Source organism: Dendropsophus ebraccatus, chromosome 7 (genome assembly GCF_027789765.1).
Source record: "Dendropsophus ebraccatus isolate aDenEbr1 chromosome 7, aDenEbr1.pat, whole genome shotgun sequence".
NCBI lineage: Eukaryota > Metazoa > Chordata > Amphibia > Anura > Hylidae > Dendropsophus > Dendropsophus ebraccatus.
In genome coordinates, this window is record NC_091460.1 from 111,429,503 (window position 1) to 111,681,256 (window position 251,754).

The 251,754-nt window shown below is 42.8% G+C and overlaps 1 protein-coding gene across 3 annotated transcripts; it reads right to left on the minus strand.

Annotated features, from left to right (window-relative positions):
- Window positions 1-54,357: 54,357 nt before the first annotated feature.
- SHROOM3 (shroom family member 3) lies at window positions 54,358-209,749 on the minus strand. 3 transcript variants are annotated; one of them, XM_069978173.1, is made up of 11 exons: window positions 209,557-209,749; window positions 175,278-175,361; window positions 107,053-107,175; window positions 98,674-98,805; window positions 87,109-90,202; window positions 73,758-73,825; window positions 71,465-72,310; window positions 68,629-69,102; window positions 64,663-64,816; window positions 58,834-59,106; window positions 54,358-57,272 (listed from the first exon to the last, which is right to left on the minus strand). In XM_069978173.1, exons 1-11 carry the CDS (start codon window positions 209,649-209,651, stop codon window positions 56,940-56,942), a joined length of 5,676 nt encoding a protein of 1,891 aa, XP_069834274.1. In that variant the 5' UTR covers window positions 209,652-209,749; the 3' UTR covers window positions 54,358-56,939. The 3 variants fall into 3 exon arrangements, with proteins under 3 accessions (XP_069834274.1, XP_069834276.1, XP_069834275.1); XM_069978175.1 differs by lacking the exons at window positions 175,278-175,361; window positions 209,557-209,749 and adding an exon at window positions 158,372-158,389; XM_069978174.1 differs by lacking the exons at window positions 98,674-98,805; window positions 107,053-107,175; window positions 175,278-175,361; window positions 209,557-209,749 and adding an exon at window positions 94,809-94,883.
- Window positions 209,750-251,754: the final 42,005 nt, after the last annotated feature.

Consider the following 251,754-nt stretch of genomic DNA (forward strand, 5'->3'; position numbering starts at 1 on the left):
CTGTGCATCCCCCTATATAGAATAGCCCCCCTGTGCATCCCCCTATATAGAATCGCCCCCCTGTGCATCCCCCTATATAGAATAGTCCCCCTGTGCATCATCCTATATAGAATAGCCCCCCCTGTGCATCCCCTTATATAGAATAGCCCCCCTGTGCATCCCTCTATATAGAATAGCCCCCCCTGTGCATCCCCCCATATAGAATAGCTCCCCTTTGCATCCCCCTATATAGAATAGCCCTCCCTGTGCATCTCTCCATATAGAATAGCCCCTCTGTGCATCCCCCCATATAGAAAAGTCCCCCTGTGCATCATCCTATATAGAATAGCCCCCCCTGTGCATCCCCTTATATAGAATAGCCCCCCCTGTGCATCTCCCCATATAGAATAGCCCCTCTGTGCATCCCCCCATATAGAATAGCCCCCCTGTGCATCCCCCTATGTAGAATAGCCTCCCTGTGCATCTCCCCATATAGAAAGCCCCTCTGTGCATCCCCCATATAGAAAAGCCCCCCTGTGCATCCCCCTATGTAGAATAGCCCCCCCTGTGCATCCCCCTATGTAGAATAGCCCCCCTGTGCATCCCCCTATGTAGAATAGCCCCCCTGTATATCTCCCCTAATAGAATAGCCCCCCCTGTGCACCCCCCTATATAAAATAGCCCCCCCTGTGCATCCCCCTATATAGAATAGCCCCCTGTGCATCCCCCTATATAGAATAGCCCCCCCCTGTGCATCCCCCCATATAGAATAGTCCCCCCCCTGTGCATCCCCCCATATAGAATAGCCCCCCTGTGCATCCCCCTATGTAGAATAGCCCCCCCTGTGCATCTCCCCATATAGAATAGCCCCTCTGTGCATCCCCCCATATAGAATACCCCCCCTGTGCATCCCCCTATGTAGAATAGCCCCCCTGTATATCTCCCCTAATAGAATAGCCCCCCCGTGCATCCCCCTTATAAAATAGCCCCCCTGTGCATCCCCCTATGTAGAATAGCCCCCCTGTATATCTCTCCTAATAGAATAGCCCCCCCTGTGCATCCTCCCATAAAGAATAGCCCCCGCCCCCTGTGCATCCTCCCATATAAAATACCCCCCCCCTGTGCATCTCACCCCCCCCCCCCCTTGTGGTCACATGTAAAGGGGTTTTAAAAGAAAATAAAAAAAAAAAACTCACCTCTCCTCGGGCCGGATCTTCAGTCTGCAGCAGCTTCTCCCTGCTGCTGCAGCACGGCGGCTCCTCTCTCCACTCTCAGGTCCTCAGCCGCGTGTCAGGGAAGTGACGTCACCGCTGGGGACCTGATGTAGGTGCCTGCAGACATGCCTGCGCGCGGCACGTCTGTGGCACCTGGGGGATCACTGAGGCCTGGAAGAGGCGGGCGGCCGCGCTATTCTCTCAGTCTCAACTACTGCACCACTCAATGGTGAGGAAGACCAGCCCAGGGGGCACATGACCCCCGGCCCAGCCCGCCCCTGGTCTTTCCCTTTCTGCAGGGCAGGCGACTGCCACTGGGGCCCCCCATGAGTCATAGGCCCCCGGGCAGCGGCCTACCCTGCCCAATGGGAAAGACGGCCCTGTGTATACTTTGACAATACAATTTACATACACTTTATGATACCTTCCAGCTTCTTCACATTCCTCTAATCCTAACAATCTATAATCTGGAAAGTCAGCAAGTTCTAGCCGCATTATCATAAGGGTAATTCTGCCATTAAAGTTATACTGCCCCCCTCCCCTTGCTCTATATACGGTTCTCCGCACCATTCACACGCTTAGATGCTTCACATTTGATATATATACTTGTATAAAACTTGTCTGTGTCTTCTTTCTGTTCTAAAATCGCTTCATTTTATTGGTGTACAGTGTCACCCAGGCGGGACTTCATGGCAGTTTTGCCTCCTCTCCCAAGAGAGAGATGGCCCACTTGACATGAAGGCCCGCCTAGGTAACTGTCCATTATGGGTCCTTATCCATCCATCGCGTTTCACAGTGGGCCTAGAATACGCTTCCCCAGATTGCAGAAACTTGTCTGCCTCTATGACAATTGGGCCCTTGCTGTATATATCAGGAATTGAGATACCTCTGTTCCTGATAGAATAATTTTTTACATGCCGCGGCCAGATTGTGATTGCAACATGTAAGACAAAACAGTGTTGGCTTCTGGAGGAGATCTCCCAAGAGTGGTCCCTGTGTGGGGAGTGCCCGTCCCTGGAGTAAGGCAAGGAGAGTAGGGGTCCGAGGAGTCAATGTGGTACAGAAGGTACAGGATTTTGGATTATATGTCGCAGAATACCACTGCTAGGGATAAAGCACTACATTGCTCACGCATCAGTTAGTGCTTAAAGCTATCTTAAAGGGTTAGAAAAACATGGCCACCTTCTTTCAGAGACAACACGACACAGTTCAGGTGTGTTTCACAATGATGCTCTATTCACTTCAATGGAACTGCGTTGCAAAACCTACACCCAATCTGGGATAAGCCTTGCTTTATTGTAATCTTATTGGTTTCTAAATCTCTGTATGGATATATATTAGGTAAGAATATTCTTCAATGCATAAAGAGAGGGACATGTACTAAAGTACTAAAATCATCGATGGTCTTTCCGTCTATGCGGCACACACCGAATTGTTCAGCTATTACATCACCCTTCAAGTTGCCCGTCCAGTCTGTATGTCTAAATAGTCTATTCAGTTCGCAGGGACGGCATCTTCCTCATTCTTCACACTGGTCACTTTCAGTTAACCCAGATTTCCCTTCTGACCTGGATTCCGAAGCATTTCTGGCTTGTGACGAGCTTGACTTGGCTATAGAATCATGTCACATAAGTCTTTGCTGACTTTTCCGTGCTTGTTTTCCTCTATACCTTCCACATAAAATAATATTTTTCATGCATTCAAATATTACATTGTTCCTATTGTCTATTTATTCTTTTATAAATTAAATAAAATATGTCTAAATTACTACTTTTTTTTCAAATCGGTCTGTCTTAAAAAGTCACTTGGCTTGGTTTAATGTATTTTATTTAGTCATGGCTGGCACTCATTTGGACGCAACTGCAAAGAGTTCATCAGCTTTCCAAATTCATTCTTACATACCCATTGATTTTTATAGGGGTTTTCTGATTTAATCTTACTTGTCCCCTATCCACAGGATAAGGGACAAGTATGAGATTGTGGGGGGGGTCCGACCTCTGTGCCTCTGGGGATCTGTAGATCAATGCCCTAACTCATTTGTTTTGGATGGAGCTGCAGGTCACCAAATTACCCACAGTTCCGTTCCTTCTCTATAGAGCCGCCAGAGAGAGGGTAAAGTACTTGGTTCTTTCCAGTCGCTCCACAGAGAATGAATGGAGCTGCTGGTCAAGTAAGCTTAAATCGGAAAACCCCTTTAATGCACAAGCGCACACATGGACATGCTATCTAGTATTAGACAGGTTAAGGGGTGGCTTTGGAGAGAAAAAAAATGTTTTCAAGATTTGTAATTTACTTCTATTTAAAAATCTTAAGTCTTCCAGTACTTATCAGCTGCTGTATGCCCTGCATGAAGTGGTGTATTCTTTCCAGTCTGATACAAGAATTGTCCAAATCAGAAAAAGCTTTCCTATGGGGATTTGCTTCTGCTCTGGACAGTTCCTGTCATGGACAGAGGTGGCAACAGAGAGTACTGTTTCAGACTGGAAATAATACACCACTTCCTGCAGGACATACAACAGCTGATAAGTACTGGGAGAATGGAGATTTTAAGATTGTAAAATAAAAGAAGTTTACAAATCTGTTTAACTTTCTGGCACCAGCTGTTGTAAAAACTTTTTTTTCTCTCCAGAGTATCTGTTTAAGAATAAGGAATAAAGTTTGGACATCTTACATTCTCTTCCTTTTCTCATTTTTTTTTTTATATTGGCATTGTGATGTAACAATGAGGCAGTGGATGTCACAATGGGGCAAATTTTAGATCAATCAATTTCCTTTGTATTTTGTGAGTGGTACAATAAAGCATTGTGAGATGATTCCGGAATTGTGTGACATCACACAGTACCAAAATTGTGTGACCTCATGCATTCCAGAATGGTGTGACCTTATGCATTTCAGAGCCGTGTGGGGTCATGCATTCTGGATTTGTGTGACCTCATGCAGTTCCAGAATTGTGTGACCTCTTGCAGTGCCAGAATTGGGCAAGGTCATATAATATTATTAACGTGACTTACAGAAAAGGCAAAACAGGTATAGAATTACAAAAGGAATTAAAAAAAATATCTCTACAGGAATATGTATGTGGTAACAGTGTGATGATTTTACTAAGGTGTTAAACCTAATTGAACAGGTAAACTTAATGTGACCTCCTCTAAACCTCGGAATGTACATGTACACAATTTGCTGGTCTGTAACAAGGAGCTTGTTAGTTTGTGCTTGGTGGTGGTAATACAGTACACAGCGCAGGTGTGTCTAGTCAATACAGAACACTGCATGAACAACACAGACCTTATTTCATCTTTATGGAGGAAAATGATCCAGCTCCTTGAGGTTGCATCATTAGGGACATGGCTGCTGGAGACTGGGGGACCTCACATGGAGGGGTTGTTGGAGACTGGGGGACCTCACATCGAGCGGCCTTCAATTGCCTGAGACCATAAAAAAACCTATAGAATCAACGGAGTCGCCATGTAGAGGGTTGTAAATTGATACCCCAGAACCTCAACGACCTGAGGGCTGCCTCTTTAAGAAGAGTGGGGTGCCATGCCTCAGCAGATAAGAAGGCGACTTGTAAACAGCAGGAGACCTTGTCAAGTTTGATGCTCAAGGACACACGACACGTTATTGAGACAGTGACATGTTCTTGGGGTATACCCACCACTGGGGTTGGCTTTTGTTTCGATAAATTGTTGTAGATGAGGAAATCACCATTGCTGCTTCATACGTAAACAAATTACTTCATGATATATCATTGGAGCGCGATATTACATTTTCCTTAAATTTCACCCGCAAGCCAAATATCCCTAACTTTTTGTGAGTACTGTATATAAAGGCTGAGGACCTACAGTACTACTTAAAGGGAACCTGTCACCCCCCGTACCGGGGTGACAGGCTCCCGGCCCCCGTTAGAGACCCCTATACTTACCTCATCCCGCCGGGTCCCGCTTCTGGATTCGGTCGGGTCCCGGAGATCTCAGCCGCTGCAGCCCGGCGCGCGCGCTGAGAGATGAGTCCAACACCCATAGAGAATGACAGGAGAGTCCAGCGCTCCGTCATTCTCTATGAGCGTTGGACTCATCTGTCAGCACGCGCGCCGGGCTGCAGCGGCTGAGATCTCCGGGACCCGACCGAGTCCAGAAGCGGGACACGGCGGGATGAGGTAAGTATAGGGGTCTCTAACGGGGGCCGGGAGCCTGTCACCCCGGCACGGGGGGTGACAGGTTCCCTTTAAGGAGCAAACTGAAGGAAATTTTTATTATTACCTGGTAGCCCAGACAATTTACAGTTCACCACCATAGTCTAGGGTATCAAACAAGTTTTTCAAGAATTGTACTCATTCCATGGACTTTTATACACATTACAAGCATGTCAGTCATTCTTTTCATACTGTATGCAAGTAAAGCAGGCCTTATGATGTCAATGTTTTTCCTTTACGTTAGCAGACAGCAAACAATCCTACATGTATAGAATGCAGGGTAGGCTTTGGTGTATACCTGACAATGTTTGTGCATTGGCATATATCTGACAATCTTTCTTCAACTATGTTTAACTACTTTGAGAAAAAACAATGGGCGTGTCTATGGATTTTAAGAGGAATTTTTGAATAAAAGTGATGAACTTTTTATTGGAGCTGTGGACATCCATTTGTTTTGTATGCTGCTACTGGAATATGGCCTGGATCCATTGTCTCCACCTGCTCCTTACCTAATGAGGACCAACATTACTATTTTGCTATACACATGGTGAGCTGATTTTTTCTTTTACATTGTCAGAAACAATGAATTACATTTTTAATTTAATTTTAATATGCAATAATGATTTTTTTATAGTGCACAATTAGTTATATATAGAATAAATATAACATCATTTATAACGCCATAATAATAAATAAATAAAACAATAAAAACTACAGTTCCATTATCTGAAAAGTTCCCGGTGCTTGGAAAAGCTGAATCCAGTCCTGGGAAATTTTCCAGGACTGGGTCCAGCTTTTCCCAGCACCTGGGGGTGAGAGGCCCGGGCAGCAGTGAGTTAGAAGGCAACAGGCTGATGAGCAAATTTCTGAGATAATGAAGCTTTTGCTTTGTTATTACTGTAAATTTACTCATCTGTAATGAAAACATAAAAACAAACTTTTTTCATTCCACAATATCCAGTGAGGAGGTGGATCTTGGTGGGTAACTGATCACAAAAATAAAGTTCCCTCTTTAGGAAAGCATTAACATGCATACTGGACCATGGCTTCATTTACTAGTTATAGGAGTACTCAAGATAGCCGAGCGCATACACAATGCATGTAGGGGCACTCAGAACCCTGTTCCTGTGATGGGTTTTGTTCCAGCAGTCGGACCCCCACAGATCAGTTGTAGTCTTGGGATAATGCATTGCTGCATCCAGTTCAACATAGGCAGGGGAATACTGCCAAAGATGTTTTTAGTGTCAAGTTTCCATATGCATTCATCACCAAGAGCTGCTTTTCCATAAATGTCTCCCTGAAATAGTTTCCAAGGAGACCTACATTTATAGGGTGTACATCTCCACAGGCACAGGTGGGGCACAACATACACTACACCAAAATTGCATACAGGTGGCAAAAGTACAATTCTCCCTCTTCACCATCTGATTCTTAATAAAGGGGTTATCCAACGTTAGAAAAACTTGGCCACTTTCTTCCAGAGATGGCACCACTTTTGTCTCCAGTTCAGGTGGGGTTTGCAAATAAGCTCCATTCACTTCAATGGAAAACCTACAACCCAAACTGGAGACAAGCTGTTTCTGGAAGATGTTTTTCTTACACTGGATAACCCCTTAAGGGTCTGGAAGACACCTATGGGTGTAGTGTCAAAATGTTCACTATACCCTTTTCTTTACCAATACTAAAAACTTTCTTCAATTATCTTTGGGGGTCCAAATGTGTGCCACACCTCTAGATCAATTCTTTAAAGGGGTAGTTTCCAAAATGGAGTATTTTTGGATGGGTTTCCACTGTACTGGTAGCACAGGGGACACTGCAAATGCATATGGTGTCCAAAAACTTCTCCAGCATCTGTAAAATCAAGCAATATGGCGCTCCTTCCCTTCCGAGCCCTATTGTATGCCCAAACAGTAGTTCATGATCTACATATTATTAAAAAAAAATTATATTTAAAAAATTTGATGAAAAATCTGCAGATATGGGGTAACAAATAATAAGTTAAATGTTTCCGTTAATACTTGCGGTTTTACAGAAAATAGTTTTGAACCTGGACACACCTCTAGACTCTAGAGCTCAGTGTACGTCTAATTGGGATTTATAATCTCTTTGCATCTACTTATTTATTTTATTATAGATCTCAATAAATTGGTGACTTACATATGCTCTGCCATAGTCACTGTAACATGGCATGTAAAATAAATCAAGCATTAAATAAACATCTTGTAGTTTCCGATTCATGTCACACCAAGCTCTAATACATTTAGCCTTAAGTGAATAGCAGATGTCCAATTCTGTAGTTGGAGTGTAGTGCCTGAAAGAAAGAATCTGGAAAGCAGATGAAGATTAAAATTTATTTTTGAATAAATAAATACAAAGGTATCCATGATACATTGCCGTCTCTTCACTGCTAGGGAGATACAAATGGCAGCCAGGAGCCACCCTTCCTCAACTCCCTCTTTAGGCTTGGACTGGCCCACATGGGAGCAGGGGAATCCCCTGGTGGGCCCAACCCTTTTGTGGGCCTCTGTGTCCAGCAGCTGCAGGATGGCATATAATCCCAAACACTGTTGCAAATTGCCTTTCACCCAGTCACCTACTGCCTCCATCTAGTAACCTGGGGTTTCAGCATAATATATAGAGGCATGGAGTGACTAGGGTGACAAGCAGCAGCATGCAGTGTGCAGATTTAGTGCAGCCCCTCTCCTCTCCCCTGGGACCCTCTGCCACCTCCTCCTCTTAGACTGCCTCTATCTGCTCTATGTGCTGCTGCTGGCAGTCGGGACACAGGAGGAGAGGAGGAAGAGGGGCTGCAGCCTGCCCAGTGTGGCCCTGGGGCTGAAAAATCTGACAGTTTGTGAGCTGTACCTGGTTCTCTCCTGTACCAGAGGTAAATATGTGTGTGTGGACATGAAGTATATATATTGTGTGAATCTGTGTTTATGTTGCATGTATGTGTATTATCTATGCGTATTTGTCATGTGTATTTGTTCAGATGTGTAGATGTGTATATTGTGCATGTGCATGTGTGTGTACTATGCATGCATATAGGTAATTTCTTTATATCTGTGTATGGTATGTGTATTGTGCATGTGTGTGTGTGTGTATGAATATAGGTAATGTGTATTTCTTTATATCTGGGTATGGTGTGTGTTCTATGTATGAATATAGGTAATGTGCATTTCTTTATATCTGTGTATGTATTGTGCATATTTGTATATAATATGTATGTACACGTTATGTGCACTCACTTGTTACTCCCCCTCCCACACCTCAACCTGCTGAGGACTCAGCTTCCAGGTGTCAATTCAGCAAGTGAGGGAGGAGTGAGGAGACTTTTTAGCTATTCAGAAGCTTGGAGAAGTCTTTTTGACTCTTTGTACCAGAGAATAAAAACATTTTCTATGCTATAGAAGCACAGACAAATATATTTATGGTACCATGTGTCTTCTTGACCTAACAGCATCTAACAGTGTCAGCTGTTGGGGACACGTATTGCAGCTGACACATTTCTTTTAACCCTTAGAGGACCGGGCCAATTTCAATTTTTTGCATTTTCGTTTTTTCCTCCTTGTGCTTAAAAGGCCATAGCACTTGCATTTTTTCAGCTAGAAACCCACATGAGCCCTTATTTTTTGCGTTACTAATTGTACTTTGCAATGACAGGCTGATTTTTTTCATAAAGGACACTGCAAGACCAGTAAAAATTCAATGTGTGGTGAAATTGCAAAAAAAAAATGCATTTCTTTTTTTTTTTTTTTTTTAGTTTTTACACCACTCGCCCTGGGGTAAAACTGACTTGTTATATATGTTTGTCAAGTCGCTACGATTACAACGATATGTAACATGTATAACTTTAATTGTATCTTATGGCCTGTAAAAAATTCTAACAATTGCTATCAAATATACAGTATGTACCTTAAAATCGCTCTATTCCCATGCTTATAGCGCTATTGGTACCTTGACTTTTTGATTGCTTTTTATTACAATTTTTTCTGGATTTGATGCGACCAAAAATGCGCAATTTTGCACTTTGGGATTTTTTTACGCTTACGCCATTTACAGTGCGAGATCAGGAATGTGATTAATTAATAGTTCGTGCGATTACACACATGGCGATAACAAACATGTTTATTTGTTTGTATTTATAACATGGGAAAAGGGGGGGTGATTTAAACTTTTATTAGGGGAGGGGGCTTTTTATTAATAACAACACTTTTTTTTTGTACCTGCCGATTACTTTATTAGTGGGCACGGCGATCGGACAATGCCTGCTAATAGCCACGGTCCCGGGCTACATGCAGCACCCGGAACCGCGGCGGTTAAGAGCGTTGCCGCCGCGCGGCCCCGCTCTGAAAACAGCTGGGGTTCCTGGAAGTACAGGTACGTCCAGGGTCGCTTAAGGGTTAAAGGAGAAGTCTTGTGAAACTAACAAATGACAGGCAGGCAGGAGGGTGCGGGATATATACTCACCAGTTCCCGTGCCCCTGCGCCGCTCTCTCTCTCATAGCCGCTGGAAGTCATTTTCAGTCATTTTCGGCCGGATTCCGTATATATCACGGCCCCAGCTCCTTTAGCTGCAATGTCACATATTTGGCTGATGGATTGCCTGCTCAGCCAGTCAATGACTGTAGTGGTGTCCATCCCCAGTTAGTGATTGGCTGACCAAGTGATCCATCAGCTGAGTACATGATTTTGTAGCTGGAGGAGCTGCAGGAGGCCGGTGGCTATTGGATATAATTAGGGAAGAGCTAAAATATGCGAAATGGTGTCTGAGTTTGGGGCCCTCTCTGGGCTTAAAATCAATGGGGAGAAGTCGTCACTTCTCCCACTAGATGGTGATCACCATTCCCCATGCCCACTGGTCAGTGTCTTGAAAGAGGGGGAAACACTGGAATACTTGGGAATCCATACATCAGCAGATGTTGCTAGCTTCAGAAAGAATATTCTCACTCATTTTATGAATAGAACGGAAAAAAGTTGCCCCTGTCGATGGCTGATAGAGCTGCGATTATTAAAATGACAATTCTTCCACTAGCCTTGTTTTATTTGCATGCTGCTCCTATTTTGGTTCCCGAAGAATGGTTTAAAAAGTTTTTTTTTTTTATTGAATTTTTTGTTGTGGGGACGGAAGCAGGCAAGGATTAAATACATCGCATACACACAGTTTATGGGTGAGGGAGGGCTTTCTCTCCCGGATTTGCAATTTTATTATTGGGCTCTGAGGGCACAAGGAAACTTTTGAGTGGCTTTTATGGTCAGATGATTAGAGAGAGGGGACAAAGACAAATGAGAAGGCTCAGAGACAAATGGGAAGTGAGTATGGGGCCCTTGGAAGAGGAGGATTGGAAACTATTCTTAAGAATGTTCGAGATGTTACAATTTCCCAAGCTCATTCCGGTGATTCAATTAAACCAATTATACCAATTATTGTACCAATTATATCACTCTCCCAAGGGTCTGGTCCGCAGAGGTTGTAGAGTAGATGCAAGGTGTCCCAAGTGTGATAAAGAGAGTGCAGACTTCATGCATCTTTTATGGGAATGTGTGAATATTCAAAGGTTGTGGACTGGGGTTATTAATTTCTTGTCTGTAAATCTAAAGTTTGATATGGAGCGGGATATTTGGAGATTTGTGTTGTGTGGGTTTCCCAATGATGGGGGGGGGGGCTTGTTAAATAAATCCTGTATAGTTGCCAAGGTGTTGATCGCTAGGTCCTGGATGGGCTCTTAATCGCCAGATTTGAGGGAATGGTCATACCTTATGGATCTAGGTAGGAAATATGAGGCTACTTTGGCAAAAAAGACGTCAGCTAAAGCAATTAAAAACATAATAAGATCTGGAAAGGTTGGTCCAGCTTGGTTGGGTAAAAGGATACATTACCTTTAAGTGTATGATCTGGTTTATCTGTGTGTTCTGTGGGTGGGGTTTTTAGGGGATTGAAAATTATAAAAAGCAATGATATATACGTCTGTAATTGTTGTATGATAATATTTTATTAATAAACATTTAAGTAAAGAAAAAAAAAAAGGAACAGTGGAGCTGTTTCTGGGAGAAGATGTGATCACCCAATGCGTATATCTATTTTGTTTTTAACATGTATTTTTATTGGTGAAATTATTGAGAGACTTGAGAGGAGTTCACCAACCAAATCACATCATAAACGCACAGTGTGAACCCAGCTGAAAGCTGCCATGCTGTCGCGTGGAGCCAAACACTGAACGTTTGGGTTCGAATAACGTTGCTGAATCCAAACATTTTGACAAATCCGATCCATGGATCCATGGATCCTCCGTGTGGTCCGATCGGCTTTTTGGTCATTGAGTCTGCCACAGGCTTTATTATCTGCTACCTGTATCAAGTATTTTCACAGTAAACAAGATTATATTTATTCGAACGGGCGTCTGTGGTTGTTCACCAAGCACCGACACAGCAATCACGCTTTCCTTGGGTCAACTCCCTTTTCTGTGGGTGGCAGTGCCAATAGTCCGGGGGGGTCACTACTAATTGCCCAAAGGACCCCCAAACAGCCCGGCAGGTCACTGTTCACAGGGGACAAGGCGTAGCTAGCCCACCTAAACTAAAAGCAGGTGTGCCAGCATATCTGTGTACCCAACCGGCACTGGCGTCACAAGAGACCATCAATGGGCAGGGCTGTACCTTGGCCAACCACTACACCAGTGGTGCAGTGGACTGCACCTCACACCTATGGCTGATACTAGTTCCCCTAGGCTAAATAAAAAACACATCAGAATTTTGTGTATGAATTGATCAAGCCATACTGCCCCATGTACCATCGTGCAGGTATCTGATACACATAGGTCCCTACACTAAGTCCACACCGTGCCGGTCAGTGACTACCAACCCCGCAGGCGTGCACAGTCAGGGAACGGGGGCCATGGGACGGCCCTGCGACCCCCATGTCACAGGACCAGACCCAAAAACACCACACCAGAACCCGGCCAGCACCGCCGGCGGAGAAGGCCGCACCCAAACAGTCTGGATGAGGTATTGCGCTCACCATAGCTGCTGCAACACAGAATGGGAAAAGACAGGAGGGATTAAAACCATGTGCACTCAGGTGTCTCCTGCTAATTGTGGTCATGTGGGTTGCCAGGAGGAGTGCAAAAACACTGAGAAAAGAGAGAAACAAAATACGGTTCAGGGAAGAAAAAGAGCGCTGCACCTCACACCTATGGCTGATACTAGTGCCCCTAGGCTAAATAAAAAACACATCAGAATTTTGTGTATGAATTGATCAAGCCATACTGCCCCATGTACCATCGTGCAGGTATCGCTGAACGACACGGTATGGAGTTAGCGTAGGGAACTTGTGTGGACCAGAGGACCTGCGCGGTGGTACACGGGGCAATATGGCTTGATCAATTCAGACATTCTGGTGTTAATTTTTAATATAGGCCGAGCGGCATGAGTATCAGCCATAGATGGGATGTGCAGCCGTTCCATTCTCTCCAGTTCGTACTACACCAGTGGAGTTACACTGTTCCATCTAACTAGTGAACGACTGTCTGGCACCGCACACCGACGGGGCAGCGTACGAACCCCGCCAGCTACGCCGTAGTTACCACAGGTGTACCTTGCCAGGATCGCGGGAGCTTAGTTGTCAGTATGAAACTGCCAAGTCCAGAGAAATCTCGAAAGGAATGACAGTTGACCTGAGGGAGATCAACCAAACCACTGCAGAGACACCACCACGTTTTTCTCAACATCATTGAACTAACCGGACCTTCCACCAGGAAGGAGCATCTAAGCCAAGGGGGGTCTCCAGTCAAGGAAACTAGCCTCCACAAAACCACAGTCAAGCATGACATGACCTGGAAAATACCCAAGCAAGGTAGTCATCTACAGACAACTGTTTCTGGGTATTTGCCCCTCATCAGTGTGGAGCAGGATTATGGCTAGTGGGAGCAATAGTCATCTCATGCTTGACTATGGCTTTGTGGAAGGTGGTTTCCTTGACTGGAGACCCCCCTTAAGGCCCTTTTACATGGGAGGATTATCCTGCGAAAAATCGTTATATCGTTTGAATTTCAATGAAAATCGTTCTGTGTAATTGCAGGCAACAATTGAAAAATCGTTTGTATGTCGTTAATCGATGATTTAGAACTGATTCTAAAATTATCTTTAATCGTTTGCTAATCGTTCGCTGTAATTCCACATTCCACATTATATCGTATGAAACGATTATCATTTTGTGTAATATGGTGAACGATTTCAGGTTAACGATAAATCATCTCGTTTGCAATTGTTTATTGTTAGTCGTTAATCGTTAAAAATCCCTCAGTTTAATAGAACCCTAATTACATGGCCCTATTACACGGGACGATTATCGTGCGAAAAAATCGTTAAATCGTTCGAATTTAAACGATAATCGACCTGTGTAATTGCAGGCAACGATCGAAAAATCGTTCGTATGTCGTTGATCGTTGATTTAGATCTGAACCTAAAATTATCGTTAATCGTTCGCTAATTGTTCACTGTAATTCCACGTTCGTTGGCTCAAGTTCCGCACTTTTCACTAATTGTTCAGTGTAATAGCACACTGCCTATTGTTTTCCTGAGATCAGAAGGAATAAACGATCACAATAACTATCGCAATAACGATCGCAATAACGATCGTATCTAACGATTATCGTTCTGTGTAATATGGCTGAGGTTAGAGGTTAAACAATCTCGGTAATCGTTAAAAATCGCTCTGTGTAATAGGACCCTTAGCTTGGTTTTTTCTTCCCAGTAGAAGGTCTAGATAGCTCACTGACATTGGGGCAGAGAAACCTTAAGTTTTGGAGGTTTTTAAACATTATATTGTAATTGTTTCTAGTTTCATTAGACTGTATAATGCTGCGTTTACACAAAGCGATAATTCGCCCAATCGATCGTTTAACGATTTTGAAGCAACGATTTGGTTTTTATAACATTCAGGGTTTAGACGAATACATTTTTAGAAAATTCGTAAAAAAAATCGTTATTGTGATCGTTTTTAAGATCGCTTACGCCGATCTTTCACATAGGGGGAATCTTTGAAAGACTGTCTACATGAAGAGATTTGCAAATTTTTAGTGAACAACGATTTGAACATGTTGAAAGATCAAAATGAACGATTTCTCGCTCGTCGCTTGATCGTTTGCTGTGTTTACTCGGAACGATTATCTCTCAAATGCGATCGTTATTGCGAAAATTCAAACGATAATCATTCCGTGTAAACGCAGAATAAGACACATTGCTTGAAAAGCCTCCTGAGACTGTAAGAGACAAAAAATAAAATAATGTGAAAAAATAGCTGCAAGTGCGTCTTTCTAAATACATTCCTGTAATTCCGCTATTTGTAAGTTGATGGAAGAAAATCTGTGTTTCTTTAGAATGCATTATAAAAGTCTGGCACTGTCACCGAGCAGTAAAATCTTATTTATTCGTCTCTCTATTGAGGATGACTGTTGTGGACAAATCCCAATTCTTAGCTCTCTGTTAAACTGGAATAACAGGGTTACACCTTCCACCATCCATTAGTCACGGTTCTCTGTGTAAGGTTCTCTGACCAGCACAGACATGCATTTAACATTTCATCACTGTTTATCCACAATCAGTCTCACTAAATCCAATAGATGGAGCAGGAGGAACAATAGAATTAATAAGGCCACATTTTATTTATTAGACTCATATAGCACCTACGCATCCTGCAGCATTGTACATAATTTTTATTGTCCACATCATTCCCTGTCTCCATTGAAACTCAGCTTACAGTAATATGAACTGTACTAATGCCAACAGTAGCATAAACACTTTAAGGCTGTGTTCACACTACGTATATTTCAGTCAGTATATGTATATTTCAGTCAGTACATTTCAGTCAGTATTGCAACCAAAACCAGGAGTGGATTAAAAACACAGAAAGGATCTTTTCACACAATGTTGAAATTGAGTGGATGGCCGCCATTTAATGGCAAATATTTGCTGTTATTTTAGAACAATGGAGGTTATATTGAAATAATGGCCGTTATTTACTGTTATATGGCGGCCATCCACTCAATTTCACCATTGTGTGGACAGATCCTTTCTGTGTTTTTAATCCACTCCTGGTTTTGGTTGCAATACTGACTGAAATATACGTAGTGTGAACGCAGCCTAAAGGGGTACTACGGAAAAATGTTTTCTTTTCAAATTAACTGGTGTCAGAAACTTATAAAGATGTGTAATTTATTTCTATTTAAAAATCTCTTATGAGCTGCTGTATGTCCTGCAGGAAGTGGTGTTTTCTTTCCAGTCTGACACAGTTCTTTCGGCTGCCATCTCTGTTTGTATCAGGAACTGTCCAGAGCAGTAGCAAATCTTCATAGAAAACTTAGACAGCTCCTGTCACGACCAGAGGTGGCAGCAGAGAGCACCATATCATATTGAAAAGAGTATACCACTTCCTGTAGGTCATACAGCAGCTGATAAGTATTAAAAACTTGAGATTTTTTTTTAAATGTGATTTACAAATCTATATAAACTTTCTGACACCAGTTGATTTTAAAGATTTTTTTTTTCATCTGGAGTACCCCTTTAAATGCACACCGTTGTTTTAAACATCTTACCCCAATTTGATATCCAATGTAATTACTAACATATCTGTGAATCACCTTTCCCCTAAGAAAACAGCTGTAAAGTCTCAGCCACTAGGTATCTCACTGTTTTGCAATCTGTTGTCCACTCCCTGTTGTCAGGTGATGTTTGTCTTTAGTAAAAGCCTGGTTAGGAAAAATTACAGGAAGTGGGTGTGAGGATTATCATGTGCAATGTGCAGAAAAGAGTAATGGTGCGTTTACACAGAGAGATTTACCTGACAGATTTTTGAAGCCAAAGCCAGGAATGGATTTGAAAAGAGGAGAAATCTCAGTCTTTCCTTTATGACCTGTTCCCTGTTTATAGTCTGCTCCTGGTTTTGGCTTCAAAAATGTGTCAGATAAATCTGTGTAAACGCACCCTTAAGCCCCTGGACTGGAGGAGCAAACGAATGCTGTCAGCGCTTGTTTGCTCCTCGTTCCCCGCTCGCTGCCGCCGTTATTACACACTGCGGCAGTGTGCGGGTGAGTCCGGTGGGGGGCTGAGGGGAGCTGCGGGGGGGCTGCCCATGGCAGATGACAGCGGTCTGCTGCCGCCGCTCCTATTCCACGGTGTGGCGGCAGCTGATCTTTGCTATGTTAGTCGTTTGTCTTTCAACATGTTGAAAAACAAATGACTGCAACGATCAGCCGACATCTACAATTCTGCAATCTCCCCTCCCCATCTATTTAGCTTCTCAGCATTAGTAACAGTAGCTATTCAGTGCTTACTTTGCTGTAATCCTTCTACTGTTTCTTTCATTTCTGCTCACATTGCACCTTGCAAACCCAGCTCATCAGTAACCCCTTCTCCCTCCACATGCCATCTATAATGGGCTACTGTATATATTATCAATACAAGGCAGAGAAAAGAGGGAACATTTCTTCCAGCACTCCAAACGGGATAGGATATCTCATTTGGAGTGCTGGAAGAAATTTTCCCTCTTTTCTCTGCCTTGTATTGTACAGTGTCTGGCCTACGCTTGGAAATCTGTGCGCCCTCCCTTTCTGAACTTCAGGTACACAGGAAAATGTATGAGGTGAACCGTTCACACTAATTATATTGCATACATGAATAAATTATCCCCCAGCACAGTGCAGCCTGTTCTCCATTACTATGTCATAGTACAGTAGAAAAGAGTATGATGTGCTGTGATTGGCTAGAGAAGTAAAGGAGGAAGTACCTGTGTGTACTACTGAAAACACCTTGGGTCCTGCCCCCTAAAATGGAGTGAATACGAAATAGCTGGGCCTTATGAAGGGTTCTCTTAGGGGCTGAAGAATAGTTGTGAAAGCACTACTTGTTACAACTTTTAAGTGTTCATCTATGAAAAGTACCAATACATATAATTCAGTACACTCACTTATGCATCGACCTGCATTGTAACAGGTATAAAATATCCAGGTATAGAGCCCTGTCATGGTCCGTCATGTTTTAGGCATCTACACGCACTTAATCATGGACAAGTGACCTTCCCTACCATCATGGCTATAAGATATAAGACTATACAAGTGTTATACTTTGTTTATACACTTTGCTGAGTGTTATACATTGTTTTAACATATTAGGCCATAGTCACACTGTGTCGTTTGTGATTCAAGTTCCAAACCACTGACACTGTTAGGTCAATGAGAAATATGATACATTCTATATATCTGTCTGTGCTTCCAGAACATAAAAAATGCTTTTATTTTCCAGTGAAAGTTGTCAGAGGGGCTTTCCCTAGCCCGTGATCTGCTGCAAGCTGGAATACCTCCTCTTCCTATACCTGAATCTGCTTGATGGACAGTCAACTGCAAGCAGGGTAAGTGATGGGAGGGAGAGGGCGGGAAGGTGTTATAACCCTCAGAAGATTAGGAGCTTGGGGACACTTTTTTGACACTTTACTAAAGAATGAAAGCATTTTTCAACTTTCTTGGAGCACAAAAGGATATATGAAAGATACCATGTGTCTCCTTGACCTAACAGCTATCTAACAGTGTCAGAGGTTTGAAATGTGAATTGCATCTTAAAGATTGACTTGAAATACACAATGTTGAAACACTTTTTGGGCACTTTTCCATGTTGCATTATTACGGCAGTGCCCATGACCTCAGGGGTCCTCTGAAGATGCATTATGGAAGCACAGACAAATATATGAAAGGTACCGTGTGTTAACTTACCCTGAGAGCATCTAAAATTGTTAGATGCTGGTGTGAATTGCAGCTGAAAGATTCGATTTAAAGGGGTTGTTCACCAATTTTTTTTTCTTTCAAATCAACTGGTGCCATAAAGTGCCAGAGATTTGTAATTCCCTTCTATTAAAAAATCTTAAGTCTTCCAGTACTTATCAGCTGTTCTATGTCCTGCAGGAAGTGGTGTTTTTTTTCCTGTCTGACACAGTGCTCTCTGTTGCCTTCTCTGTCCATGTCAGGAACTGTCCAGAGCAGCAGCAAATCCCCATAGAAAACCTCTCCTGCTCTCCAAACTGGAAATAATACAACTTCCTGCTGGGCATACAGCAGCTGATAAGTACTGAAAGGCTTGAGATTTTTTAATAGAAGTAAATTACAAATCTCTGGCACTTTATGGCAGCAGTTGATTTGAAAGAAAAATTTTTTTGGTGTACAACCCCTTTAAGGCTAGGTTCACACTATGTAAAAACAATGGCTGTATTTAATAAAGACCTTTATTTTTGAAGCAACGTCTGTTATTTCAAAACCTAGAAACGGACTCTTAATTCGGTATTCCTATGTCCATATGCATAAAAAAATTACTTATATCCTATATATATAAAGAAATGCTGGACAGTAAATTCATTTTAAACCAAGAAGATACTTTATTCCTAGTTTACGCAAACATTTAAAATTAATTATCAATTGATTTTAAATGTTTTTGTAAACTAATAATAAAGTATCCTTTTTGGTTTAAAATGAATTTACTGCCCATCATTTCTTTATATGTAGGATATAACGTTTGTTATTTGCAGAGCAACAATGTTAGGAAGTACGTCCATGGGGAAGGATTAATCAAACATGATGTAACGTGAAACTGGCTCAGTTGCCCCTAGCAACCAATCAGATTATACTTTTCATTTTCCAAAGAGTCTGTGAAGAATAAAAGGTGGAATCTGATTGGTTGCTAGGGGCAACTGAGCCAGTTTCACTTTACACCATGTTTGATAAATCTCCCCCATTGGATTTATATAGTGTGAACATAGCCTAAAGTGTTTTTTTTTTCATTCCCTTTAATTCTGGTATAGGTATGCCCTATTCAGAATATGCACAGGATAGGGAAAATGAAATTGCAGGTGGCATTCGGCTGTCTTTGGCAGCTCCACAGAGAATGTATGGAGCTGCGTCGTGCATCGTGGCCTGCAGCTCTGTCCTGTAGGGATTTAGGGGTCTCTGCAAGGGCTCTCTAGATCGTGGAGGGCCCTAAATGTCAGACCCCATGATCTCTTATGCCTTATGCTGTGCATATTCCTGATAGGGCATAACTACACCAAGTGGGAGTACCTATTTAACAACATCAATGTAGTTGTTTCTTACTGGTAGTGTCATTCATGCCTTTGGGATTTATAGTAGCAGTCATGGCTGTAGTTAGTCTGTGTCATTATTTATTATTGCTGTAGTCATGTACTATTTAACATAAATATGTGACCGCATTTCTTAAATTGGAAGGCTTATTCAGCTATATGGAATTTTTTCATGGTTGTTTTTTTAATCCCTTAATCACCAGGCCTGAAAAGACCTTAATAACCAGCTCTTTGTTCTAGTTTTTTGTTGTTGTTGTTGTTATTATTATTATTGTTTTTTTCCCAGGGTTTTTTCATACTTTAATTTTATTTATTTTTTTATTAACATTTCTTTATCCTCATATGGGATTACTATTTAATAACTTTATTTTATAGTTATAATGTATCAGCATACTACTGTATGCTAACACATTGGGGGAGATTTATGAAAGGGTGTAAATATACACCTGGTATAAACTTTCCACAGCAACCAATCACAGCTCCTCTTTTATTTTACCAGAGCTGAAAGCTGAGCTGTGATTGGTTGCTGTGGGCAGTTTACACCAGGTGTATATTTACACCCTTTCATAAATCTCCCCCATTATGTCTGTGTCTCTGTGATACAGGCTGCTGCTAGGACTACACTTAGGGCCCTATTCCACAGGACGATTATCCTTCGGATAACCGTTAACGATAAACTATCTCAAACGTCCGCTATTGAAAACAACTTGAAATCGTTCACCCAATTACATGGAGCGATGATCGTTACTTATGATCATTCTTGCGGTTGTCTTTTCATCGCTATTGCGTTCGTCGCTACTGGAAACAACCGATCGACGTCTTATTCCATGCGAATGATTTGCAAGCGAGCAACGATAAAAATAGGTCTAGGTCTCACTGAGCAATCAACAGTTTCTCGTTCGTTGTTTAATCATTAGCTGCTATTCAACAGAACGATTATCACTTCATTGCAAACGATTTAACGATTATCCGAATGATAAGTGTCCAATGGAATAGGGCCCTTACTTTGTCCTAGCAGCAGGCAGAGCAAACAGACAGCCCTGGGGTCCTTTCTAGGTCTCCAGGGCTGCCTGTGGAGTATTTTCCCCATGTCTGATTGGGTCACTGGGGAAACTCAGAGACCTGATTTGAGGGGGGAAACCCCTTTGATCATGCCACTTAAGGGGGTTAAATGAGTAGGATCGGAGGTGATCCGGAGGATGCCTAAGGACTGGAGCTCAATGTGACAGCTCCAGTTCTTTGTGCAGGGGTAGCCCCGGAGGCGCAACCTCAGAGTCGTCTTAACAGGATTATAGGTCCTGGGTCAGCCACTGTGATCTGGGCTGAATGATAGAGGCACTGCAGGTCACATCTGGCACAAGCAGTGTCTCTGTACCATGCTACCTGTGCCAGAAGATGTGAAAGGAGAGCGCACGCCACAGAGGAGCTGCTGGAGAGAGGGTGACAGGTGTGTTGCTGTCCCTCGTCAACCCCCCCTGCTGGTTAGCTAAAGATTAAGTGGCAGCGCCAAGCTGCTAATCAGAGGCTGAGGGCTGCCACCGGACTGAGGGAGCTGCCACAGTAATGACCAAGTGTCTGGCTGAGGGCAGCCCCCTCAGTGGGGTGGCAGCCCTCAGCCTCCGATTAGCAGCGCTGCCAATCTGGGCAGCCCACCAGGATTGTCAGTCTGGGTCTGGGGCCCCCTATGAGACATGGGCCCCTGGACAGCAGCCTACTTTGCCCAATGGGAAAGACAGCTCTGCGCAACCAGTGACAGTAAAAGACGTAGCTGCAGACTGAGGACCTGCGCCACCCACTGCCAAAAGACAGTGGGTGGTTGTGAAGGGGTTCATAAAGTGTAAATATACCAAATCGCTACGGTTTTTAGAAGAGCAATGTTCCCGTATGACTTGCAGGCTCCTCATTAAGCAAATGTGACCCAGTGGAATTTATTATTGCCATGTCCTGGTTACATCACAGTCTAATCACAATATACACACCCATTATTCTGTGTAGGTGTCTGGCCTATATATAAGTGCTCTCTCTGGCAACCACTGAGTCATAATATAAAAAAAAAAATAAAATACAAATTCTCTTCCTGGACGTCTATGATACAGACAGTATTATTTAGCTGCTTCAATAGCAAGAAGGAAAGGGATAAAAGGAAAATAGTCCCTGAAAGTTCACATGAGGATAATGCACTATAACTTTCGGTCTCTGTATCTTAAGGTTGTATTACAGGGCACACAGCACAATAATTGATTCTAATGGAGCTGCAGCATCCAAGTGGAATCATTTCAGTAATTTATTGCAAGGTCAAGGACACAATACAACGTTTCGGCTCACATTGAGCCTTTGTCAAGTATAGCATATACTTGTCAAAGGCTCAATGTGAGTTGAAACATTGTATTGTGTCCTTGATCTAGCAATAAATTACTGAATATTATTCCACTAGGATGCTGGTGGACTCTTTGCCTTCAAGTTATGATTTGTGATTGTGGCCTGACCAGCATGCATCGATACTGAGCTAAATCATTTGGGACTTCCAGTGCTGTTGGATTTTCTTCTTCTTACTTCTAATGGAATTGCGCCATAGAGGGGATGGGGTTTCCTCCCACTAGGGGTCAGGCCAACCCGCCTCCAGTGCTTAAAGTATTGTATTTCCCCCCAAAATTTATACAAATCACCAATATACACTTATTACGGGAAATGCTTATAATCACTTTATATGCATTTCCCGTAATAAGTGCATATTTGTGATTTGTATAACTTTTGGGGGGCAATACAATATTTTAATAAAAATTTCGCTGGACTTCTCGGGCTGGTGCTTGGTAACAGAGCGGGCTGCGGTTCAAAGGCTTGTTCAGGGTCCTAGAGGCTGTGACAAATGCTGCTTCTTATGTAATGTATCAGACCAGTTTGTGCACATATGTGATGTAATGTGAGCAATGTAATTATGGAATGGAATTATCAGGCCGACTTTCATGGTGACCTGGCATACTAAACGTACTAACCAACCTTTAAAGTGATACGGTTACCTTGGCGGGGGCTTCACGGCAGTTGGGCGCTCTCCCCAGCCAGGAGATGGGGCCCAACTGGTGTGAAGCCACGCCTAACCAACATTAATGAAGAGAAAGTAAGTGACAGTATCGCTTTAAGAATGGACATCATAGAGATTCCAATGAATATGAGAAGTCAACATTTTTTCTTGGGCCCTGTCCATTTACATAGGTTTACATTACTGTGGCTCCTGTCCAGTGCCAGAGTAAGGTATCTACGATATGGAAATATTAAACTATCAGGGCGCTTCAACTAGCATGGGCCCTGTACTGGCTCTAGCCTAAAGATAGCCTTACATTTTCTATATCTATCAGCAGACAGCTATCTCTCCTGATATCCCTTACACATAAAAGTTTGGCAAGGCACATTTATGGCGGGGTAAGGCACTTCCAGACAACTCTGGCAGTGGCTTATTTCTTCCAGAACTAAAGGACGTGCTGGACAAGTGTTGGAAACCAACATAGACAACACCCAGTATAAATTTGATTCATTTTGATGGACTTGAATGTATTGAAAGCCAAAAGAATGTAAAGCAATGGCCTAAGCATTTGTGAACAGATGTACTTTAGAGACACAAATGGAGTGCTAGACAATGGAAGAAAGCCTTGCACCTGGGTTTGTGTGGATAGGACAAGCTCATTCTAACCAAATTACTTTGCTTTTCTCCTGTCATAAAGCCATAAACAGCCCCTAAAGGTGTTGTACTCAATGGACTAAGTATGTGGATGAGCAGCTCTCAATACATTCAGGGATAACAGTGTGTCTCGGCCTAAGGGGTCATCAAAAGGACAAGAACCTATTCTATCTAAAGGATGCCACCTACAGGAAGGAGTTAACCTCTATAGTATTATCTACTTGAATGTAAAGGAACTGTTCTGATTGGCCAAGACAATATTTTAGAGGTTTTATAAGGATGGGCAAAGTGTGGGCTATTTGTGTGGCTAATACATTAGATTGCACACAGATGGCTAGTTAGGCATGTCCTATCTCTTACTATCTCCTTTGTAGATATTTATGTTCTCATTTTTTTTATAAACCCCCCCCCCCCTCCTTTTAATATCTAGTTGCCCTCAATCATTAAAGGGGTTTTCCGGGAAAAATTGTCTGCAATAGATGTAAGACAACAGCAGAGCCAGACTCAGCAGTCCGATCAGGGATTCCATAGGACAAAATGTTATTTTAATTTTTAATAAATAGCGGCTGGTGTTGCAACGGCTGTTATTTATTGAAAATTTACGTTGTGTGAACTTAGCCTAAATGTTATTTGCCATTTCTCTGCCCAAGCCTCCAGCTTCCCCAAACCCTCTGTAATATTATCTTATCCTTCTATATTATTCTTTTACCCAGTTTAATGTCATTTGCAAATATTAAAAATTCTTCTCTGTAGCCCCTCTACAAGGTTATTAAAAAAGAATCAGCAGGTTAGACAGATCTTAACTTGCTGATAGCCCCCTATTGCCCATGGGGCGCCGAGGAGGAAGGCATGTCTCTTACCTTCCTCCTCTGTGCCATTTCTGTGCTGTTAGCAGTGTAATCCTCGGAGCACCATTACGTGTACAGCCCCGCCCCCAGAGCGCGAACTGGCCTGCTCCATCTAATGATAATCAATGAAGCGGACGGGCTGGCTCACGTTCTGGGGCAGGGCAGTGCTCCTAACGGTGCTTCAGAACGAGAATAAAATTGTTAACAGCACTGAGGAGGAAGGTAAGACACATATATTCCTCCTTGGCACCCCATTCGCAATAGGGGGAAATCAGCAAATTAGATATAGAATATTAAAAAGAAGTGGACCCAATACTGACCCCTGCGTGACCCCACTTGTAACTTTGACCCAATCAGAGTATGTTCCATCAATAACCACCCTCTTTTTTTCTATCACTCAGTTATTTATCCATTTACATATATTTTTTGCTAGTCCAGCAGCCTCATTTTATGGACATATATATCACTGAGAAATACTACACTTAGGGTCATTTTACACAAAAAGATATCTGACAGGTTATTGAAGCCAAAGCCAGGAATGGATTTGAAAAGAGGAGAAATCTCATTCTTTCCTTTACGACCTGTTCTCTGATTATAGCCTGTTCCTTGCTTTGGCTGCAAAAATCTGTGAGATATCTGTGTGTAAAAGGACCCATAATGACAGAATGATGGAGGGGTAGATAATCCTTATACATACCTGCTTACTCCATATAAACTATGCCCTTCAGACTTCTGTGCACACACAGTATTATAATAAAGTATCTGCCCCTCTGATGGTTTACTGATTCACATTGGCCATTTAAAATTATTGGTATTGATGATTTTATTGGCTCTCGGGCCACTAGCAGTATCTTCAGACTGCCCCCTCCTCCAGAATGATTGACAGCCAGCAGAGGTGGGCTGGCCTGAAGACACAGCAGTGGGATAGGAGAGCGGGATGCCGGATCACACAGCAGTGCAGGAGGTAAGTATGTATTGCTTGTGATCTGGAAACTGACTGATTTATTTTATGCTTGGAAAATGCTTGGATTTTTCCTACACTGACAGATTCTGACAGATTTCTTGAGCCTGATCTCATTCTCCACACCACAACACCCTGCTGTGTCATTTTATTGAAATACAGCCTGTAAATTGCTATTTATGCTTTATAACCAGCAGGGTTTAAACATTAACCAAATCTAGCCAGCAAATGATAGCTTATTTATTAACTATTATAGCGCTTGAAGGTGGAAGATGAAAAGAACAGTTCTTGTAATACCTTGGCATTCTGTACATGTTTATTTCAATGCGACGTTTCATCAATGATTGCTGAAAATACAGCTAAATAAATGTGTAGTATTAGCTTCATCCTGATCTTTGTCTTCTCATTTCTATTACAGGCATGAAGCCATTTTCTAGCAGATTACATCGCGCTGCATCTGGATTAAGGAAATCCATGCTTAAATCACCCCCACAAAAGATCATTTGGCTTTAGGATATGTAGTACTGAATACAGTGGACTGAAAATGGGTGATCCAAACTTATCATATACAGTGGTACCTTGGTTTAAGAGTAACTTGGTTTAAGAGCGTTTTGGTTTAATAGCTCACACTTTTTCAAAACTGTGACTTGGTTTAAGAGCATTGCTTTGGTTTAAGAGCTCCCTGTACTGGGTGGGAGCAGGAGTGGGGGAGGGGCATAGTCTTCATAGCGGGGTCTACAGCCCTGTACTCTGTCACAGGAAGTCTCCCTCACCTTCCATAGCAGATCCACTTCAGGCTGAGGCTTACATCAGGGGACAGGACTGTGGAGGTAATCTCTCCATAGCAGTAACTCCTCTCTCCCAGACAGAGAGTGCTGCATGTATAGGTGCAGCGTGCCGGGGTGCTTGGAAGAGAGTGAGGGGAATGAGGAGAGGATGATGGTGGTAGTAGTCTCTCCTGAGTGTGGTGCTGAGCTCCTCTGTGAGGGGAATGCACTGAGGGCTGCAGAGTGAGAGTGTGCTATACCTGCAGGATGGCTGGATCTTGTCACGGTCACAGGTGGACATGAGGGCTTCTGCAGGTACAGGGGGACCCTCTGGCGCTTCCCTGGGTTCTCTCTCTCTTCTGTAGGCTACTGCAGAGGTTCCTGTAGGGGGGCTGCACCGGTGTATGGTGGTCAATGGTGTGGACCTGTAGTTCCCCCCGGGGCCAACCCCAAATACTGCTGTCCGGTACAATGGCCCTTGATGTTGGTGTGGTGCAGATAGCCAGGACAACAGGAAGACAAGGAGGGAGGCAGTGTAACAATAACTCCTTTACTGATACACTTGCAGGTGTTTTACAGTCTTTTGGCATACAGCGGTGAATACTGGCGGCTTTGACTGAGTTACTGCGCTTGTGGAGAGTCTGGTGGTGTGTGGAGAGACGATCTATCTCAGATCCTTGTCTGTCAGTACGCTGATGGGCAGGGCCGTTTCTAGCACCGTGCAGGCCGGGCTACTGCACGGGGCGCTGACAGCTAGGGGGCGCCCTTCCTCACCACACACAGCAGCAGTGACATTGTCCAGGGCAGCAGGCTCAGACTTCAGTGCGCCCCACACACACAGCAGCTGGCTCCTGGGGGGCTCCTTTGTGCCCTGTGACTTCAGGGAAGAGGATACAGGAGGCAGCAGGGGCTTCTGGTTGTGCCCCCCCCTGCTTCTGCTAATGATCTATCACACAGGCAGCAGCTCCCATGTGACAGCGTCTCCTCCCCCGACCCGGCCTGGACCCAGCAGAAGAGAAGCTTCCTGAAAGTCCTGCTGCTCTCTTCTATTGATGAGTTGGGGGCAGGGACGGGGAGTCACTGTAGGGAATCAACAGTGCAGTGTCCTGGTTTTATGTGAGTGGGGGAGGGGGGTTATAGGCAGCTTTATTCCCCAGAGTCTTTACTTTTTCCCTATCAGGCACTAGTTGTGGAGGGGAGGCTGTAGCTGTAATGGCTTTTGGCCTGGCCTGGGGATTATATCTGCAGGTAATTGCTGCTGCCAGGTTTACTTCTCAGTTTGTGCTGTCCGTGCCCCCTTAAGACCCCCCCTCCTTCCATTGCCACCTTATGAAACTTCCCATCCTCCCTTCCCCTTAGACCACAAGGCTCTGCAGCTTCAGTCAGGGCAAGGGGGTGGGTTAATAGTATCCCCTTGAGGACCCGGCCCAAAATGACCCAGTGGACCAGGCCAAATTTAGTGAATTTGACCTGTTTCACTTTATCCATTAATAATGTCTAGATGCTTTTACATATCCTAATGATTCTGAGATTGTTTTCTCGTGACATATTCTACTTTATATTACTGGTAAATTTGAGTGGATATTTATAGCAAATCCTTATGAAAAATCACAAAATAATGTGAAAAATTTTGAAAATTTTCATTTTTCTAACTTTGAAATATTCTGCCTGTAAGGAAAATAGTTATACCACATAAATTAGACACTAAATAACATTAGCAATGTGTCTACTTTATGTTGGCAGCATTTTTTAAACTTGCTTTCAATTTTTTAAGACACTAGAAAGCTTAAAAGTTTAGCAACAATTTCCCAAATTTTCGAGAAAATTTCAAAATCACATTTTGTTAGGGACCAGTTGAGGTTTGAAGTGAATTTAAGGGGATTGTATATTATAACCCCCCCCCCCCCCCACAAATCACCCCATTTCAGAAACTGCACCCCATAAACTGTTCAAAATCACTCCCAAAAAGTTTTTTTTAACTCTTTAGTTGAGTCACAGAAATAAAAGCTAAATGTGTAAGAAAATTGAAAATTTCTATTTTCTGTGCACAAATTATATTGTAATCCAATTTCTCTCATAATAGAAAACCTATTACCAGAGAAGTGCACCACAAAATTTATTGCCCTGTTTCTGCAGTTTAGAAAAATACCCCATATGTGGACATAAAATGCCAAGTGGGCGCTAGGAGAGCCTCCAAAGGGAAGGAGCGGAGTGGATTTGGCCAGATTGGAGGACGGAGGCCATGTCGGGTTCGCAGAGCCCCCGTGCTGCCAAAACATTGTAAACCCCCCACAAGTGACCCCATTATGGAAACTACACCCCTCAAGGAACGTAACAAGGGGTATAGTGGCCATATGGACCCCACTGGTGACCGGTACAAATGTGGAAGAATGTGCTGTGAAAATGAAAAAAATTTATATTTTAAACTAAAATGTTAGTCTAGCCTCGATTTTTTCATTTTCACAAGGGGTCAAAAAAGAAAAAAACCTGCTACACATGTAGAGCAATTCCCCACGAACACGGAAATACCCCACATGTGGATGTTTATTGCCAAGTGGGCGCTAGGAGAGCCTCCAAAGGGAAGGAGCGCCGTTTGGATTTTGGAAGCTGGATTTGGCCAGATTGGAGGACAGAGGCCATGTCGGGTTCGCAGAGCCCCCGTGCTGCCAAAACATTGTAAACCCCCCACAAGTGACCCCATTATGGAAAGTACACCCCTCAAGGAACGTAACAAGGGGTATAGTGAGCATATGGACCCCACTGGTGGCAGGCACAATGTGCTAAGAAAATGAAAAAGTACTTTTTTTTGACAAAAAAGTTAGGGTAGCCTCAATTTTTTCTTTTTCACAAGGGGTTAAAAAAGAAAAAAACCTGCTACACATGTAGAGCAATTCCCCACGAGTACGGAAATACCCCACATGTGGACGTTTATTGCCAAGTGGGCGCTAGGAGAGCCTCCAAAGGGAAGGAGCGCCGTTTGAATTTTGGAAGCTGGATTTGGCCAGATTGGAGGACGGAGGCCATGTCGGGTTCGCAGAGCCCCCGTGCTACCAAACCATTGTAAACCCCCCACAAGTGACCCCATTATGGAAATTAAACCCCTCAAGGAATGTAACAAAGGGTATAGTGAGCATAATGTGGAACAATGTATTGTGAAAAAGAAAAAATTTAATTTTCATTTTCACAGCACATTGTTCCACCTATGTGACTTCCACCAGTGGGGTCCATATGCTCACTATACCCCTTGTTAGATTCCTTGAGGGGTGTCCTTTCCATAATGGGGTCACTTGTGGGTAGTTTCCACTGTTTTGGTAGCACGGGCCCTTTGAAAAATCAACATGGCCACCATCCTCCATTCTGTCCAAATCCAGCTTTTAAAACGGTGCTCCTTCCCTTTGGAGGCTTTCCTTGTGCCCGCTTGGCACTTTAAGTCCACATGTGGGGTATTTCCATACTCAGGGGCAAATTCTCTACATGTTTAGTGGGTATTTTTTTCTTCTAAGCCCTTGTGAAAATGAAAGATTCCAGGATAGACCAACATTTTCGTCTAAAAAAAGTAAATTTTTTAGACTAAAAGGTTGGTCTAGCCTGGAATCTTTCATTTTCTCAAGGGGTTAAAAGCGGGTTGGAGTGGGAATGAGTAGAGCAATTTCCTCCGAAGGGGGAAATACCCCACAAGTGGACTTACATTACTACGTGGACACAGGACAAGCCTCCAAAAGGACTGAGTGCCATTTTGAGGCCGGAATGCCCTTTTGAGCCCTCATGCTACACGGACCTCACTGGTGGCAGGCACATAGGTAGGGTTAAAAGAGAAAAATAAATTAGACATGCACGAAGTTGGCTGACAGTTGCAGACATTCTCAGGAAAATAAATAGAAAAATGCTCAAGCAAAAGGACGCCATTACAGAAACTACACCACCCAAGAAATGTATTTAGGAGGTGTAGGGTGCAAAAGCATTTCAAAAATGTATTTTCCTGGACTGAATGTGCTGCAGTAGTTAAAAATTAGAAATACCAATTTTCACACTGCTCAACTGTAAGGCCAGTATGACTCTCCACGTCGGCATTTGATGCCGTCATGGAAAGTCTGCCCTCCACTAAAGGGCCAGTTCACACTGAGTAAACACAGAGTTATTCCGTGGCGGACCTCTCCGCCGTGCTCAGTGTGCTGCTGTAAGTGAATGAAAGGGTGCTCGCTGGTCCGCTCCCTGTCCTCTCCGCTCAAACTAGCGTGCGCCCTCTCATTCACTTACAGCAGCACACTGAGAACAGTGGGATTTACACCGTGTTTACTCATTGTGAACTGGCCCTAAGGGTGCGTTCACACCGAGCAAAATCGTTGGAATTCCACTGCGGAGGTCTCCACCATGGAATTCCACCTGCCCCAGTGTAAACCAGTGTGTCTATGGGAGGGCTTGCACGCCTCCGCTCAAAGAACTGACATGTAAATTCTTAGAGCGGAGACGTGCGAGCCCTCCCATACACACACTGTTTGACACTGAGGCAAGTGGAGCTCCTCTTTGGAATTCCCCCGATTTTGCTCAGTGTGAACATGCCCTAATTATGCTGTGTATGTCCCTTCTAGAAAAAAAAATATCAAAATCTGGCTCTAATTGTAAACCTGCAAATACAATGGGCCTTGGGAGCCCATGTGTATTTGAGGTCTAAATTAGGAGATAGGCACGGCATTGGCTGACAGTTGAAACATAGAAGCTCAACTGTCAGCCCAGTATGACTTTCCACATCGGCATGTGATGCCGACATGGAAAGTCTGCCCTCCACTAATTATGCCGTGTATGGGTCTGTTTACACAGAAAGATCATCTGACAGATTATCTGCCAAAGATTTGAAGCCAAAGCCAGGAATGGATTTGAAAGTGGAGAAATCTCAGACTTTCCTTTATGACCTGATCTCTGTTTATAGTCTGTTTCCAAAGCTGGAAACAGACTATAAACAGAGATCAGGTCATAAAGGAAAGCCTAAGATTTCTCCTCTTTCAAATCCATTCCTGGCGTTGGCTTCAAATCTTTGGCACATAATCTTTCCGTGTAAATGGACCTTATGTACCCTATATAAAAAAATAAATAAAATAAAAATAAACCCTACATGTGGCCAGTAGAGATGAGCGAACTGTTCGGACTTTTGGTCCGATGGCATCGGCGCTCTCTCGTAATGCCTGTGTTCCTGGCTGCATATTTGCTCTCCCGGGAATATGTGGCCAGTATATTCCAGGGAATCCATGTTGAATTCCCTGGAATATCCCGCCCGCATATTCGCGGGAGCGCAACTATGCAGCCGGGATCACAGGCATGACGAGAGAGCGACCAAAAGTCCAACGGTCCGCTCATCTCTAGTGACCAGTGACCAGAAGTGGAAAGGACAAATTTGGAAATTTTGCAGGTTGGGAATTAATACTCCATGGACGTATGGTACGTCTTGAAGCATTCTTTTATACAGAGGCCAGGTTTATCAGGACAGGTATCACACTGAAAACACGTGTCCTTTCTAAACCCCCTTTTGTAGCACACGCGACACCTTTTCTGGCTTTTGCCCTTCTTGCCAGTGTGAGGGACTTCGCCAGGAAAGTGCTGCCCTAGCACGATACGGGGACCTCCAGTTGCAGCTGCAGAAGTACTAGGCCCTCCTCCTTCTCCTCCACAAAAAATCAGGGCCTTGACAACTGCCTCCTGAAACTGGAGGTATTTCCCAGGGTGGCCGGCACAACGGTAAAGTACAAACGCGTTGTACATTGCCGTTTGGACCATGTGCACGGCTAACTTTTTGTACCAGATGTTTGTTTTCCGCAGAGCACTATATGGCTTGAGGACTTGATCTGAAAGATCAACTCCTCCCATATACCGATTGTAGTCCAATCAGTACAATCAGTTCCCACACAAGCTTCCCACTAACTCCCAGAGTGGGGGGACATTCTGGAGGTTGGATGTGGGTGTCCCTCCCTTCATAAACTCTAAATCTGTGAGTGTACCCTGAGGTACTCTCACAGAGTTTGTAGAGTTTGATGCCGTACCTTGCCCTCTTACTTGGCAGGTACTGGCGAAATTGGTCTCCCCCTTTGAAGCTGACAAGGGATTCGTCAATGGAGATATATTTCCCTGGGATATATACCTCCGAAAATTTGGCCGCAAGATGATCAATGACCGGCCTAATTTTGTATAGGCGGTCGTAAGAGGGATCATCTTGGGGGGGGGGGGGGCACCTTGCATTATCGTTGTAATGCAGGAATTTGAGGATGGCATCAAAGCGATGCCTTGTCATGGCCATCCGGTGTACTGGAGTGTTATATAAAATATCCACACTCCAATACTGCCTAATTCGGGGGGTTTTAACTAGCCCCATGTGCAGCAGAAGACCCCAAAACGTGGTCATTTCTGCTGCATCAAGTGGGGTCCAGCTGTGGGATCCCGAAAAAAAAGAGGAGACGGGGTGCTGAGCCAGAAACTGCTGGGCGTACAAATTAGTTTGCACGACCATCAGACTTATCAGTTCTTCACTGAAAAAGAGCTTAAAAAAGTCTATTTCAGTGAAGCCTGAGGGGTCAAATTGGATTCCCGATTGTCCCACAAAATTGGGAATCTGTGGCTCAAAATTGGGGGGGAATGGGGTCCAGATGGGCTCACTTGTATGGTGGGGGCTGGGGTGGAGATGGGGTCACTGGGGTGGAGATCGGGGGAGGCTGCCCGAGGCGTTCGCCTTGGACGCCTTCGGCGCCTTGGGGGTTCATCATCGCTACATGAGGAAGAGGAGGAGGAGGTCGAAACGAGGAAAGTAGGATCTTCCTCTTCTCCCTCACTGGCTGTATCGGTGTCAGAGGCAATAAGAGCATATGCCTCTTCAGCCGAATACAGACGATGGGCCATTTTTTTAAGATTTAGATATGGGGGGTTATGTAAATCAGTAAAATTTATTTATGTGTAGTGTGTGTTTTTTACACTTACACTTTTCAAGGGAAAAAAAACCTGTGCCCACTTGTTGCTGATCAGTGAATAGTCACTGATCAGAACAAGAGAGACAGGGGGGATGGAAGAGGGGTGGGCAGGTGAGGGGCTGGGTGGCGGAGGAACTGTCTGAGTGGGCAAAGAGAGTCAGGGGGGAGAAGCTGGCACAGGGGTGGGCAGGTGAGGTGTCCAGGTGAGGGGGAGGGTGGCAGAGGAATGGTCTGAGTAGGCAAAGTGACTCAGGGGGGAGAGGCTGGTACAGGGGTGGGTCGGTGAGGTGGGCAGGTGAGGTCTGAGGGGGCAAAAAGAGGCAGAGGGACTGGGCAGCACGGACGCAAAAAAAGGGGGAAAAACGTATTTGTTAGAGAAAAAAAAGGGGCACACTTGTTGCTGATCAGTGATTAGTCACTGATCAGAACAAGAGAAACGGGGCGGTGGGTGGGGGTTGGAACAAAGAGGCAAGGGTGGAGGATGACACAGGGGTGGGCAGGTGAGGTGGGGGGGAACTGTCTGAGGGGGCAAAGAGGGGCAGAAAGAGAGGATGGCACAGGGGTGGGCAGGTGAGGCTGGTGGAGGAACGGTCTGAGGGGTCAAAAAGAGGCAGGGGGAGGCTGGCACAGGGGTGGGAAAGTGAGGTGGGCAGGTGAGGGGGCAGCACGGAGGAACGGTCTAAGGGGGGCAAAGAGAGGCAGGGGGACCGCTAGCAGCACAGAGGATGCTGCTAGCAGGATCTCCCTGCACACACTATGCCACCGACGGATGCGACAGCACGGGCAGCACGGAGCGGCGCAGGGGAAAACAAGGAAAAAATTATTTTTATTTTTTACAAAAAACAAAACAAAAATTGTGCCCACTTGTTGCTGATCAGTGATGAGTCACTGATCAGAACAAGAGAGACAGGAGCAGCAGCAGCAGTAGAACTACTGCTGCTGCTGCTGCTGCACAGTCACAAATTTCAGGGGATTAGCCAGGCAGCACACAGTGGGCACTGCTGGCTGATCACCCTGCACTATGCCACCAACGAGGCTGGCACAGATGGGGGGGAGCACAAAAACAGTGGGAGGGCACAGGGGAGAAGGAGAGGATGACAGGGGGGGGGGGGGAAGGAGAGGATGACAGGGGGGAGAAAAAGAGGAAGACAGGGGGGAGAAGAGGGGGAAGACAGGGGAGGAAGGGGGGGGGCAGAAGCTGATGGGAAGAGGGGGGGGAAGATGGCACAGGGGGGCGGATCTCACAGGTGGGCGGATGGCACAGGGGGGCGGATGGCACAGGGGGGCGCATCCCACAGTGGGGCGGATGGCACAGGGGAGCGATGGCACAGGGGGGCGATGGCACAGGGGTGAAGGGCAGATGGCACAGGGGAGGAGGTGGGGACAACGGGGCAGCAGCGGGCAAATCACAAACACCCTCTCTGCTCGCCGATCCTGACGAAAAGGAGGGCGAGCAGGGAGGGATCAATATTTAGAAACGCCCGCCTCGCGATCGGGGGGCGGGGGTCACGTGGCACACGGCCCCCGGCATAACCGTGATTGGTGCTGTCTCTGACAGCACCAATCACGGTTTATTAACGTCATACCGGCCCACAATGCACCGGTATCGCTGTGATTGGCTGCCCTTAATTGGCCAGCCAATCACAGCGATCGTGATGGCGTGGGGGATGTGATTTGGCGGTTGCAGGTGAGTAAAAGGTTGCTGCTGAAAGGATCAGCAGCGATCTTTAGTTTATATGTTATTATTAACCCCCTGCAGCCGCGGAATGCCCTGGACGTAAGGTTACATCATGGGTCGTCTGGGGCAGTGTTTCTCAACCTTTTCAAGCCAAGTACCCCCATGCGGCAAGAAGCTCCAGTAGAGTACCCCCAAGGATACGATTGATTATAATCTTTACCCCAGGGTAGAGTCATGGGTACGTTTTGCAGCAAAATCCGCTGTGATACTCTGTACTGTTATGGTATATGATTTTGCATTCTTGCAGCAGATTTTCATTCCGCTACCAGAATGTAGCCAGATACATCCCCATGTAGTCAGATACCTCCTCCATGTAGTCAGATACCTCCTCCATGTAGTCAGATACCTCCTCCATGTAGTCAGATACCTCCTCCATGTAGTCAGATACCTCCTCCATGTAATCAGATACCTCCTCCATGTAGTCAGATACCTCCCTATGTAGTCAGATACCTCCCCCATGTAGTCAGATATCTCCCCCATGTAGTCAGATACCTCCTCCATGTAGTCAGATACCTCCTCCATGTAGTCAGATACCTCCCCCATGTAGTCAGATATCTCCCCCATGTAACCAGATACCTCCCCCATGTAACCAGATACCTCCCCCATGTAGCCAGATACCTCCCCCATGTAGCCAGATACCTGCCCCATGTAGCCAGATACCTGCCCCATGTAGCCAGATACCTGCCCCATGTAGCCAGATACCTGCCCCATGTAGCCAGATACCTCCCCATGTAACCAGATACCTCCCCCATGTAGCCAGATACCTCCCCATGTAGTCAGATACCTCCCCCATGTAGCCAGATACCTCTCCCATGGAGCCAGATACCTCCCCATGTAGTTAGATACCTCCCCCATGTAGCCAGATACCTCCACCATGTAGCCAGATACCTCCCTCATGTAGCCAGATACCTCTTCATGTAACCAGATACCTCCCCCATGTAGCCAGATACCTCCCCCATGTAGCCAGATACCTCCCCCATGTAGCCAGATACCTACCCCCTGTAGCCAGATACCTCCCCCATGTAGTCAGATACCTCCCCCATGTAGTCAGATACCTCCCCCATGTAGTCAGATACTTCCCCCATGTAGTCAGATACTTCCCCCATCAGTCAGCTATCTCCCCCATGTAACCAGGTACCTCCCCCATGTAGCCAGGTACCTCTCCCATGTAGCCAGATACCTCCCCATGTAGTCAGTTACCTCCCCCATGTAGTCAGATACCTCCCCCATGTAACCAGATACCTCCCCCATGTAGCCAGATACCTCCCCCATGTAGTCAGATACCTCCCCCCATGAAGTCAGATACCTCCCCCATGTAGCCAGATACCTCCCCCATGTAGCCAGATACCTCTCCCATGTAGCCAGATACCTCCCCCCATTTAGTCAGATACCTTCTCCATGTAGCCAGATACCTCCTCCCCATGTAGCCAGATACCTCCCCATGTAACCAGATACCTCCCCCGTGTAGCCAGATACCTCCCCATGTAGTCAGATACCTCCCCCATCAGTCAGATATCTCCCCCATGTAGTTAGATACCTCCCCCATGTAGTCAGATACCTCCCCATGTTGTCAGATACCTCCCCAATGTAACCAAATACCTCATAAAGTTGTCAGCTACCTCCCCATGTAGTCAGATACCTCCCCAATGTAACCAGATACCTCATAAAGTTGTCAGATACCTCCCCATGTAGCCAGATACCTGCCCATGCAGTCAGATACCTCCCCCTATGTAGCCAGATACCTCCCCCATGTAGCCAGATACCTCCCCCATGTAGCCAGATGTTTTGATGGTTGATCTGATGTTGCTATTGATTAATGCTGAACTGAGAGAGGTGACGTCTTTTCCTCTCCATCCGGTCCAGGCCTCCACGATGATTTCTTGCAGCTACAGTTCTTTTCTTCAGAACCTGTAAGACAAACATCTTAGGCTCCGTACATTTCCAGCAACTTCCTTCCTTTTCTCCCCACCTATAGGCTCCCATACAGTAGTCATGGTGTCATGTGTAGTAAAGTGAGTAGATATGTGGGTTGCCCTCTGTATACAGGTAGCCCTACTGTGTCCACCATATAGTAATAATGTCTCCTGCTGTGCCCCCATACAGTAATAATGTCCCCTGCTGTGCTCTCCATTTAGTAATAATGTCCCCTGCTGTGCCCTCCATATAGCAATAGTACCCCCTACCCTCATAGTAATAATACCTCCCTCCCTACTGTGCCCCATAGTAAATGTCCCCTGCCCTGTCACATAGTAATGGCCCAAAACAAACTTCATACTCACCTAATATTAAAACTCTCTTGTCCAGCCACTGAGCCAGGAGAAGCAAAGTGAGCCATGGGCGGCAGAGTGAGGTCTGAAGAGGAGAGAGGAGGTGAAGGGGGAGAGAGGAGGAGAAGGGGCAAGAGAAGAGGAGAAGTGGAGAGAGGAGAAGGGGGGAGAGAAGAGGAGAAGGGAGGGAGAAAGGAGAAGTGGGGAGAGAGGAGGAAAGGGGGAAAAAAGTGGGAGAGAGGAGGTGAAAGAGGGAGGGGGGAGAGAAGAGGAGAAGGGGGGGGGGGGAGAGAGGAGAAGAGGGGTGAAAAGAGAAGAAGGGGGAGAGAGGAGATGACGGTGTGAGGGAGGAGAGAGGAGGAGAAGGGGGAAGAGAGTGGGAGAGAGGAGGTGAAAGAGGCAGGGAGGGGGGAGAGAGGAGATGATGGTGGGAGAGAGGAGGAGAAGGTGGGAGAGAGGAGGAGATGGGGGAGAGAGGAGAAGTGGGGACAGAGTAGGAGAAGGGAGGAGGAGAAGGGGGGAGAGGAGAAGGGGGGGAGACGAGATGAAGGTGGGAGAGAGGAGGAGAAGGGGGGAGAGAGGAGAAGGGGGGAGAAAATAGGAGAAGGGGTGAAAGGGAGGAGAGAGTGGGAGAGAGGAGGTGAAGGAGGGAGGGGGCACAGGGAAGGGGGGACAGAGGAGGATAAGGGGGGAGAGAGAAGTGGGGGAGAGGAGAAGGCGGGAGAAAAGAGGAGAAGTGGGGAGAGAGGAGAAGTGGGGAGAGAGGAGAAGTGGGGAGAGAGGAGGAGAAGAAAGGGGGAGAAGGGGGGAGAGAGGAGGAGAAGGGGGGAGAGAGGAGGAGAAGGGAGGGGAGAGAAGGAGAAGGGAGGGGAGAGAAGGAGAAGGGGGGAGAGAGGAGAAGGGGGGAGAGAGGAGAAGGGGGAGAGAGGAGAAGGGGGGAGAGAAGAGGAGAAGGGGGGAGAGAGGAGGAGAAGGGGGGAGAGAGGAGGAGAAGGGAGAGAGAGGAGAAGGGGGGGGGGGGAGGAGAAGTGGGGACAGAAGAGGAGAAGGGGGAGAAAGGGAGGGGGGACAGAGAAAGGGGGACAGAGGAGGAGGGAGGGGGGACAGAGGAGGAGAAGGGGGGAGAGAGAAGGGGGAGAAAAGAGGAGAAGTGGGGACAGAGGAGAAGTGGGGACAGAGGAGAAGGGGGGAGAGAGGAGAAGGGGGGAGAGAAGAGGAGAAGGGGGGAGAGAAGAGGAGAAGGGGGGAGAGAAGAGGAGAAGGGGGGAGAGAGGAGGAGAAAGTGGGAGAGAGGAGGAGGAGAGAGGGGGAGAAGGAGGAGAAGTGAGGGGAGAGAAGGAGAAGGGGGGAGAGAGGAGAAGAGGAGAAGGGGGGAGAAAAGAGGAGAAGGGGGAGAAAAGAGAAGGGGGAGAAAGGGAGGAGTGGGCGGGAGAGAGGAGGTGAAGGAGGGAGGGGGGACAGAGAAGGGAGGACAGAGGAGGAGAAGGGGGGACGGAAGAGGAGAAGGGGGGGAAGAGAGGAGGAGAAGGGAGGAGAGAGAAGAAGGGGGAGAAAAGAGGAGAAGGGGGGACAGAGGAGAAGGGGGGAGAGAGGAGGTGAAGGAGGAAGGGAGGGGGAGAAGGGTTGAATTTAGTGTTGGAGGCGCAATCGACCCCGGCGACCACCTGGTGCGCTGGCAGTGACACCCCTGGACCCCACTAAAATAAAATTTTGTTTTTAGTGCCGGTACACTGCTATCACTCAGCAGTGTCCCGGCACCTATCCCCGCGGCGGCTCTGATATCCCTCCTAGCTGCAGCAGCTCATCCGCAGCACCCGCGTGTGGGTGATGCTGCTGGGATGAAGAAGAGTAGTGAGAGCCGTTTCTTTAAGCCGGCGACCACGCATTGCGCCGGCAGTGACATCCCCCCACTCAGCTTGCTACAGGATGCCGACTCCCCTTCCCTCCCAGACCTCACTCTGCGGGTAGCAGCAGCCCGCGCTGCCCTTGGCTCAGCATCGATCGGGTCCCGGGATGGAGGACGCCGGTGCTATGCAGCCTCCGTGTCAGGGGCGCAATCACCAAGCGCTGCATAGCATCGGCGTCCTCCATCCCGGGACCCGATCGATGCTGAGCCAAGGGGAGCGCGGGCTGCTGCTACCCGCAGAGTGAGGTCCGGGAGGGAAGGGGAGTCGGCATCCTGTAGCAAGCTGAGCGGGGGGATGTCACTGCCGGCGCAATGCGTGGTCGCCGGCTTAAAGAAACGGCTCTCACTACTCTTCTTCATCCCAGCAGCATCACCCACACGCGGGTGCTGCGGATGAGCTGCTGCAGCTAGGAGGGTTATCAGAGCCGCCGCGGGGATAGGTGCCGGGACACTGCTGAGTGATAGCAGTGTCCCGGCACTAAAAACAAAATTTTATTTTCCCACCCCTTCCCCGCGTACCCCCTCAACTTGCGGCGCGTACCCCCTGGGGTACGCGTACCGCAGGTTGAGAAACCCTGGTCTAGGGGGTATAGGACCTCTGGCTGATGATGCTGCGGCTGTTTATGAACGGTGGCTGGGAAAAAAAAAAATACAGCTACAACATCCGGTTCTGGTTTGGTCTAACTTACCATAGGTTTATAAGGGTACATCCACACAGACCACATTTGCAGTAGATTTCACACTGCCAGTTTCACAGTGAAATCTTCTGCAATACTGATTTCTATTACAGTCTATGGCACTTCATTCTTAGGCTATGTTTACACTACGTAAGCTAAGTATTAATCACGGCCATCTTTGCCGATTTGCAACAACGGCTGTGATTACTACGCAGCTAGCGTAGTGCTGCCTAGTATACACGTCGGCCAAGATCCCTAGCGGGCTGTGAGAAACTGACATGTCAGTGAATAGCGTCCGCAAAAAACCCTGTCAGTTCACACAATGCATTGTGTGCAGCGGGGAATTCTGATGCGGGCGCACACGGATGCGCCTGGATCAGGACTCAGTGGCGCTAAAGATGATCTTTTCTGAGGTCTCTTACAGCGTCTAAACATGGCCTTAAGGCGGATTTTCGTTTTAAGTCTTTGTAGAATGTTTAGCTTCTGAAACGGTATATTATTTTGGCGCATGAAACAAGCAAAGAGCCGGGAACTAGTCATCTGGACTGTTACTAGTCACGGCTCTCTGCCTGTCAGCGAGCTCTGCGGGATGACTGACAGGAAAGAGGTCAGTTAGAACTTTTTTTAACGTACACAAAAATTCAGTCTACCACGTTTTTGTGCATGTTAAAAAAACAGATGCATTTTTTTTTCACCATGGAAAAATTTATCAAAACAGATGCACACCAATGCATCCGTTTTCCCATCCATTTTTTTCATCCCTTTTTTGGAAAAACAGATCCCAAAAACGTAGTGTGAACCCAGCCTTGGTAAATTCAGTAGGATCTGCACCAGTTACAAAGGTAGTGTGCCATGATTTACACCTGTTTGCAGTCATAAATCATGATAAACCAATGCACTCGGGACCCTTCAACCACAACACAACCACAACCTTTTTCAGAGTCGCCCTGTTGCCAAAATGGCCTAGAAACTGCCCTGCTGATGGGCACTGTGATCCTGTGGACCTCTTCCCCAATGGTGCTTGCGTCTGTCTTTCCCCTCCCTGTCTGCTAGGGAGCTTCCTGCTTAGGTTACTTGGCCGATCCTTAGGCCACAACTTTCGGATCCCAGAGGTATCCAGGGGTCCTAGTCAATCTTACCCCCCGAATTTAGGAAGATGGGTACAGAGGCCTCAGTTATCTCTGCTACCCAGTATGCTCAAGTCCTTTTGACTGCACACTGACTGGACTGAACACACACTGAACACTACTTCCTGTCACAGCTAGGTTGTATGAGGAGACTGCTCCTCCCTCTTTCTAGCACTTTCTGAAGCAGTTCCCACAGCAGTCAGTCGGTGTCGCTGTTGTGTGTGTGCAGTGAAAAGCATGTAACCCATTCTCTGCCTGCCAGTTACTGGTACAGAGAAATACACATAACAGTATAATATAAAACATGTTAACTCACAGAATAGGCAATAAACGTCTTGTAGCCAGGTGCCATCCTCAGCCCAGCCACAGGGGTTGCGCTCTGGGACACTACATAGGCACACATCTGCCCTGCTCATTCCTTCATGCTTCCTGCAGTCTCTGTCCGCCCTTGTGTTTCCCATCCTCTCTATTACTGTACAGTAACTTATATTATCACATATTCAGCTGTTTCTAAATCTTTGTTTCATTAGTTTTACATGTTATTCAGAATAATAAATCATTATTTTTGGGGTGTGAAACCAATTGTCTGCATTTCTATAATTTCTTATGGGACATTTTCCTTCGGTTTAAGATTGGATTTGGATTACAAGCACGGCCCCGGAACGAATTATGCTGGTAATCCAAGACACCACTGTATTACTGTAGTGATTTCCACTCTCTCCCTAATCAGCAGGTGGAGTGTTCTCAGCATACAGTGATTAGGACCATCTACACTACACTCCAAGTTTATCTGCCTAATGTGAAGTGTTCTGTTTACTCTATTGAACTTATGGTGACACCTAATGCTGCGTTTACACGGAACAATTATCGTGTGAATTTGCACGATAATGAATTCGAACAATAATCATACGTGTAAACGCAGCGAACGATCGAATGACGAGTGTGAAATCGTTCATTTTGATCTTTGAACATGTTCTTAAATCATCGTTCGCAAAAAATTCGCAGATCGTTCCATGTAAACAGTCGTTCACCGATTTTTCCTATGTGCGAGATAGGCTTAAGCGATCGCAAAACGATCAAAAAACGAAAAAAAAATTGTTACTTCGAAAACGTTAATCGTACGATCGGGAGAATTATCGCTCCGTGTATACGTAGCATAAGGCTCTATTATAAGAAGTGATAATCAGCCCAATCAGGCTGATTCCTCAGATTATTGCTTCGTGTAAGGCCCCGTTCCCACTGAGCAAAGCTAGCGGAATTCCGCGACGGAATTGTCCGCCGCGGAATGCCGTTAGCCTCCCGCTCATAATGGGAGTCTATGGGAGGCGCGCGCTCCTGCCCTGTCCGCGCTGAAGAATGAACATGTTCATTCTTCAGCGCGTATAGAGCAGCAGCGCGCGCCTCCCATAGACTCCCATTATGAGCGGGAGGCTAACGGCATTCCGCGGCGGACAATTCCGTCGCGGAATTCCGCTAGCTTTGCTCAGTGGGAACAGGGCCTAATAAAGACAATGATCAGCCGAAGAAATGATCATTGGCTGATAACTGTCTTTCAACCTGTTGAATAATCATCCGAAGTGCATCACTATGTGAAATAGCGAGACATTGCCAATGTCTGATAAATGTGTGAAAAACATAGTAAACTTTTTACATATCTGTTCATGCTCCCAATGTTCTTCTAGCTTCTGTCTGCTCCCTGCAGCTGCTGCTGGGACTTCTGAGAGTCTTTGCAGTGACAGGCTGCTCAGCCGGTCACTGGTTATGGCACTGTCCTGTCTCAGTTAGTGATTGGCTAAGCGGACTGTCACTTCAGAGACCAGTTCAGGTGTTCCGGCGGTGGTTGCAGGGAGCAGGTAAAAGCGACAAGTAACTCGGAGAGGTATGTATAAGGTTTTTTATTTTCCACTTAGGCTACGTTCACATCAGCGTTTGACCATCCAGCACCATTCCGTCTACCTTTTCCGTTTTGGAGTAAGCAAAACGGAAACTGTCGGATCCGTTAAAATCCCCATGGAATCCCATGATATATTAGTTTGCTCCGTTTGCCCTAATTGTGCTCCGTTTGCATGCAATCTGTTCAAGATCCATTTTTTTGAACGGAAGAAAAAATAGTGTTTGCAGTATTTTTCTTTCTGCTTAAAAAAACGGATCACGAACGGAAAGTGCACTTCCGTTTTTTTTTTACATTGTAGTCAATGAGGACGGATCCAAAACGGAAGGTATTTTCGTTCACATCCGTTTATTTTCATCCGTTTTTGCACTGAGCATGCGCAGAAGCAGCAAGAAACCAAAGAAGAAAAATAAACGGATAGAAAAACGGATGCTGACTGATGCAAACGGATGCAAACTGATGTACAAAAGTCAGTTTTTTTAAGCCAAAATACAAACGGACCATTAAAAAAAGATAAACATTTTGCAATCCGTTTGCATCAGTCTGCTCATCAGTTTATGCTCATCCGTTTAATTAATACAGACGGATCCGTTAGAAACAAAGAAAAACGCTAGTGTGGCCGAGCCCTTAAAGTGTCCCTGTCGTTATAACTTTCAAAAACTAAATCAACAGTAGATGTCATATAAAGCAAGTTTACGAGCAAGTTTTTTTTTTTAGCTATCATGAGAAACATGGCACTTTCTGTTTTCTGACTCTTTTTTTTTCCTCAAAGAGTCAGAAACCAAGAAGTCATGTGTATCCCAGGCCATCTGAGCGCTCACAGAGAGAAGGCAGTCATGTGTTTGATGGACACATTGAGCTGTGACTCTCTGTACTGGCCGGAATTCCTGTGTTTAGTCTGTTTTTTTCTACCAGCACAAGTCAGAAAATCTGCCTTCAGGAGACTGGACCTGGATTTCTGGTAAGTATAGCCTTGTTTTACAGCATGGTAAAAACAAAACCAATAATAATAAATGTATATTGCAAACGTGCTTTAGATTTTAGAGTTAGATTTTGACAGTTATAACGATAGGTACACTTTAAGGCAAAGGCTGCACGGACATCGCTAATGATAATCAAGCCGCTTAATAGGTTTAGTAAGCAAGCGCTCATCTAGCAGATTAACACTCGTTTATTTGGCAAATCGGGCCGTGTTATATGGCCTTTACAGTAGCTTGGGGTATTTTTAAAAATCTTGTTATTTATGAAAAACTATTTTTTTTGGCTGTAATTTATTATTATTTTGGTAGTAAATAAAATACAAAATATTGCAGTTTTACAAGCAAGGGCCCAATGATCAGGTTAAGCGAGTACCAATCTGCTAGGCACTGCGGCGGCTGCGGACTGCGGACGGGACTGCGCCGTGGCTACAGACTTAAGAGACAGGTTCGGAAGCGCTGGAGGTGGCTGTGGTGAGCTGGGAATCCCAGGAAGGATGCGTAGTGATGTGCGGTTGACAGACAATGATTTTTAAACTTGCTGAAAGACAAGGAATAGCCGTTGATCCTCGGATGATCTTTTCACAGGGCAATATCTGCCTGAATTGGCCTGATTTGGTAGATTAACGATTTGTGTAATAGGACCCTCAGGCTTCAATCTGGTGAATAGCATAGAAAACTTTTGTCTCTCTTGTTACGGCTGCTTTAAGGGGACGATGTTATCTGTAAGGTAGTAACATTATAATAATGGGTGGGGATTGGAATGGGATTGTTTTCTCAACACACCTAAATAAACAACTCTCAGGCAGACAGTGTATTTGTTACTGTCTTTGCACTACCTGCCTGTACAGTAGGGTACGTGACAGCCATCTGTTGGATGTCCAAGCACATATATGTCATATAGTGCAAAATCTGTGTACCTGGTTCCCACGCTCAGCATCAGTTTCTTCATGTGCATCGGCCCGTTATATGCACTGGAGGCCGGCCCGGCACCCCTAGTATAATGATATACCCTTAGTAATGCGCCCCCATTAGAATAAAACCTGACTGCGCCACCAAGGGGAGGGGATATTATAACACTGGGGGCGCCGGGCCTACTTCCAGTGCATAGAGCAGGCCGGTGAACAAGTAGAAACTAACGCAGAGTGCAGGAAACGGGCAACATTTTGAAAAATGGACCGCGCCACCAGGATCTTCACTGAACCTAAGCATCTTCATGAGCCTAAGAACCGCAACATTTGCAACAGACCCAACAACCGTAACATTTTTGGCCAGGGATGTGCACATTTATGAGACTTGAGTAATTATTATTATTATGAGTAATTTTATTATTGGCAAGAAAAAACACAAATGTAAAGACAGTCACTAAAAACCACATGGTCACAAAAAACGCACATTGTGAACACAATTTAAAACAATTAAAAACACTTGAACCTATGGCTCTGTCCTGCAAGCAGTAACGAGGCCTCATTTACTGGGAAATTTATTGTGTAGGAACTACAGTTGTATTTACCTGTGTGGGAGCTGTGGTTTAGGGGTGAATCACCGGTCTAGAAAGTAATGATAGCTTTTTTTTTCTGGGGTCGATTACCCTGATGGAAATAAAATATAGTTTTTTTTTTTCTCATTATTGTATCGTTTTTAAAAGTGCCAAGAATTCTCAATTAGGTCCAAATTAGTTTTAAAATTAATTTTTTATACAATGATAAGAAAAACTAAAAAATAGATAACTATATTTCATGTCTATCCAGAATCGAACCGAGCAAAAAAACCCCCCAAAAAAACAAGAATCTTCCCCAAAAGGATATGGCACTCGTATGTAGAGGTTTCAGGGTTACTTCCCAATCTTAAAGCGACTCTGCACCCACAATCTGTCCCCCTCAAACCACTTGTACCTTCGGATAGCTGCTTTTAATCCAAGATCTGTCCTGGGGTCAGTTCGGCAGGTGATGCAGTTATTGTCCAAAAAAACAACTTATAAACTTGCAACCTGGGTCAAATTGGTGTGGCCTAGCGTGTCTATGCTCTAGGCTTGTGACAACGTTCTGTCCCTCCTCCCCGCCCTCTTCATCATTAGGAATGCCCAAGACAGCATTTCTCCTATTCCTCACTTGTCTGAATACTGCACAGGGTCCTTAACAATCCAACACATGTGCAGTGTTCACACAGGTTATGAATAGGACAATTCTTGCCTGGGGCATTCCTTATGTTGAAGACAGCGAGGAGGAGTCATGGAGAGGCGTTGCAAGCCTAGGGCATAGACACTCTGGGCCACGCCAATTTGACACAGGGCTGCAAGTTTAAAAGTTGTTTTTAGGACAATAACTGCATCACCCGCCGAACGGACCCCAGGATAGATCTTGGATTAAAAGCAGCTATCCGAAGGTACAAGCGGTTTGGGGGGGGGGGGGGGGGAATGTGGGTACAGAGTCCCTTTAAATATAGAATAAGGTACTGGTTGGCTAGAGAGATGTCTTTAGTACAGTTCAATAGGGTAAGTTTCTTCCTGATTAGACCCAGTTGGCGTATGGTTCCTAGAAAGGCCCTAACTGGCTGATAATCAGCTAGTGTAAAAGTGTCACTGATCAGCTGATGAGCCAGAAAATGTAAAAACGTTAACGGTCACACAACTCCCTGTGTAAACAGAAGACGTGCAGCTGATAACAACGAACATTAATAGCCGCACAAATTATGCAGCGATTGTGTGCTGTGGCCATGTAATTTATTGTAGCTTGTAAAGGCACTGCAAACATGCACTGATCTCGCTGATTGCTGCTCACTTGCAGCTGCCGAAAATCTTTTAAGGGTACAAACACACTTGCCGTATCTGCAGCGAGTTTCTCGCTGCGAATATGCAGCGAAACTCGCTGCGGATCCCTTCCCTGTACTCTCAATGGTGCACAAACTCGCAGCAGGGATATACCCTAAATGTAAAAGAACCCTTAGGGCCCTATCTGGCCGGTAATTGTTTGGTGTAATAGCTCATGTTAAAAAATGTTGAAATATTACAATCACGATAATGACGACAAATAGGAGTGGTGGCAGAAGACCGCCATTCAGACCTGACAGGTCGGTGCCTGCGTCCTCCATTATATCGTTTCATGTAATACGGCCTTTACAGAATTTTTCCACTTCTGCCTAAAACGTCTGCACAGTATTGTATATAAGAATAAAGGGGACCAATTAAAAATCAAATATGGATTTAAAGATACAATGTAATATATTTATTTAAAGGTAAAATGCAGAACGGCACAACACCAGACCATAGAAGGTGTCAGCTGTTAAACGAAAAGATACAATAAGGTAATGTATGCAGCTTCAGAATCCCACACACTACTGGCAATGTACATAACATTGTAGTATACACTACACATAGTGACACCGAGACACAATGTAAAATTCTAAATTAAAGGAGTATTCTGCTCAAAAATAACTTTTTATTTGTTGCTACTTATTGTGAGACTAAATTCCTTTCATACTTGATATTATCTGTACAGTCTCCTTGCTCAGTTCTGAGCTGCTGCTTTCTGCTGAAGACATAAAAATCTGTGTGTGAGATTTTCTCCCCGTCTCCCCCCTCCCTGGCTGATGTAACCAAGACCCTATCTGCACATTTGTAGCAACTTTGTAATGCCAGGAGGGATAAACACAGTGAGTTTATCAGCAACGTAACCTCAGGGCTCTATTACACGGGACGATTATCGTGTGAAAAATCGTTATATCGTTCGAATTTAAACGATAATTGTTCTGTGTAATTGAAGGCAACAATCGAAAAATCGTTCGTATGTCGTTGATCGCTGATATAGATCTGAACCTTAAATTATCGTTAATCTATCGCTACTCGTTCGCTGTAATTCCACGTTCGTTCGCTCAAGTTCCGCATTTTTTCACTAATCATTCAGTGTAATAGCACATTGCCCATTGTTTTTTTGAGATCAGAAGGAATAAGCGATCGCAATAACGATCGTAATAACGATCGTATCTAACGACCATCGTTCTGTGTAATATGGTGAGTGATTTCAGGTTAATGATAAACACTCACGTTTGCGATCGTTTATTGTTAGTCGTTAATTGTTAAAAATCGCTCCGTGTAATAGGACTCTCAGTTTCATCCTCCCAGCATTACAAAGAGGCTACAAAGTTGCAGACAGGGACTTGTTTACATCAGCTGTTTCAGAAGGGAGGGGAGAGGAGGGAGAGAAAAAGAGAAAAGCTCAGACACAGATTTTTGTGTCTTCAGCAAATAGTAGCAGCTCAGAACTGGGGGAAGAAGACTGAATAGATAATAAAAAGTATGGAAGGAATTGTTAGTCTCACCATTGAGTGGAATACCCCTTTAAATACAAAAGAAGGACAATCTTCAACATACATAAAATAATAAAATGTATTAATCTTTTTGTTTTATCCGATTCACACTTAGCTTTTATTTACAAGGAGACATCTGTCCTTCCACTTTATCTTTGTGTTATATCTGTACTTACTGGTCCTGTCAAATCCGTAGGTGATGACCCAAGCTATTTGTGAACAGAACCTCTGGTATACTACATTATTCTAGTGTTATAGTGCCATAGAGTCAGAAATGCTAATTCCTGTTATAACAACGCTGCAGCTTCCATTGACTTATGTGTGACAACATGGCTACATAATTAAAAAAAATAAATTCCAAGAGATTAGATTAAGGCGTCATCATACATACAAATGCATTTAGTAATTGGGTCAAGCAGCCATTGTTTATAAACATGCTGTGAGAAAACTGATGATTACTGTGATACCATAAGAGCATTACATCTGTTATACGCCTGGAAGCAGCGCTCCATAGAGAATTGCATCTGACCAGTTTGTGGATCAGCAGAAGCTCTTTGGCCTGAGTTCATATGCTGATTCTAGGTATTAAACCTGTGATATTGTAGCCCCCCCACATGGCTCTGGATAATGATGACTATGTTCAGCACCTTTAAATAGTATGCAATTAAAGGGGATGTATCAGCTGTTTAGTTTTACTAATTTACCAAATACTAATATGATTTATTTTTCTGTGCAGATTTTATTCTGTTTGCTATTCATTATTATGGGGCTGCCATCTTAGCAGCTAACAGCATTTTGAGTTACGCTTTACAGCAGCTACATGAATCATAGGGAAGAATAGAATTTTACTTGACAAAATGTCATTCTGTACCATCACCTATTATCAGTGGTAGATCCTGTGATTCCCATACATAGGTCATCCCTTTCATATCACCTGTCTCCCAACCTGTGATGAAGAGGGGACAAATGAGAACTAAGCTGTGTACAACAGGAAGTAGAAGTGATACTCATGGCAAGAAGGAAAACTCTAATCAATGATAATAGTGAAAAATTTGGGATATATATATATATATATATATACAGCGGTGTCTTAGATTATGAGCATAATTTATTCCAATCATTCTTAAACCAATGCAAATTTTCCCATAAAAATCACTGAAATGCAGACAATTGGTTCCACACCCCAAAATAATGATTTATTATTCTGAACAATATGTAAAACAAACATTTAGAAATATCTGAATATGTGATATTATAACTTACTGTACAGTATAGCAATCAGCATATGGAGTATAATGTATAGTAACAGCATAAACCTGAAAAAACAGCAGCAGTTTGTAGATACAGGATGGGGAAGGGGTGTGTGCTCAGCATGGACCAATCAGGAAGTGAGATTTACAGGAAGACAGTGACAGAAACCTTTCCATACAGCAGTGTGGATGGCTGAGTGTGAGTGCAGGCACATTATAGCAACAGTGCGTATAGCTGAGTGTGAGTATAGGCACATTATAGCAGCAGTGCGTGTAGCTGAGTGTGAGTGCAGGCACATTATAGCAGCAGTGTGTATAGCTGAGTGTGAGTGCAGGCACATTATAGCAGGAATGGAGAGGATGGGAAACACATGATTTGGAAGGTGAGGGAGACTTCCTGGGTCAGAGTACAGTGCTATAGACCACGCTATGAAGACCATCCCCCTCCCCTGCTCCCACACAGTACAGGGAGCTCCTAAACCAAAGCAATGCTCTTAAACCAAGTTACAATTTAGAAAAATTGTGAACTCTTCTTGCAAAACACTCTCAATCCAAGTTACTCTTAAACCGAGGTACCACTGTACTACTAATATACATCATACTTGATATAGACAGATATCTAGCATGTATCTAGCTTTCCTTTAACTGGTTAGAGCTAGATGCTAAAACACGTTCTTGCCTTAGCTGTTTTTAACAGCATTTTAGAGACCAGGAAGTTTCAGTATGCAACAAAATAAGCATTATCAGCCACAAATACTTACATGTCAGACACTGACTTTTGTTGTGTTTGCATTTGTTAAAATTTAAGCAATGAAGTAGCTGCATAAAAATTAGCAACAATTCACCAATACATTTGTATAAGCTTAGTAAATTCCCCCCGTTTTTTTAGTTTTATTTTTGTATATTATAGCTGCTGCTTTAAATAGAAAACATAGTAAACACTGCCATCTCCTGGACATAATGTAAGAACTACATGGTACACATGGGATCAAAACTATAACTCTAAAGCAAGATGGTATTTGTATACAGAACAAAAAGAACACTGAATTTCTATAGCTTAAATACTGTCTGTAAAAACTCACTTTTTTATTCACATATTTTATGTCTTTATCTGTTCATACTTTGTGGTTTTTGTTGTTGTTGGGATTTACACTATATTGGCCCAGATTTATTGAGCTGCCTGAACCCTATATTGTCATGTTTTTTTCACAGCAACCAATCACAGTTCAGGTTTTCTATCTTAATCTTTATGTTCTTCAGACCAATCCTGAACAATGTGCAGTGTGGATGGAGCATTATCCTGCCAAAAAAGAGGCATCTACCATTAAAGAGTAACGCTGCCATAAGGGGCTGTATTTCATCTAATACATAGTGGAAATTGTAGGACACCAACCTGCCTGAGCTCTAGATTGGCATCTAACTTCTCCAGACATTGGGAGTCAAATGCTGAGCATTCGGGTAAAGAGAATGTTGCCAAACTGCTTGATAAGTTTGCTAAACACTATTTTCAAGTAAAGCATCATGCATTATCCCACTAGTATTTTAAGGGACGGCCTTAGGGTAGATGGCGCCCTGTGCAGAATTTGTCTTTGGCGCCCCCCCGGAGACGCAACACTATCAGAGTCAGTAGGACATGAGGCCACGATGCATATAGGGAGTGTACAATATAATGTGTAGCAAGTGCTCTGCTAATCAGTTACATTCAGTGACTCACAGGGGGCATCTTCTCTGATCAGAGTAATTCACTTTTGCTCTCCATTGAGCCCAAACCATCTTGAAGTCTTCTCCTGGCCATTAATCCTCTTTCTAGAATCTGCCAGAAAAAAATGTAGACTCCTTGCTCCTAGTTAGGTCCCCCTACATAGTAGTTAGGAATGCCCTTATATAGTAGTGATGGTGAACCTTGGCAGTCCAGCTGTTGCAAAACAATTCCCATCATACCTGAACAGCTAAAGCCATATCTTTGGTTGTCCAGGCATGATGGCAATTGTAGTTCTGCAACAGTTGGGGTGCTAAAGTTTGCCATAAATACTATATAGTATGGGCCCCTCTGTTCATATACTATGTCATATACTATGAGGCTCCCCCCACTGCAGTCCCCACATATCAAATTATCCCCTCCATGCCACCCCCATAAAGTATTATCCCCCAATGCAGTGATATATAATATCAGTCTCTGTTTAGCATCATAATTAATGCAAAAATAATCATAATTAATGATATAATCGATCTAATGACATCTTCGTTGACCCATTGATCCGTTTCATGGTGGATGAGACAAGATGGCTGTGTGAATAGAGAAGCTATAGGATAAAATCTCACTAAAGAGTTCAACTACCAAAGAACAAGTATATGGCCCCACACATCTTTTTTGACAGCCCTTCGAGTTCAAATAATGTCCATTATTTCAGCTCAAAATGATGGTTGTCCAGAAAGACAGCCATCAAACAGCCAACAAAAAGACGTGTGGTTGCAGCTTGAGGATAGTTTCACAATAAGTAAAAATTATGTTATTTTTGATGTTATTTGCTCAATGACAGATGTTATTATGAACAACTGCCATCATTTTTCCATAGTATGAACCTGGCCTAAAGCAGGAAAATAGACTGTAATGCAGTGTCTTGGTATTGGTGTGCCACTAAGTCCTATACCACCTGTTTTATGGTAACTCTGTCAGGTGTCAAACTCTGGAATGATGGGTGCCTTTCTGCACCATCACCACTTGGTGTCTCACTCTCCCCTGTTTGTCCAGCACAGCTGAAGGTAGAAAGGGTTAACTGTTCGGTTTATTTGCTCACTGTTTCAATCAATCAATCACTGGTGCAGGTACCTCACATACCATCCACCTATCACACTTCTTCCTTTTTATTAGCACTTTCCCCACCAATAGGAGGTTAGACCCAGTCACTCCTATATAAGCTAGTTAGTTCCTAGTGGGAAGGTCTTCTCTAGTGGATAGTGGAGAGAGCAAGACACGGACAGAGAGTTCCTGCTGCAGTTTGTGTTCAGGCTTGGCCAGGTGCGTAGCTAGGGGTTCAGCCTAGGGGGGGGCAAGTGAGTCTCATGGGCCCCCAACCAATCATGTTACCCATAGGGAACCTCTGTAGATGACAATGCTTTCCGAATAATAAAGGGTATTTTCTACTTCATTATTCATAGTGAACAGGGACTGAGAACAGTGGAAAAAAATTCTACATTTTACATATATAACCATGTACAAATCAAAGGGGTTATCCAGCATTGAAAAACATAGCTGCCTTTTTCCAGAAACAGCGCTACTCTCCTCTAAAGCTTGGATGTGGTAGTGCAGCTCCGTTCCACTAAAAGAGAATGGAACCAAGTTGTAGTACCACAAACAACACAGAGGAAGCTATGGCGCTGTTTCTGTTTTCTAAGTAGCCATCCATCCATTCTTCTATCTCTTTATCTCATATCTATCTGTCTAATATCTATTGGGCAGCATGAGGACTACACCATAGCTGATGGTCAATGACCAAATTAGCAACATCCAAAGGGGATACCCGCAGTACCAATATAGTAAATGTATAGTACAAATGCTGGGTAATAACAATATTTAGTCCCATGCAGTCTAAGGCAACTTTACTAAATAACCTATATACAAAACAGCCAGACTACTGCAACATAACTAAATGGAATAATGACTTAATTTATAAATCCATAGAAACAATACATGACAATACATCAAAATGTAGGAGAAATCAGCCCCGATAATCATATTGTAGAGGGCATATGAGAGAAGCCAATTTATGCCTCCATGTAGTATTTAGACCCAATTTTACCCCTCATATAGTTGACAGGGTCCCTCTATGCTCTCATATAGTAAAAAGGCCACCATCTATACCCTAACATAGTAGATTATCCCCCCTTGTTGCTCCATATAGAAGATAGACCCTCCCTGTGCACCCCCCTATAGTAGGCAGGCCCCTCTGTACCTTCATGTGGAAATTCAGTTTCTCTGTGCATCTATATGGTAGTTAGGCCTTCTGTGCTCCAATGTAGTAATCATTTCCAATTTCCCTCAGTTTCCATGAAGTGGTAGTTAGGGCACTGTGGGCTCTTATAGATGCTCTATCTAGCATTTAGACCTCTCTGTGCAGGCAATCCCCCCAAAAAGGTAGAATCCTCCATGTAGGCATCCCCTCCAGCACCATCTCATGTAGGTAATCCCCCCAGTATGCATCCACCCCCTCCCCCAGCAGTATTCTCCCTGGTAATCCTGGTGGTTAGACAACCCCACCACCACCACCACCACCACTTTGAGTAGACTGTACCTTCAAATTAAGTACCCCCTTTCAGTTAGCCAGCTTATCCCATACCCCAACCCTCATAGATAACATCCTTCCCAGGAGTTAGCCCCACCCACCCAGGTCTCCTCCTCTATAACTAAGGAAAAAAAGCCATACTTACCTGCTGTGTGGTTGCAGTACTGTAGTCTTCTAGTGTTAACTCTCTCCCTGCTCTCTGAGCACACGAGTGACATCACTCATGTCCCACAGCACTAAGGGAGGGAACAGCCTATTATAGCCACAACAGGGATTGGCAGGGTGGAGAGCCAATGCTTTCCTCGCCTTGTCAATCATCCTGCTGCATTAAATTGTATGTTCTATTTGTATACAAGTGCATACAACTAAATGGTCAGACACAACGATTAGTAGACGTGTGAACCCCTCCACCCCCCACCCCCCCCCAAGAGCACTGGTTGCTGGCCAGGGGCCACCTACAGCCAATAGACATTTGTTAAGTCTGTCTGCAAAAGCAATAACTTTTGCCAACAGCATTAACTGGCCAAATCTTAAGTGGGCCCCCTGCCTGTGTGGGCCCGGGAGCTGCCGTCCCCTCTGCCCCCACCAAATTACACTACTGGGACTGGCCCAGGGCCAGCGCCCTTGTCAGGAACCACAGCCAAAGATTCTTTATAAGAGACTCTAAACAAATAAAGATGCAGTGCTAAACTAAAAAGGTGGGTTAACTGTCACCTGGGTCAACCTTGCCTATGCCTGGGATCCTTCTTACGAGTCAGGACAATCTGTAACGTCAAGGAATTGATCTTCAGTGGGCCTCAGGCAATTCCAAACAATTGCAATTAATTGGGTGCATAATTTTAAACTATTATATACAAATGGGGCCAAAGGGACCATAAATCTCACCCAGATCAATAGGATTATTACATTATTTTAAATGGGCAAAATCTGGGTAAGAGTTTTGGGCCCTTTGGCCCTATTTGTATATAATAGTGTGTAAATATGGAAATGATCACTGCTAATGTTCTTTCATTGTGATTGGCTGCCAGGGAGACTTGACATAGGGAGAAGAGATGCCACAGTTGGATGTGACTTGGCTGTTCTTATTGCCCTGAAAACACTCAAAACCACTAGTTTATATGAATCAATGGACATCAGAGAGAAAAAAGTTTTATAGCCACACTTTACTTCTCTTTAGACGAAAAGAAACACACAGAAACAAATAGGTAAAGTAAATTACAAAGAATATTTTATTGTCTAGAGTTGTGTTTTTAATCCTTAAAATCAGAGTTTTATCATATATGGTGACGTTATTGTGTCTGTGTATAGAAAACAAGAGCAAACTGACACTGTGGACAACACAGAAGTGACATACATAATGTCTTTGCTGGGCAAAGTGCTTCCTTCAGAAGGACATGTCTTACATAAGCAGAGCAGTAACTCTTTGGTCGGGTCCAGACAGTGTCGATTCACACAGTGCTATGGATTTCCCCCATATACATTAAAAGGGGAACTCTGACAATTTTCTTTTCTTTAAAATTAACTGGTTATAGAAACACTCATTCCAGAGAGAAAAGCCTGTAACTTTTCACTGCAGCATTAACCCTTTGAGGACCAGGCCCAAAATGACCCAGTGGACCACGCAAATTTTGATTTTGCTCTTTCGTTTTTCCCTCCTCCCTTTCTAAGAGCACTAGCACTTTCAGTTTTCTATTTACAAGGCCATGTAATGGCTTGTTTGTTACAGGAATAGTTGTACTTTGTAATGGCGTCTTTCATTTTACCATAACATGTATGGCGGAATCCCAAATATATTATCTATGAAGATATAAATAGGTGAAATCGTAAAAAAGAATGCAATATGGTAACGTTTGGGTGGTTCCTGTGTCTACATAATGCACTATATGGTAACAGCGACATGACACTATTATTCTATAGGTCAGCCCGAACACAACCATATGCAGGTTACACAGATTCTCTAATGTTAAATATATTTTTTTAATGAAATCCTTTTTTTTGGCAATTAATTATTAATAAAATGGGCCTATTGTGACGCTTATAACAGTTTTATTTTTTCACCTACGGGGCTGTATGGGGTGTCATTTTTTCCGCCATGATCTCTAGTTTTTATTAAAACCATATTTGTGAAGATCGGACGTATTGATTACTTTTTATTAATTTTTTTTAAATATAATGTAACAAAATCGGTAATCCGCACACTTTTTTCCCTCTTTTCGTGTACGCCGTTCGCCGTTCACAATGACGCTTGTTATATTTTAATAAATCGGACAATTATGCACGCTACGGTATATTATATGTTTATTTATTTATTTTTATATGTTTTATTTATATAATGGGAAAGGGGGGTGATTTCAACTTTTTTGGGGGGAGGGGCTTTGGGGTATTGTATTGGTCATTTTAACTTTTTTTTTTTTATACATTTTAAGTCCCTTTAGGGGACTTGTACATTCTTTAGTTTCATTTTCTACACCGATCATTGCTATGCCATAGGAAGCGCGCTCCGCTCCGCTATGAAGCTTCATAGCTCAGGACGTGCCGGTACGTCCAGGGTCGTCTAGGGGTTAAAGGGGTACTCTGACGAAAAAAAGCTTTTCTTTAAGTAAACTGATGTCAGAAAGTTATATAGATTTGTAATTTACTTCTATTTAAAAATCTTCAAGTCTTTCAGTACTTATCCACTGCTGTATGCCCTGCAGGAAGTGTTGTATTCTTTATAGTCTGACATAGTGCTCTGCTGCCACATCTGTCCATGTCAGGAACTGTCCAGAGGATTAGCAAGTCTCCAGAGAAAACCTCACCTGTCATGGACAGAGGTGGCAGCAGAGGGCGCAGTGTCAGACTGGAAAGAATACACCTCTAATAAGTACTAGAAGACTTGAGATTTTTAAATAGAAGTAAATTACAAATCTATGTAACTTCCTGACACCAGTTCGCCAGAGTACCCCTTTAATGCTGCAGTGAAAAGTTACTGACTTTTCTCAATGAAAAGACAGTGCTCCAGATTTCAAATCCAGCAGCACGATCTGATTTCCGAGCAGATTTTCCAGCACCGGTGGATGAAGTTTGGAATTCGCTCTGTCGATCTGCCAAAAAGTCCTCCACCTCTGGACCCGGCCCTTTAGTGCCAGCGAACAACGTGTTTTAGGCACTTCATAATACAGTGAGCCTGGCACGTGTCACAACAACATAAAAACATGGCTATACAGGCTTCTTATTGGCACACTCTTTGAAGAGGTTTGGCTATATTTACTATAGTGGTTCAGCCAGATCCAAATTCATATTCTAAAATACCAATTTTTTGCCAAATCTTGCAAGTCACTTTATGTAAACAACAAATAAAAAAAAATCAATAAAATAGGTCATCTTACGTGGGACATCAGATTTTAGTTACATTTCTTTACAACGTACAGTACAAAAAGGATTCGTCTACAGCAGAATACAGGTTAGCGTATATACAAAACTTACATCATTCACTCGTAAAAATGAATTTTTATAAATAGCAATAATTTGAAGGCAAAGTCATTTAAGGCATTTGTTAGTTATTTTGGAGTAATTTATTGTTTTTCTGTTCCATCCATTAGTTGCTTGTAGAAGTTTATTGTTTCCAGTAGCGCCTATCACTTGTAGGGTAGGAGGAGGCAACGAGACAGAGTGTGGTTATGTCCTTCACCACAATGGTGACATCTATACCAAAGGCTTCCTTACTTGGTACATTTGTCTTCAGATGTAAAATGCAGAGTCAGTACCTGGACTGTAACACCATAAGGATTTTACTAATACCGTTACCTATCGAAGTCCTGTGTAGTTTGATGATACCGTTAAAGAGATGTGATCAGTGGTGGAAGCATTTTTACATTCCCCGAAGACGCTGAAGGCACTTTTCGGCTGGCTATGAAATCCGTAGGTAAACTTTCCAACAGGCAATTCAGTTGCTCCTGGCCGAGTTTAATCTTATCGTCCAACTCTCTCTGTTCAAGAAGAAGGGCTGATTTCATCTTCACAAAATGCTGGTAGTCTTGAAATTGTTCACCGGTGAGGTAGTTCCCTAAGATGTCTGTCACCAATTTCTCGCGACGATCCAAGTTCTCCTTCAGTTCTCGAGCATCTTCATGCTGTCCGCAAAGTTGCTTTTTCTTTTCATTCCAGGTGTTCTGAAAATTAATTTTTACAAGAATGGGATTAGTAGTTGCTAAAGTGAAACAAGATATCTGTCATTCCTATGCATTTTGTGAATACCCTACTGAAAGGAGACACATTTCTATGGATATAAAGCAGGATTTCACTGATGGTCTTTCAAATAATATGTAAAGCTGTCCATACATATTATATTAAAGTTAGTAGAACCCCCCCATTAAGAGTTAAGTGAACAAGTTAAAATGTTTGGGTTCGGCAAAATTATCTGAACCCGAATTCTCTGCGTTTGATTCCCCGCGGCTTCAGAAGTTGGATGCCTGTGGCTGGATCTATATATTCCAGGACTCCCTAGGGTGGCATCCAAATTCTGGAGCTGCGGGGAATGAAACCCTGAGGATTCGAGTTTAGATAATGTTGACCAACCTGAACATTTTGACAGATTTGCTCAATACTATCCACTATGTTTTTAAGTATTAAGATGCATTTGCTATCCTTTGATTCCTCTCTTTTCCATTATGTAACTATATTTGAATAGAAGAATCACTGACCGTGGCACTGTTCCGCCTCGAACAGTCATTGGCTAAGTGGCCTGTCACTGTACAAATGGGTTCAGAAGTGCAAGCGTTGGCTGTGGGCGGGGAACGCAGAATGTTGTCAGGAGAACACCGGGGAGTGTGGACGGATAAGCAACATCTTTATTATTTCCCGTATCTTTACATTAGCTGTGGGGCGCATATCAGCTATTACACGGGGCAATGTGCGGTTGGCTGTTAATAATTTTCAAATATGTTGAAAAACAATGATCAGCCCATGATCTGCTCCCCAGATGATCTTTGTCTTTAATTCACGGAGTGATATTTGCCCGAAGCAGCCTGATTTGGCAGATAATTTCTGTGTGTAATAGGGTCCTACACTACATCTCTACTCCCTGAGACTGGCTTCTGCTTAAAGTGCATTTCTCTTCTTTTTCTATTCATTTTGTTATTTTTAGGTGTAATATTCAAAATGTTTAATTAAAAAAAAAGTTTTCAGACATATAAAAAGAAATGTTATAATGCACCATTTTCCTAGCTTTCAAAAATAAGACCCTATAGTACATAAAAAGACTAAAAAAACATTATTAGTAGAGATGAGCGAACCTCGAGCATGCTCAAATCGATCCGAACCCGAACTTTCGGCATTTGATTAGCGGTGGCTGCTGAACTTGGATTAAGCCCTAAGGCTATGTGAAAAACATGGATATAGTCATTGGCTGTATCCATGTTTTCCAGACAACCTTAGAGCTTTATCCAAGTTCAGCAGCCACCGCTAATCAAATACCGAACGTTCGGGTTCGGATCGGCTCATCTCTAATTATTAGTATTGCCTTATGGTCAAATAAAGACTAATTATAAAATAATAGCAATACTATCTTAATAAATACTAAATGATATATACTGAACATCAACATCAAATCAGAATATTGTACTGTATATTATAAACAGCATGAAGAGAGATTATTTAGTAGGAGCACCAAGAATTATTGCATGGAGAAGCTGGCAGTGAAGTAGACCCTACCCACTACAATATAATGCTTACCCGTTCTTCGGCATTGGCATCTTGTCCTAATGTGCTGAGTACATTTTCCACCTTGGCCAAGCGTCCTGAGAGTGATAGTAGAAGATTCACCACCTTGTCCAGATCACCGATGAACATCTTATACTTGTCAAACTCATTAGGTTTACAGAGTTTCTCTACCAAGACCTCCACCTCTTCTCCTAAGCTGTTGTTGAGGTTAATGTCAACCAGAAGACTTTCTTTGGCATGCTTCAAAATCTCAAGTTTATGGTTAAGGCTGGCAATTAATTCAGCCTGTGAACATAAAGAAAGATAATAGAAAATAAAAATGAATGAATTTGACTGTCCCTTGGGCCAAAGTCATCAAAATGGTGGATTTGGCATAATAAATTTCTCACTGGACATGCAAGACACATCTTCTTAAACTACTGCTTACGAGCTGTACGTATAAATCAATACTTTGCAACAAAGAATAGTCCACACAGTTGTATATTTGCCCTTGAGTTTTTTTTTTATCCCTTGAGGGTCTTAAGGATATTACAATATTAGGCTGGGTTCACACTACAAATATTTCAGTCAGTATTGTTATCCTCATATTGCAATCAAAACCAGGAGTGGAATAAAAACACAGAAAGGCTCTGTTCACACAATGGTGAAATTGAGTGAATGGCCGCCATATAACAGTAAATAACTGCCATTATTTCAATACAACAGCCGTTGTTTTAAAATAACAGCAAATATTTGCCATTAAATGGCGGCCATCCACTCAATTTCAACATTGTGTGAACAGATCCTTCTGTGTTTTTATTCCACTCCTGGTTTTGGTTGCAATATGAGGACCACAATACTGACTGAAATATACGTAGTGTGAACCCAGCCTTATAGTGGAGGTAGTGGGGGGGACCGTATCCATGTTTTCCCAGACACCTTAGGGCCAAACAATCGGACATGCTTAACTCTACCGATTTATGTGTTGTTTTTTTTTTAATGGAGCATTTGCAAGGATAGACATGTTTTTGTTTCCCTTTTTTTTTTCAAATTTATGAACTTTTTTTTTAGATTTTTTTAAAGCGAATGTACCAGCTGAAGTAGTGATTTTTCCCCCCCACTATCTAGTTGGTGCCGGCGTGGTCCATTTTTCAAAACACTACCAGGTTCCTGTGATCTGCGCCGTTCTCTTCTGCTCTATGCGCTGGAGGTGGGCTCAGCACCTCCAGTGTAATGATATTCCCTCCCCTCAGGGACGTGTCTCCATTAGAATCAAGCCTGGCTGCGTCACGGAGGGGAAGGGATATCATTACACTGAGGGCATTGAACCACCTACAGTGCATAGAGCACGCTGGTGCACATGAAGAGAACGCCACTGATCGCAGCAACCAGGCGGTGTTTTAAAAAACTAACCGCGCCACTGGGATTTCCACGCCGGTGACAACCAGATAGGGAAAAAAAAATTCACTACTGGAACTGGTACATTCACTTTAAGCCCCACTAAGAGACTGCAATATAAGATTAAAGACGCTGTCTGGTTTAGACTATAGTCTTTCAGATTGTGACTCCCTGGAGATAAGTGGCTCGCTACATAGATACACAAGAAATTTATTGTGTCACTACTGTTTCTACAGCAGAGCAGTATCAATATTAATGAATAAACATTGTTGGGGGCCTCACAAATAATGTACTTCCTCCAAAGCTTTCTTCTGCCCAATTCCACTGTAAACATTCATGCTGAGGGTACATATTTATTTTAACAGCACCTTTTTTCCACAGCTTCTTGTTGGGGAACATTGGGGAAGAGTTAGGGCAATATTCACTTTCCCTTATGTGTATGGTGAGCTTAAAAGTGAGAATGCAATAGTAAGCAATTTTGTAAATTTTGCTTTACATTAATTGCATTCTTTTGTATTTTGACCCCTTTCTTTCCCTGTAGAGTAGACAGCTCGTTGCCAAGATTGCCTAGGCCAGGATCCTCAGGAGCTGATAAGTACGATTTTACTCCCTCTATGTCTCCTACTGAATTTACACGTGTCACCAGGGACAATCCACAAGCCCTGGAGATGTGTGTAACCTCAGTGGGAGACACTGATTCAGAGCAGCATTGCTGCGTCCCATCCTTGTTCCCTCTATGCGATCCAGGAAATAAGGTGGTCGCTGAAAGAGTGCGGAAAGGTAGGAATAGGCTGTTAGTTATGTCCTATAGCATAAATTTCAAGAGTCCACAGCTCCTAAAAACTTGTAAGCTTTATTGGAGATACATTAAAAATCCCACACTGTTAAAAAGCGCCGACGCGTTGCGGAGGAAGACATCCTTAATCATGGCAAAGGTAAGGTATACAGCTTGTAGCTTTATATTGTGAAATGTACCTCCCCCAATAGGACACTCCCACAGCCGTGGGTCCGTGGCCATTGGGAAACCACATGATTCACATCACAAATGAGTGAGAAAACCCGATATAGACTAACCTAGTACAATCTAATATATGAAAAATAAATCAGTTTTTAAGTTCATTCCTTGTGGATATCTCGTAGCCAGATTGAGAATCCAGAACGCCTCCCTTTTTCTCAGGAGGTGCGTCCAGTCACCCCCCCTCTGGGGTTTGTATACCTTTTCAATGGCACAGATATTAAGGCTATTAACATTACCCCCGACATGGACTTTTTTCCAAAACCTGGGTGCGATGTGTCACGAATGTCACTTAAATGTTCCCCTATACGGGTTTTGAGTTTCCTGATGGTAGAACCAACGTATTGTTTGTTACATGCCGTACAATTAGCTAAATAAACTATGTGTGTGGTTTCACAATTCATGAAATTTTTTTATCTTGAAGGTACGACCTGTTGCACAAGAATTGAATGTGTTTTGTTTTTTAGCATGGGGACACACTGGACATCTTGGTAGTGTACATTTGTAAAAACCCTCTGTCCTTAGCCAGTGTGATTGTGTGCCTGTATTGTTGGCTTTTTTCAATACACTGGGCGAGAGGAGGTTGCCAATGGTGACCCCTCTTCTAGCTACATATCGCACTCCAGCTGTTAGTATATGTTCACACTTGTTATCTTGAAACAATATTGGTAAGTACTTGTGAATCATTTTTTGTATGTCTCTAAATTGTGGGCTATATTGAGTCCAAAAAGTTAATGAATTAGATGTTTTGATGTCTTTGTGATTGTTTGTTGGATGTTTTTTTCTATCTTGTAGGTGGTGAGTTCTATCCTTTGTTTTTGCTATGTTCCTTGCTCTGTCTATGTAGTGTTATTTGTACCCTCTGGCTTTTAATCTGTTTGTTAAATCTAAAGTGGCTTGTGTATACGTGTTGTTATCTGAGCAGTTTCGACGTGCTCGTATGAACTCTCCAATCAGCAAATTTTTGATTACGTGTAGTGGATATTCACTTTCGGCATGGAGTATGCCGTTTCCGGAACTTGGTTTCCTGTATAATGTGGATGTAATTTTGCCCTGTTCTAATGTTAGTTTGCATTTCCCTAATTTGAGACTGGTCATAGGGTCATTAGACATAGGGGGGTATTGGGAAGGGAGATTATTTAGAATATTGTTTTTGTCACATGGATAACCCCTTTAGCTATGAGTGGAATACCCCTTTAAGTTCTAAACATTAAAAATGCCTCCTTATTACCGCTGACAAAGTTCAAATTAATATAATATGTCCCAGCTGGATTACCTAAATTCTTTACTCGGAAATGATTACATGAAACATAGAGCTAGCAGTGAAACAAAGTCTTTCAGTCACTATGAGTGTCTAGTCAGCACACCATGCATCATCCACATAATAAGAGGCAGCACCTCATTAGCTGTGAGACCTGGATCTTTGCCACATTCAGAAAAAGACATCAATTTTTGCCCTCAAGTACAAGCGCTGTCTGTTATATCCATCACATGACTGCGTGCTACATACATGATGTACAAGGCCTTGTGTTTTACTTTAAAGAATACATTTTGCTTCCACAATGCAGGCATACATAAAGCTATTGTGCACTCAATACTAAAAGGGCTTTGATTACCCGAAGGAAGGTCTTTCCTATTGGTTACCCTAGTAATGACTATGCCCATTTCCTTTATGTACAGCACAAGGACCAGGCCAATGTAATTAACAGCATGACACTAAGCATTTAGATCACTTTCTGCACGCACATGTGGACTGCCCCCTATAGGAGTCGCACGGTTGACTCTCTCCTGTCATAGAGGTGGTCTGTGGTGACACAGGCAGCAAACATTTCTGATTTGTATTGAATTATAAAATTGGAGGTTTATGGCACATTGCTTTATATTATGTGTAAAGCGAATGTACCATTTCTTAAGTGAATTTCTTTTTTCACTACCTTATCAACGCTGCAAAGAAGACCTGTGGTCCATTTTTTAAAAAGCTGCCTGTTTCCTGTGCTCAACGACGATTTTTTCATGTGCACGGCCCACTCTATGCATGGGCCCCGCGCCCCCAGTGTAATGATACTCCTCCCCTTGGTGACGCGCCGCTATTAGAATGAAACCTGGCAGTGCCTCCAAGGAGATATTGATACACTGGGAATGCCAACCCATCTCCAGTGCGCAGAGCGGTATACATGAAGAAACCGGTGCTGAGCATGGGAACCATGTGGCTTTTTAAAAAGTGCGCTTTAACAACCATTACAACTGCTACAATAAACTACAAAACTGTAGGTAACACTGCTTATAGCCTAAGGGCCGAATTACATGGCCTGACCTCTGCTAGATCGGTGCTCGCTTAGGCTAGGTTCACACTACGTAAATTAACGGCCGTTGTTTAATTTTGCTTCCTAGCCTGTTTCTAAGTGGGCTGAAACAGGTCATTTATTTGGAATTCTGCGCTCAGCCCAATAAAGCACACAGAAAATGTTTAATTTCAAAATCAAGTTTCATTCAGCTGAAATAAGTATTCCGTGCGCAGAACATTACCAGCTGGAAATAATTGACATGTTCATTTTTCACGGGGCCGTATAAATAACGGCCGTTGTCTGATATGTAGTGTGCATTGTACGACTGTAGTTCGTATATATTGCAGCCATGGTATAAACCTCAAAACAACGGCCATAGTTTTGCGGCGAGGACTACGGCCGTAGTTTTACGTAGTGTGAACATAGCTCTAGGGTGCACACTACGGATTCCACAGCTCTTGGCCACGCGTATCCACCGGTCCCATAGACTCCATTCTATGGTCAGGCAGATTCTGCCATCCGCCCAAAGAATGAACAGGTTCATAGTCTATGGCACAGGGGGAGATGCGCGTGGCCGCGAGCTACAGAATCCGCAGTGGGTGATCCACCCAGGTTCCATAGTGTGCACATACCCTAACTGAGCAAACACACAGCTCGATTATTGTGCAGAAAGCGCTGTCCGTGCAGCTCTTGCGTTTTAAATAAAAAATTTCCCCCCACTGTTCTGTAGCCTTTTGCACGAGTACCCCGCTCTCCGCTGACGCTTCTGTCCTAGTCTCTACAGTGACAGGCTGCTCAGCCAATCACAGGCCAGGGGCTGATGATTTTTAAGCAAATTTATAGAACAGTTATCAGTCAACACTTAACTCTTCAGCTGATCGTTGTCTTTAATACACAAAGCGATAATCTGCTGAATCAACCTGATTTGGCAGATTATCACTCAGTTTAATAGGGCCCGTACAGTTCAGGTTCAGACGTATATTGGCGAACCCAAAATTTTGGCAAGTTTGCTGATCACCAGTGATAACCCAACCTGCCCAATCCTGGTTTGTCCTGACATGTAACCAGGGTGATACAGTCGGCAGATAGTTGGGATGATCTTTTGATGCTAGTCTTATTAATAGCAAATAATTATCTTTTTTTTTGCCAAGAACAATTCTTTACCTTCTTTTCATTCACTTCAAGGTGCTCCACTCCTCGTGCTCCTTCTGAGTGTATGTCTGTGATTCTTTTCAGAAGTTCAGCTTTGGGAGCAGACATTGAATAGAACATAGACGACCTTATTCCGTTCTCTGCAGGAATATTCTTATTGTCTGACCTATACATAAAAACATGCATGTGGGTCACAGACGGCAAGGGGGAAAGTGACTTTTCAACAGTACAAACACAACAAATATGACTGATATATCTTACAATGTACACAGTATATCATGAGACTAGAAGCACTCTGCTCTGCAACTATTCTGCTTTTCCTGGATCCTGACTGCCTGCATTGTTTCCTGCTGTTTAGACCTGATATTATTATCCTGGTTTGAACTTGGCATGTGTGTATTTGCCTCTGGTTCTCTTCTGATGTTGACCTATGGTTCTGAACCCTAATTAATGCTGTGACTAGGGATGGTCCGAAACTGCTGAGGTTCGGGTTCGTATGAACCCGAACGCTCGGCATCAGATTCCCGCTGTCTGCCCACTCTGTGGAGCGGGTGGATACAGCGGGAGGACCGCCTGGAAAACTAGGATACAGCCTATGGTTATGGCTGTATCCCAGTTTTCCAGGCGGTCCTCCCGCTGTATCCACCCTCTCCACGGAGCGGCCAGACAGTGGGAATCATTACTGAGAGTTCGGGTTCGTATGAACCCAAACCAAACTCGGTTGGGACCATCCCTAGCTGTGACTATTCTCTGAATAGTCAAACCTTGTATATTGTGAAATAGTATATCTGCCGTTGTGTGAACATACCCTTGTTTTAAAGATTTATGGCGTTGTCTGCTTCTTTGCAGCAGTGCCCTAAAATAGCTGTTTTATTTCTCAAAAGCAGCCCCAAATCTTTTTTTTATTTTTTTTTTATTTTGTTGGCTGATTGGGCTCCCAGAACACGTGCACGCACCTGACAGACGGCTCTCCGGTGGTGTCGGGGGATCTGGGCTCTGGGTACTGGTATCTGGTAAAATGCATTTGGGTACTGCACGTGAGGCAGGGGGAGTGCCATGAACTAGTCATCTGGGCTGTGACTAGTCACGGCCCTCTGTCCTGTCCTGGGATGATTGACAGAACTCCCTGACAGGACAGAGAATGCTGGACAGCAACTAAATGATTAATTACCACAATTCAGTGATGCAGTAACACAATGAAAATGCATGTGTGAACACAGCCATATGCATTCAAACTTTACAGTCCTAAAACTACCTACTAGGGGCATGCTGAAGGGAGGGGGGTAACTAGCTATTAGGGGCATGCTGAAAGGAGGGGTTTAAATATCTATTAGGGGAATGCTGGAGGGAGGGGGGGGGGGGTAACTACCTACTAGGGGCATGCTGGAGGTAGGGGGCAACTACTAGTACTGTTCTGTATTTTATTGCATTGATCAAACTGCACTTTTCAATGCTATAACTGTAGTAACTGTAGAGTGCTGTAGTAAATTTTTGCTATTTATTGGTGGGTGCTGGAACCAATTGAACACATTTACATTATTTTCTAAGGGAAAACACTGCTCAGTTCTCAAACTTCCTTCCGAAATCAATTAACGTTGAGAACACAGGTACCTCTTGCATATGTCTTTAGCTGTCATGTCAACCTCTACCAGAAGATGGCACTGTACTGCCAGTTTCTGAGAATCATATTTCTCTCTCTTGAGTGTGTACACTCTTGAATACAAAGCCAGGACCAGATCGCAAATATGTATATAGATATATAGAAAAGCCTAATAGAAGACTGAGATTTCTCCTCTTTTGAAGTCCTTTCCTGGCTTTGTATTCAATTACTGCAGTTAAAAACTTGAATATGTGAACACACCTTAAGCAACCATGTATGAATTGAAGGATAAGTAATTCAGAAGAGAAACTCTCTTAAGGCTTAATACCCTAAAATTGGGAAACACACGGCAGTATATATATAGTACATTCTACTTTTCAGAAATATCCTAAATTCTGGTTTAAGGTTAATAAATGGAACTGTATTAAATTTTTTAACAAACAATTTTCACTATTTTCCGTCTGTCACTGATTAAAAGGATCCATGTGTAATGATAAGCGTTTACTACTATGGTCTTCTAGCTAGTTCTGGGGTTACTCAGTTGCACCACTCTGCAAGGGACACCAGGGACTACACCTACATCTTTACCGGCATGTGTTGGGACCCAGGAAAGGTATATACCACTCCGAGCCCCTTGACAAGTGCAGCAGCGGTACCATAACACCTGCCCCTGCAGGATACACCTAGCAACACACTCTTTTCTCAAGTTCAGGAAGGTTAACCTCAGTTCTTACATCGTGGAGTCTCACAAAGAAAGAAAAGACATAGCTGTCCCATGTCCAATCTTCTCTTATCTCGACCAGTGTCATGTACAAGTGACTGAACCGTCAGCGCTATGGAAATGTTGTCATTCCCAATACCACCTGCCTAGTATCATGAGCTTAATAAATCGTGTCAACGTGCGCCCAACACCATGACTATTAATACCTTCTAGATGCCCAAAATGTAATGTAGTTTGCCCTTTATGTAGCCAAGCCCGAGGCTTCAGCTCACAGCTGCCAGTAGCTATATAATAAGCTGTTGTCTTTTATGCTTTTATTGGGTTTACTATATCTGAAGATCAAACATTATAATAACAATATCTGTTGGTGATTTTGCTTTATGTACTTTTGTTTTCCAGAATAAATTGGATGAATTTGCCAGTTATGACTTGCGAGGTGATGGCTCTATGCTCCTGGGTCATTTTATTAACTGTATTCTGGCTCCAGCAAAAAAATTTAAAAAATAAAAAAAATTAAAGGGGTACTCCAGCAAAAATGTTATGCTTTCAAATAAACTGGTGTCAAGAAGCTATATAGATCCATTATTTACTTTTATTTAAAAATCTCAAGTCTTCCTGTATTCCAGTACTTATCAGCTGTTTCCCTGAAAATCAGACAGTGCCTTATATTAATTTTTGTTCCCAAAGAGGCACTATGTCTTATTTCTCTGGAGCGGCACCCGACAAGCATGGGAGGGAGAGGGGTGAGCAGCACGGGAGAGAGAGGGGTTAGTGGCACGGGATAATCATGGGAGGGAGGGGGTGAGCAGCACGAAAGGGAGAGGGGTTAGTGGCACGGGATAATCATGGGAGGGGGAGGGTGAGCAGCACGGTAGGGAGAGGAGTTAGTGGCACGGGATAATCATGGGAGGGAGGGGGTGAGCAGCACGGGAGGGAGAGGGGTGAGCAGCACGGTAGGGAGAGGAGTTAGTGGCACGGGATAATCATGGGAGGGAGGGAGGGGGTGAGCAGCGGCGGGTGGGGGGCGGCCTTACTTTTGGGGGCACCTTACTCTGGGTGTGGGGTGCCTTATTTTCGGGGGTAGGGGTAGTGGCTTACTTTGGGCTACTTGGTAGATTAGTTGGGGTGCTTTATTTATGGAGGATGCCTTATTTTCGGGAAACATGGTATATGTCCTGCAGGAAGTGATGTATTCTTTCCAGTCTGACACAGTGCTCACTGCTGCCACCTTTGTCCATGTCAGGAACTGTCCAGAGCAGTAGCAAATCCCCATAGAAAACCTCCACTATCATTGACAGTACCTGTCACGGACAGTGGTGGAAGCAGAGAGCACTGTGTCAGATTACAAAGAAAACACCACTTCCTGCAAGGCATACACCAGCTGATAAATACTGGAAGACTACAAATTACAAATCTATATAACTCTGTAACCAGTTGATTAAAAAACAAACAAACAAGATTTTAACCAGAGTATCCCTTTAATTAACCACATATGAGGAAATAAAGTTGTTTTTTATACTCTGTATTTAAATACACCAAAACATCGAGTAGAACTAAGGTTGCAAGTTATAAGGATACAATAGGTAATATAATATGGGATTAATTATAATTAATTTTACAGAGATAGAAAGGTATTATAACTTTATGAGCCACTTACGTTTCATTTTCTGCTGAATGAACCATCCTCTCTTTCAGCCACCTCCTATTATTCTCTCTTAGTGTGCAGGTGCTTTTCATGAACAGGCCACCCATTAGATCCATAGTGGTCTTCATCTTGAGCTCTGGATCTAAAATGTCTGCTAGAGAATTGTCCTTGATTACAATCTCCTTGGCCAATTCCTGGGATTTCACATCTTCAGGAGTCATCTCATGTGTGCTGGCCTGACTTAAGGTGCTCTCAAAGGTGGCGACTTTGTGGTCAGAGATTTCAAGTGCTTTGGAGGAGGGTGTCTGATCCTGAGTTGGGGGATAATGTAAAGAACTGTGACTCGATCCCACGGAGCTTGTTGTAAACTGAGGTATTTTATTCTGAGAAAGTTCAAAATTATTTACAGGTAAATTAAAGGTTGATGGGTCTAAAGTTCTGTTTTCCTTGTCTATACTCTCTGCACCTTCCACTAGGAAGGGATACCTATAATGAAAAGAACAGAGAATAAGTACAAAGTTTGGGTGGCTTCTTCATATATTGCGACATATTTAATCTGTACTTTTACCAGTACTTATCAGCTGCTGTATGCCCTGCAGAAAGTGATGTATTCTTTCTAGTCTAACACAGTGCTCCCTGCTGCCACCTCTGTCCATGTCAGGAACTGTCCAGATCAGTAACAAATCCAAATAGAAAACCTTTCCTGCTCTGGACAGTTCCTGACATGGTGGCAGCAGAGAGCATTGTGTCAGACTGGAAAGAAAACACCATTCCTGCAGGGCATACAGCAATGGATAAGTACTGGAAGATTTGGGATTTATAAATTTAAGTAAATTACAAATTATGAAGTAATTTATCTAATTAGACTATACATAATACTTAGATTATGATCATTATTCGTAGCGGTAATTATAATAGGATGGTCTTTCCCTGCTATATTCCCGGAATGGGAACATAGCCTAAGGCTGAGTTCACACATACGGGGGGATTTATCATCGTTTTACGTATGTCTTTTGACATAGAAAAGCTGCAAATTATTGCACAGTTACTTAGTTGCACTTTTTGAGATTTTTCTCAAGCTTAAAGTTCTATTTAAAGGACAACTCCGGCCAAAATGTATTAATTCCTAATGTACACTTATTATGGGAAATGCACATATAGTGCTATTTCCCTCAATTTAGTAGATCAGACAGGCTTCAATTTCTCTGGAAAAAATGTGACATCATGACCTGGTCTATAATTGAAGGGTCCAGCAGGGGAAGCTGTATATTTAGAAATTACATGTAAAATATTTTGTTATAATTTTTTACATGTAATTTCTACATGTACTGCACCCCCTGCTGGACCCTTCAGGTAAAGTCCGAGTCGTGACATCATATTTTTTTAAAGAAATTGAAGCCTGCCTGATCTAGTAAATTTAGGGAAGTAGCACTATATGTGCATTTTCCATAATTAGTGTATATCAGGGATTTGTCTAACTTTGCTTATGTAATAACATATCAAAAAATAAATTTTGTCCGGAAATTAACTTTAGCAACTGCAACTTTTTTTAAATGGCATAAAAAAGGCACAAAGCCAGTTTAGTCCAGACCACACTTATATAATAACGCCAAAGGCACGTCAATTGTCCTGGTTTTGCACTATATTTATGACAGTCCGCGCACCATTTTGACAAATTTGGCGAACAGCAAAGATGTTGGTACCGCCAAAGGAATAATATAGACACAAATGCATTTGATGAATTACCACCATAGTTTCTTAGGGAAAAAAAGTGGTCCAAAATACGTGGGAGAACATTACCAGTGGGTGAGTTCATATACAGCACATTTGTTGCAAACGTTTATGTGACTGAAAGTTCAATTCTGTACATCTGATTGGAGCGATTCTCATAAACACAAGGATCGCCATTTGTGAACATTAACACAATATCCTAAAACAGTTACCATGTAGGTAAGTGCTCAAGCAAGGCAGACCAAATAGATGAATAATGAAAGATTGATCTTATTACATTGCCTTAAGGACCTTTTTACACGGGCCGGTTATCTGCAAATCAGGTTACTAGAAATGCTCCTTTGGCCGACAATCGGCTGGTGTAAAAGTAACTGTAAGCAGCTAAGGAGCAGGGAAACACCTGATCCTTGGCATCTTTTGGACTGCAGAAGAATTTATTGCTATCGGCCACACATCTCCCTGTGTAGACAGAAGATGGACGGTAAATAGCAAAGGGAAACTGACAGCACAAATATACATATATCCGTGCTGTCAGCAGTCTATACTTACCATCAGCGCTACTGTGTGATCCGGCATCCCTCTCTCTGGTGGCCACTGTATCTTCAGGCTGCCGCCTCCTCCAGAGTTAAGGCCTTATTCCACCAACAGATCTGACGACAGATTATCTGCCAAAGATTTGAAGCCAAACCCAGGAGTGGATTTGAAAAGAGGAGAAATCCAGTCTTTCCTTTATGACCTGATCTCTGTTTATAGTCTGTTCCTGGGTTTGGCTTCAAATCTTTGGCAGATAATCTGTCGTCAGATCTGTTGGTGGAATAGGGCCTTTACTGACAGCTGGAGATAGTGGCAGCAGCATTTGTAGAGCAGGATGGGAGAGCCGGAGAGTGGGATGCCAGATCATACAGCAGCGCAAAAGATATGTATGCACTACTTGTGTGAGTGGAAACAGTCAGTTTTTATGGCCGCAGGAAACATACAAAGATCGCTTGTGCACCTGGGCAGCTCAATTAAATGTGCTGTGTAAATGCACTGCAAATGAGCGCAGATCTCGGATGGACGAAGAATCTGTAGGTGTAAAAGGACCCTTACTGGTATTTTTTTTTATTCTGGCACCTACCTTTCATTTAAGTTCTTCTTGAGGGGAACATGTTGTATCGCCTCTTGACTTTCCCTGAGAAGGGCATCTTCTAAAGAAGGTGGTGGGAATGGAGGTGGAGATGGTACAACAAATGTCTTTTTGGGGAATGTCTCCACCTCTGGCTCCTTAACAAACACTTCATCATCGTCTTCATCGTGTACAACCACAGGCGAGGATGACTGGAGACAAGACTCAGAGATCCGGAGAGATACTTTTCCATAGTTGGAAGGGGTCTCTGGCTCTGATGAACTTGTACTCCACATTCGATTGATTTGCGCACCAACAGAAAGACTTGGCTCAATTCCAGGGGACGAGTGGTTGGTGAGAGGTAAGTTCCCTTCTTTTCCTGGATCCATGCATGTAACTTTCAGAAGTGGTGGTCTCTGTGGCGGAGAGGACTTTGTTTTGAATTTCTCATTGTTGGAATTCACAAAATTATTGGACTGTGACCTTAAATCCATAGAAATGTTATCTTTGTGTTCATCTAGAGATATATCAGTGTTTTTAAGAGGACATAAATTGCCTTCAGTTGAAAGAACATCCTTTAAATTATGACTGGGAGAAACTATTGTCATTTTGGATAGGTTTGGATTGCCAGAAGAAGTTACGGTGCTCAACCTTCCGCCATGCAGATGATTGTGTAATTCAGAGGACGGACCGAGGCTTTGGGCTCTTGTGTGTCTCTGAATCCCCATTTGTATAGTTCGGGTTGATGGATGGGTCTGTCTTTCTCCTCCTGGGCTGGTCGGGTGAGCGGTATAAGAACTGTATACTGGCTCATGTGGTTCCTTTTCTGAAGCATCTTCAGTTTTACTTTTAGCAGGCCTAAAGAAGAAGATTAGAATAATACTTATGTATAACACTGGCTTCTGCCACATATGCATATAAACATATACTTAAGAAATATAAATGCTTAAAGGGGTATTTCGCTCAAACAAAACTTTTCATATGTTGCTGCCCATAGTGAGACTAACGAATCATTGTATACAATATCTATTCAGTTTCCATCCCCCCCGTTCTGAGCTGCTGCTTTCTGCTAAAGACACAAAAAACTGTGTGTTAGCTTTTCTCTCTGTCTCCCCCTCCCCCCTTCCAAAACATCTGATGTAAACAATTCCCTATTTGCAACTCTGTAGCACAGTGAGTTCAATAGGAACTTCCCCTCAGATTTACCTTCTCGGCATTACAAAGAAGCTACAAAGTTGCAGATAAAGCCTGCCAGGGACTTGTTTGCATCAGCTGTCTCAGATGGGAGGAAGGGGTGACTAAGAGAAAAGCTCATACACAGATTTTTGTGTCTTCAGCAGAAAGCAAAATATGAGAACTGGGGAAAGAAGACTGGATAGATAATAACGTAGTATGGAAGGAATTGTTAGTCTCACCATGGGCATCAACATATGAAAGGTGATGTTTGAGTGGAATGCCCCTTTAATGCAATGGCAAACAATACTACACAGTGTAACCAAATGGTCATATTATTTGAGGGGGCTGCCTATGGCTGTATCCATGCTTTCCAGCACTTCCAAGGGCGGCATCCAACTTCTGCAGCCACGGGGAATCAAATGCAGAGTGTTCAGGAATGGATAACATTGCCAAACCCAAACATTTTAACAGATACGCTCAACACTATTTATAACTGATAGATGTTAATAGCATAGTATGTAAATTCATCATCAGCAGGGGGGGACTGCTCGGGTAATCTGCACAGTCCTTTCCCTAACTGCAACAATCTCTGGTTTAGGAACATTATTGTCTCACTTTGTTTCTATTTTGATGTTATACGGAGTTTAGGAGACAATTGAAGTGTAGATTGATCAAAAGTTCTTATATTTACATGGACTTGCACCACAGATGGTGAGGTCCCAGCATCCTTTAGGTGAGTCTGGTGAGGCCCAGGCATCACTTTGTTCTGTTGGGTGAGGCTCCAATAAAAAAAGTTTGGGAAGCGATGCGTTAGACGGACAGCAGAAATGTAGCCTAAGAGAAGCTAATTATCATCTGTCTATTGAAATAGCCAAACCCAGCCAGTCCACACGCCTAGGTGTTTATGGAGGAGCCATTAGAGCAAGTTGGACTTGGTCAAGGAGGTACGTCACTAGCTTGGTCCAAGTTTACATAATATGCTGCCGTTTATTCCTTATCAAAATGTTCTTGGAAGAATGTTTGCATTCACTTACAGAACAAGTGAAACATTGAAATACTTTTACCAGCACTTTGCCCCAAATTAAACTGCAATACAGTATTAGCAGTTCCAGTATTATCAGCAACTCACCGTAATCCTGTACCGGTTGATGCATAGGACTTGCTCGTGACAGACACCTCAAATTTCACACCAAAATCCTGAAATATTGGAAGAGCATGTTTAGTTATTTGTGCGTTAGTCACTAATGTCTCACTCCAATAAAGATGCACTGAACATCTAAGCAAAATACTGTATGTATTTCCAGATCTTTTCATTTGCTTTGCAGATCTGTTAGACCACCACTCTTATTATGCATGGTCCTGCCTGTGTAAAAGGAGCCGTAGTCCCATTAGAGATAGCTGTGGCCTGTGATTGGCTGAACGGCCTGTCACAGGTATGTGTAACCTTTATTATTTTACATTTAGGGAAAGGGCTGCACAAACATCACTAACAATATATATATACAGCCCTTGTTGCATGATTTCCAAGCCATGTAAGGCTGGGTAAACACTACGTTTCTGCAATCTGTGTTTACAAACAAAGGAAGAAAAACCACATACATTTGTGTGCATCCATTTTTATCCGTATTTCCATTTACTTCCATTATTAACCCTGCTGTTCGGTCAAAAATGACCGAATTTGAAATTTGATATTTTTTAAAATATTCATTTTGCGGTTCTGAAACTTGTGGTTCATTGACTTTTCCTCATTTGAGGGGTTCTTACTAATAGCAATTTTTATTTATTTAGTTTTTGTTTACTTTTTGCTCCACAGCTTTTTTTACTCTTGTACTGTTTGGTCAAAAATGACTTTTATACTAATCTCCAGCCATTTTTTATTTTTTTTTAAAGGAGTTATAATCTCATTTTGGTCAATCAGTAACCGAGACAACAGAAAGCCAGACATGATGTTACATTACAATGCCACTAAAGGGAAAGTCATAGGCACTTACACCTGTAAACGCAAAACTAATCGGTGGCCAATGGTTGTTTTCTACAATATTCTTGACGTGTCGGTGTACAATGCATTTGTGTTATGGCGTGAAATAGATCCAAATTGGAACAAAAATAAACCGTATAAAAGAAGAATGGGAAATTTTTTAGAGGAATTGGGAAAATCACTGGTTAGCCCATATATTGAACAAAGAGGTGATGGAGCTGCAGCCATTGTCCACAGGATCCAACAGCATGCTGAAGTAAGTGAACCAAGGGCTCCGCTAGCACTGCGACGATGGCCACGGTCTCCACCAGCAGTGCAACCAGCCTAAAACGGAAATGATGCACCTTCTTTCCAACATCAAGTAATCACAAATCAAATGTGATATGTTGCAAAGTGCAAAGTACTTATGCAAAAGACATGTAAGTTATACTTGTGACAAATGCAAATAGTAAATTTAGCACCTTGAACCTTATTTCCCATTTTATATAGAAAAAAAACAGACTTTTTTTTTATATATATATTTACATACAGTTTGATGTTAATAGTTATAGTTTACAGTTTTATAAAGACTTTTTTTGTGCAAATGTGCAATATGTATGAATAATGCAATAAGGCCATCTAACATTTTTTGGACACAAAAAAATATATAAATTAAGTTTTTTATTTCATTTTTCATTTGTTTATGAACAACCTTGTTCACATACAGTAGGGTAAGGGTTGCTTCGTTTTTAACGCTGTGTTTTTGGTGCGATTTTTACATGCGCGTTATGATTTTCACTTGAAAATCATGTGAAAATCAAAACGTGCATGTAAAAATCGTACCAAAAATGCAGCGATAAAAACGCAGCGATACGGTACGTGTGAAGGCACCCTAAGGCTATGTTCACATTACGTGAACACCTGGCCGTTCCGTGACCCCAGCCGGGTCACGGAACGGTCGGTCTCAGCCCGGATCATCTTTCTGGCCGCTGAGCTCTCATGCGGGCGCATCAGCGCACGCCCGCATCAGAGCTTCCCATACCCCACAGTGAAGCGAGCTTCACTGTGTGAACTGACAGGGCTTTCTGCGGCCGGAATTCACTGAATTCCGGCCACAGAAAACTGACATGTCAATTTTTGCCGGCGCCAAATGGGCTTCCGGCCGGAGCGTATACGATGTGTGTACGCTTCGGCTGGGATCCCATTGTAAATAAGGCTATGCTCCACCCTCAAAACTACGGCCGTAGTTCTGCAGTGAGAACTACGGCCGTCGTTTAACGTAGTGTGAACATAGCCTAATAATGCAAAAAAAGATATTCAAATAAAACACTAGTTAGTTGAAAATCCAGACCTTAATAGGCCCGGTCAAAAATGATCAAAACATTATATGTGTATAGGAGAACCGAACAGAACAGCAGGGTTAAAAAAACGGATTAAAAGTTTAAAATGCATCAGTTTTTTTAACATACACAAAATTCAGTCGTTTTTGTATACTGTACGTTATAAAAAATGGGTGCGTTTTTCTTTTATAATGCACATCAATGGAAAAACAGATCAGTACGGATGCCCACAAATGTACACTTTTGTAACTATTGCTTTATTGCTTCAGCTATCTAAAATAAAGTCAGCATGATGACGACTGACTACTGTGTACTGTGGTGGAAGGGGAAGGACATCGATTTCCGCTGACTTATAAACATGGGTGCTTGGTCCAGAAAATGGGAATACGCTGCTGCAAGACACCTTGTGATCTTCTGACATCTTTGGTTGCAGAGGCTGGAGAACAAAGGGATTAAAAAAAACAATCTGCTATTCCCCCCTGATGGTTTAGAGGGGTACTCTGGTGAACAAAACTGTTTTCAACATAAACTAGTCTGCACCTATAAAAATGTGTGAATTACTTATTTATTTACTACTTTTTCTATTAAATAGTATTATTTACTACTGTTAAAAAAATATCCAGTCTCCAATCTTCCAGTACTTATCAGCTGCTGTATGTTCTGCAGGAAGTGGTGTATTCTTTCCAGTCTGACACAGTGCTCTCTGCTGCCACCTCTGTCAATGTCAGGAACTATCCAGCAGTAGCAAATCTCCATAGAAAACTTCTCCTGCTCTGGACAGTTCCTGACATGGACAGAGGTGGCAGCAGAGAGCACTGTGTCAGAATGGAAAGAATACACCACTTCCTGCAGGACATACAGCAGCTGATAAATTCGAGAAGACTGGAGATTTTTTAATAAAAGTAAATTAGAAATTACAAACTTTCTAACAATTCATTTGAAAATAATTTTTTTTCAGCTGAGTTCCCCTTTAATAGAATCAGGCAGTTGACTTGCACCTAATGTGTGTTACCAGTTTTAACGGTAGCCCAGAATTAGATATAAAAAGTGCCTCGAGGGAATGTAGCATAAAGCAGTTTACAATAGTTACAGCTTCTCAGAGTGCTTGCCTTTGCCTGACTCCTTGTCATTTGTCATTCGGCAAGTACGCTCCATATTAGGGGATTGCCTGTAACCCTCTGAAGAACCCCAGCAGTACAATGATCTCATCAGAGGAAAGTGCATACCTACATAGATCAACCAATAATTCAGTATGGGCTTTACTGTAGTACTGACGTTAATATTCTAAGCCACTAAGAGACTAAACAGAAGACTAGATTTGCATTCATTCTCTTTATCCAAAAACAGATACAAGTAATAAAATGAAGACTGGTTTCAGTGGCAAAGAAAAATCTATTTAAGATTCTTTAAAAAACACACACACACACACACACACACACACACACAAACAGAAAGAGATATTGATTCAATCTAATAAGAATAATAAGAACGAAATAAAAAAATGTAGTATATTGATATTGATAATTCTCATACTATAAATGAATTCAAAATGTTGTATGATTAAAATGTTGTATGTATCCTTATTGTACTAATAATATGGTGACCCAATGCTTATTTATTTATTTATTTATTTCAAATTGAAGGGGTACCCAACTGCTTTTAAATCATCTGGTGTCCGAAAATTATATAGATTTGTAATTTACGCTAATTTAAAAATATCCCATCTTCCAGTACTTATCAGCTGCTGTATGTTCTGCATGAAGTGGTATATTCTTTCTAGTCTGACACAGTGCTCTCTGCTGCCACCACTGTTTGAGCAGTTGAACTGTTTGAGCAGTAGCAAATCCTCACAGAAAACATCTTCTATTCTGGGCAGTTCCTGATATGGACAGAGGTGGCAGCAGAGAGCACTGTGTCAGACTGGAAAGAATACACAGCTCTTATAGACACAGCTCTTATAGACTTATCACCGAAGTGCTGCAGAGCTATTTTACCAGGGATTGGAAGAAAACTAATAAAAGCAACCTGTATTATGCTATGTCAGTATTGGTTCTGTATCATTTACGATGATACAGTTTGCATATAGCATAGCCTGCATCTAACTATCAGCAGGTAAGTAGAAACTAACCTGCTGATATCTCCCTATAGGGAGATACCAGCAGATCAGTTTTCATGTGGCCATGGAAACTGACACTACATATGTGCATATATCTGTGCTGTCAGTTTCCAGATCACACAGGCAGTGCATACTTACCTTCTAAGCTGCTATGTGATCTGGCATCCCGCTTTCCGACTCTCCTGTCTTCAGGCTGCCCTGCCTCCTTCAGCTGTCAATCATTCTGGAGGAGGCGGCAGCCTGAAGGTACTGCTAGTGGCTAAAGCTGGACAGGAGAGCAAGAGAGCAGGATGTTGGATCACACAGCAGCGCAGATGGTAAGTATACACTACTTGTATAATCTGGAAATTGACAGCACAGGGATGTGCAGCCAATAACAATAAATTTTAAAGCAGGCTCAAAAGATGCGATCAGCTGCTACTACTATTGTGGTCGATTCATTATTGTGGGTGGCCCATTGATAACACTTTCCCTGTATTAGGAACCCTTGGCTCTGAAAGTCATAAAACTACTACGGCCATGTGAAGGAGGCTTATCTGGAAATTTAATAGAACACTAAAAACTACCCAGTGCATATTTAAGGGACTAACGTCTAAATTTGGTATAAATTCTCTATTTTATTTTTGGAAAATATTTCTTAACAAGTATAGGAGGAAAATATCTCAGAATGAATATGGCGATTGTAGAAAGCTAAAATAAGAGTTAAGTATTTCCTAACATGAAGCCTAATGTTTTATGTAATTCAAGAGGAGGAAAGCGATTATTAAGTGCGAGAAGGAGACCAAAAAAGGTCAGCAAGTTTTCAGTGGAAGACAGTGGGCTTGGGAACAGAATCTCAGTTTTTTCTGACCTAGTTAAAAGACATTTTTGTCTATTACCCATGGAGCAGACGCAATTACGTGACACGGACATTCTAATCCCACATGTTCAGCTGCATTCCCACATACTTCCTAAGCTTCAGCTCACAGTGCGTGCGTAATCGACAGTGGTTAAAGTCCTGACAGTATGATCTAAGTTATACACACAGGAGGCGACTTTTTCCTTGTACATAGCGTATGTACTATGCTGTAGTGTCATATTTTAGACTTTGTTATTCTATTAATATTTTAGAAATAAAATAGTTGAAATAGTCAATGCATAAGTCAAGTTTTAAATATGAACCACTTAGGGATAACTGGGCTGTCACTCTCATCTTTGGAGTGACAGCCTGCTCAGCCAATCAGTAACTGACAGAGATGGGGCAGTACTGCAGCCAGCGATTGCTGAGCAGGCTGTCACTCTTGCCAATCATTGGATGCTGTGCTGTCCCGTCTTAGGGCCCTATGACACGACCCGATATTGAAGCGAGCTAGCGTGCTTACTCTTCGTTGCCCGCAGGGAGGAGCGGGGGAAGGGGGGCTGTCTGAATGATACTCCGGGAGGTTCACTTCCTGGATAAAATGGTGATGTCACTTCCTGGATAACATGGTGATGTCATGACCCGACTCCCAGAGATGTGCGAGCTGTGGCTGCTGGAGAGGATGATGGCAGGGGGACACTGAGGGACACAGGGCACTGGAGGGACACTGAGCATCCCCCTGCCATTATCCTCTCCAGCAGCCACAGCTCGCACATCTCTGGGAGTCGGGTCGTGACATCACCATGTTATCCAGGAAGTGAAGCCTTGATGCAGTAGTAAGTGCAGGGAAAAAGCACTTTATAAGCATTTCCCATAATAAGTGTATATTGGTAATTTGTATAACTTTTGGAAGGGCAATACAATACTTAAATAAAAATTTTCACGGGACTTCTCCTTTAACCCCTACCCGCACAAGGACGTAACTGTACCCGCCGCGCGGCGACCCCGCTCTGAACCGCCGCGTTCCCGGGTGCAACATGTAGCCCAGTTGACAGCTGCATCTGAAGACTTACTGCAGCTGTTCCCTGGTGGTCTAGTGGGGAGATCACCCCCCGTGACGTTGTCACGGAGGAGCGATCTTCGTGTCTGGTGCCGGCCGGGGTCTGCGCCGTAATGGCGCTGATCCGGGCTCTGCATTCTATTGCTTTTGGCTGCAGCAGCCAAAAGCAATAGAACACTGATCTCATCGATCTATGCTGTATATCCTATACAGCATAGATCTCTATGAGAGATCAGTATGCGTATTATTAAGAAAAAGCCCCCTCGCCTAATAAAAGTTTGAATCACCCCCCTTTTCCCATGTTATAAATAAAAATAAATAAACATGTTTGCTATCGCCCCGTGCGTTATCGCCCGAACTATTAATTTATCACATTCCTGATCTCGCACGGTAAATGTCGTAAGAGTAAAAAGATCCCAAAGTGCAAAATTGTGCATTTTTGGTCGCATCAAATCCAGAAAATTTCTAATAAAAAGCGATGAAAAAGTTGCATATGCGCAATCAAGGTACCGATAGAAAGAACACTTCATGGCGCAAAAAATGACACCTCACACAGCCCCATAGACCAAAGGATAAAAGCGCTATAAGCCGGGGAATAGAGCGATTTTAAGGAACGTATATTTGTTAACAATGGTTTGAATTTTTTAGTCATGAAATAAAATAAAAGTTAAACATGTTACATATCGTTTTAATCGTACCGACTTGAGGAACATGTCAGTGTTTACATAGGACACACAGCGTAAAAACGAATCCTGACCAAAGAAAAAGAATTGCGGGTTTTTTTTTTCAATTTCACTGCGCATATAATTTTTTTCTAGTTTTGCTGCATATTTTATGCAAAAATTCAGCCTGTCATTGCAAAGTACAATTAGTGATGCAAAAAATAAGGGCTCATGTAGGTCTGTAGGTGTAAAAATGCAACTATGGCCTTTTAAGCACAAGGAGGAAAAAATGAAAACGCAAAAACCAAAACTAGCAGGTCCAGAAAGGGTTAAGAAAGACTGTACTAAACGCATTGGAGGGTGAGGTGTAGGGGATTTTTTGCATGTGGGTCTTGACTCCTCTGTATGTTTGTGGTCTGAACAAGGTTTAACAATTGGCAATGTAGCTGCTTCATGTGGGTAATACAAATTGCTCAGTACCTCATCTATTTTTTATGCACATAGCACTTTATTGTATAAATGACTCATGATTGGAGTCATTTTATTTATGATTATACCTGTTGTCCTAATGTGCTGTATTCAATTGAGACATCTCTGTACTATGCTATGGTCCCCTGTACCCTGTTTTTAAATGTCTTTTGTGTACATGTTGATTTTATGGAATACTTGGGTATGATGAATTAATAAAGTATTGGTGTTTTTTGTAAATAATTTTTTTCTTGGTATTCATTTTTGGAATAAGGTTTTTTTTTTTGTTTGTGGTTTAATTGTATATAAGTGCCCTTAGATTTTTGATTATTTAAATTAGAGACCCTAAAAATAGGTTTTGTGTAGAGCAAACAGCCAGCGTGGATTCAGAAAGGTGGTCATACACATTAGCTAGAAGTAAGTTAAAGGACAAGTGCCATGAAAAACTTTTTCCCAGTAATTGAAGCACATTACAAAGTTATATAACTCTGTAATATGCTTCAATCACCTATCTGCCTCCCTTCCCTGTCTTTCCCCCCCTCCACCCCCCACCAGGAAGTGTCCTAACTCACACAGACCTAATGACTAGAACGGCGGGTCTCAGAAAAGATCATCCCGGCTGGTACTGCAGTACAGGCCGGATGATCTCTAGCGGCGCTGAGTTCTGATGCGGGCGCATCCGTGTGTGCCCGCATCAGAACTCTCCACTGCACACTATGGAGCGTGCAGCTGGAGCCGCTCGCTCCATAGTGTGCACTGATATGTCAGTTTTCTACGCCGCCCCTAAGGATCCCAGCCGGATTGTATACCCTTTGTATACACTCTGGCCAGGATTCCCTCTGCCTGCAGCACAACGTAGGTTCCGTACCAATCACGGCCGTTACATATGTTGTGTGAACATGGCCTGATACTGTCTGCCCAGAACAGTAGCAAATCCCAATAGGAAACTTCTCCTGCTCTGGACAGTTCCTGTCACGGAAAGAGGTGGCAGCAGAGAGCACTGTGTCAGACTGAAAACAACAACAACACTTCCTGCATGATATACAGCACTTGATAAGTACTGGAAGTAACTAACAAATCTACATAACTTTCTGACACCAGATAAATTAAAAGAGATGTTTTTTTCTCGCTGGAATACCCCTTTTAAAAATGTACAACTAAGTAATGCTGAAATTATATACGTGACTTTGTTCATACACTGTTAGGCTATGTTCACACTATATATATTTTCTTAAAACTACGACTGTTGTTGTAACAGCGGCCGTGATTATAATGAAAATATACGTAACATTGCCGCCTACACATAGTACACATAGTATACACTTCGGCCGGGATCCCTAGCACCGTTGTGAGAAACGGACGCTGTTAGTGCAAACTCTAGAGCAAGCAGCTCCGGCCGCATGCTCCATAGTGTGCAATGGGGAGTTTTAATGCACGGATGCGCCCGCATCAGAACTCTGCGACGCTAAAGACCATCCGGCCGGTACTGCAGTACCGGCTGGGATGATCCTTTCTGAGACCGGCCGTTCCATGACCCGGCTGGGTCACGGAACAGCCGGTCTCTTACAAGGTCTGAACATGGTCCTACACTGCAACATATACACATTGTAACATTAAAAAAAATGCACTGCAGTTGTAAATGGATTTACACACTTTTCTACCTGATCCCCCAAAATTCACCTATTAATAAGAAAAGGACCAATATGCAATAGGGAATAATGAAAGAATATGTGAAGAAGGAATAGAGGAAACAGAATGTGAGAAGAAGGTTGCACAAACAGCTAATTGTTCTTCTTGTATATGTGATGCAAAAGGACAGACACATTGCAATAGGGTCAAAACCTCACACTGGTTTAGATGAAATTTTTAATTTCAAGATAGTCTTCTATGTTACCATAAGTAAACGTAAGTGAGATGACAGCATGCCTCAGTAAAATAAGGATGTGTGAAGGTCAGTGGGCTGATTTCTTGACTGTGACTCCACTGCAATGCTGTTATAATGATAGTATTTCTATGTGAAACAAAGCGCCCGGAATATAAATGAGTACTAGGCCCTTAATGAATAAAGAGAGACCTGTATGTTGAGGATGGACAGCACTAGTAAAAGAGACTTTTACGTGATGAATTCTTTCCTCCAGAATGCCATCTATTCAGATATGGAATCTCCAGAGAGACAACAGCACAAAGTAAGGGGGAGCTTGTCTTGCTGCTTGGGTCAAAGAGTCAGACGGAGCCATCATGGACAATGAGTGGGGCTACAATAGGCAGAACTGTACCATGCAAGTTACAGCATCCAGGAATATTAGCTGATACAACTTTAACCACTTTTAACAAACCAATGATCTATTATTGTAACTATACCAATACCTTATTATTGCTTTCTACAGAAGAATATCTATTAAATGTACCCATTTTATCCTTCATGGTGAAAAGTAAAGGAAATCTACAAATATAGACAAGGACAGTCCCTAACTTGGAACAGAGCAGAACCTGGTGATGGAAGAATAACCCTCCCAATCATCTAAGTGAATCTTTCAGTATTCCAGTGAGGTGTCATATGATGGGAACTGTCTGTGAGATAAATTCTGTATGTAAGTGAAGGGACATAAGGATTTAGAATCTTATATATTTAGGAGGAAAAAACTTGTAAGCAATTTGTGTGTTTTCCAGCTCTAAATTATTATGATCTACAGTCAAATTCTGAGTGATACTTTAACCCCGTAAGGACCGGGCCTGACATGACCTTAAGGACCGGGCCAATTCTAACTTTTGCGTTTTCGTTTTTTCCTCCTCGTCTTCTAAGACCCATAACTCTTTTATTTTTCTACCTACAGGGCCATGTGGCCTTGTTTTTTTCAGGAAAAGGTGTACTTTGTATTGGCATCTTTCAATCCGCCATAAAATGAATGACAAAACGCCCAAAATATCATTTATGGGGTGAATTTGGGTCAGAAAATGTGATTTCGCAAATTTTGGGGGGTTCTGTGCTTACGTAATGCACTTTACGGTAAAACTGGCATTTTTTTTATTCTATAGGTCAGTCTGAACACAGCGATATGCATTGTTACTAGGTTTTCTAACGTTTTACTATTTTTATTAGCAGTAAAACTTATTTTTTTTTTGAAAATAGGTGTATTTATTTTAAATAGCGCATTTTATTTTGTCACCCACGTGGTTGTATGGGGCGTCGTTTTTTGCGCCACAATCTCTAGTTTTTAATAGTGACATTTTTTTTAGATCAGACGTATTGATCACTTTTATTAATTTTTTTTTTTTACATAAAATGCAATTTTAAAAAAGCAATCCCTGCGTTTTTTTACCGCTTTTTGTTCACGCCATTCACCGTGCGGGAACAATATTGTTTTATTTTAATAGGTAGGACGATTATGCACACTACGGTATATTATATTTTAATTAACTTTATTTTTTTCGGTTTTATGTATAAAATGGGAAGGGGGGTGATTTTCCACTTTTATTGGAAGAGGGGCTATGGGGCATTCTTAAAAAATTTTATTGATTTTTTTTTTTTTTTACACTTTTGAAGTCCCTTAGGGGAATTTTACATTAATACATTGGATTACATTCACTGATCACTGCTATGCCATAGCATAGCAGGGATCAGTGTTATCTGTGATCTTCTGATAGAGCCTGCCTGTGGCCTGTGGCATACTGTGGCCTGTGGCAGATCAGAAGATCGGACTGCACAGAGGTAAGAAGTATAACCCTGGCAGTCAGGCAGTGTGATCGGGACCCCTGCAGACACGTTGCGGGTTCCCGATTAGTAAGTGACAGGATCGCGGTCGCCTGCCATTGAGGGTGAGGGCCTGGCTGCAGATAGCCTAGCTGGCTCAGCTCGTGAGCCCACTCCATAGCCGGGGACCGGCGTGCATTTACGCTGTCCTGCCTTAAGGCCCAGGCAGCGGGGGCGTAAATTACACCCGTGGTCCTTAAGGCGTTAATATATTCATCCACTTAAAAGTACAACTAATATATCATTATATAACAATGGATGTTGTAAAAAGAATACAGTGAAACCTTGGATTATGAGCATAATTCATTCTGGGAACATGCTTGTAACCCAAATCACACATGTAAATCATGCTTGTTACCCATATCATGCAAATTTTCCCCTAAGGGAATTAGTTCCATAACCCATAAATAGGGTAAGTATGATCCATTGTTAGAAGGAGGAGAAGATCCACAGCGTCCAAAAAAAGTTTTGTTGTCTTTATTATGAGGCATATAAAAAGTTACAAAAGATAAAAACGTAGGCCTACATGTTTCGGGGAAACACACCCCCTTGATCACGGCAGTACAGACTTTCACAGAATCACAGGTATATATGCCAAACATTTAGATGCAGTGGGGAAGGGAACGCCCCGTGGGTGGGTGTGTTTACGTATGTGATTAGACACAATTGCTAAATGCTGGACATAACACATGACTACTAGTGTGCACAATGCATATCAGACAGATGAGAGAAACATGAAAAAAAAAAAAAAAAAAAAACACGTTTAAAAAAACAAACGTTTCAAAAAACAAAACGTGTTGTTTTTTTTTTTTTTCATGCTTCTCTCATCTGTCTGATATGCATTGTGCACACTAGTAGTCATGTGTTATGTCCAGCATTTAGCAATTGTGTCTAATCACATACGTAAACACACCCACCCACGGGGCGTTCCCTTCCCCACTGCATCTAAATGTTTGGCATATATACCTGTGATTCTGTGAAAGTCTGTACTGCTGTGATCAAGGGGGTGTGTTTCCCCGAAACATGTAGGCCTACGTTTTTATCTTTTGTAACTTTTTATATGCCTCATAATAAAGACAACAAAACTTTTTTTGGACGCTGTGGATCTTCTCCTCCTTCTTACTATTATCACCGGGTGCGGCCCGCTACTACTCCACTTGCTCCTGCCTGAACGTCCACCATCACACAACAAACCACCTATGGTGAGCTGAGTTTTTTCTTTGTTCATGATGATCCATTGTTCCATGAGGGATTTGTTCCACAACCCATAAATAAGGTAGGTAAGAGATTCTGTATCAATAAAGAACACTGTACCAGTAAAGAAGGGGTTAATCTCCCTCTACACACAACTCCCCAGGTGGCTGCAAACCTGCTGGTACTAGTGCCGGCTGCCTGGAGCAGCTATCGTTGATGGGGTTCAGAGGAACACAGCACTGATATGGACTAGCACCAGAGGAGAGCTGGAAGGCATCTGATCACAGGCAGAGTAGATGAAGTAGCAGTGGGTTACAATGAGAGGGCTTTCTACCCAATACAGTACCTGGATAGGGGCACAGGGGGGCGCGTATAACCAAATCTTTTCTTGTTGGCGCTATACAAATAAATATTATTATTTATTATTATTATTATTATTATTATTATTTACCGAGTTACAAATTTTTAAAAATTGTTAGCTTGTCTTGATAATACTCTCAAACCAAGTTACTTGTAAGGTTTCACTGTATATTTACATGAGAATATAGAGCAGAAATGTAATGCAGTGCAAATGGCTAAAATGTACTGATACCTTATGGGAACAAATGCTGAGTTTTACAAGGTTATAGTAACAGTATATACATAAGTCTGTATCCGTATGTTAACTGTAACAATATAGATTGAATGTATGAGGGGTCTGCACCAAAAATCACTCACAAAGTACAGCAAAGCATAAAGTCTGATGTGAAATCTTCGTTTCAATAGTTTTTATTGAAGAATTTTTTTGAAATACGAATAGTTACAAAACAAGTATTCAAGACATCACATTACAGAAGTATCGAATGATAATTCCATTTTAGGACATGTAAAGTCTCTAGGGTCCTAGTATTTTTCCAAAGTGTTATACCACTTACCATTCACACTGTGTTTGGGAAAATACTAGGACTGTAGAGACCTTACATGTCCTTCTAAAATGGAATTATCATTCGATACTTGTGTAATGTGATGTCTTAAAAAAAAAAAACTTTAATAAAAACTATTGAAACAATAAGTGACATCTTATAAAAAGTATACAATACATGGACCTCACATACCTGACTTCTTTTTTCATCAGCAGGGGAGGACCTCGATCTCCTATGCAGAGGAACAGGTTGTGACAAGTTCTGAGCCAAATCTTCAGCTGATGTGGCTCTATCAGACTTTCGCTCTCTTGAAAGCTCAAAAAATTCTGTTGGTTTTGAAGCTGTCACTTCTGTCGGTAGGACTGTTGGGATATCTCTGAGCTCATTTTTGGATCTACTTTCAAACCTAAATCGTTGCTGGACAAAAGAACTGGTACGAGCCCTGCTCTCTGGATAGTCGCTCTTCTTCTCCAAACCTTCTAAATCAAACAATCCTGTCAGACCAGGGGGAAGTGTTGAAGATACGCGCCCTGTTTTAGATAGATTTGAATCCCTAGTGCGGAATATATTGTGCTCCTGAAGGGAAGTCATACTAGATGTAGAGGAAACACTTTGATTGTCCATTAAGCTCCCTGAAAAGTAAGTACTCTGGGACCTTTCTTTTAAGAATCCAGGTTCCTGGGATGAAGGCCTCCGACCAGTTTTACGCTCTATATAATCTGCAAGGGCATTTTGCTGAAGCTGCTTGAGCTCTGGTTTAGACAGGTTAACAGTAGAGCAGGCTTTGCCATCCCTCTCAAACAATCTACGTCTATCTGCCACTGACTGTTCCATTAAGCTGATGTGTTGTCCCCTTTTTTGAATGCTCGTAGTTGATAACTCAGTGTCGGATGCTCCAACCTCATTCATCTTTTCTGGCTCTGAATAGGAGCGCTTTTTCTGCTCTGTGGTCAAACGCCTTCTTGCCCCAATTCGAGCTACTTGGTGTGGTGCACCTTTTCCTTCTTGACTTTGAGATTCTTGATTCTTCAAAAAGTTGTCTGTAGGTGTAATACTGTGTCTTTCTTTTGGGGCATGTGGGGACACAGAAGACTTACTATATACAATGGCTGATGTAGGTCTCTTTGCACTTCTCTCTGGCTTCTTGTATTGCGGTGGGCTAATTTCTAAATCTCTTCTTCTATAAGATGTTGCTTCTAAGACTTTAGACTGTGCATCTTTGATACTGTTCCTGTAAGCCCTGTTAAAGCCCAGAGTGTCCTGTGAAGCATTCTGCCAGTGGTCTTCTTTATTTGGCATTGTTTGAGAATCAACTGTTCTTTTATCACTGTCTGGCAAGACTTGCAAAACACACTGCTCATTATTAGTCTCCTGCATTTTATCCGCCTGACTCTCTACTGTTGTTTTCTGAGCATCCCCTAATTTTACACTGTAGAGACTTCCGGCTGTTTTTAACAGCTGAGTCCCAGTAACCTTATCACTAGCTTGGGAACTGGAAGATCTACGAGATTCTACTCCTGGGATATGATCCTGTGAATTAAACCTACTCCTTATGTCTTCAATGCTGTTCACAGATGCCCTGTTGCTTGTTCCTCTTGGACTTTGTGCAGAATGCTGGCCGTAAGTACTTCCGAAGGAAGCTGGAGACTTTTGACTTTCATGTTCACGTTGTTCAATTTTGCAAATCTTTTCTAAAACCGAAGTCCGTTGCTTAACATCTGTACTGGGTATTGGGTTACTGACAATTTGATTGCTACCTGAATGTAATCTCCTTCTGGTATAGTCAACAGAATTATTTTGAGAAGGAGATAAAGGCTCATTTGATGAACTGGTATAGGACATCACTGAGCTGTCAACATCTTCAATGTGCTTTGTAAAACTTCCGCTTTCTAATTTGCTTTTATAAGGAGTCATAAGTGGAGAATGCCTTTCATCCAATTTGCTATCGAATGAAGATCCAGTACTGTATAATCCACAATCTTTATTTGCTTCGGTGCTGTTATTAGTTCTACATGATTCCATACTTGTAGCGGCACAGAACACCTCTGTCTTATTTTGGTTGTGATTCCACTCGTAATGAAACACAGGCCCAGAATGTCTCTTCTTTTCAGTATTACTCAGTTCCTGTGCGTTTTTTCTACAATCGGTTTTAAATTGGTGATCATCTTTAATGGCTGGTTGATTTAATCTTGAAGGTGACATTTTATTCTCATTGCTTTGCGGAGAACCAGTTTGATGCTCAGGACTAACTGAAAAGTGGAGTTTATAGTGTGCAAAATCTGTAGGTCCATCTGCTACTTTTTTATCATTTCTATTGGGCTTGCCTGCTGACAAAGTAGAACTGTTATGGACATTTTGACTAGTTTGTGAAAAAGAAACTCCTTTACCGCCAGAGGATGCCCCTTCTTTGGCCAGTGCTGGGTAAAGTCTTCCATTATTATTCTTCAGTGGTTGTGGAGCATGTGCAAAATGTGGTTCTGGAGATGGAACAAGATATTTTCCTGTAGGAAGCATAGGTTGCCCAGGCTGAGGGATCTGTGAATACGTTTGCTTGGGTTTCATTAAGGGGCTACACTCTGGACTCTTTTCCATCACAGTATGTAATTGTCCTTCCCCATACATTGGTTTCTGCTGTTGAATTGTACTGCAAGCCATAGGTGTTCCCGTTCCCTTGGAATGTATTCGAAAAGACTTTTGCTGGTCCAAGCTAGACCAAGAACTTGGTCTTTCATGATGTTTTGCCACTGCATAGCTGTCACTCCGAGTGGGTGGCATAGGAGGACCCTTTTCTGTTATATCACTCTCGGACAAAAATCTGTTGTGGTCTAACCTACCCATAGGACCACCACTGTTCTTGGAGAACCCACTTGAAGATCTGGCTCGCTGTTTGACAAGTGATGAATTGACCTCATATTCTTCTGACACTCCGCGCTGAGAATCATAGACAGTCTTTATATACCTTATATCTGCATGCTTTATTCCATCTTGCAAGTTTCCTCGAGAAAGCATACTTTCCATAGAGTAAGATCTCTCCTTGCAGAACATAATGGGGTGGTATTCTGGAATACTGGAGTTAGTGGAAAATGAGCTGTAAGCTGAGTCTCTTTTGGTGTGCAGATGACTAAGTTGATCTATGGAGTTGGTAGACTTGGCTGGAGAAAGATGACAAGGATGATATGAAGATGATGTGTGCTCCAGGCTTTCCATGCTACCCCTTGAGCTGTAGTGGTCAGGGCTCCGTCTTAAGTACCCATGTTCATAGTTGGAGAGATCACTTGCAGATGAACTAAAGGAAAAAAAAGAACACAGGGAAAAATCTTACTGTTTGCAAGAAACATTCAAATGAGCTTATAAATAAACTTCCAGATGAAATGTTTAGGTTATGGGAGGAACGGAAGAGAAACCTTATTTGGACCTTGCTCTGTTCCCTGCCAGCTGTCATTCCTGCATATTAGAAGTCATTGTGTGTGGCTGCTGTGCTCATTCTTCTAATCACGCAGCACTGTCAGGATTACACAGAAAAGCACAGGCATGGTCGGAATCATTTCACATTGGTAACCTATTCATCGGTACTGGTCAAACTGGTCACAAACATTAGAAAACCACAATAGGATAGTGGGAACATGAAAGAGTCCAAGTAAAGAATACGCCGCATATGTATGTTTTACTTCTTCTCTTTTTATGGAGTTGAAAGTTTTCCCTGGCAATCTTCCTGGAAACTAGAAGCATTAGAGGCATTTGTTTGCTATGAGAAATCTAAACAGACAAGATGGAAAGGCAAGAAGTAAAAGAAACACTCAAAGATGACTGTTAAAATGTCAGAAATGGATTAGAAAGCTGAGGGATAACTTTCTTAAAGGGTTTCCAGCCTTAATCTAATTATGGCCTATCCACAGTATAGGCCATCCACAGATAATCTGTGGGGTGCCGACACCCTGCTGATCAGCTGATCTGCCCCACCAGGGTGCCTGAAATATACAGTGTACAAGAGTCAGAAGTGCCTGGTCCATACAGTGTTTGTAGTAGTGGTCCTGGGTAACTGCAGAACAGCTGGATTTTTCAATGTTGAAGATACCCAGCTCCACCACTACATACGGTTTGCTGAGCCTTGACCTATGACTCCCATATAGCATTCATTTCCGATGCCATAGATAGAGTTTGTAAATATCTCTGCGCCAATGGGTTGCACTAGCTCTTATTTCCTATGGCGATGGAGCATGTGGGAGAATCCCAGGATTCAAGGGTGTTTATTTAGAAACACTAGAAAAACAACTTTTTAGTTCCTTAAAATCTTCTTGTATTATTTCATATCAATAAAACTTTCAGTCATGTCCTTAATCATGGCTCTAAAAAATATATATATACTGTATGTACAGTATATAGGCATTACACTTACTGTAAAAACAGAATGTAAATCAGTAAGGCAGGTAGATAATAAAAACAATAATATAGCAAGAGACGCCCCAAAAAAAAAAAAAAAAAAATTTGGTTTAGTAGTGTGGGGGTCTCATGCCATATTATTGTTTTTATTATCTACTTTGATTACTCATTTACATTCAGTTTTTATTGAATGTGTAATTCCTATATAAATGTTTTAGAGCCATGAGTAAAGAGGATGTACCATCAGGTACACTCTCTTTAAAATTACACATGTTACCACATACTGGCTACCGGGTCGGGGGTGAAGCAATGGAGGCGGGCCGGCCCGCCCCCAATGGGAGGAAATCCCTGCCCCTCCATGATACGGCTCTATTAGAATCAATAGAGCTGTGTCATGAAGGGGCGGGGGTTTGCTCTCACTGGGGGCAGGCCGGCCCGCCTACAGTGCTTCACCCCCCCCGGCCGGGTAACCATGCCGCGGTTCAAAAAAAAAGACAGCGGCACCGGCTTCCCCGTGCCGGTGCCGTTCCATTTAAGTGTAATTTTAAAGAGAGTGTACCTGATGGTACATCCTCTTTAAGGGCCTCACTGTCTGAAATGCATTGGTTTTAATGATATGAAAAGATAAAAGAGGTTTCTGGCTTTGCCCCTTCCAACAATTGGAATTGAAAAATAAATTTGATACCATATAATATCCTGTTATGTAATTGTGCAAATATCAGATGTTTGCGGTTCTAACTTGAGATGGCAGAAAAAGGCTCGGGCAAATTTCATGTATGTAGAGTTACGGGTCAGCTAAGGAAAGCCTGCAAAGGACATTTACACTGAGATGTCAAAAAACACCAGGGGAGAAGTGTCCTTCCTACAGCACTTGACAAAACCTGGGTTTCTTGTTTCAACATATAACGGTTCTTTCTGAACCATCATAACTTGAGACCAGATAAAATACAATGCTACAGACAGTCAGGATCTGCGACACATGTGAATTACTAGATGATTGACCAATAAAAGTGGACATTTTACAGGAAAACCCTCAGTATTACTGAGGTGCATGCACTGGTTGGCTGTCTACTGGCCCCTCTCTACAGTACAGTGTGATACTACATGTCATGTGCTGCTATTTCCCCTTAAATTTTCATTTTTTTTTCCCATTTGGGGGCCTTCAGAACCAAACCCAGTATCCCATAGAGTTTTGGTACTTAAGGTACAATAATTTCAACAAACAATGGTCTTCCTGGAACCAATTAATATTGTAACTTTAGGGACCACTGTATATATATCTACACTACCGTTCAAAAGTTTGGGGCCACATTGAAATATCCTTATTTTTGAAGGAAAAGCACTGTACTTTTTAATGAAGATAACTTTAAAATAGTCCTAACTTTAAAGAAATACACTCTATACATTGCTAATGTGGTAAATGACTATTCTAGCTGCAAATGTCTGGCTTTTGGTGCAATATCTACATAGGTGTATAGAGGCCCATTTCCAGCAGCTATCACTCCAGTGTTCTAATGGTACAATGTGTTTTGCTCATTGGCTCAGAAGGCTAATTGATGATTAGAAAACCCTTGTGCAATCATGTTCACACATCTGAAAACAGTCTAGCTCGTTACAGAAGCTACAAAACTGACCTTCCTTTGAGTAGATTGTGTTTCTGGAGCATCACATTTGTGGGGTCAATTAAACGCTCAAAATAGCCAGAAAAAGAGAAATTTCATCTGAAACTCAACAGTCTATTCTTGTTCTTAGAAATGAAGGCTATTCCATGCGAGAAATTGCTAAGAAATTGAAGATTTCCTACAACGGTGTGTACTACTCCCTTCAGAGGACAGCACAAACAGGCTCTAACCAGAGTAGAAAAAGAAGTGGGAGGCCACTTTGCACAACTAAGCAAGAAGATAAGCACATTAGAGTCTCTAGTTTGAGAAACAGACGCCTCACAGGTCCCCAACTGGCATCTTCATTAAATAGTACCCACAAAACACCAGTGTCAACATCTACAGTGAAGAGGCGGCTGCGGGATTTTAGGCTTCAGGGCAGAGTGGCAAAGAAAAAGCCATATCTGAGACTGGCCAATAAAAGAAAAAGATTAAGATGGGCAAAAGAACACAGACATTGTACAGAGGAAGACTGGAAAAAAGTGTTGTGGACGGATGAATCCAAGTTTGAGGTGTTTGGATCACAAAGAAGAACGTTTGTGAGACGCAGAACAAATGAAAAGATGCTGGAAGAATGCCTGACACCATCTGTTAAGCATGGTGGAGGTAATGTGATGGTCTGGGGTTGCTTTGGTGCTGGTAAGGTGGCAGATTTGTACAGGGTAAAAGGGATTCTGAATAAGAAAGACTATTACTCAATTTTGCAACGCCATGCCATACCCAGTGGACAGCGCTTGATTGGAGCCAATTTCATCCTACAACAGGACAATGACCTTAAACACCCCCCCCCCCCCCCCCCCAAATTGTGCAAGAACTATTTACAGCAGAAGCAGGCAGCTGGTATTCTATCGGTAATGGAGTGGCCAGCGCAGTCACCAGATCTGAACCCCATTGAGCTGTTGTGGGAGCAGCTTGACCGTATGGTACGCCAGAAGTGCCCATCCAACCAATCCAACTTGTGGGAGTGCAATTTCTCCAGCTTACCTCAACAGATTAATAGCTAGAATGCCAAAGGTGTGCAATGCTGTAATTGCTGCAAAAGGAGGATTCTTTGACAAAAGCAAAGTGTGATGTAAATACAATGTTATTTCAAATACAAATCATTATTTCTAACCTTGTCAATGTCTTGACTCTATTTTCTATTCATTTCACAACGTATGGTGGTGAATAAGTGTGACTTTTCATGGAAAACACAAAATTGTTTGGGTGACCCCAAACTTTTGAATGGTAGTGTGTATATATATATATATATATATATATATATTTATTTATATATATATGGACAAATCCTTCAGATTGGGAAACCTTTTTGGCAGACATGTTTGAAAGATCTAAACAATGTATACAATTTCTTTATTTCTTTCCTTTTTTGCTGGATGTGTATATACAGTGTAGTTTTTAAGAGAAGCAGAAATGTTTTCTTTATGCTGTTCCTTCCTTTAGGAACCATTTTCGGCAAAAGCAAAAATGCACGTATCCCCTGTGGACATGAGCCAAGCAAGCATATGCAAATATGCCTTAACCCATACGAAATGACATGACTTGTTTTCTCATGTGACTACAGTGTGATACATGTTTCTAGCCATTATGACCCCTTAGGGTATGGTCCTATGTAGTGGCAGCTGCATGTAGACCAAACCGCACCTACATACAGCGATGATTGGCCACCTACTAAAACTTGGTTTTAAGAAAAAAGTGTGTACATCCCCACACCCACATATTGGAATATGATACATATGACCATACCCTTAGCGCCTTCAGCGGCATGTTTTGTCATCCGTGAATGCTACAATAAAACATGATTTAGAAGCACACAATATTATCATTATCACATGCACTCAACACACTTACTCTTTGCTCTTGGAAGCCAAACAATGGACTGTCCATTTGACGTCTCATCCCTTATGCACATGTCCAGAGAGCACAGCACATGGTAATTGAACACAATGAAGCAAACTATCTGCTGCAGAAGATCAGATGCTGAAGGATCATCGCTAAATCACCGGAGCTGGTGTGTATATAGAAGGAAGAACCCAATGACAGGCCGTCCTCTGGCATGATGGCTCTTTGTGCTCTGCTCTAAGGTCTTCACTTCAGGCTTCTCTATATCACTTGCATATATCCTGGTACTGACTACAACTAGAATCCCTCGCAGGTCTTTCTCTGCCTCTAAAACAGCATGTGCTGTGAATTCATGAGCAGTAACAGACATTTGGAAATCCCAGGCTGAACTCCTCACCCTTGGAGGATTGAAAATGATGTAACATCTCTGGCATGGCTCATTCATTGCACTGTCTTCTGGGTAGTACTTGCTCACTCATTCGTACTCTGACATTTTTGCATAATTTCTATTTTGATTGTACCGTCTGCTATTGTTTCTGGGTCGGCTCACATTGAGACCATTTTGACCAAGATTCCTAAACAGCAATGTGAACTGTTGGTTAACATTGGCAACACTGCTATAGAGGGGTATCCAAATATACGCACACACGCCTATACAGTTAGGTCTCTAATAAGGCCCTATCCTTCCTTTATTTGGTATTTTTGTTTGGCTTTGCCATTGTCAGTAAATGTAAAGCTTTCCTTTGTTTGCATTGCCATTTCTGACCAACAAAAGAAGAGATAAAACTGAGTACATAACTAGAATCAACAAGCATTACGAAAGTTAAAGTATAACTCTCAAGTAGAAGCAAATATAAGAAACTCTGTCATACATTTTATAAGGCAGAAAAGCTTTATTTTGTGCCCAAAAGGCTGTTTCCCCCTTTTCCCCCCACACTTCTTATTTGTGTGTCACTAAACCATCTATAGGAGAGTGAAGAAGAGCAAAGATGGCTTACACTGTTCATACAAATCTATGGAGGGAGCAGGGGCCAAGGGGGATAAGTAATCAGGAAGAGCTGAAAAGCACCTAGAGAGTACACATGGTTTCTGGCCAGAGATATGTCTGAAATCACACGGCAGACTGCTCAATACTGGTCTGGGAACTTCTGAAGGTTTCCTACAGTGAGGTAGGATGGTAGGATCACATTTTAGTATATATATATAGGAGCCAGCACAGAGGCTAGTCTGCATTCACTCATCCAAGAAGAAAATGGTGTTCCAGCATCAATTCTTATAAAACCAGTGTTCTTTATTTGTGTTCCATATAAATTACAAAAAGGGGTATAGGTTCTGCAATGCATTTAAACCTTGTTGGCCTTAATCACAGCAATTCACTCATGCTCTGCATCCAATGAGGTCCTAACTGTCAGAGCCCCCTTCCCTCCAAATCCCAAAGTAATAACTTATCTTGAGGACGATATTTTCCTATAGGCACCCATGGGTAGGTGTCTAGAGTTGCAGAATTTAGCAAGCAGTCTATGTAAAAATAAAACATTAGAGCAGTATTTGCTATTGAGTACATCGGATAGCAGAATTTAAAGAATAGCAAAATGGCCCTTGAACATTGCATAACAGCATACATACATACATAGCAACACTGCTATAGAGGGGTATTGATCCCTGCGGCTGCTATTCCAATGGCCAGTCCGTAAGTTTAGATTAGTGCACAGTTGTAGAAGAAAGTGTCATATGGGTCACATGGGACCTTAGCCCAATGAATACTGTCAGTAACCCTGGAGTACCAGTCCAGTCCAATCCAAACGGGTCTTTGTATATCCTCAAGCATCATCTATAAAGATTGCCGTTGGTCGAGAGGACCACATTAATCTTCAAAGAGAAATTGTGCATTGTGAGCATTGGGCTTCACTGCATTTCAGAACCTGCCATGGCTTCAGGCTGGGACTGGTAATCAAAGTGGCTGAAGTGGCTATAACTATATGCCTGCTTTTTCTGAGGCTGAAGTATCCTTTTAACCCATCTGACCAGTAAGGTGCCCCTTGTAGCCCATTGCCCATGTAGCAACTATATTAGGCAATGGTGGGGTTATCCATCTGTAACATGAACAACACAGGCTCCACCACCAACTCCGCTCTAGAACAGTCTGCCACTGAGTTATACCCCAGATTGTACAGAAAATAGGTGCCCCAGGATGTACATAGTTGCCCCCATTGCTCCCCTCCCCTCAGTGTTACCAGGCTCTCTTCCTGTGTAACCAGGTCCCACCGATGTAGCCAGCTAACCAGTCTAAGAGTGGCGAGGTATCTCCCCAGTGTTGCTGAGTCAATCCCACCACCTGCGTGCAACCCCCCCCCCCCTACTTTCTCTGTGCTCCATGGCCAGCACAGTGACAGATCTCTTCCCAGTCTGCTGTACTGTGTGCGCCAGAGCTTGAGGTGGGCCGTGGACATTCTGCACTGCTCCCAGACTTCTGCAGGCCACAGGTCTAAGGCATCCTGTGACGTACTGACTAACTGACAGGGCAAGAAGTTGCCCTATATGCTTTCATCCGTGTGTGTGTCTGCATATTAATGTGCTGCTCACAAGACTGGAGATCCTGAACTCCTGAAGTAGTAACAACCACTAGTTGCACCAACTGTGGTGTCCCCGCCTTGTGCCTTCCCTTGTTACCCCATGTCCTGCCCCTGCCCTCACAATCCCGAGGATAAATACAAAACTGTCAGAATAAATGGTGCACAACACTTGCTCCGTGCACAACACTTGCTCCAAGCATTCTCTCTGGGATTGAACATTTCTGAGTGCTGAACTGTTCTGTAGAAATCAGTTTTCTGCAGTAATCTTATTATCGCCAAAGACAGGATTACAATAAAAGGTAATACCTATATATAGAGGCACAGGATCCATCATTCCTATCCTTTCTGTACAATGATCTCTGCATAGGTCACAGAGCATGCCTAGAAAATCCTCCCCTTAAAGCCAATGAGCCAGCTCTAAGCTACATGTACGCGGAGCCCTACAAGCAGCTCATTATGCAGGGGGGTGGGCAGAAGCATGGACACAGAACAAACAGGCAATGCTGCTCTAGGCAACCCTAAGCCTTACCTTTTTGGCATGTTTATTTTGCTTGATACAGGAGTGTAGCTATCTTCATAGAATTACAATATCTTCACTGAAATTAATGCGCTGTTAATTCTTTCTTTTCACCTTCCCTGTTACATGCATTAATAAGGCAATTTTTTTTTCTGGTTTCAGCACATAGTATATATTATTCCTTGGACTGCAGTATGAGATATTCAGCCAATATTTTTCTAGGGAAACTATTGCAGATATATATATATATATATATATATATATATATATATATATATATATATATATATGTTCCAGCTACAATATAAATATAAATATATATATATATATATATATATATATATATATATATATATATATATGTATATAAAAATTTTCCTGTGTGTCACTTATGCTTTGCACATTGCAATGTAGTAGGAGGGAGAAGGATAGTTATAACCTCTCATTTGCTGAACATAATTATAAAGATTATGGATCAATCTTTCCAAGAAGCAATAATGGTTGTTTTAAAGTGCTCAAGTGATCCCCAAGCAAATTCACTTTAGCTATTTTCACTTCATATGGTAATCCTCTAAGCATTCGCTTTATAAGATGCACCCCTGGTTTAGACAACTGAAAACCGGAGAAAATAGGTCCACTTCAACACTCTTCATGACAGTACATTATACCCACACATACACAGCTCTGCTACCTGCACAATATGCACCCAGGTCTGCAATAAACATTGAATTTAGTTTTTTTTAGGTGAACAGGGACCTAGAAGATTGCAAACACTTTTTCTCACCTTGAGTGGTAAGCCTGGTGCCATGGAGATCCTATCGTCCCCTGAGATATTTGCATCATGCTGGGATTTGGTTGGTTCTCCAGTAACTTGGATGAGTGCCAGGAATGGGGACGAGGAATACACACACTTTGCCTGTGTGGACATTAAAGATAAAGAAGATTAGAAATACTGTCCATGTTGCTTTCAGATTTATGTATTTTCAATTGATATTTACTATACAACATGTCAGCTTTGTCCATAGTAACAAAAATTGTTAGTTTTTCCACAGTAGAAAACCTGACTGGTTGCTACATTGTCACTTGTTTGTTCTGGTTGCTACATTGTCACTAATTTGTACTCATAGAACTTATACTGTATGCCAAGTAAAACCAAAATCCTGCCTAAATACCTTGTGTTTTTATTGATACATAACCCTAAATATAGTGGCAGGGCTGTATTTACCATTAGGCACCCGTGGTCCAGTGCCTAGGGCAGCATCTTGCAGGGGGCAGCACCAGGGGGAAGGAACACAACTTTTTTTTGTTTTTATTTTTTTTAGTCTCTCACCTCTCATTCAGACTTGCCAGTAAATCTGGTGTCTTTTCGGAGGGAGTGGAGTTGGTATGGCTGCATTGTTCAGGTCTGGTATGGCGATATTATCCAGTCACAGTATGGCGGTATTGTTCAGGTCTGGTATAGCAGTTTTACCCAGTCACAGTATGGTGGTATTGGTCAGGTCCGGTATGGCGGTGTTATGCAGTCACAGTCTGGTGGTATTGGTCAGGTTTGGTGTGGCGGTGTTATCCAGTCACAGTATGGTGGTATTAGTCAGGTCTAGTATGGCGGTATTCTTCAGGACTGCTATAGCAGTGTTATTCAGTCACAGTATAGTTACCACCAGGTATTGTCCGTTTACCCCTAGACATACATGGTGCAGTAACTTTGACATTTACTTTTAAAAGTTTAAAAGTGCTTAGATACACCCCTACCTAACAGTGTTATACAGAGCTTTTATTGGTCTTCCAAAGAGTTGTACACAAATTTTTGGGCTATTAAAGAAATTTTGATTTGGAAACAAATTGTAGCCAGAGTTTGGTCAACTGACAAAACTGAAATTTTTAAAAAAGTTTTCTCTAACTTCCCTATGTTCTCACCTCTGTTTTAACTAGGCTGTTGACAAGAATTAGGCATAATGGTGCGATTAGGCAGCCTCAAAGGCATGCATGCATGCTGCCCTTGCTGTTTCCTGTCCATTTCCATTGTGTTTCCATCATTTTCTAACGTTGACAGGTTTTCACATGACCTTCTCTCTATCAAACTTGGGTCCCCTGCAAAAATGCTTGAGTTTCCCATTGACTTCAATGGGGTTCATTATTCGAAACGAGCACTCGAGTATCGGGAAATATATTTGTCTCGAGCACCTGAGCATTTTAGTACTCGCTCATCACTACAAACAACACGTTATTTTTAAACCACTAATATATAACAGTTTAACAAGAAACCCCTAGGTAATACAATAAGCTAGTGTGTATAAATACTAATAAAGGAGTAATAAATAGGGTTATACTCAGTAAAACAATATAAACCAACCCAAATATATTAAAATAATCTCTTGCAAATACATGGGCAACTAAGACATAACATTGTCATATGCACTAATATTGACCAGAAGGTAAATATATGGATGGTAAGTAAAGTGCTTATAGCTGTAATACAAATAAAATATATAGGGAGTACATATAACAAATACAAGGCATGTGTTAAAGCCTATATAACCCCTTCAAGACCAAGCCTATTTGCACCTAAAAGACCAGGCTCATTTTTCAAAATCTGACCTGTCTCACTTTATGCGCTTATAGCTCAGTGATGCTTTAACGTATGCTAGCGATTCTGAGTTAGTTTTTTTCGTCACATATGGCACTTTATATTAGTGGCAAAATTTGGTCACTACTTTGTGTGTTTTTTGTGAAAAACATCAAAATATCATGAAAAATTAAAAAAATTAGCATTTTATGAACTTTGAAATTCTCTGCTTCTAAAAAAAGAAAGTCGTATCACATAAATTAGTTACTAAGTCACATTACCGATATGTCCTCTTTATTCTGGATTCATTTCATAAACATATTTTACTTTTTTAGGGTGTTACGGGGCTTAGAATTTTATCAGCAAATTACCACATTTTCGTGAAAGTTTTAAAAACTGACTTTTTTAGGGACCAGTTCTTTTTTTAAGTTGATTTAGGAGGTTTATATACTGGAAACCACCATAAGGGACCCCATTTTGGAAACTAGACACCTTAAAGAATTAATCTAGGGGTATAATGAGCATTTTAACCCTACAGGGGATGGAGGAAAGTATTCACCATTAGGCCGTAAAAAAAATGAAAAATTAAAATTTTCCAATAATATATAAGTTTAGATTAAAGTTTCTCATTTTCAAAAGAAACATGAGAGAAAAAGCACCCCAAAATTTGTAACGCAGGTTCTCTTGAGTACTACGGTACCCCATATGTGGGCGTAAACCACTGTATGGGCACACAGCGGGGCTCAGAAGGAAGGGAGCTCCAATTAGCTTTTCCATTGCAGATTTTGCAGAAGAAGAAGATTACGAGCGCCAGGTGCATTTGCAGAGCCCCTGTAGTGTCAGCAGAGAAAAAAAAAACCATAAGTCACCCCATTGTGGAAAGTACACCCCTCAAAGAATTCATCTTGGGGTAGGATGAGCATTTTGACCCCACAGGTGTTAGAGGAAAGTATTCAAAATTAGACAGTATAAATGAAAAACTCGAATTTTTGCAATATGTTCCTTTAGTTTGAAATTTTTCAATTTCACGAGGAACAAGAGAAAAAAGTACCCCAAAATTTGTAACGCAGGTTCTCCTGAGTAAAAAGGTACCTCATATGTGGGCATAAACTACTGTATGGGCACACAGCGGGGCTCAGAAGGAAAGAAGCGCCAATAGCTTTTTCAATGCAGATTTTGCTGAAGAAGTTTCTGAGCGCCAGGTGTGTTTGCAGAGCCCCTGTATTGCCAGCGGAGTAAAATCTCGCCATACGTCACCCCATTTTGGAAAGTGCACCCCTCAAAGAATTCATTTTGGGGTGTGGTGAGCATTTTGACCCCACAGGTATTAGAGGAAAGTATTCAAAAGTAGACAGTAAAAATGAAAAGCTCGAATTTTTCCAATAATATGTTCCTTTCGTTTGAAATTTCTCAATTTCACGAGGAACAGGAGAGAAAATTCACCCCAAAATCTGTAACGCAGGTTCTCCTGAGTACAACGGTACCCCATATGTGGGCATAAACCACTGTATGGGCACACAGCAGGGCTCAGAAGGGTAGGAGCGCCAATTTGCTGGAGCAAAACCGCAGCTAGTAATAGTTATTAGAATAGCGCAGTTACTAAAATAAAATAAAAAAGATTACAGGTAATGTGGGGTGGTTACGGACAGTCTGGGGTGGTTCCGGGTAATCTGGAGGTGATTCCGGGTAATCTGGAGGTGGTTACTGGCAACCTGGGGTGGTTACGGGTAATCTTGGGTGGATACGGTCAACATGGGGTGGTCACGGGCAACCTGCTGTGGTTACGGCAACCTGGGGTGGTTATAGGCAACCTGGGGTGGTTACAGGCAACCTGGGGTGGTTACGGGCAATGTGGGGTGGATACGGACAACCTGCTGTGGTTACAGACAATCTAGGGTGGTTACAGGCAACCTGCTGTGGTTACGGGCAACGTGGGGTGGTTACAGACAATCTGGGGTGGTTACAGACAATCTGGGGTGGTTACAGACAATCTGGGGTGGTTATGGATAAACTGAAGTGCTAATAGGTAATCTGAGGTGGGTACCTGTAATCTGGCATGGTTACGGGCAATCTGGAGGGGGTCACTGGCAATTTGGAGTGGTTAGAGGCAAGGTGCAGTGGTCAGAGGCAAGGTGCGGTGGTCAGAGGCAAGGTGCGGTGGTCAGAGGCAAGGTGCGGTGGTCAGAGGCGACGTGCGGTGGTCAGAGGCAAGGTGTGGTGGTCAGAGGCAAGTTGCGGTGGTCAGAGGCGACGTGCGGTGGTCAGAGGCGACGTGCGGTGGTCAAAGGCGGCGTGCGGTGGTCAGAGGCGACATGCTGTGGTCAGAGGCAACCTGCGGTGGTTGCGTGCAATCTGGGGGTTACATGTAATCTGGCATGATTACAGGCAACCTGGGGTGGTCATGCGCAACCTGCGGTGGTTACGGGCAACCTGGAGGGGTTACAGACAATCTAGAATTGTTACGGATAGACTGAAGTGCTTATAGGTAATCTGGGGTGGGTACATGTAATTTGGGGTGGTTACAGGCAATCTGGGGTGATTACGGACAATCTGGAGGGGGTCATTGGCAACATGCGGTGATTACGGGCAACGTGCGGTGGTTACGGGCAACGTGCGGTGGTTACGTGTAATCTGGGGGGTTACGTGCAATCTGACGTGATTACGGACAACCTGGGGTGGTTACGGGAAACCTGCGGTGGTTACGGGTAATCTGGGGGGGTTAGGGGTAATTTGGAAGTAAACTGCAATTATTACTATAATAAAAAGTGTGTGTTTTATTTTTTTGTATGTTTTTCACTTTTTGCACTTTTACACATTTATTTTCACTGTATTACTATGATTACTGTGATATTTTCTATCACAGTAATCGAAGTTCAGTGACAGAGACCAAATTGGTCTCTGTCACTTTAAATTTTCAGAGTTGGCTGGTTGTAGAGCGCATGCGCACTTCGTAACCAGCCAGGACGTCAAGGAGGAAGGAGCTCCCAGGATCAGGTGAGTATATAAGGGAAGGGGGACGGGGGTGACTGGGGGACGGGGGTGACTTGGGGGGGGGGCACAGTATCACTTTTTATCCCCTGTGACCAATCATTTATCGTGACAGGGGATAAAAAGTGCTGGGGAGCACATGGCACAAGCGATCAGAGGTATATAGTATATACCGCTGCTCTTGGATCTGATGGCCACCCCGGGGAGGGGGGGGGGTTAGATACTGGGGCACTAGGGGGGCTGATCTGGGGTCTGATTTTACTTATTTCATCTCCCCCCACTCACGGTGGAGGGAGATGAAATACAGCGGCGGCACTGGCCCATTAGTGCCCGCCGTATCGGCGGTCACTAAGGGGTTAATGGGGGTCAGCTGTTCTGGGTAAAACTTTTACACTGTTATGCTTAGTGCAAAGCCCAAAGCCTGAGAGGGAGAAGCAAGACACATGGATTCTCTCTTGAGTAGAGATGAACAAGCACACTTGTTCGTAACTTGTATTCGCTTGAGTATAGGGCGACTTGAAAGTACTCAGTAATCAAGCCTGTTGAAAAGCTGCTGAGAAGCCTTTTAATAAGCTTTAGGGTGCCCCCACCCTTAGGTATGTAACTAGGTGCCCACCTGGTATGTGGTTAATCTAAAAAGTGACAGTCTGGCCCTCAGGGGGTTAACTACTGTGCCCAGGGGGGGAGTTATACTTACTATCACAAGGATTGGGTATTGCATCTATTGCATTTTAGCTGCCAGCTTCTTAACAGTATATTAACTTTAAACTGCATACTGTATTTTAATTTCAGTTTTACTTTTGTAAACAAATAAATCCGCAAAATCAAAAAGAAAACATGCTGTGTTAAGTAAATATATAGTAAAGAAGCTGCCGGCTATAATGCAACAGACGAGAAAGGGAGCCTGTCTATTACATTATAGCTGCCAGCTTCTTTACAGTATATTAATTTAATGCAGCATATTTTCATTCTAATTTTGCTTTTGTTCGCTTACAAAACTAAGCGAAATGGAAACGAGAATATGCTTTTTTACGTTAATATGCTATTCAGAAGCAAGCACCTATAATGCCCCCCTCTCCCCTTATACAGCACAGTCTCGCCCCCAGGGGCTTGAGTTAACTTTCAGGCCTAATTCACACATCCGTTACTCTGTCTGCAATTGCGGGCACGTAATTGCGGACAGAACATGAAACCAATGTTATCCAATGGCCTCCTTCACACGTCCGTACGTGTATATGGGGCCTCGATCCGTGTGGATTGCTAGGGTGAATCAAGTGTAATGTAGTGCTCCGTGAAGCATGGAGCACTACGGATACACATTCGGATGTGTAAATATGGCCTCACTTACAGATTAAACAGGTACCATCCACTCTGTTAAGTTGGGGGGCACCTGGTTTAATACTCGAGTCATCCTGATTTCAATGGGGCTTGTTACTCGAATCGAGCACTCGAGTGTTGGAAAAATACTTGACTTGAATAACAAGCATTCAAGTAGTTTGGTGCTCACTCATCTCTACTCTAATCTGGGTGTTCGTTCAATCTCTGTAATACATCACCACTCTGCACTAGACATAACACAATGTATTTTATGCGTGCAAAAATCCTGGACACCTGATTTACTAAATTTCTCAAAAGCTATATCTGCTCCACTAGAGGGTGATAAAATTTGTATTTAGGATAATCTGCTTTTATTTCAATATCCCAACCCTAGTGTTGTATACATCGAGAATGCACAAAGACATTCCTTCCTATGTGAGGGAATTTTTGGGCAGTAGTGCCATGGTTTATTCTAATAGCCGTGCTCTGCACACATCTAAGCTTAGGCATGTAAAGCACTGAAAAGAGGAGGTAAGAACTCCCGAAGCAGCACAGAAGACACTGATAATCAGCATTTGGTGAGAGGGTCTTTGTATGCTTCACTGATGCCAGGATAAGCACCCCAAAGCCATGTACTTAATGAGTCCCACTCAATTGGTGTCTGTGTTTGCAGAAATTCTTTTCTGTCACTAGTTTGTAAAACCTAAACCACACATTAAATAGTGTTAATCTATGCCACAGACCCGCCATTGTTCCTGAAGAACTCCCTTCCATGCATAGAAGCATGCCTGCTCTTCCACAGAACATATCCTATTGCAGGTTATCTACACTAACATCTGCTCTCTACCACAGTGCTTGAAATTCTGTATGATTATATTATAGCTCCTCAAGCTTGGGCGCCATTAAAAGAAGACAAAGGCATGCCAATTTAATTAAAACAAAGAAGTTTGACTTTTTTTTTATTTTTATTTTTACATACAATAGTACTTCAGTCTTAGGCCATATTCACACAATTTTTCGGACCTTACCAACAGTGAAGGCCTGTAATGAAGAGTTTCTCTGCTCGGCGTGATGTACCAATATCTTGCCAGGAGCGGGGAAAATGCTTGAATGTCTGCAGCACTGTCAGTACAGTGCCATGGAGATTCGGACAGTTTCCCCTCATATCGAACGGGGAAAGAATCCATTACAGACCTTCACTGTCCATAAGGCCTGCAAAATTACGGACTGATGAATGTGGCCTTAGTGGTTGCAATTCTCCAAGGAGGCACAAAAGCTTAATAGCTCTTTCACTGTTGGTACTAAACAATTAAACAGGCATTTGACAGTACCCAACCCTTCAACTAGACCCTTATCAAGTTTTAGTCTATGAGGTGGTGTTTTTTCAATCCCTACCTTCAAAGAGCCATAACTTTTTTTTATTGAAATAGCCATAAGGGCCTTGTTTTTCCAAGATTAATTGTATTCTTCAATAGTCACTATAAGAGATGAGTGAACGTTTCAAAAGTTCATCAGGTTTGCCAAACTTTAACCATCTGAACCAAACCTTAAACGAACCGCAATAAAACAGCTAACAAATTACATGTTTTTAGCTGTTTTAGTGCGGTTCAAAAAATGTGCTCATCTATATTTACCTGTCCACGCTCCCACGATGTCCGTCCTCTCCGGTATCCTCAACACTCGCCAAAATCTTATTCAGCCATAACTGGCTGAGACGGGACAGTGCTGTAGACAGTGAATGTCTCAAAAGTGACAGCCTGTAAAGCCAACGTGTCTCAGTGGCTGAATGGGCTGGAGGTGGCTGGAGACACCGGAGACCAGGAGGAGGACACCTGGGGAGCGTGGACAGGTAAAACATTTTTTTTTTTAGATGCGCAACCACCAACTTTCCGAACTTGTTCCAATGTTTACAAAAAGTTCGGAATGAGCCTCAGTTCTGGGAGTTCAGTTCACTCACCTCTAGTCATTAAGAATATGTGGGGGGGGGGGGGGGGTTGTTTTTTCAGGGGAATATATAGTTGTCATTGGTATAATTTAGAGGACCACATACTTTTTATTCTGTCTGTTGGGAGGCATGATGAACAAATACAGTAATTCTGGATTTTTTTTTCTTTTAGCATTTATTGGAATAAAAAAATTCCCATACATATTGGTATGGGTGTACTGTCTCAAATAAATGTATTTTCTGTTGTTTTTGAGAGTCTCAGGATATGTAGCTTTGATTCAGGCTGGCATCGATGACTATGCCCTACTGTCCATTGAAGTCTCTGAATGAATATTCCTTCTTCTCACCTGTGTCTGAGTCTCAGCTTATGTCCGTCCCCTCGGCATTCTTCACAGCTGAGGGATGATAGTCTGTCTATTGTTGTTTCCACGCAAGTGTTAGAACATGCCGTCTTTTCAATGAACAAACTTCTGTAGATGAACAAAATGACAATATATCAGTTTATAAATGGACAAATCATTACCAAGACCTATATTTACTATTCATTAATTTATGCTGAACACTTGTGTATATGACTAAATTATGCCAAGTTAAACAAGATACAGGGTACTCCATATGAATAAAATAACCTCCATTGCTATTACACCAATAGACACAGGATTTTGTTCATGTCTTGAAGACCTTTACTGCAATATCTACTCTGCTGGACCACTTATTAGAGGGGTACTCCAGTGATTTTTTTTTTTAAATCAACTGGTTTCAAAAGGTTAAACAGATTTGTTAAAACATATCCAGCCTTCCCGTACTTATCAGCTGTTGTATGTCCTGCAGGAAGTGGTGTATTCTTTCCAGTCTGACACAGTGCTCTCTGCTGCCACCTCTGTCCATAACAGGCACTGTCCAGAGCAGGAGAAGTTTTCTATGGTGCTTTTTTTTACTGTTTTGGACAGTTCCTAACATTGGTGGCAGCAGGCAGCACTGTGTCAGACTGGAAAGAATACATCACTTCCTGCAGGAGATACAGCAGCTGAGTAGAATAGAAGTAACTTTCTGAAACCATTTGATTTGAAAACTTTTTTTTTTTTTTTTTGCTGGAGTACCCCTCTTATTCATACAGGTTTCCCATTTAGTACAGTAGTTGCACTCGCGACACTGCCTGGCACTACTGTGCTAGAAGTATAATAAGAAACAAGCCATGGGTTAAGCTTGCATATTTGAAATAATTTGAATTCCGTACACGTTGAAGAAAAGTCATTTAAAGCTCATGCAGGTGTCTAACAGGACAATTTACTTTTAATTTGTAGAAGAACAACATTTTTAAGCTTAAAATAAGAACTATGTTTTTTGTTTTCTTTACAAGTTGTGTTTTTTTTGCTTGTTATGGAAGTTAAAAAGTAAGGCCTTATTCCCATGTTCCGTGTTTTACGGTCGACACGGACATGGAAGGCTTAGGGTATGTGCATACTGAGGAATTCCCGTGGATAACTTCCTGCGGATTCCGCTGCTCACCCCACACACACCCGCTTGACTCTCCGTCTGTCCCATAGACTCCATTCTTAGTTCGTCCAGATTCCGCCATCGGCCCAAAGAATTGACATGTAATGAAGCAGCCGCGCGGTCTTCTACATTCGCGTCACCCATGAAACATGGAATGTGGGAATAAGGGCTAAGGCACTGTTCATACCACAGTTGTGGTGTATAGTACATATGGTGTTTACATATGCAGACATATGCAACTGATAGCCAAACAGTTGGATATGTCACTGACTGGCTCTTCCTGAAAAAATGTATGCCAATCAGCGGGCTCATTTTAATGGTGCATACAATTCAGACATATGCCAGAGGTTCACTGTCTAAAGTGATTCTGTCAGCTGCAATATATGTTCCCAAGCTCCTGATCTGATCTGCAAGCTGTAACACCTCCTTACTCCTCTCCAATATCTCACTCTGCTTGGAGCTCACCTTGCAGCTGTCAACCAAGCAGGGTCAGGCATGGGAGGGGGAGCAAGGAGGCTTTCCAGCTTGTAGCAGATCAGGAGCCTTAGGGTGTGTACACACGTAACGGATCCGCAGCGGATTTCTCGCTGCGAATTCGCAGTGAGATCCGCTGCGGATCCCTGCCCTGTACACTTATGAGCAGACAAGCTTGGGGGGTTAACTGGACAGGCTGCGGACATACAGCGGGATGTGCATCCCGCTGCAAGTTTGCTCATAAGTGTACAGGGCAGGGATCGCAAATTCGCAGCGAGAAATCCGCTATGTGTGAATGCACCCTCAGGCTGGGTTCACACTACGTATATTTCAGTCAATATTGTGGTCCTCATATTGCAACCAAAACCAGGAGTGGATTGAAATTACAGAAAGGCTCTGTTCATACAATGATGAAATTGAGTGGATGGCCGTCATAAAACAATAAATAACTGACATTATTTCAATACAACAGCCGTTGTTTTAAAATAACAGCAAATATTTGCCATTATATGGCGGCCATCCACTCAATTTCAACATTGTGTGAACAGAGCCTTTCTGTGATTTCAATCCACTCCTGGTTTTGGTTGCAATATGAGGACCCCAATACTGACTGAAATATACATAGTGTTAACATAGCCTTAATGATACTTTTCACTCATGAATAAAAGCATTTTTTCTGCATGCTGGAAGCACAGTTAGATATATGGAAATTACAATGTGTCTCCTTGACCTAACAGCTGTCTAACAGTGTCAGAAGTTTAGATTGTGAATTGCAGTTGATAGATTCACTTTACTGCAGATCCCAGACCAACCAGGTTTGATGACCTGAAATGACAACATCATGGATCAGCACTATGTGAGACCAGCCTACGCTCATGTTCACCCGCTTCAGTCTGCAATGATTTCTATGGGTAATGTAACAAATGGAAGAAAAGCAACAACAATGAGAAGGGCCGTCAGGATTCCAGATAGACAGGCAACCAGCTAGAGAGGGGCAACATGGAAAGCACAAGGAGGAGGCCCATCCAGCCAGAGTCCCAAGGAAGCACAGCTTAGTTACAATGGCCCGTAGGTCTAAACAAGATCTTGAAAACCATAAACACTGCCAAAACAGCCAAAACACGCTGCGAGCCAACCATGCGTGAAAATGCAAACGTAGAAATCTTGACAAGATGGGGGGGGGGGGGGGGTCACAAATGGGGGGTTTAGCCAGTATGTTCCATTGTATGAGTTTAGTCTCAAATACCTTATTGGGCATGATGTTCCACCCAGTAAAAGTCCCAAGGGTCCCTGATTAGATTGACAGCACCCAGTCTGTCCACCTCCACCACTCCCACCACCGAGAGGTACTCCATACCCCTAACCTCTGTTATCCTAGTTAGAAGTTCCAGGCTTAAAGGGAGCAGCCTGTTTTAGTCAGTGCCAGGCTTTGAGACATCTGGTGGCTGTAAGAATATACAAGAGCCTCTTCAGACGATGTTTGCACAGATGCACAGATGCACGGAGAAAAGGCTCAGCAAACAAGCCTTAGGGTTCAGGGGGATGTAATACTACAATACCTAAAGCATAAGATTCTTCACAGCACTCCAGTATGGTAATATAATCTCACAGTTCTAGAATAGGGATAATGTAAGGGATATCTGGGCCCAACAACCAACAGAAAGGGCTTTGAACTTATGGACATTGAGGTGATTGAGCGCTGGGTCGAACCTATGAAGAATTTCTGGAGTGTGATACCAGTGCATGGGGCATTTGTATTAGTCTTCACTGTATACCATGCACGGGGAAATTTTAGCCTGTTCCCAGATTGTTCCCCATTCAGCATTTGTCAGTGTTGGGTAATTTTCCTATTTTAGCATATAGAAGTGTTGTGGTAGGCTTTCAGAGGGCGGAAACAGTAGGACAGTAGATAGCAGAAACCAGGCCCCTAGTGGAGTGGGTGAAGGGGCATAGCCATTCATTCATATGTAGTGGGGAGTGAGAAAGTTCTGCTCAGGAAAAGTGCCCGAGTGTAGTTTTTTATTTGGCGATGGAAGAACACCGATCAAGGGGGAGAATCAGGATACAAAGTCCTGGAAGGGAAGTAGCTGTCGAGTTCTATGGTTTACTATGTCGGCAAAGTGGAGGGGGCCTTTTTTAAACCAAGGAGCAGAAGCATGGCATTTAGCAATTCTTAAAGATTTAGGCTTTTATGCAGCTGTGAACTTTATTCCGTAGCTCCTTCTCCATCACACTCATTGCGGGACATAAGCTCCATAGACCGATAATGGAGCCTGTCTTCTGCAACAAGTCGGATACAGCAGCAAGCCAGGAAGGGAAGCTCACAGCTACCCACTTCTCCTGGCTATACATAAGGATCAGTGGGGGTCTTGTTGACATGTCAAAAAGTTAATTTAAACAACAGTTTAAATTACACTTTAGGTTACACCAAAGAATGGTTTGGCAGTTGGGTTGTTAAACACAGAAATCTGTTACAGATCATCACCCTAATATAATTTTTTTAACAATTTTTTAGTAAATATATCTGCTTTTTTCTGTCCTAAATATTACAAAGTTAAAACAAAGGAAGAGTTTATTTTGGGATCACAGCAGCAGGAGTCCAGCAGGATGTCTGGACTAAAGACACTTTACTGTAATATACTGTAATTGGCGTCTTCACGGTAGAGAAACCAGTCTTACTGCTCTTTGGCAGCACAAGGGTCATTTTCTGTTAAGCTATAAATCATACAAGAAGTTTATCTACTGTGTTCTGAACATGCAGATATGTTTAATACAGTCGTGTCAAACAACGTATTTTATTTCTACCAAGAACAGATCTCCTGTGCACTATTTAGGAGACATAATATAAATCCTACATACCTATGTGTTCTTAGTCACTATTTTAATGTAAGGTTAAACACAGAATACAAATTGGTCAATATAAAGTATGAATAATTTAGAAGATCAAATAAATATAAATTTTAGGGAAGAAGCGACACTAACTGCAAGATATGGGTTTTTATTGACATCAAAGGGGAGAGAAACTAAAGGCCCAAGGCTAAGAGTCCTTTTACATTAGACAATCCCTGTATCGTTCGTGCGGCCATTAAAATACGGTTGCACATCCCCTGTTTACACAAGGACATCTAAGGCTGGTAAGCGAGGATTTTTAGGCATGCACAAAAAATACGATCAGTGGGCGAGCAGGCATTTTCCTGCTCCTTGACTGATTGGTGACACTACTCCATGGGCTGAATGACAGTTTCTAGCAACACTCCTCATTGCCGATAATTGGCCGGTGTGAAAGAGTCCTAAACCCCAAATGGTGACCAGCCCCTCCGGAAGCAGGTCATTTATGTCCTGCATTAACACCAATGCACCATGCTTCCTACCCATTCCCAGATACAACACATATGGGTAAACCTGAATTTATCATTGATTACACCAGACTTACTAACAATCCGTCAATTTTAAGCCGCTATGCTGTTATTTGTGTTGTATTTTTTGCGCCAAGTTCATCAATGTGGTGCATAAGCTATGTAAATCTGGAATGTTTTTGACAAGACAAAATTAAAACCCAACCATCCCGCTACATTAGAAGTGACTGGTTTTTGAAGAGAAAACCATTAAAAAATGTATGGTTTGCTTAATAAATCTTTTGGCTGTGGTGGGTTTTGAAGGACACACCGATGACACGCCCACTTGGCAGGTTTGTTAGGTTTTTGGAAAAAAATTGTGTCTCACACCTTTAGTAAATATGTCGGAGCACTAAACTGAAAGGGAAAATGGCCAAAACCCGACAATTTGCTGCCGGGAGCACTTAAATTGAGCAGTAAATTGAGTGCAAATTCTTGCTCAAAGAAAAGTTTTTTCTTTTTAGAAAACTTGCTTTTTTTTTTTTTTACAGCAATAAACTAGCATGCAAGCCTTAATAAATTCATTTTTATGTGCTCCAGGAGCTAGATAGGTAAGAACTCCCACAGGTAGCGTTGAGTGGATTTGTCAAACTGTTTGAGTTTGGCGACGTTCTCCGAACCTGAATGATCGTTTGATTACCCCTAGGGCTGCTGTAGGCAGTCCTGGAAAACATGGATACAGCCTGTAGCCTATGGCTGTATCCATGTTTTCCAGGACTCCCTAGGGCGGCATGCAACTTCAACAGCCATGGGGAATAAAACGTGAATGCTTGGTTTCAGAGAATGTTGAAACCCCAACTTTTTGACAGTTCCGCTTAACACTACTCACAGGCAACAATAAAAATTAAGAAACAAACACTGGTGAGATTTATCAAACTGGTGTAAAGTAGAACTGGCTCAGTTGCCCCTGGCAGATTCCACTTTTCATTCTTCACAGATATTTTGGAAAATAAAAGGTGGACTCTGATTGGTTGCTAGGGGTGACTGAGCCAATTCTAATTTACACCAGTTTGATAAATTTTCTTTATAGGTCATGTAGGAAACACTGCACCATTTGTGTAACCCCTGGTTCTCAAACTAAATGTTTGTCATTTTTTTAAATTATTAAATAACCAAAATTAAGGACGATAGACTTTGAGAAAATGAGTAAAGTTTGCACTGACTACACTTTTTGTTTTGTCTTCCTCCCTGCTTTGTGTGACAATTTGCATTAAAAGACCCATTATGTCTTCCATGGGAAAACTACTTGTCAAAGTGTCTTGACCAAGAGTCTACTTGATTATTTATGAAGTGTTATGTACCCATTCCATAGAAGTGCTTGGTAAACAGAAACAAAGGAATTTCTTAATGCCCCAAAAAAGCGATGGGCCTCTTGTCTTTGTAAAGTTTATGCCTCTTTTTGGCTGGTGTTTGTTTTTTGGGATCATTATAATGAATTGCATGTAATCTGTTGTCTTCAATACAATGGAAACAAGTATCAATAGCTCTACAGGAGTCAGGAAAAGTGTGGAAACTAGATTGGCAGCCATATTAATGGCTTTGTAGATCAGGCCTAAGACACTTTGCTAAATAATGACTTTTAGCAAAACATTTATGTAAATGTTTGTAATGATTGCTGTATGATTGGGCTGAGACCACTGTTGCAGATCCCTTAAGGCAAATTGATCGCCTGGGTTGTTACTGATTTTATCATTTTCGGACAAAAAAAACAAAAAAACCTTCTGTATGAAGACCCCCTTCTTAAAGCGTTAGTGTCATTTGTAATAACTTTTGAAGTGTGATCAGACATGTCAAAAGTTATTGATCACAGAGGGACTCACTGCTGAGACCTTGGGTGATACCAAGATACAGCTGGGAGAAGCGAAGTGCACAGTAGCATGCTCCACTTCCCGACTGACTGTAGATCTGACTCTTTAGCTTGATAGACTATAGTAAAGCAAAAGAGTTGACTTTGATGTTCACAGCTGAGACTTTGTAAGATTGTTAACTTCTGACATCTGATGATGTGTCAGAAGATATTACAATGTACAGTCATGCTTAGTACATGATACATAGTAAAGAAATATGGTTTTCCATTACTGGAATATTTTTAATTCAATGGGCAAGAGCCTTTTTAATGCAATATTAAATCTTTGCAGGTTATGGAACCACTGAATGTTTTATCTTACTGTTTTGCAATTAATTTGATATAAAAAAAAAATTCTCATAGGTCTTTATTAAATTTTTGCTCCCATTTGTCACCTTCAGTTTACATTCACACACTGTAAAATAACAGCCGCCATTTGAATCTAAAATAAAGACATTTGTTTTTTTATTCTTTAATGATTTCTATAAAGTCTATGAACAAAACACAGTAATCACTGAACTCCAGGAGAACAGTGAAAAAAACTCCAATGAAGTACTCAATCAAGAGTCTCCACTGATGCCCCCAAACATCAAAAACAAACAGGGAAATACAAGGGTGTCCCCTTTTTGTCAATGTCTAACTCAAGGTACGAGTATTGCGATCATGACAAGGGTTTGCCAAGGAGACTCTTGATTGAGTACTTCATTGGAGTTTTTTTCACTGTTCTCCTTGAGTTCAGTGATTACTATGTTTTGTTGGTCGATTTGTTATTGCCCCAACTAGCCAGAATCCTACTCCACACTGACGAGGGGAAAATACCCCGAAACGACTGTCTGTGGATGGAGGCCTGCCTTGGCAAGCCCTTGTCATGATCGCAATACTCGTACCTTGAGTTAGACATTGACAAAAAGGGGCCACCCTGGTATTTCCCTGTTTGTGTTCCAATACTCGCAACCGAGTGGGACTTAAGGGGCTATTTATCAGGGTGGTGTGGTGCTCTCCCCATCATGGAGGCACCCCGTGGCAACAGGCTAAAGATATCTGGCTGTCCCGTGTTTTGAGACTCGCAACCAAGACTCCACAGACTCTTGTTTTGCATATCTATAAAGTCTATGGAAACAACATCCGTTGGTTCGCACAATGTATAAAATAACGTTCAAACTTCTTCGAAAATGTTTTGTTTCGCTGCTTATTTTTATACCAAAATAGATACAAAGGGTTAAATTTGAAGGTTTTTGTAGATGTATGGACTAATAAACATCTTTCACGCAGCAGTTATTGTACAAATGCTCAGGTAAGTAAAGCGCATAAAGAGAAATAGTGAAACATACTCAATTGGGAGAAAAGATTTAGCAACTGCCTAAATGCTAGAGGATTGCGTGCCATAGGAAATGGCAAAAGAACTACTAACATGCTGGCATGAAGTCCCAGATTAACACTGTGGGTCAATAGTAAGGTTATCTCCACTTGTTAAGTTTGACACACACACCTCTAGAAACACAGTTGTTCCTCTTAGCAAATCGTTTTTGGCACCCGTCCTGTCTGAGCTTAACTCTTCAGCGGTCTATGACAAGTTTTTAAATGAAACCTGTCAGATAGGCCTTGGCGTGACCGAAAAGCAACAGATCTAACATAGTAACTGTCCTGACAAATTAATCAGCAGGAAATCTAAAGAACAGGGATAGGAACATGTATTACTCTCAATTGGTTTACATGCCTCTTATATCTAAAGTCCCTTACTTCAGCAAAACATTTGTCTTTTACATCACTGTGGATTACAAAATGCAAAGATATATGCCTATAGGCGGAAAAAAGCAGAACTTATATGAGTCAAACAACAATATTTCATATCAATTGTGAGCAATGGGTGGAAACACTGCGCCGGGAGGTGTTTGCACTGGTTACCTGATGTAATGCTAGGAATGTACAATTCCTTTTGTACAATTACTGATGACTTTTAAAGCAGATATTAAAAGCATCAGAAAGGTATCTTAGTTTATTGGAATTACCAGAATATTTTCTATAGAATGAGAAGGTTGGACTGCACCCATGCTTAGAGAACTTGCAGGTTTCCTGTTGTGACTCACTCACTCAGATATCTTTATGCTCATGGCTGTATTATTAGAAAATTAGAAATTTCATAACAAGATGGTGATATCTAGAGATGAGCAAACTTTTCAAAAGTTCGTTCCGACCGGACTTCCGGATTTTTTCGGAAAGTTCGGTTCGACCGAATTTCAGATTTCTTCGGATTTCATAGTTTAAAGCATCTATATGATACGGGGGTATTGTATTTGGTTGAATTTAGGGCTCTACATGTCAGTAACATTGATATGTTTTCAATATCGCAAAGTAATTTTTTTTTTTTTTAAGAGAACGAAGGAGAAGTGTGTGGTGAGGTCCTCAGGTGCTAACTAGTATTGTGTTTTGAATGCAAAATTTGCCAGATAAAAGTAGACACTTAAATACATTTGTTAATTATAAAACACATAAATATTTAGTTCGTATTAAAATCCTTTAGTGGTAAGACATCAGTAGTATAGGACATGCATATATTAGACAATAATAATAAAAACAATGTATACGTCACTAGTTAAAAATAGATCGCATATAAAAGGAAAAGAAATCAAAAACAAGAATGTAAAAAATGGAGAAAAAATCAAAAGATATAAAAAAGCAAAATCAGGAAAAAAGGTTCTCAGTTCTCAGATTTTTTTTTTTAGACTTCAATATTCACCATTACCGGGTCTATGAAGGAAATTCACCATTACAGGGTCTATGCAGGAAAAAGGTCACAAGTGCAGTGAAGGAACAGCAGTAGTCATTGGAGGCCAGTGGAGGTCCAGCAATAGTCATTTGAGGCCAGTACAGGAGCAGCAGTACTCAACATGGAGGCCAGGCAGGAGCAGCAGTAGCCAACATGGAGGGCAGGATCAGCAGTAGCCAACATGGAGGGCAGGCAGGATCAGCAGTAGCCAGCATGGAGGTCAGGCAGGATCAGCAGTAGCCAACATGGAGGTCAGACAGGAGCAGCATTAGCCAACATGGAGGCCAGGCAGGAGCAACAGTAGCCAACATGGAGGCCAGGCAGGATCAGCAGTAGCCAACATGGAGGCCAGGCAGGATCACCAGTAGCCAACATGGAGGCCAGGCAGGAGCAGCAGTAGCCAACATGGAGGCCAGGCAGGAGCAACAGTAGCCAACATGGAGACCAGGCTGGAGCAGCAGTAGCCAACATGGAGGCCAGGCAGGATCAGCAGTAGCCAACGTGGAGGCCAGGCAGGATCACCAGTAGCCAACATGGAGGCCAGGCAGGAGCAGCAGTAGCCAACATGCAGGCCAGGCAGGAGCAGCAGTAGCCAACATAGAGGACAGGCAGGAGCAACAGTAGTCAACATGGATGCCAACAAGGAGGCAAGTGCAGGCACACCAGTAGTCAACCTAGATGCCAGTTAAGGCCCAGCAGTAGCCAACATGGAGGCAAGGGCAGGCACACCAGTAGTCAACCTGGATTCCAGTTAAGGCCCAGCAGTAGCCAACAAGGAGACAAGGGCAGGCACACCAGTAGTCAACCTAGATGCCAGTTAAGGCACAGCAGTAGCCAACAAGGAGGCAAGGGCAGGCACACCAGTAGTCAACATGGATGCCAGTTAAGGCCCAGCAGTAGCCAAGATGGAGCCAAGGGCAGGAGCAACAGTAGTCAACATGGAGGCCAGGCAGGAGCAACAGTAGCCAACATGGAGGCCAGGCAGGAGCAGCAGTAGTCAACATGGAGGCAAGGGCAGGCACAGCAGTAGTCAACCTAGATGCCATTTAAGGCCCAGCAGTAGCCAACAAGTAGGCAAGTGCAGGCACACCAGTAGTCAACCTGGATGCCACTTAAGGCCCACCAGTAGTCAACATGAATGGCAGTTAAGGCCCAGCAGTAGCCAACAAGGAGGCAAGTGCAGGCACACCAGTAGTCAACCTAGATGCCAGTTAAGTCCCAGCCATAGCCAACAGGGATTCAAGGGCAGGCACACCAGTAGTCAACATGGGTGCCAGTTAAGGCCCAGCAGTAGCCAACAAGGAGGCAAGGGCAGGCTCACCAGTAGTCAACCTGGATGCCAGTTAAGGCCAAGCAGTAGCCAACAAGGAGGCAAGGGCAAGCACAGCAGTAGTCAACATGGATGCCAGTGAATGGCTGAAATGGTTACACAGCTTTCGAGCCATTGACAGCACAGTCTGTAAATGGGATGAAGACTTTAGAAAGTGTGTAACTATTAGGTTAAAACGTGCCATACACGGGGCATGCCTCATACTTCCTTGACGCAGCGCGGAATTGTCACAAGAGGATTTCCGTCTCGAGCAGGCGGTGCAGCTTTTCCCCTGTGTGTCTCCTTTCACCCTGGCAGGCTAGATGCAGCACAGCGTGACACCTCCATGCTACACCCAAGTGGTACAAGGGAGGAACACTGGCGGTTGAGGAGGTTTTGGACCTACTGGAGGAGGTGGAGGAGGACCGTGAACCCAGGAACCCTGCTGTGGCAACGGGTTGGTGTCATCGCCCTTCCCTGGCCAAGTTGCTGGGGGTCCGCCGGCCATATTACATTTACCCACTGAGCAGTAATGGACATATACTGCCCTTGCCCGTAATTACAGCTCCAGATGTCTGTGGTTAAATGTACATGTCTGCTCACTGAATGGCTCAGCGAGTCAGCAACCAATACATGGCCAGGATAGCTGTGTTGGAAAAGTAGTGTCGACAACTTAAAACGGCAGAGCCTGGAGCACCAGCAACTTGGCCAAGTGGGCGTTCAGCTTGACTGCTGCGGGATTGCTGGGAGCATATGTCTGCCTCCGGTATAGGGACTCCATGATGCCAGGCTGCCTACCGCTAGCAACACAGGGACACCAGCCGAAGAAGGGAGTGAAGCCACACTCCCTTCCACAGAGGAGGTCTGACTCTGTGAAAAGCCCCCCTGACTACTGCTGCTTCCTGCTGCTGTTGACCGCAGGTCTGCCGTTTCTCCCAGGCGGAAAGGTGGTGGCGCTTCATATGGGCAGCCATGGCGGCAGTGCCAGGATGGCAACTCTTGCCTCTTTTAATGCACCTGTCGCACAGGCGACAGATGACCACATAGGTATCCTCCGGGCACTTTTTAAAAAACTGCCACACAGGTGAGGTGTAGAGTCTAGTGCTGACAGGCTGCGAGGATGGGCGGGCGCTGCCAATACTAGGACCTGCCATGGAGGAGGTTTCCCCAGTGGTCATCTGCTTGTCCCAGCTACGCTAAAGACTTGTTAGTTGACTACTGCTGCCTGTCTGCTTTTTAGTTGTTGCAGGCCTGCTGGCGGACAGATTCCCGGTTGACGAATCCGTCGAATAAGCCAAATCCTGCCGTGGATTCCATGTAGCATCCGATGTAGCATCATCCTGTTCCAGAATGATGCTATCATCCTCATCAGGCTCCTGCCCAGCCCTCTCTCATTTCCAGCCTACTGCTCTCCTGCCAGGCCTAACATGGGCCTGCTCTGATATCGCCTCCGACACAGCTATGCCCTGCACTTGATTGTCCCCTGTCTCTTCCCCCACATGCTCATCATCATCAAAAAGCATTTCGCTGCTCATAGACGCCAACAGTTCTCTTACAGGCGGTGGGTCAAAAGTTAGCGGGATGTTGCTGAGGATATCAGATGGAGGACGTGGGGGAATAGCTTCGTGCCCATGCCAAGTCAGGGTCGTGTCTGAGGTACCCACAGATACCTGGCTTGCTGTCTCACTACTCATCCTTGTGGACGTCGAAGTGTGAGCCAGCCACTCCATGACTGTGGAATTAGACGTGTGGACACGACCCTGGTGTGACAAAGGAAGGTCAGGCCTGCCACTGGACCCTCTTCCTGCGCTACTTCCTCTTCTGCCCCTTGAGCCAGACTCTCTGCCCTGCCCTCTGCCTGAAACGCTTTGTGAGGTTTCCTGCTGCCGCTGTGCCATGACTTTATATTCAAATTCTGATTTCTCTTTGTCAGTGATGAGCTCTGTGCACCGCTAACAGTATGCTTCCTCTCTCTCTCTCTCTCTACACACTGCGTGTGTAGAGACAGGCCAGACCGCTCCTCTTAAAACAATACCGACGTTACACAGGGGGTGGGCTAGTGCAAGATTCCTGCTGATTGGATGTGTTACGGGCATCATGGGAAAGCGCTTTTCCCGCCCGGAACACTTCCGGACGTGATTGGTACGGAACATACGTTGTGCTGCAGGCCGAGCCGTTCTGGCCCGCATGCTCCATAGTGTGCAGTGGGGAGTTCTGATGCGGGCGCGCACGGATGCGCCCGCATCAGAACTCAGCAGCACTAGAGACCATCCGGCCGGTACTGCAGAACCGTCTGGGATGATCTTTTCTGAGAACGGCCGGTCTGATACTACGTGTGAACATAGCCTTACCTTGTAATATTTCAGAATTGGTAAAGTGGCAGATGTCAACTACTACTCTTAAAGGCAACCAATCACCACATCAGACCAAAATATAGTAACATAGCATAATACAGCCAGTAGCAGTGTTCCCAGACATATAAATAATCTATTCCCACCTTACACATACACCCTGTCACTCAGTGCCAGAAGCTTGTTCTGTCACTGAGTACCTTAAACGCTGCGATCGCTATAGATTGCGGCGTTTAAGGGGTTAATGAGATGCAGCTGCAGGATCGCAGCTGCCTCTCATTACCTCCGGCCCCTGACACACTGATGTGTGCAGGACCGCTCTCACTGCAGCGGTCCCGCATACATCAGTAAGCCCCTCAGTCAGGAATGTATATATACATTCCCATTGCAAGGGGTATGTGCAGTGGGAACATACAGTATACAGTATACGGATGGAGAAAATGTTGGATGAAGTGTGGAATCATGCTTGAGGACCTCTCCTTTATCCAGCAAACGTGATATTTTAATGCTCTAGTTAAGGTCCCCAGTGGTGGGTTCAACCGTCAGTATAAAGTGAATGGGGGTCTCCCGAGACTCCACCGACAGATCGGCCACTGAAATTCCATCATGCCTGACCCCTATCACCCCTGACATCATCTGTTGGTAGAGTCTCTGTAGATCCCCATACATTTTATACTGAGGGTCTAAGGACCTTATTTATCAAGCTTGCTGGATAAGGGAGAGGTCCGCTAAAGCATCACAAGCATGGTTCCACATTTGTCTTCCTCCAACATTTTCTGCCAAACGTTCATTTGTATGCGGAGGATAGGAGAGATACGGTCGGCTGAATAATCGTTCTTCAACAACTATTGAAGGTGTATGGCCACCTTTAGACAATCAAACAGATAGTTCATTATTTGATGGATGTCTGAGCCCATCATTTAAATTCATAGATCTGTTACTAGGAAGGGGCCAGGAAACTTAACACAGTAGCAAAAGAAAGCTCCCCTAGTCTCCATAATGAAATTCCCTATCCAATCATGTTTACATGGCATTAAGGGGGTACTCTGGCAAAACCTTTTTCTTTAAGATCAACTGGTGTCAGAAAGTTATATAGATTTGTAATTTACTTCTAATAAGAATCTCATCTTCCAATACTTATGAGCTGCTGTATGTCCTGCAGGAAGTGGTGTATTCTTTCCAGTCTGACACACTGCTCTATGCTGCCACCTTTGTCCATATCAGGAACTTTCCAAAGCAAGAAAGTTTCCTATGGGGATTTGCTACTACTGTGGACAGTTCCTGTTACAAACAGAGGTAGCAGCAGAGTCAAAGTGACTATTATGTATATCATTATGACACTGTTAATAAATTCACCAGGATACTACATGGGACCATTCTGTATAAAGCCAGCTGCCTCAAAAATGCCGGAAATGTGTTTATTTACAAATAGTCCCATGAAATACAGTGAACAATCTCATTATACAATACCCCTAGTATAGAAAAGCAGGTTGGATACAGAACATTTCTGTTTTTGATGTGCAATAAGATGATGAATGACATTGCTGACAATATATAAAGCAGTTGTTTTCCATCCAATAAAAAATAAAATACAAAAACTAAATAAACAACAATTTCTGCATGAGATAGAAGCCAACCATGCGTTACAGTAGTATAAAGCACTTTCTTATACTTCCAGCTAGTAATCCACCCACATATTCAGGCTTGTCATTTTACAGACTGTGCTGTGACCGTTCCAGATTATTAACATACAATCGGATAATAATCGTATAGAAAAGCACTGAAAGGCCATAAAAGGTACATGATGTGATGGTCTTTTGACAATCTTACCTTGAATAGGAAACAAAAATACCATGCAGACCACACACACGCTCACATGCACAAGGCGAAATGCTAAGCAGAAAAGGGAATAAGCTTGTTCATACATTGGTGCCAGCATTAAGAAAGTTAAGTGTTGCGGAATCTGTTGGCTCGCAAAAAATATTATTATAATTATTATTATTATAAAAAAGTCATATCATTGGTTGATTTACTTAATCTTCTGGTTTAAAAGAGAACCTATAGACAGGAGCCAATAAGACCATTTAATAGCTTGTGTATATGTATATACGTGTGAAATGAGTTATGTCTATACAAATAAAAAGATTATTATTATGTCTTTCTTGTGTTATTTCATCAATCTGCAGCACTGCCCTATGCTTATTGCTGACAATTGTGAGTAAGAGAACATTGTATTCAAGATATTGACTGGGGGGGGGGCATGTTGTTCATGCTATCTTCATAGCGTCATGCTTCATAACAGCTGCAATGAATGGGATTTCATTGTCAAAGACATATGATAGAGGTTTCAAGTCACCAGGAATTGATGTAGTAATGTGTGCAGAGCCTTATAATATTACTACCCTGCATTATCTAGGTCTCCAGTAGTACAAATAATCTGCCATTAAATCCCCTTTCCTATGCTGACCCTTACCCAGTCTACACAGCAAAGCTGACAGTTGAGTTGCAGAAGAGAGCGAGTGGCAGTTTAGTACAACTACTAGTGGCAGTGTAAAAAAAAACATATTTTAAACAAATAAAAATATTGTAAATGTTACAATGCTCTTATACAATATGGCTATGTTCACACTTGGTAAGAGAGCTCAAGTAAGGTCTCAGAAAAGATCCTCCTGGCCGATACTGCAGTATAGGCTGGGTGATCTTTAGCGCCGTTGAGTTTTGATGCGGGCGCATCAGAACTCCCCACTGCATACAATGGGGTGTGAGGCCAGAGATACATTGTGTGAACAGAGCCGCATTGTGTGAACAGAGGCGTGCGGCCGGAGACACGTTGTGTGAACTGACAGGGTTTTCTGCGGCCGCTATTCATTGAATAGCAGCCGCAGAAAACTGACATGTCAGTTTTTCGTGGTGCTGCTAGGGATCCCGACCGGAGTATACACTCTGGCTGGGATTTCTCAGAAGGAAGCACTACGTAAGTGCCGTAGAAATCACGGCGGCTGTTACAACTGCTGTGCTAACTATGCAACTTATGTAGTGTGAACATAGCCTATAGCCTATTGTTAGAGACGAGCGCAAGTGGAGCATGCTCAAGACGGATCATCTGCCCTTTGAATACCGATGGCTGATGGCTGCGGAGGGGATGGGGGGGGGGGGATGCCCGGGTGATTGTCAGATAACACAGAGCGGCAGCAGCAGATTGTTGTCAGGCTGATCGTTGCTATTTCAGCCTGTTGGAAGACAAAGATCAGCCATTGTGCATTGTCGTCTTCTATTACCAGGGCCGTTTTAAGGCCAAGTGTGGCCCTGGGCAAAATTGTACAGTGGGGCACCAAGTGCTTGGATATTGTACCAAAACATAGTCGTAGTTTCAAATCAACTGGAAAGTTAGAGTAGTATGAGTGATGTATGTGACAGGGAGCAGGTCTATGGGTGATGTATGTGACAGGGAGCAGGTCTATGGAGGATGTAGGGGGCAGGGAGCAGGTATATGGGGAATGTATGAGGCAAGGAGCAGGTCTATGGGGGATGTATGTGACAGGGTGCAGGTCTATGGGGGATGTATGTGACAGGGAGCAGGTCTATGGGGAATGTATGAGGCAGGGAGCAGGTCTATGGGTGATGTATGTGACAGGGAGCAGGTCTATTGGGGATGTATGAGGCAGGGAGCAGGTCTATGGGTGATGTATGTGATAGGGAGCAGGTCTATGGGGGATGTATGAGGCAGGGAGCAGGTCTATGGGTGATGTATGTGACAGGGAGCAGGTCTATGGGGGATCTATGTGACAGGGAGCAGGTCTATGGGTGATGTAGGAGGCAGGGAGCAGGTCTTTGAGGGATGTATGTGACAGGGAGCAGGTGTATGGGGAATGTATGTGACAAGTAGCAGGTCTATGGGGCATCTATATGACAGGAGCAGGTGTATGGGGGATGTATGAGGCAGGGAGCAGGTCTATGGGTGATGTATGTGACAGGGAGCAGGTCTATGGGGGATCTATGTGACAGGGAGCAGGTCTATGGGTGATGTAGGAGGCAGGGAGCAGGTCTTTGAGGGATGTATGTGACAGGGAGCAGGTGTATCAGGGATGTATGAAGCAGGGAGCAGGTCTGTTGGGGATGTATGTGACAGGGAGCAGGTGTATGGGGAATGTATGTGACAAGGAGCAGGTCTATGGGGCATCTATATGACAGGAGCAGGTGTATGGGGGATGTATGTGACATGGAGCAGGTGTATATAAGATGTATGAGGCAGGGACAGCGTTTTTGGCATCATAGCAGCTGCAGGGGGCCCCTTTGGGATGGGGGCCCTGGGCAATTGTTCAGTTTGCCCCCCCATAACGCCGACCCTGTCTATTACACAAAACAGCCAAAAACCACTTCATGTAATAGGGCTTTTAGGCTAACAACAATTTCCATCTATCTGAATGTCCAAAATTTTTAAGGTTTATTTATAGGTGAAATGTTTACTTCATCTCTATAAAAATGCTAATGTGTTTGCTTAGCTATATAGAGAATCCTTGATATTAATCACACAATTGCACTCAATGAAGTAACCTGGTATTGTGAACAGCCCATCACAAGCTGTGATGAACTGTACTTTGATATGAGTAAAGATTCTTCTGAACAGGTCTGTGGACAAGCGGTGATTTGTGAAGTACTATAAAGAGACTATGGAAGAGAAAGGTAGTTCTTTGTTCAGAAGCAAAAGAGAACACTTCCGTGCAAGATATTCAAGGTTTGACTTTTCAATACTCCTGACAAAGTGACTTCCTTCCCATACAGCCATGCTTCTGTAGGGGTGGGATAAGGAATGTGTGGTCCATTGTTCATATGACGCCATCCTCAAGAGGAACTTACGAGAGCATTTTGGGTCACAATAGTTAGATTTACAGGACACTGACAATGTCTTGGCATAGAAATCACAGAACCGTAAATTATCAAGTCTCTTTGTCTTTCACCCATCCTTAAAGTATTTGAAGAATTCACCAACAAGGTTCTGAAGAATCTAACTGTAATCGAGTGGTTTCCAAACCTATTACCAGAGGGGAACCCCTAAAAAAAAGATTGACACACTGTCAGAAAAAAAATATTAAAAAATCCAGTACTTCCAGTACTTATTAGCTGCTGTATGTCCTGATGTGTACTGGGGAGCTCCTGATAATAGTTTAACTGGAAAAAACAGTCATGGGCCACATCAGATATAATTCCCTATTTTGCCAATTTTTATGAGTACTCTGGCGATTTTTTTTCTTTTTTCTTTACAGGTTTGAGAACATTATATAGATTTGTAGTTTACTTCTTTTTAAAAATCTTAAGTCTTCCAGTACTTATCAGCTGCTGTATGTCCTGCAGGAAGCGGTGTATTTTTTCCAGTCTGACACAGTGCTCCCTGCTGCCATCTCTGTCCAGAAATGTCCAGAGCAGTAGCAAATCCCCATAGAAAACCTTTCATTCTCTGGACAGTTCCTGTCATGGACAAAATTTGATTTGAAAGAAAGTTCCCCTTTAACTTCCCGCATTTTTACAAATGCATATGTAGAAAACTGCACCCTGTATATTTAAGACCTCTTACATGGGCCGATTATCGTCCAGACACTCCTTTGGACAAAAACTTGCCACTGTAAAAGTGACAGCAATTAAAGCACCTGATCCTCATCTTTTGTACAGAAGCAAAATATATAGCAACTGCTCATCACCCTGTGTGAACAGAAGATGTGCGGCGAATAGCAATACATTTAAATGGCCGCACAACAGAGTGATCGATACAGTGATCGTTTGTGCGGCCTAGCCTTCTAAAGGCACTGCAAACGAGTGCTGATCTCGCTGATCGCCACTCGTTTACGGACGCAGACAGACGCAGATTGTTAGGTCTAAAAGGATCTTTACAGACAGATTGTAGGAATGGAAATGGAAATATATATTGATGAGAGCTGAGGAGGGAGGCACCCTAGCCTCGTAAATATATTAAGGTTTAATTCACATATAAAGTCTAATTAATTAACCAGATAAAAACAGTAAGCTATTCATTCACTAAAAACAAACAGAAATAAGACTCAGAATACTATTTTTAATAAAGCACAACACAGTCTCCACTTGCATTTACATTACTATTTACATGATGTACATCATCATCCTTAGGCCTTGTTAAGCTCTATAGTAAAACTCATATTTCTCAGTACAGACAGGGTATTCAAACATATACTTTAAAATTAGTAGTGACGAGTGTTGTGCAAGGATGCTTGAGCGACCATTGGGGTGCTCAGTGGAGTTCGATGCTTGACTGAGCACCAGGTGATGCTTGGGTATATGGAAGAGATGTGTAAAAGAAATATACAAAAATTAATTGACTGCATATTAATTGACCACCAGAGTTCTAATGTGTCTTTCACTATCGTTTCACTTTTTTTTTTCTTCTAATTTCCTTTACACATCCCTTGATGGTGAACCAGACACCCTCCGCTCTGCCAAGCAGGGGCACCTTCGTAAATACTCGAGTCTCTCATTGATTTCAATGGTATACATTACTCAAGTCGAGCACTTGAGCAGGAAAATGCATTTTAGTGCTCGTTCAACACTAGTAGTGACTAATCTGTCACAGACACTCCTGAAGGCACCAGGTCATCAAATACAAGTGGCAGGTTCACCACCACTAGGTGAAGGAAGCTTCCTTCAGACCCAAAGCAGCATGGAAGGTTCTAGGTAAAGCCATTAGCCATCTTGGGGCACTACCTGACAAAACTGTTAATTAGACTCTCGTAACACTCTCCTAGGACTTTTGGCTATTTTTTTTTTTTATTTTTTTTTTTTGCATAGACTACTTTAACTGCTATAGCTAGCTAACTATATTTTCCAATAATAGTAATAAAAAAAAAAATTAGATCCAATTTAAGAACTGCAGTATTTTTTTTTTTTTTAAACAACATTTTATTCAGCAGTTTTTCCGATAAAATGACAAACAATACAGGACAACACATTCTTAGTAACAGAAGAAAGAAAAGAAAAATAGAACCAAAGTCCTCACAGGTACCAAGGCAAAGAGAAGTCCCCTTACAGTCCAAAGCAGGTGGCTAGATTTATTTATTTTTATTTTTTTTGGAGATCCTAAGATTTTTCTATAAATCAGGAGGACATATTAACCTCACAATTACGGTGTAATATTTCAACGTTCTGCTCAGATATACATTTGCAGCAATGGTTCCTCTATCCGAGCCCAATTTCACAACTGTACCATGTAAACTACCCAACAATACTCAACTCATTGGGTGTCTCTTATTGTCTTTAGAAACCAAATTCTTGGGAGCTGTTCAAAGGGTTTAGAACAAAAAGATACCACCTGCGACACTTTCTGCTTGCCTTTAGTTTCGTCTCCTTGTGGGGGGAAATTAAATTCCTTTTTGGAGCATGTACAGTGTGATCCTGTCTGCATTGCAGGGGATTTTCTACACTGAAAGGCTTAAAATCTTTCGTATAAAGACCTTATAAAATAAACTGATAATGTGACCTCCCTGGGGAAGAAATGCTCCTGGTATTATGAGCTAAAAAAATTCACAAATATTTAACCCTATGTGTAAAAAGTAGAAATTCATCCCATTTTTTTTAAGCATGCAATATGTCTGCATGTCCGTGTAACAAAAGCAGCGTAATGGAAGCTGTAATATAGTGCTGGAATCAGTGTGAAAGTTCATTATACATTACTCTGCATTGTTTTACATCATGGCATGAGTTAGTATCTCATTATATAGACAAGAGCGTGTTGCCAGGACATAGCTCCGGTTAACAGTAAGAATTAGCAGAGGATGTTGTAAAAAATACACAGTGTGCTATGTATACAGCAGTTAGTTATGTGACTACTTGTAAATAGTCTTTTATGTGCTTTGTGTGCGCCCAATCTGTGGTATTACAATAATTTAGTTAAAACCAACATTTTCCACTGACATTATTAAAAGGTTATGATATACCACATGAAGGTCCTTCAACCAGAAACTCTTAAAGTAACAGATTGCATGAATAGGCATTATAATATTTAAATAGTAGGTTTTTTTTTATTGTGGTAAAAATAATCCTTAAGGGTCTTTCACATGGAAACTGACAGCATGAATGTATGCATATCTGTGCTGTCAGTTTACAAAGTTGCACGAATGATACAAATATTGTTAGTGCAGTACGGATGTTCAATTAATTGTGCCATGTAGAGCCAATCTCGCTGATCGCTTTTGCATCCTTGCCCAGCCCCATGTTGGGCTGTGTAAAAGGACCTTTAGCCTTTTGCTCCACCTGCTCCATTTGGTCATCTACCCTCACAATCGAATGGTCCACTGGTCCATACACTGCTGCCCCATCATCGTATGCCACTAGAGACTTGCTCAGGCATCATAGTAGGGCAGCAGTTGACTACATAATTAGAGGCAATATAGGCCTCATCCACAAGATCCATTGTTTTCCTCAGCATCATCAGTCTTAGCTGAAAATAACTCTCTTTATGGTTCCTCCAGCTCTGGTGGTTCTTCACACAGAAGGTACAGGCATCAGCATTTTTGGGGTACTAAAAAGGGCAAAAACTTTAGAGGATCTTCAGCTTTATTTTCCCATTTTTTTTCTCTGCCTAACAAAGCTGTCCAGTTTCTCCCTACAGCTCCTAAGGCAGTACCTATGCTAGTTCCATCATCTTGTGTATCTGGTGGTGAGTATAACTGCCTTTAGGCTTGTATTTTTAGCTGTATCTGTGGGGGCAGGACTTTGTCTTCTTAATAAAGGTCTTGAGATGGCCATACAATTTCAATAACTGTAGTCCAAACAGTTATCTATTCCGACCTCCCCCTACATTCAACACAGCCAAACGTTCATGTGTTCTCTATGGTGAGGGGAGGGTTGAGCCGTAGCCAGACAGCTTTGGTGCCACCTTATGCCTCCCAAAACAATAGTGTTGGGTAATGAAAATCCAACACGTCTAGCCCTATTTTCCACTGGCATCATTTATGGCCAACTTTAGCCTAAGATATATAGGCACTTTCAGTGAACAAGGCTACTGTCAAGCCACAGCTAAAAACTACCGCAAATTTGTTCCCTGGCTTCAGAGATGCTTGGGATCTTACTAGAGATAAGTACAACTCAACCATGCTTGTGGCTGTTCCAACAGGGAAGTTTCAGCATTTGAATACTGGTGGCCGAAAAAGTTGGGTGAAGTCATAGGGAATCCGGGAAAACATGGATACAGCCTATGGCTACAGATGATCAAACAGCGCTGATGTTCAGGTTCGTACGAACTCGAACCATCGGTATTTGACTACCGCAGTCTTCCTGTTCCGTGGGGAAGGTAGAGACAGCCTGAGTCCCGCCTGAAAAAGAGGAATACAGCCTGGGCCATAGGATGTATTCCTGTTTTCCACACGGGACTCGGGCTGTCTCCACTTTCCCCACGGAATGAGAAGACTGCGGGAGTCAAATACCGATGGTTTGAGTTTGTATGAACCTGAACATCAGCGCTGTTCGATCATCTCTACCTACTGTATGTCACCTATTATGTTTTTTTTTGTTTTTAAAACAAAATTCTATTCACATCCCATTCATGCAACACAATATTTAATACATGGAATGACAAAAATGGAAATCATACAAGGTTCCACATACTCCTGTACTGAATACAAATAAAGATTTATGAAAAGTACACCAACGGGCGTGTCCTTTTATAAACAACTGCAACAACAGTAGGCCAGGGAGCCCTACAGTTCAACCCTCCACCATTAAGCGATGGTTTGCATGCAAGAGTCACTGTGTCGATCCAGCGAAAGGTAGTATGATCGCTCTTCACATAGAGCGTACGAAGACGTCCCTTGACCCTCACAACAACCATTCCCGAAACATAAAACAATAACAGAAAAGCCAAGAACAATAGACAAACAATCCTGAGACCAAGTAATTGTCAACTGGTCCACCACCAACATCTATGTAACCTTCAAAACTGCCGGCTTGCCTTTCAAGTCCTTCTGAATTGCATCATTATCTCTGTACGTTCTTCCGGAGAAGAGATTTTACTCCTATTATGTTATCTGATTTCACCACACAGAAAAGTCTAGTGTTAATTTCCCCTTGCTCTCATGACCCTTTGGGTTATTACTCCCATCCCTTTATTTGCTAACTATACAATTCTCCAGGTAAAAGATTCCAGCACAGTTCCCTACCATTAGCAAAAGGGGGCCATAGTAGCCTCATAGTAGCCCATGACATGTACACAGTGCCCTTTCAACACAACACAACACAACCAGCAGCCACTTCCTTCAGCCACTGTTTGCACTCACAGGTCAGGGGAGAAGATGCTGGCAAAAACATCTGAATAACCCAGGAGCAACCTAAATGGGTCGATATGCCTTCCAAGTCTATACTTTATCATCACTCTTGTCCTTTCTACCCTATAAGTGGTCAAAATGTTCCATAAGTTCATCTGTTTGGAACAGTTTGAGATGCACCAGCTCAGGAGCAATGTCTAGTTTGACATAAAGTCATGTTATGTTCCATGAGGGTTTACTAACTTTTCCCATTCTAACACAACTAATATATCCTACATACATAATAGTATATAGCTAGTAACATATATTTCCTCTACAAACTAAGGCTGGGTTCACACACAGTATATTTCAGGCAGTATTTGGTCCTTATGTCAGGTCCTCATTGCAACCAAAACCAGGAGTGGATGGAAAACACAGAAAGGCTCTGTTCACATAATGTTGTAATTGAGTGGATGGTCATCATTTAATGGCAAATATTTGCTGTTATTTTAAAACCACGGCTGTTGTATTGAAATAATGGCAGTTTTTTACCGTTATATGGCGGCCATCCACTCAATTTCAACATTGTGTGAACATAGCCTTTCTGTGTTTTCCATCCACTCCCGGTTTTGGTTGCAATGAGGACCTGACATGAGGACCAAATACTGCCTGAAATATACTGTGTGTGAACCCAGCCTAAGCAACATTCCTTCTTTCTGTACCTGTTTTGACATTGATCACATCTGAGCCGTAACTAGTGGTGGTGGAAGTTAGCAGCTGGCTTCCAGCCTCTCATACTGGAAAGCAGGAGGTACAATCTGAAAGGGGGAAAGACTGGAAAAAATCAAGGAAAGTAGCTCAAGGAACATGCCCACATTTTAATCTTCAAATATGGCCACGTTTAGGTCCTGCTTTGGTCTGATAATTGAAAAAATTGCTCAAAGATTGGATCTGTAGTGATAAATTCAGCTAACTTTGATGGAAACTGTTGATAATATGTCATCCAATAGTTTCCAGTCAGGGGTTGCATTTAGCAACCCTGTTCATTTCTTGACCTGGCTATAAAATCCGCATTGTGTCTGACACTTCTAATTGTCACAGCGATCAGACCAGCATAGTGCCTGGAGAGGAGCCACCACCTCCCCTCTCAATAGATGGTGATCTTCATCCTAAAGGCCCTATTACACCAAATGATTACCGGACGTACGTGGCCGATTACTGGTGATTCTGGCCGATGGTCTTTTGCATAATAGGACAGGTTAGAAGGCAAGGATCAGCCGACATGCACATGTTGAAATATCACGATCATGTCAGCATCGGTTTGTTGCCCGTCGCCCTAAGTAATAGGGGCAGTGGTAGCAGACCGCCACTGACTTTCATGGGCAGCCTGAACGAGCACTGCCCCTGCCAGATGCCGCACTAGGCTCTGGCCCTCCATACGGCCCTGGTGCAGCATACAATATATCATGGTGGGTAAATCAGATGACTTATTACCATTCAATATAAAAATTTGGTAAGGGGTAAATGAAATTACACTGACCAGGTATAACATCAGCATGGAGTTTGACTGTTCTCTCTATGTTTGCATTAGTTTCCTCTAAATTCTTAGACATAAGCCCGTCCTCCAAAAACACACAGGAAGGATAATCGGCTAATAAAATTGGCCTTACTGTGTGTAGAATAGGAAAATTAGACTGTGAGCTCCATTGGGGAAACAAAATATCGGTGCTGTATAAGCATTCAGCCCATCAATCAGTCAAGTTGCCATTGTACTCTATTACATGTATTGAAGGGACTTTACTGTATTAATTGTGTATATTGCTCTCTAAAATGCCTGTGTTCATGTAGTCGATAGGCCTATTTTTAGCATTTAAAGCTTTGCGGTGTCTTATACTAAAGCACACTTCTGGCATGTCTCAAAGTGACAACGTTATTACACATCAATCAATTGATAGCACAAAGTCCTGAAGCAAGGTATGAGCGCATACACATATTTTCCTTACAGTAGTTATAATGAATTTACACCAGATTACTTTGGAATGCAGTCTGCAGAGTTTGAGGAGTGGATGAACAATATTTCATGCACTGAAAAAGCTACAGATATGGTTAAACTGAGTTTTTTTTATGCTGGACATATACTTAGCCAAACACTTCTTCAGCTGTTTCTTCTGAACCCCTAAAAACATACATGCACAAACTGCTGGCAGACTGCTGAGAGTATTGAGCCTGCCATACTTATATGACAGTCAGAACTTCCTGCTAAAATCAGTAGATTTGGTAGACATTTATCTAATGTATATGAGTAACATAAATGGATACTTCAGCGAAAAAGTCAACTGCAGTCAGAAAGTTATATATATATTTGCAATTTACTTTTATTTAAAGAATCTCAAGTCTTCTAGTACTTATCACCTGCTGTATGTCCTGCACGAAGTGGTGTATTCTTTTCATTCTGCTCTCTGCTGACATCTTTGTTTATGTCAGGAACCGTCCAGAACAGGAGAGGGTTTTCTATGGGGTTTTACTACTGCACTCAACAGTTCATGACATGGACAGAGGTGGCAGCAGAGAGCACTGTGTCAGACTGGAAAGAATACACCACTTCCTGCAGGACATACAGCAGCTGATTAGTACTTGAGATTTTTTTAATAGAAGTAACTTACAAATCTGTATAACTTTCTGACACCAGTTGATTGTGGATTATGATTATTTCTGTTGCATCTGAATTTCAGTATGTGGATGGAAATAACATTCTTTCTTGGTCAAGCCTAAGAAGAACTTTCCTAGGGAAGTCATTTGGGCTATATACAATATACCTGTATATACTGTATGCAATACACTTTCATTTAGCTCACACAGTCTGACTGCACAAACAGCACTTGATTTACAAGTTTCTACGTACAATTCCTTAACTTCATTTATGTCTCTTAACGCAGAAATTTAACACTTGACTAACAAGTTTTCAATACTTACACAGCATATCTGCTAACAGATACCAACGTCCAGCTATGTCACCACATACACCTGTTCTTAGGCAAGCATAGAAAGCCAGGCACAATGTAATTCTAGCTATAATAACAAATAGTCACAGTAAACCAGCGTCATTCTGACAGTTGAAGATGCAATACTAACAAAACAATATAATACTAAATAACATAAATGCGTGAATTATATAAATAACATGATGTTTTTTGTTAGCAATCTGTATTACCTGCCTATTTGGATACTTTATATAAGGAAAGACCATAAGCGCCAGTTCCTAGTGAAGCAGAAATTATAACCTCTCAACATTCATTTTCATTGCATATTCATATAGGTAGTTTCCAATTGTATATGGTGTGTTATGTGCCATATAGGTTAATATATATATGACATTTCTATACGTTGGACGGTACACTTCTTTTAGCAAGTGTTAACAATATTTACACTAAAAGTAACAGAAACGCCATCAATAAGAATAATAACGACAACAATACCAACAACATCATCATAATATTTGTGCTCATGTGAAATATAAGTTAATCTGATCATTGTAGACTCATAATAAGGCTATCTATATCAGCACGAAAACAGTATCCCACAGCATATATATATATATATATATATATATATATATCCGATATTTCAAAGGGCGGTATCGCTTAGCACTACTCACAGTCAGATTCTATATAGCAGCCAAATTCATCCACACTTGAGATCACGATTCTTCATTATGAACCGTATATGAATAATCCATTTCTGAAAATAAAATGAATGATCCTTACCATTGCTACATAGTGTCCCATGGGTGCCTTAAACTTTCAATGTCTGCGGGAAAGGGCTGTATCAGACAGGAGAAGCAGCCTCCAAGCTATATAGCACAGCAGCGAAACAGGCTTATTCAACAGTAAAAGACCACAAAAAGCTCTTTCTGTACAGAAAATACGCCCAGCACACAGCAACAACGTCCGACCCAATGTATCATCCAACATGGACAAGCAGAAAGGAGCCTGCTAGAGCTCAGAACATGCATGATTCTCAGGAACTTGTGGCAAAGACTTTCTCCTTTCCTACTTTGAGAGTGCAAGGCAGTAAAACCCAACACTTTGTCACAAGTGAATGATTTTCTCCTCCTCCCCCTCTCCTCCACATCACTCTACCACAACCAGGTAATCCCACAAGGAGGCTGACCCTGATTGGCTGGAAGTCTCAGAGAACTGGATTTGCATTACAATAGAGATGAAGGCCCTTGTAAAGTTGGAAAATGGAATCTGGCACTCAAAAGTCAGAAGCTTCCCTCCCCCTTCGGCTTCTTATTGCATGCATGAATTTCATCCCCAGCAATAGTTATGGGAGGAAAGGTAGCAGTGTTAAGAAGGATACAGACTAGGGACCTATCTAATGTACCTTATCAGCGTCCAAGTAGCAGCTGCCAGAGGTAAAAAGTTCATGTTAAATCAAGATATTTAAGAGTGAGAGGCGAAAATAAACAGTTAACTCTCAAGCATCCCTGAATGAAATAGATCCTAGTTGTAAGCTGGTGTTTCGCTACTGCAAATAAGCAAAGCTAAAACTTGTATATACACACACATACAGTATGTATATATAAATAGACTTTTTACAAATTTGCTATAGTAAGGGTTTTATCACACAGAGATTATCTGCCTAATAAGGCTAATATGGCCAGATATCGCTCCGTGTAATAAAGACAATGATCAGCTGAGAGGCTCCCGACCCACCGCTAGAGCGCCTTATACGTACCTGATCCGACTTCTTGAGACGGTCCAGTGACGGAGATATCAGCGCCCGAAGCCCGACGTGCGCGCTCCTGAGATGAGTCCAACACTCATAGAGAATGACTGGTGAGTCCGACGCTACGTCATTCTCTATGAGCGTTGGACTCATCTCAGGAGCGCACTCCGGGCTTCGGGCGCTGACATCTCTGTCACCCGACCGTCTCAAGAAGCGGGACCCAGCGGGATTAGGTACGTATAAGGTGCTCTAGCGGGGGTCGGGAGCCTGTCACCCTGGCACGGGGGGTGACAGGTTCCTTTTAATGCAATACATTCCCTTTAAGTGAAGCCCTTTAATTTATATCCTCATGGGATAAGCTTCTTCTTACTGTTGGTGACAATAATAGAAGCTGAACAGCAATGTGAGTAGTAAAAAAAAAAAAGTAATAAAGAAAAAAAGTAATCCACAGTAAAAAAAAAACAAAAAACCCTCTCTCTAGGAAGTAACGCTATGTGATATTAAAGTGCATTTATTTCATAATGGCAATACAGGGATAAGTGACATTTTGGTTTTGGGAAATCCCTGTATTGCCATGATGGAATAAACACACTTTAATTTTTGTGCACTTTACAACCGCCTTGGATGATGCTACTATTTTGCACTTTAGATTTAGAAGTTCTAAATTGGACTATAGGGCTGGTAACTTTGCTTCATGCATTTTTAGGCTATGTTCACACTACGTAAAACTACGGCCGTAGTTCTCGCCGCAGAACTACGGCCGTAGTTTTTCGGGGTGGAACATAGTCTTAATTTTAATGGTATTCCGTCCCGGAGCATACACACATCGTATACGCTCTGGCTGGGATCCCATGCGGCGCCGGAAAAAACTGACAGGTCAGTTTTCTGCGTCCGGAATTCAGTGAATTCCAGCCGAAGAAAGCTCTGTCAGTTCACACAGTGAAGCGAGCGGCTCCGGCCGCTCGCTACACTGTGCGCTATGGGAAGCTCTGATGCGGGCGCGCGCTGATGCACCCGCATCAGAGCTCTGCGGCCGGAAAGATCATCCGGCCGGTACTTAAGTACCGGCCGAGATGATCTGGCCACAGACCAGCCGTTTCATGACCCGGCCGGGGTCACAGAACGGCCGGTCTCTTACCTAGTGTGAACATAGCCTTATACTGCTTATTATTTTTTTGATACATGTGAACGCAGCCTTGTGCAGGGAATAGGAGTGCTTTTGCTTTTTTCTATTTACTATAGAATACTTTTTACGACAATATTTTACCATATGATGCCATTCTCAGTATACAATATATGACAATATTTATTTGGTGAGAGTATCCCCCTAGTCTAAATCTATCTAGCTTCACCAGAGCCTGGATATAGATGTGCACACCCATGAACACATCTGTTCTACACTGGCTGACCTGCTGGTGACAGCAGATGATACATATCAGAGTGTTTCCACCATGGACTAGCAGGTACATAATATCATTAGATGTCTGCTGATGAAAGGGATCAGTATTATTGCCACCCAGAGTGTTTAACAAAATAGATGATCCTTCAGACCCTAGTTTATCACTTGCTATGTGTCAATGTGATAGTTTACAGATGGCTAATCTCTTGGATAGTCCATGCTTTAGGGTAGCAGTCTACAACTGCTACTGCATATTATACAGGAGTGGCACATTATTTCATATTACTACTTGAAATGTTTATTGATAATTAATTGACTATAGGTACAGATATTTAATAAGTGAAGTATAGGCACATTTGCCATAGAGATAGCATTATATATAAAACATTCTACATGTTGCTAAAATATTGATAAAAACTCACTATTTGGATCCAGCATCCAGCAGGAAGGAGAAGTACCCATCTGCCTTATTCCTTTTGAATTCACTCTTGTCTTTTGTTAAAACAACTAACTAAAGCCCCTATTAAACGGGGTGATCAGAGCAAGTGAGTGGGGACCTGTCAGGTCAGCACTTGCTTGCTCCTCATTTGCCGCTCACTGCTGTCCAAATATGTCCAATAATTGCTTTGTGTAATAGGGTCTTAGGAGGTTGTAAGGATCTAACCACAGGGGACCCCCAGAGATCTCTGGGTTCCTGAAATCCCTGCAGAATAGAGCTGTGGCCCACACATGCACACTGTAGCTCCATTCACTCATGGGGCCACCACAGAGTGCCAGAACAGAGCCCTGTTCTAGAGATTGTGGGGGCCCCAGCAGTTCGACCCCCTGCAGTCTTTTAGTTATGCCCTATACTGTGCATACTCTGGATAGGACATACATACCCCAGGTTAGAACAAGGTTTAATCATTAATTTCAGGACTAAAGAAATTTCCAGAAACCGATTGATGTACCTTTAACTGTGGCAGTAGTTATTGTATTTCTTATCTTTTGCTGATATATAGCAGAGCCAAGATAGTCTGCAATGCTGTTCAAAATTGTCACCAATCACCTCTATCAGTGGGGCTCTTATCTAGCGTCCCTATGACAAGCACCACACAATACCATTTGGGAAAGTGGCCAATACGTCTTTCAAGCATGATAGTAAACCAAAGATCCCAGTTGAAACCTATGCAAGCATGGGGGAAAACTCCAGAAAGGTGTCAGTGGTTAGAGTCGTAACAAATTTGTGACAATTTTTTTTTCTATGTCATTTTATAAAACTCTCCCACTGAAAAGCAGGGGACAGCAGGGGACAGCATGACAGCTGCAGCCCATAATTCCATCATACATGTGTATCTATTCTTGCATTTTCAATACTGCAACTGCCAAAACACCATCTAAGCTATGTTTGCTTAGGGTAGAAACACACACACACCGGATCAGCAGCAAAAAAAGCCAAACCCTCAGAATGCTGCATTTTGGATAAACTGCCACAGAGCCAAAAATAACAAAGACAAACAAACAAACTAACGCCAGAGAAAAGAGGGAAAAAAAACACAAAAAAACACCAAGTAGGTAGAAAGTGCCAAAGATTTGTAATAAACTTCAATTACAAAATCTCAAGTCTTCCAGTACTTATTGGCTGCTGTATGTCCTGCGGGAAGTGGTGTATTCTTTCCAGTCTGACACAATGCTCTCTTCTGCCACCTCTGTCAATGACAGGAACTTTCCAGAGCAGTAGCAAATCCCCATATAAAACCTGTCCTGCTCTTCAGACTGAAAAGAATACACCACTTCATGCAAGACATACAGCAGCTGATAAGTAGTGAAAGACTTGAGATTTTTTTTTTTTTTAATAGAAATAAATTACAAATCTCTGGCACTTTGTGGCACCAGCTGATTTGGAAGATTTTTTTAAATAAAATAAATAGCCACAATTTTTAGGGGATACAGCAGCATATAATGACTACAAGAGGTTTACCAAAATAAATGAAACCTCAACAGTGATTTTTAATTCACAGCCTCTTGCTCAATGTTTCGGCTAAAACTCAGCCCTTCTCGAGCCTTTACCAAAATCAGTCTCACATAAATCAACTAGAGAATGACTCTCAGAAGACAATAGTGGGGCCACTTACTTTTATGGCTTTTATTACATGAGAACAATAACAACAAGTGGTTTCCAGGCACAAAAAAGACAGTCAGGTATAACTAACAAACATAGTGAATGCTTGAACTATAACCTCTTAAGAAGCCAATAGACATGTTGTACCATGATAACATCTAAGCAGGGATATGTACACTATTATTCAATGGATTTAAATGGCCAGCACTTTTAGGATAAACCCTTCTTGCAGTGTATATTGGTAGGCACCAGCCACATAGCCGACAGTTTACCATTAGCTCATTAGCATTTACCTCTGTCTTAACCTCTAGCTACTAGTACACAGTTCTGTACACATAGGATTTGCATTACGCTAAGATACAGGCACCTTATTAGCTAATGATACACTTGAAATGTACCGTATGTGAGGTCATTTGTAGACCCATGCACATTAGATTAAGATTGATCAAACTAGGTGAAATAAACCAAAATGATCATTTATCGGATGACGTTTAACAACAAATGATCATTCTAGCCAACTGATGATGGACAGGTATTGTTTGAAAAGAAGTTGACCATGTTGAACATGTTCAGACAATAGTTGAGCGAGAAATCTTTTGCTCTGGAAAGATTTTTCATGCATGAACAATCTTTTGGGAAAAAATGTTCTTATAGAAAGCTTCCAGAATTCAGAGTTCAACTGCACAATCCTATTGTTCTAAGAGAGATATCTGTGGCTGTGGCCTACCTATTCCCATGCTAAACATTCATGTGTTGTGTATGGGAAGATTGCAAATGTTCATAGTATAATGCATAGGTGTAGTGTCCGAGTACAGGTGGTTCACTAAGCTTTTGACCACCTTACTCGTAAAGTATCTCTGTCAGGTGACACACAAAGCACTAGGAGCTGTAATTTTCTCTCCAGCCACTAGTTGTCTCACTTTTCTCCCCTTGAACACAGCTGCAGTATGTGAAAGGTTTAGCCTAACTGTTAGAAATGGTCCATTCACATTTGCAGACGCTCTACACTATCCTCTCTCTATTCTTCTCTCTTCCTGTCACACAACCCTATATAGGATAGAGGTTTTTCCTGGTTCAGAGACTCCAGGAGTAATTCTCCTAGATGGTGTATGGGAGAAGACAGACAAAGCTCTGTTCCTGCGGCAGTAATTAAGCGGGCCAGGCTTAGGTCAGAGCCCTTGACGGGGACTAAAGCTGTTTTTCTTATGAGAGACTGATACTACTAGTATGCAGTGCTAAGCTTTAGAAGTAGGGTAACCGTGAGCTGAGTAAACCCTTTTGTATCCCTGGAATCCTTCTTAAATGTCAGGACGGTCACCCCATAAAAGGAGAGGAAGAGGGACTGATCCCCAGTAAGACAAAGTTGCTAAGTGCCGAAGTATCTTACTGACAATGCTCGTCCACTTGGGGGAATCTTCAGTAGAAGCTCGACCTAGAGACAGAGATCTAGGATTCTACCCTCTCTGGTGGTCTCTGAGTTGGTGGTGCAGAAGGTGGTCATATATGCAGTATCCAAGTGTCCATATATATATACGTGAGTATGAGAGGTTCTTCTTTAAAGTATCTACACTACAATCCCAGCACAGTACTGCACTAATTAGACAAGGGCCCCTACACAGTCTCACACTACCCTCGCTACACCAAGTGTTTCTCTACTTCACCTCTACTTAAAGCCTACCTCTAGAGTTGTATTATTTTTGGCACAAGCACCTGTGAGCAGTACCCTACTGTATATGTTTTGTATTTCACTGAAACTTTTACAAGTAAAGTGTCAACTGCTGGTTAAGTTCTGGACCTGCACCTGCACCTGAACCCTCAAACAACACAACTGTCCTCTTTTAAAGCGCAGTGCCGTGTCTCCGTGGGTGGGTATTGCCTTTCCTGACCACCATGACGGGTCCCCCAAACACCAGAGCCCATCAGCTGCCTCAACAACAGCACCGCCACCTTAACCAATGTTGTTAGTGGGAATGTCACTTTTTTCTTCTAAACAGGGTGGCAAGGGAGTAGGGGAGGGCAATAAACAGTAGAATTTTTCTTAGCGGCTTGTGATACGGTCCAGAATCATGTTGCTATTGTTGCTATTGATTGCTACTTCAATTGCAATCTTCGAATTGTGCTAATTAAAACAGACCCCAGTTTTGCTGACTTGGCTTCTAAGAAGTCATGTGTAAGAACTTAGTATGCAGTAAATAAACAGCAGCATTTTTTTTTATTACCTGGCATCAGAAATGTCTTCCAGTTGGTAATAATCATAAGTCTGGTATTTGGAACTTGTGCAAATGTTTTATTCTAGGAAATGAACTTTGCATAAAAGAGGTTTCATGTACTGTAAAACATTTAATTAGTTGCAGGACGAGTTTTGTGACCTATGTCCTACTGGATTCAGAGAGCATTTATGGTTCATTAAGACAATGTTCACCCAGCTTGCAGCTAATCAGTAGTAGTAGATAAGAGCCCAGTAACTACAGGCCAGTTAGCTTAACATCTGTAGTAGTAAAAATGATGGAAACACTTCTAAAAAAAAAAGAAAAAAAAAAGAAGATAATGGATCACCTAAATATTAATAATTTAATGGATCCAAACCAGCATGGCTTTACTGCAAGCAGATCATGTCAGACAAATCTCATTGATTTCTCTGATTATGTCACAAAATGGCTGGATGAAGGTGGTGCCAGAGATATTGCCTATCTAGACTTCAGTAAAACCTTTGATACAGTTCCCCATAAAGAGCGGGGAAGAGAGAACTTAGAGAAAACTGGACTCAATCCCTAGATAGTTCGGTGGATTTGTGGTTGGCTGAAGAATAGATATCAGAGGGTCATTGTTAATGGTGGATCTTCTGAGCAGAGACTGGTTATAAGTGGTGGCCACAAGGGTCTGTTCTGGGTCCTGTTCTTTTTAACATGTTTGTAAGTGACATAGGAGAAGGTTTGGTAGGTTGGAAGGTTTGTCTGTTTGCTGATGACACAAAAGTGTGCAATAGGGTTGATATTCCTGGAGGTGTCAAAAATATGGAAAATGATTTAGCTTTACTAGTTATGTGGCCCAAACAATGGGAACTGCAGTACATTGTTTCCAAATGTAAAATATTGCACTTTGGGTGGAGGAATCCTCTATCTGAGTATGTTATCTCCAGTTCTGTGTTGGAAAAGACTTCAGAAGAGAATGATTTAGAAATAGTGATTTCTGACATACTTAAAATGAGTGCTCAGTGCTACTAGGCAGCAGGGAAAGCTAAACGTATGTTGGGCTGTATGGGTAGAGGTATAACCAGTAGGAAGAAGGAGATTGTGATCCTGCTGTTTATCGCTCTAGTGAGACCACATCTGCATTACTGTGTCCAGTTCTGGAGACCTCCCCTAAAAAAGCATATTGATAAAATAGTGGAGGGTGAGAAACATAAAACATATCAGGAAAGACTTAAGGATCTAAATCTGTGTAGTCTGGAGAAAAAAGGGAAAGGGGTGTGGGGGGGAGGGGACATGATTGAAACTTTCAAGTATGTTAAAGGACTAAATAAGGTTCAGTAGGGAAGTGTTTTCAGAAATAGACTCGAACTCAAGAACAAGGGGACACTCTCAGAGATTAGGGAAAGATCAGAAGCAACATGAGAAAATATTACTTTACTGAAAGAGTAGTGGGAGACTAGAAGAGCAGTAGGTGCTTGGAACAAACATCCAGTAGATGTGGTAGTTAAATCTTTAATTACTGAATGTAAACCTGTCTGGGATAAACATGTATCTATCCAAAAATAATAAGGAAATAATATAAGGGCGGACTAGATGGACCAGGTGGTCTTTTTCTGCTGACTATTTTCTATGCGTTTATGTTTCTTTCAGGAAGATTCATGATGGCAACCCTAGAGTGCAGAAGTTTGCAGGGATGAAACACGTCAATTTTAGTCAAGGTGCTGCTGAACAGAAATTATTGCTACAAGCCAAAGCTATGTATTTCTCTAAGGGGCCTATTCCACGGAACGATAATCGGCCCGATTTGGCTGATTATCGCTCTGTGGAATAGAGAGAACGATCAGCCGATGATCGCGTCATCGGCTGATCGTTCATTTAGGTTCAAACCTAAAGTCATCGGTCACTACCCGCGCATCGCTAAGTGGAAAAGCTATGCGCGCCGGGCGACCAACGATTTAAAAACAGCATACTTAACCTATCCAGGCTGCAGGTCTTCTACGCTCCTTCTCCCGATCCTGCAGCAGCTTCGGAGCGGCCTGTCTGAGCTGACAGACCGCTCAGCCAATCACTGGCCAGGACCGCCACTGCCAGTGATTAGCTGAGCGTTCTGTCAGTTCAGACAGGCCGAAGCTGCTGCTGCTCGTGGGACCGGGAGAAAGAGAGCAGATGACCTGCATCCTGGATAGGTAAAGTATGAAACAAGGGCTGCAAGGACATTATCGGGCCATGGAATAAGCCCAGTAAATGAGCGCCGATCTAGCAGATCAGCGCTTGTTTACATTGTTGATCGGGCCCTGGTAGGCCGTGGAATAGGACCCTTACTAGCAGTGAGTTTGTTTTTTATGTTTTGTTTATCCCTCACTTACATTGTTCAATTAATGGCTCATGTTATTGAAAGGTGCATATGACATGAAACTGCAGGTTGGGCTTAACGAAGCAAGTTCGATTGCATGAAACGACTGTGGCCATGGTCACACTCCATCAAAAAGGAGGCTGGTTTTACTGGATGGCCATCCTCTAATGGCAATAAGGGCCATTATTTTGAAATAACAGTAATTTAAGTATAATACAGTACAGTAATTGTTCGTATAATAATGGCCGTTGTTATAAAATAACATATGTTATTTGTTTTTAAATGATGGTCATCCAATAAAAACAGCCATCATTTTGTCACCCTAGCAGAATTTTTGTTGGCTATATTATAAGGCTTAAAAGGGGTACTCTGGTGATTTATTTATTTATTTTGCCAAAGTACCCCTTTAATGCCTGAAAATGTCAATAGAAAAAAATTAAGGAAGTCATACATTGCAAGCTTAAAAGACAAGCCACATCTTTGTAAAAGGATTTAGTGTCACGTCAGGATAAGTGCCTTAGGGTAAGAAAGGAGCTCCAAGCAGCCTCCAAGAAGCTCTTAGGACTCTCAGACCCTCGTACAACCAATTCAATGTCTATTACTCTCCCTTCCTCATACATCTCATTAATGCTCATTTAGATTTGTCACAGCCACAGCCAATGAAGAGATGGGTGCTGGCAAATGCCCCAATAGGTTGCTTATATCATTCACACAGATAATTCAGCACCCTTGAACAAAAAGCTTAGACAACAGCAGAAAGAGTGAAGTCAGTTTCTGGGCTTCTCCAGTGATGGCCTTAAGGAAATGTACTACCAGTAAATTACATCATTGACTCTCCTGTCTATACAGCTGCCAGCCTATGTAAATTTATTTTTCAGGAGTTAGCACTGTGCAACTGAACCCAATCCTAACACTAACCTAATAACGCCACTAATGAATATTTTTGGCTAAGCGTTCCTGTCTGTGTCAACGTGTTAGTTTATCAATGTCACACCCCATTGTGTAACTAGATAAATCTGGTGTTATAAGCAAAGCAGAAATATAACAATGATACTTTTTTTTTTTTTTACATAAAATTTGGCTTTGTTCCCACAATGTATTTTTTTGGATGTTATTTCATAATGACGGTCGTTATTCATAATAATGACCGCTATTTGTCCTAAATCGGCAAAAAAAATGATGTTCTGGGAACATAGCCTACAAGTGATCAAACATATTAGAAAAAACTTAAGGAATTAAATCTGTATAGTCTGGAGGAAAGAAGGGAAGGGAGGCATAATCGATACCTTTACGTATGCTAAAGGTCTAAATGAGGTTTAAGATTTGAGCTAAAGAACAAGAGGACAAAGTCAGAGATCAGAGGTAACATGAGAAAATATTATTTTACCGAAAAAGGAAAAGATGCTTGGAACAAACTTCCAGCAGATGTGGTAGGTAAATCTACAATGACTGAATGTAAACCTGCCTAAGAAAGCGAAATGTATATAAAAATAAGGAATAGAATAATATAAAAGCAGACTAGATGGACTAAGTGGTATTTTTCTGCTGACAATTTTCTATGTTTCTATATGTATAAAATAAAACAAAAATAAAGGGGGATATTTATTAAACTGGTGTAAAGTAGACATGGCTCAGATGCCCCTAGCAACCAATCAGATTCCACCTTTCATTTTCCAAAGTATCTGTAAGGAAAGAAAAGTGGAATCTGATTGGTTGCTAGGGGCAACTGAGCCAGTTCTACTTTATATCAGTTTGATAAATCTCCCCCGTTCACTGTAAAAACATTTTTACAATACTATGGCTACATGATGACTATTGTTATAAGAATGTATGTGTTGTATCATTACATTGCATTCATTGTATTGGAATCTGTAGGAACATACTTTGGGCCCCATTTAAAATTGTCATTGTCACCCACAGCCGTCACCGTCCAGTCAGAGCTAAACTATTATTCCCTCAATGGCTCGGAAAGATAAAATCTGCGCTGTTTTTCTGCTACAGGCAAGGATGGTTTTTCTGTTTTTAATAAATGAGTCCCTGTGTGTTTCGCCAGTTGTCTACAAGATATTACATTGGCATGTACAGCTTGCAACATCGAGGGATGCATCTATTGTTGCCCCAAAAATTGCAATAAGGCCACTTTATATAAGATAGTCAATCCAGTGTGTATACCGAAGACATTGCCCTCTCGAACATATTTCAACATTCAACAAAACTGTAACACTTCAAAATGTACAGTATTTCTGTTCGGCTTGTTCAGTCAAATAATTTGTCTATTTTGCCATAGGCCAGACATGATACATGACACACAGCTGCTGCTCTTACTGCAGGGTGAGGCCTACTAAACTTGATCTGAAATATCTACTGTGACCTCTATAAGACCTGAGCCTGCAATGCTTAACAGCGGCCCTCTGAACCCCCTGAAGTAGAATTTTCTTCTGCATCTATGGGGAACATTTTGTTTATTAATTTTACACAGCTTATAGCGTACTTGTCCAAAACATTTTTTTTCATTGTGATAAGCAGTTTTGCAGTATACTTGCTTTTTTTTTTTTTAGGTTTTCTATGTTTAAATCAATGTTGTACATCTGGTCAAACTGTGGTCCATGGCAGTATTTGCACAGACCAAACACAGGAAGTCCCAGTCCTTTGTGCGCTCACATAAGGAAAGAAACCTGTTCATTATGCAGGCTGTATATCACCTGAGGGTAATAAACTTAGACTTGTTATATTATTAACTTTTACTAATTATATCATCAGCTATGCAGCTTACCAGAAGACAATGCTCTTTGTTATGCAACAATTCAGTCAGTATAATGTCACTGTTGTGGTTCCAAAGGTTCTAGTGCTGTGTGACAGGAGAGCTGACCATACAATGCGAGCACCCCCTGGATTTTCTGCTACTGAATGTGGGTGCGCAGCAGCTCTATATATACGCAGTGAAGGAAGACACCTAGTGGCCATATGTATGTAGAAAAAATTAAGAGAAAATAATGCAAAACTGCTTGCGATCACAATCCCTGTTGATTTCTTAAAAAAATATTTTTTTGCGACAGTGTCTCTTTAAAACAAGACAATTCACACAGAATATGACCCAAATTCATTATAGGGGCTTATGTTGTGAAATAGACTTACCATATCTTACTATTAGGTGGTAATCCACCTTGGATGGATTACTTTTGTATTTAGGAAATAAACTTTTTTTTTTTTTTTTTTTTGGTGGAAGGTGTTAAAAAAACAAACAAATAACCTTATACTCACCTTCCTTACTCCCCTGCCACCACTCTGGTTTTGGGTTTGGGGTTGGAACATGGGACTGGTTGCTCAGCAAATAAATGGCTGAGGTAGAACAACTCTATGGCCACTGTGATGTGCAGCAGGGCCAGGACCTGTTAGTCAAGCCCAGGGAGGCAGAAGCAGTGGCAGAGAACCTCCTTGAATGTGTACCCAATTGCCAGTTTATTGTTACAACTATATTTTCTCTGAAATGCCACAACATGATCTTAGTGCCCATGCCTGTTTCAAGTTGCAATAGACAGCTATAAATAGAGATGAGCAAACTATTCAAAAGTTCGGTTCGGCAGGTTCTTTGAACTTTGATGCAAAGCTTGGGGTTGTTCAAACCAAACTTAAATGAACAGCACTAAAACAGCTAAAAGATTGCAGATGTTTAGTTGTTTTAGTGCGGTTCAGCAAGTTCACTCATCTCTACTTACCTGTCTTCACCCCCCCCGCTGTCCTCTTTCTATGGTCTCCGGAGCTCCCCAAAGCCACCTCCACCCTGCTCAGCCAATCACTGACTGAGACAGAGCCACAGCCAGTGATTGGCTGAGCAGGCTTTCACTCTTGTTTCGGGAGTGACAGCTCGCTCAGCCAAACACTGGCCTCTGCGCTGTCCTTTCTCAGTCAGTAACTGGCTGAGTGGGCTTATAGTGGCTGCAGGGGGCACTGGAGACCAGAGAAGGAGATAGCCGGAGACACTGGAGACCAGTAGAACGTCACCGGGGAAGCGTGGACTGGTAAGCATACCCTTTTTTTTCTTTTTTATGTGTAATTAATTGTACTGCTGCCATGCTTACGAACTCATTATGAACTTTTCAAAGAGTTCGGTCAGGTACCAAACCAAATTTTTTGTAAAGTTTATAATGAATCTTGGTTCATAAGATTTGGTTTGCTCATCTCTAGCTGTAACAAAAAAAAAAAACAATGAAAATACCAGAGAAAATCTTATGTGTGACCACACGTTTCTTTTGGTACGTAGTATAGGTTACAGCTATAGGCTAAGTTCCCAGCAGGGAAACACGGCCATCTTGTTATAAAACATCACGATCGTTATTAGTGGCCGTCCATATTACGAGATGGCCTTCTTTCCCCACTATGTTCCTGAAGAGGGAACCTAGCCTTAGGATGTGATATTGAATATACTACTAAAATATGATAGACAACTCCTAATATCTATATTGTGAGGTATAGTTACAGCAGCAAGCCTTTACTTTATGTACTTTATAGTATGAGCAGAACGAGTCATGTTTCATTACAATTTTCTCTACAAATGTTACCTTTTCTAATATTCTTACATCACACCGAAATACTTTGCCCTAGGGGTTATTGTGCATAGAGGTAACAAAAAAAAAAAAGAATACCAGTGCAGCAATTACTTACACCTTAGGAATCCAAGAAAACTCCCATATCTACAAGACACAGAACACAAGAGCGGGCCAGCTAATAAAGCTGACAAGGAACGCAGGGCTGCATTTCAATAACTAATAAATTTAAGTGAGTGAATTAGCAATCCTTCTTGGGTGCTTTTCTCTTCAAAGCAAACAGTGGAAATGGTTGACACAATTTATGTTTCCTCTGGGGTTTTGGGGTTAGGGAAGCACTTACACAAAGCTTAATGAAGCAGAATAACTTTTTATGTGATAGCTAGTTCTCACCAACTTTAATATGGTTTTAAATTTTCTTGCTCCTTTTTGACCCTTCTTTGAAATAGGCGCCATTGCCTGAATAAGACAAGCAGGTTTCTGCTACCAGACCATTGGGCATTTCTAGCATTAGGTTGTATGGTATGAGGTTCCTTCAGTCTTTATTGTTTTCCACATCACCTTATCCTACTGCTTGGCACATAGAATTGTCTTTTTTGTTTGTAAACAGCAAATGGTAAACACCAGCAGGAAGAATACATTTATTCTAACTATTAAAGGGAACTCTAGCAATCTAGAACTCTCTCTAAAAAAATAATAATTAAAAAAAAATGCTCTCTGCTGCCACCTCTGTCCAGACAGTACCTGTCCAAAGCAGTAGCAAATCCTCATGGAGAACCTCTACTGCTTTAGACAGTTCTTGACATGGACAGAGGTGGCAGCAGAGAGCACTGTATAGGACTGGAAAAAATACACCACTTCCTGTAGGACATACAGCAGCTGATAAGTACTGGAAGACTTGAGATAAAGTAGAAGTAATTTACAAATATACAAAACTTTCTGGTACCAGTTGATTAGATTTTTTTCCCCACCGGAGTTCCTCTTTTATTATTAGGCATATTTAGGAAGTTGGATAGCAACTATTGATAATAGTTGGTAGTCAGTTGCTATAAGTTTATAAGTGGCTCTATTCATTTGTGTTGTACTTTCCTGCACAGTAAGTAGCCAGGTGCAGCACTGTTTAGGAACAAAATCTTTGAACCAATGTTACAACCTCTACATACACAAGATTTGTCGGGTCCGAGAAGTAGGTGCACCATTGATAATGATATCTTAGCTATATGCTATTACTTGGGAAGAGACAACTTCTTTGAAGCAGTTGTCCCATTTACTGTATTTTCCAGCATATAACACCACTTTTTAACCCCAAAAAATCTTCTTAGAAGTTGGGGGTTGTCTTATACACCGGGTATGGTCGCCCCATACGGTGGGGGAGCTAAATAATGGCTGCAACCCCAACGTATGGGGCAACCACTATAGAAAAAAACAAAAAAACAGTTAACTCACCTGTGACCCGTTCCGGCAGCTGCGCATCTCCTGTCCCGTTCCCGGCGCAGGTAATGTGACGTACACTGCCGGCCCAAGCTCTACCGGGGACACTCGGCTGCCTGGGAGAGCTTTGGGGATTTCCCGCGCAGGCAGTGTATGTCACACTGCCTGCATCGGGAATGGGACAGGAGACGCGCGGCTGCCGGGAACGGGTCATAGGTGAGTTAGGCGGGCTGCGGTCAGGCAAGGGTTAACATTTTCCGGTGTATAAGGCGATCCCCTGACAATCTTCTTAAAAGTCAGGGGTCGTCTTATATGCCCAGTTGCCCTATATGCCAGAAAATACGGTATATATACAAATCTAACACTGTAAAATATTTACCATTGTGTGTTCAGTGACCCATTAGGACTTCATTATGAATATGCATAAGCATATGCATATTGCTAGAGTAGGCTATAAATATTTTAGTGGATAGGTTCAACCAAAACACCAACAATTCTGAGTAGATTGGCTGGTCTCCTTTAGCTTGCCACTGTCATTATAAAGAATAGGAAATACCAAAAAAGCAGAGCACTCTCTCTGAGACAAGGGCAGGTCCCAGCAGTCAGACCTCAACTGTTCAAACATTTCTAGTATATCCATACATTCATACTCAGTTCACAATAATGCCCTCCTGGGTGTTCGAGCACCCTTGACTATGCATTTTTAGAAACCGGCTGAGCACAAAATGTGAGCAAGTCACCTTTCCTGAGGTCAAGATTGTCAAAAATGCCACGTCTCTTGAATGCTCAACAACCCACGTCTGCATTAATCACAAAGCATCAAGTAAAATGCATTGCATGCACTACTTCAAGTAGAGATTTTGTAACTGCAGCTGTGACATTGTGAAAACTGGCAAGCTATAGGCTCCGTTCACACGGAGCAAAACTGGCGGAATCCCACCAGCCATCATGCCATAATGGGAGTCTATGGGAGGCTCACGCGCCTCCTCTCTCCGCGCTGAAGAATGAACAGCTGGTATAATACAGTGATGCCTTGGATTATGAGCATAATTCCTTCCCAGGACCGTGCATGTAATCCAAATCACTCTTAAACCAAAGCTAATTTTCCCATAAGAAATCAGTGAAATGCAGACAATTGGTTCCACACCTCAAAAATAATGCTTTTTTAAAAATTCTGAATAACATGTAAAACAAATGAAACAAACATTTATACGCAGCTGAATATGTCATATTATAAGTTACTGTACAGTATAGCAGGCAGCATGTGGTGTATAATGTACAGCATAGTAACTGCATAAACCTGATGAAACAGCAGCAGTTTGTAGATACAGGATGGAACTGCTGATCCCATAATACAGTAGCATAGTACAACAGGCTAGAATAGAGAAGCAGGGCTGCTGTCGGAGGTCTGTGTGGTCACATGACAGCAATGGGGAAGGATGTGTGTTCAGCATGGACCAATCAGGAAGTGAGAATCACAGAGCTGTGCAGGAGGACAGTGACATAAACTTTTCTATACAGCAGTGTGAGTGTAAGTGCAGGCACATTATAGCAGCAGTGTGTATAGCAGAGTGTACATTATAGCAGGAATGCAGAGGATGGGAAACACGAGGGAAACAGGAATGAGCAGGGCACATACGTTCAGTGCTCATTGTCTGGGGAGAGAGGGGTTACAGCTATGAAAAGATTACCTCCACAGTCCTGTCCCCTGATGCAAGCCCCAGCCTGATGTGGATCTACTATGATTTGGAAGGTGAGGAAGACTTGCAAAGCACTCTCAATGCAAGCTACTCTTAAACCAAGGTACGACTGTATATTAAGGCTATGTTCCCACCTCGAAAACATATCAGGGGAAGGCGGTCATCTCTTTTTATAGATCATGATCATTATTAGCGGCTTTCTATATGACAAGATGGCCCCTTTGCCTGAAATGTTCCTTTACTGGGAGCATAGTGTATGTCATATAATGCAAGGCACACCAACTATAGTCGGAGAATTAAGGGGGAGATTTATCAATCTGGTGTAAAGCAGAACTGGCTCAGTTGCCCCTAGCAATTTCACCTTTCATTTCCCAAAGAGTCTATGAAGAATGAAAAGTGGAATCTGATTGGTTGCTAGGGGCAACTGAGCCAGTTCTACTTTACACCAGTTTGATAAATCTCGATCATTATCTTTATTATATAAATCTCAATAGCAAGAAAAATAAGTCCCCAAACACAATAAAAATATTTAAACTGTTGAGACTGAACCAATACAATCAGTCCCTAAGGCCTGCAATCTGACTCATGCTGTCTAACCTCTCCACATGGAGTAATGCACTATGGATGCACTTTGGACAATGCGGATGACGATTGTGGCATAATATGCAGTCCTGAAAAATCTATGAAAAATCACAAAGGTGTGAATGAAGCCATAGGCTTCTATGGTTATTTTAATATTAGCTCCAGAAAAATAGGCAATCTCCATAAGCAGCATGCAAATATAACAAAATAATGATATAGATACGGTAGGCACATCTTCAAGACTGTCCCCTCCAGACATTTCTTAAAGTTGCAGATGACAGATCTTTTGTAGGAGGTGTAATGTAATGTTATATAATATTCTTGTACAACAATGGTTAATCCCTATTGTCTTGAAGAAGCGCCATTGATAATGCAGAATGGTCCTTTTCAGATATTGAATTTCTATTACTAATTATAGAACTAGTCTCTCACACACCTTTGTCTCTTGAGGCGTTCAGTTTCTGATATGACTGCAAGGAACTCCCATGTGGGCAGTGACGTATGGAATGATTATTTACAACCAGAGAGATCATTGATACTTAGCATATCTCCTGTTGTACTTACTATTTAATTTGTGCTTTTTAGGGCAAATATGATACTCCTTCCGGCTGGAAAAAGTATGATGTATTTCAGAAACGCTCATATGACAGAGGTAACTATAGAGGGGTTTCTTTTTTTTTCCATCTTCACCATTATTCTCAGTTAATTTTCTTTTTTTACTTTCAAATATTGAAATGTTTTAATAGTAGGGTTCTATTTTTAGATATCCTATTGTTCCATCACATTCTATAGCGGTTTATGGAGAAACTTTCAAGTAATGTTTTTTTTTAATCTACGATCTTTAATTCATAATGTTTACCTACCATTATTACTAGAAAAGAGTGAACCAAACTTCACGAATAGAGAACTGTTACAAACTTTGCAAAAAGTTTTTGCAAAGTTAGGCTATGTTCACACAACATATATTTTTTTCGTAAAAATACAGCTGTTGTTGCCGATTGCAACAATGGCTGTACTTAATACAGAAATATACGTTACCTTGCCTTCTGTGGAATCCCGGCCGCAGCGTATACATAAAGTATACGCTCTGGCTGGGATCCCTAGCGGCGCCGCTGAAAACTGACATGTCAGTTTTCTGCAGCCGTTATTCATTGTCAGTGCACATTCCATAGTGTGCAGTGGGGAGTTCTGATGCGGGCGCGCACGAATTCGCCCGCATCAGAACTCTGCGGAGCTAGAGATCATCCAGCTGGTACTGCAGTACAGGCCGGGATGATCTTTAATGAGACCGGCCGTTCCATAACCAGTCCAGGTCACGGAATGACCGGTCTCATACAGCGTGTGAACATGGCTTTAGTTTGAAAAGATGTCTGCTACACATTCTAATACACACGGAAAACAAAAAAAGAGCCTATTCCTACCTGTGTGTGCTCCTCCAGTGTCCCCCTATGGGTCTCTGGTATCCCCCACTGATCGCAGCTCCCTCCAGCCCGCTCAGCCAATCACAGAAAAGCACCATGGCCAGTGATTGGTTGAGTGGGCTGTTACTCTAATCTCAGTCAGGAAGAGGAGACAGCTGCGACTAACAGGTGACATTGGAGGGAGCATCGTCAGTTATGAGCGAACTTGGTAAACCACACTAAAATAGCTGAATGCCTGCAATTGGTTAACTGTTTTAGTGCTGTTCATTTTGAACTAAACCGAAGTGTGCTCAACTCCAATTATCGCTATAAGGCTATGTTCACGCAGCTTTTTTTTTAATGTTTTTGGACGGCTGCAATTTTAAGGCATTTTGTGGCATAAAAGGGAAAATAAAATACAAGCCCATTTTGCAGAGTTTTTTGTTTTTACGATGTTTAGGATAAGTTCAATAACAGAAGTCTATCTACAGTTTCCCTTGCGAGCCTGGACAATGAATTGCTTTTATAACACACTTCAGTAAAGCAGCATGTTGCAATCCATCTACTCTATTTGGCAGGGTATACTAAAAGTACTAAGATGGCCTCTGGCTGTCACCTCAACCGATCAGGAAGAAAGGACCACAAGGATCTAATTGCCTAGATATGACTGACTGCTTCATTTAGAGAGTCAAATGGGTGAGATCAGAATAAACTCCAGATTCAGCTGGTGATGATGGGTGTCGGCTGCATTTATGGGCTTCCGGGTCCACACTATACTCATTTCTCAACATTATGGACAGGAAATGTCAGAAAAGAATTAAAGTGTCCCTGTCGTTATAACTTTCAAAATCTAAATCAACAGTAGATGTGAAAGAAAGCAAGGTATAACGACAGGTACACTTTAAGGCTATGTTAACACTACGTAAGTTCCGTAGTAATCATGGCCATTGTTGCTGATTTGCAACAAAAACAAGGGCTGTATATATCGATAGCGATATTCTTGCAGCCTGAGCCTTATGTAAAATAATAACGTTTATACCTACCTATCCATGCTTCCTAATGTTCCTCTCGCAACTGCGGCCCTGCTGCAACTGCAAACATCAGAGATGAGGAACATCAAATCAGTGTAACCAGTGGCGTAGCTATAGGGGTCGCCGGGGTCGCCATGGCGACCGGGCCCCTACGCTAGGGGGGCCCGCACGGCCCCCCCTTGCCACTTGTGACACTGTCACTTTAAGCATCCCGAGAAGCTGCGGCCGCGCAGCTTCTCGGGATGCACAGATCGCTTTGATGTTCCGCCCGCACAGTGAGCGGGCGGAACATTACAGCGATCAGAATACAGGAGAAGGACCTGTCAGCGTCGTCCTCCTGTATTCTCTCCCATAGGCTGCCGGCACTTCATACCAGCAGCCTATGGGAGGCCGGGCCGTGACCTCTCCGGCAGGCGTGATGATGTGACGTCATTACGCCTGCCGGAAGTCCCGTCCCTGCGGCTCGCAAGATGGAGCCCGAAGAGGAGGAGGAGAGCTGCTGCCTGCAGCCACAGCGCGGATTAGGGGAGTAGGATGTTTGTTTTTTTAGGGGCACCTCTGGGGGCATTATTAGTTCTTGAGGGCACCTCTGGGGGCATTATTATTGTATGGGGGCACCTCTGGGGGCATTATTAGTTCTTGGGGGGCACCTCTGGGGGCATTATTATTGTATGGGGGCACCTCTGGGGGCATTATTATTGTATGGGGGCACCTCTGGGGGCATTATTAGTTCTTGAGGGCACCTCTGGGGGCATTATTATTGTATGGGGGCACCTCTGGGGGCATTATTAGTTCTTGGGGGCACCTCTGGGGGCATCATTATTGTATGGGGGTACCTCTGGGGGCATTATTAGTATATGGGGGCACCTCTGGGGGCATTATTAGTATATGGGGGCACCTCTGGGGGCATTATTATTGTATGGGGGCACCTCTGGGGGCATTATTAGTTCATGGGGGAAACTCTATGGGCGTTATTAGTTCATGGGGGCCACCTCTGGGGGCATTATTAGCTCATGGGGGCCACCTCTGGGGGCATTATTAGCTCATGGGGGCCACCTCTGGGGGCATTATTAGCTCATGGGGGCACCTCTGGGGGCATTATTAGTTGATGGGGGCAACTCTGGGGGCATTATTAGCTCATGGGGGCACCTCTGGGGGCATTATTAGTATATGGGGGCACCTCTGGGGGCATTATTAGTTCATGGGGGCACCTCTGGGGGCACTATTAGCTCATGGGGGCACCTCTGGGGGCACTATTAGCTCATGGGGGCACCTCTGCGGGCGTTATTAGTTCATAGGGGGCAACTCTGGGGGCATTATTAGTTCATGGGGGCACCTCTGGAGGCATTATTAGTTCATGGGGGCACCTCTGGGGGCATTATTAGTTCATGGGGGCACCTCTGGGGGCATTATTAGCTCATGAGGGCACCTCTGGGGGCATTATTAGTCCATGGGGGCACCTCTGGGGGCATTATTAGCTCATGAGGGCACATCTGGGGCCATTATTTGTTCATGGGGGCACCTCTGGGGGCATAATTAGCTCATGAGGGCACCTCTGGGGGCATTATTAGCTCATGAGGGCACATCTGGGGCCATTATTTGTTCATGGGGGCACCTCTGGGGGCATAATTAGCTCATGAGGGCACCTCTGGGGGCATTATTAGCTTATGAGGGCACATCTGGGGCCATTATTTGTTCATGGGGGCACCTCTGGGGGCATAATTAGCTCATGAGGGCACCTCTGGGGGCATTATTATTGTATGGGGGCATCTCTGGGGCCATTGTTAGCTCATGGGGGCACAGCAGGGGATCCTACATACAGGGGGCATCCCACATTCCTACTCACTTTACTGCACATTACACCAAACTGGTATCTGGAAGGAATCATCATGGAGGACTGGGCCGGATGAAGAGGAAAAGGGAAAGTGACGCCTCAGATCAAAGAAGACATCACCGGTGAGTCACTGTATGACGGTTTTCTTATTTTGTAGAACATCATTTAGTAGGGGTGCCCCGAGGTGAAAAAGGTTGGGAAGCACTGCGCTAATCTGTCCCTCTGCGCCCGCTGGCACATGCTGTCATCTGATTGGGCCTCTTACCTAATCAGATGACAGCAAGTACCAGCGCCCCCTCCTCCAGACATCTGCCTTGGCGGCCCAAGCTATGTCCTATGGCCGTATCTTTACCACGTTGAGCTCCAGCTTGTGCTGCATCTACATTATCTGTACTCAGAGATATCACTGTGTTATCTGTGGTGTTACATAGGACTGCAGGGGACATCTACTACATGATCTGTACTCAGAGATATCACTGTGTTATCTGTGGTGTTACATAGGACTGCAGGTGACATCTACTACATGATCTGTACTCAGAGGGATATCACTGTTATCTGTGGTGTTACATAGGACTGCAGGTGATATCAGGTGACTTCTCCAGGTTGCAGAAGTTCAAACTTCATCATGCCCTGCTGACAGTTTATAATGGGAGTTGTAGTTTTGCAGCATGTGGCTCTTCAGGTTGCAGCACTACAACCCCCATCGTTTCCAACTGGCAGTTCATGATGAGAGTTGTAGTTTTTCAGCTGTAGAGTCAAAGATTGGAATACAATGATTAGACAATGACACAGTACAGTCCATTATCTATAGGGGGCAGTAGTGTAGTACATGAGGTGGAGGCAGTGACAGGGCATTAAAACATGGTGGCACATTAGAGTAATTGGATATAACGTTAGATAGGACTTTGCCTGATCGGGTGAGATGGGGGGCCCCAAGCAAAAATTTTGCACCAGGGCCCATCAGCCTTTAGCTGAGCCCCTGAGTGTAACCTTTCAGATGCAATGGTCAGTAGTGACCATGGCATCTAGGTGATCTGACAGAGGAAGGCAGCTCCCACCGTCACCCATTGGTAACTCTCAAATGTGACCTAGCAGCCACAGGCCTAGTAAAGGGCCCCAGGCATAACACACCTTTATTATTATCTCTCAGTGTAGCAGCGTATACTGAGTATGTCAAAGCACTATACCATATATACTATATCATATTGTGAAGTCCCTTAGAAGGACTAAATGACTTAGAAGGACTACATAAAATGTGGATTTATTCTGTAAAAGTGTAAAATAACACATGGTATTTTCAAGATTGTAATGATCCAAGCAATAAACATAATAATTGAAATTGCACCCTGAACTATGGTGTCTCACATGCCGATCCATAGTAAAATCTAGCTGCCTTAGCATTCGTGGATTCAAGGGGAACTCCGACTACATTTTTTTTCAGATCGACTGGAACCAGAAAGTCATACAGATTTGTAAACTACTTAAAAAAAAAAAAAAATCTCAAGTCCAGTACTTACTCCAGTATCAGCTGCTGCATGTCCTGCAGAAAGTGTCCAGAGCAGTAGCAAATCCCAATAAAAAATCTCTACTGCTCTGGACAGTTCCTGTCATGGTCAGAGGTGGCAGCAGAGAGCACTGTGTCAGAATAGAAAGAATACATAACTTCCTGCAGGACTTACAGCAGCTGATAAGTACTGGAAGATGTGAGAGTTTTAAATAGAATTAAATTTCAAATATATAGAACTTTCTGAAAGCAGTTGATCTGAAAGAAAGGTGTACAAGATGTTTACAAGGTAGCTTTCAATGGTGGGGCAACCAATTCAACAGTTGCATACTAAAAGCAATCAAAAGTAACAACAATGCTAATAATATAAATACATATACATTAAGGATAATTCTTTTCCTTGCTAAAAACAACACTGTATATTTATATGTTCCCTATAGACAGGAATAACATTGTGATGTTACATTTATAGGCAGTGAGAAGAAATTCTCATGCCCCTTTGCCCACCTTTAGTAACAACATTAACAAAGCAAGTCTGAATGCCTTCTGAAATTGCTCAGGCAAGAGCAAATGTTGCCCGTGTTTTATCTCCCTAGAGACTCAAAAACCTTCCAAGAATGAAGTTATGGGAGCGGATCTGGCACTGGGGTGAGCTGGGGAGAGCAGTAATGTACTGTCTCATGCAGACAACAACGCCTCAGTGTCAAAGATACAAGACCAAGGGCAGCTGACTGATTCAAGTATACAGCACACAGAAGAAAGGAAAACAATCTCTTGGCAAAAAACTTGACTCCTAAACAGAAGAATGAAGCAGCAGGAGAGCTAACTCGCACCATCATGTACAACTATACAGCCGCTAGCAATAATAGTACGCTAAAATAACGCTGCTGCATGCTTGTAAAACACACAACAAATCAAGAATGTCATCTAATAGGGAACATATACTTGAGTTTATAGCATTACCTCTTGGGAAAGATATTGCCCTGACACCTGTAGCTTCCCCAGCAAGATAATTTCTTCGCAGTGGCGGGAGCAGCCATGCTTCAAGTCATAGTCTCCGGATGAAAGATGAAGTGTTTATGAAAATGTCCTATGAAGACTTCTCTAAATCAAGGAGTACGAGTACAGGGAGGAGGATGAATCAGCATATCCTGACTCCCATAACTGCAGCCATTAGCTATGAGAAAAGCGGATGGAGACATTGGGATCTTTTCTTAAAATGCTACAGGAAACTGGAGCCATTCTCTAGGGATAGAATTACAATAATGACATGGCTACAGATGGGGTTGTGTTTCAGCTTGAGTTACAAATAAATCTATACTTAAGAAAGCATTGTGGTAAGTGCACATTGATCAATAGGTTACTAATCCAAGACCACTGTCATTGTAACAATTTTATACTTTGATTCCATCATGATCATCCAAACAACAACCGTTACTTGGACTCAAATGGCCAAAAAAAGATTGTGGGAACAAAACCTAACACTGATTATACAGAAAATGCTACTCTAGGCCATGTTCAGACATATGTTCACACAACATTTTTTTCCTTTCCGTTTTTTAAGTTTAAAATGACTAACGTCATTTCGCTGTTTGGCTGCCTGTCAGTGCAATGACCAGGGCCGTCTTATCCATTGGGCAGGGTAGGCGGCTGCCCGGGGGCCCTTGCGTCCTAGGGGGCCCCTGCCCTCTGTGACCTGTATTTTTCGCTTTATAAGACGCACTTATAAAACTAAGTGCGTCCTATAAAGCGAAGACGGCTCCCAAGCAGTGCTGAGCATAGAAGCCGTCCCACCCGCCCCCTGTATTGCCCCCTCCGCCCCCTGTATTGCCCCCTCCGCCTGCCCAGCCCGCCCAGCCCGCTCAGCCCGCCCCTTCTATTGCCGCTCAGCCCGCCCCTTCTATCGCCGCTCAGCTGAGCCGATCAGAAGCCCTGGAAAGTGCAATGAGCAGCACTTTCCTGGGCTTCTGATTGACTCAGCTGAGCGGCGATAGAAGGGGCGGGCGGTCCAGGAACTCACCCGTCCGGCGGCCCCAGCAGCTCCTCTCCCGTCATCCTCCGGGCACAGGCAGCGGGGTACAGAGATGCTGCCTGTGTCCTGGATGTGTTGTGCAGCCGGACACTTCTGGCACAGGCAGTCTCTCTGTACCCCGCTGCCTGTGCCCGGAGGATGACGGGAGTGGCGCTCTGCCGGGAGAGGAGCTGCTGGGGCCGCCGGACAGGTGAGTAACTGGTTTGTTGTTTTGGGGGGCACTGGCTAGTATTGGGGTACTGGCTACTATGGGGGGCACTGGCTACTATTGGGGGCACTGGCTACTATGTGGGCAATGGCTACTATGGGGGGATTGGCTACTATGGGGTAACTATATGGGGGAATTGGCTACTATGGGGGGCACTATATGGGGCGATTGGCTACTATGGGGGGCACTATATGGGGCGATTGGCTACTATGGGGGGCACTATATGCAAAGATGTGGGGGATTTGATGGCGGCGGTTGGGGGGGGGGGCAATTCGCACCTCTGCCCAGGGGCCCATAATGCTGTTAAGACGGCCCTGGCAATGACGGCTGCTAGTACATTATTCAGGTGGACTGATTGGCCGTTGGGTGTGTCTTTAATTGAAAAGTCCATTAAATTTAATAATAAAAACGGTGAAAGGACGGTGAAAAAAGAAAAACTGTGTGAACAACTAAAAAATAACATTAAACATTACATATTTCCCCCCAAAAAACAATGGCTTGTCCATGTAGTCCTCCAATGTAAGAGATGTTTTTGGTAGCTGCCTTCCACTCTATTAAACGGGTATTTTGGAGAAAAAAAATGTTCTTAAATTAACTGGTATCAAAAGGTTATGTAGATTTGTAAATACTGTACTTCTAAAAAAAAAAAAAACAACTCAAACCTTCCAGTACTTTTCAGCTGCTTTATGTCCTGCAGAAAGTAGTGTATTCTTTCTAGTCTTACACTGTGCTCTCTGCTGCCACCTCTTTCCATGTCAGGAAGTGTCCAGAGTAGTAGCAAATCCATATAGGAAACTTCTCCTGCCCTGGACAGTTCCTGGCATGGACAGAGGTGGCAGCAGAGAGCAATGTGTCAGACTGAAAGGAATACACCACTTCCTGCAGGACATAGTCCATAGTACTGGAAGACTTAATATTTTTTAAATAGAAGTAAATTACAAATCTAAATGGCACCAATAAACTTTTTTTTTTATTTTACTCTGGAACACCTCTTTACCTCTTTCAGACAATCTGAACAAGTCACATTAGCTAGCAAACACAAGGTAACTTCTTCTTCACACATAGACTTCATGTACCTAGCCTTCTCTTACTCGCTGCTGCTGCTTCTTAGTATCAAAAAGGATTCCTAGCAATCTATTTCTTAATGTTACCATATATACATTCCGTCATCTCCCCAATCTCGTATGACCATATAACACAACCATTAAAGTATTATACTACTAAGTAGTTTTCACCATGATGTTTTATAGGAATGTGTTATGTACAATTATAGACTGGTATAATTACCAGCACACCTAGCTATAAGCTGCTATTAAATCCCATGAAGAATATACTCAGTACCCTATAAATTTGTCAGTTTCTAGGAACCAGCTGCTTTTACCAAGCCCAGATATAAATGTGTGCCGACCATGTTTATAGCCGGTAATTACAAGGTAGATTCCATCTGCTGCGTGCTGCCGTCTATCGTAGAGCTCAGGTTATTTTACATTTCTATTATAAATACTGGGAAAGCAGCCAGCCTATGCCAGCGAGTGATTCTCATTCATCAGAGAAAATATAAACTATATTTCAGACGTATTATTTTTGGCTGTTACTTCTACATACCTAACACATATTTTGGCTAGCAGAAATAAGCTTCGCAGAGAACAAACGTAGGTGAGAGAGAAGAAAAATGTAAATGTTTTCCATTCTGTCAGATGCGTCTACAGTGGATTTCCTGTTTTTTAAGCTTCATTGTTAAATATTAAATGTTACATTACATGAAATTAACCTCACTGCCCTAGACCACCAGGGATTCTCACACTAACCCCTTCAGCGCCTCAGGGCCCTCATACACAGGCCCATTATTGGCTAAAGAGGAATACCAAGTAATTAAGCTAGCAATGAGCTCTATGAACAAGTGCCGGTCACCAAGATCAGCGCTGATTTACAGATGGTTTTGGGCCATCTTTTAGGGCCCTTGGACTACCATGTTTACTAGCATTATCTCCTTTAGGGCGGGTTCAAACATACCGTATCCGCAACGGATATCACCTTGCAAGTTTGCAACGAAATTCGCTGCGGATATCTTCCCAGTCATTTCAATGAGATGACAAACTTGTCATCCCGCTGCGAGTATGGAAAAGTCAGCCTCCTTAACCTCCCTGCGGCCCTGTACATACATTACTCCAGCTTGCTTTGGGGGGCTCCCGAAATCAGCCAATCAGTGCGCTGCCCCACCCGATGCTGGGAGCGACAGAAGCAAGCCGGAGCAGGGACCCGGTAATGTATGTACCCAGGCCATGGGTGGTTAAGGGGGCTGCCTTTTACATACTCACAGCGGAATGACAATCCCGCTGAGAGTATGTAATCTCATTGACGTGACTGAGAAGGTATCCGCAGCGGATTTAGCTGCAAACTCGCAATGTGAAATCCGCTGCGGTACAATACGTGTGAACCCACTCTTAGGGCGCGTTCACACGTGCAGGATCCCCAGCAGATTTGATGGGGCAGATCCGCAGCAGATTTTATATCAATGTAACTAAATAACTGAACACACCATCAAATCTGGGCCATCAAATGCGGATATCTTGGTTGAACTTGATGGACATGTGTCTTTTTTCAACCGTATTAACTATGTAAATCTGCTGCAGATCCTGTACGTGTGAACGCACCCTTACTAACCTCCAGGTATAGTGACTATTAAAGATGAGTGAATTGCTCATCTAGACAAAGTGAAGCGCTTAATTTGATTTGCACTCCGCCCATCGAGTCGCTGGCCGTTCGGCCCTGCTCTGCTCCCTGCCACTCCTCCCAGGATGCCGGGAAAATCTAAATCCAACCCTGGGAAAATTGTTCCACTTTCCCAGGATTGGATCCAGCTTTTTCCTGCCACCCGGGGTGGAGCTACAGGGAGCGGAGCAGCGCTGAAAGGCCGGCGGCTTGATGAGCAGAGCGCATATCAAATTAGGCGCTTCACTTTGTTTAGATGAGCGATTCACTCATCTAAGGTCACTCTTATAGTCACTTAGGGGGAGATTAATCACACATGGTGTAAAGTGAAACTGGCTCAGTTGCTCCTAGCAACCAATCAGATTCCACCTTTCATTCCTCACAGACTCTTTGGAAAATGAAAGGTGGAATCTGATTGGTTGCTAGGGGCAACTGAGCCAGTTTCCCTTTACACCATGTTTGATAAATCTCCCCCTAAGTGACTGTAACCCCTACACTATCCTAGACAAATAACAATCATAATTATTTGAGTGCTGTACCTTAAGCTATACTAAATCAAGATTTGCATACCATCTTACTGGCGCTACTGTGTACATATTAATGGTCTCCCCTCAGTGATGCACCATCCTCAGAATGAAGCCTGTCCCCTGGCTGGTGCGTCACTGAGAAGAGGAGATATTGGTGCCCTGGGGTCACTGTGCCGGCCTCCTGTACACCAAACCAGACATTGGCAGATATACAGATTTTAGGAACCAGGCGGCATAATGAGAAACGGACGGCAGCGTTACAAGGTGCGTGGCAGCGCATTGGTATGAACATCTTTATTTAGTATATCTTGTGGTACGTTCGCTTTAATATTTGTTTGATGTGGTTCTGTATTGGCCAGCTTAGATGTGCCAGAGCCCTGGTAATAGCTTAGAGGGAACACTGCTAGCGATGCTGCTGAAACTTATGACTGGACATGGCTGATGGCCATAAAGAGATGGTGTCTGGGCAGGTTGCCAAAGCTGAATGTTTTGCACCAAGGTCCAAAAGCCTTTAGCTATGCCCCTGCTGATAGGTTAATAAGCTTGCTAAAACAGAGAAATTAGATTGTAAGCTCTACTGACAACAGAGACTGTTGTGAGTATACATTTCCTCTTTTTCCTACACTGCTTTTATATCCAAGGCTGTGTTCCCACAACGTCTTCTTTTGGCCGATTGAGGCCAAATAAAGGCCGTTATTTTATAATTACAGCTGTTGTTTATACAATCACGGCCGTCATTATGAATTAAAGGCCAAGAGCGGATGTTGTGGGGACATAGCCTTAAACCATCTAATCTCTACAACTAGTAGATGTGATGTGATGGGATGAGAATTCAGCTGCATTTGCAATTGTAAATCTGGGCCAGTATTTTTCTAATGTATTCTGACAATTCTCCTTTAAAACTTCTCCGTCCAGATTGTAGATTGTTAAATAATCAAAGTCCAATTTTATTCTAGGAGCTATTTCTATACAGGCTTTGAAAATGATGTTTGTAGTCCTGCCAATTACCGCCGATGTACGTAAAACCCTAGATGAAAGGGTCTACTCAACATAAAGGTTAAGGTGGGACGAGTGCTGAAAATGATAGACATATTTACAGGTGAACCTGAAAATGAGAAGTTGCAACGCTTTATTGGTCAGCTGCTATTTCTTCACAGTTCATAGGCAGTGAAAACCATCTTGCGGACATTATAAAAGAAGGTAATATCACTTTTTGAATATTTTCGTTTACCCTATTTTTTTGGCTGTTTGATGAACGGTTTTTAGGATGGCCGTCGTTTGTAGTCTAAATAATGGCTATTATTTCAAAATGACATCTGTTATTTGCAGAATCATTATGATTGGACTCCAAATGACGACGATCTCTTGGTGTGTGAATATAGCCTTTAAGGGGATTATATGATACAAGTAAATGGTCTGCAGCTAAGGGTGAGTTCACAACTCAGTTAAAGCCCTGTTAGAGCTCCATCATAGAATGTGTTTATCTTGAAGCACCTGACAGGACAAAAAATTGCTGAAAGCGGTATCTTTTTCCTGCTGAAATCCTGCTAAGTAAATGGACACCAGATCAGAACCCAACAAACTCTATTAAAGTCAGTGGGATCTATTGAGATCCATCGGTGCCTGTTGGGCTATGGATCATTCAGCTCCGTTTTTGTAGAGTGGTGCATCCAACACAAATCTAAACCCAACCTTTAGAGAATGGGATGTTGCAGTTTCATGCAAAAAAAAAAACCTGCAGCAGAGTGTAATCAGCAAGTTTGCTAAAATATGTTTCATATACGCAATATATGAACATACCCAACATGTCAACTGCCAGTTTAGGGAAGAAAGGATCTCACACCTCTTGGGCAAAGAGATGCCCAATGCCCCTTCAAGTTAAGTCTCACTCTATTTGGGAGTCTCAGAACATTGACCTGAGATGTATGCCAATTATTCCCAAAGGAAAACATCTTCAGACAGCTGTTTCAAGTTTGTTGTCCCTCATCAGTGCAGAGCAGGGTGTTGGCTGGCTACTGAGAGACCTATCATGGGTCCCAGGGATAACAATGCTCCTTAAGGTCTGTTCACACGTACAGACTCGCTGCATATTTATCGCTGTATGTTTCTCGCACATAAATCCACAGTGATACTGATTGCTATCAACTCAATGTATGTGTATTCTCACTGCGTGTTTGGTGCGATTTTTACATGCGAGTTTTGATTTTCACATGATTTTCACAGGCAAGTTCAACACCACAAAAAGCACAGCTACTTTCATGCGAGTTTGATGCGAGTTCTGTGCGAGTTTTACGCAGCGAGTCTGTACGTGTGAACAGACCCTTAGGTTCTGTTCACACATACAGACTCGCTGCATAAAACTCGCATCAAACTCGCATGAAAGTAGCTGCGTTTTTTGTGGTGTTGAACTTGCCTGTGAAAATCAAAACTTGCATGTAAAAATCGCACCAAACACGCAGCGAGAATACACATACATTGACTTGATAGCAATCAGTATCGTTGTGGATTTATGTGCGAGAAACTCACAGCTATAAATACGCAGCGAGTCTGCACATGTGAACAGACCCTCAGGCTACAAATCCACTTGGCGGGTCTGCAGCGAGTCCCCTCGCTGCGTATTTGCAGCGAGACTCGCTGCAGATCCCGGCCCTATACTTTTAATGGCAGACAAACACGCAGCAGGGATGTACATCCCTGCTGTGCGAGTTTGTCTGCAGCCCACCCCATTAACCCCCCGGCCGCCGGAGCTGATACTTCACCTGATCCCGGCTCCGGCGGTTCTCGATGTCTTCAGCAAGCCGGAGTGGGGACCAGGTGAAGTATATGCTCCAGTCAGCCGCACGCAGCCCCCGCCGCCCGATCGCCCCCCCCCCCCGCAGCACCGATCTTACGCCCCCCCCCCCCCCCCGCAGCACCAATCGCGCCCCGGCTGCCCGATCACCCCCCCCCCGCAGCACCGATCGCACGCCCCCCCAAATCACCCCCCCCCGCAGCACCGATCGCACGCCCCCCCAATCGCCCCCCCGCAGCACCGATCGCTCGCACGCCCCCGATGGGGGCTGCAGGGGGGCGATTGGTGCTGCCGGGGGCCAATCGAGCGGCCAGGGCGCGATTGGGGGGGGCGTGCAAGCGATCGGTGCTGCGGGGGGGCGTGCAAGCGATCGGTGCTGCGGGGGGGCGTGCGATCGGTGCTGCGGGGGGGGGGGCGTGCGATCGGTGCTGCGGGGGGCGTTCGATCGGTGCTGCCTGCGGGGGGGCATGCGATCAGTGCTGCGGGGGGGGGGTGATCGGGCGCCCGGGGCTGCGGGCGGCTGGCTGGAGCATATACTTCACCTTGTCCCCGCTCCGGCTTGCTGAAGACATCGGGAACCGCTGGAGCCGGGATCAGGTGAAGTATCAGCTCCGACGGCCGGGGGGTTAATGGGGTGGGCTGCAGACAAACTCGCAGCAGGGATGTACATCCCTGCTGCGTGTTTGTCTGCCATTAAAAGTATAGGGCCGGGATCTGCAGCGAGTCTCGCTGCAAATACGCAGCAAGGGGACTCGCTGCAGACCCGCCAAGTGGGTTTGTAGCCTCAAGGAGAGTTTGTCATAATTACAAATTGCCTTCTTGCTACTATTGGTGAGTGCCATTACTTCAATTGCCAACCTTAAAGGGGATAGAAAAAGCACAGCTACTATCTTGTAAAAACAGCCCCACCCCTGTCCTCAGGTTGTGTGTGGTATTACAGTTCAGCTCCATTCACTTCAGTGGAACTGAGCTGCAAAATCCACATCCAAACTAAGGACAAGAAAGGTGCAATTTCTAGAGAAAAAATACATTTCTAAGAGGTTATTGAAGATTAGAAAAACTTAACCGCTTTCTTCCAAGCAGAAATACAGCACACACAAATTGAGGACAGGTGTGAAGCTGTTTTTGGAAAAAAAGCATGTATGTTGGCCAAATCCTAGTTAACCCCTTTAAGAATATAGAGATATAAAGTTATTAGTGACTTTGGTGTTATTTGTTTAAATAGTCGGCCTGTTCACACATGTGCATTGGGCTGCTCTGAAATCACACACAGCCGAAGATGATCCAGCTGTCAATCATTCTCAAAGGAGGTGGCCTGGAGACCGAGGTCTGAGCGCAAGGCAGGTGCAAGCAATATAACAGAAACATAGAACCAAAATAAAGGTATTCACACAATGCTGGCTAAATAGGTAACTGGAAGCTGGCAGCATTCAGATATGCATATTCATGCTGTCAGTTTCCCTTTAAGGACTAGCCACACATTCTGATCAGCAGAATCCCTCGACACAGGTAACTCTAACTCTATGCCACCAGAATTGGGAGTTTAAAGATTCTATTTTGTTGGAAGTATTTCAAGTCTCTTAGTGAAGTACCCATTGTACCTCCTTTTCGTCTCACTGTGTCTGGTACCATCTGCACCCACACCATTTTGGGTGCCCTCCAATCCACCAGCCAGTCACAGTATTAGGACTTATACCACTACACTAGTGCAGCCCTTTATTGATAACTTTGTGACTGCTCTGGGGAATACCTTGTGTGTCTCACCTTGTGTCCGCTCCAGCCACATGTGACCAAAGTAAGAAACCACGAGTGGCCCTGAAGTATAACCGCCATGTGCTCTCCCAGACGTTACACATTTATAACAACTTTCTCAAGAACAAATAGATGCTTATCTCTGAATATGGTAGCTAAGAAGTGTACACGTGTAAACTGGAGGAAGTGGAATGTAAGTGAAAGAATGCATGTAGAAACCAGATAACAGTCTACTAGGGATCATCACCCATCAAAGTCAATATTGAAATAAGCAGCTGACACCCACTGGATAAGGGACCATTTGACTATATATATATATATATATATATATATATATATATATATATATATATATATATATAATTTTTATTTTTTTTTTTAAATAATGCATAATATTCAGTAAATACTAAATATGACTGTAATTTTGAGTGAAAATATAACAATGTGTGAACAGTTGGAAAGAAAAAAGAGTTGTATGTTACACTTCGGCAAACACGGACATCTTGTAAGAAAGATGGCTGCTAGTAATGATGGCCATCTATATTACAAGAAGGCCATCTTTTTCGATATGTTCCTAAAGTGAGAACATAGCTTTTCTGTGTTTTAAGTCCACTCTTGGTTTTAGTTGAAAAAACAGACTGACCAAAATACTGACGGAAATACTATGAGTGAACATAGCCATGACCAGACCTTAACAGTAATTCTCATTACAAAGGCTCATCTGTATGATATTGTAAACATACAATCCTTTGTTGCCTGTGAGCGACTTTCTTTTTGAATATGTAATGAATTTTCAATATGAATGTTCAAATATTACATAAGCCACTAATAAAATATCGTTTAAAAAAAAACAAACAAAAAACAAACAAACAGTAATTCTCCATTCACATAATGGGTTTTCATGTGGCTGTGAGAGTGGAATCGGTTTATATTCTGTGCCAAAATGCCAAACTCATTTCTTGCCCAAACCTTGTCCCATTATTTTCAAGGGAATATATGCCATATTTTATACATAGCAAATTTCTTTCGATGCAGACTTCTAAATCCATGTAGGTAAAAAAAATATAGCTTATTGGCTAATTTCACACTGCTGGATTTTGCGGCCATCAGGATTTTGCGGCCATCATTGCCAACGACCATCAAAAAGCCGTCCGATATTTGCAGATGATCATTATCATTATAGCCGTCATCTGCAAATATCGGACATCTTTTTGATGTCTGTTGGCAATGATGGCCGCAAAATCCCGTACTGTGAAGTTAGCCATTGACTTTTACTGTATCTAGAAATGGTATTACGTATCCAGAACACAGGTTACGAGGGTTTACCACGTACTCTGTGTGCACAGAGCTTTGGGATGGTTGACACTATTGTAATCACATTGTAGCATAAGAGGAAACTTTTGTGTTGCAAATGTGTATGAGACCTGTGAAATTGCTTGTGAAGTGGTGGAGGTACTCTACAAATAATAAAATCACCAAACAAAAATTAACAAGCAATGAGAACAAAATAAATTTTCCCGACTATAAGAGCTTACAATCAGATTCATTTTATTTGGCATCAATGTGTAACAAATGTCCTTCTCCTTCTGTGAGCTAGGCACAGACGAGTTCATTTTGCTTATATTGCCACACCTTTTCCTACTAAGGCAGTTTCTACAACTGTTCTACAGTCATAAATACCTCTCCTCTACTTCAGACTTCCTCTTCTTCCTATGCTTTGGATAAAATGAGTACACGGTTATGTTCACACAATGTAATTTTTCGGCAAAATAACGACCGTTGTTTGACAATGACGGCCGTAAGTAATGATCATGAACATTATTGACAGCTGTCATTATTTTAAAACAACGTCCGTTATTGTGTATAAAAAGATGTTATGTGAACATAGCCAAAAAGAAGTTTTGTAAAGGGCCTTTGACACATGACGATTAACGGCTAGGAGTGTTGCTAGAAATGCTCCTGATAATTGGCCCGTGTAAAAGTGACAGCAATCAGCGAACAAGTAGGAAAATGTCCGATCCTCGGCTGATCGCATTTTTTCGATTCCAGTAGAATTTATTGCAATCGGTCTTACATCTTCCTGTGTGAACTGGGGATGTGAGGCCGATAGCAAAGGGGAACTGGCAGTATGGCTATACATATATTCGTGTCATCATTTTCCAGATCACCAGCAGTGCATCCCGCGCTGCTGTGTGATCCGGCATTCGGTTCTCCCATCCTGCTCTCTCTTCAGGATGCCGTCTCCTCCAAAATGATTGACAGCTGGAGGAAAGCAGGATGGTAGAACCGAATGGGACAGCAGGACGGGAGAACTGGAAAGTGGGATGCCAGATCAAACTGATGGTATGTAGGCACTGCTGGAAACTGGTGACAGCACGGATATATGCATATCTGTGCTGTCAGTGTCCATAGTCGCATGAACGATACAAGGATTGTTAGGGCAGCTCGGCGGCTCAATTTGTTGTGATGTGTAAAGACATTGTAAACGTCCTCTGATCTTGCTACTCAGCGCTCATTTTCAGCCTTGCACGGCCCCATGTCGGGTCATTAGTTATATGTGAGAAGAGGAAACATAAGGAGTAAGGGATTTACTGTAGATCACGAGTCGAAGGGGCAGTGTTAATAGTGTTACAAGATAAAGGAGGTTCTAAATTATTCACTATGTAGTTACAGTTAACATGCCTGACACCGGTATCTAGTATATACATTGCTGACCAATATCTGGTAAATAGCCATCTGCATTGCAAGATCATGTTGCTAATAAAGGCTGCAGGCTTGTAAAATGCACTTAGGTGGACTAGCTCTTACTATGGAAAATTGGTCACGAAGTAGTGAACCACAAAGGATCAGCAGGACTGAAGAGACCCCATTGATGGGAGAGCACAGGTAAGCATCCAAGACGAAGGTACAGTAGTGTACAAAGGCTGTCACATAGGCATAACTCCGTTGAGTATTTATTAGAACAAGCAACGCGTTTCGGCCCGTATGATAAGTCACGGGCCTTTCTCAAGCAAATGGAAAATTGGTAAAATAGTTGCAGTCCTTATCAGGTACTGCCCACGGACAAGTGTAGTGCTGTTTCTTGAAAAAAACACAGTGCTATTGCCAACAATATGCTTAGTGTAGATTTACCAACCACATTTGCTGGGAGTTTGTTCCAAGCATCTACTACTCTTTTAGTGAAACAATTCTATAACATTGCTGCTGATCTTTCCCCCTACTAACCTTATGAAGTGCCCTCTTGATTGTGCTTCCCTTCTAAACCTTATCTAACTCTTTTAAATTTATAGTGGTTTTTAACATGTCCCTCCTCAACCTTTGGGTTATTATTCGCATCATGTTTTTTTAAGCCTTTTGACTCTACGAGCAATGTGGGAGGGAGAAGGCTTGCATGCTGTGGCTTAGCACCTCCTAGATACTTAAAGTGGTGCTTTGGTGAAGATTTTTTCTTTCAAATCAACAGGTGTCAGAAAGTTCTATAGATTAGGAATTAACTTTTATTTAAAAGATCTCAAGCCTGCAGGAGATGGAGTATTTTTTTCCAGTCTGACACAGTACTTTAAGCTGCCACCTCTGTCCGTGACAGGAACTGACAAGAGCAGAAATTGTTTTCTATAGGGATTTGCTACTGCTCTGAACAGTTCCTGACATGGACAGAGGTGGCAGCAGTAAGCACTGTGTCAGGCTGGAAAGAACACTACACTTCCTGCAGGACATACAGCAGCTGATAAGTAATGGGGAAATTGAGATTTTTAAATAAAAGTTCTCTTTTAAGCTGGAAAATACATCACAGGCATTTGATACTACCCAGGTATGGTTTGCTTTCTCTTCTCATCAGCTATCCTACAATATATCCATCCCATAGTAGGATGTAGGGCTGACAGATTCCCTTTAACTTTGTCTAATTGACCTATAACTGTATTATTCTGTGCAATAAAGTATCAGTTTTTAATAATTTATTGTAGGTGTGCACATGTTTATATAACATTTTGAATATTATCTATATCTTGATTTCTGGCTTCAATAAACCTTATGAGAGAAAATGTGGAATCTATTATATTTGGAGATGAGCAAAACTGAGTCTAATGAACCGAGATTTTTTATGAACTTTGTACTTTGTTACGAACTTGCTTTGTGCAACATTTGTAATGAATTTTTAAAGATGGCGGCCACACGCACACAAAAAAGGGTATGCTCACCTGTCTGCACTCATCTGGTCTCCTCCTATGGGTCTCCAGTGACTCCAGCTGCCTCCAGCCCTCTTAGCCAATCACTGACTAAGACAGGTCAGCACCGTGGCCAGTGATTGGCTAAGCGGGCTGTCACTCTCGTCTCGGCAAATGACAGTTCACTCAGCCAATCACTGGCCGTGTCACTGTTCTGTCTGAGTCAGTGATTGGCTGAGCAGGCTGGAGGCGACTGCGGGGGGTACCAGGGCCCTGTGAAGGACGACACCAGGGAAGCATGGACAGGTAAAAATAGATGAGCGAACTTGCTGAACCGTAATGCGGATTGTCTAAGGTTCAGTTGGAACGAACCCAAACTTTGCTTCAAATTTTGGAGAACCTGCCAATTAAACTTTTGAAAAGTTTGCTTATCTCCAATAATAAGAGACGCATAAGCAAGTATTCAAAAGAAAAGTAAATAAAAAAAACTATAAAATGAAGAGGGTTTTTTAACCTACAATGAAATTCTCTTTAGCTTTGCAACTTAATAACACAACTATGAACATAAGTAATTATACAGAAGGAAATCTTCTAGTTTCTAGAGCTTATAAACAGATTTGAACATCTTATCAAAGATGTTTCTCCAACAGCCGGTCTATCTCAATAAATTACAACTCTGCAAATTCTATTGCTATTATTGTATATTTCTAGAAACCACCCTCCCCTTAATTAAATAATAAATAAATAATAAATAAAGGTACTTCTATTATACTCATTTCCAGAACAGGTTCAAAATCCACCATAATGGTGATACCAAAATCTTATTTAATTTGTAACTGTTATTTGAGGGTGGCTTAACACACAGCTTTTTTGAGACGTTTTTCTGGCCTCCAAAAATACCAAAGTATGTAAGGCATTTTATAAAATTCCATTGACTTTCAGCTAAAAGTTTTCGCTAAAATTTAAGCCTGTGTGAGACCAGTCTAAAACATCTTTGCAGAAATCAATAGTACAAGCGAATTTAAAAAAAACTCCTTCCTTCTGTTCTTACAGGACTGTTTTCCCACCTTCCCCTCACTTATCTTTTCATTTTCAAGAAAAAGCGTCAACATTACAGAAAAGCAAAGTGAAGACGAGATTACAATGCCCCATTATATTCCATGGAGGGGGAGGGGTCAAATGGGATGAGCGAGCAGGAACAGGAGACAAACAGCCTGTGCAATGTGCAGACTTTGTGGCCAGAGAAAACACTGGGTTTACATGTTGCAATGCTCATGGTCTGGGAACTTCTGAAGGTTTGCTACAGTGAGGTAGGATTGCCAGATGTTGTTTTTTATGTTTTTAGTGACTATATAGTGTATAGGAGTCAGCACAGAGGCTACTCTGCATTCACACTGCAGCTGACCATAGGTAAAGCCAACACAGTGATGGAGTTTGCAGGGTGCTAACCAAGGTGAAAAAAGGCATAAGCTAGTGACAGACTGATACACGTTAAGGCTAATCCACTGAAATACTCACAGTCATGGCAATAAACTGAATGGTAAATAAATACAGATTTGCCAAAAGTGGTTAAAAAAAGATTTGTTGAGTGAGTAGGTTATGGGTACTGGCAAAAAAGTCATTGTTTCATGACAGTAAAGGTCAAGTGGAGAGGTGATGGTGGAATACCTCAGAAGTGACATGTAAATAGATGAAGTGTGAGCGTCTGTTGATGAGAGAGTTGTTGCATTGGCAGTTGACTAAGTAAACAAAGTCTAGAAATGCATAGCATAACATACAAATCAAATAGATTGTAGAAAAGGAGCGCTATCCATTGAGAAGTTAACCCCTTAGGCCACCATGGCATACCAGTACATCATGGGGCTTTTAGGGGTGTATGGAGTGGGTTCGTTGGTTCTGCCTGCTTCATACTGGCTCTGTGTTACATTCTCCTGCATCCTGCATGGAGCAATTGTTCTGTATGGGCTCATAGTTTCTTACATGCCTCTGTCAAAATAAGCAAATATTATGTGCTAGGCTGTGTTCATATATTTAAAATACACGCCAACGCGTTTCGGGAAGGTCTCCCTTAATCATGGCAATGATTAAGGGAGACCTTCCCGAAACGTGTCGGCTTGTATTTAAAATTTTTGTATGCATTTTATGGACACCCAATAAATTTTTGAACTTTATTTGGAGCTGTGGATTTCCTCTTTCTATGATTGCCCAGCTGGTGGTGTAGCCCAGCCTTTGACACGTACTCCAGTTCTACATTTGGAAACCATTCACTTTACTACGTTATCCTGCACATGGTGAGCTGACCCAGTCTCTACTTTTCTTGTATAAGCATCTGTAAGCAGATGGGTAACTTCTAGAGGTGAGTGAACATCGAACATGCTCAGGTTCGTCTGAATTCGAGTGTGCAACATTTGATGCAGCTCTAAGAAGTCTGGGAAAACATGGATACAGCCTATGGCCTATGGCAGTATCCCTGTTTTCCAGGTCTCTATAGGGCTACATTCAACTTCTTCGGCTGCCGGTAATCAAATGTTGCACACTTGGGGTCGGACACGCTCAAAGTTTGCTCAACTCTTTTTTTTTTTTTTACTTTTTCCTCTCTTTATGCATGTTCTCTGTTGGGATGGGGAGGGGGTGGGGCTGGGAGGAAGGGATTATATAGGGAATATCATGTGATGTAAATAAATTTGCCTCCTTAATGATGAGGAAGAAATGTAACCTGTGAGGTACTTTCAGGGCGCCCGTGGATACAGTATTATATTGGATGTCTGGCGTGTGAATGGGGTTGCGGTGTGGTTGCGCGCTTGCCTGGTTGGGGGGGGGGGGCGGCTTTGGGCGGACCGACCCGCCAACATAGTGGTTGGAAGCAGTTTGGCCCGGCCGTGAGAGGGTCGAGTAAACAGGCTGGAATTTACTCGGATCACTGTTAAGCTATTATTAAAGTTTGGATGAAAAAATATATGAGTTGTACCCGGTCATCTGGTGGGGACTGCAGTCCATAATAGATGGATGGTGGAAGCCTTTGGATTGGACAGGGCAGTTGTCCATAGGATCCGGCGCGCAGGGTCCGTGGATAGCTATACGAGTGAGTTTTTTCCCATCTGTGGCCAGTGTAGCCCTTGACAGGGGCTGGATTGGCAGGATAAGGAGTTGAAGTTGGTTGCGGTTATCTGAGCAAGCTGGATAAGTTGGATTTTGGATATTGTTGACGTTTACAACCGGTACTGTGTAGAGGTGGAGGGGGTTGGCTCTGGTCTTGTCTGCCCATCTCCCCCTGTCCTCGGCGCGGTGGGGGTGTGGCTATGCCGCAACCTGGTGGGTTGAGTGAGTTTAAAGTAAGCATAGGTAGGGTGGTGGGTTAGGTAGGATAGGTGTAGATAATAGAGGGGCGCCCTGCAAGTTTAACCACACGGAGAGAAAGAAAGAAATTTGTAAATGACGAGGAATGTTTTGTCGAGAACAAATAGGAGTAACTGTACCTATAGATTGGGATTGTTGTTCTATGAAGCTTTAATTTGATTGTTGGGATGGGATAGGGGGGGGTCTGGTTATGTTTGTGTTTGGATTATGTAAAATAAAGAAAAAAATTTTAAAAGAAAAAAAAAAAAAAAGTTTGCTCAACTCTAGAAACTTCATATAGAGTTTATCCTAACAAGCAGGAACTATATAAATCCAATTACTTACTGTTCCAGAGAGATTTGTCTGTTGCTGAGGTCTTCTTTTTCTAGATGAGAAACGCTTTTGAGCAAAGCATTTTCAGAAACAGTTCTGGAAAAGAAGAAGTTAGAGATGGGCAGCTGGCTCTCCATCAGGACAAAAGAATAGAAGGAGCTACTAATAATATTGAAGATAAAATCATAAAGTTACACTATTCATTAGAATGCTGCCAACATTTGATAACACCCTTGGTGCTGGCAAATTCTTCAGGACTCGAATGTCTCGAATGTGAATTGTGCATTAGTTACAGTAGTGCTCGGTGAGGGGTACTCTTTGATTTTTCAGGGATTATGAAATAGTTTTAATACCATCAGAAAATTAAACAAAAGCTACACTGTGAGGTTATGTCATAATTATGTTTGAAGGCCAAGAGTAATGTACTGTAAATGATGGCACATCATTGCCTGGGGTGCTGTACTGCCTTGCTCTTCCACTTATGGTTGGGCATGCAATCAAAGTGTTTCACCCATTCAATAGAAATTATACTGTAGTAGTATACAACTAGAGATGAGCAAACCGGCTGAGGTCATAGGTTGTATCCCTGTTTTCCACCGTCCTTATGGAGTAGACAGACAGCGGGATTCAAAAGCTAATGGTTCGGGATGTACAAACCTGAACCTTGGCTGGCTTGCTCATCTTTTTATATAACACTTACATACTGCTATTTTTTGTAAAGGATAACTCTGGCCAAATCTAAAAATCTGTTGCAGGCAGGGGGTAGGGGGAGAACATAATAAAGAAGCTATATTTACCCTGCTGAGAAATGCCCAGCCAGTCAATGAATGGGGAAGTTCACCTCGGCAGTGACTGTCTGGCTCAGCAGGTACTTCCTGCTGGGATGTGACGATGCTCAAAACCGGGATAAACAGGAGCCCGGCAACTGTCAGAGAGCTAGTGAAGCTGCGCTGGCAAGGGGGCGGGTAAGTATAGATTCTTTATTATGTTCCACCCTTCCCCTGCCTGCACCATATTTTTAGATTTGGACAAAGTATCCCTTTAACCCCTTCACGTCAGCAATATGTACATATATGTTCCTGCCCCGTGCAGCAGGAACGTATATACACATTCCTGACAGTGAGGGGCTTTTGATGTGTGCAGGACCGCTGCAGTGTGAGCGGCCCCACACATATTAGTGTGTCCGGCGCCGAGGATAATGACAGGCAGCTGCAATCCCGTAGCTGCCTGCCCTCTAAATCATCCTCTCCAGCAGCCACAGCCCACACAGCTCTGGGAGTTGGGTTGTGACATCACCATTGTATCCAGGAAGTGAAGCCTTCATGCAGTAGTAAGTGCAGGGAAAAAGCACTTTATGTGCATTTCCCGTAATAAGTGTATATTGGTGATTTGTATATCTTTTGGGGGGCAATACAATACTTTAATAAAAATTTTTGCCAGACTTCTCCTTTAATTTGACCCGGACATCTGGGCACCAATGACCTTGGTCATGAAGAAGTTAAAAAAATGATGGGAGCATGGTAATTGTTGGAGCGCTGTATTAGAGCTCACCAATCTAAGATTGATAGCCTTCCAAAAGAATTGGCCATTAACCCCTTAGTGCTGCAGCTAGTTTGGGCTTTCATGACCAAGCTAAATATTCTGACCTGTCTCACTTTATGCAGTTATAGGGCAGTGATGCATTAATGTATGCTAGCCATTCTGAGATTGTTTTTTAGTGACATATTGCACTTTATATTTGGGCCAAAATTTGGTCACCATATTGCGTGTTTTTTGTTAAAACATCAAAGTATCATGAAAAATTTAAAAAAATCATAATGAATTTTTCCTGTTTTAAATATCAAACATACGCTATTCAGCATGCGGTAAAAATAACATAATTATTGTATTCTCTGGGTCACTACGGTTATGTCGATAGCAAATTTGCATAGTTTTTTTTATTATTATTACCACTTTGGCACAATACAAACTATCTTCCTAAAAAAAAGGATAAAAACTATCGCCACATTGCAAGATCCATATCGTTCTTAAGTTTTGTGTGACAGAGCTTGATTTGGGAACATTTTTTGTGGGAAGATGTGTAGTTTTTATTAATACCAAGTATTACATATATATGACATTGTGATCTTTTTTTATTATGTATTTTCGGAAGTGGATTGATAAAATACAGCTATTCTGGTGCTTTTTTTTTGTAAGTTTTCTTTTACAGTGTGTGTTGTGCGATATAATTAATAAAATAGTTTTATAGATTGGGTCATTACGGACGTGGTGATACCAAACATGTATAGGTTTTATGTTTTTTTACGGGGTTTTATGTAATGTTTTATTATGTATAGGAAATTAATGCACTTTTATTATTGGGGGGGGATTTTGGTGTGTGTGTTTGGTGTAAACTTTTTTTTTCACTTTTACACTAGTGTACATTACTGTACACTAGTGTATACTAAGCAGTGATCTTTTCAGCACTGTTACAATACACTGCACTACTACTGTAGTGCAGTGTATTGCCTTTGTCAGCAACGATACTGACAGGCAATCTACACAGCCATACCTCTTGCATGACTGTGTAGAGGCTTTACCCTGGCAATCTTTTGCCATAGCGATGATCGGAGGCCCGGTCCTCACCGCGAGACTTCCGATCAGGTGAGTATAGGACCGCACCTGACCGAAACTCGTTACATGTCACTGTCATGACTTGACCGCGGCATCTAACAGGTTAAAACTACCCAGAGCTGTAAATTACCGCTCTGGGTAGTTGCAGCAGGAGATCAGCTGTCATGCTGACAGTTGATCTCCCCCGGTGATACCATTTATTCTGTCCCTGCCTGAAAAAAGCTAACAGGGACAGAATAAAGCCCAGTAGTGACCGCCGTAAAAAGCCGATATGGTGGTCACTAAGGGGTTAATATCACTGTCCTAAAAAATCCATTTAACCTTTTATGCAGAGCAGTTTTCTTTTCTTCCAAGGATTACAGGATTACAGGATCTTTGCTTTTATTACTTATTGCTCTTGTTAAAGGGCATGTAGCCCGAAACATGTTGATCCTTTGGACTAGGAGTATCTGTTTAATCTTCAAATAAAGTTTGCTTTTATGGGACTGGATATCTGGAGTCGGACATCCTTCTTACCTCGTTATTGCTCTTGTTCAACAGTGACCCCTAAGGCTCCCATACACTTTAGACTATTGCTGGCCGAACCCACTGCTAACGGTGGATTCGGTTACTAATATCTCTTCACTACACTACACTACACTACTAGCTATCCATGTGTCTATTGTGTCAATATCGAAGACACAGTTATTAAAATATTTCATGACTTGTTATCAATTTGTTGTAGGTCCAAGAGATACTAATTCTACTAATAAGGAAAGTCCATCATAAAGACGTGTAGAGACTTACAGGCCATTCCTACTTTATTAGCAATGCTGGGAAAAAAGCAAAATAGCTGTCACACCTCTTGGCCAAAAGGATGTCCCTTCATGTCAAGTCTCACTCTGTGTAGGAATCTTAGAAAATTGACTGGAGATCCATGCCAAGCCAAACAATCTCTCCAAAAGGAAATATTTCCCATCTGCAGACAGCTGTTTTGGGGTTGTTACCCCTCTTCAGTGCAGAGTAGGCTGTAGGCTGGCTAGTGAGAGGCCTATCTACATGGGTCCAATGGATACTAATTCTCCGTCCGTCATAAAGAGGTGTGGAGACCTAGGCTGCATTCAAACATTTCGGGTTTTCTGTGCACATGGACAGATTTATATTGCTTTCCACATTTATATTGATATCCATTGCTTTGGATTGGGCTATTCAGATGTTCAGTGTTTCCACGGATCCACAATCCGTTCTATGGAAAATAGGACATATCATAATTCGGAGCGGAAGCCGGGCACACATTACCCATAGAATTCAATGAGATCCGTGTTTTTCATGGATGTACACGGATGTGACATACATCCATGATCTGTGAAAAACACAGATATAAACTAGTACACTACAATTTTAACCAGTCCGTAAAAAACACAGACACAGAAACAAAATGTATGTAAACATTGACGGTTTTGCATTGATCACGGATGTAGCTAGCGGACTACATCCATGGACCAGGAAAAACACTGAACGTGTAAATGCAGCCTTATACAGTGGACTTGACTTGAAGGGACTCTTTGCCCATGAAGTGTAGAGCTATTTTGCATATCCTTTCTTATTAATTTGTCAAAAAATCCAAAAGTGCCTTATTATGGCTTGGACCCTGTAATGACTTTTGGTTCCAGTAAAATGGTAACTTACTGCAACCTATGTACAATTTCAAATTCTCCTTTTCAGAAAAGTTGCAAGTAAATTATAGGAATTTTTACCATTTTCTTACTAAAAATTGCATCTTTTTGTCCATTTCCCCTGCCCGTCATTTTTGTCTAAAAACCAGAAAAGTGTGTGTGTCCCTTCAATCCTCCCATAATCATCATCTATCATACAAAGTGTCATTTTTGACAGGTTTCGAATTCTAAAAATCAGCCACTTCTAAATGTGGCGGTATGGGAAACGAAAATGTTGATATTTAGGGTTTTTGAAACCTGACAATCTTAGTATATAAGGCCCACGGTGTTTGCAGCAATCATTGACGTTGCATTATCCATGATTTTACCAGTCATTATGTGGCCAAAGGTCTTCAACAGTCCTGGCCTATGAGATCTGAACTAAATTTGCATTGCAATCCTAGAGTTGCTACGATGTGGCACTAAACTGAAAATCCATGGGAACAGAAGAATGTATACTTTCCTAGGGATTCTCAATGTTTTTTTCTATGATATACGTGTCAGCTGCTGCTTAGCACGCAAGACTCTTGGATGGATTAATATTCATGCACAAACATAGACTTAGCACAGTTTCTGTACACAAGCCCAAGGTAAACAGATTGTGACTTTCATAGATGTATTGCACATTCCTCGCTATTATCTAATAGGCACAAAGGTCAATACGATCAGCAAAGCTAATTACACATTACTGGATAATAACACACCTGTCATAAGGTTACATCACAGCAGCATCTTACCATATATGAGAAGAATGTAACCTTGCAGCATACAATATGTAGCTTAAATCATATATATTAGTTGTAAATCATACTTTAATGTTCTCATAACAGTATGCCCAGATATTTCATTATGTGTCATAAAATCATGACTGTCCATCAGTAAATGCTATAGTCACTCATTATAGTTGACAGATGCTTATTATAGGATGCTATGAGGACCCTCCCTATTTAAAGGAAGGTTATTCAGAAAATAAAGCTGAACAGTTTATTTCTGCAGTTTAATATATTGCATTCTGAAATCATCAAAATGTTTTCTGATTTCAAGTAAAAAACAAAACAAAAACGAAAGCAAAATAATAACATAATCACCTACATCACAGAGTCCACCTCAGTGCCCCAGATCGAGGGCTCTCTTGGCTCTCCTGGCTCTGAACACACTGCAGCCAGTTACCAAGGCTATAGCTTGTTAAAATTGTCATAAGTGGATTGGGTGAGATAAGTAGGGTGTATTTTATTATTATACATCCCTAACTATCTGTAGTATATTTGCTATTTTAATTGGAGAACTCATTTCATACAAATTCAAAGCGAAAGTACCACTGGGTACATCGCTTTGTGTTTTTTCTTAAAGGGGTTATCCAGAGCTACAAAAACATAACCACTTTCCCCCTACTGTTGTCTCCGGTTTGGGTGGGGTTTTAAAACTCAGTTCCATTGAAGTAAATGGAGCTTAATTGCAAACTGCACATGAACTGGAGACAACAGTAGGGGGAAAAGTGGCCATGTTTTTGTAGCACTGGATAACCCCTTTAAGAGACTGGCGTCGGCATGGGGATCAATGGAGCCGCGTCACAGAGGGGAGATCGTCACACTAGGGGCTGGTGGGCCAGCCCCCAGTTCATCATACTGGACCAATGCTTGGTGCGGGTCTGAGTGTTCAAACTGTGACTGATTGTGAGAAAGAGCCGCAGTCTTCTTCCGGCTATGTGTCATGTGATGAGTCGGACTCATAGACGGACATTTATTAAGTCTGACGTTTTCTGAACCTGCCTTAAAAATGTCCCCGCATCGCCAACACTACGGAGATTTATGTAGAGGCACTATGCCTCTACATAAATCCTGTGTGCATCAGTGTGTGCGCCGAGGAAGCCTACGCCAGTTTAGAATCTGCGCCCTCTGTTCCCCCCCCTCCACACCCCCATGCAGACCGGGCAGAAAATGGCCAGATGCGAATATGTTTTCGCAAAACGGCCATTTGCGAATAAATTTATTTGCATCTGGCCTTTTCCGCCAAATAATACACCATTTTGCCTTGATAAATGTCCCCCATAATGTAAATATGTGAGGCTGTCTCTTTTCGCTAACACAGGGCGGTGAGTGCTGTCACCAACGGTCAGGGTCTGAACACTCAGGACATGACAAAAGTTTTTTTTCACTTTAAAGGAATTTAATTCTCAGTAATTTTGTGATATTATTTTACAAGCAGAAGTGGTTGTGAAGGAAGCGGCTGCAGGGAAATCAAATTCTCCATGGATGTGAACACTAACAATAATGCTATGCTTATTTCAATGAATCATTGATACAACGTCTGGTGAGGGACTTACCACCAAGAACTACTACTAGGACATTGGCTAATCCTTAGAATGGGAATCTAAGCATGATCACATTGAGAAGTTTGAATGGACAGGTATGTGAGCATGTTCACTGCCACTCTATGCAACAATACAAGTACTGCCGAACCGTTTCTCACTGGGGTCCATATCCTAGTGATTATTAGGGTCTCAGTGGATAGCTGAGTCAATCACTAACCCCTTACCATAATGCTAATTAATAATAAGAAAGGTAAAAATATGTAAAAAGTATATCCACACTACTATTATATAAGTGCTGTTGCATCATTATAGTATACTCTACATGGGTTAGCTGTATACCATTGTTGGTGAATATAAGACATACTGTATGACATGAAGACACATGTGCATTCTGATATTACCTATATGGCATTTATGTCATTAGAAAGGAAAAAATATGTAAAAGGTATATCCACATTACTATTATATTAGTGCTGTTACATCATTATATTATACTCTACATGGGTGAGATGTATTACCATTGTTGGTGGAGATAAGACATACAGCATGACATAAAGAAAGATGTGCATTCTGATATTATCTATATGGCATTTATGTCAAATTAATTTAAAGGGCAGTTCCATCAAATGGGTGTGTTGCCATATGCCTTATAAATAGTTGGGCCTGATATTAATCATCTGCATTCCATTGTATGGAACGCCGTTATCTCACATGACTACGACTCTGTGGCCTGATTACTAAAATTACATTTAGAGACTCTTCTTCAAATTCACAAATCTGTAAGTAGCATGGGCCCGATATAGAACAAACCACAAGATTTATCAAACATGGTGTAAGGAAAACTGGCTCAGTTGCCCCTAGCAACCAATCAGATTCCACCTTTCATTCCTCACAGACTCTTTGGAAAATGAAAGGTGGAATCTAAATGGTTGCTAGGGGCAACTAAGACAGTTTCACTTCACACCATGTTTGATAAATCTCCCCCAAGATGTACAAAGCCCAAAAATGTAAGTGTAATCTATAGTCGAAACAGGAAACTCTTGTGCCCCATTTGAACATTTTTTTTTTTACGTTTTACTTATATTAATGCTTTCTTCTTATGTGGCAGACCTGAGGTTCCAGGGCCCAAATGTGACTATGACCACTGCACCCCCTATAGCTATGCGGTCAGTCTAGTCTCTTTTCCCATTTATATAATAGCAATAGGAATGTTTTTTTATCTACGCTAAGCTGATAATTGGAGATTTACTTTTGTGTTGTCACCTACTCAAATTAGCGTGGAAATGTGATATAGGCATTCAGGCATTTTATTGTGGGAGTAAAATATACAACTGTCAGTATACATATGAGTATACATCCTCACCTGTCAAATGGGGAACTCACAAGAAAAAAAATCTTTTTAAATAAACTGGTATCAGAACGCTATATACTGTAGATTTGTAATTTACTTCTATTTAAAAGTCCACTACTTCAGCTGCTGTACGTCCTGCAGGAAATGTTTGTTTTTTTCTTTCCAGTCTGACACAGTACTTTCTGCTACCACCTCTGTCTGTGACAGGAACTGTAAATAAAATGGCCGTCATTTTGATAGTGTGTGAACATAGCCTAAAACCCCATTCTTTAACTTGAAGTAATGTTCACACATAGCATTGAATTAGTGTTTAATTAAATGCTAATTAAACACTATGTGTGAACATAGCCTGAGAGCTTGAAGGGGTACTCTGGAAAAAAAAAACACTTTTCCCCTATCCACAGGAGATCTGACCCCTGAACCCTCCGGCAATCTCCGTATCAGACCCCGCTGACTCTGTTGTGAATAGAGCCCTAAGTCAGCATGTGACTCGTGACTCTATTCATTCCTATGGAGCAAGAGAAAGAACCAAATACAGCGCTCTTCCACCATACTCAGCTCTTTCCGTCGATCCATAGAAATGAATAGGGAGCTGACCCGGGGGTCTATTCATTACAAAGGGGGTTCAGGGGTGACCCCCTCCTCCCCCCACAATCTCCTTCTTTTCCCCTATCCTGTGGATAGGGGAAAAGTGAATTTTTCCCAGAATAGTTTTCCCTTTAATAGTTTAATAAATAGCACATAAATTACCTATTTAGTATTTGGGCCCTAATATTTCTATACCTATATAACTATACCTTTGATGGGAAGGAGAGGATGGAAATTTCTCATCAGTAGCCAGTTTAAGTACTCATCAAGGGTTTTTCACAGAAAAAGGATACAAAGAAATCAATACAACATCTGCTTTTGAACTTTTTATTATCTAAAATATATAAGTATATATCAAGTATATGTACTAGACACACTTGAAAAGTTCAAAGTAGCAGCCACCAAACTAAGAGTACGCAGGTTTTTCAAAAAGCAAACATTTTACTTAAAAAGCATAATTGCAGCTCTTCCTATGAACTACCGGAATAGGTGAACCTATGCCTCTAAGTGGCGTGCTATGTGCTCAATAGCCTTCTTTATTACTTTTATATGACATCGGAGATATGCCTGAGTACAATTCTTTTACAGCAATAACCACAAATTTTGTATGGTCAAATATAGTGAATTTTACTAAGCTAAATGGGTGTAAAACCATAAAACTACTAACTTCAGGAACAAAGGTGTTTGCAATACCTTGGAAGACTACATCTTAAATGGATTTTCTATGCCAGTAAACCTACAGTACAGCTGCAAGTACTGCGAATGGACTTCTACCCTCTTTGAAGGGGTTAGCCAGTGAAAATCATTTTCTTTGAAATCAACTGATATCAGAAAGTTATATAGAATTGTAATTTACTTCTGTTAAAAAATCTCAAGTTTTCCCATACTTAACAGCTGATGTATGTCAGGCAGGAAATCTTTTATTTTCAGTCTGACACAGTGCTCTCTGCTGACATCCCTGGCCGAGACAGGAACTCTGTCTCGATTTTCTATGAATCCCCACAGAAAACCTCTCCTGCACTGGACAGTTCCTGTCTCCGCCAGAGATGTCAGCAGAGAGCACTGTGTCAGACTGAAAATAAAATAACATTTCCTGCAGGACATATAGGAGCTAATAAGTATGGGAAGACTTGAGATTTTTTAATAGAAGTAAATTACAAATCTATTTAACTTTCTGATAACAGTTGATTTGAAAGAAAAAGATTTTCGCTGGATAACCCCTTTAATGCCCGCATTTATTAAAGCAGCTTTTTTACTCTATGCAACTTCTCTAGTATGTGTTCACTTTGCACTATATGTACTGTATGAATGTCCTGTATGTCCAGCGTATTGGTTCACCACACAATTTTAAGGTACCATTACCCTGTACCCCATAAAAACAGTTCATCTGTGGGTCGTATCAAGCATCAGTTTAGGTGGCTATATTTCTTAATTAGTCTTTATGAGAAAGGAGTGAAACAACATAGAAAGGTATTTGGTACAATTAGTGAGTGATGCAGCACAAAGACATAAAGTGACATGGTGCATGCCCTGAACTGCATCTCACCCTAGCAAAAAGGTGGTGACCCCACAGACTGTAGACTGGGGTCAATGGCAGGCCATCAAGAGGAAAAGTCCAGAGTAGTGTGATACAGATGTCATGACCTGCCTTAACTGTGGCTAAGTAATGTAATGTACTGTTCACTATTATAACAAATTTGAAAGTTGAAAATAGAACTTTTTGTGGACGCCACCTAGTAGATACTTTTGATATTGTTGTGATGCTTAGAAATAGTAGTTCAGCTCTTATTTGAAGTCCCTATTAGATTGTCATAGGTTATTCTACTGTGTTGAGACACTTTTATGCTTTCCTTTGTATGCCTCCATTGGATGCTTTAGCTTCCTATTATATGTCTTGTTTGATGATGTCTATTCACCTTCCATTTTATGTTTATTTTATGTTTTTGTATTTGAAAATACTGGTACAGCTGGTATATATAATCCTGCAATAATGACTGATATGAATCAAATTACTAATATGAATAAAGATTTTTTTTTAATTCTTTCAAATCAATTGGTGGCAGAAAGTTCCAGAAATTAGTAACTTACTTTTATTAAAGAATCTAATGTCTTCCAGTGCTTATCAGCTGCTGTATGCCCTACAGGAAGTGGTGTATTTTTTCCAGACTGGAAAGCAGGAGAGGTTTTCTATGAGGATTTGCTACTGATCTGGACAGTTCCTGACATGGACAGAGGTGGCAGCAGAGAGCACTATGTCAGACTGGAGAGAACATACCACTTCCTGTGGGAAATAAAGCAGCTGATAAGCACTGGAAGACTTGAGTTTTTTTTTTTTTAAATGTAAATTATAAATCCCTGGCACTTTCTGACACCAGCTGATTTTTGTGGTGGACAGCCCCTTTAACAGAATAGGGTACTACAGTGGAAAAAAAATCGTTTTTAAATCAGGTAATGTCAAAGTTTATACAGATTTGTCAATTCCTAAATTACTAATCCTCCTCAATCTTGTGTCACCCCCAGTGCTCCTAGTCTGTAAGCTCTTGTGAGCATTTCTCTGTCTCTTTGTATCTTTATTTATTTCAATTATTCATGTAATGTCCAGAGCAGCAGAGGTTTTCTATGGGGATTTGCTACTGATCTGGACAGTTCCTGACATGGACAGAGGTGGCAGCAGAGAGCACTGTGTCAAACTTTAAATAATACACCACTTCCTGCAGGGCATGCAGCAGCTGATAAGTACTAAAATACTTTTTATATAGAATTTTTAAATAGAAGTAATTTACAAATCTTTCTGACAACAGTTGATTTAAAAACAGCTATTTTCACTGGAGTACCCCTTTATGCAATGAGTTAAAGTAACATATCCCCTGTTCAAAGGATAGGTGATAAGTATGAAATTGCAGGGGATCTGAGAGTTGGGAAACCCTCTCAATCTCCAGAACAGAGTCTTGAGTCGCTGTAAATCAGGGTCAAAAGGGTAAAGCATTCAGGGAAGCACTTCTGCCTTTTTAAGAAGTAATCTCGGCAACCAGACCATGTCACTATAATATTTCAGAGAGAAAGCTACCTTTTAATGTCTTTCCCAGGCCCCATGCACATATTCCCAAACAGAGGTACCCCATGAGGCACACAGAGAACACAAATTGTATCATGCTTCATTACATGCTGTATTGCTAAGGTATTCCACACTATAAGCAAGGAGCAATACTTTTAAGGTAGAAGCATTGTACAAAGTGACAATATCATTTAGTGGGGATCATAGAGGGGTGTTTTGCTATAAAGTACCTATGCATATGGTACGGCTATATATTTATTATTAATATATATATATTTTTAAAGCACCCTTGATTCCAGAGTGCTATAGAAGCAATAGGGGGTGGCAAACAGACCATTCCCATGAAGGCATACAATCCATAAAGTTAACAGGAAGAAGACAGTAGGTAAGGAGTCTTGGAGTCGGTTGTGAGACGTACGAACAAGGGATAAGTACTAAAGGAGGTCATTAGAGGATGGGAGTTTGTGTGAGGGAAGTTAGGGGGATATCAGTTTAGAGATATACGGCAGGGACATGCCTTGTATGTCATGGTCAACAAGGCCATCCTTGCCATGGATGGCCTTGTATGTCCTGGTCAACAATTTAAAATGAATCGTTGGGCAATTGGGAGCCAGTGAAGGGATTGGTGGGGGGAGGCAGAGCGAGGGAAGAGGTGGATTATTCTGGCAGCAGAGTTAAGGATAGACTGGAGAGGAGCAAGGGTGTGAGATGGAAGGCTTGAGAGAAGGATATCCAAGTGGGAGATAATGACAGCATGTACCAGCAGTTTTGTTGAGTCAGGGTTGACTCAAGAGCGGATTCAGGAAATGTTTTTGAGGTGAAGGTGGCAGGAGGTGGTCCTGGTTTAAATGTGCAGTTTAAGAGACTGAGTAAAGTCAAAGGTGACCCCAAGACAGTGGACTTGTGGGAACGGGGGACAACGCACAGCCGTTGATTGTGATTGACGGTTTAGATGGCGGAGTGGAGCGGGATAGGGGAAAGTTGATTATTTCTGGTTTACCTATGTTGAGTTTTAGAAAGCAGGAGAAGACGACACTCTGGGATCCTGGCTAGCAGACAGTTGACATCCGGACCAGAGAGGTAGATTTGAGTGTCATTGGCATAGAGGTGGTACTTGAAGCCATCTATGATGTGTCACAGACCAAAAGTATAGATGGAGAAGAGGTGCTAGGACAGAGTCTTGGGGGACACCAACAGTGAGGGGCCAAGGAGATGGCGTGGGAGTTGAAGACACTAAAACTCTGGTTGGAGAGGTAAGAGGTGATCCAGGAGAGGGCCAAGCTACTTACACCAAGGAATAAAAATGTTTATAGAAGGAGAGAATGGTCAATGGTCATTTTTTGTTTTCTTGAAGCTTTTGTAAAGGCTTTTGTATTATCCCTTTGAACAATACTTAAATCTTGTCTCTATTACTGACCTTGCTTCTCATGGTATCTTATCTGGTACTTGAAATACTTTAAAGCTCTGACTTGCTTTTTTTTTTTTTTTTTTACCACACTTTGTCTATCCCTTTGGAATGACTGCCTGATACCCAGAGGTGAAGCTAGTTTTTACTGCACCCAAGGCAAAGATTCTGTTTAGTGCACCCCACCTTCTGGACACCACACACATTCACACACATCTCTGCATTGAGAGACGCAACTGCACACTGGACTGTAGGCCACTATAAGACACCTGCTGAGTATCATGGATCTACTTCCTATTGCTGAGAGGCCTACATGAGTGGCCTGAGCAACTCTTCTGCCCAGTGAGCATCTGCATCTCTTTGCGCCCAGTGTCAGATCAGACAGGACAGTACTGTATGCAACCTTGTCTTTTTTTCAACCTTCATAACCCATGGAACATGGAAAATGTTGGGGAGTTATAAATTTATAGATGCTAGTCTGTAGCATAGGGCAGAGACTGAGAAGCACGCCAGCCTGGCCCAACATTTACATTTACACCATGATATCAGTGACTCATAGGTGACCTCTTCTGTGGAGTTTTTAATTTTCTTATACATCTGATCTAGACCACCATGACCTCTCCCAGGCATCTTCAGCGTTTAAGTGTAAGAGATAGGAGCAGCTTCTGCCACAGAGAGGCTCAATCAGCAGAGCGCCTATAACATTGATCAATGATATGCCTATGGTATAGCAATGATCAGTGTATGCAATCTAATGATTGTATGTAAAAGTCCCCCAGGGGGACTTTAAATGTGTAAAAAGAAAAAGTAAAAATGTTTAAAAAAAACAAAAACAAAGCCCCTTCCCCAATGAAGTTTAAAATCACCCCCCATCCCATTATATAAATAAAACATATAAAAATAATTAACCAAATAAACATATTGGGGGGGATTTATCAAAGGGTGTAAAATTTAGACTGGTGCAAACTGCCCACAGCAACCAATCACAGCTCAGCTTTCCTTTCAGCACTGCCTAAAGCTGAGCTGTGATTGGCTGCTGTGGATAGTTTGCACCAGTCTAAATTTTACACCCTTTGATAAATCTCCCCCATTATGCGTAATTGCGTAATTGGCTGATCTATTAAAATATAACAATTGTCATCGCGGACAGCGAACGGTGGAAACGAAAAGAGGGAAAAAAAAGTGCCAGGATTGCCAATTTTTTTGTTACATTATACATAAAAAAAATAATAAAAAGTGATCAAAACATCTAATCTACACAAATATGGTATAAATAAAAACTAAAGATCAAGGCGCAAAAAATTACACCACTTACAGCCCCATAGGTGAAAAACTAAAACCGTTATAAGAGTCTTAATAGGCCCATTTTACTAAAAATTAATTGCAAAAAAAAAAGGATTTCATAAAAAAAAATATATAAACCTACATATGGTTGTGTTCATACTCACCTATAGAATAATGGTATCATATCACTTTTACCATATAGTGAATTACGTAGACACAGGAACCCCCCAAAAGTTACCATATTGCATTCTTTTTTACAATTTCACCAATTAATATTTTTATAATGGAGGTTTCACAGCTTGAAAAAGCGGGTGGATCCAGCACTTGTCGGGTGAGAAAGATAAACTGTTAAAAAATATATCTTTATTCCATAATCAGGTTAAAAGTAGGACCCATATAGAAGGGTGCTAGCGGTGAGACGACGCGTTTTGCGCATGCACGCTTAATCATGCGCGAAACGCGTCGTCTCACCGCTAGCACCCTTCTATATGGGTCCTACTTTTAACCTGATTATGGAATAAAGATATATTTTTTAACAGTTTATCTTTCTCACCCGACAAGTGCTGGATCCACCCGCTTTTTCGAGCTGTGAAACCTCCATTACCTAAAGTAGGGGTCCCCAAACTACAGCCCGCGGGCCGCATGTGGCCACCTGATGCTTTTTATCCGGCCCCCGCCGCACTTCCGCAAGGGGCACCTCTTTCATTGATGGTCAGTGAGAGGAGCGAATTGATACTGCTCCAGCGCTGACAGCAGGTATCCTCCCCATAGGCGGATTATAATGAGAGCCAGGTTGCCCCCATTATAACGCCACTGCATACACCAGGGGCTCCAACACCTAATGTGTGCTGGTAGCAGCCCGACCTCCCCTCCCCCTTTTCCCCCAACGGCAGCAGTGCCCTGCGTACAGACCAGCTGTGTATCTGAGCGGGCACCATGTTGTGCAGGAGACACATCCTCTGCCGCACTCCACCGCTCCTGTATCTGTGAGAGGACACTTCCCTCCCCTGCCGAGACACTTGGAGGACGGCTCTTACCTCAGCCCTGCTCCTGGCTGCCTGCCAACTACAGCTGACAGCATTGCAGACATACAGAGGAGGCCAGGGGAAGCACAGCCAGAGCCACAACAGAAGATCCAGTGCAGGGATTCATTAACCCCTCCAGGTACAGCAGCAGCAAAGCTGACAGGAGTTAACCCCAAAGCGACCACATGGGAATAGCAGCTGACCTCTCCTGCAGCCCTTCTCCCCCAGCAGGCAGGAACACAAGAGAGAAACCATAGGTGCCCATTACAGGGCTCAGCTTATACTCCTGGTTACTCTGATCTTCCCTGCTGCCCCAGCACCTGCAATCAGAGACCCACACAGAGGAAAGGCAGAGGCTGCTTCCAAAGATCCCATTACAGGTGCTTCACACCCCACCAAATGTAAAGGTGCTGAGGTTTGGTTTGTCCTCACAGAGCAGAGTGTGTCATGTAGTAGGAGCCATTATACCAGGAGTCTTCCAGAGTGGCCCTGAATTTCCCAATACACCAACTTAGTGTTGTTAAAATTAGATATTTATTAACAAAACACACATAAAGGCTGTGCAGTCCCTCCAGTATATCATAGTCTCAAAAACCAGCAGTAGTTTTGGCCATATACACAGTACGGACGCTGTCATTGGCCACATGCGGCTTTATATCCTGCCTAACCTGGCTGCAGACTGATGCAGATCATTTTCACTGTATGGCTCCGTTCACAAGGAGTAAAACTGGCAAAAACCCGCCAGCCTCCATGTCATACTAGGCGTGCGTCCTCTCTCCGCGCTGAAGATTTGACAAGTCCATTCTTCAGCGTGGAGAGAGGAGGCATGCAAGACTTCCAGTATAACACGGAGGCTAACGTATGACACGGAGGCTAACGGGATTCCGCCAGTTTTACTCTGTGTGAACGGAGCCTATGGGCCCATTTACACAACTTTTAAATGTGTGTTTTGTTAATGAATATATAATAATGCATCCAGTTTAAAAAAAAAGTAGGTGTATTGGGAAATTTAGGGTCCTTTTTGGGCCACTCTTCAGTGGCTGTTGGAAAAATTTGTTATTAACCCTCCAATTGCTGGTCCGCTCTTTTGCCTCTCCCTTTTGCAGAGTCAGCACTGGTAGGTGATATGGAGCAGTGATCGATAGCACAACTATCCCGCACGGGGAGCATGGAGTTATCAGGGTGTGAAGGGGGAGTAAGGGGGCTGGTTCAGGGGGAGTGGGGGCTGGGTGCGGGGTGTAAAGAAAGAGGGATGCTTTTACCTTTTTTGGGGGGAGGGGGGGGTTGTGGCATTTTGCATTGGCATTTGATTATAGTTTTTTTTTTCTAGTCCGGCCCTCCGACGATCTTAGGGACAGTGAACTGGCCCCCTGTGTAAAAAGTTTGGGGACCCCTGACCTAAAGGGTTGGCAACCCGGGATCCGTGCACTCTACATCTACAAACCTTGGCTCAAAACAGGTGAGCTGACACCTACATTTTATGTATTCATGCAATTATATTTTTATAAATAATATTTTGGGGTAATAATAATAATAATAATAATAATAATAATTATTATTATTATTATTATTATTATTTTTATTTAAATAGCACCAACAGATTCCGCAGCACTTTACAATTCTGGGGGTACATACATAGACAAAAAATAGACATTACAGAGATATACATATAATTTTCCATACATGAGGTCCCTGCTCGCATGCATGAGCTTACAGACTATCAGGAGGGGGTTTGAGACAAAATGGCAGAGGGGCAAAGCGCATCATTGTTCTTATGGTCCGGCCATCTTTATAAATAAGGCAGTGCAGGTAAGGGTGGGTGAACCTGTCATCAGCCAATGCCTGCATGCACAGGTCTAAGTGCTTAAATGCTTGGCATGTGTGTATGTATGTTCGTGTGTGTGTGTGTGCGCGTGGTGGAGGTGTGGAGGTGTGTGTGTCTGTGTGTCTGTGTGTGTGTGGGGGGGGGAGGTTGAGGGTAGCAGTAAAAATTAGGGAACCTGGTAAGCCTGCTTGAACAGATGTGTTTTGAGGGCATGTTTGAAGCTTTGTGTATTGGAGGTGAGTCTGACAGTCTTGGGTAATGGATTCCATAGAACTGGTGCAGCTCGGGAGAAGTCCTGGAGACGGAAGTGAGAGGTGCGAATTAGGTGGTTGTTAGTCTTAAGTCATTAGAGGAGCGTTAGGCACGGGTAGGATGGTAGACAGAGATGAGGGAGGAGATATAGGGAGGTGTAGCACTGTGGAGAGCTTTATGAGTGAGCAGGAAGACTTTGTATTGTATCCTGTGTTTAATAGGGAGCCAGTGTAGTGACTGGCACAGGGGGGAGGCATCGGTATAGCGGCTGGACAGGGAGATGAGCCTGGCCGCTGTATTAAGAATGGACTGGAGAGAGGAGAGTTTAGAGGAAGGAAGGCCGATTAGTAGGGAATTGCAGACGGGAATGAATCAAAGCGACTATGAGAGTTTTAGCGGATTCGAAAGTAAGGAAGGGGCGGATTTTAGAGATTTTTTTAGATGCAGATTACAGGAACGTGAAAGAGATTTAATACGAGGAGTGAAGGAGAGACCAGAGTCAAACATAACCCCAAGGCAGTGGGCTTGTTGTGTAGGGGTTATGGTCGCACCACAGACAGAGATGGAAATGTCAAGTAGGGGGCGGTTAGCAGAGGGAGGGAATACAAGAAGCTCAGTCTTAGCAAGGTTTAGTTTTAGGAATAGGGAGGACATAACGTTAGAGACGGCAGACAGACAGTTACTGGTGTTCTGTAGAAGAGCGGGGGTGATATCACGGGAGGAGGTATAGAGCTGGGTATCATCAGCATAGAAATGGTACTGAAAACCAAACTTACTGATGATTTGTCTGATGGGTAAAGTGTAAAGTGAGAAAAAGAGAGGGCCCAGATATATATATATATATATATATATAAAATTATTATTATTATTATTTATTTTTTTCATTTTCTTGCTCAACCAGGAAATATCATTAAAATGACTAATGCCCTCAGGTAGAGGGGTGGGGAGTTTACAATTCCTTGTCACCTCCTTAAACAATGTCCTTCCTTTTTACTATTCCCTTGTCAGATGATATCTGTAATACTTAAAGGTTCCGGCAATTTATTTCTTTAGCTGGAGGCAAATAATTTGACAGAAGCATGAGGTTCTCAGGAAGCTGATAGTAGTCTAAATTACTTGGTAAATGTGATATCTATGGATAGCTAGTGATGATAACAAGGACTTCTTTATTGTGTGGGAACTAGACAGTGGGATCACTAGGCTAGGCAAATGGATTTCTATTTTGAACATACATTCCTATAATTCCAAATACTTTTACTCTGCTATTGTGATCTTCATGGAATTTTCTCACCATATACAGAAAGGACTGTTCTGGAAAAGCTATTCCTATAACTGAGGCGCACCTCAAGTTCAGAGTTTATTTTTCATAATGAAAGCTGGGCGCAATTGAAAACAAAACGCAATATTTCAGTACCCAAGGGGTTTCATTTTTGCACAGTGCATTTTACATTAAAACCAACATTTTGTCTTGAATTTTTATTTTCTACCTATGTAGTTTACCATGTAGAATAAGCAACATTATATTTTAATAGATTGGTCCATTACGCATGTAGCCATACCTTTTAAGTAGGGATGGTCCGAACCGAGTTTGGTTCGGGTTCGAACGAACCCCAACCCTCGGTAATGATTCCAGCTGTCTGCCCGCTCCGTGCAGCGGGAGGATCCAGCGGGAGAACCGCCTGGAAAACTGGGATACATCCATAGCCATAGGCCATAGACAGCGGGAATCTGATGCCGAGCGTTCGGCAGGTTCGGACCATCCCTACTTATAAGCTTACTTTTTTTGCTTTGTAAACTAGGAAAAGGGGATTTAAATTTTTAATGAGGGTTTTTTTTAATACAGGGGCGCCACCTGTCATTGAAGGATTGGAACCCCCGCAGGTTCCGATTGGTTAGTGACAGGTTCCGAACCATGTCATTGTCACTTAAAGAAGTATTCCAGGAGAAATTTACTATTCCCCTATCCACGGCACTGGGGAAAAGTAGGAGACCATGGGGGGTCCAACTTCTGTACCCTCCATATCGAGCCCCCGGCTTCTGTATTATGAATAGAGCTGCAGGTACAGCATGTGACCCGTGGCTCTATTCATTCCTATGGAGCTGACAGAAAGAGCTGAGTACAGTGCTCTTCCGGCGTACTTGGCTCTTTCAATCGCTCCATAGGAAAGAATAAGAGCCGCAGGTCACGTGCCGTACTCGTGGCTCTATTCATAATACAGTAGTCAGGGGCCCGATACGGAGATCGGCATTCATTCCATACATGTCATTGCCTTTTCTGTCTCCTTCCCTCAGTTCTGAGTTTACTGCTTTCTGCTAAAGACACACAAAACTGTATCTGAGCTGTTGTTGAGTCCATCTCTGCTCGCAACCCGCTCCTCCCCTTCCTTCCAAGGTGGCTGATGTAAACAATTCCATATCTGCAACTTTTTAGCAACTTTGTAATGCCGGGAGGGATTGTCACAGTGAGTTCATCAGCAACTTGACCTCTAGATTAAAGGGGTTATCCAGTGCTACAAAAACATGGTCACTTTCTTTCAGAGACAACACGACTCTTGTCTCCAGTTCAGGTGTGGTTTGTAATTAAGCTTCATTCACTTCAGTGGTCATATCCAAAATGCATTGTCCAATGGTAATGTATTGAACAGCGTCAAAATCTATTCAAAATACTTCTTGCTATTTCTAACTTCAAAGGTTTCCCCCACCCAGCATACAGTAAAATAAAGTAAAGGAATATAAGCACAATATTCATTACTGTGGCCAAATGGTTTATTCACCATTTTTCATTATTAAAAGAAAAATCTGCCTTGAGAGGATTTTGCCATGAGATTGTATAGTTCACAAAAGATGTCAGCAAGGACTGCTGACCGCGCTTGGCTGTGAAGCTCTCCACTCAAGCATACCATTAACATTCTTCACATGCCATGGACTACCCTGTTTCTAAGACAATTTTGTGAACATGCTCTCCTTCTTATTTTGTCATCCAGGTGCCTTCCAATATAACAGGGCTCTATTGTTACATCAGATACACAAGGTAAATGCCTCTAATTTCATGCCTGAACTGTTGTTGGTCTAAAAGGTGGTCTAAACGGCCCCCTAAGTTGTTTTTACACATTAGTACTTTAAAGTTGGCAGAGGCACAAAATGGTCCATTCTGTGAAGAATCTTGTAACAACATTATTAAAATATAGGTATATATTCCTGTGCATTATATGCATTCTATCTATACTTTCTGTTATATCTATATATTCTACTTATTTTACCCTCCGTTTGTCATTTAAAAGGGTACCCTGGCGAAAAATATTCTCTCTCAAATCGACTGGTGTAAGAAAGTTATAACGATTCGTAATTTACTTCTATTTTAAAATCTTAAGTCTTCCAGTACTTTCCAGCTGCTGTACGTCCTGCCAGAAGGGGTGTATTCTTTCCAGTTTGGCAAAGCTTTCTGCTGTTACCTGGATTTTTACAGTAGCAAATCCCAACAGAATCCCCACAGTTTCACATTTTCCATTCCCCAGCCTATCACACCTTGATTCTGGAAAGTTCCCACCAAAGGGATGTCAAATCATCTCACTTTTCGTTCACCAATGGGGGGATAAGATCAGTTGCAATCCTTTATATAGACAGATTGGTCAAGTTCAGTCAGTTTAGATTGTATAGTGTGTCTCCTGATATTATGTGTTCCTGACAAAAGAGAGAGTTGACCACAGGGCCTGGCCATAGGCTTTGAGAGTCATTTACGCTCCAGCCTACAAGATGGTGGCCTGCTAAAACCCTAAGAGGGGCAACTATCGAAGAGGGACCTAACCTGTCTACGTCTGGGTTCACCAAGTTCTACAAAGTGTTTGTCAGGAAGTCCTTCAGTTTGCCGGACTATGCCCAGTGCTGCACCCGTTTGTTCAAATCTGGGGACCATGTTCCTGTTGTGATCCCTTCCGGCATGAAAACCATAAATATGGGTTTCTTCTAACAAGTCTCATCTATTAAGGGCCACTCTGAGTTCTGCACTGCCTAACAGGGTCCCCTATCTACTCTACAAAGTATTTTAACACCCTCTAACACTTCTATCACCCCAGTATTTCAAATCAAATTGGCCATCACACTCAAGCCACTGACTTTGTGCAAACTATTAAAGGAGAAGTCTGGGCAAGGACTTTTTTTTATGTTCCAGGGACATGATTTTCAAGGCCCTCTCAGCCAGTCAGCAGCTGTAGCGGCGTCCCGTCTCTGCAGCTGACTGATTGAGAGGGCCTGATACGTTATGTCCCAGGTCCTGTCTCCACACCAAGGAACAGCCAGGGACCAGGGACTGGAGCGACGGATTGCAGGCACCAGCGATAGAGCCGTGGAAGTAAGTGCATGTTATTTTTTTCACGCACCCCCTCTCCAGCATAAGTGAACCTGCTCGGACTTCTCCCTCAAGCTGTACCGTCACTTTAAGAAATGTTCCAGTAAAGTAAATGGTTATGTTTATCCAGTTGCTCTGCACTGCATCATACACTAGAGGGACACCAGGGATTAGGCATACAACCTTTCAATGGGTATGTCTTTGGGACCAAGGAAGGGCAGATATACCACTCAGGCCCTATGACAAGTGCTGCAGCAGTACCACAACACCTGCTCTTGCAAGATCCATCTAGCAACCCCCCGTCACCACAAAAACAAAGCAGGCAAATGATGGATTAATAAATCTATATCTCTCAAACAGAAGATTTTTTAGTAATGTGATTTATGAATTGAAATAGGTTTCATTTACCATAATGCATCCCTTTAGATCTATTTATCTTTTTGGCACTACTCCTTTAATATCTATTTTAATTTAAAAGTTAAGACAGATTGATGTCAGTCCATGAAAAATCTACATTCATAAGAATATAACAAGGCAGTCTATATAAACCTTTATACAGTGCTATAACAGTCATGACTGTCAGGGCTCCACCTAAGGGATGGACACATAACTTGCTGATGTGTCCTTCAATATGACATTTGTATTGGCAAAAAACTCAATAAAATATAAGTGTCAGCCTCCTTAAAGTCAAATACAGTGTCTGAATCATCATTTTATTAGGCAATTCTTAAAATATTAATATAAGGAAACAAGGAACATAGGAAACAATATAAGGAGACTGGGAAAACATGGATACAGCCAGTTCCATCACTATCAATAGATTACTTCCTTTCCTCACTAAATGACAGCACATTCCCATAGTGGAAACATAGCCTTGCTATGATTATTTTTAGTCTATCAATCTTCTTTGTTAAACATATATAAATATACTATACCTTTTAGACTAGGTGCACATCACAGTTTGCCCACACATTTACGACGGCCTGCAGTCAAAATAGGATGCTGAAAAATATGTTCCTGTACAGGCACGGGCCTCAAAGACTTAAAGGGCTACTCCAAAAACTAAAATCAACTTTAATTCAACTGATGTTACAGATTTGTAAATTACTTCTATGTAAAAAAAAACCTCAAACCTTCCAGTACAGTACCAGTGCAGTAGCAAATCCCCATAGAAGACCTCTCCTGCCCTAGACAGTTCCTGACACAAACAGAGGTGGCAGCAGAGAGCACTGTGTCAGACTACAAAGGATACACCACGTCCGGCAGGAAATACAGCAGCTGATAAGTAAGGGTTTTTTTTTTTTTTCAATTCTTTTGAAAAAATAAATTGCTAGCACCTGGCTTTACTGGACTGATTTTGAAAATATTTTCCAGCTACCAAATGTATTTGTATGTAATAAAAATTCACAGTGATATTTTTTCCTTTGTAGCAATTGATAATTCTAGGTGTAGCAAAGGCCTAACATGGAGTAAAGAAAATGTTGCCTAAAGGAATGTATTTTACACCAATTGCTATTATCACAAGGTGCGGCCTGTCAAAAGTCATGCAGAACGGAGATAAGAATAGCTAATGTTTGGTCTATGTGATCTGTCTGTAAAGTGTACTGTAAAGGAGGAATGGCTCAAGGTTCATGTACTAAAGGCAGACATATAACCTCTTTAACAGCAGCTAAACTTAGAAAATCATGGACTGGAACATTGACTCAAGCATGATCTGTGTACATGCAAGAAAGTATAGGATTGTGGATAAGCTGGGTGGAGACCAAAGTGCAGGACAGCTTAAAGTCCATTACATCCTGCATATTACAGGATCTTTGCAAATGCTCCTGTCTGGTCTCTTTAGTTAACTAAACAGCCATAAAGTGAAAAGTGACATAAAACCATATGCTACTCTAAATCTGCAAATAGCAAATATGCAACAATAGTATCCGATACTCAAACATTGTTAAAAAAAAACAGTGACAGTTGCTGCTCATAGGAAAACAATAAATGGCTGTGCCACTGATCCTTAAGTTCACAATGGTTTTAGAATGAGTAACATAAAAAAGTCATAGGTACATGACATTGAAGCATATGAGAAAAAAAGTAGAAACATAAATAGGTAGACAGCCTTGGGGGTTTGCCCTTCCATAGGGTATTATAGCGGTTGAAGGCACAGAGCCGCTGTGCCACGACAAGTGATGGACTAAACCGCAACAGGGAACGGACTCTAAGGGGCCGTTGGTCTTTACCAGAGCCCAACGCAAGCCAGGTTGGGCTTGCTGTGACAGGCATCCCCAGGTCACTACCCCTGGGGACCCCAGGAACAGCAGCAGGAAACGAAACAATGGAGGGGAACATAGGCAGGATGCATGGGGAGGAACACAGACAGGAGCATGAACAGGAATACGGACTGGGACCATTTTATTGGAGTAAGGACACAGAGGCTACAAAAAGAGAGCCATTACAAGACTGGGTATTTACTGTATACACACATGCTGCAGATTGCAGCTAATTAAGGGCACACTGGCCCTTTAAATCTGTCAGCGCTGCGCGCACACCCTAGAAGGCAGGGAAGTGCACGTCAAGGAAACAGACAGGGAGCTGGAAATGGTGAGGAACTCAGAGAAGGGGCCGAACAACAAGTGGAGCCAAACCCCGGCACTGCGAGGGAGACACTAGAGGAGCAGGTGCAACGGTGGCCCGTGGTATGGGTAAAAGAATAGTAAATAAGCCCAAGTTTGCAGTGCATAACAATCATACAATAGGAGAACATGAGAACATCATGAAGTGATACCACATATATTCAACCACAAATAAATATAAATAAACAGCTAGGCACTTATCGACAGATCCAAATAAAGATAAAATGGGAAAGCGGGAAAAGGAATGAAAAAGAAGAGGGGGCTTGCCAAAGGAGAAAAAGATCACCAGTAATGGTGAGAACATTTAGGACTGCTATTGTATTACTTTATGTATGGATTAGAGATGAGAATGCTTGAATCGGATTGTTCGGCATTTGAAGATCAGTGGCCGAGGAAGGTAGATGCAGCTATAGGGAGTCCAGGAAAAAATGGACACAGGCTATACAAAATTTTGCGCCACGGAATGCCTCCAGCCTCCGTGTCATAATGACACTCTATGGGAGGTTTGGGCGCTGCATCTCCGTGCTGACGAATGAACATGTTCATTCTTCAGCGCGGAGAGACGCTGAGCGATGCGGCGCACAAGCCTCCCATAGACACGAAGGCTGGCGGCATACCGTGGCGGACAATTCCGCTGTGGAATTCCGCCACTCTTGCTCTGTGTGAACGGGGCCTTACGCAAGGGATGCAAAAGCATTGCTAAAAATCTAATCGAACCGTGTATAGGTTTAGCAAGCTACACTGATCTACCGGATCGGTGCTAGCTTAAAGGGGTACTCCAATGGAATGCTTTTCCACAGTAATTAAAACACATTACAAAGTTATATAACTTTGTAATATGCTTCAATCACCTATCTTCCCCCCTTCCCTATTTTTCCCCCCTCATTGCCTCCAGGAAGTAAAGAAAACTCATTCTTACCTTATGACTGTTGACCCCAGGAAGCCATTTTGTGATAATCACATAATCAAGAGCAGGGCCGGCCTTTGGGGTGTGCGACCTGTGCGCTTGCACAGGGCGCATCACTCTCGTCTAGCTGGGGGGGCGCTGAGGCAGAGAGACAGCTGTGCAGCTGTCTTTCTGCCCGAGCGCTCCCCTAGCTGGCCGCCCGGCGCCCCCCTCCTGTGCTGGCTTCCCCCAGCCTCCCCTCCCCACGGGCGCCGCGTACTGTGTCCTATCAATCTTGTGACTGCTTGCGGTCACAAGATTGATAGGACAGTACGCTCCCGGCTGATGCGTACTCCCTGGGAATTCCCCAGCAGAGCACGCATCAGTGACCTCTGCGTCAGCCGTCCGCCATGTACTTCCGGCACAGGGAGGAAGTACCGGCCCCAGCGTGCGCTGAAGTCACTGGTGTGTGCGGTGCCGGTGACTTGCCCAGAGAGCGCGCATCGGCCGGGATGAGACGAGAGCCGCGGCGGGGGAACGAGAAATAGGTGAGTTGTGTGTGTGTGTGTGTGTGCAATCAATAGGGAGGCATCTATAAGGGAAGAGACAACAAGGGGGCAATCTATAGGGGAGGCATCTATAAGGGGGGGAGACAACAAGGGGGCAATATATAGGGGGGAATTTATAAGGGGGTAGACAACAAGGGGGCAATCTATAGGGGGTAGACAACAAGGGGGCAATCTATAGGGGGGGATCTATAAGGGGAGACAACAAGGGGGAAATCTATTGGAGAGGCATCTGTAAGAGGGTAGACAAAATAAGGGGGCAATCAATAGGGGAGGCATCTATAAGGTGTGAGACAACAAGGGGGCAATCTATAGGGGGGCATCTATAAGGGGGGAGACAACAACAGGGCAATCTAAAGGGGGAGACAACAAGGGGGCAATCTATAGGGGGGCATCTATAAGGGGGGAGACAACATTAGGGGGGCAATCTATAAGGGGAGACAACATAAGGGGGCAATCTATAAGAGGGGACAACATAAGGGGGCAAGCTATAAGGGGGGACAACATAAGGGGGCTATCTATAAGGGGGACAACAAGGGGGGCGATCTATAAGGGGGCAATCTATAAGAAGATACAACATAAGGGGGCCATCTGTAAGGGGGATGGACAACACAGGGGGGCCATCTATAAGGGTGACAATACGGGGGCCATCTATAAGGGGATGGACAACACGGGGGCCATTTATAAGGGGTACAACACAGAGGGGCCATCTGTAAGAGGGGCCGAGGGGACAACATGGGGGAATCTGTAAGAGGGGCAGAGAGGACAACACAGGGGGGCCATCTGTAAGAGGGGCAGAGGGGACAACATGGGGGGGCATCTGTAAGGGAGACTACAAAGAGGGGCCATTTATAAGGGAGGGCTACAGAGAGGGGGGCCATATACCATAGGGGGACTACACAGAGGGTGGTTCTTAAGGAGATCCACATAGGGCCATATATAGGGAAGTCTAAACAAGGGGCCATCTATAAGGAGGCTACACAGGGGGGCATATACTATAAGGGGGTCACATAGAGTCAGCCTACCCACTAAATAAGGGTGTAAAGGGGCCAATACAGATGTGCAGTTAGTATAGAGATGAGGATGGTGCCAGAGTGAGGAGACTAATATGTTTCTCTGGCAGATTCTGTGGATTCGTGGCTCGGAGAAGTTCTCATAACGGCCCAGGGCAGATGGAGAAGAAGATGAAAAGGGAAGAACTCCGATCAGAGAAGACGTCTTCTGTGAGTCACTGGATATAACTGCACTGTAATGTAAATGATGTATAGAACCTGTTTAGGGCTGGCTCTACCTCTATAGTGATCTGTGTACAGAGGATTTTATTCAGTAGTGGCGGTAGTTTTAGTCAGTATGTGGTGGTGTTGTTCAGTATCAGTGGTGGTGTTAGTCAGTATGTAGTGGTGTTATTCAGTAGCAGCAGTGGTATTAGTCAGTATGTGGTGGTGTTATTCAGTTTGCAGTGGTATTAGTCAATATGCAGTGGTATAAGTCAGTATGCGGTGGTAATATTTGTTACTTGTAATCTGGTACTGTGTTTTATTGGATTTAGTATACTGATTTGGTCAGTAACAATATGATAGTGATGGTAGTGGTTGTGGTGTGGCGGTAATATTTGGGAGGGTCGGGTGATGGGTGCTGGATATTGTCTGGAGGAGTAGGAGCTTTATAACACCTTAAGGGGGTCTCAGCAGACCCCGTGGGGGGAGGGGGGGCGCCGAAAAAAGTTTCGCACAGGGCGCCAATTACCTTAAGGCCGGCCCTGATCAAGAGGGAGGTGGGTCTAAGCACTGTAAGGCCAGCCTCGCTTTGTTAGATGACTCAGGTTGCTCAGCTCTGATTGGCTGAACAAGCTGTAAGGCATTTAACAGTTTTACAGAGTCAGTTAGACATCACAAGAGAAGAAGTGCATCATGGGAAAGCCCAAACCAGAAAGTAAAAAAATAATAAAGACACAAACTGGAGGTTCAGGGACCTGCAAACAGTGGGAAATTCAAATGGAGACAGACTCAGGAGGGGTGGTAAATGTAAAAACTATGATTGATTGTTTTTTTTTCTTTTTAATCAGCGCCGGAGTACCCCTTTAAAGTGCTATGCCGGGCTGTTACACGGCCTTAAGAGTAGCATTCATTAGTGACAGAGAACCTGAACATTCTAAACCTAGTGACAGATTCTCTTTTAAAACCCAAAATAATAGTAAATGGGGGCAAATGTGTCAATTTTACCGGTCAGTGGGCAGCAATTATCTGCAATTGCAATTATGCAATTAAGTGTTTTTTGTTTTTTAATTTAACCGCACAAATATTTTTTCTGGTTTTGAAAAGCATTATATGATAAAGCAAAAAGTGCAACATTATAAAGATTAGTTAAACAACACAAGCAAAAAGCTGCAATTTGACAGGTCAGGAAGGGTCTGCAAAATAATTTCTATATCGTTCCCACATAGTCCTATGTGGCAAAGTAAAGGCCAGACTATTATAAGCAAACTTTTATTAGCAATGATCGCCAAGTGAAGTTTAATAAAGAGTTGTACTGAATAAATGTATTTACTTGCTGATAGGGCGTAAGACCCTTAGTATTTCTCAAATATCTGGGAGATTTTAGTATGCCGAGTTCGGCTGATATCGGCCCGTGGAATAGGAGGCAACGATCAGCCGACATCGTTCATGTCGGCTGATCGTTGAAGTTGTTTGTCTTTTAACATGCTGGAAGACAAACAACTTATACAGCAATGATCTGCTGCTGTCGCACCGTGGAATAGGAGTTGAGGCAGCAGACCGATGCTATATCCTATGGGCTGCCCGGACTATCAGCGATCACCCGGGCAGCCCCCCCGCAGCTCCCCCCGGCTAATAGCGCTCGTTTGCTCCTCATTGTCAGCCCGTGGAATAGGGCCTTAAGTTGTATACTGAACACTTGTAAAGATATCTTTTGTTGTTACAGAACACTCTTCAAAGAACATAAACCCCAGGGTTGCTGTTTGTCCTCTCTGTGATGTCTTTGCATTGTTGAAATAAAGCATTTAATTTTAATGGGTGGGGAGTGCTGCTTATATGGCTACTTAATGTTGGCTGGTTTTTTAGAAAGTACATTTAGGGTGCCTTCACACGTACCGTATCGCTGCGTATTTAACGCTGCGTATTTATCGCTGCGTGTTTGGTGCAATTTTTACATGCAAGTTTTGATTTTCACATGATTTCCATGTGAAAATCAAAACTCGCATGTAAAAATCGCACCAAACACGCAGCGATAAAAACGCAGCGTTAAATACGCAGGGTTAAATATGCAGCGATACGGTACGTGTGAAGATACCCTTAAAGTTACCAAATTCTCTATTAAGTTCTGTTTAAAGTTTTTTTGTAAAAAACTTAAGAACCTTTCACACAGGCTCAATATTGGTCAGGAGTGTTTCTATTGGTGCTCACTTGGCCAAGAGTCGGCCTGTATAAAAGTGGCATTCATCAGCCGAGTGCATCTTTAGAGCAGGCTTCAAACTTATTGTTATTGGCCGCTGTTTAAGTGGGGGATGTGCTGCCGACAGGAAAAGGGAAACTTACAGCAAAGATATGAATATATCTGTGCTGTCAGATCACAAACAGTGCATACTTACCTTCTGTCATCCGGCATCCCGCTCTCCGGCCACCGCTGTATCTCCAGGCCTGCCGGGGGCGGCGACCAGAGAACAGGATAGTAAATTCGGAGAGCAGGATGACGGATCACAAGCAGCACAGAAGGTAAGTATGCATTGCTTGTGAAATGGAAACTGAAAGTGCAGATATATGCATATGTGTGCTGTGAATTTCCATCGCTGCACGAACAGTAGAAGAACTGCTATGCAGAGTGGTATCCGGGTTGCCAGCAGTGTCAAAGTCTGTGACACTGTGCCCAGGAAATAAGCTAAGCTTTTTACAAAGGTAAAAGAACAGAGGGTCTATTGAAATTTAATACTTTTTGCTTGTGAACGATCTAACCTGCTGACAGCTGCTCTGTGCTGGTCCCGCACTGTTACACCCTATTACATGAAGCGGTTATTGGTCGCTTTCGGCTGATATCGGCCGTTACGGCCAATAATCGCTTTGTGTAATAGAAGACAACGATCAGCGCTAGCAGTGAGGGGGGAATGAGAAGCAAGCGAGCGCTGACCTGACAGGTCGGTGCTGGCTTGCTCCTCTGAATCGCCCCGTGTAATAGGGGCTTTAGTGGGGGTAAACGCCGCTCTGGAGCACCATTAGGAGCGCGGCTGCGTCATCTGGCCCTCCACTGATTAGCAGTGCTCCTAAGGGTGATCTGGAGTGGAGTTTACCCCGACTAACAGTGCGGGATCAGCGCTGAGGAGGATGGTAAGAGACATACCTTCCTCTTCACCGTCCCCGGTGCTATAGATTTGTCTAACCTGCTGATAGTTCCCTCTATATATATATATGCATATATGTGTTGTCAGTTTCTTTAAGACCCTTAGGGACATCCAATATAGTGGAGATGTTAGTGGTGTTGTTAAATTACCTTTGCTGTAATTGAAGCTAACTGAATTGCTGGATTATTTGATTAACCTTTCTGTGATCCTGTGCATTAGACAGGTTTAGATTGAAACGGTTGGACATTTAATGAAGTGAAACTCGAGATTATAGCTGGCTATAATCTTGCACTGTGGTCAAAGTTATGCTTTTATGGCTCAGTAATGTTATTTTAAAACTATCTTAAGTAGTAAAAGATCCTCCTCAATAAACCACTTGAACCTTGAAGACTGTCTTCTGAACCAGAAATTTTCATTGTCGGGTAATTACAGGCTTGAATGCTACATCTTTGTAAGTTCCCTACCTTTTAAGTGCCTGCCTCTGATCCAGTCGATATAATGTTAATACTGGAAAGTCTATTGTGAGAAATCATAAAATGCTTTTAATGCTGGCATTAAATATTTTTTTCCAAATCCTTCTTTACTACTGTTTTTGGCCTCTGAGAACTGTAACCTGTAAAACCAGTACCACACTGGCATAAGCCTAATCCTATATTAAGCACATGCTTCTAGAGGTGTAATTTAAACCTATTGGACCCCAATGCAAAATCTGGGCCAGTGTACCCCCCAGCCCAATTATCATGTGTCATTTATAATACTGGTCTGTTAATATGGGGCACACATCCCCTTTAACATGGAGAGATGCACCACTGATGGTCAATGGCTTTTTTGACAGACCAAAATGACCTGATGAGCCAATGTATGAGCCTTTCCTCCTTTGTCTGCTGATTGCTGACTCTACATGTACATAGGGTAATTATAAGCTGTACAGGCTGACATAGCCCTGTGTGAGGGCTATGTCAGCCGGTCCAGCTTATAATAACCCTATGTAATAGGCCTTCACAAATGGTGATCATGCAGCAAGAGGAAAAGCTGCATGGCATGAAATGGTCCATCTCTGTTATGCGCCCGCTCAGCTCTCTCCACCCTGCCATGCATTTTGTCTGAACTGACTTGAATACATATTTCTGCATGAAACAACTAACGGTGAGTGCCACATCTTCTCTTCTTTATTAGAATTTATATTAGGCCCTCACAAATGGTGTTTAAACATTTTACAGTAGGAAATTCAAGGGCATCTGCCTAAGACATAGAAAGGGCATTTGATTGCTTGTAAGATGCAGTAAGAGAAGCAAGTCCATGGGTATATCTGTTCCCACCAACAGGCTCCTTGAAGATTGTTTAAAATGGCAGGACAAAAAAAGTAATTTAGTTGACTGCACCATGTTACCAAATAATGTGCCAGATGGCTTACGCGCAACCATATTATTAAATCAATTACGTATGGAGGTATTGTCATCTAGTAAATATTCTATGCAGCAATTCAAATGCTCATCTCAGTCAATGACCTAGGAGCATCAATATTGGATGTATATATTATTCTTCAAAATGCTTTATAATAAACGGGTGAAATCAATGTCAAATTTGCTGCAAGATCCACATGTAAAATATTTGCAATTTTTGGCCTAAGATGAGCGAACGTGCCAAATGTTGGGGTTTGGATGAACCCGAATGAACTGCATTTGAATCCTGCTGCCTGGAGAAGGTAAATGCAGCCAGAGGACTGCCTGGAAAACATGGATACAGTCTTCTCCAGACAGCAGGATTCAAATGCAGATCATTTGGGTTCATGCAAACCCAACCTTTTGGCAAGTTCGCTCATCTCTACTTACTAGTATTGTCCTATCATTTAGTGGAATAGTCATGACACTACATGACTACATTGTTCTCTTTGCAGTGTCTAGTACTCTGGCCTTACAAAGAAAGCCTTTTGTTCTGGAGAACCTGTCCTGTCCTACCTTACCTAGACAACCTAATAATTTTAATGGACTCTCCATGATGCTTTATTTCCACTGTGGTGGGCCTTCAGGGGAATCAAACATTTACAAGTTCAGATTACAGCTGGTTCCTGGGTATCCCAGAAGGGTCTAGCTTAGTAACCAACTTATTGTTAGGCCTCCACCTTAGGAACTGTCCAAAGCAGAAAGCCCCTTTATTTGCACACTTAGGGCCCTATTCCACCGGACGATTATCGTTCAGATTATCGTTAAATCGTTCGAATCTAAACGATAATCGTTCGGTTGAAATGCAGTAACGATTAACGACCGAACGAGAAATCGTTGATCGCTTTATAAGACCTGGACCTATTTTTATCGTTGCTCGTTCGCAAAACGTTTGCAAATCGTTCGCATTGAATAAGACATCGTTCGGTCGTTCGCAATAGATACGAACGCAATAGCGAATAAATACGGAAGAAGAAACGATCGCAATTACGATCATAAGTAACGATTATCGTTCCATGGAAATGAGTGAACGTTTTCAGGTCTTTCGCAATAGCGGTCGTTTGAGATCGTTAATCGTTAACGATTATGCTAACGATAATCGGCCGGTGGAATAGGGCCCTTAGGTCATGTGCAGACTACAGAAGAGACCGGCCATTCCGTGACCCGGCCGGTCTCTGAAAAGATCATCCCGGACGTTACTGCAGTACCAGACAGATGATCTTTGCAGCTGCAGAGTTCTGATGCGGGCGCATCTGTGCGCGCCACCATCACAACTCCCCACTGCACACTATGGAGCATGCGGCCGGAGCCGCTCGCTCCAAAGTTTGCACTGACAGGGTTTTCTGCAGCTGCTATTCACTCAATAGTGGCCGCAGAAAACTGACATGTCATTTTTTTACGGCCCCCGTGAGAGATTCTGGCCAGAGCGTATACTATGTGTTCACGCTCTGGCTGGGATTCCATAGAAGACAAGGCAATGTATATTTTCATAAAAAGTACGGCCTTTGTTGCCGATTGCAACAACGGACGTATTTTTCTGAAAATATATGGTGTGTCAACATAGCCTTATATTGGAGGGAAATATGTGCATTGGAATTGCTGCTCGGGACATAGTGGTACATAGAGATCATTTTCCATTCGAGTATTGCTGAAAATCTTGGCTGTTAATATAAAAAACAAAACAAAAAAAAAGCTGTTCAAAAACTAGAGGCACAGCAGAAGAAAGATGAAAAAGCATTGAAACCCATTCAAAAACAAGATCAAGCTCATCAAAAAGTTAAAGCGGGAGGGTCCAAATCTAGAGCAATTACGGGGTTAACAGTGATTAGTAAAACAGGCACTCCTTGGATAAGAGAAAAGTAGGTAACATAGCTATGCCAAATATGAAATGTGTTGGGAACCAAGTGAATCAGTCTTTGATCAAACAAACATACTTTGATAGTTATGTTTAACTAGTAGGAGCCCTTGTTTAATATTCAATATCATAGGACAACACCTCACAACATTCATCACAGAGCTGACATATTAAACAATGATGGCTGTAAAGTCATATTAAGTAATTATTCATTGTAAGTCTATTCCTAATGTGCTTAATGCTTAATAAGGTCAGCCACGCATAGTGGTTCTGGATAGTGTTGAGCAGAGATGCCAAACTGTTCGGATTTGGTAACTTTTGACCCAAGTTGGATGCAACCCTTGGGAATCGTGGGAAACATGGATACAGCCCAAGACTCCCTAAGGCTGCATCCAGGTTCTACAGCTAAGGGGAGTCAAATGCTGAGGGTTAGGGTTTGGAGAGGGTTGCTGGCATCTCCGCTCAACAGTAGTCCTGGAACTTCTCTGGAACTTTGTGCAATCTGTATGTTCAAGACCAATATCATATGTCAGCCTCATAACGTGCCTTTCTCATGGAAAAGTATGGAGGTCTACTTTGATAGACATATCAAAATACTATCAGTATAGAAAGAAATAATAAAATATTACAGGATTTATTAATCTGTATGTCATATCTACCTTTGTATATACTTGTCCTCTAATATAGATTTATTATTCTATACAGATAAAACAGAAGGTAAGTATTTAGATTTCTCATTCATAAGGCAGAAGAGACTCTGATCAGCATCATGGCTTCCTTTATGAAATCTTACAGGTGTCATACTGGAAGAGATTTTACCTCAGGAAGAGACTCTTGTTGCCAGATCTTGTTGAGCTTCCATCCTCAGTAAAATGAGCCTCCAGTGCCACGCTAGACTTGCAACCCCCACGCATGCATGAGAAACCTAACACTGGACCAGAAAACAAACAGCTACCGGTGACGAGACAAAACAAAACACACGCGAGGTACAGGTGTCTAACTCCAGAACACCTTCAGCACTGAATCAGTAGCAGCACAGTACAAAAGGCAGTTCAAATTACTTCTCCGCAGCCAGCCAATCCTCAATTAGCCAGGCCTTGCTGAGCAGAAACCATGACGTAAGGGGAAGTGCTCTTGCAGAAATAACAAGGAATTCAGTTTCAGTAATGATTTTCTATTTCAGTAATCAACTTCTGTATCAAAGGGAGGAATGCATAGGAAGTTTTAGGCAGACAATGCCCATTCATAACTGTAATTCTTAAAGGGGTATTTGTACCTGGGGTAGTTATGCCCTATGCATGTTCTACTTGCGATCTCTAGAACGGGGACCCCAATCCCCTGCCAATTCGGCTTTCTTTAGGAGCTTCATAGAGAATGTATGAAACAGCATCACGCGTGGTCCACAGCTCCATTCAGCAGGGATTTTAAAAGCCCTGTTCTCAAGATTTTAGGGAACCCCCTGTGATCTTAAACTGTGCATACTGTAGATAAAGCATAACTACCCAAAATAAGAATATCCCTTTAAAGGGGTACTTCAGGCCAAAAAGAAAAAATACAGTGCCAGCAGGGGGTGAGAGGAACATAATAATGAATGTATACTTACTAATTCGTGTGCCCTCGCAGAGCCATGTCTCCTGCACCTGACGGATGGCTCACTCAGCTAGTTAGTGACTGGGGGGAAACTGCTGCAGTCACTGGTTGGCTGAGCGGGTACTTTCCTCCAGGCCATAATGTACTGTAGAAGGAAGTCAGGAGAAAAAGATAAAAGGGGCCGGGAGCCTGCTGCGCATCAGGGGTGGGTAAGTATACATTCTTTATTATGTTTCCCGACACTTCTGCTTGCCTTTAGACCATGTTCACACAATGTTTGAACATCGGCCATTGTTTGACCCAGCCAGATCAAACAATTTCTCATGTCTGAGATGTTCATGTGCTGCTATGGATCTCTTGGAAGGTATCTTGTATCCTAGCTTGCCTTACCTAGTCATATTTTGCAACGTTGCAATAGCTTCTTATGTATGATGGCCCTGGCACCTCTTAAAGGGGAACATCCAACATTAGGTTAAAAAAAAAAAAAACACATGAGGCAGAAGCAAACAGCATTGCTTACCTGTCTGTCTTAGTTCTAAACCTACCAAATATCCATTTCTTTGGGGGTTGTTCTTAGGTCTGTATTTCCTTGCCCAGTCCTACGATCCCCAAAATGCATTGCTTTCCTTCAGCTCTCTATCACAGTTCTCCTAACCTGCCTACACTCACCCAACACTCCTGCAAGTTCCCCACCCAAAGTTGTTGCAGAACATCTTATTTCACAACAGACTATTGCACATTGAGGTTGCAGCACCTCCTGTACTCATTCCATGTCTGTTCTTTCTATAGATTCATTCATGACAACGCAGCATGCTGTAAAAACACTGCACTCTCCCTAAACATGTAAACAATAAAAAATTGTAAACAATTAGTGTAAAAATTAAAACAGCGTAAAAATAAGAATTTCTTAACACATTTCTATAGTATATGTAACAAATGATTTTAATTGCAAAAAGTAGCAATTTTTGTAAAATTTTAATTTTCTCAAATTAATGTGATTAATGTATGTATTAATGTAATTAATTATAACTGTTCACAAACCTTTTAAAGAGTACCTGTCATCAAAAAAAACCTTTGATGTGTCAGACATGTCAAAAGTAACTGATTACAGTGGGTCTCACTGCTGAGACCTGCTGTGATCTGGAGATATAGCCGGAGAGAAAGTGCGACAGCAGCGCAATCCACTCCCCAGCCTATCTCTGCAAGGGCCAATTCCAACAATGTAAGTCTATGAGACTGATGACTTGTCAAAAGTTATTTTTGATGACAGATACTCTTTAAATTTAAAGGGGTTTTCCACATAAAACCAACTTGTCCCCTAAGAGATGGTTAAGGGTTTGATCTCTGTACCCCCCCCACACACGCACACATTCATACACACATGATCTCCAGATGGTACCTAACTCTTAGTTTTGAATACAGCCACTTTTGTATGCACATCAGTCATGTTGTTACTCCCCAAAAGTTTGATCATTTTTGTCAGCTTGTATAAAGCCACTGCTTCTTCACTTTCCTGGCTCAAAATCACTGAACCACTGAACATGTAACCCTCCGCTTTTGCAGTTTTTTTTAAATCATTCTAACCTTTTACAGATACATTTAAAATTTTATCCCCTCCTATTATTACAGAGAATACATAAATGTTGCCTATTGGCTAGAAATAATTAAGGTGTCAAACTGCAGCCCCTCAACTGTTGTAAAACTACAATCCATCATGCCTGGACAGCTAAATTTTTACCTTTGGCTGTCCAGGCATGATGGGAATTGTAGTTTTGCAACAGCTGACTGGTAACCAGTTTGACGCTCCTGCTCTTAATAATCTAGAGTAACGTTTTTACTAGATGACCTAATCTGTTCCAGTGCCACTTCTTCAGATGTCACAGATATCACAGGTGTTGAACTTCAGGGAGGACATTTAACAGCATGAGCCCCTGGGTACAGATTTGCCCCTTTTCCATGGCATACACCAGCCGTATCCTCCCCCTGTCTCATGGGCCGACAAGGCAGGGAGGAGACGTGGACCCATCCCGCTCCATATTTATCATGATTTACACCAGCTCACAGGCAGGGCTGTATATACCACTAGGCACCCGTGGTCCGGTGCCTAGGGCAGCACCTTACAGAGGGGCAGCACCAGGGAGCAGAGGAAAAGAAACTTTTTTTTTCTTGTCTCCCACCTCCTGTTCAGACTTGCCAGTAAATCTGTTTTCTCTTCGAAGTAGGTGTGTGTGTGTGTGTGTGTGTGTGTGTGTGTGTGTGTGTGTGTGTGGGGGGGGTATGGTGGTATTGGCCAGGTCTGGTATGGTGGTGTTATCTTCAGCCACACGCTCAGGCAATCACTGACTGAGGGACAGCACTGCAGCCAGTGATTGGCTGAGCGGGTTGTCACTCTTGTGTATCAAGAGTGACTGCCCACTCAGCCAGTCACTGGCTGTGGTGCTGTCCCTCAGTCAGTGATGGCCTGAGTGCACAGTTAAAGACATGGAAAAGGACACCGGGTGAGCATGGACAAGTATGTATAGAATCACAAAGTTTGGTTTGGGAAGTTCGCTAATTTTTACCGCAAAATTTTCAAGCCAAACTTTTATATGATTCGCTTATCTCTATTTACTACCTCAGCTCCCTCTGTCACTGATGGGAATTATACAGTACACCTTGTTTCCATAGCCCAAATACCAGTCTCATCAGTCAAGGCACGTCTCTGCTCTCCACACTTTACTTGTTATGAACTAGCACACACACTGCTTGGCTATATATCTGCTCTAGCAGGCTTCTCCTCCTCACACCACTGTACCAGTGACAGCTTGTCAAAGACAGGCCAGGAATACTGATGTCTCTCTAGACAACATCATCTGTCGTGGTTGATTGCGGGGAACCCATGCAGCATAGACTAGTGGCCGTATCCGATGTGAGCAGCCCAAGTGATCTCATCTATGGGGGTCACAGTCCTGCACAGGATGATCAAACATCTAGGGAGGCAAATGGGTTGTTTCCAACTAACCCCTATGTTTAAAACTACCCTCCAGGTGGCACAACGGAGGAGGTGTTCCCGACCTGGGGGGGAGCAGCAGCGGTGAGAGAGAGAGAGGCTGCAGTGACAGAGAGACCATAAGGGGGACAGAGCCAACACTGAGGGACAGGACACTGAGAATCCCTCTGCCATCATCTTCTCCAGAAGCCACAGAGCTCTGGGAGTCGGGTCGTGATGTCACCATTTTTATAGGAACTGAAGACTTTAAGCAGTAATAAGTGCAGGGAAAAAAGCACTTTGTGGGAGATTTATCAAACATGGTGTAAAGTGAAACTGGCTCAGTTGCCCCTAGCAACCAATCAGATTCCATCTTTCATTTTCCAAAGAGTTGGTGTGGAATAAAAAGTGGAATCTGATTGGTTGCTAGGGGCAACTGAGCCAGTTTCACTTTACACCATGTTTGATAAATTTCTCCCTTTGGCCCCGTTCACACTGAGGAAGAACGTTAGAATTCCGCGGCGGAGCGCTCCGCCCCAGAATCCCACCTCGCTCAGTGTCTTACTGTGAGTAAAGGAGAGGGCGCGCGCGCGTTCCGCTTCCTCCTCTCTCCGCTCAAAGAAATGACAAGTCACTTCTCTGAGCAGAGAGCGGTGGCAGCAGAGGAGTGCGCGCCCTCTCATTCACTCAAAGCAGGACACTGAGCACAACAGGATTCTGCAGCGGAGCGCTCCGCCGCGGAATTCCGACATTCTTGCTCAGTGTGAACCGGGCCTTTATGTGCATTTTCCGTATAAGTGTATATTGGTGATTTGTATAACTTTTGGAGGGCAATACAATACTTTAATAAACATGTTTCCTGGACTTCTCCTTTTTTAATCTCTAGTCAGCAATGTTTCAAGCCTTGTTAACAAGTAGTACACTGAATTACTTGATAGCTTCTGTATCTACAGTTGGGTGTAGAGAGGCAGTTTGCTTCCCTCTAGAGGAGAACTAATTGGTAAACATCAGCGTGCAGTAACATGTAATTTCATTAGAAACAGTAAGAGAGACATGATATATTTTAATGTTATTTATACCATATTACACCATCTGACGACTGATATATTATGGCTTCATTGAGAAAAATCACATACAGTATACTGCATATCTAATAAATTCAGCATGGCTAGAAAATGTCACTTAAACTGTCAATCATCACTTGTTCTTCTTCACTGTGCTAATGACACAGACAGCTTCCCCAACTCTACTGGCTATCCTAATGCTAACGTGCAGTGCAAGCCCACTCCATATTCTTTCTTTTAATGGGGGCTTATCTGTCATTCACATACTGCTCTGACAATTATTAAGAAAATATTTTATTATGTATAAATGTACATGAAGTAAAAATATAGCATCATTAATTAATAATACCATATACGTTAATCCAGGTCATCCTGTTATCCAGAGGAAGGCAAAAAAAAACAACATATGGAAGAAGCCACTTAACCTCATTTTAGGGAGAAAAAATACTCTTGACTCCAAATCTGGCAACCTGAATAAATCCCTAGATCAGTGATAAGTGTTGAGAAGACCCGTCAAACATTTGGGTTAGTCAACATTCTCTGAACTGGAATGCTCCGCATTTGATTCCCCACGTCTGCAAAAGTTGGATGCCGCCCTAGGGAGTCCTAGAAAACATGGATACAGCTGTAGGCTGACAGGTCGGATTATACAATTTATGGGTATGTTCACACTGCGTATGAATCCGTCCGTAGAGCGAACTGCGAATATACGCACGTAGTTTTGAGGTTGATGCGTTCGCTGGCAAGTATACGATATACGCCCGCACAGTGCACACTACGTTTGAGCTTACGGCCGGATCGTATACAACGCCGTGAAAAGTTAACAAGACCATTGTTTGAGGATGGAAATGTTGAAACTCCGTGACTTTCCATGCGGTCCCGTACGAAGTACTTATTTCAGCCAAATTGAACTTGATTTTTCGATCCAAAAGGTTCTGTGTGGTTTACGGGGCTGGGCGAAGATTTCCAAGTAAATGACCTGTTTCAGATCGCTTCGAAACAAGCTAGGGAAGCATAACTGTACTACGGCGTATGTTCGCGGTGCGTACGCATCTGCATGTCGATTTTTCCCACTCCCGTAGTTTCAGCCGCACATGTACGGCGGCGTAAGAACTGCGGACGGATTCATACGCAGTGTGAACATAGCCTATATATGTAAATATCTGTGCACTCCTCTATATCTGTTTACTCCTCTACTGTAAATGTCCAAGGAAGAATAAAGCAATTGCACTCAGAGAATACTGTTTCTCAACTTGCATTTAGCCCATCAATTTGTTTGACATTAATAATAGATTTACAGGAAATTGGACTTTAGTATATAGGATTGACATTGTTCTTTTTCTCCACCCACCAATGTATACCTGGTTGAGAAAGGTCTTTGAACCGAAAAGTCTTAAAAATGTATTAACGTCAAATAATTTGATGCCCTAAGAGCACTTTGAAAAACAATATTCTTTTGATATATTCTATAAACCCTCAGGGACAGGGGGGCATGTCAAGAAACTGTAAAAGGGTGGGTGATTAGGGCATAGTAAATGATAAATGATGACAAATTCTCATTTTTGGGGTGGGTTGCCACCGGTCCTCTATAAGTAATTGTTGTTTATACACTTTTTTTTTATTTTTTTGCAGTGGTTGTACCCTGTATAATATAATACTCAACCATCCATGCTAACATGGTCAAATCAATAGAACAACTGTGATAGAATATCAAGTCTTCTTGGCAAGTATTTGTTCTTCTGTTCTGTTTTTCAATGGCCATTACTGTAGCCATTGCCATCTAAAATAATGTCTGTTATTGCAATGCTAAACAGAAAATCGACAGCGTATCGCCACTGTGGGGTCCACTGACAACAGCCGGTGACCTGCAGCTCTTCTAGCTGCAATATCACGTACCCAGCTGAATGATAGCCCGCTCAGCCCATCAGTGACTGGGGCAGGACAGTGACTCAGTCACTGACAGGCTCAGCGGGTAACCGCTTAGTAGGGCCATGAGGTTCCAGAAAAGACGGGTACATGATGCACCTGGTTTCCAGCTGAAGATCCGGCGGCTGTCATTAGGACCACGGAGCAAAGGCACGAGAATGGGTGAGTTTACTTATTATTTTTCTGCACTCCCCTGCCTCTGCGCTGTTTTTCAGTTTGGTGGGACTTCCACTTTAAGGTAACACAAGTAAATATTTTAATGCTTAGAAAGCATGAACAAACCAAAACCATAACCTCATCTTCCTAAAATGTATCTTCTCGTTAATTATATACTTTATATCAAGAAGGCAAACAAACTGGGCATTGCAAAGTTTCTGGTGAATATTACCAGCGGCAACATTAGCTTCCAGACACAACAAACTAAATCCTTAAATAGATTGTATGCATAGGCTATTTTACTTGTTACGAAAATAACAGTGTACGTATAAAGAAAAACATGGCTTTCAGCTTCAGTCAGTCTGATATGCAGCAAAGCATATAATCTTATCAGCCTTCATAACAACTAGAAACAGCTAGAATGAGTATGTCTGATTTTATGGGTACAGGGACGAAAATCTTTGGACAGCAAGAATGAAGCAACATGAGCACTGGGTCATAAATAATAATAATGCATTGTAATTGGTGCAGCATCATTTGTGCAGTTCTTGCCAGAAGTGGGTTAGTTAATTTGAGATTATATATATATATATTGTAGGGATCTTCCCGGGGGATGGTGTGGTTTGACACAGTTCACAGCAGACTTGGCTTTGAAAATAATAGCTTGGCGTTTATTTGCAGCATAAACAGTCCAGTAAACAGAAATACAGCAACAGCATGCTTTTAAAAACAAAACAAAAAGGTCTTGCCCGTCTGGGCGCTTACTAACCAACAGGTTACCTATCTGACACTTCGACCAGCAGTATCGCACGGTATAAATCAGCCCCAACAGTGGCAGTATTCTTTTGCTCCCAGGAAACACAGCATGCAGGCTGTTCACTCCTGGCTGAGAGCAATCCCCTGTAGCTCTGTGGAGCTTTTAACTTGTTGCAGGCTCATGAGGGCACACCTGACTGCAACAACCGAACTGGATCGGGGGGAAGGGAATGGCAGGTCCCACTACCAACCTACCCACCATTCTAGTAAATCTGGCCCGGAAAATGTAAAGAACAACTCAGCAGCATAATACTGCTGAGTAACAGATCTCTCCTGGATTTACCACCTCACCATATGCAGTAGCCTGGGTGAGATGTACCTCCCCTCGAACACTTTCCCAGTGACACTTCTACAATATATATATATATATATATATATATATATATATATATATATATATATATATATAATATAATTTTGTTTTTTTCTGAAAATGAATGAAACAATCATGTGAGAGATATAACTACCTTGGTACCCTGGTCTACATTCACCTCTACTGAACTGTGAACAAATGTTGCATCAAAACTTTAATAAAGTGCAAGTCTTCCACTCAGCTTCTGTATATCCTGCAGGAAGTGCTGTATTCTTTCTAGTCTGAAACAGTGCTCTCTGCTGCCACCTCTGTGCATGTCAGGAACTGTACAGAGCAGTAGCAAATCACCATAGAAAACATATCCTGAATTTGACAGTTCATGACATGGACAGAGGTGGCAGCAGAGAGCAATGTGTCAGACTGGAAAGAAAACACCACTTCCTCCACAACATACAGTGGCTGAAAAGTACTGAAACACCTGAAGTGGTGTATTGTTTCCAGTCTGACACAGTGTTCTCTGCTGCCACCTTTGCCCATTATAGGAACTGTCCAGAGGAGGGAGATTTTCTATAGTGATTTGCTACTGCTCTGGACAGTTCCTATCATACACAGAGGTGGCAGCAGAGAGCACTGTGTGTCCGACTGGAAAGAATACACTACTTTGTGCAGGACATTCAGCAGCTGATAAGAACTAGAAAACAAGATTTTTTAAATAGAAGTAAACTACAAATCTATATAACTTTCTAGCATCAGTTTATTTGAAATTACTCTTTTAAGCAGGCTTAGCTTCTGAGCCCACTCAACTTTTCCCCAGCACACATCCACCATAAATGAAAGAAATATGACGCAAAGGAGTTAAAGGTAGTCCAAAATAGTCCCTGGACTGTGGATGCTATTGCAGTTCAACCTGCTGTACCAGACAAAGCCCAAAGAGAGAGGTAGTAAATGAATAAACACTGATCCTGTTTCTAATCCTGGACAACCCCTTTAATAAGGTTTGGAAAGTCTTGGTTTTTTATATAATGGTATCTGTGGTCATGTACTGTAATGGATGGAAATAAAACAGGTACATAACACAAGAGAATTAAGTGCTGTACATAAATCAAACAGTTTAATGAGTCAGTAAACCTGTTTGCCTATCTAGACTGTTAATGCTTTGTTTTAAGAGTTGATTTCATCAGAATGTTTGTGCAAAATGTTCTGCCAGTACTGATATACAAGTAAACCTGTTGAATTAGAAAATTGGTATGTCTTTCATTTATGTATTTAACACGTGGTTTGAGTTGAAGAAAAACTCTACTCAAATCTGTCATGCTGAATTGGGTTTTTAGTGCACAGTAAGGTTCATTTTTGGCATTTACAGTTTGTGCCTAATTGTTGGTGGCTACACTGTGTGTATAGACTTTTCAATTATTTCTTTTAAATTTTAAAGTAATATTTGGTCAGAATTATTTTAACCTAAAAAACACTGTTAAAGGGGTATTCTGGTAAAATACATGTTCAATCATCCTCCCTCCTGGAGACTAAAAATTTGTTTCATACTTGTAAGCCAGAGAGCAAATCAGCAAGGATCCACAAAAAGTTTAATTCAGCTACTATGTATAGTAAGTGTCTGGGGTCTATATTTTTTAAAGGGGTTATCCAGGTTACACTATTTTGCCTTGGTCTCTATAAACAAAAGAGGCATACTCATCTACCTGGGTTCCCTGCAGCTCCTGGTCATCTGGTTCCCACTTGCCTCTCTGCTTCCTTCTTCTAAAGGCCTTATAATGCTTTTATTTGTATAGCACACACAGATTCCACAGCACTTCACATAGTTTTTGCCAATTATTGCTCCCTGTCTCCATTAGGGCTCGCAATCTAAATCCACCTATCTGTATGTTTTGGAGGAAACAGGAGCAAACCCGCGATCGTTATAGCTAAATAACTGAAGAAACCCACGCAAACACAGAGAAAACATACTAACTCTTTGCAGATGTTGCCCTTGGTGGGATTTGAACCCAGGACCCCCCCGCTGCATGGCGTTTAAATATTTTGTAGTGATTTTGTAGCGAACAATTCTGAGGTTATTACATTCACTGATTACTGTTATGAATGATCATTTTTACGTCTTTATATGGTTTCCACACAACATGTTTTATTAGCAAACGACTTAGCACACGAACAGATATGCGAACGATTGGCGAACTGCCAACAATAATTTTTCAAGATGTTGAAAGACAAAAATGAACGATTTTTCGTTCATTGTTTGATTGTTGGGCGTTATTACACGGACAGACAATCGCTCATTTTCGATCGTTACAGCTAAATTTTTTATTTTTATAATTTCTCTGTGTAATAGGGCGTTTAGATGGAGTCTTCTCAGGTGGTCCACTTAGCCAGTCAATGATTGAAGTGAGACGCTGCTGAGATTATTCTGCCTTATGCTGCGTTTACACGGAACGATTATCGTTCAAATTTTTGCAATAACGTTCGCATTTGAGCGATAATCGTTCTGAGTAAACACAGCAAACGATCAAGCGACGAGCGAAAAATCGTTCATTTTGATCTTTCAACATGTTCTTAACTCATCGTTCGTCATTCGCTAAAAATTCGCAGATCGCTTCGTGTGAACAGTCTTTCAAAGATTTACCCTATGTAAAAGATGGGCTTAAGCGATCTTAAATACGATCACAATAACGATTTTTCTTACGAATATTCTAACGATTTTTCTAACTATTTATTCGTCTAAATGCTGATCGTTATAAAAACCAAATTGTTGCTTTAAAATCGTTAAACGATCGATTGGGCGAATTATCGCTCCGTGTAAACGAAGCCTTAGAAGTAGGAAGCAGAGTGACAAGCAGGGGAACAGAAGGCATAACATTGGGAGCTATGGGAGACTCATCTAAGTCAGTATGGCTTATATTTTTTACTTTTATAAGGGGTTTGGGATCTGCATTTTGAACCCTGGTCTGGGATCTCAATTTATTCTAAGCATCTGTATTTACTTAGAGTCCATGTTTATTCTGAGATCTACAGTATATTCTGGGGTCTGCATTAACTCAAGGTTGGTGTTGAGCAGATCTGTTAAAATGTTTGGGTTCGGCAATGTTCTCCGAACCCAAGTGTTCGGCATTTGACTCTCAGCGGCTGCATAAGTTGGATGCCACCCTAGGGAGTCCTGGAAAACATGGATACAGCCATAGGCTAAAACTATGTCTTGCTGGCACAAGGCTGCATCTAACTTTTGCAGCCACGGGGAATGAAATGCTGAGTGATCCGAGAACTTTGTTGAACCCGAACAGTTTGACAGGTCCGCTCAATACTACTCAATGCACCCATATTTATTCACAGGTGGGGTTTTGTTTTAAGTATGTATGTATTGTGGAGTCTGTGTGTATTTAGTGGACCTACGTTGTTGTGTGTATATATTTAAGGGGTCTGGGGTGTATAGTTATTTTGGTTCAGTGCATCTTTTTTTTTTTTCAATCAAAGTAATTTTTATTGAATTTTCAGAAAAAAAAAAGAGAGGTTTACAAACAGCAGGGACGGACGAAAGACAGATGTCTCATCCCCACTAGACATACAACAAAAAACATTGGAACTAATTTGGCAATGTCCCATATATCTCGAACCAAAGTCCAGTAAACGTGCAACCTCCAACATCCAGTAAAACCAGAGTTTATATGAAAAAGGCTGGTGCGCTGCGATCATTTCAATAGTTACACAGATGTCATCAGAACCACCCGACAGAATACAACATAAACGTATATGTCCTATCTAGAACCCGGAGGGGGTTCAGCCCTGCCCCTAGTCAGAGACTGCGGCGCCAACCCCGGAGCGTCTAACCAATGGGCCCAAATTTTTTCAAACTTCTTCATCGCCTCGCGTTTTTCATAGGCACACTTATCGTTGGCTATAAGCCAGTTCACTTTAGTTATCAAAGTGGACAACCTCGGGGGATCTTGGTCTAACCAGGACTGTGCGATAAGTTTTCTGGCCATATACAGTATTCGGGCAACCCCTATTTTTTCCGGGGTAGTTAAGGCAAGGTCTTCTACATACCCTAAAATACACACCAAGGGGGATTGTTCCAGATGGATAGAAAAAACTCTATAAATAAGGGATGTTATCTCCCGCCAGTACCTAGTTAGCTTCGGGCAACGCCAGAACATATGGAGGAGACCCCCTTCATCCCTCCGGCACCGAGGACACAGTGCATCAGACCTGATACCCACCTTAAATAGAAAGGCGGGGGTTCTGTATACTCTGTGCAGGAGGTAAAGCTGGGACAAGCGATGCTGCTCTCCAACGGACAATTGAGGTGTCATCTCCAAGACCTCCTTCCACAAATTATCCTCCAAAGGGCCCAAATCAGCCTCCCATTTTTGTTTAATCGTCAGGGGATGCCCCTCCAGGAACTTGTCATGCAAATGCAAATATAATAGTGAGATCAAGCCAGCGGTGGACGTTGAGGTGCCCACTATATTAATGGGTGGTATTATAACCCGATCCCGAGTCAACACATCCCCCTCCCCGTCACAGGCATGTCGTAGCTGCAGATATTTATAAAAATGGGACCTTGGGATAGAGAACTCCTCCCCCAACCGCTCAAAACTCTTAAAATGGTCTCTCTCATACAATTGTCCCACTCTCCTAAGACTCTGCCACTGAGTAAACCCGTCCAAAAAGAAAAGCTCCCCCAACCATGGGGTGTCCCAAACAGAAGTGTAGGCTGAGCACCCCGTTAACTGATACATATCCCTCACCCTCCACCATACCCTGTGATACAATTGTAGTGTAGGCGCCCCGTCGAAGCTGTATAAAATCGTTTAGCCTCCAACACCTCAAACAATTTCTGGGAATTAAAATGAGTTTGCAATAACTTAGCGGTAGGATCAGAGATAGTATCAGTCTCCCACCCCCTAATATGCTGAAGCTGGGCAGCTAGGAAATACACCATAGCATTGGGCACAGCCAACCCCCCCGCTGATTTAGCCCTCTGGAGAGTTTCCAGTTTAATACGAGGGTGTTGAGAGCCCCAAATGAGGTTCCTAAAGAGTCTGTGAACCTTATGAAAGAAACGTATAGGGACCCAAATAGGAGAGTTGTGTAACCCATATAATAATTGGGGCATCCACACCATTTTTATCAAGTTAGCACGGCCAACTACCGACAATGGGAGCCTCCGCCACACCGCCAGCTTGGTCTGAAATTTAGTGAGTATGGGGGTAAGGTTAAGCCGTTCATATGCTCTAATATCCCTGGAGATCACTATACCAAGATATTTAAACTCAGTGACAATTTTGAGAGGAATGGAGGGGTCAGACAGCTGTACCGAGTCCGCATCAACTGGCATCAGTACCGACTTGTCCCAGCCAACAGACAGCCCTGAGTAAGAGCCATACTCCCGTATGATCGCCACAGCCGTGGAAAGGGAGGCAGAAGTGTCATTTAGATATAGCAGTAAGTCATCCGCGTACAATGCAATTTTCTCCTCATGAGGACCCCTCCTAAATCCCCGGACCTCTGTGTGGTTGCGGATGAGAACCGCCAGTGGCTCGATGGCAATTGCGAACAGGAGCGGGGACAGGGGGCATCCCTGTCTCGTACCCCGCCGCAAGTCAAACCTGGAAGAAAGGCCTCCATTGATCCGCAACCGGGCACACGGTGACGTATATAATAAGCGGATCCAAGAAAGAATCTGAGGCCCAAACTGCATTTTCTCCAGGACGGCCCATAAGAACGGCCACTCGACGCTGTGAAAAGCTTTGACAGCGTCGAGCGAGCAAATTGCCCTGTCTCCCGGGTCCCCTGAGGGGAGCTGAAGATTAATAAATAACCTGCGAATGTTCATGGCCGTGGACCTAGCCGGTATGAACCCTGTCTGATTAGGATGGATTAGGGACGACATGTAAGCCGCAAGACGGTTAGCAATGGCCTTAGCTATTATCTTAACGTCTGTTGATAATAAGGAGATGGGTCTGTAAGAGCCCGGTAAGGACGCGTCCCGTCCAGGCTTAGGTAACACAATTATTATGGCCTCCCTCATAGATTCGGGTAATAAACCCGACTCTACGGACGCCTGCCATACCTCCAACAGTCTGGGAAGCAACACATCCCCCACCTTCTTAAATAATTCCCCAGGCAGCCCATCCAACCCAGGCGCTCTACTGTTAGCCATGGAGGAGGCCGCGGCCTCGAGCTCCTCTAATGTGAGTGGGGAATCCAATGACTCTCTAGTGTCATCTGTCAAGACAGGGAGAGGGATAGACGCTAAATAATCGCCAATGCTACTGGGCATAACTTCTAAATGGGAACTATAGAGGGTCTCATAATAAGAGTAAAAAACACGTAGGATGTCAGGGGTAGCAGTCACCAGGGCATCACTGGCGTCCTGGATATGGGTAATGAATGCGGACCCTCTTTGGGAGCTAGAAATGACCGACAAAAGGTGTCCTGTGCATTCCCCCTCCACAAAGAACATATGCCTGGCAAAATTACGCTTATGGGCAGCAGACTCCAAATCAAAATCAGTGATTGCCTGTTGGGCCTCTCTAAGTCTAGTGGCAGAAGCAGCCGAGCTGCACGTGATGTGCCTTGACTCAGCCTGTGACAGGGAGTCCTGCAGCGCCAAACGAAGGCGGCCACAATTGCGCTTAATATGGGTAATCTGTTGGATAAAGTGTCCCCTCAAAAAGGCCTTCATGGCATCCCACTCCACCTGTGGGGTCGCAGAGCCTGCATTATGCGTAAAAAACTCCTCCACCGCCATATGTATACCTGGAATCTCAAGTACCGTTAACCAATGAGGGTTAAGTCGCCATGAGCAAACAGTAGAGCGCCATACCCCGGGATGTTCTAAAAGGAGACTCAGAGGGGAGTGGTCAGAAAGGGAGCGCGGAAGATATTCAACCTCTAGGGTCCTAGCTAATGCACGAGAGTCTCCCAGTGCCAGGTCTATTCGGGAAAGACTACCATATGTAGCTGAGTGACAGGAATAAGCCCGCACACCAGGATGCCGTGCCCTCCAGATATCAAACAGTGCCACCTCCCCCGGTAGGGTTTGTAAGGAATTTGGGCGGTTTGCAGTGGGCATGGCCCCTAAGGATACTCTATCCATGAGGTTGTCCACAACTGTGTTAAAATCTCCTATAATGAGCAGTGGGGCATCCGGGTGTACGGCTCCAAATCCAAGCACCATTTTCAGAATAGAGCTATTATAAGGTGGAGGAACATATACCGAACAAAGCACCCATTTAACAGCATAGATAGAACAGTACAAACACACAAATTGACCTCGTGGATCTATTTTTTTCCTCCATACACTCAAATGGGATATTTTTATGAATTAGAATACTAACTCCGCGGGAGTATTGTGAATAACAAGAGTGGTAACTCCAGCCCACCCATGCCCTCTGCAGCGACTGATTCGTATCCTTAGTAAGATGGGTCTCCTGCAAACACAAGATGAGAGGCTGTAGAGTGCGCAACTTATCAAGCAAAGCATAGCGTTTGTCTGCCTCACCAAGACCTCTTACATTCCAGGAGACCACCCTAATACCAGTCGCCATAGTTGAAATTTGAAAAGTGAAATTGCACAGGTAGCACCGTCAGCCCCCGCACAGGAGCAGAGCTAAATACAGTAATATAGGAGAGCACACAAATCAGGCATATATGAGAATGGGCACTGCCAATAACCCAAAGATCACACATGTCCAGAACCTTCTGTAACCAGAAAAAACAAGAAGAAAACAAAAAAAAAGCAACATGAAGGAAAAATCTCCCATAAGGAAGAGAAAAAACATAAAAACCAGGTAAGCTATCCACTACGTGCGGACAGGTGGGGCAACAAGTTCTCCACGCTACTGGGTGTATAAACAGATATTCTCTGCAGACGGCCCCGCGATAACAGGATCATTGAGTGCAACTACGGGCTTTCAGGAACCAGGCGGCCATACTCCGAAGACTTTAGGGACGGGCACCCTGTCGGATCTGCTGCTGGTGGGCGTCCAGCCAGTGGGCGGCGTCCTTTGGGTCAGTGAAGAAATGTGTTTCATCCAAGGCCACAACACGTAACTTGGCTGGATATAACATGGCATAGGAGACCTGTAACTGACGCAGCCTTCTTTTCACATCAAGAAAGCGTGCACGTTTCTTCTGTATTTCGGCAGAATAATCCGGGTAGAAAGAGACTCGTTTGCCATTAAAAGTAATATCAGGTTTTAGACGTGCAGATTGTAGAATGGCATCTCTGTCCCTGTAGTGCAACAGTTTTGCCAGTACCGGGCGCGGCGGCGCCCCTGGAGGGAGCGGGCGCGTGGGGACTCTGTGCGCCCTTTCAATAGCATATAGAGGGGACAGAATCTCTTTGCCAAAAGTGTCCTTTATCCAATTTTCAAAGAACCGTGTGGGATCAGGACCCTCCACTTTCTCAGGGACCCCCACTATGCGTACATTATTGCGGCGCAGTCTATTCTCAAGATCATCAGTTTTAAGAAGCAGTGTAGAAATTTGCTGTTCATGCCTGCAGGTGTCTCTGGCAATGGGGGCCATTTTGTCCTCTATATCACTGATCCTGCCCTCTGCTGCCACCATTTTTTCATTAACTTTCTGCACATTCTGGCGCATGAAAGTCAGTTCCTCCTGGAGGGTGCCCATCTGTTGTTGCAGAGCAGCAATGGCTAGGTTGCCTTTAGTAACGGCCTGGAATACCTCTCTCAGCGTGGGCTCAGGCTGGTCATCTCCCTCCTCCTCCTCTTCCCTATGTATCTGCACCACATGCTCCTGCTGCACCACAGGGGTCGGCGCCCGTACCGCTTGTGACCGGGGACTCTGGAGCAGTGCCATTATGGAGCCACCATCACTCCCTTCCATGCTGGGTCTGGCGAACGCTGCCAGTTTAGTGGCTGTAGTGAGAGGGGCGGCCTTACCAGCGCGCGCTGTGGAGGAGCCGGCGCCATCTTGGGAGGCCTTGCGTCCGGACCCCGTCACCTCTCGGGCAGTCTTTCTCGTGGTCCCGCCAGCCATATCACCGTCCGGGTGGATGCCTGATGCTGCCGGTTAGAAAGGTAGGAGCAAAATCCGCCGGTCTCCAGCCCGCAGGAGCAGCGAATCTCAGCCGGTATGCGGGAGCTAACGCACCGTGCATCCTACAGCATCCCCAGTCAGGCTCCGCCCCCGGTTCAGTGCATCTTTAAAGTTGATGTTACAGTTTCTGGCGATCTTCCTGTTTGACTCAGTTGCTTTAATTGCTTTGTTACGAAAGAACTGGATGTAAGACTTTTGTAAACCATTTAATACTTTGACGGCCATTCTGGTTTAATGGTCTGTGCAAATAGGTTTATTTTTAGCCATAACTGAAGTGCAGTGAGGCAGTGTTAAACATTGCTATCCCTGTGTGCTTAATGGCTGAACTCATAAAACAAGAAACTGTTGTCCATTGGAATGCATCATTTTTAGAAAAGTCCAGTCTAGATTTAAATAGTATCTGATCAACCAGTTATTCCAAAGGTAGCAGCTAAATGGTGCTACTATGTGCATTAAAGTGAACGGACAATTCACACACAGACTAGGGTAGATCATGACAGAAGGAAGACAGAAGGCATGCCAGACATGAAGGGCATGGGTACAACTACTAGTCAACCAGGTAAAGTAGGAAACCTATCTCAATACAGAGGTAAGGTGCTACTGATGACCATGGACAGTCCATGTTGGACATGGAAAAGTGAATGGAGCACCATTTTATATTTCGTTGTGAAGATCCATGGTTACTTGTTGTACCTCCGTGGTGTATATTATTCCACTTCTGCCTATTTGTATTTTTTAGTTTCCATTATCCCCGAAGTGTGACTTCATTGTAAGCATCATACCTGCATGAAGACATTATTATATGCTTTTTTTATTTTTATAAGTTATGATATCAGTGTGGCTATTATCCCTATGCTGTGTAGTAAATGTGTGCATTATTGTTATAGTGTGAGTCTGCTTTGGGCATTCGTCCACAACTTCACCGTTGGTATAATTCTTCTTCTATGACTTTAGAGTAGAATAATCTTGTCCTGTGACATTACTGTGATAATAACTGATGTTTTTCACTGAGAAGATAACATTACTGTGCTTTTAACATGGGCATACTTCCGGTCCTAAACTTCACTGAGCTGAGTTTTCCTTTTATTGTGATTCTGGCATGTGTACTGAATGGTATGTACTGTGAGTGACAGTATATACGATTCAGTATACATGCCAGTATCACAGTCTGTGACATAAGTTAAAAAATTATTTGTCATTTTAATACAACCATTTTGATCCTGTCAAGTTTCTACTGAAGGTGGTCATGGTAGTTTAGGACTAGTGTTGAGCGAGCACTAAAATGCTCAAGTGCTTACTACTAGAGTCGAATTGAGTGCTCAACTCGAGTAACGAACCCCATTGAAATCAATTGATGACTCGAGCATTAAACCAGGTGCCTCCAACTTGGCAGAGCCGAGGGTGCTTGGCTGACTTTCGTTGTGTCTTTATGGAAGATGTTGCATTTTTTCGTCCGTTAAAGGGATGTTTAAACAAAATATACAAAAATTTGAAGAAAAAAAATGCGAAAGATTTCTGTAAAATACATTAGAACTCTGTATTTAGTTTTTAACAGTTAGTTTAAACAGTATTTTAACAGCTTCAGAGCTCTCGGCATCAAAATAAATGATGAAGCTGGGAGTTCCAAAAGTGTTAAAATATTCATGCTACTCTACTGACACAGCGTTTTAGTACAGTAGCATGAATATTTAAACAGTACCACGAGGTGCTTGACCTAAGTTTCGATCCAGCATCCTGATGCACTGTGCTTGACCATGCATTCTCGCTCAACACTATTGGCGACTCACTTAAAGTTTTGCCATGGGGTTTTATGGCAACACACTGCACCCCTGATGAGGTGTTCTAGCAGGTGTTTTTGCTTTGATAACTCTTGAATTGTGTGGAACATACATGTAATTTTTCATTTTTAATATTCTTCCATATTTTGATATTATTTTCATAATTTTATTACATTGGTATTAATGATCTAAGAGTTCATGCATGGGCCATCCTCCAATAAATTAAAGGGATGGTGTTACGAAGCAAAGAAGGTATAATGAGAGGTATACTATACATATACATGTACAAGGGAAATCAGGTCTGTTGTTTTTAGTAAAGTAACTTATATGACAGTACCATTTTTCTTCGCTATGCATCTGATTACTTCCTTTTTTCCTTGCTGAGGCCCTGCGGTTGCCATGCAAAAGTGCAGTCACTTTCCCACAATCCCCCTTGCCTGCATGTAAAGTGAAAACTGTGGACAAGGGCCACAGGTTATGAAACAAAGCAGCACAGGGAGGGGGGTTAGTGAGGCTATATCTCTCAAACAATACATTTTAAGAAATGCTTGTAAATTTGAAATATGTTTAATTTAACATAATGCATCATTCTAGATCCCTTTGACTGTGAACTGTAACTGTGGAGGCACAATGGCCTATAGTTACATTATGTTGATGGCATAGTAGCTGTGACCTCTGTAGGCTTCCGCTGTAATTGCTGGGGTAAAAGAAATCTCTGATCTGTGGCAAGTAACGTGTTTGATGCAAGACTTAAAGGGAACCAATCAGCATTTTTAGTTTACACTGAAACAAATAAATTTTCTTTTATTATCCCCCAAAAAGTGCAAAAGAAGGGTCCGTGGAGTCTCAGTTACGAGTCTCAAAACACGGGAATAGCCAGATATCCCTCCAGGGGAGGGAAGCCTATTGCCAAGGGGGTGTATCCCAGTGGGGAGATCACCAAACCACCCTGATACGTAGCCCCTTAAGTCCCACTCGGTTGCAAGTACTGGAACATAAATAGGGAAATACCAGGGTGGCCCCTTTTACGTCAAAGTCTAACTCTGTGGTGAGTATTGCTACATGACAAGGATTTACCAAGCAGGCATCCATCCACATAAGATCGTTTCGGGGTAGTTGCCCCTCGTTAGTGTGGAGTAGGAGTCTGGCTAGCAGGGGCAATGAAAAATAGACCAACAAAACACAGCAATCGCTTAGCTCAGGGAGACCAGCGACAAAAAAATCAAATGGAGTACTCACTAAAGAGTCTCCACTAATGCATTGCCCCCTATAAATTTAAATATGCAAAAGAAGGGTCCGTGGAGTCTCAGTTACGAGTCTCAAAACACGGGAATAAAAATTATAAAAGTTAATCTATTGTATATGTAACTTGTAAGTAAATTGCGCAAATAAAAAGTTAAATTTTTCCCACAAAAAAACAAGGACTCATATGGCTAAGTCGGCAATAATAATACAATGGTATGACTTGGAAGGTGGCAATGAAAAAAGTAGAAAAATTGTTTGGTCACTAAGGCCCAAAATAGGCTGGCCACTAAGGGGTAAAGGGATGGGATATACTTTTTACTGTTTCCATTTTTGGATACCTTTAACTCTTTCATTTTGTTCATGTTTGTTCAATTCCACCATCGTTTTTCATTTCCTTTTTTTGCACCATTCATTATAAGGTTTTCTTTTTCTTTTTTTTTTATCAGGTTAATAATTTCAATAAAAGAATTTTTCATTGAAAGGAATGTTAACGTCAACACTTTCTGAATGCTATAATTCCTTGATTTTTTTTCTATTGAAGTACATGTTCTTTATAACTTGTGTGTTGTAACGAATGTAGTGATATGAAATGTGTTTGTTTTATTTGACTATTTCTGCTCTATTCTTCTTATTTTTTTTAGTTTTTGCCCCACTTTAGGACTTGACTGTGTATTCTTGACTGTGTATTCTTGACTGTGACCTAATAGGTAAATAAACATGGCAGACATAAGTACCTTTGTTAGGCCCCTGGCAGCCAAGATCACAAGGGGGCTGTCCACTGAACACTTAGGTACAACTTGTAGGTAAGAGAATTGACAGTTAATTTTTCACTTGCTGCTGATAGTGGTTTAGATAAAGTATGGCTGCATATTATTGGGCCCTATGTTTTTTCCCTGCAGATACATTCAAACTTGACTCCACTATTGAAGTGCTAAGGTTGGGCCCTGATCTCACTCCATTTACATTGCACATATGGTTTTATATAAGAGCCCATATATATGCAACTGTTAGCAGTTCTAAAAACAAAACAAAAAAAATCTGTAGCTAAGATACAACTATGTTGAAAGGTGGCACCAGCTAAAACCACAAAATCAATGTAGATATTCACCTACACTCTCTTTGTAGACAGCTGCCAAAGAACACATGCTGGATTGCTGTGAAATTATCGTCACTGTAAAAGATAATTACAAGGCTAATAACATTATACAAAATAGCTACTATATTGTTCAAAATTTAGGTGGAGAACAAATAAATGCATAATAGTGACTAATGTTATATACAAACAAATAGCTATACCATTTATATTGTCATTTATAAAACTGAAAATACCTAAAGCTACCTGCAGAAGTCATAACTTTACTGGCTTGTAGGATCCTTCCTTCAAAAGTGAGCGTCTTGTCACTGGAGAGAGGCTTACTAGCACTGTGCTCTACTGCAGGTCCCTTTTTGAGTTATCTGTCCCTTAGTCTGTCCCTTCTAAGGTGGTCGACTATCCTGTTTTAGTAAGTTAAATCCATGGCATAGGCAAGGGTTGAGACTCCCTTGTTTCCCTTGGGGTCTAGTCTACCAACCCATAGTGGTTGGGTAACAGCTGTGAAAAACAGGTCTGTTCTCTTCTCTCTCTGAAACCAGAATGAATCCCTCAAGCAAGGGCAGACTACAGAGAGAAAGTGTATGTGTAGCTAATCCTAATGTTAGCTGCAGCTGTGCTGTGAGAGTTTGACATGTAGTGTTTGGAGTAAGGAACAGCGGCCACCTGTGACACTAGAGTGAGACACTTTTGCCAAGGTGTAAGAACAGAAAAGAAAACACGTAGTGGGACACTACATAAGTAGTAATGTGCCAGTACTGACAATTTCTAAGCAGTTTGTGGGGAGAAAGATTCACTTTAAGATCAAGGATGCACATAGTATACACAAAATAACTCTAACTATCATTGTTTTCTTTGTAGCCACATTTTTCTATTTCTTCATTCTCGACATTCTGTTGGTTAGAGAACCTATGTTTCTTTATGCCCCATAATTCTTAATATAGTTACAGCAATTATAATTATGTTATTTCTAATGGCATTGCATAACAAGAAATCCACTTTTAGAGCAGGGTGCTGGTCCTGTTAGCAGATAATTAACTGTTACTATTAACTTCCTCATTCCATCACATAGCATTTCCTGTGCATAACCCAAATATTCCCTGGACTTCTTGGGAAAGTTTTGCATGTTGCTTTAGGAAGCCTTACAGTTTTATTTTTAAAAATATGAATATTGTTCATAACTTTAATAAAAAGAAATATGAAGTGGTACAAAGCCCGTGCAGTATCAGATCATGCCCCCTTGTGTGTGGATATACTATCTGGGGAGGAGCAGAGATCTATGGGATGGAAAGTAAATGCATAATCAGATTAAGAGTGAATTAGAGGAGATGTTGAATAGAAATTGGGGGACAGCATCGGATGGTGTAGTATGGGATGCAAAGAAAGCTTTTCTTCGGGGTGTTCTCAAGAAAAATATTGAGATCAAGAAGAGGGAGTTTAAAAGGGAAGGAATAGAGCTGGAGAGTAAGGTGAAAAGAATGGAGAGGAAATATCAGGAGGACCCCGGTGAGGAAAGTGAAAGGGATTGGTTACAGGCACAGGAAGAATATAGTAAAATGCTAGAAGAAAAAGCCAGGAATAAAATATTTTTAATGAGAAAAGAGAAGTATTTAAGTGGAGGGAAGCCCAGTAAAAGAACTATGGCTATAATAGAGAACCAAGAGCCCAGGAAAGGAATATCAGCAATAAAAGATTGGGAATGGGAGGCTGACTAGTATGCAGAAGGAGATTAGAGAAGTGTTTGTAAGATACTACGATGGGTTGTATAGATCAGAAAGTAAGACAACAGCGGAGGAGATGGAGAGGTATTTGGATACAGTGAAAATCCCAGTAGTATCGGAAAATCAGAGAACGGAGCTTGGGGCCCCATTGCAGGTCTGGGAATTTGAAAACGCACTGAAGGAAGTAAAGGGGAATACCTCTCCAGGAGGAGATGGTTTGCCATTTGAGGTTTATAGGAGATTTGGGGAAGTACTCCTTCCAGCACTATGTAGGGTAATGAGAGGAGCATTGGAAACGGGGCAGCTACCAGACTCTATGAGAGAGGCGAACATAACACTCATACCCCAAAGAAGGTAAAGATCTACAGGAGGCCGGTGCATATAGACTAATGTCACTTCTGAATGTAGATGTTAAGCTGTATGCCATAGTGCTGGCAAATAGTTTAAAAAAAGTGATATCGGAGTTGGTGCATGAGGACCAAGGAGGCTTTGTGCCAGGGAGAACGATTATGCGAAATATCGGAAGGGTCTTCCATAATATGCAGATAGCCGATGGGGGGACTTCCAAATCCATCCTGTCATTGGATGCCGAGAAAGCCTTTGACAGGGTGGAGTAGGAGTTTCTATGGAGGGTAATGGAGCGGATTGGGTTGGGAGAGTAAAGCTCCTGTATAAAGATGTAAGATCATGTGTACCCGTAAATGGGATACAATCAGAGTGTTTTGATTGGTTGGGAAAAGTAAAGCTCCTGTATAAAGATGTAAGATCATGTGTACCCGTAAATGGGATACAATCAGAGTGTTTTGATTGGACCCAGTCTGCTATCTCCTGAGCTCCCCGCTGGCTACATCATGACCTGGTTGATGGATGCCCACTGAGCCAGTCAGTGACTGGGGTAGGACAATGCTGAAGTCACTGACTGGCTGAGCGGGCTAACTTTTTTTCACTTTCCCCCACCCCCTGCCTGTAGTGTTTTTTGGGAAGAAAGAACACTAAACAAGGCACTGTAAACCACTATCCCTACTGACCAAGTAAGTGTAAGCACCCTAGGGATTTGCCCTCTCCGCTCCAGGATGTGGAAGGTGGACTTCTGCAGCTAGAAGGTACCAAGTCACTCAGCAAGTGTGGTCCTGTTGAATTCAGCAGCTTGTTCCACAGAACCAGACAGAGCCGGTGCAAGGCACCGGGAAAAAGGCTGAGTATATGTGGTCAGCAGACCAGGTCATCAGCAGGAGAGTCAGCGCAGGACCAAAGATAAGATGGGTATTGTAGTCAGACAAAAAGTTAGGGCAGGTGGCTTCAGAGGCAGGTCAGAAAATCTGAGTCTGCAAAAGGAAAGGCACATGGTAGAGGCAGGGGGTTAGACAGGAAGTTTAATCCAGAGAACAGGTACAGATCAGGATACATAGAAAATCAGCAGGATCAGAGAAATGCACCATGGATTAGAATGCACAAATGCAACAACGCTCAGGCAGAAAGGGGCAAGTGGAATGAGTTTTTATATAGGTACAGGTGGCTCTGGATTGGCAGATCTCCCCAGCAGATGGAGACAAACTGCCTCTATAAAACCAGAGCAGTTGGCTGCATGCGCACCCTAGTGGCCAGAAGTGTCATTGCAGCAGTAATAGGGAGAAGACACTGGCAGACACAAGCAACCCCAGGACAAGCATGGAGAACAGCAGAGTAGTGGGCAGGGTGATGCTGTCGGTGAGTCTTGCCTGGCAGTGTTACAGTTACATTATTGGATAGAAGATGCTGTTCTCCAGATCCATTTCACTTGAATACTTCTAAGCAGGAACCAACCCAGTTGCGCATATGCGAATTTGAATTAAGGGTTCACTGTTCCAACCCATTTGTTTGTGGATTATTTGGTGTATTTTCAATGGCTACTTTTTCACTTTAATTGTAACCTATATTGTTAAAGGAATAGAGTGTGCAAATCTTTCAAAAACTTGCAACAATTTGTGGCTGCAGCTGTGATTTATTCTGCAGCCTTAAGAGAAACACTTGTGTGTGAATGAACCATTTCTTTTCAGGATTTAATATTTAAGTTACATTTCTAACCTTTGAACAACCAAAGTCCCCCCCCCCCCCCCCCCCCCCGCAGTGTAATGATAAAATACATTGCAAGCGGCCATCTGGTTTTCAGTTTTAATTAGGGAAACTTAGATTCCTCTCTTGTTGTCTATTCTAGTATGACAGGTTCATGATCAGCCGGATGCTGTGACCTGTTGGCTTGCTTATGGGTCAATGGACTTTATTGGTTTAGCACCATCCTTCAGAGGCTAATTCTCCTGTTTCATGCCCTTCTTCTGTCACCCTTAAAACGTAATGCATGGGTCTGTTTGGAAGCTTAACATTCTCTCAGTAACACCTCATTGATTAGGTCAACAGGGAGACAAATACAGCTGAAGTGTTTTTTTTATATAATAATAAGAATGAATGTTATAACATAACTGGGTTTCTTCATTCGGAGATCACATATTATCCTAGAATGCTTGTATCATAATTAAATAAGAATAAAATTCTAAGGAGGGTGAAATGGGCTGTTAGCTAATGGTGCCAGAACCCCTTTGGACTGATAGGAGCTGCAATTGCTCTATTGCTTCAGTATTTGTGTTATTTTTAAACCTGATGCCAGGGAATCTCGCCTCAGGACACAATCTGTTAAGGCCCTATTCCACGGAACAAATATCGGCCGCTACGGATGATAATCGTCCCGTGGAATAGAGTGCAGCGATCAGCTGACATCGTTCATGTCGGCTGATCGTTGCAGTCGCTTGTTTTTCAACATGTTGAGAAACAAACGACTGATACAGCAACGATCTGCTGCCGTCGCTCCGTTGAATAGGAGCGTCGGCAGCAGACGCTGCTTTATCCTATGGGCTGCCCGGACGATCAGCGATCACCCGGGCAGCCCCCCCTCCCGCAGCTCCCCACCGCCCCTCCCGCACTCACCCGCTTGCTGCAGCCGCGTTGAATAGCGGTGGCAGCGAGCGGGGATCAAGGAGTAAATGAGCGCTGACAGTTGTGCCTGCGTTTGCTCCTCTAGATGGCCCGTGGAATAGGGCCATTAGCAATAGTGCAGTGGATAGTATCAGAAGACCAAACTGTGACTGGTATATGTGAGACCATGTCATTGTCCCTAGGTCAGACATGTCCTGACCTGTGATAATGTTGTTTGGGGAGTGGAACGAAGTGTGTTGAGTGATTCCTCTAAAGGGCCTTTTACACAGGCCAATTATCATGCAAAAAAATCGTTAAATCATTCGAACTTAAACAAAAATCTTCTGGTGTAAACGCAGCAGCGATCAAGCCACGAATGAAAAATCGTTGGTATGCCGTTGATTGTATTTTTTGAGCTGACCTCAAAATCATTAACAACTTTGCATTAACAACTTTACATAGCGAAAAAAAATCATCACTTTGTTTGCGTGCAAAAGGAACCTTAGGGTATGAGTAATTCAGGCGGAATTTCACGGTGGAACTTTCTTAGTGTGTCATAGCCTGTCTATAGGAGAGAGCATGCTCCTCCCCTGCCATTGCTTTCCACTTAAAGAAGTGACATGTCACTTCTTTGAGCAGAGAGCAGTGGCTGCGGAGGAGTGTGCGCTCTCCCATAGACGGGCTATAACACTGTCACTTCTTTGATTAGAGAGCGGAGGCTGCGGAGGAGTGCGCGGTCTCCCATAGACGGGCTATGACACACTGAGACAGGCGGGGTTCCGCAGTGGAGAGTTCCACCACAGAATTCCGCCTGAAATACTGAATGTGAACATACCCTTAGTGTTAAAAGAGGGAAGCTGATGAGATGTTGCCAGCTGGGAAGTCAGGCTATAAAAGTAGGTTGTAGCCTAGTTTGAAGAGATAGGTTTTCAGGTTACTTTTGAAGGTCTTGATGGTGGATGAGAGCCGGATGTGTCGGAATAGAGAGTTTCAGACTATGGGGGAGGCTTGGGCAGATTGTAAATGTTCCTCAAAAGTGGAAGAAATTACCTAATCTGTTATGAAGGCGAACAAAGGATTCTTCACATACATTATTGACAGGAAGAAGAAACATTGTGGTATTACAAAAATAAATAATGGTGACAACCCCTTTATTGATGGAGATAAGGCGGCCGTTGACCTTATGAACAGCTATTCTGCTCAGTGTTTTCAGAAGGAGGCTATCACAGACACAGCATGGCCAGGGATAGCATTGCCTCCAGTTGTAGGGTTTCAGGTCCTATTTTATCAGAGGCCTATGTTTTAGGGGAACTTGACTGTTTAAAGTTGACCAAGGCGATAGGCTCAGATGGTGTCCACCCCAGAGCTTTTAGACAACTCTGATCTGTGATTGTTGCCTCCCTTACTAATATACCAACAAAACACAGTAATCACTGAACTCAAGGAGATCAGTGAAAAAATTCCAATGAAGTACTCAATCAAGAGTCTCCACTGATGCCCCCCAAAATTTACATTTAAATTTTGGGGGGCATCAGTGGAGACCCTTGATTGAGTACTTCATTGGAATTTTTTCACTGAACTCAAGGAGATTACTGTGTTTTGTTGGTTGATTTGTCATTGCCCCAACTAGCCAGAATCCTGCTCCACACTGACGAGGGGCAAATACCCTGAAACGGCTGTCTGTGGATAGATGCCTGCCTTGGCAAGCCCTTGTCATGATCGCAATACTCGCGCCTTGAGTTAGACATTGACAAAAAGGGGCCACCCTGTTGTTTTCCCTATTGTTCCAATACTCGCAACCTAGTGGGACTTAAGGGGCTATCTTTCAGGGTGGTGTGGTGCTCTCCCTATCATTGAGGCACCCCGTGGCAACAGGCTAGAGATATATGGCTATCCCCGTGTTTTGAGACTCGCAACTGAGGCTCCACGGACTCTTGTTTTGCATATTTAATTTTTTGGGGGCATCAGTGGAGACTCTTGATTGAGTACTTCATTGGAATTTTTTACTGATCTCCTTGAGTTTAGTGATAACTGTGTCTTGTTGGTTGATTTGTCATTGCCCCATTTAGCCAGAATCCTGCTCCACACTGATGAGGGGCAAATACCCGAAACAGCTGTCTGTGGATAGATGCCTGCCTTGGCAAGCCCTTGTCATGATCGCAATACTCGCACCTTGAGTTAGTCATTGACAAAAAGGGGCCACCCTTTTGTTTCCCTATTTATGTTCCAATACTCGCAACCGAGTGGGACTTAAGGGGCAATCTTTCAGGGTGGTGTGGTGCTCTTCCCATCATGGAGGCACACCGTGGCAACAGGCTAGAGATATCTGGCTATCCCATGTTTTGAGACTCGCAACCAAGGCTCCACGGACTCTTGTTTTGCATCCCTTACTAATAGTCTAATTTAAATTATTTTAGGGGATTAAGCAGTTGCATATATGTAGTTGCCTGTATGCTAGCTTTTCATAGGCATGATCCCCGTGAATGCCCATTGCTTTTTCCCTCGCTAGCTTCATTTGTGTATATTTACTTATCACAGCATGTCTTCATTCCAATGTTGCTTTTTTCATTTGAAACAGCAACATCTGAACGAAAACATACTGTGATAAATAAATATACACAAAAGAAGCTGGCGGGGTAGAAAGAACTCAGCACACCTGGTGATCACATCTATGCAAAGCTAATAGTACACTAATTGTTTAATACAGTCTAGCTGACTGGCTGGACTGACGCTTTTTGAGGTTTTCAGGTGAACCAGGCACTTTCTGCACGGCTTAGAAGAGTTAAATGGTCACGCCTTCCATTGTCTTCAATGGGGTTATTTACCTGAGTCAAGCACTTGCACATTTTAGTGCTTGCTGAATACTACTTATAATTCAAATAAGGTTTCAGTAAGGCCTATGATTATCCATTTTTTTTTTCTTCAATGATATCATTGCTTGCTATATAATCTCATTTTTTTCCATCACAAAGCTATTGAACTATATACATTTTTTATTTTTTTTTATCATAGATTTGTATGAGGGTGGCGGAAGTTTTCCTCTTCTTTCTCAACATGGTAATACACCTGCTTTACGACATAATATATAGAAAAGAAACCAGACAGAACAGGGCAACGTTGCTGATCTTGCTCCAGGTAATTTTACAGGAATGCTGAGTGATTGTCCCAGTACAAAGCAGCACGAGAAACCTTTTTTCTTGATCTAACAATAAACATTCAGCAGCTGTGGCTGCAACGTAGCTTTCCAGAGTCTCATGTCTCAGGTGGTGTACAGATCCAGGAAGTGTAATGTCTGGTAAATATACAGTCCTATTATAAGTGAGCAAACCAGTTATTAAACACACAGTGCTGTGTAAAAGTCTTTCCAACAATCCTTATATCAAACAAACAAGGTGTGAAATAAAGAGATTACGTCTAAGGCTATTGTATTTCTTTTCTATTCTTATCTACTGTATGGCCAAGACATTGGTGTAGTATAGTCGGGACTGACATGATTGAAGAATATGTATACGTAGGATATAAAAGAAAATAAAGTTCATTTGACTAGAGTACAAAGAAAAACTAATATTAATCCAAAGAAAACAATGTATGCCTGGCTTATAATGGGTGTGCACAATACACAAGATGACATATATTATAAGGCAAGTCAGGAGACGCTTAAAATTGAGCTCACTATTGAATATACAATTGAAATATATTAAAAGGGTTGTATGAAGCTACTGTATGTTCACACGCTTTCCTTTGAAGCTTATTCTGAGCCTAAAATGTTGTTTTTTTTTTTTTAAATAATTAGCAAACTGTAGAGCTAAGCAAACTTTTCAAAAGTTCTGTTCGACAGGTTTGCCGAACCTTAACGAAAAGTTTGAGTTCATCTGAACAAAACCTTAAATGATCCGCACTAAAACAGCTAAACAATTGCAGGCTTTTAGCTGTGTTCAAAAAGTTCACTCATCGATACTTACCTGTCTGCACTCCCCCAGTGTCCTTCTTCTCCAGTTTCCAGTGTCCCCCACAGCCGACAATATCCCATTCAGCCAATTGCTGATGGGTCAGTGCTTAGCAGAATGGGCTGTGACTCTTGTCTCCATGGTGACAGCCTGCTCGGCCAAACTGTGCTTTCTCGACTGAGCGGGTTGTCACTTGGAAGTCTTGACACAAGAGTGAAAGCCCACTCAGCCAATAACTGGCCGTGGTGTGGTCTCATCTCGGTCAGCCAGTCATTGGCTGAGCGGGCTGCTACTCCTGACAGCCCGCTTGGCCAATCACTGACTGACTTTGACGGGACAGCACCCGCTGAGCAGCCCAAATACAATAAAGAAAACAAAGCCCATGCTTTCTTTCTGTCATTTGCGCACAACCATTCTGTCCTTTGGGTAAAGACCCAAGTAATTTGGAACATATAGTTTTTAGCATCTTTATCATTAGCAACATAACTAATCCCATCTCTAATGAGCAGCTGGATAGTAGATTGGTAGCAAGGGTGTAACTAATGTCTCAAGGGCCTTGGTGCAAGAAGTCTATTTGGTCCCACCTCAATGACCCCACCCGACCTTTGATGACCCCCTGCGATGCCATAATCCCCCCAGCGCACAATTACATTATCCCCCATCCACAGTGCTTCCCATTCTCCTAGGTATGCCTTCTTCCACAGTGTCCCCCTCCCTACTCCTTGGTAAGCCTCCTTCACTCTTCCTCCTCCCTATGCTTCTTTTTTCAGTGTCACCCTCCCTCCTCCTTGGAATGCCCCCTTCCACAGTGTCCTCCTCCCTTCCCCTTTGTATGCCTCACAGTGTTCCCCTCCCTGATCCTCGATATGCCCCCTTCCACAGTGCCTTCCTCTATGCTGTTTTGGTATGCCTCCTTCCACAGTGTCCCCCTCCCTCCTTTGTACTATGCCCCCTTCTGCAGTGTTCCCCTACCTTCTTCTTGGTATGCCTCCTTCTACAGTGTTCCCCTCTCTCATGCTTGGTATGCCGAAGGTGTATTCCTCCCTCCTTCTTGGTATTCCAGTTCCACAGTGTCCATCTCCCTCCTCTGTGGTATTCCCCCGTTCCACAGTGTCCCCCTCCCTGCCCTTTGGTATGCCCACTTCTGCAGTGTTCCCCTACCTTTTTCTTGGTATGCCCCCTTCCACAGTGTCCCTCTCCCTCCTCTGTGGTATGCCCCTTCCACAGTGTCCCCCTCCCTGCCCCTTGGTATGCCCCCTTCTGGAGTGTTCCCCTACCTTCTCCTTGGTATGCCTCCTTTCACAGTTTTCACCTCCCTCATCCTTGGTATGCCCCAAGGTGTAGCCCTCCCTGCTTCTTGGTATGCCCCTTCCACAGTGGCCCCCTCCCGCCTCCTTGGTATGCCCCCTTCCACAGCTCTCCCCAAAACTCCCCCTCCTCCTTGGTATGCACTGTGGCCACTTGCACAGTACTTTCCCCCTCAGGAGGCCCCCTCCACACTACCTACCTGAATCCCCTACCCTCTAACATTCCTGGGATGCTCCTTCTCCTCTCAGAATTTTTAAAACCATACCTGGCTGGTGGACAATGGGAAGGTCAGGAGAGAAAACAAAGCACAATACCCTATTGATGAGAGGAGGGACAGGAAGCATTTCCACATGTGTGCCTTGCCTTCCTCCTCTTCAGTGATTTGTGCTGAGGAGGAAAGGGGGTGGGGCTGTCTAGCAGCAATATGCATTCATGGATGCAAGCAGCTGCTCTTTATAAGTTAAAGACACAGTAAAGGCCCTATTACACCAACAGATCTGATGACAGATTATCTGCCAAAGATTTGAAGCCAAACCCAGGAGTGGATTTGAAAAGAGGAGAAATCCAGTCTTTCCTTTATGACCTGTTCTCTGATTATAGTCTATTCCTGGGTTTGGCTTCAAATCTTTGGCAGATAATCTGTCGTCAGATCTGTTAATGTAATAGGGCCTTAAGGTGGCAAGTGGGGCCTGGCCAGACCTCCTTTGCTGGTGGGCCCGGTCACGAATGTTGCGACCGCTAAAGCTACGCCACTGATCAAGATATATCATTCCAGACTCCACATGTTAGGCTGCGGTGCTAGATTGTCCTAGGAATAAAGTTAAATAAAGAACTTCATAAACATCTTGTACTTCACTCCATTGTTGCTAGTACTGTTGCCATTCTGATATATAAATATATATATATATATATATATATATGTATATAACATTCTATGTTAGCTATGTTCAGAATAAAGGGGGTTGTGTCTCAATGAAAACTCAGTCCATACCGATGCATAATGTTAAAGAAACATTCTACATTAATTTATGTATTCCCCGGCAGCAGGCTGCAGCATATACTTTCCAATGATCATCAAGGTTTTGCTGCACGGCTTCTTTTCGATCCTACAGAACAGTTTAAATCCCACTGGCAGTGATGTCATAGCTCTACTGACCCTCTTCTTTCTCTAGGGCTATTGAAGGCAAGAAGTTGAGGTCTCCAATGCATCTCTAGGAGAGCACTCTCCAGGAGATACATTGGAGACCCTAACTTCTGGTCACCTTAGCGGCAGGGCAGTCGGTGAAGAGGTCACGGGGGCACCCACAGGATTAAAATGTTGCCGTAGGACCAGCATTAGAGTGTCACTGTCGTTATAACTTTCAAAATGCCAGAAAAGGTCAATGTTTCTGATACATAACTTCATATCATCTGCTACCCTTCAGATAGGCAAAGGGAATGATAGAATTCACTGCCTGCAGCTGCCACTAGGAGCTCAGGAACTTTCTGAAGTAAGAACATCTGTTTAACTCAATCTGTCTTCAGTAAACTTGTTGTGTCCCTTTAGTGGTAACTCTCGTATTGTCTTCTTCATCATATAAACTACATCCATTTATATTTGAATCCATGTTTATTAAGAAGTTATAGCATTGTGTCCCCCTACACTTATATTGTAATGTATTTGTTCTAGCTTTATCCCTAGAAACTATAATTCTAAGGAAAATTAAACATACAGTAATGCCCTTGATATCGATCTATGGCACCAATATGTCTGGTGGAGTTGATGCCAGGTGGGATTACTAGTCCAGCAGCTGATTGGCATTAAACTAATAAGGAGGTTAAGGCCTACTTTTCTGCAAGGTTTGATGTCTATTTTAAATGGTTAGGTGCACTTATAGTGCTGCTAAACAGCCGTTCAAGTATTGTAGTATCCAAAAATAACTAATCATGATTTTCCAGTGCTACAGATATACTAAACCCAATTGTCCCACATTTTATAGCCACAATATACCGACTGGCCACTAGGACCAGAATTGCTTCCCCAGACCCATAATCTACAGTGGTCAGACCATTATGTGCGAACACACAATTCTGAGTAGACATTGCTTAGTCTTGAGGATTTCTTCATTAGTTTTAATGCACTCTTATTCTGCAGTGTTGCACAGTCTGTGTTAGGAGGTCTAGCAGCAATCAGGGCCGTTTCTAGCGCTGGGCGGACCGGGCTTCTGCACGGGGCGCCGACAGCTAAGGGGGCGCTGGTGGCACCCCCGGGATCTAACTCTGCGGCTTCAGCCCCCACCCCCCACCTTCCCGGTGGGCACCCATCACCCGCTCACTGCCTCAAGCACCCCACTTCCCGACAGCGCTCATCGCCCGTCACTGCCCGAACCCCCTGGACCGCGCTCAGCTGTGCGCCAGTCTTCCGCCAAGACCCCCAATACCTGCCTGCCCCTTGGACATCGCTTAGCTGAGCGCCCCTCACCCGCACAAGCCGCCGCCCGTGATACCCCTGACCTCATCTTCTCCCTTAGCCGGGGCCGGACGTGGACTCCCTCCAGCAGGCGCAGTGATATGATGTCACTGTGCTTGCTGGAGGATCCGTCCTGCTCCTCACAAGTGAAGAGAGAAGATCAGAGGGTAAAGGGACCGTCCAGGATTATGTGAGTATACAGTATAGTAGTAAACAGTATAGCTATGGGGCAGAGCACAGGGGGGGTTATTACTTTGAGGACATAGGGGGGTTATTACTATGGGGACACGGGGATTATTAATATGGGGACACAGGGGGATTGTTACTGTGGGGACACAGAGGGGATTGTTACTATGGGGACACAGGGGATTATTAATTTGGGGACACATGGGGATTGTTACTGTGGGGACACATGGGGATTGTTACTATGGGGACACAGGGGGAATTATTACTTTGGGACACATGGGGATTGTTACTATGGGGACACAGGGGGGGATTATTAATATGGGGACATTGGGATTATTACTATGGGGACATAGGGGGGGTTATTAATATGGGGACATGGGTATTATTACTATGGGGACACAGGGGGGATTATTACTATGGGGACATGGTAGGATTATTACTGTGGGGACATGGTAGGATTATTGCTGCACATGACACAAAAAAGTGGAAGTTGTTGTAAAAGTGTGGAGCCTAAGATGTTTGTCTGGCAGGTTCAGAAGACATGAATTGTAGCTGCAAGAAATCATCATGGTGGTCCGAGACGGATGGAGAGGAAAAGGGAAGTGATGCCTCAGATCAAAGAAGACGTCACCTGTGAGTCACTAAATGACTGTTTTGCCTCAAGTTGAAAAAGGCTGCACAACACTGCTCTATGCCATAACACACATACACACACACACACACTGCTTCTTCATAGCAACAACCCCCCCCCCCCCCCCCCGACATCACTTGGGGGGGCACTTTTATGAAGATTCGCCCTGTAGTCAAAATCACCTAGAAACGGCCCAGACAGCAATGTGATATACTTCAGGCCTTCTGAGTAATTTATTTTTACATTCTAACCCAGCCTTTGTCCTGGGCTTCAGACATAGACAGAGCAAGTGAAAACCAACACTTAGACAAGCAACATTCTTGAACCTAGTTGCTCAAGTGTGCACCTGTAATATTGTTAATACATCAGGTATGTCAGAAAGATATATCAAGTGTTCAATAAACACAAAGCGCTGACCCGTGAAGCACCTGTTTCAAAATGAATTATATGTATGCAACTCCAATAAAAGTGCACTGCATTATGGGCATGTGACATTAAGTGCCTACAGTATATTGTAATGAAAGTGCATAACTATACTGGTTTAGTGTAAGAGGTTGGGAAAAAAGTAGTCTAGTTTAAACTGGAACATAGCAGTGGTTTTGGTATATTGGATTAAGTGGGGAATTATTAATTAATATAAAAAGCACACCATATTGTGCGTCCCTGGTTTCTTAATAGGTAGTGAAGCAGGTCATGCAACATGCTTCAAAAATTTACACTAGCTACCCCTGCAACACAAATTGTGATAAATACAGCATTACCGAAGGCTAAGCGTCCTGTCACACACATTTTATGCCAAACTCCAGCCACTCCACATCTAAATTTTCTAATCAATAATAAAGCATACTCATCAATTCCTTATACACCATTCTTTCCTTGTCGTGAACTTCGAGTACTAATATTTTCTCTTTAAAATGTTAATGTGAATACTCAATGTAGGCATTAGAGATGCTCGAGTCTGATCGCTCGGCATTTAAAGAATGGTGGGTGAAGAAGTTGGATGAAGCCCTAGGGCGTCCTGGAAAACATGGACCTTAGGCTGTATCCAAGTTTTCTGGTATGCTTTGCACTTATGTCTAATAGGCATTATAGTATAATCACTAGTACATACAAGGAAAACCTCTGCCTAATCTCACATATCACCATACACTAACCACACAGTAGTTCCCAAAAATGCTATCTAATCTATCACCATCATGTTATAGAGTAGGAAGAACTGAGCAGATTGATAAAAAACTATATTTAGTATAACTTATAACTTGTTGATTTAAGTCCCTGCTCATTCTGTGATAAGGAGTCCAGTGGGCGGTGTCACTCAATGGACTGGACTGTTTAGCATGGAAAAATCAGAGATTTCAATCAATAAATGACAAATTATACTGAATGTTTTCAAGATTTTTGAAGATATATATCAATCTGCTCAGCTCCTTTTGCTCTATAACAAGATGCTGATAGCTTAGGTAGCATTTTCATGGTGATGAGTTCCCTTTAAGCAATCAGTAAATATACATCAGGTGTGCTTTGGTAACTGTGGGCTGTGCTCTATGGGGGACATGCATCATCCGGCGTACTGATGATTTTCGTAAAGTGCCGATATGCGCATGATTTTATTCGCAAATGGCCGATTTGCGAATAAAATATTCGCATATCGGCACTTCACGTTGAGTACGCCTTTCAGGTGGCGTAGGTTTTCGGCTGTGCGCACTGACGCGCACGGGATTTATGTAGAGGCAGTCCGCCTCTACATAAATCTCTGTAGCGCCGGAGATGCGGGGACATTTATAAGTCCGGCATAAAAAACGCCGGACTTAAAGTGTCACTGTCGTGAATTTTTTTTTTGCAGAAATCAATAGTCCAGGCGATTTTAAGAAACTTTGTAATTGGGTTTATTATCCGAAAAATGCATTTTTATCATGAAAAAGCAGTTTGAAGCTCTCCCCCCTGTCTTCATTGTTCTCCTATGGAGAGAGCTAAAGAAAAGACCAAAACAGGACAACAAAGAGCTAATCTACAAATCCCTCACCCGTTATCTGTTCTGACCATCACCAGTGACCTGTCTGAGCTCAGATTACAACTGTCACCCAGCTCCGTGCCTGTAATCCACTGTTATCTGCTTTCTGCTGCCAGCTAACTCCCTCCTTCCTCCTCCCCCCTCCCCTCTCCCTAGAGCAGACAGGGTACGTCTCCTGCAACAAGTCACAATTTTCAGATTTTTTCAGAGTGGATGAAAAAGAGGAAGGAGGGGGGGACCTGGGAAAAGGCTTTTTACATGCAGATAATGGCAGATTTGGCTAATAAACCCAATTACAAAGTTTCTTAAAATCGCCTGGACTATTGATTTCTGCAAAAAAAAAAAAAATACGACAGTGACTCTTTAACCTCTTAAGGACCCATGACGTACCGGCACGTCATGGATCACTGTCACTTAAGGACCCATGACGTACCGGTACGTCAGCCCTTTAAACGGGCGCCGCGGCCGGCCGGGTCCCGATCGGGGGAGATAGCCTGCTATAATACATAGCAGGCCATCTCTCCCTGTCGGCATGGAGGGTTGTTAACCCCCCCCATGCCGACGATCGCCGCTATTGGCTGATAAGCCCATAGCGGCGATCGGAACCTTTCCGGGCCATCGGTGGCCCGATGACCCGGAAAAAAATGGCGGTCGGTGCTGTCCGAGGACGGCACCGACCGCCATTACTGTAAAAAGTAATGGTGGTCACGGTACCACCGTCCCGATCGCCGTGAACGGCCGGCCAGCCGGCCGGCCGTTCACGGCGATCAAAGTCCCCACAAGTAATAAATACCTGCTCCGGACCCCTCAGCTAGGTAGCTGAGGGGTCCGGAGCAGGTATTTGTACATTACTCACCTGTCCCGGGGTCCTGATCGGCGTCTTCCGGGTTCCCGGCGTCCTCTTCATCTTGTCGGGACTTCGGCTTCTTCCGTGAGTCCCGATCGTCTGTTTCCGGCTCCAGCGTCGTCTTTTTTCGTATTTTTCCGGCTCCAGCGTCGTCTATTTTCGGATCTTGCTCTCTGCTGCCCCCTAGCGGCTGATAAGTGTAATACACGTATCAGCCACTACAGGGATGTTCAGAATGTAGTAAAAAAAAAATTTTTTTTCCCAATTTTTTTTTTTTCTATTTTCCGCACCCTATCGCCGCTGAGTGTTGATCAGCATCGCACGAAAGTGCGCTGCTAATCAGCAACTCCTCCTTTTTGGCGTAGGGTGTTTTTTTTTATATCCTACTGCCACGGTCTGCTGATAAGTGCCGAACATAAGTGCGGCATTCATCAGCAACACCATTTTTGGCGTAGGTTTTTTTTGTATACTTACTGTAAAAAACACGTAAAAAAACACTACATTACACCACACTACATTGAATAAAGTTTTACACTACACCACTACATACCCTATATACCAATCCCTATATAAAGATGGCCCCCAGGGTGTTTTCGGTATTGGACGCATACATTATTATTGCCTCCGACACCAAAACAGCCAGTGAGGATGAATGGGGGGTCCTTCGTTCCTCCATTCATCCTCATCCTCCTCATCATCCAGTGACGTGTCTGGGAGTAGCGTAGCGTACCCCCAGACACGTCTTTTCCGCCAGTACCGTCCCAATAAGAGATGACGGTATGGCGTGAAATTCTACAAACTCTGTGAGAGTACCTCAGGGTACACTTACAGATTTAGGGTACGTGCACACTGCGGAATGGCGAAGGATAACCCTTCGTGCATTCCGCAGCTGGCACCCGCCGGCGGACTGATGCAGGGGCGCGTCTCCGCCCGTGTCATAGACTCTATCCTATGCATGGGCGGATTCCATCATCCGTCATTCCATCAACACGTTGGACGCAGAGCGGAATCCGCCCCTGCATAGAATGGAGTCTACGACACGGACGGAGACGTGCGCCTGCATCAGTCCGCCGGCGGGTGCCAACTGCGGAATGCACAAAGGGTTATCCTTCGCGATTCCGCAGTGTGCACGTACCCTTAGAGTGTATGAAGGAAGGGACACTCGAATCCAGCCCCCAGATGCCCCCTCCCCCCCCATCCTCGGAGTTAGTGGGGACATCGTCCGGGAACTGATCTTCCCACTGCTGGATAAAGGTTATCACCTGTACGGGGATAACTTTTATACCAGCACCCCCTCTTCCGGTCCCTCGCTGCCCGAGCTACTGTAGCTTGCGGCACGATCCGAACATATCAGAAGTAGTAATAGCGCCCTAATATTTAGCAGCCATGGAGCGGACCCAGCGCTTCTGGATATGAAGGACCCCGGATCGCACCAGGACAACATTTTCCAGGTGACGTCCCCCACACTGGAGAAAGTTAGACCCCAGAAGAAGTGCAGAGTGTGGGGTAACAGGGGGATCAGGAAGGACGCCATTTACCAGTGTGACACCTGTCCTGATCCCCCCGGCCTCTGCATACTGGATCGCTCCAAGACGCACCACACGTCACTGGGGTTCTACATTATCTAAATTCCGTCCCTTATTCCTATTTCAGGGGTCACGTTGATCCAGGGATTATTCTGATCGCCATTATGGAGTCGGGAAGGAATTTTTCCCCTGTGATGAGGCTACTGTCGTCTGCCTCACGAGGGGTTTTTGCCTTCCTCTGGATCAACACAGGTTGAATTTGATGGACACCTGTCATTTTCAACCTTATAAACTAATAATTGGCCTAATACCCCCAAATAAATTAGAATTGTCCCTTTTCCCCAGCTAAATAGGTATGGCCGCCATTCCCATTAGAAAATGCCATGATGCAATTACAAAGCCTCTGTGCGGCCAGGACAGTAGAAACCCCCCACAAGTGACCCCATTCTGGAAACTACACCCCATAAGGAATCTAACAAGTGGGGCAGTGGGTATATGGCCCCCTGGTGACGGCCACATTTGGGACGTGAAAATGAAAAAAATTGTATTTTTTATTTTCACGGCACATGTTCTACACATGTGCCCATCACTAGTGGGGTCCATATGCTCACTGCACCCCTTGTTAGATTCCTTATGGGGTGTAGTTTCCAGAATTGGGTCACTTGTCGGGGGTTTCTACTGTTCTGGCAGCACAGGAGCTTTGTAATTGCGACATGGCCTCCATCCCCCATTCCAGCCTCTAAATGGCGCTCTGTCCTTTTGGTGACTTGCCCTGTGCCCATATGGCAAATTATGTCCACATGTGGGGTATTTTCGTACTCAGGGGAAACTACCCTACACGTTTTGTGTTCATTTTCTTTTTTAACCCCTTGTGGAAATGGAAAAAAATCAAGGCTAGACCAACATTTAGTGTAATTTTTTTTTAATTTTTACTCTAAATCATTGATCTTGTCTTGATTTTTTCATTTTCACAAGGGGTTAAAAGATAAAAAAAAACACAATGTGTAGAGCAATTTCCCCTGAGTACGGAAATACCCCACATGTGGACATAAAGCGCCATGCGGGTGCAGGGTAAGCCTCCAAAGGGAAGGTGCGCCATTTGAAGGCTGGATTTGGATGGAATGGATTTCGAGGGGCCATGTTGCATTCAAAAGGCCCCTGTGTTGCCAAGACAGTTAAACCCCCCACAAGTGACCCTATTATGGAAACTACACCCCTCAAGGAATGTAACAAGGGGTGTAGTAAGCATATGGACCCCACTGGTGACGGGCACAAATGTGGAACAATGTGGCGTGAAAATGAAATATTAAATTTTTTACACTATAATGTTGGTCTAGCCTTGAATTTATCATTTTCACAAGGGGTTAAAAGAGAAAAAAAAACACAAAATGTGTAGAGCAATTTCCCCCGAGTCCGTAAATACCCCACATCTGGACATAAAGCGCCATGTGGGCGCAGGGCAAGCCTCCGAAGGGAAGGAGCGCCATTTGGATTTTAGAGGTTGGATTTGGCTAGAATGGATGATGAACGCCATGTCGCATTTACAGAGCCCTTGTGCTGCCAAAACACTGGAAACCCCCCACAAGTGACCCCATTCTGGAAACTACACCCCTCAAGGAATCTAACAAGGGGTGCAGTGAGGATATGGACCCCTGGATGACGGGCACATTTGTGCCATGAAAGTGAAAAAATGAAAATTTTCACTTTCACGTCACATTTTTCCACATTTGTGCCCGTCACCAGTGGGGTCCATATGCTCATTGCACCCCTTGTTAGATTCCTTGAGGGGTGTAGTTTCCAGAATGGGGTCACTTGTGGGGGGTTTCCAGTGTCTTGGCAGCAAGAGGGCTCTGTAAATGCGACATGGCCCTTGAAATCCATTCCAGTGAAATCCAGCTTCCAAAAGCCAATTGGCGCTCCTTCCCTTTGGAGGCTCGTCCTGCGCCCGCTTGGCACTTTATGTCCACATGTGGGGTATTTCCGTACTCGGGAGAAACTGTGCTACATGTTTTGTGTTTTTTTTTTCCTTTTATCCCTTTGTGAAAATGAAAAATTGAAGGCTAGAACAACATTTTAGTGTAAAAAATACTTTAGTCTTTTTTCAAGCCATATTGTTTGGAAAATCTGTGAAGCACCTGTGGGGTCCAGATGCTCACCGCACCCCTTGTTACATTCCTTGAGGGGTGTAGTTTTCTAAATGGTGTCCCTTTAGGGGTGTTTTTTAGGTTTTGGCACCCCAGAGCCTCTGCCAACCTGAAGTGGTACAGTCAAAAATGACCAAAAATAACGGAGCCATTGAAATTCACTAGGCGCTCCCTTATATCTGAGGCTTGTGGTTGCGTCAAATAGCGCAATAGGGCCACATATGGGGTATTTCTATAAACTGCAGAAACGGGGCAATCAATATTGGGGTGCATTTCTCTGGTAATAGGTTTATAATTATGAAAAATATTGGATTACAATAAAATCTCTGCACAGAAAATTAAAATTTTCAAATTTCTTACACACTTAGCTTTTATTTCTGTGACTCCCCTAAAGGGTTAAAAAACTTTCTGGATGTGCTTTTGCAGAGTTTAGGGGGTGCAGTTTCTGAAATGGGGTGCTTCGTGAGGCTTTCTAACACACAGTCCCCTCAAATACACTTTAAACCTGAACAGTTCCCTAAAAATATCTGATTTTGAAATTTTACTGAAAATTTGGAAATTTGCTGCTAATGTTTTAAGCTTCCTATTGTCTAAAAATAATGAAATATAGTTTAATAAATGCCGCCAACATAAAGTAGACATGTTGCTAATGCTATTTAATATATAATTTATGTGGTATAACCATTTTCTGTATAAGCAGAAAAGTTTTAAAGTTGGAAAAATGCATTTTTTCACAATTTTTCACGCTATTTGGGGTTTTTTCATAAAGATTCGTTATAAGTATCGACTCCAATTTACAAGAAATGTGAAGTACAATATGTCACGAGAAAACAATCTCAGAATCAGCCGGATAGGTAAAAGCATCCCGAAGTAATTAATGAATAAAGTGACACTGGTCAAATTCATAAAATTTGCTCCGGTCCTTAAGGCCATTTCAGGCCCGGTCCTTAAGGGGTTAATAAATGTCCCCCTAAGAGTTAACCTTTTCTGGAGACAAAAAACAGTGGCATAAACCTTCAATTTTTTTTTACCTATACCAATAATAATATATTGTTCAGTACTTAGGTAATTGTGGTACACATTGAGTAATTACCACTATAGAGTGCTCTAAAAATACCAGCATACAGATGGCTAAACAGCTTTATAAAATAAAAATAATATCTAATATCAGTGCTATACAATGTGTAATATAACTAAACTAACAAGGGACCTAATGTCTAAACTGGTGCTGATGATTTGATGGTGCCATATGGTAGCCACTTGAGTCTGTAATTAGTCTCTAC

Excerpts from the sequence above, each read along its gene's own strand:
- SHROOM3 (XM_069978173.1), bottom strand. The coding sequence starts at position 209,651 with ATGCGTGGGGGTTGCAAGTCTAGCGTGGCACTGGAGGCTCATTTTACT. Across the intron at positions 98,806-107,052 it reads AAGCTGAGACTCAGACACAG|GCAAAGTGTGTGTATTCCTC; the intron begins GTGAGAAGAAGG and ends ATGTCCACACAG. Across the intron at positions 72,311-73,757 it reads TCAACCGGTACAGGATTACG|GCCTGCTAAAAGTAAAACTG; the intron begins GTGAGTTGCTGA and ends CTTCTTCTTTAG.